At 47.6% G+C, this 267,386-nt stretch overlaps 1 protein-coding gene across 1 annotated transcript; it reads left to right on the top strand.

Annotated features, from left to right (window-relative positions):
* The first annotated feature begins 36,355 nt into the window (after positions 1-36,355).
* Positions 36,356-257,549, top strand: ANKRD44 (ankyrin repeat domain 44). The gene is made up of 29 exons (XM_081095598.1): positions 36,356-36,514; positions 129,134-129,217; positions 153,495-153,573; positions 162,619-162,689; positions 165,927-166,127; positions 166,734-166,821; positions 169,358-169,500; positions 171,658-171,870; positions 176,382-176,460; positions 184,105-184,219; positions 189,916-189,998; positions 191,139-191,202; positions 193,436-193,504; positions 194,983-195,123; positions 196,416-196,496; positions 199,863-199,974; positions 227,870-227,941; positions 235,220-235,421; positions 239,848-239,935; positions 241,270-241,387; positions 242,857-243,073; positions 247,271-247,358; positions 249,239-249,322; positions 250,254-250,399; positions 250,863-250,945; positions 253,363-253,445; positions 254,721-254,812; positions 255,589-255,624; positions 257,035-257,549. Exons 1-29 carry the CDS (start codon positions 36,488-36,490, stop codon positions 257,280-257,282), a joined length of 3,207 nt encoding a protein of 1,068 aa, XP_080951724.1. The 5' UTR covers positions 36,356-36,487; the 3' UTR covers positions 257,283-257,549.
* Positions 257,550-267,386: the final 9,837 nt, after the last annotated feature.

Below are 267,386 nucleotides of genomic sequence, written 5' to 3'. Positions count from 1 at the left end.
AATTTGTTTTTTAAATAGTCTAATTTCATGAAATAATTTATCACTATTACTGTAGACTAGGAATTTGGGATTAGGAGGAGGCTGATGAGCAAAAGTAGATAGTTGCTTGAGTGAGTTTTTGATGAGGTAGATAGAGGTGGGAGTCAGGATGCATATGGAGGTATTTTTTTTTTTTTTTACAAATATCTGTCCCTGAGTCCGTAAAGAAGATAATGGATGTAGGCATGAAAATTTTGCCTAAGAATATGTCAGAGAATATAAAAATATGAAAGTTAGTGCTACGTTAGGAGCAAGTAGACCCAAGTGAATCAGACATGTACAGAAAATTCAAACCAAGCAAAGTGAAAATTGGTAGACAGCTGGTGTCTATAGTATGTAATGTGTGTAACGTGTAATGTGCGACTGGATGCTTTGTACAGTTTTGTCACAAAGCACAGAATCTACTTTGCACATTTGGGAAGGAAGTCTCTTAGCACAGCGTGATCAAGGAAGAATTGTTCATGTGCCAGTGTCTAGGTCATTGCCACTCAAAGGTGGTCTGGCCATCGGCAGCAGCAAAGTTCTTGGAGCTTTTAAAATAGACTCTTAGGTAGCGTTCCAGGCCTACTGAAGAAGGATCTGCGTTTCAGTAAATGATCAGATTTACAAGTGCATGGAAGTTTGAGAAATGATAGTCTAGGCGCAGCTCCATCCACTGCAGTGTGGCAGTGACACAGTAATAAAAGGTTCAGAGCCCTAGCTGGTGCGCCTGGTTGCGTGTTGTCCCATGCACAGGAAGGTCGCCAGTTGGATTCCCAGTCAGGGCACACATCTAGGCTGCAGGTTCGATCCCCAGTTGAGGCACATGTGGATGGCAACAGATTAATGTTTCTCATATTGATGTTTCTTCCCTTTCTAAAATAAATAAGAACATCAAAAATAATAATAAAAGGTACAGAAGTACCACTCCAGCTGGGTGGCTTGGTTGGAGTATCATCCTCTACACCAAAAAGGTTATGGGTTTGATCCCCAATCGAGGCATGTACAGGAGGCAACCAATTGATGCTCTTTTCTCTCTCTCTCTCTCTCTCTCTCTCTCTCTCTCTCTCTCCCCCCCCCTCTCTCCCCCCTTCTCCTTTCTCCTCCCTTCTCCCCTCCCTCTTTTTCTCAAGTCAATAATAACATATCTTCACATGGAGGTACCTACTTAAGCATAGATACAGATAGCCAAGAGGTGGTCAGTACCGCTAGGATGGTACTTTGCTGAAACCTGGGTGAGATCAAGAGGGAGGGAACAAGAGAAGGATAAATTTTATTGCAGAAAAATTTATTTTTCCAATAAGGCTATGGAATAGACTGAATGTTTGTGTCCTCCAGAATTCATATGTTGAAACCAATTCCTTATGTGATGGCTATTAGGAGATGAGGCCTCTGGGAGGTCATGAGGTCATGAGGGTGGAGCCCTTATGAATGGGATTAGTGCCCTTATGAAGAAGAGATGTGAGCGCTGGTCGTCGTCTCTCTGCTCTCTGCCTTGTCAGGATACAATGAGAAGATGGTCATCTGTAAACCAGGAAGCAGCAGGCCCTCACCAGACAATGGATCTTGCTGGCATCTTGATCTTGGACTTCCCAGCCTCCAGAACTGAGGAATAATTTAGTTGTTGAAGCCACCCAGTCTGGTATTCTGTTCTAGCAGCCTGAACCGAGCAGGCTGGTTAGATCAATGCGATTCATAAACCTCATGGGCATATATCCATATTGCTTCTCCTCCTTAACTGACATTGGTTGTAGGACCTTGGACTAAGGGAGGCTCACGCTTCTGAGGCCAGGGTGATATGGATGGGAGCTGGAACAGACGCCTGCTGAGAATCCTCTCCCTGCTTTTACTGTGCCGAGGGAAGAGAATGGGTCAATATAGTATGAGCTTTCCAGTTGGCTCTGGAGTTTGTCAAAACCAGGTTGGTTGTAAGTTCAAGTTCTGCATTATAACCTGGATGTGCCACTTAGAGGCTTTGTGACCTTGAGCAAGTTACCTGATCTCTCTATGCTTGTTTCCTCACTTACAGAATTTGGATAATAATAGTATCTCCTTTAATAAGTGGTGGTCCTTGCAAAGATTAACTGAGATAATGCTTATAATGTAAAAGATCCAGGCATAGTGCCTAGTAAATGTAATAACTGTTGCTATTGATATAGTTTGTTGTTTTTATTATGAGGGAGAAGTGCTCTGTAGTCACTGCTGAAATTAGAGGAAATGAAGATTTGTGTAAAAAAAAAAAAAGCCTTTTGCTTCCTTCTTCTCTTGGCTGGCTCCTGCTCTTTCTTTAAGAATGAGCTCCTGCCCCAGCTGATTTGGCTCAGTGAATAGAGTGTTGGCCTGCGGACTGAGGGTCCCAGGTTTGATTCCAGTCAAGGGCACCTGCCTGGGTTGTAGGCTTCATCCCCAGTTGGGGGTGTGCAGGAGGCAACCGATCAATGATTCTCATCATTGATGTTTCTATCTCTCTCCCTCTCCCCTCCTCTCTGAAATCAATAAAAATATATATATTTTAAAAAGGAATGAGCGCCTTTTATGTCATTTGGAACCTCCTGGCTAAGGTGCTGCATTGGTGTGCTGCCCAGCACCTGACCCACATGCCCCGCCTGGCTCCATGTGAAGTCGCCATTGGCCCGGTGGGCTGTGGATGGTGTCAACCCAGGGCCCAGCACCTGCCTGCCGCTCAGCTGGAGGGACTCGGTGAGTGGTAGCCGCCCTGAATTATTTCAAACAGATTATTACCGCTGTTCTCTGACGACTGTTGTGCAGGAACTTCTAGGCAGCAAAGCAAGCAGGCACATTTTAAAGCAAGTAATTCTTTGGTCTTTTTCACAAGGTGTAAGACTATCCTATTTCATCCTGTGATTGAGGAAATCATACAAACTGCTGCTTTGTCAAAAAAAAAAAAAATTATATTTCTGTAACAGGCTTAGCTTCTGACAGGGGCCAGCAAAGCCCATGAAAACAATGGCTGGGCCCGTAGCTGGTGGCTTGCAAGCCTTTGGATCCAGACCAGGCCTTGATGTCTGGCCAACTCACCGTGGACTAACGGCTGTAAGGTAAAGGCCGGCTTTTATTGATTTAATATTCTTTGAAGGCACCACAACAATATTTTTAAATGCAAACAGTCCTCTCCCTCACTTCGTTCCTGAGGAGGAAAAACCCCCTTTTCCTCTGCTGTGTTTCTCCTTTACTATCCTTCACTTGTGACACCTCTGGTCACCAAATGTGTGGGCTGTCCCCCCGCCCAGCAATTCTCTGCCACACCAGCTGCATAGAATTCAAGTCTCGTGTTGTTATCTGTGCTTTTGACCAACTGGCTATACATTGAGGTTCCCGCAGCCCCCTCGTTGGGGTTGACAGTTTGCTAGACTAGCTCACAGAACTCAGGGAAGCACTCTTACCAGCTTAGTATAGAAGGACACGATGACGGACACAGAGGAGCAGCCACATGGAAGAGGAGCAGAGGAAGGTATGCAGGCAGGGGCGTGGCCCACCACTCAGCACCCCCCCCCACCCCCACCTTGTCACCATCTCGGGAGCTTTCTGGGACTTTTGTGGAGGCTTCATCACATGGTGTGATCGATCATTAACTCCATTTCCAGTTGCTTTCTCTTCCTGGAGGAAGCGGATGGGGCTGAAAGTCCCAAGCTTCTTTCTGAACCCATCCCCACCCGGGAGCCACCCAGCCTTGCCTCATTGGAACAGAAGACGCTCCTATCAGCCAGAACATCCCAGGGATTCAGAGCTCTGAGCCAGGACCTGAGGTCAGAGGCTATTTCTGTTATTTCGCAATTACTGAGTCTTAAAAGAGGTGGGTACTTTTTTGTTGCCAGCAATTTGTAAAATAATGCTAGATCCTTAGATATCCCAGCTGGTTGTAGGGAGAGTGTCAAGAGTTACAAATTACTACCAGATGCTGGATCTATGTATCTTCCACTCACCCACCTTGGGGCGGGGGGGGGGGGGGGGGGTGGAGACAAAGTAAATAACAACAGCAATGAAAGCAACTGAGATGGAGCAAATAGCCAGAGCCTACACCGCCCCTCCCCCACCCATCATGGCGTGAGTCTTGGGGGCCAGCCTCATGCCCCAGGTATCTTTCTCGGGCCAGTGTCCAGTGCAGGGCCTGGCGTGTGGCAGGCAGGTGCCCCGCCTATGCGTTAGGAATTGAACAGACGTCTCTGGCCAGATCACATGGAGGTTCTCCAGGGGAATTTCTGGGGTGTATGTCGCGTCTACTGTAAACACACAGGGGTGAGACATTTGGGCAGAAACAGGATCACCCAGGCATAGGCTGCACCACGGCTAACTCCAGGACTCTGTTCCTGCTCTTCATTTGAAATTGTAGGAAGAGGAGCAGGACAAGAACAGAGAGAAGATTCCAAGTGTTGTCTCCTGCGTTTGCAGAAGTTAGAGGCAGCCCGTGGGCTGGGTCCCGGGTCAGCTCAAGGTCTCCCAAGGCCCTCTGATGTCCTTCTCCCTCCTCACCTTGAAGTCCCGCGGTGGGTCAGCGCCAGCGCGGCTGCAACGCCTTCAGTACACACGGCTGTCCATATTTGTGTGTGGGTGTGTAGATCTCTTCCCCATCCCTGTCCGCTAGGTTTGGTTTGCACTTCTCAGAGGCAGATCTAAAACTGGGTTCTTGCCCTGACCGGTTTCTCTCAGTGGTTAGAGTGTCAGCCCTCGGACCGAAGGGTTGTGGGTTGGATTCCAGTCAAGGGCATGTACCTCGGTTGCAGGCTTGATCCCCGGCTCCAATCAGGGTACATGTGGGAGGCAACCAATTGATGTATGTCTCTCACATCCATGTCTCTCTCTTCCCCCTCCTCCCTCCTCCCACTCTCTCTAAAAATCAATGGAAAAATATCCTTAGGTGAGGATTAAAAAACAAAAAACCCCATGAGTTCTTGGCCATTAATCAGAGCCCAGCCATTTCGTTTAATAATAACTTGTGGCCTTTTATGTCCACTTCACCTTTTTTGACTCATTTGCATAATGGCCACTTCATATGATTCAGCTGTGGGCAGAGACAGCCATTCTCCTAAGGGACAGGCAGATAGGAAACCTCTCCTAGCAGAGAGTTACATGAGGCTCAGAGAAGGGGTGTCCCGGGCCTGCTGGTCATCTGCATTGTTAATGGCAGATTGCCATAGTGCAGATTACGGGGGGCTTGGCCATGCGAGTGACAGATAATGGGGAGGAGATGAGGGGAAGATTTTCATTAGAGGCAAACATTTCCACAGAAAGGGAAGTGGGTGGAGACAGAGCCAAGGAGGTGGGGATGAGGGGTTATGCTTCAAAAGGGACAGCAGTTTGGACATATTAAGGCTTTTCTATGCTCTTTATAGACTTGATTTTATTCAGGTGCCACAATAGCCTTGAAAGTAGATGCCATTATGCCCATTTCTCAGATGGAACTACTGAGTCATAATGAGGTCAAGTAATTCCCTGGACAGCTGCACTAAAGACCTTGAAGGACATTGACACAGGGGCGTGATTCACGTGAAACACCATGTGAGAGAACCCCCCAGGAATAAGGCAATAGCACACAGCTGTTAGGAGGCAGGGCCCAGACTCTGACATGGCTGCCTGGCTCCACAGCCTGGGTCTCGGCACCCTTCACAGTGCATCTTCCAAGATAGCCTTCTCTGGAACCCGGCATCACCTAGCCAGGCCCTGATTCATGCCTGTCTGAAATCTAGCAAGGGAGCCTTGCCCAGCTGGTGTGGCTCAGTGGTTGAGTGTGGACCATGCACCAAGAGGGCACCAGTTCGATTCCCGGACAGGGCACAGGCCCAGGCTGTGGGCTTGATCCCTGGTGGGGGGTGTGTAGGAGGCAGCCAATCCATGCTAATGTTCCTCTCTCATTTACGTTTCTATCTCTCTCTCTCTCTCTCTCTCTCTCTCTCTCTCTCTCTCTCTCTCAAATCAATAAAGACATATTAAGAGAAAGAGAGAGAGAGAGAGAGAGAGAGAGAAAGAGGGAAGGAGGGAGGGAGGGGGGAGAGAGAGAGAGAGAGCCTGGCACTGGTTCTAGCTGTGGAGAGAAAATAAACTGCACTTGGAGTTGGAGACCTGGGGCCGCCATGCAGCCACTGGCTGTGTGTAAGGTGAAGAGAAGGTGTGTCCTCCTGGCCCAGGGTGAGGCCTCCAAAGTTCCCGGTGAAAGAGCCCTGTAAGCTGTGCAGAGCGAGCAAACGGAGAGGTGAGTGCAACCGGGAGCCGGGGCAGCAGGCAGCGTGTAGCATGTGAGGGGCCAGCAGGCAGCGTGTAGCATGTGAGCGGATACGCTGTGCAGAGCATTGGCGCTTCATGCCTCCTTGGCTTCTGCGAGAGAATGTGCCGGTGACCGCGTGTGAGTCTGCACACAGCGGAGAGCCGTGTGTGTGTGTGTGTGTGTGGGGGGGGCGGGCGTGTGAGTCTGCACACAGCGGAGAGCCATGTGTGTGTGTGTGTGGGGGGGGGCGGTGGGGGGGAGGTGGGCGTGTGAGTCTGCACACAGCAGAGAGCCGTGTGTGTGTGTGTGTGTGTGTGGGGGGGGGGGGCGGTGGGGGGGAGGCGGGCGTGTGAGTCTGCACACAGCGGAGAGCCGTGTGTGTGTGTGCGTGTGTGTGTGTGTGTGTGTGGAGGCGGGTGTGTGAGTCTGCACACAGCGGAGAGCCATGTGTGTGTGTGTGTGTGTATGTGTGTGTGTGTGTGTGTTGGGGGGAGGGGTCTCTGGGGGGCAAGGGAGGCCCGGAAATGAAGACCAGGTGGCTCCTTGAAGCTCCAGCTTCCCCACAGGAAGGAGAGGAAAGTGTGCTGATGTCGGGGAGCTGGCGATGGGAACTCGGAACCGAGCTTAGGTGCCTGGGCTGCTTGGGCTGCTCCTGGCAGATGTTCTGCTCCTTGGGCAGCTCCACAGCAACGCGCCTGTCACTTGGTGAGAGGACAGAACTGGGAGGACCAGAGGCTCAGGACGCTGTACACGTAAAGAAGTCCTCCATGAGGCACTGCCTGGACTTAGCGAGAGGCGTGTGTGAACTTGGATCTGGCTTCTCTCTGTCCTCTGCTGCGGGGCCAGGTGCCAGGGGCTCTTGCTAGCCTCTAAGGAGAAGGCGCAGAGAATTCTTCCAGCCCTTCACTTGCTCTCCCAGAGCCGTGATGGCGGGCTGCAGGAGGGCTGTCTAGAAGCCCAGGGGGTGGGGTAAGGCCATGGGTCAGGGTGTGACTGGAGAGCCGGGGACATTTGTGAGTCGGAGGAGCTGCTGGGCAGGAGGCGGGGCTGAGGATTCTGGACCTCAGTGTGGAAAACTGCGTGAGTTAAAAGGATCATACATGTGTGGGTGTGCATGGGAGGGGGGGAGGGAGGAGGGAGAAAGGTGGGTGGGGGGCGAACGCAGAGAGCAGATAATATTTGTCAGGTGCAGCTCTCTAAACAGATTAAAACCACATCCGAGTTAAAGGGGCAGCTTCTCAATCATCTGCTTTAACGGAGCTTTCACCCAACTGACTGACGTTGGCAATAAACCCCTCGTAAAACCAGATGAATGAGCTAATCCCCGATGATTGAGAAAAGGAACTGAAAAAAAGAGGGAAAGTGACTTCTCCCATAAAGATGGTCCGTGGTTTCACATTTGAATTTTTGAGGCAGTTCACTGACTCTTTAGGGCCAGTGGTCGGCAAACTCATCAGTCACCAGAGCCAAATATCAACAGCACTTCTTCAAAACAGACTCGCCCAGGCCGGAAACCGACTTCTGCGCTTGGGCCACGAAGCTTCCATCGCACTGTACGGGCGTCCGCACATGGTATTTTGTGGAAGAGCCACACTCAAGGGGCCAAAGAGCCGCATGTGGCTTGCGAGCCCCAGTTTGCGGACCACGGGGCTAGGCGATGGAACAACTTCAAGGATTCTTTCCCTGAACCCCCTCGGGTGAGTAAGCCGAGACCCCTAGTGTTGCCCGAGGCCCGAGATGGGGAAAGGGCTGAGCCAGCCGTGTCCCACAGCGGCCCCCCCCCCGTCCCACAGCCGCCCCCCCCCCGTCCCACAGCCGCCCCCCCCCGTCCCACAGCCGCCCCCCCCGTCCCACAGCCGCCCCCCCCCCGTCCCACAGCGGCCCCCCCCACACCCCCGTGCCACAGCCGCCCCCCCCACACCCCCGTCTCACAGCCGCCCCCCCCCCGTCCCACAGCGGCCCCCCCCACACCCCCGTGCCACAGCCGCCCCCCCCACACCCCCGTCTCACAGCCGCCCCCCCCCGTCCCACAGCCCCCTGTCCCACAGCCCCCCATCCCACTGCCCTCCATCCCACAGCCCCCCGTCCACAGCCCCCCATCCCACAGCCCTCTGTCCCACAGCCCTCCGTCCCACAGCCGCCCCCCCCCCCGTCCCACAGCGGCCCCCCCCCCGTCCCACAGCCGCCCCCCCCCGTCCCACAGTCCTCCATCCCACAGTCCTCCATCCCACAGCCCTCCGTCCCACAGCCCCTTGTCCCACAGTCCTCCATCCCACAGTCCCTTGTCCCACAGTCCTCCATCCCACAGCCCTCCATCCCACAGCCCTCCATCCCACAGTCCCTTGTCCCACAGTCCTCCATCCCACAGTCCCTTGTCCCACAGCCCTCCATCCCACAGTCCCTTGTCCCACAGTCCTCCATCCCACAGTCCCTTGTCCCACAGCCCTCCATCCCACAGTCCCTTGTCCCACAGTCCTCCATCCCACAGTCCCTTGTCCCACAGTCCTCCATCCCACAGTCCCTTGTCCCACAGCCCTCCATCCCACAGTCCCTTGTCCCACAGCCCTCCATCCCACAGTCCCTTGTCCCACAGTCCTCCATCCCACAGTCCCTTGTCCCACAGCCCTCCATCCCACAGTCCCTTGTCCCACAGTCCTCCATCCCACAGTCCCTTGTCCCACAGCCCTCCATCCCACAGTCCCTTGTCCCACAGTCCTCCATCCCACAGTCCCTTGTCCCACAGTCCCTTGTCCCACAGCCCCTTGTCCCACAGTCCCCCATCCCACAGTCCCTTGTCCCACAGTCCTCCATCCCACAGTCCCTTGTCCCACAGTCCTCCATCCCACAGTCCCTTGTCCCACAGCCCTCCATCCCACAGTCCCTTGTCCCACAGTCCTCCATCCCACAGTCCCTTGTCCCACAGTCCTCCATCCCACAGTCCCTTGTCCCACAGTCCTCCATCCCACAGTCCCTTGTCCCACAGCCCTCCATCCCACAGTCCTCCATCCCACAGTCCCTTGTCCCACAGTCCTCCATCCCACAGTCCCTTGTCCCACAGCCCTCCATCCCACAGCCCCTTGTCCCACAGCCCTCCATCCCACAGCCCTCCATCCCACAGCCCTCCATCCCACAGTCCCTTGTCCCACAGTCCCTTGTCCCACAGTCCTCCATCCCACAGCCCCTTGTCCCACAGCCCTCCATCCCACAGCCCTCCATCCCACAGCCCTCCATCCCACAGTCCCTTGTCCCACAGTCCCTTGTCCCACAGCCCTCCATCCCACAGCCCCTTGTCCCACAGTCCTCCATCCCACAGTCCTCCATCCCACAGCCCTCCATCCCACAGCCCCTTGTCCCACAGTCCTCCATCCCACAGTCCCTTGTCCCACAGTCCTCCATCCCACAGTCCTCCATCCCACAGCCCTCCATCCCACAGCCCCTTGTCCCACAGTCCCTCCATCCCACAGTCCTCCATCCCACAGTCCCTTGTTCCACAGTCCTCCATCCCACAGTCCCCCATCCCACAGTCCCTTGTCCCACAGCCCTCCATCCCACAGCCCCCCATCCCACAGCCCTCCATCCCACAGCCCCCCATCCCACAGTCCCCCGTCCCACAGCCCCCCATCCCACAGCCCCCCATCCCACAGCCCCCCATCCCACAGTCCCCCGTCCCACAGCCCTCCATCCCACAGCCCCCCATCCCACAGCCCCCATCCCACAGCCCCCCATCCCACAGCCCTCCATCCCACAGTCCCCCGTCCCACAGCCCTCCATCTCACAGCCCTCCATCCCACAGCCCCCCGTCCACAGCCCCCCGTCTCACAGCTCCCTGACCCACAGTCCCCCGTCCCACATCCCTCCATCCCACAGCCCCCCATCCCACAGTCCCCCGTCCCACAGCCCTCCATCCCACAGCCCTCCATCCCACAGCCCCCCGTCCACAGCCCCCCGTCTCACAGCTCCCTGACCCACAGTCCCCCGTCCCACATCCCTCCATCCCACAGCCCCCCATCCCACAGTCCCCCGTCCCACAGCCCTCCATCCCACAGCCCTCCATCCCACAGCCCCCCGTCCACAGCCCCCCGTCTCACAGCTCCCTGACCCACATTCCCTGACCCACAGTCCCACGTCCACAGTCCTCCGTTCACACCGGAGTGAAAAAATTGGGAGGTCCCCCCCTGAGGCTGGGACTTCAGATGCAGGAGTTGTTGCTCTGTGATAAAGAGAAGCTCTTTTAATATTCTCTCATTTAAAAAGTGTAAGTTTAACATCTGCTACAGAGAGAGGAAAATAAATTCCAACTGGCCTCCTTTTTTCACTTTATTTTTCACTGAAGAGTGGGGGTGGGAAGAGGGGCTGGAAGTTGACAGACAGTAACATGAGCCAGGAAAGCCCTGTGTGATCCACAATTAGAAACGAGATGCTTTACAGATGCCACCAAGAAGGAAGGAAGAAGGGAGGGAGGGAGGGAGGGAGGGAGGAAGGAAAACACAGAGGAAAAGACAGCCTGGAGCCAGGTGCACCTCTTCACCTTCCACACTGACCAGGGAAGAGAAACCGGAGGCTAATAGGTAACCCGCCCCTGAGTCCCCCTTCAGTGCTCGTCACCGGCACGGAGACCGCGGAGCACACAGAACACGTGCTTTGAATGCTGAAGTTTTCTGCGCTTCCTCACCCTAGTTCTGAGCTCATCAAGGCAGACGCGCTCATCCTGCAGGCTCTCTCTTCACAAACCCAGATTCAGACTTGGAATCCACGCACAGGGAGGGGCTGGCACGGGACTGGCTGCCGGCAGAGTACTAGCCCTTGAACTTGCCAACCTGGTCAAAGCAGACGAGATTCACCCTTGGGTTTGTCCACCTCGTTGCTCCCGGTTCTCACTCCCTATTCAGCCTGGCCGTGAACTCCCACTGTCGTTAGCTGTCTTTCCCAATAGATGTTAAACAAACACAAAAGCAAAAAGCCAGGACCAATCCAAGAGAAGCCTGGAGGGTCAGGAGGGACGCTCCTCGATGATGATCTGAAGGGATTTAGTTAGTAGGAGTGAGCTCTTCCAGTCACTGCTGAACATGGGCAGGTCCATTTTCTAAGTTATAATGATGGATATTTTATTTCCCTAGAATATTGGTCATTTAAAGGGTCTCAATTAAAAATGTCTTTGACACCTGGCCGGTATGGCTCAGTGGTTGAGCATCGACCTATGAACCAGGAGGTCACCTGTTCGATTCCTGGTCAGAGCACATGCCTAGGTTGCCGGCTTGATCCCCAGTAGGAGACACGCAGGAGCAATGATTCTCTCGTAATTGATGTTTCTATCTCTCTCTCCCTCTCCTTTCCTCTCTGAAATCAATAAAAATATATATATTTTAAAATGTGTTTGACTACAATAGAAAACTCAGTTTGCAGAGACTTAAACATACGAGTTTCAATTTCTTACTTAAAAAATCTGGAGGTGGGAGTCTGATGATGTTGGTTTGGTGGCTAACGAGGATGGCCAGGCTCCTGTAAGCCCAGCCTTTCCAGGGTTGTAGAACATGGAGTACATGGAGTACCTGGAGTGCATATAGTACATGGAGCACATGGAGTACGTTGTTGTAGTGCATGGACTAGTAGCCAGCACCCCCAAAGACAAAGCAGAAAGCAGTGGGAAGGGCAGTCCAGCTGTGTGTAACCTTTCAATCAGGAAAGCTAACCCTCTCTCAAGCAGACGCCTACTGAGGCCTCACTGGCCGGAAGTGGGTCACATGGCCACCTCCATTTGGCTAGGAAGGCGGAAAAGTGAGAAGGATGATTATGATTAGTTTAGACCAGTTTTGATCCACCTGAGACTGGGTACCTTGCTTCTCTGAACCAATGAGGCAGGAAGCGGTGGATTTTGTGTAATCACCAGCAGTATGTATCATATGATGGAGTTCCAACTTAACACTTTTGCAAGTGTAATTTTTACTGCTAAGAGCACACAAAGTATACCTAAAATCAGACATTTTCACCTTGGCGTTTACCCTGGCTCCTTTACCTCTGTCTCGATAACCTGGTAGTTTCCACATAGTTTTCTTTGAAAAGGTCGTTGACTCCTACTTTCTTAAAGGAAGCATGGTGAGGACTAACCCAGCTGCTAGCCCCCCGGGCTCCGACATGCGCAGAAATCCGTCTCCTGGTGTATATATATCTTCACGAACAGCTGGAAGTAATTTTCAACCTACACGTTTCACATTTCATGGGTGAGTGAACTTTACCATAACTTTTGAAGCAACTCTTCTAAAGCTCATGCATCTTTGATTGGACACTTGACTAATCCCATCCATTTCTCTGGTGCTGAAATTTTTAAAAACTCTTAAAAGGTTCTTGCCTGAGTTGTAAACGAGAGACAAGAAAGGCACACACAAGAAACCATGCCTCCTCTGGCCCCTCTCCTACAGTCAGTTGATTCTCTACGCCACAGCCAAAGCGATCCTTCCAAACAAAATGCAGATTGTGTCGTGCTTTGTTCCCTCGCACTGTGACAGAACGCAACGTCCTTACCATGGCTTTCTGGCCCGGCTTGTGGCCCCCATTTGGCTTGGCCTGGTAAACAAGGGGGGCCTCTGTGAGTCATCCAAGTCATAGGGGAAAGGTGGTTCTTTGCAGTGAACTGTTCTCCAGAACACCGAGAGGGAAGGCTTCTGTCTTTTTTAAAAAAATTGAATTCATTGGGTGACATTGGTTAACAAAACCATACGGGGTTCAAGTGCACAACTCAATAAAACATCGTCCACACACTGCATTGTGCGCCCATGGGCCCAAGCAAGGTCTCTTTCCATCGCCATGTCCCCCTTTGCCCACCTCCACCTCCTCTCACCCCCCTTTCCCTCTGGCTATCACTACACTTGTCTGTGTGTATGTGTGTATATGTGTGTGTGTGTGTGTGTGTATTTTTTTTTTGCTTAATCCCTTTACCTTTTTCACCCAGTCCCCTCTCCTCCCTGACAACTGTCAGTCTGTTCTCTGTATCTATGCTTCTGTTTCTATTTTGTTTGTTAACTTACATTGTTCATTAAATTCCACATATAAGTGAGGTCATATGATATTTGTCTTTCTCTGACTGGCTTATTTCACTTAGCATACTATTCTCCAGGTTCATCCATGCTATCGTAAAAGGTAAGATTTCTTTCTTCTTTATGGCAAAGTAGTATTCCATTGTGTAGATGTACCACAGCTTTTTTATCTACTCATCTACTGATGGGCATTTGGGGTTGCCAGATCTTGGCTATTGTAAATAATGCTGCGATGAACATAGGGGTGCATATATTCTTTAGAATTAGTGTTTTGCGTTTCTTCGGTTATACTTCCAGAAGTGGAATTGCTGGGTCAAAAGGCAGTTCCACATTTAATTTTTTGAGGAAACTCCATACTGTTTTCCATAGTGGCTGCACCAATCTGCATTCCCACCAACAGTGCACGAGGGTTCCCTTTTTTCTGCTCCTCTCCAACACTTATTGTTTGTTGATTATTGATGATAGCCATTCTGACAGGTATGAGGTGATATCTCATTGTAATTGTAATTTGAATTTATCGGGTGATTAGTAACCTTGAGCATCTTTTCATATGTCTATTGGCCATCTGTCTGTCAGGAGGTAGGTTTCTTAACCTTCATTGTTTTTCTAGGATCATAGGTAAAATTCAATATTTATATAATAATTAACTTATACAATACATATGTATAAATTATAAATGCATTAGAATATAAATATATTATTTATAAATATGTATTATATAGAACATATATAATATATGACATAAATATTATGCATATTTTATAGACGCAAACATATAATAACTAGTATAATATAATGCCCCTTTAGTATCAGGGAGGTGACTGCTAGCTTTCCCTCAGTCAGATAACTGGTGGCTCAGAGGGCAAATCTGACTCACGCACCCCAATGTTATTTTGCCATCACTTTTAGGTTGAAAGTTTTTAATATAAAAGCCTAAGTCAGGGCTTACATCCAGCCTCCCCCGCTCCTTACGCGCTTGCGCTGGGCCATAGCCACACGCTTACCTTCAGTTAGGGCCTGGTCTGGGGAAGTATCTGAACCTGTGGGCTCAACCTTTGAGGGGTGTGGGAAAACGGGATCATATTAGGAAAAACAACACAGCAGTTGAGTTTTGTTTATGACTATTCTGTAATTTATTTAACTAGCTCTCTAGCGGGAGAAGTGTGTGTTGCTCCCACTTTTTTCTATTGCAGACAATGAATGAACGTTCTTGAACATGAAAAAAACACCCAACCCAGATGGCAAGGGAACGGGAACAATGACCACCAGATGAGGAATTTGGAGGTTTAGTCTGGAGAAGGTGGGGCAGGGGCGGATGGGAGAGTCCCTCATAGCTGTCTCCAAACACCAGGGCGCTGCCTTGTTCTGCTTGGTCCCCAGCGGTAGTGCTGGGATGCCTGGGAGGCAGCTGCGGGGCAGTGGGTTTTATATCAGCACAAGGAAGCCTTTGGGACAGAGCTGCCTTCAGGAGCGGCTCCCCTGTCACTGTATGGTTCCTTCTTCCTTCCTTCCTTCCTTCCTTCCTTCCTTCCTTCCTTCCTTCCTTCCTTGTCACTGTATGTTTACTGTGAAGTTCCAAGCTCTGTGGTGGAGCTGCTGGAGGGGATCTGGCTGTTGAGTTGGTGTGTTGAATTAAATAGTTCTTTTTAAAAAAATATTTTTGTATTGATTTCAGAGAGGAAGGGAGAGGGAAAGAGAGATAGAAACATCAATGATGAGAGAGAATCATTGATAGGCTGCCTCCTGCACACCCCACACTAGGGATTGAGCCCACAACCTGGGTATGTCCCTGACCAGGAATTGAACCATGATCTCCTGGTTCATAAGTCAACGCTCAACCACTGAGCCACGCCAGCTGGGCTAAAGGTCCCTTCCTATTGTAGGACTCTCCGATTCTGAAATAAAGTAGAATCCCATTATTTGGGCCTTCATTGGTTTAGAATGAGCATAAATCCTGTTAGTGGGGTAGGATTAACAACAACAAAAGAATGCATATAAGTCAATAAAAATGCCAGCAGTCTATAGAAAAATGAGCAAAAGATTCAAATAGCTAATGGATCCATATGGTTAATAAGCAAACATAAAGATGCTTAACTAATGAGTAACTAAAGAAATGTAAATCTCTATATATAAAAGCCTAAGCAAACATTCAATCATTGACCGGTAGCTATGACACACACTGACCACCAGGGGGCAGATGCTCCAACTGGCAGGTTACTTGCTGCTGGGGTCCAGCCGATTGGGACTGGGTTAGATGGGCTGGACATGCCCTGGAGCCCTCCCGAGGTCCCTCTCTAGCTGGCCAACCTCCCTTGGTCCTTCCCCGGCCACAATTGTACACTGGTGGGGTCCCATATTGTGAGAGGGCACAGGCCAGGCCGAGGGACCCCACTGGTGCACGAAACCATGCACTGGGCCCCTAGTAAAACAATAAGATGAATTTGCATCTACCAAACTGGTCAAGATTTACATGTTGATGAGAGTAGGAGGAAAGATACTTCCGTACCCTATTGCAGAAAGTATAGGCTGGGAAGAACTTTCTGGAGGGCAATCTATGTTCAATTAAAAAAACATGTATACCATATATCCTGGGCATCCTGTTTCTAAGAATTATTAAGGCAATAATTAGACAAGGTGCAAAGATGTAGCTATAGTGTTTACTGTAATAGCGCGTCTGATAGCGACAAATGGTATCAGTGAGCGTTGATAGGAGAGGAGGCTCATTTCAAAGACAGGGCTCGGCTCACTCACTGATGGTAAGTGGCGATATTTTCCCTAGAAGCTTGGCTCGGCATTAGATCACTGGGGCCAGAAGGGTCAGGAGAAATGTCTCTACCACGGTGAGTTGACTGTGAAATATGCACTTAACGTGAAGGCAACTTGCCAAGGTAGACCGCTCTCCTCCAGGCCGTCCTGGGCTGATTTGCTTTTTAATAAAGAATTTTTTCAACCCACTTAGCAATGGTAAATTTAGCACAAAGCTTTCACTTGTTTTGGAGAGCAGAAAAAAAACAAACCAAACCCTACACTGATTCAAGAACACAGGGACTAGCATTTCAATCGAAACCAGATGTCCTCATTGTGGTTGGTTGTATTTTAATGGCGATGGGCAGTCAAACCCTAAAGCCCACGTCTTCAACAGGGCCCGGCTACGGCGAAGCATCCACTCCTGACTGGAGAACGGACTGTACCTGGTGCCTTTGTGCAGGAGAAAGAGACCACTGTCCTATACTAGTAGCTTCGGTCTGGAGAGAATGTGCTATGCTTCGGGCCCCATGCTTATGCACTCCCTCCACCTTCTCTCACTTAATCCTAAGAAACCCTCTGGCCAGCCGGCGTGGCTCAGTGGTTGAGCATCCACCTATGAACCCAGGAGGTCACGGTTGGATTTCCCGTTAGGGCACAGGCCCAGGTTGCGGGCTCAATCCTCTTGGGAGGGCGGGCAGTGCTGGAGGCAGCTGATCAATGGCTCTCTCTCATCATCGATGTTTCTCTCTCTCTCTCCCTCTCCCTTCCTCTCTGAAATCAATAAAAATATATTTAAAACAAAAAAGAAACCTATGGAATCGAGTGCTCTCCATGCTATACGTGAAAAAGTTGAGACTGTGGGCTTACTCAAGGTCACCCAGCAGGGATGCAGGCCGATGGCAGACCCCACAGCCTGGCTCTCACTGTCCACGTTGTACGGTCTCTGCTTTGTACAGAGAACAGGAGACAGAACAAGAGTTGTCCCAGGGCCAATATTCAACTCATCAACACCAGTGTGGCTGCAATGATTTCCTGAATGTTAAAATATCCCCACACTAATGGAGAGAAATGATAGTGATGATTTCATCTGCATTAGTTTGGTTACCGGTATAAACTTAAGAAATGTGCAAACCTGAGAGAATTTTTATGAATTTGAGCCAAACTTTTGACAATTACCAGGAAGCAAAATCTCAATGGCTTGGGAAGATGCTCCCAGGAATGGCAGTTTTGCACCTCATTTTTATTTTATTTTATTTTTTAAAATGTGTTTTTATTGATTTCAGAGAGGAAGGGAGAGAGAGAGAGAGAGAAACATCAGTGATGAGAGAGAATCATCGATAGGCTGACTTTTGCACGTGCCCTGACCAGGAATTGAACCTCGACCTCCTGTTTATGGGTTGAACCTCAACCAGTGAGCCACACTGGCTGGGCTTGCACCTTATTTTATACATTACAGTCAAAGGAGGAAGGGGAGGGCGTTACATGAAGTCCACTGGTGAGAGATTAGGGAGGTGGGAGAAAGCAAAACGGGGAAACTGGGACTGGATAAAAAGGAAAAGGGAAAGGTACTTCTTTTACTTAGGTGGGTATAGGGTAGTTAACAGTAAAAAAAAAAAAAAAAAAAAGAAAAGAAAAGAAAAGAAATTACCTTGGCATTCCAAATATGTTATCTTAGATGCAAAAAGACAATAGACAGTTAACATAAAGATTGACCTTTGTCAGGAAAGATACTGGCCTAGGACATGACCACCCGCCATGACCTGTTTAAGTTAGGAAGTTTAAATTTCAGACCCTCCTATGTGGTTGCCTGGGTCTCTGAGTTAGTAAGGCTGCCTCCCAGGTCTCCCCTGAGCTTGCCAGGTTAGCAGGGGGCCCTTCCTCTGTCCACACTGGACTGAGTGTTGCTTTGACCGCCACACTGCGCCGAGGTTCAGCTTCCCCGGAAGCCAGTTCTAGTTGAGTTAGAATATGTAACCAGACAACCAAGGGGTCCGGGCTGCCTGTCACTACTTGAGCCAATTCAGCAGAGACAAGGCTGAATTATATGGGAGTTTATTCCAATCCTGCTGGGAGCATGGGAGAGCAGCAGGTCATCCATAGAAATCTGCTCTGCAGCCCCCCATAAGCCAGTTGCTTATATAGGATAGGACAAAGATTCCATGGGGAATAGGCTATGCAGGCTGGGGTGGGACTCCATTGTTTGTGAATCTTTCCATGATAATAGGCAGTTCTTGTATGAGAATGGACCTCATTCCAAGGTTGACTCCCAGGGCTAAGGTTGGCTCCCAGGTCCGGGGTGTGGGTGGGGTGTGGGGTGTGTGTGCGTTGGAGGGGGGGGGGGGCGGTGTACAACTCTCAGCCAGGTTAGAATGTCCTTTTTTTAACCAGAACAAGGCAATCACAGTTAACAGAGCATGATGAATATTTCCCGTAACCATAGCGAGTCCCCAGTATCCTATTCTTGCCCCTAACAGAATTAGATGTTGGACAATAGGGTAGTGAAGACCTGGGGGTGGGGAGGGGGATATTGGAACAGGCTATTAGCTCATCCTTCCTCAGGCTTTGGGTCTTCAGACCCGCTTTGGTCAGATCATGACCTTCCAGGAAATTGTCTGCCTGAGCGCAGCTCTTGGTCTTAGCCTGGGTTTTCCCCGAGCAGATCCCGAGGCAGAGGTTGGAGTTCAGGCAGGTTCTGTGTGGCTGCCCTGCCAGGGGAAGCGAAACAGCGAGAGGCAACCACAGCCCGCCGTGGCCCTGGTGTGGGTGGTGGCTGCTGATCCTGGGGGACCTTCTAGGAGCCTTAGGGAATGTTCCTGAAGCTCGTTCCCTCTGATCTCCTGGTCCAGGCAGCCTCAGAGCCTTCTGTTGTCCTGGGCTTTTGGCTGGTGCCTGCGTGAGAGCTGAGGCATGTGAAGAGATAAACCAAGGCACATTAAACATGGCGAGTTTATTTGTGTAGAGATTGATTCGCATGCGGCAGTGCCAAACCGGCAGTGGTTAGGAGCCTTTGCCAGCAGGAGCTGGGAGAGAGATTTATAGAGAAGCTGCAGAAGCAAAGCAAGGACATTATTTGATTGGCGATCATTTAGAGCCTCGTTGGCGGTGATGGACTGTCTCGGTGTTGATTTTGTAACCTTGAGCGTGTACAGGCTTAGACTTGGTTTGCTTAGTAGGCCCCGTGCCCTTAGAGCCGCCTGTGGGAGGCACCCTGTGTGATTCCCTAAGAGCAGGCTCCCTGGGCATCTACTTTAGGAGATTAGAGACGCCCCCACGCAGGAGCCAAGGTCCTGGTGGAGCCCAGACGAGGAGCCTGGGTGGGACTTGCCCGGGACGGGTTGCCCAGCAGAGGCGTGCAGAGCAGCAGGTGCAAGAACAGAGTCTCAGACAGGCAGTGCCTGCTGACTGCGCGTCAGAGCAGAGGGAGAGGGGATGGTGAGCCAGCCTCAACCTCGAGGGCCGAGCCAAAGGATGCGGACGTCATCTCGAAAGCAAGCCACGCGAAAAGCTGAGGCGAGAGGGACCCCCTCAGATGTGTGTTTTAGAAGAGAATGCTGGCAACACTGGTGAGGTGTGCAGGGTGGATTAATGGGAGCAGTGGCCTGTGGGGGGTGGGGTGGGGTTATCCTGGCCTTTGTGAGACCTGTTAGGAGTCAATACAGGCTGTCCAGGTGAGACCATGAGGACCTGGAATAAGACCGCAGGTAGCGGTTTGCTGAGAGATGGGACAGGGAGAGGCTGGCCATGGATTGTTCTGTGACGGGCTTGGGACCCAGGCAGACGAGAGCAGAGTCCATTCCCTTGGGAGCACAGCTGGAAGGATGTGACCCCAAAGACACTTGCTGCCTTGCTCTCTACCATGTCACCATGGTGAGGAGAGATGGTCCCTGAGCTCCTTCTAAACACTTTGGTTATTGTTGGGGCACATAGTCTTTCAATACTTAAGAATTCAATGGTAGCCCAGCCGGCGTGGCTCAGTGGTTGAGTGTCAACCTATGAACCAGGAGATCATGGTTCGATTCCCGGTCCGGGCACATGCCTGGGTTGTGGGCTTGATCCCCAGTGTGGGACGTGCAGGAAGCAGCCGATCCATGATTCTCTCTCATCATTGGTGTTTCTATCTCTCTCCCTCTCCCTTTCTCTCTCTGAAATCAATAAAAATACATACTTTTTTTTTTAAAAAAAAGAATTTATTTGTACATCATTGTTTTTGTTTTGTTTTCTCCCAGAGCTACAAGAATGAGGCCAACACACATCATATGCTGAGGGGTATGGTGTGTGTGTGTGTGTGTGTGTGTGTGTGAGAGAGAGAGAGAGAGAGAGAGAGAGAGAGAGAGAGAGAGAGAGAGAGAGGCTGTGAGTTCTTGCATCCAATCTGCCCAGCCCTGCTCTAAACCCTGCCTTCCAGGGTTTGATGGTTTGTTTATATGAACATGTAATTTACCCTTTTTGGCTTCAGCCGCTTGAGCAGAGTTTGTCCTAATCAAGAGTCCTGACTAAAATAACATTTTTGTGCCTTAAGGCCTTTTTCTATTTTAAATTATTTCCTTAGCATGTATTCTTAAGGGAAAATAAGAGTCCATAATTATCACCAATTTACACATCTCCAGAAATGTCTAAGAATAACTTACTTCATCATACTCTTACAAGTATTGAGTAATAGAAATGTTTAAACCTCTGTAAATTTCTTAGGTTAAAACTAATCTTATTTAACATTACTTATTTTTAATTACTGATGAAGTTGAAAATATCCTAATCTATTTGTTTTAGACTTTCTTTTTTGAGACTTGTCTAATTATATCTTTTACCTATTTGTTGGGGTCCAATTTTTTTTTTTTAAATCAAGTTGTATGAATTCTTTCCAGATAAAAGACTGTTAACTTGCCTGTCATATTTATTTCCCCAGCTTGGTTGCTTGCTCTTAATTCTGTTTACTGTTCTTTTAGAGATATAGAAATTATAAAATATTATATAATTCAGTTTGTGTTTTCTTTCCTAGCTCTTAAATTTGGTAGAAAATAAAGCAGACCTATTTTCAGCTACAAAACGTTAAAAAAAAAACACCTTAAAAAACTCTACATACAGATTTATTTTTCATTCTACTAGGGATAATTTGATTCTAATGAAAATTCAATCCCACACATAAGAAATGACTTATTCATTTACTTTTAGAGAGAAATGAAGGGAAGGGAGAGAGAAACATCGATGTGAGAGTGAAACATCCATCAGCGACCTCTTGCATGCCTCCCCCTGAGGATCCAGCCCTCAACCCAGGCATGTGCCCTGACCAGGAATCGAACCAGCAAACTTCCCATGCCCAGGACGATGCTCAACCAACTGAGCCACTTCTGCCAGGGCCAGGAAATGGCTTTTTAATTTTATTTTAAATCTTTATTGTTGAAAGGCTTTTATTTTTAAAAGTAGGAATCCCACAGAGGTGGCATGGCAGCCATGGAGGCCCTCGCTGCCCTCCCTTCAAGTAGGAGCTCATGGCCCAGCTGTGAGCCCAGTTGTGAGCCCAGCTGGCTCTCGAGCTGCCACCCCAGAATCAGACCCAGACCACTGTCTTCCCAGCAGCTTGCAGCCTGTCCCTGAGCACAGCAGAGGACGAGGCCCCTCCATTCCTGCCAACACAGGACTCCTCCGAGAGCAACGTGTGCGGTGGCCCGGGACATGTGCCATGGCCTCAGGACTGTGCTGCGTCCGTCTTCCCATCTTCCTCCGTCCCCTCTTTTTTCATAGCCACCAGACTGACGTCGAGGCTCTTCTCCCCTTTATTTTTCACAGGCCGGTCACCCTTAGCTTCATTTGGACATCTGCTTCCTGGAGAGCACACATGGCGTTATTAGTAAACAATGAGGCAGTTCAAAGAAATGCAACAGAGAAAAGAACCAATCCAGGGAACCTTGCCATCCATCATGCAAACACAGCAAAACGGGCTCGCTGAGTCCCAACACTGAAACCCCTCAGAGCCCCAGGGAAAAAACGTTCATAATGTATCACCAAAAAGGTGCGTTACATAGAACTCTGACTTCAAAGAATAAGAATTTTAAAGGTACTGACTCCATGAAAGAAAATCCAGCATCCGTGAAGAAATCTACGTAGTTGTATGGCATTTCTAAGGACTCATGGAAACTTGCTAAAATAAACATATGTTTCAGCATCTTTAAGAAAAAAACCCCTGCATAAAATGCTAAAAGTAAACTTTCATTATTGCCTAAAAAGCCGAGAATATCACATGTGTGTTAAGAACGACTATGTGGGGCTGGGTTTCTGTCCACAGTTTTAGTAAATAGTTCGCAATGATTCTGAATTTCATGTTAGGTTCATGGTTCTGACTGAGGACAACTGTCTACATTACAGTCGATGGACGCTTGGCTGCTTCATCTACGGACGTGACCCCTCAGGAAATCTGTCCATGTGAAAGGCACCCCCACTGGCCAGTTGCTCCTGTTCTTTGATGGTTGGCCCTTTACTTGTCAGAAGTAATTGCAGTGATGGAAGTCAGCCCACAGCACTTACAGATTTCCCAAGATCATCCAACAGCATGCAAGCCTTTGACTTACTGCAAGAGGGTGCGCCAACCTGAGCTCCAATTTCAGCTCAAAGGTGAGCTTGGCCCGCCCACCAAGCATCTTCCACCGGAATGGCTCCCCAGGAAATCCTTGGATGGCCTCTTGGTGTCCTGATCTAGTGCCATTGGACTTTAAAACTGTAGTTTAATATTTCAAGGAAAAAAGAAGAGATGACAGGGATGGAAAGCACAGCCAAGGGAATATAGTTAATAATACTGTAATAACTAGGTATGGTACTAGACTTATGGGGAGGACCAGTTCGTATATTACATGAACGTCTAACTACTATGCTGTACACCTGAAGCTAATGTAGAATAATATTGAATGTCAACTGTAATTGACAAAGAAAAAAGGACAAGAAGAACCCATCCAGTGTGGTTCAGTGGTTGAGCATCAACCTATGAACAAGGAGGTCACGGTTCAATTCCAGTCAGAGCACACGCTCAGGTTTTGGGCTCGAACCCCAACATGGGGTGTGCTAGAGGCAGCTGATCAGTGATTCTCTCTCATCATTGATGTTTCTATCTCTTGTGCCCTCTCCCTCTCTGAAATCATTTATATATATATATATATATATATATATATATATATATATATATATGGATATATATATATATATATATATTTATTTATTTAAAGAAGAGATGATGGGGAGGGGGGAGGAGGGACTTGAAGTTTTGAATGACATTATCACCCAATAGCAATGTGTAGACCTTAATCAAACAAACAAATTGTAAAATACATTTATGATCCTTGTGAAATGACTGGAAATTTTAACAACTACTGAATGTTTGATGATACTAAAGAATTACTGTTGATTTTTTAAAAAGGCAGTAGTATTGTGGTTGTGCTTAGAAAAGAGAGTCATTACCTTTTAGGGAGCCATGCTGAAGTGCCTGTGGATGGAATAATGGGGTATCTGGGATTGCTGCAGAATAATAAGGGTGATGTAGTGGATGGGGCTATACACAAGGACAATTATCCCTGAGTGGAGCGCTGTTGAACCCAGGTGATGGGTAAATGAGAGTCCCTTTTACTGTTCGATTTTAGTACTTGTTTAAAATTGACTATAAAAAAAGCTAAAAAGATTGTTTCTGTGCTTTGGCAGCATTTAGGAAGAGTTTCACCTTAGAATTATTTTTCAAGGAGTTGACTATGGGAGTGAGTCTCTTTTCCGGCTTGTCCTCCATGCCTCACTGTCAGTCTCCTCAGGGCCCCCTTGCTTTTCATTCTTTTCCTGTTCCCCTTATTACTGCACTTGCTCCCATGGCTTTCATCACCCACCATCTGCTGACAAACCTCCAAGGTGTATATCCTCCTGTTGTCCAACTCCATTACATATTTCTCAACGTGGATGTCCCAGGGCACCTCTGACTCAGCTGAGCTCAACGCCTGCATCCCCAGACCTACCCCTCGTCCCGAATTGCTCTCCAAGTGACTGCTGAGAGCCGCCGGCGTTTCTCGGTTTGTTTCATGTCTATCACTCTAGTTTCCACAATTAGGGATGGACCGTGTCTTATCTTACAGTTATTCATTTCATTGATGAACTGACTGTTTATTGAGTACCTGTCATCGGGCACTCTACTAACCTGGAGTTACACGTCTCATTGCTTAGCCCAGTGCTTGGCATGGAATTAACTATCAAAGATCTCCTGTTAACGGGTTCTTCTTTTCCATTAGTGAAACATTCAAGCATGCAAGAAAAAGTCTTCAGAAATATAAATAATGGTCTGTATACCAGCTGCCCAGCTTAAGAAGTAAAATTTAGAGATAAAATTTAAGCTTCAGAGGCCCCTCCATGCTTCCATCTCTACTCCTCCTTCCCCAAGCGCAGTCATTGCCTTCAATTTTAGAGTTATAGTTCCAAAGTATATTTAGATTTTTAATATTATGGAGTAGTCTTTTGAATGTCTCAAAGTTCATATAAAACATATTAGACTGTTATATATTTTTATAGCTCCGTTGGCCTAATGTTATGTTTTGGGAATTTATCCATGTTGCTGCCTGAGACTAGTTTATTCATTATCACTGTTGTTCAGCATTGAATTGTGTTTATCTATTCTCTTGTTAATGAAGATCTAGGTTGTATCCTTTTTTTTTTTTTTTCTTACTAGTATAAATAGTGCTGCAAAGAGCATTTTTTATTCACATGTGTGAGTAGAATTGCTAGGTGACTTTCCTAGGCATTACCTGGTGTGCATAAGCCCAGGTGTAAGCAGGCCAGTCCCGTTGCCTCACATTCTTAGCAACATTTGGCATTGTTAGACTCTTAGAGTATGTGTGCATCTGATGAGTGTGAAGAGTAACTCATTAGGATTTTAAATTGTATTTTTCTGATGACTACTGATATCAAGCATCTTTTTTATGTGTTTATTGGCTACTCATGGTTTCTTCTTTTGTTAATTATGACTATCTATAGTAAAATATTTTACCATTTAAACCATTGTTAAGTGTATAGTTCAGTGGTATTAAGCATATTCACACTGTTGTACATCCTAAATAATTTATTTATTTTCTACTGTGTTTAAAGGTGTTACCCATTGTAAGAACTTTATTTTATATTGTGTTCACACACACACACACACACACACACACACACACACACACACACACATAGATCTAATGGAAACAACCATTTTATTTTCAATATGGGGTATATACTGACAATAGGAGCTATTGTAGGTTTTCACCAAAGACTAGCCAGAGAGCTCTTCGGTGGATTTGCTATTTGCCAGCATATTTTTCACCGTGGACATGTGCTGGCAATTACACAGCAGAGAAACAGTCAATGTAAAACATGCACGCAAATCTTTAGGTCCTTGGCTTTGTTCTTGATTTCCTGATTAATGATGCATCCAACTACCCAAGGACCAGACACAAAATCTTAATTCTTTCCTGTTTCTACAACAGTTGAGGGTCCTTTCCTATGGCCCATCAGGGCTTGATAGCTCTGTGTTCTGCAGACTGGACGGGAAACCCAGCTGTGTCTTTGTATCTCTGAATGTCATGAACTAATTTTCAAGTATTCTATGAAACCACAGATAGACTTGGTCAAGCATTTTCCCCCTGAGTTTTTGAAAACATTGCAGATCTTAAGAAACGTACTGCATATGCTCCTCATTCATTTGCCATTAAATGCTCCAAATCTTGCATTGCAGGAGCTAGACACTGTCCAAAAAAGCTTACTGAACCATTTCTGAAATTGCTTTCTACAAAAACAGGACGTCCCAATATACCAGAAGTTAAGGGAATGTGAACTTGAGAGGAGTTGGATTAGGCTGAAAACGTCTGAATTCGTAAATCTGAGCAGGATCTAAATCAGGATATTGATTGTCCTTCCTCTTCTGTGAGTGTGTGTGTGTGTGTGTGTGTGTGTGTGTGTGTGTATACAGTACCTACTTCATATGCACTCTAAAGTGCAGTGATGAGAAGAAGACATTTCTGTGTTTTGATTACATTGGATTTGGGGAGGAAAGAAAAGCAATCTTGAGGTTGCCGACTTGGAAATTGAGAATGCACATTGAATCCAGTGACTCTGGTCTTGTTCTGTTTTTTTTTTTTTTTTGGTTCTGTTCTTTGCTTCTTGTTAAGGTCACTGAAATGGGGGACATTTACACTTAGTGATTCATTTTAAAGATATATTTCATAGATGACAACATTTTATTGAAAAGAGTGCTTTGCAAAGACAATTAAAAATTGTGTATGGTCTATGTTATTGACTAATTTTATCTTTTATTTTTTTGATTGGGTGTCAGGAGGGAGACTTGAAACTGTTCCAGGGCCTAAAAACATAGAAAAAAACCTGAGATAATTGTGGTGTTCCATAGTTCTTTGGCGGAGGATGCAAGATGGTTTACTGCAGTGGTTCCTAACCTTCTGGCCCTTTAAATACAGTTCCCCATGTTGTGGTGACCCCCAACCATAAAATTATTTTTGTTGCTACTTCATAACTGTAATGTTGCCACTATTATGAATCGTAATGTAAATATCTGATATGCAGGATGGTCTTAGGCGACCCCTGTGAAAGGGTTGTTCGACCGCCAAAGGGGTTGCGACCCACAGGTTGAGAACCGCTGGTGTAGAGGAAGAAATTTTTTGGAGCAGGAAGGCAATGAATTCTTAACAATGTCCTGTACATGAGAAGAGGCACTTTTTAGTTCAGTTAATAAAAGTTTAACCGAGGGCATCTTATGTGACCAGGTACTGAATGTCCTTGGGATCTAAAGATGAATTTGAAATGGGCCCTGCCCTCAGGGAGCTCACAGTAGGGTGACAGGCAAACAAATCATCAATATTTAAAGTGCTATGTCCAGTAGTAAAAGCTTGTGTAAAATGTAGATTTCGTACCAAGGAGGGCAGGATTACTGTGGCTGGAGTGGCGAGAGAGGATGGTGGAGTGTACAGCATTTGGCACGGCGCCTGGCACACATAGAGGCTCAGGAAGTTAGCTCCTTTCTCCCTTTCCTATAGACACAGTGGGCTGACCTTTATGTGCCAAGACTATGATGCCACTTGCCAAGCATCAAGGGGATATGGAGTTAGAACTCTTTCTTTGGGGAGTAAGTTAGTACTGATTCCTCTGCATTGCATTTTTTTTCATTTTCCTTCTGGGACTAGTGACCCATATTTATGAAATTGCTTACCCGTGCAATGGGCAAGCTGGGAGCAGACAACAGATCTACAAATCCATGCTCAGTTGTAAACTTGGCCACTGATGTAAGTGCACCAGTCACATTACTGAAGGTTCTTCTATCCTTCTTCCATTTCAGCAGCAGGAAGCCTATCGAACTTCTAAAAGCGGTGCTTATTAAACTTTTCTTGGGCGTCCCAAGAGCAAAGTGGGTGATGACTTAGCTTAGGGCTTGGGCGTGCGAGGGGTCGGTAGGGGAATACAGGCAGACTGTGGATTTTCTATCGCAAACACAAGATGTTTGAAGTCTCAGGCTTACTTAAAAGATGTGTGCTCATGCTATGGTCCCAGATAAGACGATAAGATATCCATTTGTGTACGTGAACATGCAAATACGGCTTCTAGTTACTTACCAAGTTCAACCACTTACCTCCCTGAGTCACCAAGTAAAACTGACACTCCAGGAAGAAGTGTGTTTAACCTGTGACCACCTGAGCCCTTGCTACACCATTGTCTTAAAAGAAGGAATAACTATGTGTACCTCACAGACTGTCCGGCCAGTCAATGGACTTACATCATGGCTTCATTACTACACTCTTCATTTCCCTCTTGCCCTTCATCTGAAGCGTTCTGGCTGCTCGTTCTAGTTCAAGACCAGACACAGAGCCTGCTCACTTCAGCGGCGCAGGCAGGGGGCTTGCACATGACAGCCTGGGAAGTCTCTCACGCCTTCCCTCCCCACTTTCTCTTTCCGATAGTGCCATGCCAACTGTTGTCTCTCTCATTCTTTCCTTCTTTCCACTTTCCAAAGCATGTTTCACACACATTTTTTATATCTTCTTTTACATTTTAATGTGACTTAAAAATGTCCATCACCATATATTCCCCCATACCCTCTTCTACGTCCACCCCACCCTACCCCTGCCATATCACTGTATGGCATTGAGGACAGACATCCTCAGCCTTATTTGGCCAGGAATCAACGAAGGTTTATCCAGGTTAAACTCAAAGTTGCATTCATTCGGAAGTATTTATTTTGCATCTTCCTTGCGTCAGACACTATACAATGAGCTAGAGACAGAAAGGTGAATAAATCACAGTTCCTGTCCTAAAAGAGGAGTCAGGAAAGTAAACAGCAATTATAGGATCAAGGGCGCCGTGTACCAAGAGGGGTTAAGCAGAGGGCGCTAAACAGAAGCCTCAGAGGAAACTCCTAACCCACACTTGGGAGGTGGTGTGAGGACGAGAGAGCTTTGTGGGGTGAGTTCCATCTGCACTGAGATCCGAAGGACACGTAGGATTAACTAGAAGATGAATAATAGAGAGAAAAGAGCAGTCGTCACAGGCTCAGAGAGAGGCATGTGGGGCCCGGGGAAGCGGCTTCGGGCGGTGTGGAAACGCGATAACGAGGCGAGGCCGCCCTGTTTGGTCTCCCGGGTTGTGTAGGCCCCACACCAGCGGCCATCACGCACACAGACTAGGATGTGAAGCCGGAGGCGAGCAGCGTGGCTTCCCTGCAAGAACGGTGGGCGGGGAAAGTGGAGGAAAACCGTGAAAACCCAGCAAACTCAGATGTTTGTAAGTAGACTGAAGGCGATGGACAGCCGCCCAAGGAGAGTGGCTAGAACAGGCTTGAAGTTCGGAAAGTTGGTACTGCTGGGGTGGGGGTGGGCCCGGACCCAGGCGGGAGGCTGTGCCACAGGCCGGCAGCCTGGTCTGCAGTGAGGTCCGGAGAGCAGGAGTGGCATCAATAGATTTAGGAGATCCGATGGAAACAGAGTTGATCAGGTTTGGACGAGCCTCAGGTTCTGTTCTTCTACCAGATTGGGTCCCCTGCTGATATGGGGAGCACAGGACGTGTCAGGGGAAGACCACGGATCCCCTTTTCACATGCTAAGTGGGAGGTGTTCACCTGTAACACACAGACAGCCAGCTATTTCTCTAGCAAAATGAGTTTATTTGGAAACAATAAAAAAATTGCAATTTGGTTCATGTGGTTTAATCGCACACCACTTGCCAGTCCAGAGAAACAAAGAAGAACATTCTTTTATGGACTTGGGAGGGGCTGTTGTAAAGGAAGCAGTCGCTGGAGGAAACGGAAAATCTGAAGTATGGTGGCTTTTCACGGGCTGCGTTATGGCAGGCCCCCATTGGCTGAGCTGTTGCGAGGGATCTTTCCTTCCTCCTGCTGAGGTAGGGGTGTCCTGTCCGTCCTGCAGGAGGTGCAAGGTGTGTCTCTTCCTGTTGGAGTCAGTAGTGTGTATCGTGTTTGAGAGTTTTCTCTTCCAGCCTCCTGACTCCATTTTAAATGTGGTTTTTGTTGGTCAATTTTCACAGATGATTTTGAGACATCCATGGGAGAAGTAGGCAGTCTGGCGATCAGGAGAAATACGGTTGGCCCAAGACACAGATATGCATTTTATTTTATTTATTTTTATTTTAAAAATATGTGTTTATTGATTTTAGAGAGAGAGAGAAAGGGAGAGGGAGAGATAGAAACATCAATGAGAGAGAAACATCAATCTGCTGCCTCCTGCAGGCCCCCTTCTGGGGATCGAGCCTGCAATCTGGGCATGTGCTCTGTCCAGGAATAGGACCAGTGACCTCTTGGTTCATGGGTCGACGCTCAACCACTGAGCCACACTGGCCGGGCCAGAGATGCATTTTAGACCAAAGGCAAAAAGGATTGTCAGGACGTGCCCGTGTGGAGCTGGTGAAAGCTGCCGTGTTTTCAGGGGAGTGGCTCAGGGGAGGGGGAGAGGGTTGAGGAGACGGGGAAGCGGAGAGAAGAAAAATAAAGAGGCATCTCTTTTGAGAAGTTTGCTGTGAAGAAGGAATGGTTACAAATATGAATTTGTGTGATTATTTTTCTGGAGGAAGGTCGAGAAGGGTGCCTCAGATTCTTCGGTGCTCCAGCTCAGTTGAAAGATCACCATTGTACATTTCAATGGCCCATCAGGTTTTTTTCTCTTTTAATAGAGCTTGTTGCTTTCACCAGCTTCACCTTTTTGGCATTTCTTTCCTCTCCCTTCAGGCTTTTTCAGTGGGTCTAATAATGAAATCTACATGGGACAAGCCCTGGCGGGGTGGCTCAGTTGTTTAGAGCATCATCCTGAGGTTGTGGGTTCGATCCCTGGTCAGGGTACATACAAGACCCAACCAATGAGTGCATGAACAAGTAGAACAACAAATTGATGTTCCTCTCTCTCTCCCTTCCCCTCTCTCTAAAATCAATCAAGAAATTAAAAAAAATTTATGTACACACACAAAAATCAATAAAAAAGATATATTTAAAAAAATCTACATGAGGCAAATTAAGAAAAGAAAATAACCAAATTTAATTATGTATGTGCCACTGAAAACCCCACATGCAGGAGGTTCAGGGACAGAAAGTTAGAATGAGCTAAGAGCTGAGAGGCACCCAGGGCCTCGCGGGGAGGAAGGGCGTGGCAGGGTGATGAGAAGAGCACGTGTGCCGTAATCAGCAGCTGGCCCCGCCCTATAGATAGGCCGAATGAATGATTTCTGCTGATAACTCTTATTACAGGCAAGACCCCTATTTTCAATTCTTCTAGGTAGTTAGGGGGGTGGGCAGAAGTTTCTCTTTAGCCCCAGGGTCTTGGTTGCCTGTAGCTCAAAATAACCCACACACCAGAGGTGAATCTTGGGGTGCACTTGTCCTGAACTCCCACAGCGGCTTCTCTTCTCTCCTTCGTCCTCGACCCCTTCGTCTTCCAAGATGAATCTTACCTTCTCACCTTCTAATGTTTTTGATTTGCTTTTCCAAGACAGCTGTCTAAAGAAGTTGAACATGAATGGGATAGAAGTTTAAAAACCACAATAAACAATGGAGGAAATGCAATATTCATTTTAGCAATCCCTCACAGGAAAACTTTAAATACTTTATTTCTAAATCGTTGTAATAACTTAGCTCTTTCTACTTTTGAATTTTTTTGTGTGTTGCTGAATTTTACACTTTAGGCAGGCAAGTGGGATTTTGAGTAAGTACTTAAAGAAAAAGGTCCTAGTTACATTGGGTAGAATTACTATGTTCCCAGCCCATAGTCCCTCCACTTGCATGCTTTTAAAATCCTTTATTTATTGGATTTGTACTTAATAGCCAGCATTATAAGGATACCAAAGAAGTATAAGGCATGGCTCATGCCCACTGGAAGTTTCTAATAGAGAGGAAAACGCCACATATACAAACAAAATATAAGAAATTATAGGAGACTGATACTCATAAAACAATTAAATACAATGGACAAGTAAAAGCAAACAAACAATGAAGTACTTAACCGAATGCTACTGATTATACATGATAGAAGGTGAAGGACAGTGAAGGTCAGGAGCCGAGAAAGGCAGTCCCTGTTCTAGAGAACTTAACCTTCAACAAACCCACACAAAAATGAACTTTATGATATTTATTTGAAAAAAAAAAAACCTACCCTGTTTCTTCAATGTTAGGATGTCATCTTTTCCCATTTTAATACAATGGATGCCATAGTCATTGCACTGACTTGTACCAGGCGCTGCTGTAAGTGCTTTGTACGCGTGGACTTGTTTAGTGTGGATTGTTCAATGGGTGGAAATATCTCACCATCTCCCCTCTGGGAAGATGCTATGGAACCATTGGTACCGACGGGAACCCGATGGCTGTTTAGGATTCAGGAAGCATGGTGTGTGCAGAAAGAAATAGTGCTCAGAGACGAGACTTCATAAAAATGACATTGCCCACGTTCCCTATCTCCTCAGCCTAGACTGCTGGCCCTTGGCATCCTGGTTTGTGAGGATCACCCGTAGCCCCGGCACCCTTGTCCCTCCTGTCGCTTGACCGTTCAGAGGCCACAGCATCTTCAAAATAGCAAAGTTTCCATGCTGAGGGTGTGAGGTGACCCATTCAACGTTTACCCTCATCCAGCATCAGTTTTCTCAGCCCTGCAGTGGTTTTCACCTTGGCCAGGAAGGTGCTTCTGATTTATTTACGAACGCTCTCAACTACCAGCGTAAAGTCGAAATACATGACTATGTTGGGTTGGGCTCCTTGGAAACAGGCTCTGAGATGGAGGCTGGGGGCAGGTTATTGGAGGTGGCTCTAGGACCACCACCTGTGGGGATCCAGGGGGCAGGCTGGGCAGAGGTGATCTGCAATGCAGTTGCAGCAAGGACTCGGCTGATCCCAGGGGGCGCTCTGGAGCTAAGATGCCCTTTAGAGGTGTCCTGTACTGAGACCAGGGGTGCTTGCCATTGCACCCTGGCACTCATAGGATTTGAATAGTGCCCAGGGAGGGGCTGTAACCTTAGAGGAGACAATGACTTTGACTGAGGGCAATTCCTGGGGGATGATTCAATGTCAAGCTGTTGGCAGGCAACATCCCCAGCAGTTGAGGGAATAAGAGCTTGGGCCCATTACTTCTGAAGCAGTGTCTAGTCATCCCTGAAACATCTGGGTAGGTATTTCCTTTTTCCCAGAGCATGGTCACCCTCGTAAATGACATCATTTGCTTCCTTTGGGAAAGGCTTGGATGTAGATTGGTAGTATATGTTTATGGTGATGCTGCAAGGTTTTTCCTCAGGGGGACCACCTGTCTTATTTTTTTGAATAAATATACTTTTATTGATTTCAGAAAGGAAGGGAGGGGGAAAGAGAGACAAACATCAATGATGAGAGAGAATCATTGATCGGTTGCCTCCTGCACGCTCCCCACTGGGGATTGAGCCCGCAACCCGGCCATGTACCCTGGCCAGGAATTGAGCCATGACCTCCTGGTTCATAAGTCGGCGCCCAACCACTGAGCCACACTGGCTGGGCCCAACCTGTCTTTTAATAAAGGGGCTGTGTCAGTGAACTGGCGTGGTATGGAAACTGGGTGAGAAGGATGACTTTTCACTCTGATGGCCCCAGTCAGGTTTCAGGCAGCAGAACTACAGTTATAAAGATGAAGGGATATTTCAGAAGTCTGCCCAGGGCCACTTAGGACGGTACCGAATATCCCTGCAGGTCAAGACCTTTGAGCACGACTTTGTGCTGCCCATCGTAAAAGTGTCCCCCTTGCCCCTGCCAGTTAAATGCTGCCCCTTGGTCGTTGCCATCCCAGGACCCAATTATCATGGAAATCAGGGAGCCATCTCTATGAAAGCATCTCCCGCACCATATCTGGCCACTACCGAGCTTTTCTGTGCTCCCCTTACTAATGCATGTATTTTCCAATGCCCGAGTGTAGAGACCGTCATCTGGGCTTTTAGGGGTATGGAGGTTGGGGCTGGGTATATGGATTGCATGGGTCTACATGCTAACATAACCCCACAGTCCCCTCTCCAGAGCATTTCGGGTTTCTTTCTCTACATCATACCAGGGACATTCTGTCATCTCATTGAATATAGACAACCACCGAGTTTCATTTAACCAAGTAAGAAAGCCTCTGGAGTCACTTTCAGTGTTTGAGCTAACATGTTAAACCCGACATCCTGGTAAATGCACCCACATCAATGCATTTAGCCCAATCCTGTGCCCTTGGTTTTATTTGGAACTTGACCAAGAGCCTTTCCGCCTTTCGCAGGTCATGTCACCTTGGACACCGATGCTGATATTTAAGGAGCTAATTCAGCACCTCGATCTTGGTCTGCATTTGTAGTTCTCTCATTCTCAGTGGGTCTACATGCAAGCGCAAGCATCTTACTTTTGTTTGGTCTTCTAATAGAGTTGTGTGGTAGCAGTTACTTACGGAAATACACATGAATTATAAACCACTTTCCTTTATTTTTCCTTTATTATACAATTAGGACATTATATTGATTTTTTTTGAAATTTGCATAGGTAGGTAACATTATTTATGAATTGCATTTCACAATAGTCAGGGGAGTATTTAAAACACTAGCTACAAAAGGGGATGATGGGCCTGCCAGGGTTGAGAATGACTCCCCCGCCTTTCAGGCCGCAATCATGTCTATAGAGGCACGTTCACGATGAACCAAAGTGGGTCTAGAGCACATCCACCAAATGAAATCACTTGTTATCAATCTTCTGAAAGGTGGCTATGGTTAAGTAGAGAATTCAGTGTCCTATTCAGTTTACTTACAGAGCCACGCAGGATGATATTAATAGCAGGTAAGTAAACCTATCACTCGGGCAACGGAGAACTATCTAAGAGATGCCGCAAGAGCAGGCTGCTTTGTGGTTGGAAGGCCTTGGGGAGGCAATCTTTTGTGCATCCCTGAGGCGAGGCGAGGGGAGTGGAAGGCAGGAGTGTGCTTTTTTCGCTCCCTGGTCTGCAGGATCCGAATCCCAATTCCTTTCAACGTGGACTCCCTGGGGACGAAGTAGGGAGAAAGAGTCCACATTAGGTTTGTGAATGAAGGTAGATGTTTGGTCTTGACGCAGGAACTCTAGCTCAGGGTTGCTGCTCAATGCCACTGGCCTGCATGGCTCTAGGACAGCGGTTCTCAACCTGTGGATTGCGACCCCTTTGGGGGTCGAACACCCCTTTCGCAGGGGTCGCCTAAGACCATCAGGAAACACATATATAATTACATATTGTTTTTGTGATTAATCGCTATACTTTAATTATGTTCCATTTGTAACAATGAAAATGCATCCTGCATATTAGATATTTACATTACGATTCATAACAGTAGCAACATTACAGTTATGAAATAGCAACAAAAATAATTTATGGTTGGGGGTCACCACAACGTGAGGAACTGTATTAAAGGGTCGCGGCATTAGGAAGGTTGAGAACCACTGCTCTAGGGCCTTCCGGGGGGCATACAGGGCTACCTGGGAGCAGCACCCCACCCCCTGGTTACTCAACTCCTCCTCCCAGATCTCAACTCTCTCAGGTAAGCCTGCCCTCCCCGCCTGCCTGGCCTGGTTCCTTGGCCACAGATTCCTTCAGAAGCGTTTCTCACTGTGGTTTCTGGATGTCAGTGTGGGATTGCTGTCATGAGCAGGGACTATGTGGGTTATGTGGGCCGCCTCCTGTGACTGGCTCTCCTGTCTGCTTATGCTCCCCCGTCACCCCAGTACCTGGTGCCAGGTAGGCACGGAGGAGACAGTTGGTGAAAATAAATGTTTGCTCCAAATCCCAGCAGCACCGACACCTTCCATGACTGTGAATGTACCACTGCATTTGTAGCCCGTGGGTTTGACAGCTGAGCCTTCTTCTGCCGGTTCAAGAGCGTGGGGGCTGGATTTGGCACAAATGGGCGAGTCGGGACAGGTAGAAACCCTCAAAAGCCCCATCCATGCGGCCATTCAGGCCCCCCTTTCTTCCGCAGTGACCCGGGGCCACCCCCACCTTCCCTAAAACAAACCCAGAGGGAACTGGCGCTGGAGGGTGTGCGTCCTGCAGGGAGGCAGAGGGAGGACGAGGTGGAAGGGCCGAGCCCCATCCCCCGTTCCTCACGGGGCCTGGCAGGCACCTGCTAAGGAATGACAGTGCCCAGGGCCTCCCCACGGGCAACAAAGAGCATCGGAACCACGGCTCTGACCCCGGGGGGTGCCGCCGCGGAGTGCGGGACCGCTGGGCTTCAGATTAGGGGGAGAGGCTGGGGGAGAGGCTGGGGGAGAGGCTAGGGGGAGAGGCTAGGGGGAGAGGCAGGCTGGGGGGAGAGGCAGGCTGGGGGGAGAGGCAGGCTGGGGGGAGAGGCAGGCTGGGGGGAGAGGCAGGCTGGGGGGAGAGGCAGGCTGGGGGGAGAGGCAGGCTGGGGGGAGAGGGAGGCTGGGGGGAGAGGCAGGCTGGGGGGAGAGGGAGGCTGGGGGGAGAGGGAGGCTGGGGGGAGAGGCAGGCTGGGCCGCATCTCCAGGTAAAGCAGGCGGCGCGCGAACGGCACCCTCTCTCGCCCCCTCGGGACGGGATCCCGGGCAGATGAGGAGCAGCCCCGGGGGCGCCTCTCCCGGCTCCGGGGCCGGGCGGGCGCGGAGAGCAGGTGCGGGGCGCGGGCGGGCGCGGTGCGGGCCGGGGCCGCGGGTGCGAGGCGCGGCGCGGGCGGCAGGAGGCAGCGTCGGCCCGGCGGCGGCGGGAGGCCGCGGTGATGTCAGTGGCGGCCGGGCCGGCGGCGGCCGGTACTTCCTGTGCGAAGGCGGGCGGGCGGGCTCGGCCGCGGGCCCCATCGCCAGTGTCGGCCTCTCGGCGGCGGGGCGGCGGCGGAGGAGGAGCCGGGGAGGCTGTCAAATTCGGACCGGGTTGTGCCCGGCCCCTGGCGATCCCTTCCGCTTCCCCGGCCCCGGCGCGCCATCCGCGGGCCGGGACCTGCGCGCGGAGGGAAGATGGCAGTGCTCAAACTCAGCGACCAGGTAGGGCCGGCGCCGGGCGGGCGGGCGGGCGGGAGGGGCGCGGGGCGGAGGCTGTTTACTCCGCGAGGGGCGGGCGTGCGGCCGCCCTGCTCCTGCCGGCGGCTCGGGCTCCGGCTCGGGCTCCGGCTCCGGCTCCGGCTCCGTCCCCCGCGCGGCGCTGCCCGGGCCGTCGGAACTGCGCCTGGGCTCGGGGAGGGGCTGGGCGCCGGCGCACCGGGGGCCGGAGGGCTGGGGCGCGCGGCTGTGCGGTCCCCGGACCCGCTGCGCAGGGGGATGGGAGGCTCGCGGCGCGGCTCCGGCTCCGGCTGCGGCTCCGGCTCGTCGCCTGCTGCGCAGCCAGGGCCCCGCCGGCCGGTGCGCCGAGGGCTGGCCGGTCCGCGCCGCCGGGAGGGGGGCGCTGGACGGAGCGGGAGAAGCGTCGCGGCCCGGGACCCTGCCCCGAGCGCAGCCCCGGCCCGGCCCACGCCGCGCGCTCGGTGTCAGCTGTCGCCAGCCGTTTGACATGACAGCCTGACTTCCTCTTCAGCTGCCCGGGGGCTGTGTGCGCGGCGCGCGATGGGGACCCTGGACGCGGCCCTCTGGGCTCGGACCCACCCCTCCGCGGGGCAGTGGAGTCCAGGTGGGCCCCGCGCACAGCGGGGGGTGGGGGGTGCTGCCCCGGCCTGTGCCCATCAGCCTGGTTGCTGGCCCGGCTGAGCCGCAGGCAGCGCGGAGCCTGGCGTGCGGAGGGGGTCTGTGTGCTGACTCGTGGGCAGCCCTCGCTGTGGGTCCGTCCGTGGGGTGGAAGCGCCTCGCCTCGGCGGGCCCTGTTGCTCTCAGCACGCGGACACTCACGGGCGCCCAACCAGAGTTGCAGGACCCAACTCCTCGCAGCTCCTTCCACGGAAAAAAGAAACAGCTCGCTTCCCCCGCCCTTGCTGTCTGTTCGTGGGTGGTGCAGGGACATGGGTTTGGGGCCCGGCAGCCCTGACGCCCGGCGGAGCATTCCCCGCGCTCCCACCTCCCCAGTGGCTGCACCTGGTGCCTCCCCAGCCGGTGTCCCACCCCGAAGAACGGCCTGGACTTAAATGCAGTGCCACCGCAATGATGTGCTCTCCTGCCCCCCTTTTAGAGTCAACGCTTCGGTTTGCTTCCCCTAAGTATTCACCGCCCCCCCCGCCCCCCCCTGCAGGGAAGAGACCACTGAATTAAAATGCACGTTAAATTTAGCAGGAGGAGCAGCTGGTAATTGTGAACCGACTTGTCCCCGCGGGTCCCGAGCATTTAAAAGTGTGTGTAAGCTGATAGTAGGATTTCCCCCACCTTTTGGTCACAGACTTGGACAACTGTTGGACATTTGCTTGTTTTAAATCTTCCAGTTGTAGTCTGACATGGTCTTGTCATCTTTGCCTCTACATGCTGCTGCTCACTGTACTTGTCTGTTATTCCTAAATCTTTAAAGTACAAAAAATACTTCTAAGACTCATTGTTATTATCACATTCACAAAATTTCACATAGAATTTTAGAGTCGTTGTAAGGGACCCCAAGGACCGTCTTTGTCTGGCCGGCGTGGCTGAGCGGTTGAGGGTGGACCTAGGAACCAAGAGGTGGCTGGTTGGATTTCTGGTCAGGGCACGTGCCAGGGTTGCTGGCTCCATTCCCAGTAGGGGGTGTGCAGGAGGCAGCCCATCAATGATTCCCTCTCATTAATGATGTTTCTCTCTCTTTCTCTCTCTCTCTGAAATCAGTAAAAATATGTTTTTAAAAAAGAGAGAGCATCTTAGCCCAAATCCTTCATTTTTATTTATTTATTTATTTATTTATCCTTTTTTTTTTTAATCCTTCATTTTTAAAATGAAGAAACAGATCTGGAGAAGGGAAGTACATCTGTCTCTTGCCTTCCAGACTCTTGTGCTTTCTGCGGAGGTTAAGACACCCCTGTCTTGCCATTGGATGTGTCGAAAGGGTTACCAGAAGGCCGCATCTTCTAAATCGATATCAACGCTAGTGAAAAGCATGTGACGTGGTCTTACAAGAAAGAAAGTGACTTGTTCTTCAGGACTTATCAGAGTAGGACATTCCAAAATGTTTCTCTTTTAAAGTGTTTCTGAATACATACCTCCCTTCCCCCAACAAAGTGGGATTACTATGGAGGGAGAGAAAGCTGAACAGCCTTCATGTGGTTCCATTGATGCCTGATGTGGAAAAGGACCAGGAGTTCTACGACTTGAGGGCACCTATAACTTGCCAGCCGATTTCTGGGCAAAGCCAGAGGAAGGCTGGCCGAGAGGGGTTGGGGTGGGTGGGGTGGGGTGGGGTGGGGTGGGTGGTGGGCAGCCGTGGTTTCCGCATGGCTTTGGGTCCAGGAAGTGTGTGACCTTCCTTGCCTTATATAGTCTTACCTTTCAGTTTGAAACTCGAGGTTCTTAGAAGCGGGTTGCTAACCTCACCAGAGGCAGAAATACCCTTGGTTTAAACGCCTCCTGCGTGAGCTGGGCTCCACCATTGTGGGTGGGGAGCCAGCGTGAAGTCCCTGCTCGACAGTTTGTAGAGGAGTGAGTCCCTCGCTCTCCATCCAGCGATCTGTAACGCAGACTTTTCTTGACTCCTCCCTCATCTGTTTAATGCCGTGCGTGTGTGTGTGTGTGTGTGTGTGTGTGTGTGTGTGTGTTTGTGTGTGTGTGTGGTGAATCTTGACTTTTGCCGAGCCTCTTGGATTTTGAGCTTGAGGACACATTCTTGCACTGGATGACCCAGATCACAAGTGGACTGGGTTTGTTTTGAACGGGCCTGAGGTGGGAGGGATAGAGGTTGACATTTCCTGTCCGGCCCAAGCTGGGTCCGGAGCTCTCTGGGCTGTGCGGTCACACTTCAGCAGTCAGTCCTGCACCCCATCCAGGGGTACCCCGGGAGGAGGACTCCCTTCCTAGCTCTGTTTTGGAAGAGTGAGAAGAAAGGGGGGAGGGGGTGGCAAGTGTGGTTTTCAGTTTTTGGTGTTTTCTTTTTTTTACTACGAGAAGGAACTGGAAGCTGTTGCTACAAACAAACTTGGCATTTGGCAGTTCTGCATTTGTCACTGTGTCTGCTCTGCTTTCCTCTGCACATAACACACATCATGTTCCAGCGACAGCGGGACCCCCATCCTGTCTGCAGGGACGGAGGTTTTTTTGTAGGACGTGGGACTTCTGGGGCTAAAGCAAGCCAGGGCGGGTGGTCCCGTAAGGAGCACGGAGCACACGCACCCCTGTAATGAATACAGCCATGTCATTATTTTCTCCAAATGGACATCAGGCGGTTTATTTATATCTTTGATTTAAAAAACGAGGTAATTTTAAGTTTGGGGAAGAAAATTCTGTTAACTTATGAATGTAATGCATTTTGACTCAAGAGAGCCGTGAAACTCTGCAAATCTCTGCAATTTGATTTGCTGTTGAACTTTTGGGGGCTGCCCTTTATGTCACATAGTTAAGGCACTGCAGTGATTTAAACACACACACATATAGAGGAAGGGAGAGGGAGAGAGAGAGAGAGAGAGAGAAACATCAGTGATGAGAGAGAATCATGGATGGGCTGCCTCCTGCACATCTCACACTGGGGATCGAGCTGCACGCAACCCGGGCCTGTGCCCTGAAAGGGAATCGAATCATGACCTCCTGGTTCCTAGGTCGAGGCTCAACCATGGAGCCACGCTGCCCGGGCAGCACTGCAGTGACTTTAAGCGTGAGGCCATCTCTTCAGCTTGGGCCCCTAAAACTTTCAAAGTTTTGAAGTCAGATGGGAAGTTCGTCGGGCCTCTGAAATGTGCACCTGGGAAATGTTCACGACTGTTCCTACCTGAACTTGCCAGCGGCAGCGGAGTGCCACCTCCACGTGAGGGCTGCCTGCAGACAAACCGTTTCAGCAGGTGGCCCTGCTGGGCGCTCCTGCCTGGAGGCTTCTGGCTTGCTGTCCCCTTGCCAAGTCCAGGCTCACACTTGAGTTACTCATCTCCTTGTCAAAGGCAGTGGCTGGCAGCCCTGGCGGTGGCAGGAATTGAGAATCCCTGCAACTTGGAAGGCAGGGTTTCTGGCCCCTAGTGTGGGGCCCTGGGCCTGTTGGCCACCTCCTTGGGCTGCCCCATCCCCCTCGTTCCCTGGAGCACCAGGCTCACAGCAGACACTGTGCTCCAGGCCTGCCTTCAGCGGAGAAGAGGGGAGAGAAAGGCTTTATTCTCTGACGTTCACTAGTTGTTTGGGGACCCAGTCACATGGTTTGGGGAGTGCACTTGAGGACTGGTGTTTCGTGGCCGAGACCTAATAATGGCTTACATTGATCTTGATCTTACTGTACGTCGGGCCCTTGCTGTGAATCATCTCTTTTAATACCCACAGCCACTGTAGTGTGATTCCTATTTTACAGACGAGAAAACAGGACCAGAGAGGCTAATGGACGTGTCCAAGGGCACACACCCAGGGGAGAGCCAGCGAGGTGTCCACCTATCCTGGCAGCCTTGATGGCAGAGGTGGGGCTCTAACCACAAGGCTGTACTTTTAACAGTTGACAGGGCAGTGCAGCCACTGGACCCACGGGTGTCTGTCTCACTCCCGGGAGCCACAGGGTGAGCTGCACCCTGCCCTCCTCGGAGACCTGGGCGGGCCCCAGGCCTGGGAGGTCAGGAGCTGCTCTGAGCTTCTCCTCCTACCTGACCTGGGCCTGGCTTACCTGTCAGCCTCCTCCCCCCACCACCGCCCCTGGGGAGTGAGGTGTTGGTGGGTAACTTGGTGATTTTTTTCCTTGGTGATTAGCATATAAACTAAATCATTATACAAAATCAGAAAGGTAGACAAACAGTTCAAACCCTCTGAAGTCTCTATACTCAGACAAAACCCCTCTTGACATCCGGATATATTTCCTTCTAGTCTCCAGTGTAGGGTGCCAGGTACAAGTCTCCCTTTCTGCATGACAGTATCAGTATTTTTCTCTTGAGCACAGAGCCGGTATCTGTGCTGTCTAGACCAGTGACTTTTCCAAATAAACGGAATTTATGCTTCTCTGAAATAAACAGTTGGCTGCAGCAGCACATAAGGTCTAGCCCTGAACTGATTGAAACTTGAAAAAAAAAAAGTTTTTAACTTCCTCTTTTCCTCTAAACAGAGAGTAAATATAAACCCAAGAAAGGCCCAGTTGTTCCTGCCAGAAACAGGACTGAACAATGTCATGTGAGGTTGTATGGGCTGAAGGATAACGTGAAACAATTGACATGCAGTCAGGAATGACAGATCTGATCACCCTCTGGGTTCAGACTTGTGTCAGCGATGGCTCCCATTTGTCTCCCCCTAAGCTCCTCCCATCGAAGCCCAGCCTATAGGAGAGCTTGGCAGGAGCAGTGCCCCCCAACCGCCCCCCCCCCCCCAGGCCCTTTCAAAGCCCACGTGGTGTCAGTATTACTTGAGAGTGAGTCCCTTTGGATGAGAAAACTGCTGGTGACTGGTTCAGTGTTTCTTTTTCCTGACACGTCAGATGCTCAGGAAACAAACAAGTAAACATGTAAGCGTTTTGTAGGTGATTAGGCGTTACGCAGAGTTTGGTTGGCCACCTCATGTGTATCCAAACTGGGGCAACTTTTGAGAATGATGAGGGTGTGAGCTGGGAGCAGGTGCGAGCCGGGCCGGCCCAGGCAACCCTGGACATGGACACGTGGCCGCACCAGCGGGGCTCTGCCTGCCCGCCGCAGGCCTGGCAGTAGCAGCGAGCCAGTGTGACGGGAGACTGGCCACCCTCCTCCGGCCGGGTGTACCCGGCGCGGGCATCCAGAGGTGGTGATAGGACCACGGGCAAGCCCAGAGCTGGAGGACGGCTCCCGTCTGGCACAGGGGTTCTGAGCCGCTGGCGGAGGGGCTGCAGGAGCATCACGTCAGGGGCCTTGCCGCTGAGGAGGGGGAGTGTGATGCCTGGTAGCCAGTGCTTGCCCTGGGCACAAGGCAGATGGGCAGACGTCGTGCATTAGCCAACCCTTCACACATCACATGACCTCCGGCCTCAGGTGGCTCGATGTGAAGTAAAGAGGTTGGACGGGATGCCGTGGGTGCCTGGGCCCCGCCCTCTCCCCCTGACCCAGCCTGAGCTGCAGAGGGGCCTGCTCTCCCCGCGGTGTGTGCGGGACTCCTCCGCCCGCATGTGGCCACGGAGGGCGCCTTTGCAGATGCGCTCGAATTTGCTCTCCAGGTAACAGCCACTTAACTTCCTGTTCCGGAAGAGGGTATGAACCAGTGGCCATGATTTGGGAAACGATTCCTGCCCTGAATAATAATATCCCTTTATTTTATAGGTAATCCAAGATTTTATTTTACAGATTAGTTTTATATAACAAAAATTATATAATAAATATAATATAAATAATCTGATGTTTTTATTTTATTATTATTTTTAGATTGAGTTTATTGGGGTGACACTGGTTAATAAGGTTATGTAGGTTTCAGGTGCACATTTCTATGATACATGATGCGTCTATTGCATTGTGTGCCCACCACCCAAAGTCGAGCTTGGTTGATTGTTCCCTTACTACTTGTTAACCAGCATCATATTTGCCTTCTGTCTGTCAGCAGAGGTTGGGAGAACAGGTCCATTCTCTTATCAATATTTTTACTTGTGAAAAAGTTGGTAGCCCCAGAGGTTGAAATGAATAATTCATGACTAGTTTTTAAATGATCCTATTCATGATTTTTAAGGATCCTTTGAAAACAGGACATCTAGTACTCTCTTAATTGGACCAAGCGAATAAGAAGTACATGGTCCACCTTTGGGCTGTTTCAGGCTTTACGAAGCCAGTGTTTTCTTGAATTTCTTGGTTTTCATGTGTCTTGGGTTTTGTACTTCTCTCTCGTGAATCATAAGAATCCCAGTGTAACTTTCTAAGATCTTAATACCAGGAGGTCATTTTGCCCTAAGGGAACCTTCAGAGCTCCTACTATAATTAGAGAGGTTGGTGGGAGCAGCTGAGGCCTCTAAAGGTTTCAGTGTTACATTGTTGTTGTTTATTTTAAAACTAGAGGCCTCGTGCATGAAATTTGTGCACAGGTAACGGTCCCTAGGCCTGGCCTGTGATCAGGGCCATCTTCCCCAGCTGCCAGCAGCTGGCCCCGCCCCCCACTGCCACCCACCCCCGATTCCCCATTTGCCATTGGACGATCAGAGCCTGCCGGCTGCGGGGAGGGACCGAGAGGTGGTCAGTGCATCTCATAGACACTGATTGAGCAGTCGTTCGGTCAATTTGCATATTACTGTTTTATATATATATATACTAGAGGCCCAGTGCACAAAAATTTGTGCACTCGGCGGGGATAGAGGGTCCCTCAGCCCGGCCTGTGCCCTCTTGCAGTCTGGGACCCCTCAGGGGATGACCACCTGCTGGCTTAGGCCTGCTTCCCGGGGGGTTGGGCCTAAGATGGAAATCAGACATCCCTCTGGCAGCCCGGCAGCCCTCAGGGGATGTCCACTTCCCAGCGGGGAGCAGGCCTAAACTGCAGTCGGACATCCTTAGCGCTGCTGAGGAGACAGGAGAGGCTCCCACCACCACGGCTGTACTGGCAGCCATCAGCCTGGCTTGTGGCTGAGCAGAGCTCCTCCCATGTGAGAGCGCTCTGACCACCAGAGGGCAGCTTCTGCATCGAGCGTCTGCCCCCTGGTGGTCAGTGTGTGTCATAGTGACCAGTCATTCCCAGTCTTTCTGCTGTTAGGGTCAGTTTCCTTATTACCCATTTACTATATAGGATAGAGGCCTGGTGCACGGGTGGGGGCCGGCTGGTTTGCCCTGAAGGGTGTTCCGGCTCAGGATGGGGGTCCTGCTTGGGTGCCTGGCCAGCCTGGATGATGGGATGATGGCTGTTTGCAGCTGGTCACACCCCCTTCAGGGTGGGGGTCCCCACTGGGGTTCCTGGCCAGTCTGGGTGAGTGGCTGAGGGCTGTTTTCAGGCTGGTGGGCGACTGAAGCTCCCAGCCTCTCCTTTTTTTCTTTTTTTTTTATTCTGGGATTAATTTACCTTCTATAGCTGTCATTGGAGCTGAGAGCAGGCTCCAGCTCTGAGGCCGTTGCCAGCTGAAAGCAGGTACCTGGGTTTGTTTAGATTCTATAATTGAAACTCTGTTGCCATCACTGGCCGCTCTAAGCTCTGAGGCCGTGCTGGCTGAAAGCAGGTTTCTGGGGTTTGTTTAGGTTCTATAATTGCAACATTGTTTCATCTGGAGCTCAGAGCTGAGCTGCGGCAGGCGGGGAACGTTGACTTCCTCCATCACTGGAGTAAGCAAGCCTCATGTTCATGTTCGCTTCAGCTGCCTGGCTGCCGGCCGCCATCTTGGCTGGCAGTTAATTTGCATATCTTGCTGATTAGCCAATGGGAAGGGTAGTGAAGTTATGGTTAATTACCATGTTTCTCTATTATTAGATAGGATATATAAAACACTGGATTGGGAATCAGAAGATTTGTATTCTACTCATGGTTCTTTCTCTAATAGTCATATGTTTGGCTTTGGGAAAGTCCTGGCCTTAGTTTCTTTGTCTGTAAAATATCTCTAAATTCTTTCAAGCTCTGACATTCTAAGAGAGCACCCCAGATATCTTGTGTCAATCCTTCTCAACCCATGGGATCTGGTTTCAAATAGTACCTGCCTTCCACCAACTCCTGAGTTCCCACCCAGTGTGGTGGTAGTAGCTTCAGCGTTGACCAGGTCTGAGAAACACATCTGGAGTTCTGCCTAGGGGTCAAAGGTACTTTCCCCAAGGGTGTCATCTTCTGGGATCTCCACGAACTGCATTTTAGGCACACAGAGCCCCTCTGGCTTTTCTCTGTGTGCCCCTTTTACAGCCCCCTGAGCCTATTTCAGAGCAAGGGGAGCACACCCTGCAGACCCCGTGTTTGTTCTGCTCCGTGGTGTGCTGGAGCCCCCCTTGGCCTCCCTTAGAGGTGCCGCTTTAGCAAATGGCCTGGGTCCTCCCCAGGCTCATGTTTTATGGAACTCCACAATCACATCTGGGTCTAGCAAGTCTGTTTCCCAACGGTGGGCCCCAGAGGTTGGGTGCAGTCGACACAGAGACCACAAACGTTCTTTTTTTTTTTTTTTTTTAATATATTTTATTGATTTTTTACAGTGAGGAAGGGAGAGGGATAGAGAGTTAGAAACATCGATGAGAGAGGAACATCGATCAGCTGCCTCCTGCATACCCCTCACTGGGGATATGCCCGCAACCAAGGTACATGCCCTTGACCGGAATCGAACCCGGGACCCTTCGGTCCGCAGGCCGACGCTCTATCCACTGAGCCAAACTGGTCAGGGCCACAAACGTTCTTAAGGAGGGAATTCCTACATGCAGTCAACAGCCTCTGTGTGGGTAGTCAGGCTCGGCCTGTGGAGGAAACCTGTTCTGGTATCCGAGACCGACAAGACGAAGAGAAAGAGGAAGTGAGCGCAGAAGTATCAAGACAAAAAGCCAGGCAGAAATTCAGGTCAGCTGGGACCAGTCAACCAACCAATCATGGTGAAACAGCGGTCTCTAAAAGAGAGGGTCGCTTCTGTCCCAGGGGTGAGCAAGATGGCTTATTGAGTTTGGGAAAGAAAATGTAGGATTCAGATTTCTTTAAAAAACCCCGTTAACTTTTTTATACAATACACCAGTATTGTGAACTTCTCTTAGCTCTACTTCCCATTTTTTACCACCTGGCCGAACTGCTACTTGGGATATTGCAGCGGCCTTTTGACAAGTCCTCCCCATCCAGTCTTGGCCCTTCCACTCTACTTAGAGTGATGGATCTCAGGACATGCCACTTAAAAAAAAAAGATTTTTATTTTTAGGGAGTGAGGAAGGGAGAGGCAGAGAGAAACATTGATGTGAAAGCAAGACATCCATCCTGCACACCCCTACTGGGGATCGAGCCCACAAGCCTGGCATGTGCCCTGACTGGGAATCGAACCTGCAGCCTTTTAGTGCATGGGATGGATGCCCAAGCAACTGAGCCACACCGACCAGGGCTCGTGCTGCTTCTTGATCCAAAACCCTCCCATCGCACCCAGAGTAAAACCCAGTCATGGAGCTCCTCCACTCACCTGCCCCGCCGTGCCTCCTCCACTGCCTCCCTGGCTCCTTGGCACAGCTCACGGGCCTCCTCACTGAACATGCCAGGTGTACACCCTGCTGTTCCCGCTGCCTGTGAGACTTCCCCAGATGCACACGTGGTCCACTCTCACTCTCAGATCTTTACTCGAATGTTACCTTTTCAGTGAGTGCTTCTCTGGCCTCTCTATTTAAAATGCCCACTCTACATTCTCTGTTCCCTTTTCTTTATTTTTTCTCCACAGTACATATCCCTTACACCATATTTTTCATCCTTTTTTTTTTTTTTAAAAAAAACACCAAAACAACTTACGTGTAGGAGAGATACAAATCACCAGGCAGAGGTCTTTATTATTGTTGTGTTAGCCTTGGTTCAATCCCTCTGTATCTTCAGCACTCAGAATAGTAAGGGGCACATAGGAAATGCTCAATTAATATTTGTTAAGTGACAAGTAAATATGTATGTGTGTATGTACAGGTTCAAATGCTTTTTACTCAGGAGGTGCTCAGACCAAAAAAAAAAAAAAAAAGGGAAACACTTCTGTAAACAGAGCTTTCATCTGTATACTGGAATACAGCATTTCCAATTAGGGAAAATTCAGAGAAAAATTTCTGCCCCATCGAAAGATCAAAGATCACATCCTGTCTTCGTTTCTGGTTATATTCCTCGCTTTTGAAGTTGAGCTTTTGGTGGTGGGGATGGGTTAGCACTGTAGTTAGTTCTGAGCAAGTTCCATTTCTTCCCAGGGGAAATTTTGGGGTGACGCTAGGGAAAGGGAGGTGTTCATCCTATACATTATGGGAAGGGACATCACACCCATGGCAAGGTGGATCTCCTAGGTACTTAGGCATTCAAGGAGTGTTGAATGAACTCCATCTCCATGGCAACGACCCTGCTGGAGCCCTCTGCTCCCCCTCTTTCCAAAACGGGTAAGGACAGGTAAGAACGGGGACAACTAAAATAGTCAGAAGCCACATGGAGGACTGCGAATGAGGAGACAAGACAATACTCACACTTGATGTGCTTTAACCCTAACATCTCTGTGAGAGAGTGGCCGTCATTCCATTCACAGGAAAATGAGAATTGAGAGATGAAGTAATTCACTCAGGGTCACAGGTCTCTGGGATTCACGTGTGGGCAAGGTCGACTCCAAGGTGGGCATTCTGAGCTGTGGCGCTTCTGGCCCCCTGAGCTAGTATTACAGGAGGCCCTTCCCTCCTGGAGCTCATGGTCTTGTTAGAGAGACTATTGCGTGTCCTGTGCATGGAAGGACCCGTCACGTCTTTACTGATACACGTGACATACGAAACAGCTTTCAAACAGGCAGAGTGCAGGTTAGACAGCATTTGCGTACCGATAGGGACTACAGGGATCCAGAGATGGGTAGTTACTAAGACAGTCTTCAGAGCCCGGCCCGGGTGGCTCAGTGGTTGAGCGTTGACCTATGAACCAGGAGGTCATGGTTCAATTCCCGGTCAGGGCACATGCCCAGGTTCTGGCTCGGTCCCTAGTACGAGGCAACCAATCAGTGATTCTCTCTCATCATTGATGTATCTATTTTTCTCCCTTTCCCTTCTTCTCTGAAATAAATAAAAATATTTTTTTTTTAAAAAGAAAAGAAACATCTATGTGAGAGAAACACATTGATTGGTTGCCTCTACACGTGCCCAGACCAAGGCCAGGGATTGAGTCTGCAACCGAGGTACATGCCCTCGACCGGAATCAAACCCCGAGACTTTTCAGTCCCCAGGCCGACGCTCTAGCCACTGAGCCAAACTGGCTAGTGCTAAATCTTTTTAAATAAAAAATTACTTAAAAAAATCCAGACTATTGGGAATCTACAGAAAAAATGATCTCATTTTTTAAAAAAGTCAATTACAAGAAAAAAAAAAGATGGAGGAGAAAATATAGATTAAATGAGAAGACATAAACTAATTCAAATGAGTAGATTTGGATTCTGATCCAAACAAACTTGAAAGATACTTCTCTGAGAGAATTGGAGATATTTGAATGCTGATTGGATATTTGATGAATATGGAAGGGTAGCTATGTTTGAAAAGAGTTCTTATCTTATAAACAAAAAAACAAAACCACAAAACCTTAGCATTTGCCCAGGGCACCTAAACACCAGTGACTCACTGTTTCTGGAAGGGACTTCTCTAACTCTTCACCTCTTCCTGCTGTCTCTGTGGCCCTTCTAACGCCCCACTGTCTCAGGTCCCCCCGCCCCCCCCCCCCCCCGGTTTCACTGTCCCCAGCTTTAAACGTCCACCTGGACTCGCGCTGTGAAATCTTTCTTACACAAAGCCAAGAACCCACACACTACCAGCTGGCCTAGATGGCCCGCACAGGGCCAGGCCCTCTTTCCGAAAACATTAGATTCCTTTTGGTCAGAAAAGCACACAATTCTGCTAGTTTTGTTGCCTACAGAGTATGTTCTGAGTTAGTTGTGAGGTTCACCCATCTGTTGATGTAGTTTAAGTAGCTCTCATAACTCAAGTCCGGTATTTGAGCATCTGCCTGAAAATGGTGTCTTGTCTGCCGTTAGGAAAACCTAGATTTGGCTCTTCTTGTGACCCATTTCATTGTAAGCTGTCTCCGGGGGAGTTTGCATATTAGAGTTGCCAAAAATCACTGTTACATTAACTTTCTAACCATGTTTCTATCTAAACTGGGTCGTTTCTAAATAGAGACAGTGAGCAGGTATAAGGTCTCAATGTTAAGGGCCCGGCTGCCACGCCTCTCTTTTTACCTGACAGGAAGTGGGTGTTGGTGGCTGCACCCTCGGATTTCAGTGCTGTGTCCGGCAGCTGAAACGCCGCCCTTGATTCCTACGAGTGTGACACTCTTCCCTGTCCTATTGAATGGAATCCGGATTACCAGTAAGAGTAGACTGTAAGCTGGAGAAGTGGCCAGCCGCTACCTGAGTCCGTGATATTGTCACGACTAATGTAGAAGCCTGTGCCGGGGATTTTAGGTACTTTGGCGACACAGTATAAATATTCCTTGCGGTCCTTGAGGCAAGTGTGACATTCAGTTGCTGATGCTCCTCTTCTTAGCAGCCAAGGAGAAATAGTCTTGTTTTGAGGAGCTCTGCTTTTTAGCAAGCAGTCTTTTCTTTTTTTAATCTTTTTTTATATATGTATTTTTATTGATTTCAGAGAGGAAGGGAGAGGGAGAGAGAGAGATAGAAACATCAATGATGAGAGAGAATCATTGCTCGACTGCCTCCTGCACGCCCCCCACTGGGGATCAAGACACAACCCAGGCATGTGCCCTTGACCAGAATCGAGCCGGGGACCCTTCAGTTTGCAGGCCAATGCTCCATCCACTGAGCCAAACCGGCTAGGGCTAGCAAGCAGTCTTATATCAAGGCCCCCGGTTACTCTATCACTATATATTTAATATTTTAAAATATCGTGGCATCTTACTGAACCATTTCCCGAAGTACTACATGGGAGTGGCATGGTTACGAGAAGACTGAAGTGATGCTTGGAGGTCTGGACTATAGTCACATCTGTGCTCTCATGGCCTGTGTCTTCCTGAGACACGACTTGCCTCGACTGTAAAATGGGTATCACAGTAATTGCTTTGTGGGGAAGTTGTGACCATCATGTGGGAAAAAGAAAAGTCTTTGTACAGCAAATGGCCCGTGGTAGGCACGCAATAAATAGTCCTTGAATCTCTAGTTGGTTCCTCACTTGTCAAATTAAAGAGGCTAGTTATTGCCCTGACGGGTTTGGCTCAGTGGATAGAGCGCCATGGACTGAAAGGTCCCGGGTTCGATTCCGGTCGAGGGCATGTACCTTTGTTGCGGGCTCCATCCCCAGTAGGGGGCATGCAGGAGGCAGGTGATCAGTGTATTCCTCTTATCGATGTTTCTAACTCTCTATCCCTCTCCCTTCCTCTCTGTAAAAAAATCAATAAAAAAATATTTAAAAAAAGAGGCTAGTTATCTAGGGTCAATTTCAGCTCTATGAGGATATGGTTTTTATTATTTTTTTGTTTTCAATTTATGTCCATTTGTCAGGCCTTCTTTCTCTCTAGCTTAGACAACATTGGTAGGAGGTGTCCCTGCTTGTTTTATTTTTGTGTGAAATCTCTGTACTTTGGTTTGAATTGTAGCATTAAAAAACCACAATTACAGCATTTTGCTTCCTACAATTTGAAGAGGGGCATTTCTCGTTCATTTTGATTTTAACAAACCAGTTGACTCAGTTAATTTGACTGAAGAATAAATGTGTGTGGAAAAAATTCTGAGGAGTTTGCAGTCATCCTTGACCTAAGTTGTCAGAAAGAACTGAAAACGAGTTGTAAGAAGGCCACTTCCTCTTCACAGAAGTATAAAACCACGTCTTTTTGAGGAAGTGTCTAAGAGCAAGATAGTTGCTAGAGCAATTTTCACAACAAAATCATCAGGGCAGAATTTCTGAAAAACACTGGTGTAAAATTTCAAGCCTTGAGTGAGTCTGTGAATGAATATAGAAAGTCATAAATTTCTCTGGAAAAAAAAAGTGATTAAAAAAGTCAGAGGAAGGATCCTTTGTAAAAAGCCATTTTAATTTGGAGTCTTTTTTCTCTTAAAATTATAGCGTGCTGTTGAAAGAGGAGGTTGGTTAAACATGCCTGGATACGTATGTGTACTTTAATTCTAAAATGTATTTCAGGGCGAGGTTGTACCCAGCTAAGGTGGAGGGCAAAAGAAAAAGGGTCACAGAAAAATGAACATGAAAAACCTGAGTAGAATAAAGAAAGAAAAATAGGAGGAGAGAAACATACGTACTTTTTAAAAAAGGGAGAAGGAGCTAGGAGTGGGAGGGAGGTTGACCGCATTACGTTTGAGGTGCATGTACAGATGCTCTTGAACCTTAAGCTGAATTGGTATTCCCCACTAGACTGTTCTTTAAAATGATTTACTTTTAAAAATAGGTTTTTACTGATTTCAGAGAGAGGAAGGGAGAGGGAGAGAGAGAAACATCAATGATGAGAGAGAATCATTGATCGGCTGCCTCCTGCACACCCCACACTGGGGATCGAGCCTGCAGCCGGGCATGTGCCTTTGACCAGGAATTGAACCTGTGACCTCCTGGTTCATAGGTTGATGCTCAACCACTGAGACACACTGGCTGGGCTAAAATAATTTTGAATAATGTTGATCACTGCTCTTGAGCCACACTGATTCTATTTCTTGGAGTTCCAGGATGGGAAGAGCCAGAGTGGAGGTTGTACTTAAGTGGAAGAGAAATGACCAGAGCTGTGTACCCAGGAGGCTGGAAGGACTCAGGCCTCCGGTGGCCAGGCCAGCCTTCGGGGGGACCCCTTCCCCCCAGCTCCCTCCCCCCGCGCCCCCCTCCCCCCCCCCCCCGACAGAAACCTCACAACCAGTGTAGGGGGTTTATGTGGCCTAAAAGCAGTTTTTACATTTTTAAGTGGTTGAAAGAAATCAAAAGAACAATCTTTTGAGACTGATGAAAATGATGTGAAATTCCAATTTCAGTGTGGATACATAAAAGTGTATCAGTGCACAGCGTCCGTCCTTTCCTTACGTAACGCGCGTGGCTGCTCTCCTGTATGTCCCTCAAAGCTGAAAATACTCGCTGGCATTTTCAAGAAAAAGATTGTCAACTGCTGCTCTAACCCAGCCCAGACGGGGGGCCACGGCCTCAGAGACTGAGGTGCACACTCTGATAGCCTGAGTGTTACCTAAGCTGCACTTGACCTAGGTCAATTGGACTGAGGGGGAATTCTTGCTTCTATTATTTTCTCCAGGAGAAAGTAGAAGCTTAGTTAGCTTTTACGGTGTGCTTTTACTTTTTTTTTTTTTTTTTTTTTAAAAAATCCTCTTTAAAACAATAGTTTGTTTGTATTCAGGTTTTTTCCGATCCCTCTAGGAATCACTGTAGAGAAGGAAGCCACGTGTTTATGTTTTAAATCATTTGCCTTTTAAACGGGATTCGTGAGCTCCAGATGTGGACTCAGGAACAATGAAAACGCACCTTCGCCGCTCTCAGCGAGCCAGGGTGGGAGGACGGCTTTTCCTCTTCCATCTGAGAGCCAAACGGAAGCCTCCGTATTTCCGAGTGTGTGCTAAAAATACTACTTTTCGTTTTTTTGAGTCGAGACTCTAGATCAGTGATGGCGAACCTATGACACGCGTGTCAGAGGTGACACGCGAAATCATTTTTTTTGGTTGATTTTTCTTTGTTAAGTGGCATTTAAATATATAAAATAAATATCAGAAATCTCAGTCTTTGTTTTACTATGGTTGCAATATCAAAAAATTTCTCTATGTGACACGGCACCAGAGTTAAGTTAGGGTTTTTCAAAATGCTGACACGGCGAGCTCAAAAGGTTCGCCATCACTGCTCTAGGTTGTCATGGGGATGGAAGTGGCTTTAAGTTTATGGGGAGTCAATTTAAACAAATACATCTTTAAAGATACACTTAATTATACAGATGGAAATGATAAAGTTAAAAATGAATATCAGTCGTATCTAGTCACCTAATGTTTCTCATTATTCTAGAAAGTTCTGAAGCCAAGTGTGGTAATTTCTGTGTGAGTTATAGGTTTGGGGGGCGGGGAGGGAGGAAAAGGGAGAGAAAGAGAGGGAGCTTGTGTGTGTGGTTTCCGGTGTTCACGTCCCTGTAACTATGAAGAGCATCGGCCGCCCCCTCTTGCTCGTCCAGAGCCCCCTGAGTTATTCTAAACTCCTTCTCGGCCTGGAGTGCCTTTTGATCTTGGGAGAAGATGGGCATCTTGAACTGGTTAGTGAGGGGCAGAAGGGAGGTCAGGCAACACATGTCATCCTTCATCTAAAAAGGTAGCTCCCTTTTTCTCTTCTGACCTTCCAGAGAGAGAGAGATTCAGGACTGAGACACTGTGGATAAAGAAGGCTTGTAAAGGAACTCATGTAGGACGTGACTTTGGAAAACGACGACTCAGGACCTCCGCTGTCGAAAACCTGCCCCATTTCCTGACAATATCACCAATGACCGGGGAGACAGGGCGGACGCTGGAATCCCCACTTGTCAGAGGGGAAAACCGAAGCCAGTGCTTAACTAGCTTGTTGGCTCTTAGTGGGGGCAGAGCTCTTGGTTTTTCATTTGCCTTCACTTATTTATTTATTGACTGGTTTTTAGAGAGAGAGAGAGAAATTTGTTGTTCCCCTTATTTATGCATTTGCTGGTTGATTCTTGTACGTGCCCTGACCAGGGATCGAACCTGCAACCTTGGCATATCGGGATGACGACGCTCTAACCTACTGAGCACTTGTAGAATCACATGTCATTTCTCCGGTTATATTTAGGTACAGCTGAAGCACCGTGTAAACACCCGGTGATGGAATACTGGTCTGCCGCCCGGGTAATTACGTGGTTCACGTATCATGTCATCTTCGTTATCGCCCACTTCTGAGTTGGTCTAGAAGAGGGAGCCCATTGAGTTCAGGTCCCAAGGGCGTTGCCTCACGGTTCCCCTTCGGGTGAAGTATTTGGGATACACGTACGGAAGGCTGTGGCCCTGCCTTCTTGTTTGAAGACACTTGCAACTGATAATAGCGCTGAAATACTAAGGCTTTCCCACGCCCTCACCCCCAAATGCCTCCACAGTGTGCGCTGTTTTCTTTTTTATTTATTTTTATTTTTTTTACAGAGAGGAAGGGAGAGAGATAGAGAGCTAGAAACATTGATGAGAGAGAAACATCGATCAGCTGCCTCCTGCACACCCCCTACTGGGGATGTGCCTGCAACCAAGGTACATGCCCTTGACCAGAATCGAACCTGGGACCTTTCAGTCCGCAGGCCGACGCTCTATCCACTAAGCCAAACCGGTTATGGCCTGTTTTTTTTTTTTAGAACTTCGGGAGAAGTCGCTGGAGTTACTGTCCGAAGGGAACGTTGTCACAGAACTGCCCAGTCACTAGACGTGTCTGTTGCAGCTGGATTTAGTGAGCACTTTCATTTTTCTTCTTCATGGAAGGGGTGAGCATCTTCCCTGAGCCTCTCACTTCTGGTTTTAATCCGTTTTTAGCCCCCTGATTAGCATGTGACTTAAAAAGGTTGGAGCTAAGCCATTTATTTGCTCTTCCCTTAAAGGGGAAAATGTTTCCACCGCTACTTTTTTCCCCCTCTTTTGTTAATCCTCATTGGAGGATATTTTTCCATTAATTTTTAGAGAGAGTGGAAGGGAGAGGGAGAGACGGAGAGAGAGAAAGATCGATGTGAGAGAGAGACATCCATTGATTGCCTCAGCACATGCTCCCAACCAGGGCCCCGGATCGAGCCTGCAACTGAGGTACGTGCCCTTGGCTGGAATCAAACCTGGGACCCTTCAGGACACTCTGTCCACTGAACCAAACTGGTTAGGGCAGCACCCCTGCTTTTTAATTTAAAAATTAAAAAAAATATTGATTTGAGAGGGAAAGAGAAAGAAACATTGATTTGTTGTTCCACTTATTCATGCGTTCACTGGTTGATTCTTTTTAAAATATATATTTTTATTGATTTCAGAGAGGAAGGGAGAGGGAGAGATAGAAACATCAATGATGGGCTGCCTCCTGTATGCTCCCTACTTGGGATCGATCCCGCACCCTGGGCATGTGCCCTGACCGGGAATTGAACTCTGACCTCCTGGTTCATAGGTCAACCCTCAACCACCGAGCCATGCCAGCTGGGCATCATTGGTTGATTCTTGTGTGTGCCCTGACCGGAGATTGGACCCCAAACCTTGGTGTATCGAGAGGACTCTCTAACCAACTGAGCTACCCGGCGCCCCAATGCAGGGCCCTGGTTAGCCTCCTGGTAGGTTAGTAGTAACCGGTGAATAGATGAATGAATGATCCGCTGCCAGTTTCTGCTGCTGTGTTTTCTCCTCTCTCACCATCCTTCCCCGTCTTGTACTGTTTACTTTCTTTCTTCCTCCTGGAATCTTTGAAGACAGGCAGGAAAACGTGATTAATTTTTGTTACATAAATAGCCCTGGTTAAAAAGATTGGTGGGAGAACATAGTGACAAGTGTTTTGGTGGATTTTTTTTCTTGGACTTTGTTAAATATGTGTAATCAAGAAGTGTGTGGCTGAGAGCTCAGTGTGTCAGGACATGAATAGCCCTTTAACAGCCCTACCACCCTCCACCCCAGTCAAGGAAATAGTACAGGAGGATGTTTGGTTATCATTTTCCCCCCATATTTGCAGGATTTTAAACTGGCTTTCCCTGGGGCAGCTCTGGAAAGACTTGCATAGGAAATCACTGTTACTGTGGGTTCTTGGTTAGAGTATCTGGCTCAGTCCCAAAGGGCACAGAAGGTGATCCTATCACTGACCCGGGGTGGCCTAAGGGAGGGCCACGCTGGCCCCCTCAGGATGCTCAAGAGCCGCTTGGCAACGTTTACCCCAACCTCCCTCCACCCCTTTCACTCAGCCCCCCCCCTCCCCGCGGACAGCTGTCAGTCTGTTCTCTGTGTCTATGGGTCTGTTTCTATTTCGTAAGACTTGAACATTTGAAGGAAAGTAGAGGGATCTATAATGTCTTTACATATAGTCTCACTTAAAATATCTTCAATTAATGAAGCCAAATAACATTTCTTTCATGGTGTCTGTGTCTCTGTCGGACTGTTCTAGTGAGTCGATACTTGATGGAAAGTTGGTTGTGTGTGTGTGAATGTTCAGACAACGTATTGCGCCAACATTTGAAACTGTATTTGGTGCCCAGGCGATGTCCTCTCAGATATGTCGAATCAGACCCCTATGTGGCCCTCCTTCTATTCCACTCTGTGCAACTGGTCGGATAGGAGCGGGCGGTGAGGATTGCTGTTTCTCATTAGATTTTAAATTTAAATTAGAATTCTGTGTATTTGAAAGCTGATTTCTATCTTGAAAGATGCTGATTCTGCTTTTATAATGGATGCTTGGCAAACCAGTGGCTTGCGGAAGCCCATCTGACTGCCACTTAAACTGAAAATAGATACCGTATCTGCATACGTTACAAAACCAGAGGTGAGACCCCAGATGTAAAATCCACAACGAGGTGCATTTGAATGTGCACGGTGAACGGATTTGCCTGGCTTTTCTGGGAGTGTTCCACCAGCATCAACAGTGGTTCTCCGAAGAGGATGCTGGAATCCGATGCCGGTGCGGCTGGTTCCTCTCGCTCATGTCTAGACCAAACAGAGACACGTCCTCTCTGCCAAGCCTTCTGTGACGTCACAGGCAGGCCCCACAGATAGCGGCTGCTTCTTGCACTTTTCCTTTTCTGGCTGCGGGAGATTTAACCTCTTCCTCAACTGCTGTATCCATTTTTTTTCTGTTGGAGGATATATACTTCTACGTTATTTAGGACATCTAGTGCTATAATTATTTTAAAAAATAGATCTTATTGTGTAGAGAAGTTTTAGGTTCACAGCAAAGCTGAGCAGACAGTATGGAGTTTCCTTACACTGCCCGCCCCTCTCCACCCTCCCCACTGCCTTCACCTGGAACCTGAGCAGCATGTGTGTCAGAATCCATGAACCTCCATCGACTCATCATTGTCCTTCAGAGTCCATAATTCACAATAGCGTTCATTCTTGATGTTGTACCTTCTCTGGGGCTTGACAAATAGTTAATGGCATGTATCCACCATGATACCATCATACAGAGTAGTTTCACTGCCCGGAAAACCCTCTGAGCTCTGCCTATTCACTCCTCCCTCCCCCAACCTCTGATCTTTTAAAAATTATCATTTAATATATTTTTATTGATTTCAAAGAAGAAGGAGAGGGAGAGAGACAAACATCAGTGATGAGAGAGAATCATTGATCAGCTGTGTCCTGCATGCCCCCTGCTGGGGATGGAGCCTGCAACACAGGCATGTGCCCTGACCTGGAATGGAACCGTGGCCTCCTGGTTCATAGGTCGAGGCTCAACCACTGAGCCACGCTAGCCGGGCCCCTGACCTCATTATTGTCTCCACAGCTTTGCCTTTGCCCGCATGTCATACGGTTGGATAGGTTCTTCTGAAAAAGGATGTAATAGGATGAAGGGCATTTGGAATTTTAGGGGATCTTAGCGATTTCCCAGTCTGTGGCCTTTTCATGCTTCTCACACGTGTTCAGCTTCATAGGAACAGAGAGCTTTGCAGTGTTTAAAATCAAGTTAAATATTTCTGGGAGAAATACAGAGTAGTATGAAAAAGGTTAAGTTGGAGGAAGTAGAAAGAAATTCTTTTCATCCTTAGGAACCGCTTGAAGGATTCTGAAGCCAACTTTGGTTGCCATTTTGATGGCATTTAGGGAGATCTTTGGATTGCATACAAAGGGATTGCTCTCAGATGGAGAGAAATTGTATTAAACAGAAATATGCTTAATTGCATGGCAAGGTGGAACCGGACTCCGTTGAGGAAAAGTGGTTTGGAAAGGATACTGACTTTATTTATTTTTTAAAAATATATTTTATTGATTTTTTTACGGAGAGGAAGGGAGAGAGATAGAGAGTTAGAAACATCAATGAGAGAGAAACATCCATCAGCTGCCTCCTGCACACCTCCTACTAAGGATGTGCCCGCAACCAAGGTACATTGGTTGACCGGACTCGAACCTGGGGCCCTTCAGTCCACAGGCCGATGCTCTATCCACTGAGCCAAACCGGGTAGGGCTGTTAGTATCATGGAGACTCCTGTGGAGCAGCCAGTGACTGGCCGCGGACCAGCTCCAGTGGCCAGTGGCAGTGCTCTCCTCCTTGTGCCCAGCTGGCCAGCCTGCTCCTTTGCTGTAACGTTGGGGTGCAGCGCTGTCAGACTCGCCCAGGGTCAGAACCGAGACCCAGGCACTGGTGTGGGAGATGAAAGGGCTGAATTCCTTCCGCCAGCGCTCAGTGATAAAACCGGAGGCCTTGATTTTGTCAGCGGTGACCACACCGAAATCTCCACTCTTGCAGAATCTGATACTATTATAATTTTATTGATTTCTCTAATGTATGGGTTCTCTCTCAGTCACACGTGGGGGTCTGTTTCCCTTTTCTGTAATCTGTTCCACCAGGGTTTATTTTGCAGGAACGTGTGATGGGGGCATGCCTGAGATGGACAGACAGGCCAAGTCTCTTAATTATTATTTTATTTATCTATTTATTTATTTTTAAAATATATATATTTTTACTGATTTCAGAGAGGAAGGGAGAGGAAGAGAGAGAGAAACATCAATGATGAGAGGGAATCATTGACTGGCTGCCTCCTGCACGCCCCCTGCTGGATATTGAGCCCACAACCGGGCATTTGCCTTGACTAGAAATCGAACCTTGACCTTCTGGTTCATGGGCTGACACTCAACCACTGAGCCATATTGGCTGGGGCAGGCCAAATCTTTAGGGCTGTGCTGCTCAGCTGTGAACAGCTTAAGAAGCTCTTGGTTATGGAAATAAGTCCTAAAGCCACAGAAGGATGTAGCTTCTTAAGAAAGTAAAAATGTACTTAGCATGTTTATGAGAAAGGAGAGTCATTACCCCGTTAGAGCCCAGCAGTAAAACTCACATTCGCCTAGACCAGTGATGGCAAACCTTTTGAGCTCGGCGTGTCAGCATTTTGAAAAACCCTAACTTAACTCTGGTGCCGTGTCACATATAGAAATTTTTTGATATTTGCAATCATAGTAAAACAAAGACTTATATTTTTGATATTTATTTTATATATTTAAATGCCATTTAACAAAGAAAAATCAACCAAAAAAAATGAGTTTGCGTGTCACCTCTGACACGCGTGTCATAGGTTCGCCATCCCTGGCCTAAACAGTGGTCAGCAAACTCATTAGTCAACAGAGCCAAATATCAATAGAACGACGATTGAAATTTCTTTTGAGAGCCAAATTTTTTAAACTTAAAACTATATAGGTAGGTACATTGTTATTAACTTTATTAGGGTACTCCTAAGGCTTAGGAAGAGCCACACTTAAAGGGGCCAAAGAGCCGCATGTGGCTCGCGAGCCGCAGTTTGCCGACCACGGGCCTAGAACATTCCCTACGGCGTGGCCAGTGGCTTTAGCCCGTGGCTTCCCGCTGCTCCATCACAGGCTGCTGTGTGTGGGTCGCCACCTAGAAGAGGAGCAGGTGGGAGCTCAGTGCCCAGGGAGCGTGTTGTGGCTTCCTACACGCCCCCTGACTGTCTCCTGGCCCCACGTCCCCGCCACGTTCCTGCAGCGGGAGGCCCTGTGGAACTCGCTGATGGACATTTTGCAGTGTGACTCGCCAGGGGCCACAGGCCTTGTGTAACTCAGACTCCTTAGCTTCCACCACTTCCTGCAGCACTGGGGCTGAGGGATCCAACTAGAGATAGTGGGTGACACTCAGCTTGCTCAGGGGAAAGCGTGGAGGTGCGCGTGACCTCGCGTGCCACAAGCCTGGAGTCTCCCTCCTGTCATCTGAAAAAGGCCCTGCTTAGCGAGCAGAAAACAGTCCTGTTGTCTGTCATGCACATCTTCGTATCTTACAACTTAATCTAACATTGTCTCAAGGAATCCTCTTTCTAGAACTGTATTTAAACACACGCATGTAGTTTTTGGCCACATGTGGCCTTCATGTCTTGTTAGATCCTGTGGTAGCAGGTGCTAAGGTTTTAGAGAAATGAATAGGAAGTTTGCAGAAGAGTATATATATATACAGGGTGTTCCCCACCAATGCAGACACCCGTTAACATCTGACCGCTCCATTTTGAAAGTGAACTGTACTTTAATAAGCTCTGCCTTTAGAATCATGCAAAGTGTGTGTACACATGGTTTTGGGGACACCCTGTATATGTGTGTTTATTATACTTTTCCTCCTGAGAATTGGGGAAAGGACTCCCCATTGTTTGGATTTCATGAGGGGGCAGCTTGGACCTGGTCGTAGACTGTGGCTGTCCTGAGGGATGGTAGTTGGAAACCTCAGCACCGAATGCAGGGGAGACGCAGGGAGCCCCAGGGGCCCGCCACAGGCCTGAGGACCTCAGCATCCCCCTGGCGCAACGGGTTGGTGACGTCGGTAATGAGTTTCACTGAGTCCAGCTCAGCGTCACTAGATACAGATGTCTGCCACCTTCGGAGGGACTTTGGAAGGTGATCTTGTACCGAATGAACATGTTGTATTCTTGTTCGGATGAAGCCCGATGGTTTATTTTCCCCCCAGGAAAAAATGTAGCTTTTCAACATTGTGAATTCTGTTAAAGCGTTTTAGTTTTAGTTCCCTGTACCCCTCAATCCAGCAAAGAGACAACATCCTGGACCTTTTGGGGGGATAGTTGTCCAAGTTCCTATTTTTATTTTATTTTATTATTTTACTTTTTAAAAAAATCCTCACCCAAGGATATTTTTTCATTGATTTTTAGAGAGAGTGAAAGAGAGAGAGGGAAAGACAGAGAGAAATATCGATGTGAGGGAAACATGTTGATTGGTTGCCTCCTGCACAAGCCCCAACCAGGGCCCAGGTGGGGGAGGAGCCTGCAATCCAGGTACGTACCCTTGACCCGAAGCAAACGCAGGACCCTTCAGTCCGCAGGCCGACGCTCTATCCACTGAGCTAAACCAGCTAGGGCCAAGTTCCTACTTATTTCTTCCTCTTGGTGAAATGGGAGTGACTTTGCTTAATTAATACCGGAGAACCACTGTCAGCCCTTGTAGAAGGCACCGACGCCCAGGTAAGTCACAGCAAATTTCTTCTGAGGCTGGTAATTTCCAAAGCCAGCACTAGGATGCAGAGTACCAACGCCGATGCATCTAGTAGCAGGTGGGTTTGGAAAATGAGGAAATGATGTTGCTCACGGTGTTGTGAAGGATGGTGTAACGGGGTGTAGTTGGCTGGTATTTCCTCTATTAAAGGGGTGCAGGCAATTTTCTTTCCTTGGAAATGAAGATGTATGTATTTCTCTAAAAGCCTCCTGGGACTTTGAAACTGCTCCTTGCTTGCTTATAACTGTTCCTGGTTTTCTTGCCAGCCATGGAAGGGAAGTTTAAATCTTGCTTCAGTCCACAGTAAACTTTATGCGACGTGACCCTTGTTGGTATCCTAAACCAGTGTTCTAAGACCATGTAAAATGATTCTGATGCAAACATGGGAAGTACAATATCGACCGTGTTTTCAAAGGAAATTTGTTATTCGGAGGGATTAGAGAAAGAAGGCAGGGCAGTTGCTGATGCTGTGTGTCTTAAATGCTAAACTTGGTTTGTAGTGATAGGCTGGTGTGGCGAGGGCAGCGGATAAGGGTTTGAGGCAGAGTCTGCATTTGGATGGAGGTAGTTCAGTCACAGCTGGAGTTGTTGGCGTGGTTTGTTGGCCTGTGAGGCCCTGGGGGCGCATGGCAGACCTTGCCACCCTGGGATGCTGAGAGGTAAAACAGAGAGGAGGTGTGATTTCTGGATTTTTCAAAGGTTGGGAGGAAAGGGATTAGGCCCAGCTTTTCACCTCTTTGACATGTAGGGAGGGAGAAAATGAAGTATGTGAAAGGGAATGAGCAGTAATTGATCTAGGGGGGGGGGGTTAAAACCACAGAAAACGGTTCTTCGGGTGAGAGGAGAAGCCACATGGGCGATTCGTGAAAAGATCTCCTACTTTTGTAGACAGAGGATATGCTATAGAACTCTGAGTTTAGGAATTAAACATATAGCCGCTTCCAAATTACTTTGCAAGTTAGCTGGTGGCATTCTATATTTGTTTGGGAACTTTTATGTTATAATCCTTTCAGATAATTCCCGCGTAGACTTTTTTAGAGGAGGACATGTCATAGGAATATGTTGGTAGAGATGTATTTTTGTGTATGTTTCTAAGCTTCACTTAAATCATCCTCTGCCTACAGGAGAGATTGATGTCTCTTGCAAAAGCACACAGGGACTGGTGAGAGACGCTATGGCCCTTCTCCCATAAGCTCTAGTGAGATCAGCTGTACTAGTTAAATTTTCTAAATAATGGTATTTTTTAAAATCCTCTCTCGAGGATGTTTTTCTTTTTCTTTTTAAATAAATCTTTATTGTTGAAAGTATTACATATGTTCCCCTTTTTCCCCATTGCCCCTCCCACCTCCTCTCCCCTCCCGAAGATATTTTTCCATTGATTTTTAGAGAGAGTGGAAGGGAGGGGGAGAGACACAGAGAGAGAGACGCATTAATGTGAGAGAGACACATTGATTGGTTGCTTCCCTCATGTCCCTGACAAGGGCCTGCAAACTGAGGTATGGGCCCTTGACCGGAATCAAACCCGGACTCTTCAGTCTGCAGGAAGACGCTCTATCCACTGAGCCAACCCGGTCAGGGCTGTACTAGGTAAATTTTCTTACAGTGAGGCCTATTACATTAAAAAAAGCCCATTACGATGCATCCCCTAGGAACAAGCACAGTGGAAAACAACTCCTTTTTCTACCAGTAGATATTTATTGAGTCCTGAAAAGTGTCCTGCCAGTCTTTGTGCCGGGCCCTCGGATACATCTCTCCATGCCTGTCCTACTGACATTTCAGAGTAATCTCCATGTTTCCATATAAAGCCATTCCAGTAGAAAAATTAATAGTGAAGCCATTGCAAGCATGAGGGGCCTTCATAACAATAGTAAATATTTAATGTCTCCCTGCAAAATAATTGTATTCTTAATTAGAAACCCAGCTGTTGAAAGTGCAACAAATTAAGCACTCGGATGACAATTATGATCCAGTAAATATATAACTTAATAATTCATGGGGATGGTTTCTGTAAAAAGATGAATGTGGCGGTGAAGTCATGGGGATCTCCGTTGTTACCACAGTGGGTGTGTGAAATGACGTTTCCCTCTTGCAGCCATTTCTATAGCAGTAACGGAGCAGTGAGGCGGGAGGTCAGCTCGGGCACCGTGCCTGGCTTCTGCAGGTCAGAGTCCTGTCTGATGCTGTTGGATTTTGGAGTGGAGGGATTTGCAATATTGCACTGCTTCCAAGAGTGGCTCGGGGTATCGGTGCATTCTCTATACTCAGCTCAGCTCCAGATAGGGGGGTAGAAGAGAAGGAAAAACCCCGTCAATTGCCCTCGCTCCCCCTTTTGCAGGACCGACTTATGGACAGTGCACTGTATCCCCAGTTCGCTGAAAGGAAGGGAATGTTATGCTTGGAAATATTTTTGTGGGCCTAGCGAGGCCATGTTGTAAACAGAAACAGGGCTTAAGGATTTAATGCAGCCCGGCCAGCGTGGCTCAGTGGTTGAGCATAGACCTATGAACCAGGAGGCCATGGGTTCGATTCCCAGTCAGGGCACATGCCCAGGTTGCAGGCTTGATCCCCAGTGTGGGGTGTGCAGGAGGCAGCCGGTCCATGATTCTCTCTCATCATTGATGCTTCTGTCTCTTTCTCTCTCTCCCTTCCTCTCTGAAATCAATAAAAATATATGCATATAAACAAAGAATTTAATGTAAAGAACATGCTAGTAGTCAACGACTTTTTTTTAAAATATATTTTTTATTGATTTCAGAGAGGAAGAGAGAGGGAGAGAGAGAGATAGAAACATCAATGATGAGAGAGAATCATTGATTGACTGTCTCCTGCACACCCCCTATTGGGGATCGAGCCCACAGCCCTGGGCATGTGTCCTTGACTGGAATCGAACCTGGGACCCCTCGGTCCGCAGGCCAATGCTCTATCTACTGAGCCAAACCAGCTAGGGCGTCAAAGACTTTTTAATCAATGAAGAAAACCAAAATCTTAGCGGGAGAGACTTAGGGACATAGTAGCAAATAGAGAAATGGCAAGGAAGGACAACGTACCTTGGGGGCTGATTGGTGACGTGTGGCTGTTAGTTGGTAAATTAATCTGTTAGTTAGTGACTGAGGAACCCGGGTAGCTGTGTTGGCCGGGTGAGGATCCCTTGGCAGCTTTTACGTTTTGGGGATCAAGTTAACAGCACAGCTCCTAGCCCACCCCACTCCCCCCAGCGAGGCCCGGGGCGCACAGTCTGCAGCCTGGCTCAAGGCTCTGACACCGTGGAGCCAGCTCCCAGCCTCCCGCTTCCCGGAGCTTGTGGTTGGGGCGCAGGTAACTGAAAACAGATGTGCCGAGTGGAAGCTGCTGGTTTTCTCGCTGAGCGGTCGGCGATTTGGGGGCGGGGAGCGAGCGCTGCCTTGACAAGCCCTTTGTGCTTTGGTTACAGGCAGTTTCCCGACCTCAGCAATATTTGCCCGCACTCTGTCCAGATGCTGGCTCCTCTGCTCCTCAGGGGGATGCTGACCTAGTGGAGAGGAGCCGGCCCCTTTTCTTGACGCTGATCTCTTTCTCCCGGGGCCTGTTTCCTGTCTGTAGCCGGCAGGGCCCTGGGGGACCCAGGCTGATTTTCCGACCTCGCACTCGCCTCTCTGAGTCTCCTGTTAAACAGGCATTCGGCACCTGGCAGCCCTGCTCACAGGGGCGATTGCTGCAGGGTGATGTCCGCACACCTTTCAGAGCGTCCTCTGTGCCGGGGGCGGGGGCGGGGGGTGGGGGACAGGTGAGATGGGGAGCAGGTGAGATGTGGGGGCAGGTGAGATAGGGAGAAGCCAGTGCGAGGTCCCCCCCAGGAGCTCCCCGGCCAGCTGGCGGGTGGGGGAGGGGCGGGGATGAGCGCCAGTGCTGGGCAGTGCCCGGGGCTGCCAGCTGCCAGCGATCTCTATCGTGGCAGCCCCGGGGAGAGGCGTCCAGCAGGAAGTTTCCTGAAAAGCGGCTTTGTCCAGGCCATGCCCTGCGAGCTGGGTTTGAAATGCCTCGTGGCAGGAGTTCCACAAGCTGGGAAGGCGGAGGAGGGGGCCCCTGGGTCAGCGGAGCAGGAGGAAGGAAGCTCTGTGCAGGCCCAGGCCTCTGGGAGACGCCTGCGGAGAAGGCAGCACAGGTTTGTGGGGGCCCTTGCAGGTCCCCTGAGGAGTTGGGGTCCGTGGGAGCCACGGGGGACTTTCGATCAGGGCTTGTGATGTGCGCGAAGGAAAGTTTCAGGCCCAGGAAGCTAAGGGTGATGCGGGGAACCATGTCTCATTCACCGCCTGGTCTGGATGGCGCTGTGTGGCAGCCGCTCTCCCCTGAGGGGTGCAGTGCCGGGTGCACGGGCACAGGCGGCCCCCCTGCCCCCCGCACCGTCTTAGGCACCCACCCTCACCGTCTCGTTGCTCAGGAGAGGGCCGTGTTTTACCACCAGCTCCTCTTCCGTCGCCGCGGCGGTATTTTATCAGCCTTTGAAATGTGGGCCGCGTGATGGATATGCGAGCGACTCCTAACTGCAGCCCTGCAAGCTCAGCCCTGCAATCATGTGGTTATGAAATATTACCCAGCCTGAAGCCAGAAGGGAAAACGCAGCCTTTGCGTCTCACCTACTCACAGCACTCGGTCAGAGAGCCGACCCTTCGAGGGGGCGTGGAAAGACCTGAGGGCCGAATGCAAATGAGAATTCCATGTGGTGCGTTCTCCTCTAAGAGTTTTTGGTGTCTTTTTAATTTTTCTTTTTCTTCTTTTTCCTCTTGAATGCTTGCTCCAGACCACACCACCTTTTTTTTTTTTTTCCCTGAAATGTTTCCAAGGCCGAAGGTCTCTGCCTCGGAGATTTGAGGCACTTGCTTGCTGTTGACCCACTTGTGGTCCCGCAGGGAAGGGGAAAGGATGGAGGGAGCGGGATGGACAGAGGGAGCGTCTGGGCTTTTGGTTAACAACAGCGGGGCTTGCCCCGCGAAGCTCTCAGGTGGAATCGAGGGTCAGATAAAGAGCTTCACAGACAAGGAGAAGCTCGAGGAGTTCACCACCAAACCAGGGTTACATGGAATGCGGAAGGGTATTCTTTAAGAGGAAGAAGAAGTGATAAAAACATATGAGCAATAAAATGGCAACAGATGCATATCTAACAACAATCGAATCTAAAAATCAAAATAAACGAACAAGACATCCAAGGAACAAAATAAACTGGTGAATAAAACAGAATCAGAGGCATGGGACTATGGAACAGACTGACGAATCTCAGACGGATGTGGGACGAGATTAACCACAGATCTTACCTGTGGACACAGTCAGTAGGTGGTGAAGGTCTGGGGTGGGGTGGGAACCAGGTGGAGGGGGGCAATGGAGGGAAAAAAGAGGGACATCTGTGATACTTGCAACAATAAAGAATGAAAATCAATCAGTAGCCCTAGCCAGTTTGGCTGAGTGGATCGAGCGTCGGCCTGTGACCTGAAGGGCCCCGGTTCCATTCCAGTCAAGGCTTCTGGCTTGATTGCAGGCTTCTGGCCCTGGTCACGGGGGTGCAGGAGGCAGCCAACCGGTGTGTCTCTCTCCCCGTGGTGTTCCTGTCTCCTCCTCTCCCTTCCACTCTCTAAAAATCAATGGCAAAAATATCCCCGGGAGAGAATTAAAACATGAATACGTAAAAGAGAAGCTGGGCCAGAGAGCAGTGCCGTCCCTGGAAATCTTGGCGACGAAAGGGCTGGTGCTGCGTGTCCTCGGCCCGGTCCGCGTGAGGCTGGCTCAGGGAACCGCGGCTGATTCTGCCTGGTTACGGCGGCACCGGCACCGCAGCGGAGTGGGCACAGCAGGGTTCATTCACTGCAGGAGCCCGTTCCTCTTCCCTGTGGCCCCGGGGTCGGGTCGGCAGAGGGCAGGAAGGAGCCCCACGGAACCAGGCGCCTTCCTTAGGGCTCTGCACCTTCGAGGCCACGCGGTATTCCCGCTTCCCCTGGGATCAGCAGCTCGGGGCACATCCCTGAGAAGTGCAGACCCCGCTTTGCCTTGGCCTTTGGTCCCCATCGTCCACCTGCGTGTGGCAGCCAACACATGACTGCTGATGGTTACACACCCTTTATTCTTAGATGAGCTGGACCATCCGCTGGCTTACAGAGGCACGGGACGTCCCTGTGTCATCACGGGGCCTGCTGAGGTTGCCTCCCTCCCTCCCCACCCTCAGCGGCTCCTTCTCCTCTCTCCCCCCCCTCCCCCTTCCAATGGCTCTGCAGACATTCTGAGCAGCTGTTCTCAGAGTGGGGTTCCCAGGCCAGGAGAATTCGCACCCCTGAGAACTGCTAGACGTGTGAATTTGAGGGCCCCGCCCTGGATCTCCCAAGTTGGAGATTCTGAGGGTGGGCGCAGCCTTCTGCTTTAACAAGCCCCCACCCCGCCCCCAGATGATTCTGCTGTGTGCTAACTTCTGGGTGTCTGACAGACATTTGTCGCACAACAGATGGGGTGTGAAGCGTCTTGATCTTTCCCTTTATAGTGATGAATATACATCTTGTTATCTACCTGGATGCAGAATAAAAACAGAATCTGACACATTTCATCTGCCTCTCCATTCATTGTTGACACTTTCTGTGACAGAATGGGGCAGCCTCGCACTTTGCAATTTAACAACTAGTTAAACACCACTTAACCCCTTCGCTCTAGCCAATTGCCTTTCCTCCGTGCACGGCTGCTCCCACCCCCACCTTCCCGCCAGTCCCTCCGGATGGCTGCGTCACTCACCATTAGGCTAATCTGCTGCTCTGGGAGCGTGCGGGTGCCTCCGGGTTGCGTGGGAACTGATTAAGCAGAAGCTGGTTATGCTATTGCCGGGTCCGTGGAGGCAGCGAGAGAGCCCTCACTCCAGGCCCCTTCCGTGGTGCTGTGGCTCCGTTTAGTCACTTCCCCGGGATTCTGGCGGTTAGCATTGGTGACTCCTGAGTGCCGGTCCGGCCTACAGCCTTCCAGCCCATTGAGGGGTATGTGCCCAGGATCCCTCCCTCACAAAGATGGCTCCCGTTGTCCTGAACGCCGGCCCAGCGACCAGCCGAATAGCGTGAGCGAAATGCAGCTTTGGGAGAGGAACCACACCTCTTATGTATGAGGGATGGCGCTCTTTCCTCCTGCCCGCCCCCCCAAGGCCAGGTCCTGGGTGTTAGCTGGTGGGTAAGCCCTGACTCTAGGGCAGCCGTGGGCAAACTACGGCCCGCGGGCCGGATCCCACCTGTTTGAAATGAATAAAACTATTGAAAAAAAAGACTGTACCCTTTTATGTAATGATGTTTACTTTGAATTTATATTAGTTCACACAAACACTCCATCCATGCTTTTGTTCGGCCCTCCGGTCCAGTTTAAGAACCCATTGTGGCCCTCGAGTCAAAAAGTTTGCCCAGCCATGTTCTAGGGCCACAACATCTCTAGGCCTCAGCAGGAATGGGGGTCACCTCCGTGGGGCGCTAGCTCTGAGGTAGTGATGCTTCTGCAGGAACGCTCCCGGGTGAGGCTCTGCACTCACGGCCTTAGGTCCCTGCTCCAGGGCACCCCCCTCCCAGAGCCATTTGTGGTCTGGCTTTTGGGCAGTGACAGCCATGTGTCTCACCAGGGGTGGGCAAACTTTTTGACTCGAGGGCCACAATGGGTTCTAAAACTGGACCGGAGGCCGGAACAAAAGCATGGATGGAGTGTTTGTGTGAACTAATATAAATTCAAAGTAAACATCATTACATTAAAGGATACGGTCTTTTTTTTCAATAGTTTTATTCATTTCAAACGGGCAGGATCTGGCCCGCGGGCCGTAGTTTGCCCATGGCTGGCTCTAACCGGATAGTTGCACTTTCCCCCTCCCCTTTAGGCCGGGAGCCCCTGCAGGCTGGGGTGTGGCTGGGCGGCCTCTCTCCCCCATCGCTGCACCCCGACTCACCGGGGGCTTGGGGAGAGAGCCTGTGGGGAGTCCGGCACCCAGGAGCCTCGATGTTTCCTGAACGTCACAGGTGTCTCTGCGGCTGGTGGGCCTCAGACCCCAGTTTTAGGATCAATTCTGTCAAACCCCACATCCCTTCTATATGTGTTGTCGCATCCTCTTTACTTCCCGAGATGAAACGCCTGGGTAAGAGACCTCACACACAGTATTTTAAACAACAGACACGCAACTCTGCCACATAAAGGAGAAGCAACAGTAGATGGTTTATAATAAAATAGCTTGTATTTCAGTGTGTGCTCAGCTGCATTAGAAGGTATAAGGAAACAGGCTTTTGCTCTTGTAATAGGTCAGGTTGGATTTAAGCAGCATTCAGCAGACTGTGATCACTCATTGTATAGAAAACCTTATAACTAAGGGCTCAGTCTTTTCCTGTATATTACTAAGAAGAAGACAGCTGTGATTGTAGGTCAGGTGTGCTGTAGAGAGGGCTCGTTAATCGAGTGACATTCCCGACATTGGCATGTTTTAGAGATGGTGAGAAACTCCGAATAGAAAACAGAACACTTTCCCTTCAATTTATAGGTAAATTTAAAACTGAGCAAAATGTTCCCATAAAATGCAGAGTTAAGCTCTAGACTGAGGTAATTTATAACCTTTGTGTCCTCTCTCTCTCTCTTTCTCTTCCTTCCAAAAGCTTTATTGTTGCATGTGGCCCAGCGCCTGGGAGAGGCTCCAGGTGGTAAAAGGACGCCCAGTGGTTTGGGGCAGAGGCTCAGACAGAAGCTGGACCCCAGGGGGACGCAGAGGGGCCCCCAAAGGCCTCCAGGCCCCCAGGCTCCTGGCGGTGCTGGAGGGGGAGCCTTTGGGAGAGACACTCGCCAGCGCCCCCCCCCCCCCCCCCCCCGGGAGGCAGCCACCTGCGGAGGGGCAGGTGTGGCCCATCTTCCCAGGAGCAGCCCTCCTCACCCGGAGGTGGTTCTGCAGAGGGTCTGCGGGCAGCACCAGGGCCTGCGGCTCCGAAAGGGCCTGGGCCACCTCCTCCCCAGGCCAGGCCTCCTCGGGGTCCAACGTCACCCCCTCCCCTGGGGAGGCTCCAGCTCGTCCTGGAGAGAAGCGCCCCGCGCTGGGTTTGCGTCTTAAGAGGCTCAGCGCCCTCGGCTTCTCCAACTCAGGAAGAAGGCCCCCTCCCTCCCCGCCCTCCAGGGCCTCACTGTCAGGTGGAAAGAGACGCCCAGAGACAGGTAGGCGGGGCGGCCCGCGGGGCAGGTGGCAGGCAGTGACCGCAGCCTCCTCCTGTGTGTGTGGGGGGGTGGGGGGGTGGGTAATGCTGAGGAATCTGGAGCCCGTGGTTGTTGGGCCAGGAGGAGTGAAGGCAGGAAGCGTGGATAAGACCCGGAGCCTGGCCGAGGCTGGAAGAAGGGGCGTCCCTGGGGCTGTTCCCTCCAAACACCGGAAGCAGGAATCAGATCCGAGCAGAGGGCACTGCCTGTTTTTTCTCTTCTATGAAAGTTGTGTGGGACATGGGACAGTCCGTCATCAAGAGGGGCTTTCTGGGGTATTCCAGGGCGCTAGCATCCCGATCCCACTCCCCAAACGCTGTTGGCAGCCATTGTTAACGACCACCCTTAACAGCCATTGTTAGCAACCCCTGGGGGCAGTGCCACTCCCTGAGAACCGGAGGTAGCAGGACATCAGCCTGCCTGGCCCAAGTGGCTCAGTGGTGGAGCATTGACCTATGAACCAGGAGGTCACGGTTTAATTCCTGGTCAGGGCACATGCCGGGGCTGTGGGCTTGATCCCCAGTGCGGGGGTGGGGGGGTGGGGGGGGGAGGGGGCATACAGGAGGCAGCCAATCAGTGATTCTCTCTCCTTATTGACGTTTCTAGCTCTCCTTCCCTTCCTCTTTGAAATCAATAAAAATATTTTAAAAAAGAAAGAAAGACATCAGCCCTAAACAGCGCACAGCCCTGTGGCCCCACCCTCCGCCCCCGGGACGTGGTGTTCCGTACACACTCCTGGTGAATATGAACGGTCAGACGTTGAATACTGGAAGTGAATGGCACGGAGGCAGACCAAGTTTACGAGTGTGATTTTTATTTTCTAAACTGGACTTGGCCTCTGCCTTAGTCGCATTGCGAAAGCCCTGGGGTACTTAAACGACCAAGGGCTTTGTTGCACGTGGGGCTCCCTGGAGGCAGGTGCCAAGGTGCTCATTCAGGGCCAACATCTGGGAAGGGGAGGAAGCAGGATTGGGCAGAGGAAGAGGCAGGGGCCTCCGCCGACCTGGGGGAGCCCTGGGAGGAGAACTCACAGGCCAGGTGTCTTGCTTTGCACTGAGATTGCTGGGCTCAGCCAGCAGGTGCTCGCTGCAGTGGGACCTGCAGGAAGGGGGTGAGCTCAGGAGGCTGCTCTCTGCAGCTGAGGCAGAGCCAACCCTGCTCAACCCAACGGAGCTCTGGCCAGCTCTCCAGGCTCTACCACAGCCTCTGTGTACATCCCCACCTGCACGTCACAGTAACCCGGGCACTGCTGTCATTCCCATTGTATAGACGACACTGAGGCTTAGAGCATTTTCACTAACTTCCCGGGTTTAAGCACCTCACGACTATCTCAGTGCGGACTGGGTCCCAGGCCTTCCACATGTCACGTCCCCTCCGTGCTGTCCACGTGGTCTTGACGATTCTCGCTCATCATTCATTCATCCCCACTCACTGGGGCCGTGTGAAGTGCTGTGCCCCGTGCTGTAAGGGGACAGCCGAGCTGCTAACATCTGTCTCGTTCATGCTGTTTCTTTTGTGGTTGGTGGAGTAGCTCACAGGTAGATTAGCAGGGAGGTGGAGACACCTGAGTCCTTTTAAATTCCCAGCATTTATCACTTGATCAGCTTAAGGAATTAATTTTTCAAATCCTTGACATGCCTGCTTGCTGCTTGTCTTGAGATAAGATTTTCCTCGTGGGTTGTTTCTGGCATGCACGAGGGCATCTGATGGAGGGCCTCTTAAAGAGCACCGTGGGCCTCCGAGATGTCACTCCCCAGGCTCGGCCCACTGGGGTTTGTGGCGCTGGCAGCGGCCTCAGGAGTCCCACATGCCCACGGGAGGCACGTACTGCCAGGAGCTGGCCTGGCTCTGGGGCCCCGGGCCCTCTCCCCCAGGTCTCAGTGGCCCATTGAAAAGGCTCTGAGTCCTCTCCAGGCCCCGGGGAAAGGCCGCCTTGAATCAGAGATGAGGTGTTTTCGCTGCTGTGTGTTGGCTAATTTTGCCTTTTGAACAAATCAGATGAGAAATGACCGCTAGGCTACAAGGTTGGCCACAGGCAAGTTCAGTGAACTCTTAGAATCGCGAGCCTGTTCACTCCGTCAGATGAAGTCAGCGCAACAGGAGCACATGCTTAGGATGATAGTTGAATGTTTTTGAGGCCAGAATTCTTTTTAAATAGTTTAATTTTTAAAAGTTACAAAATATGTGTTCACTGTTGCAATGAAATCTCCTCTCCCTTCAGGTCATTAATATGAATAGTTGTGTGTTTATTTGAACATGTACACATATATTCACCCACTTTTTTCCTTTGTTTTTTCATAAAAATATGATTCTAAATGTATCTATATTTTAATCCTCACCAGAAGACATGCTTAGAGAGAGGAAGGGAGAAAGAACGAGCGAGAGAGAGAGAGAGAGAGAGGGAGAGAGAAAGAGAGAGATGCTAGAGAAACATCACCCCCCCCAACCAGGGCATGTGCCCTGACTGGGAATGGAACCAGTAACCCTTCGGTGCGAAGGATGATGCTCAACCAACTAAGCCACTCCGGCCAGGTTGATTGTAAATATTTTACAAAGTGCTTTATCCACAAAACAATGTGTTATGGACATTTGACCCCCAGGTCAATATAGATCTTTATAATATTCCATGGTGCGGTTGTCTCATGATTTATTCAACCATTTTTCCTGTTGGTAGACATTCAGCTCGTTTCTGGTTTTCGTTATTAAAACATCGCCGCACGGGACGCCCTTAGCCCCAACACCGGAGGTGAGCTGCAGCACCGGAGGTGAGCGAGGCGCGGACGCGCCCGGCTTTCCAGAAGGTCACATTGCAGAGGGGAAGCTGTGTGAACGGGGACGCCATACACAGAGTAGGAAGTAGCAGCGAGATAAGGGCTCTGAGAGGAATGAAGCCTGCAGGGCAGGCTCTTGCTTGGGGGTCATTTGTGAGTGGGGTCTGCCAGCTGCCCGTGTGCAGAAGTTTTCCTGAGTCACTGCCCCTGCTCGGAAGCCCTGCTTCCCCCGCCCCCCTCAGCTGTAGGTGTTACTGCCCATCTCCTATGTGACGAAAGGATGTTTCCCTGGGTGCTGATGAGGTGAGAGAGCTTTTCGTATGTTCATGGTGTTTTCACATTTCTCTTCCTTGAATATTGACTTTGTCATGAAAAAATTGGGTCATCGGGCCTCTTCTGACCATTTCGGAGGAGCTCGCTGTCTGTGGGCGTCTGTGGCCTCTCCGACGTCCTGGCTTACTTTCCCTTCTTGTCTCTCCTCGTTGTTCCTTCAGCCCCAGAGAGAAGCAGCCCTTAGGGACTGTGGACCTGGGGCCTTGGGCCCATGAGCTTTTAAAAAAATTTTTATAGACTTCAGAGAGGAAGGGAAAGGGGGAGAGAGATAGAATCATCAGTGATGACAGAGACTCACTGATCGGTAGCCTCCTGCTGCCCCTACTGGGGATTGGGCCAGCAACCCCCGGCATGGGCCCTGACCGGGAATCGAACCGTGACCTTTGGTTCACAAATATTTGGTTCATAGGTCAACACCCAACCACGGAGCCACGCCGGCCGGGCACTGAAGTTTTTCTTATTTCCAACCCAGCTGTCTCTCCTCAGCACGCGTCTGTCTATTGCTTCTTAGAACTTCCACCTGGGCGTCCCACGTGTGCTCCAGACTCCTTTACTCCTCGTGGTTCCATCCGTCCAAGCCCGCTGCTCCTCCTGTATTCATCACAGTGGTTAGTGCCCCTGCTGTGTACTCAGTTGTCCAGGCTTAAACCTGTGGGGTTGTTCTTCACTCTCCATCCTTTCCTCTCCGCCTCCCCACAGCCCGTGGCTGCCAGGGCTTGTTGGCGCGGCCTCCCACGCCAGTGCTTGGAGTGTGCTCTCCTTCCTCCAAGTCCAGCGACAGCCTGACGCCTTGGCAGGGCGTGCAAGGCCTTCGCACTGGTCCCTACCTGCCCTCTCACCCCCAGCTCCCCTCCCCGCCCCCCAGCCCCACATCTGTCCCTCTAAGTCCTCAGACTTCTCGCCTGTGAGCCATAGTACCTCCTCCTGCCCCCCACCCCTGACTGGGGACATTTGGAAATAGGAGGCATCACTCTAGTTATTATAATGAAGGGGAGTTGCCACCAGCAATCACTAGGTGGGGTCTGAGATGGTAAATACCCCCGCAGTGTGTGGGACTGTCTCTCAAAGGGGAATTGTCCCGCCCAGATGGCAGGTGGCCGCCCTGTTGAGAAACACAATGGTGCTGCTTCAGGCCTCCTCCTTGGTGGCAGCCCTTCCCCAGCGGAGATGCCCCTCCTCGGCCTCCGCCTGGGACCCTTCCCTGTGTCTGATCCCAGTTAAATCGCCACATTCTCTCTGAAGCCTGTGCTCCGTTCACACCAAAGCGAGTGGGCCCAGGCTGCTGGCACCTCCTGGGGAGCGCCCTTTGCTTGTGTCTTTCCCTGCAGAAGGGCTGGTCTCCTCGCGCCTGGCCTGGTGCCGGCAGCTGGTGGGTGTGCAGGAAGGTAAAGGGGGTGGAGTGGCTGCAAGGAGGGAAGCCATGGCCTTTCATCTGTGCATTCTGGGATTGGGCTTTGCTTGTCGCACTTGATTTGGATCTTCTCTCTCTCTCTCTCTCTCTCTCTCTCTCTCTCTCTCTCTCTCTCTCTCTCTGGCATGCGCTTCTTCATTCCTGCAGACTGGCTGCCTTCCATAGCTACAGTCATCTGCACTTCCTCGAGGAGCTTAGATCTTGGCCCTCTTTGCTCCGAGGTGTGATGGCAGTAGTTACAGCTCCCGTTTCCAAGGCAACAGCCTTCTGGCCTGAGTGCCTCTCTGACTCTGTGCCCTCCATTAGAGGAGAGGAGCCGTAGGTCTCCTCTCTCCATATTCACACTCCCCTGCGTTATTGCTTCTAAAAGGCAGGAGACATTAGAACAGGACAGGGTGGAATAGTGCTCTGCTCTCGCAACTTAAAAATGTTTGATTGAAGCACACGGTGCGTGCAGAGGACAGTGTGTGTAGTAAGTGTACATTCCACAAACACACCCGTCACTGTGCGCGCAGAGGACAGTGCGTGTAGTAAGCGTATATTCCACCAACACACCCACCACTGTGCGCGCAGAGGGCAGGCGTGTGGTAAGCGTATATTCCACCAACACACCCGTCACTGTGCGTGCAGAGGACAGTGCGTGTAGTAAGCGTATATTCCACCAACACACCCGTCACTGTGCGCGCAGAGGACAGTGCGTGTAGTAAGCGTATATTCCACCAACACACCCACCACTGTGCGCGCAGAGGGCAGGCGTGTGGTAAGCGTATATTCCACCATCACACCCGTCACTGTGCGTGCAGAGGGCAGGCGTGTGGTAAGCGTATATTCCACCATCACACCTGTCACTGTGCGCGCAGAGGGCAGGCGTGTGGTAAGTGTATATCCCACCATCACACTCGTCACTGTGCACGCAGAGGACAGTGTGTGTAGTAAGTGTATATCCCACCAACACACCCGTCACTGTGCGTGCAGAGGACAGTGTGTAGTAAGTGTATATCCCACCAACACACCCGTCACTGTGCGTGCAGAGGACAGCGAGTGTGGTAAGTGTATATCCCACCAACACACCCGTCACTGTGCGTGCAGAGGACAGTGTGTAGTAAGTGTATATCCCACCAACACACCCGTCACTGTGCGTGCAGAGGACAGCGAGTGTGGTAAGTGTACATTCCACCAACACACCCGTCACTGTGCGTGCAGAGGACAGTGTGTAGTAAGTGTATATCCCACCAACACACCCGTCACTGTGCACGCAGAGGACAGTGTGTGTAGTAAGTGTATATCCCACCGACACACTCGTCACTGTGCGTGCAGAGGGCAGGCGTGTGGTGAGCAGTCCTTACACCCGTCTCAGGAAGGTAGGTGAGGGGGCTACTGCACAGTGTAAGGAACTGTTGCCTGAAATGGCTAATGTGGAAGTCATTTCCACATTTCTAAGGGCAAAACTTTTATTCTTTCACTTATTTACTATGTAATGGGCATCTGTTACTTGCCAGGTGCTTTTCCAGGGGCTGAAGATACAGTAGGAAGCAAAACAGACAAAACCCCTGCCTTCCTGGCCGTTAATCTAGAAGGCCGGGTCTGGAGCAAGAGACTCCATCAACCGAGAGGCTCCAACGTTTTTTAAAAAATTATTTTTAATAGATTATACAGAACGTTTTTCCACGTGGCACAGAGATTAAATGGAAAACGTATTTTTAAGGCTTCCAAAGCTGGCCCTATGAATGTCCTATGCCACGCCGAAAGTCTCTGCAGCGGACCCCATCATTTCATTTTCCATCACAACGGGAGGTGGGAAGTGTGTTTTGCTTCTTGCAGGTGGGAAACGGCACCACGGAGAGGTGCCCACGTGCCTGAGGGTTCACAGGGGTCAGTGACGCTCCTCTATCCCCGCGCCGGGAGCTTTCCCACTTCCAAGTTCAAGTCCTGGGCTGGTACTGCCATTCATTTTGAAGAACAAGTCCAAGTTTTCTGTGTGTATGTGTGTGTGAAAAAGTCCGAATTTTCAATATAAAAGGTGAAAAAAGTCAGGTGACTTCATGTTTGTGTAATCAGTTCTAAAAAGAACCCCTCACCCCTGGCTTTCTGGGTCAGACCAAGACCTGCTTGGATGTTAGTGGCTTAACTGACTCTGAAGGATAGAATTTCCCCTGCGGTTGTCCCTCCCCGCTCCCTTCCCTCTGGCTTGCTTCTAGAAAGCTCTCTGCTGTTATTTGAGGCTTTCTAAATGATCAAAATGAGCAGCTACTGGAGCTTTTATTTCTGCCCTCAATCAGACAGGGTGAAATTGGGGGTGTTGGGGGAAGATTCTTTAGCCGGCCGCCTCTGATTGGTCCCTGGAAGACTGTGGGTTCAGCTGGCCGGCTGCGAGCACCCTCAGAGAGGTCCCCCTTGCCTGCCTGTGCTGTGGCTTTGCTGTGAACACGAATCCTCACACCCGGCTGGCGTGGCTCAGTGGTTGAGCTTCAACCTATGAACTGGGAGGTCCCAGTTCGATTCCCAGTCAGGGCACATGCCCAAGTTGCGGGCTTGATCCCCAGTGTGGGGCGTGCAGGAGGCAGCCGATCAATGATTCTCTCTCATCATTGATGTTTCTCTCTCTCTCCCTTCCTCTCTGAAATATATACATATGAAAAAAAAGAAAGAAAACAAGGCCCCACACCCAGCTGTCCCTTTGCCTGCACCCCTGCACCCAGTGGGTGGCTCTGAGAGGGAGTGTCTGACTTATTATTTTTTACTGAAGGTCATTTTTGTGGAATATGTCATATGCTTTGCATTCTAGACTGAGTTTTAATGACCACAGACCAACTACATAGGCTTTAAGCTTTAGCCCTTGGAGGATGTGATAAAATGCTTTCACTGCTAATGTTCAGTTTGTGAACATATAGATGGCAGGTTGTACTGCTAATACAGCCAATGGGTTAAAATAGGACCAAAATAATCTGTCTTTTGTCTTTCTTTTTAATATCGTGGAACGACGTGCTCTTTCAAATGTTCGAGGAAAGTGGTACCTGTAGGTTTGCGGTTGTCTCTCGGCAACACTGAGTATGCTCCGTTCAGTGATCGTCCTCCCTGCGTCTGAGAGATCCTGCACTCGGGAGCTAAGGAATCACAAAACAAAACGCTCATTTTTATTAGACAAGGCGGAGGCAGTAAAAAAACCGACGCACACACAGCCCAAGCTTTCATTTTCAAAAAGCTTTTACTTCAGGAAGCACACAAGCATTTCTGTGACTAAAATAAGAAACAGCCCCGGGCCTGCGGGACGGGGTGATGGTGAGTTCGCTCTGGAGCGGGGCTGCGCGGGGATGAGGTTGATCTGGACCGAGTGGCCCTCGGAGGACTCAGTTCTGCGGGAGGCTCCCTGGGCGCTCTGGGATTTGGCTGCCGACTCCCACCATTCTTGTCATCCGGCCAACATAGTGGTGACGACTGTTACAAAAGTGAGAAAGTTCAGTGTCTTTTTAAAAGATTCTTTTTGTTTTTTGTTTTTTGAAAAAACTCGATTTTTTCAGAGTTTTAGCTTCACAGCAAAATTGAGAGGAAGGTGTAGACATGTCCCATATACCCCCTGCCCCCTCCCCACGCCTCCCGCACTAACAACTCCTCCCACCAAGTGGTATGTTTGTTATAATGAAATCTATATTGATAAATTGCGATGTAGGTTTTTTGGTTTTTTTTTGTATGAAAAACAAAAACAAAACACACCTATTAAATCCGATCTGGTCATTTTATCCTAAGTATTTTGTTCTGTTCTCTAGAGTCGTGGGTTTGATTTCCTGAACTATGCAAATGAGATTTTTCTCTTCGTCCCCCGGGTCCGGGAGAAGATCGGTTCCCGTTTTATAAATGTCGGGAAGGACTCCAGTGCCCAGGTGTGCCCCGCCTTCCACATACAGTGTGATTGAAACTTCGTGGCCTATGCACAGAAATCGGTATTTTGTGGAAGAGCCACACTCAAGGGGCCAAAGAGCCGCATGTGGCTCGCGAGCCGCAGTTTGCTGACCACTGAAGGGGACTGGTTTGGTCAAAATAATAACACAGAAACGTTTTCATTCTCATCTAGACAGGTCTGAGCAAGAGCGGACCAAGTCTTGCTGTTGGTGATACAGGCACTTTCTCTCTTACTGAGCCTCCCAGCTCAGATGGCTGCCCCAGTTTCCATCACTAGAGCAAAGGGAGTAAGAAAGGAGAGGACAGCTCCTTAAAATATGTGGCTCAGATCCCATTGCCCACACCCAGTCACGTGACCACTTCCCCGCCAGGGGAGCTGGGAAATGTACTCTTTTATTTATTGTTTGATTCTTTCATTGATTTCTAGAGAGAGAGGAAGGGAGAGGGAGAGAGAGAGAGAAGCATCAGTGATGAGAGAGAGAGACATCACTGATCGGCTGTCCCTGCACGCCCCCCATTGAGGATCGAGCCCACAATCCAGGTATGACTGGGAATCAAACTGTGACCTCCTGGTTCATGGGTCGACGCTCAACCACAGAGCCACACTGGCCGGGTAAGGGAAACATACGTTGTAGGTTGGCAGCCATGTGCCCCATTAAGCCTTCATTTCGATAGTGGGTATTGGGGAGACAGCTAGGAGCCTGTGCCCCGCAGGACTAGCAGCCCATGTGGCTCCTAGGCGGGTCAGAGTTGACACTGCTCCTTCTGAAGAGGATGCTTATTATTCAGGCTCCGCGCCAGAACACAGGCGGTGTTGACGTCTTGCCGAGTGTGTTGCTCAGATGCCCAGGCTGGGCAGGTAGGTTTTGACTGTGTTGTCATTAAGTGAGAAGGGATTGTACTTTCTTTAAACATGCTTTTCTGGTGGGAAGAAGGGACTCGTTTTGGCGCATTGGAATTTTCACATAGAATTCCCACGCCTGCAAACCCATATGCATCAGAATGAGAAAGGGCTTCAGAAAGGGCCAGCCCCAGGGAGCAGGTGGACGTATTTGGTGCTGGGTGGGGATTGGATTCTGGAGTTGTCAGTGGTCGGCCATTAGGGTTGACTCTGATGTTGATTCTAGGAATGGAGCCAAAACATTACAAACTCATTTATAACTTCCCCCGCCCCCTGTGAGTAACCATATTAATAAGTAATTTTAAGGGCCTGGGTTCTAAACTAATCTTATTAAAACAGAGTGAAGTCTCTTATTTCTCCACCAAGAGATAGTGCCAGAAAGCTCGGCCATTTATTCCTTTCTGGCTACTTCCCGTCTGGATTTTGTTTATTGTTCTCTGCCCAGAGTGCTCCATCAGGGGGACTACTGTATGGCCAGGAAGGTTTGTTTGTATAAAAGTGTGTGAATGTTTTGTTCTGCTTGGTAGGAAGTGAGCTGTCACAGATACTCAGGTTCTTCTTCTTTTTTTTTTAATATATTTTTATTGATTTCAGAGAGGAAGAGAGAGGGAGATAGAAACATCAATGATGAGAGAGAATCATTGATTGGCTGCCTCTTGCATGCCTCCTACTGGGGACTGAGCCCACAACCCTGGGCATATGCCCTTGACTGGAATCGAACCCGGGACCCTTTGGTCTGCAGGCCGACACTCTATCCACTGAGCCAAACCAGCCAGGGCTTTTTTTTTTTTTTAAATATATATTTTTATTGATTTCAGAGAGGAAGGGAGAGGGAGAGATAGAAACATCAATGATGAGACTCATTGATCGGCTGCCTCCTGCACGCCACCTACTGGGGATCAAGCCTGCAACTGGGGCATGTATCCTGTCCGGGAATCGAACCCTGACCTCCTGGTTCATAGATTGAAGATCAGCCACTGAGCCACGCCCGCCAGGCCAGATCTTATAGATTCTTAGTTGAGGTTTCTAGATTTGTGTGTGTGTGTGTGTTTTGCCCTTGGTTTTTCTCCTGTTCCATTGCACACAGTGAAGGGGATTTTGACATCTGAACCTTTCAGATCCTGTTTTCCTCCTCAGGGTGAGCTAGACTTCCAGGCTCTGTCTTCTGGCCGTGTGGGAAGAGTTTAGCAGGCCCGGTCTCTTGTTTAATATGGAGCTTGTATATCTTGTGTCTCCAGCATTGTTTGGGTCTTTTGCTTGGCAGTGACAAGTCTCAGAGTCTGTAGGTCCCTCGTTGTCACTGGACCTTAGGAGACGCGTCAGGAATGATTGACTACTGAACAGACAGGGTATCAACCACCCACCGGCATCAAAGTGTCATCTTTGGCATAAAGACTTAGGGCAAACGTTTTAGAAAAAGTTGTCGTTTTTTTGGTTAGCAAGAAAGCCTGTGATGAATTTCCCGTTAAAAGATTGTTTGGTTCAGGGCTCTGCTTCCAGGAAAGGTATTATTGCCATTTTTCAGGGAGGCCTCCGAGGCGCGTGATTTTGTTCAAGGTCATATAAGGCAGTGCGGCCTCTCTCTTCCTGGTGCCACATTATTTTTAATGAGTTAGAGCGAGGGATTCTGTTAATAGATGAGCAAAGGGCAGCTCTAAGCCCCAGGAGGTACTTGGGGGGATTTTAGATGAAGTAAGGACTAGAGAAGGCAGACTACACCACCATGGTGAGTTCGTCCTGCTGGCTCAGCCCCGGGACATAGGCTTACCCCTGTTGAATTAATGACTGTGAACTAAAGGAGAGTTCACAGTGAAAAAGGAAGAACAAAGATTTGGAAGAGCAGTGTTTTCAGGTATTAGTAGCCTAAGGAGGGTTAGATCAGGGTAGATGGAGAAGGTAAAGAGAGGTTATTTGCAGGAGTTTGGGAAATCTTGGTGGACTAGAAAAGAGCAACCCAGGGCTAGTTCAAAGCTGGATTTGGTTGTTGTTAATCCTCACCAGAGAATACTTCTCCCATTACTCTTCAGAGAGTAGAAGGGAGGGAGGATGGGAGAGCGAGAGAAACATCGAAGTGAGAGAGACACATCGACCAGTTGCCTCTCTCATGTGCCTGACCAGGGGTATGTGCCCTCGACTGGGAATTGAGCCCAAAACCCCTTGGTGCACGGGCTGATGCTCTAACTACTGAGCACACTGGCCAGGGCTCAAAGCTGGACTTCTAACTCCCAAGTCTCTGAAGTGCCTGTTTGTCCTTGCTTCTTCGGTTTATGAAACTACTTTTATGGTGGGGAGGTTGAATCCGTTGCTGTGTGTGCGTTCTCGTTGTGCAGCCGGGAGGGGCCGGGAATGCAGGTGTGCCCATGGGAGCACACCTGTGTGTCTTTGTGAGCAGGAGCTCATCACCGAAGGCCTCAGGCAGGAAGGGTGCCTGACAATGGACACCCTCACCTCCCAGAGCCCTGGGGCCATCCTGCTTTTCACTCCCTTGTTAATCTGGTGAAACTCCTTGGGCAGTAAACACTCACAGTATTGACTCTTCCGCAGGACTGTGTGGAAGGCTGCCTTCCCTAGTCTTTAAGAACCGGGAGGACATCTTTAGAAATATCTTTTATGTCCGGGTCCCACGGTTTTGGTGCCTGGTTCGATCCAGAGCACGGCAACGCTGGCTTCTTGGTTTTAGTGTGTGGGAAGTTCTTCAGTTCCCAGGGCCTTTCATGGGTGTCTCCGTAGAGCAGTGATGACATGTCTTCCCTACCGAAAGGGATACTGAAACAAAACAAGAAGACATATTTTGAAACACCATGTAAAAGAAAGTGGAACAATCACTAATCATCAGGAAAACGCAAGACAAAACCACAGTGGATACCACTTCACACCCGTTAGCATGGCTGTTCCCTGAGAAACAGAAAGCAGTAAGTGTTGGTCCGGAGATGGAGCTGTTGGAGCCCTGTGCATTGCTGGTGCACCCCCCTAGGTATGGGAAGTGCTGTGAGCCCCCTGGTACTGCCTCCTGGAGTACCCATTTCCTTGTAGTTTTAGAAGAAATGTTGATGTTGATGTTGATGTGAAAGCAAATGCATCCGTCCAGTAGGGGCTCCAACGGGACATGGATCAGTTTAACTTTGCATGTGGAATAGCTCCTCTGCGGCTGGGGGTGGGGGTGGGGGTGGGGGAGTTCCAGAAGCACCGAGTGTCTGGCCCATTGCAGACGGGAGGTGGAAGTTGACCATGAAGCTGGTGTAAGTTACTGAGGCCAGTAGATTTGCCGCCTGTGTCAGCGCTGGGTGTGGAATACTCCCCCTGGGGGTGGAGTACAGCCAAGAAACATTCACGTAGCCCTCCCAGGAGCCCTGGACTGGCTATTAATGTTGTTTCCAGAATGAGATTTACCCGGTTCTGGGGGCCACAGTGTTCTGCATAGTTACCCCACTTGTTGACCGCACAGCGATGCTCGGTCTCCTCGCAGCGGCTTTGCACGGGGCACCTTCCCTTTCCGGGGCGCATTCCCTTTCCCCCAGTGCGTTCCCTTTCCTGGGCGACAAAGAGAAGGTACAGCTCTGACCACAGTGCCTTTTCCCCACCCAGTCAGGCCGCTGCCACACTGCTTTTCTGTGATTTCAGTGCCTGCGCGGAAATTCTCCGGAGAGTTAGTAAAGACTCGACTTATGAGGCCTCTGCCTCCATAAATGAACATCCCCTGGCTTTCCAGTTCATCCAAGTTTCTTTTTAATATTTTTATTTCATGTGTGTATGTGTGTGTATTGTGTGTGTGGAATATATATATGGAATATATATGGAATAGCTCACATTAATAGAATAATGCAGGAATCAACATTATTGAGACATTATTAAACTGCCCACTATGTTTATTACTCATATGGAATACAGTAGGTACCTGAATAACATCGTTTTGTTCAACGCTGTTTCTTTATAACGTCGATGAGATGGAACGTAACTCTTGTTTATCTCAATGAGCCGCTGGTAAAGTTCAGTTCCTTACACGTTGCTTCACCTCAGCTCCAATTCCGTATCGATGTTGAGTGAAGACTTACTGTGTGCATGAGTGTATAAATGCGTGTAGGTAATACATAGTAATAGAATAATGTCGGTATGGACATGATTGGATACGTTAATAGACTTTCCACTGTGCTCATTGACATCTTAGAATAAGATTCTAATAATGCAAGGCAGTGACAAGAATTTATCTCAGTAGATAAATTGTGAATGCTACCTGTTTTTTTGGTGTGTGTGTGTTTCTTTTTTAAAAACCCCTTTCAATTTTACCTGAAGGATAAAAATAACTTCCTCAGAGAGGTTATTTGGAAAAATAAAATTACTCATAGTTGCACCATCCTCATCCAAGAGGGATTGGTCATTTCTAAGCAAGCAAACAACCACGACCAAAACCACTTTGTAACAGGACTAAGGATGCGTGATTACTTGTCTTTGGGGAGCACCTGCGGATAAATGAGGGCGATAAGCGTTGCCTTCGCTCTTTTTTAGGTAAAAGATTAAAGGTATCAGTTGTCTTTTAAGAGCTCTGTTCGAAGCACGACAGACGTAAACACAGAGCTTTTGCTCAGCAGGGTTTAAAAAACAAATATAAATATTAGCCTTATGGTTCTTAAGATTTAGTTTAAACTGAGAATTTTGAAGCCAAACTATGTGAAAACTTGGGAAGTATTTGAAAAGCAATAGGTGATCAGGCTGTAGCCATGAGGTTTTGGTTTGTGAGACCTGGGGCAGGAATCTCTATTTTTAAAAGCCTCTCTTAGGGATTTCGGTTTGGGAATAAATATTTAGGTAACAGGAGAGCAAGTTGTGAAGTCTAAAAAAGTATGAAAACAATGAATTACGCCTTTTCTTTTTTGTTAACAGATTAAAGAGTTTGTTTTATATATATTTGGGTTTTAAAAAAGTTACATATTTTTCTTTTAAATATATATATATTTTTAAAATATATTTTATTGATTTTTTACAGAGAGGAAGGGAGAGGGATAGAGAGTTAGAAACATCGATGAGAGAGAAACATCTATCAGCTGCCTCCTGCACGCCCCCCACCGGGAATGTGCCCGCAACCAAGGTACATGCCCCTGACCAGAACCGAACCTGGGACCCTTCAGTCCGCAGGCCGACGCTCTATCCACTGAGCCAAACCGGTTAGGGCTAAATATATTGTTTTATTGATTTCAGAGAGGAAGGAAGAGGGAGAGAGAGAGAAACATCAACGATGAGAGAGAATCATGGATTGGCTGTCTCCTGCACGCCCCCTAGTTGGGATCGAGCCCACAACCCCGGGCATGTGCCCTGACCGGAATCGAACTGTGATCTCCTGGTTCATATGTCTACGCTCAACCACTGAGCCACACCTGCCGGGCTATATGTTGTTTTTGAGGAATCAACGGTATAAGCAAAATAAAATCTGAAGATACTGTCTTTTTCACCTCTGATTTTGCACCTACCTAACAATTTCAGGATAAAAACACAAAGAAACTCTTAGTATCGCACAGTGAAAGAATAATCCTTGTGTAGTTGACCGTGAAAACAAAGACCGATATGTAAATGTTATTACTCTCAGAATTTTTGAGCATAGTAATCTTAATATTTATTTTGGGGGAAAATTGAGCAGTGGAAACATTCTTGTTCATATTTTTATAGCTAAGATTGACATTTATGCCTCAGTTATTGAAATTTAGGAGGTTGGGAAATGAGTTGGAATTTGGGTCCGCCCAAGGGTAAGTCTAGACAAACTGATCGTTTAGTCTGCATACAGTCTGCAGAAATGAAATTAAACCAACTTTGTTTTGAAATATCTAAATTCACAACAGCACTAAGTCCCCAAAAGATTAATGGGCAAAGAGTAACAACAGGTTTTTCATAGGAGGAAGTACTGGCAAACAGGCCTATAGAGAAATGTTCAACTCCGCATCAAAGGAATGGCAGTCAAAACACTAATGAGAAGCCATTTAATGGCTATTAAGTTAACATGGATATAAATAAACCTAAGCTTATGTGACCTCAGAAAATGAGTAAATTATTTTTCTGGCAGCAGTGTTAACAGCTCTGTTCTTTTGGAAATCATATTGGCAATGGATAGAAAAAGTTATACAAATGGTCAGGTCCTTCAACCACCTTATCCCACTTAGAATTTATTCTAGAGGAAAACTCCTGAAGAAGAAGAAAGCTATAAGAAAAAGACATTTATTGTGTTGTTATTTCTGATACAAAAAATTAGAAAGAAATGTAGGTGGCCTACAATGGATAAATAAAATTAGAATATTTTCTAACTGTCCCAAATGACGTTCAGGAAGACTATGGAAAATAAAGAAAAAGGCTTGGAGTAAAACATAGTAAAATGTATATATGTATATTATAATGAAATATGTGAAATGATTAATAAACACTTTTATCCTGGTGTTGGCAACATAAGTGGCTTTTATAACATTAAACTTTTTTTTTTTTTTTTTTAGCAATAAATGAAAGACATTTAAAAAAGGATCATTTTAAAGTTTGCAATACCTGGAATACTTTTCCTTCCTTCCCAGCATAATGCAATAAAGATAGGTGAAATAAAACGCTTTTCCTTGGAAATCTGAAGGACTTGACCACTTTTCTCCTTGTACTGTATTACCTCCCAACATGAATTTTCTAGGTACCTCAGTTGTCTTTTCTGCGTAAAAATGTTGTAGCCACTCAAGCCAAGACTTTGTAGGCTGTGGGGCTGGATATCTGGATGAAACCCTGTTTAAACTGTAGGGAAATGGATACTTGCCACTTACCAGGTGTAGTCCTGGGAGAAACTATCTGACTTCTCTGTGCCTCACTTTCCTCGTCTGGAAAATGGAGCTAACAATGGCCTCTCACTGGTGAGAATGAAATGACCTGATGCATATACAGTACGCAACAAGGTACCTAGTACTAAAAATACTCAGCAATTAGAGCTATTATTCTATGCCCATATTTGGGAGGCACTCTTGATTGCCTACTCTACTTTCTTCCTTGGTGACAGAAGCCCACTTTTGTTCAGGCACCTGACTGTAAAATGCCAGCTAATCAAGGCAGTCCTATTCCCATTTGGTACAAATTGGGTGAGAGGTGAGCAAGTGACTTTGTTCTGGTCCATGAGAGGTAATGGGAAGCCAGCTGGAGGCTTCTGGGAGAGATAGTCATCCTCTCTGAAAAAAGAGAGAGGCATAGGAGGGTATGTACTTGTCACCTCTCCTGCCCCAGCATTCCTGCTTTGGCTATCCTTGTATGATGATGTGTTGTTTGCAGCTGTCGCAGCCATTTTGCAGTCACTAGGGGATGGTCGCCAACGACCATGGGTGGCCGAGCAAAAAGAAGGAAAGAGCCTGGCTCTGGGATAACATCACTGAGCCACTGAGCTCTGCTCAGAGCCACCTACCTCAAGAGGTTTTGTTAAGCGAAAGACATACCCGAATTGCTTAAGCACATTTTAGTTGTCTTTTCTCATATTTGCAGCTGAAAACATCCTAAGTGATAGGTAAGGTAAGTTTAATTGTTATGGTCTCATGTGGTTATTTAAAAACTAGAGGCCTGGTGCACGAATTTGTGCACAATCGGAGCCGGCTGTGGGAGGTTGGCTGTGGGAGCGCACTGACCACCAGGAGGCAGCTCCTACATTGAGCGTCTGCCCCCTGGTGGTGAGTGTGCATCATAGCGACCGGTTGTTTAGTCAGTTTCTTGCTTAGGCTTTATATATATATTATGCCACTAAAATAAATGGTTTTTCTTGAGTAAATTAAAATTTATGGAATAAGTCAGCACTCTTTTATTAGTCTTTCATTTTAGATGTAAGATTTTCATTATAGAAATCATACTTTTAAAATTTTACCTTAGCCCGGTTTGTGTCACTCAGTGGTTGAATGTTGACCTATGAACCAGGAGGTCATGGTTCAATTCCTGGTCAGGGCACATGCCCAGGTCGTGGGCTGGACCCTCCAGTGGGGGGTGTGCAGGAGACAGCCGATCAATGATTCTCTCTCATCATTGATGTTTCTCTCTCTCTCTCTCTCTCTCTCTCTCTCTCTCTCTCTCTCTCCCTTTCCCTTTCTCTCTGAAATCCATAAAAATATATTAAAAATATAAGTAAAAATAAATAAAATTTAACCTTGGCTAATACCTGACTGGTATATTTTGAGCCTAGAAACTTCTTTGAAAGCTACTTTGATGATAAAAGTGAAATGTAGATGGACTTGTATGCTTTCCATTATCGGCATAAAAAATATTCTCCAAATAAAGACTGCAATGCTGTAGACATTTTGGTGAGAGTGAATGTAAACCTGTAGCTCTGTAATGGACGACCCAGCTTCAGCCCTGATAGGGTTATGGCTTAAATATTTTGACTATCTGTTTAAAAATAAACTTTCGTGCAGCTGATGAAGAGATTGTGTGTTTTAAAGGATATGTTTGCTGAAATTACATATCTAAAACAAATAAGTTATGCTCAGTGAAATAAGCCAAATTGAGAAAGGCAAATATCACTGGATCTCACCTATTTGTGGCATCTAATGAACAAAATGAATTGACCAACAAAATAATACCCAGAGCAGGGAGGCATGGAACAGACTGACATACCTCAGTGTGAGGCTGGGAGAACAAGAAGAGATTAACCAAAGAAATTATATACTTACTAGAGGCCCAGTGCACGATATTCGTGCAAGAGTAGGCCTTCCTTCCCCCAGCTGCTGGCACTGGCTTCCCTCTGGCACCCGGGACCCGGGCTTCCCTTGCAGCCCCAGCTTCGTCCGGAAGGTCGTTGGAAGGATGTCTGGTCTAATTAGCATATTACACTCTTATTACTATAGATATGCATAGCCCATGGACATAGGCTATGGCAATAGGGTGGTGAAGACGTGGGTGGGTGGGTAGGGGCTGGGAAGAGGGGGAAAAAGGGGGGAAATGGAAGATATCTGTAATACTATCAACAATAAAAAATATATTAAAAAAACACACAAATAGGAAGTTCTACTTTTCCTTTGCTCTGTCACAAAGACCTTTACTGCCCTGGGTTCTGCTAGAATAAAAGCACACTGGTGCCACCGGCCTCTTCCACACGAACGGCAACTGGGAAGCTCTTTCTCTGTCGGAACGTGAGTCCTGCCCTATTTTAAGGGGTTAAAGTGATAAAAATTACTTGTCCAATGTGTTACCTGGTGGGATGTTCATAACCACAGTGAGCTTTATACTACCCTTTCCTTACCTATTAGAGAATTTCCAGGAATAAGACACTCATTCTCCCTGTAGAGCTAGGAATGTGAGTTCTCCCTAAGCAAACATTTTCACTCAAGTCAAGCAGCCCGCCATCATCCCTCGAAGCACATGCACTTCAGTACTGCCCTCCACAAGCACACCGCATGCGACTCCTGCTCCCAGTGCCTGCTCAGCTCCCTGGAGAGCCTTCTTCATCTGCAGAGATCTGCTCCCACAGCTCTCCATCCTGCAAGCTGGGCCCTGGATTAGTCAGGGCTCTCCAGGACAGAGCCAATAGCATGCATAAGTGTATGTGTATGCAAATTTTGTATATCTATAATAAAAGCATAATATGCAAATCGACCGAACAACTGAACAGCGGAACGACCGTTTGGACGACCTTCTGGATGACCTTCTGGACGACCTTCTGAATGACCTTCCAGATGAAGCCGGGGCTGCGAAGGCCTACTCTTGCACGAATTTCATGCATCGGGCCTCTAGTCCATATTATAGAAACCCAGTGGCCCTAACGCCATAACGATCAAAGACCAGCATGGGTGGGCGGGGCTGCGAGCATGGCAAGGTGCACGTGGTGGGCGGGGCTGCACATGTGGGTGGGAGGGGCTGCGAGCACAGTGAGGCTGCGTGGGTGGGTGGGGCCGCGTGATTTCACGCTGGGCTTCTAGTGTATATATAATAGGGAATTGGTTCATATGATTGGGGAAACCTCAAAGTCCAGAATCTGTGGTGTGGGTGGCAGGCTGGAGACCCAGGAGAGCTGACACAGCTCTCACTGGAGTGGGTTCCACGCAGTCCACGGCAGGCTGCTGGAGAGTTCCCCCTTGCTCAGGGAGCCCCTGTGTTCTACTCAGGCCTTCCCCTGATTGGAGGGCAATCTGCTGTGCCTGAAGTTCATCCATTTAAATGTTAAGGGGGAGGGGGATGATGAGGAAGGAGAGGCCCCACCCAGAACCATTACTTGTTGTTGACGGAGTGAACGCCTTAGCCTGCAGAGACCTTGACACAGGGCCCTGGTGCCAGCATTTCCCAGTTCTTCTTCCGCGTCTCCACTCCTCAGCTTGGACTCTTGGTCTGAGTTGGGCTGGACTTGGAGCGAGGAGGCTTGGGCTGCTGTCATCGCTCTGTTGTGTGGTTTTGGGTATGGTACTCATCATCTTTGCATGTCAGTTTTCTCATCAGCCAAATGGGGACAATAATAAAGCCTCAGAACCCGTGTTGCTGGGGGGATTGTGTCGGAGGTTATGTGTCAGTGATTTGTCTCCTGTAAAGCATGCTGTGAATGAAGGTTGGGTTTTTACTCTATTCCACCTGCAGCCACCATTTATATAAAGCAATTGATTTTGCTCATGGTACCAGGACTTCTGCCAATAGGATTGCCCTGTGATAGATTTGGCAAATTTTTTTCCAGGCAACAAGAGGGTATAATTGTAAGGCATTTGTTTCCTGCATTGGGGAGCCATATTTCAGCAGCCTATCCCCAGCTCCTCCCCCTTCCCCCCTCCCCCCATGCCCACTGTGGCTTACAGCCCATGTAGGATGCAGACCTATTAGTGCCGGCTTGCTTGGATGCCTTGCTGACAGTGAGGGGATGAGTAATTAACCTAACAAGTTCTCGCCTGATTTCCTTGTTGCCTGGTGTCATGTTCAGAGATTAGACTTCTTGGGCAGAAGCTGAAATTCTCCCCCCGCGGCCCCTCCATGACATTGAACATAAGGACTATGATTGAATGAAATCAGAACTGACTGTTCATTCATTCGCATAGCCAGTCATTCAATCAGTACTTACTTATGGTGAGTACTGCCTTGAACGGGCTGCACCAAGAGGAAGGAGCAAAGGAGAGAAGAGGGAAAGAGACTGGAAAGGCGCACAGATATTTGACTGCTCGGTGGAGGGTTTGGATTTTATTCTGTTGATGTGGAAACATGGGTGTTGTGAACACTGGGCTTGGAGTTGGACCACCTGGGCTCCAAGTGGCTATTTGCAGCGAGATAGCCAGTTCCTGGCTGTGTCATCTTGAGTAAATGACGGAACTGTTCTGTGCCTCAGTTGCTTCACCTACAAAATGGAAAGAAGGACACTGTTGTATCTATTCCACAGTGCTGTAGTGAGGATGAAATGAGAGACTAGTGCCCGAGCCTGGGGAACTGCTGTAGGTGTGTGAGCTTAGAAAATGTGTGTCTAGAAACAAAGCTGGCAGCAAGACGAGGGAGAGGTGGCCACAGTGGGGAAAGGCGGAAAGGGTGGGACAGTGCCCATGGCACAAAAATGTCATGAAGATACAAAAGAAAACCAAAGCAACACTGAACACACGTTTCCCGACTCATGATGATGGCGCTTGGTTATCGCGCATGGATAGTAACGTGTTCATGTCAATGCTCAAATTGCTTTTCATTGTTGGATATACAGGTCCACCCCGCCCCCCTTGGTTGGTCTTCCTTGCTTGGATAATATCCGTTTGAGGAGAGACCTGCTGATACCAGGAACAGCAAACGAGGTCCCCTCCAATATTTTGGCAAATCTATGCAGAAACTGCTGATCGTCCCCCAGTATCCAGCCTTCCTTTCTTTATAGGGAATAGAGACTGCATTTCCCAGCTCCCCTTGCCACTGGGTAGGGCTGTGTGACTACATTCTAACTAAGGGACTTAAGGGTGACATTTTCAGAAAAGGGGAACATCACCCTTCATTACCCTGCCCCCCTTTGCCTCCTGATGCCTGGAGTTGGATGGGATGGCTGGGCTTGAGCAGCCGTTTTGGGTCATGAAGTAGAGCAGGAAGCAGATACTGAGGTGAATGTTGCAGCGAGATAGATAGAACCTGGGTTCTTATCCCTTGAACACCACCCCAGTCCTGGGTAACTTCCTGTTAAGACCTTGTTTACAATGAGAGAGAAGTAGGCATCTGTCCTGTTTAAGCCTGTTTGGGGTTTTCTGTACAATGTGGACCGAACCCTTCTATCATATTATGCTAACCTGAGCACCAGTTCTTGGTCAGGGTGGCGATCCTAGCACAGACCTGGATAAACCAAATTCACCGAGATGGACCAACTTAAAAGCACTGGAGCCGGGTGAGTAGGCAGTTTTCAGAACAGACTCCCCATCCCTTTCACCGCCTCCTTATTTGGTCTGACCGTGTGCTGGGCAGGGTGTCCGAACATGACAGGGCGCGCTTGTTAATTCATTCATAAAGCACTGAGCGCCTACTGCGTGCGAGGCATTGTGTTAGGCTCGGAGAGTCCAGTGAGAGCCCAAGGGCGCCAACCCATGACCTTTTGGTGCAGAGGACGCTACTCCACCCCGTGGGGCCACACCGGCCAGGGCTGTGCCTTTCTCTTAAGCAAGTGACTAGTCCTGACACCTTCAAGGGGGCAGTGCTCTGTGAGGACAGAGGTCTATTCTCAGGGAAAATAATACAGCCAGCCGTTACGGGAGACCCACGATGGATGGCACGCGACTTGGAGTTATGTTTCCTCCAAAGCCAGCCTGTGCCACCTGCCTCCCGCCAGCTCCGTTCTATGCCATCGTCGTCACCGTCACTGCCTGGGCATCAAAGGGCACTGTCTTCTGTTTCCCTGGATTCTAGTGAGGGACACACAGCAGCGCCTCGCTTCTCCCATCGCCCCTGCAGAGTTTCTGAGAGCGGGTTTCCCTTTGCTCTTTCTATACCAGAGACAGTAGTATGCAGTCCACCACCTTCACTGTAGACTGAACAGGCTCGAACTGAAACTGACATGCTACCCTGATCCCCTCCTCAATGGCTGCTGTAAAATCAGTCTTTCCTTCTCTCTCCCTCTCCTCTCTCCTCTCCTCTCCTCTCCTCTCCTCTCCTCTCCTCTCCTCTCCTCTCCTCTCCTCTCCTCTCCTCTCCCCTCCCAATCATATATCAAAACAAAACAGGAGGTAGATTTCTGTGTCTATGCACGGATAGTCACTTCGTAGAAAGAGGTCTGGCAGGATACACACCAGACAGATGATGGTTGCTTACCTCTTGGAAGTGAAGACAGATGGGGCTTTCTGGTTTACTCAGTATATTATATTTTTAAAGTTGAGGACACATACATTCTTTTGTTATAAAAAACATAGTCAACAGCCCATAGACATTCCCTTGTCCTTCAAGCTTTGTGGTGTCTCATGAGAGAAAATGGAAAGAACAGTTGAGCAGTGTGTAGTTTGAATTGTTTAACTGCATTATTTTTCTTGATCAAAGGTGAGTGCAGTTAAACTTGAGTTATTGTCACTGTGATATGAAATAGAATATAAGAAATAGAATATAAGATGTTTCGGCTTATTCCCTTTGTTAAGTCAGTTTAGAAGCCATCAGATATTGGTTGAAGAAAATAGTGTAGCACCTCAGTTATTTAATGATATCATTTATGGAATAAAATTTGTGTTTTCTAGCAGTTTTACTGTGGTTAGAGGCATTCAGTGTCTAGAGCGGCATTTTGATCATTTCTGGGAAGAGCTATGACCCCTCCTCACACAATGTTTTTTGCATATTTTATCCCATTCGAGCCTTCTGAGAGCAAAGGGCGGAGGAGGTCAGGCAGCACTGGTTCTGCTGAACACAGGCTGCACTGGCCTCAGAGAAAATTAGTAACATAGATCAAGTCATAGAGCCGGTAAGTGACAGTGTCAGGAATCAGAGGGAGCCAGGTCTCTAAATTTTATTTACTTTTAAAAAATATATTTTTTATTGATTTCAGAAAGGAAGGGAGAGGGAGAGAGAGAGACAGAAACATCAACGATGAGAGAGAATCATACTTAGGCTGGGCTAAGTGAATGTTTTTTGCCTTAACTTTTCGTGATTTCCCCCGTTTTTCTTCATTCGAATGAAAGCATTGGTAGGATCAGTGGCACAAATTGCCAATTACAGAGTTTTCTAGAACACAGCTGCACATTTCATGTAACTTCTCTTCAAGTAGCACTTGCCTTTTTGTTTGTTTTCTTTGCTTATCATGTCTGATAATTCTAGAAATTGGCTGGGTACCTTCCAGACACCCTGATTTAGCTATAGGATCGACTTGCTGTAGAACATGGACCTGATACTTAGGGGATGCTTCAACCTTGAAAACCACCTCAACCTTTAAGCTTGAAAACCACACTTAACATCTGGAGCCTGAGAAGATGGCGATACAGCTGTGACTGGAATGTGAGGGTGGTTATCTAGACCAGTGGTTGCCAACCTTCCGGATCTCACGGACCACCAGTGGTCTGTGGACCACCGGTTGGTGACTGCTGACCCAGACCCTTCCCAGTTTACCAGGCATTACTCAAAGCCTGCAAAGAATCGGATCAGGTCAACAGGAAAGTGTAGCGTTGCACATGTGGCCTTCGGCAGTGTTTCTGGTTGTCAAAAGGGAAAGCTGGTTACTTGTAGAGTAAATGTTGACCATCTGGTATTGAAAGCTTCCAAGGTGCCATCTCTTTACATACCTGGTCCCTACCCACCTGCGCTCTGTGCTGTGGGGGAAACATGACGGTAACAATAAGTAGGGTTACACTAGTGACCAAGAACTAACATTTGTTTTGAGCACTTACCATGTGCCAGCCACTGAGCTAAGCTCTTTCCTTGATTATCTCATGTTAACCATGCCAAACCTCCAAGAGGACCTGCGACATAGTCCTCACTGAATGGGTGAGGACATCGACGCTATGAACGGTAACTTAACAGAGCTAAGATGTTTTTTTTTTAATATGTTTTTATTGATTTTTAGAGAGAGAGGAAGAGAGAGGGAGAGATAGAAACATCGATGAGAGAGAAACATCATCGATCAGTTGCCTCCTGCACGCCTCCTACTGGGGACCGAGCCCCGGTGACTGGGAATCAAACGGGTGGCCTCTTGGTTCCTGGGTCGACACTTAGCTGCTGAGCCACACCGGCTGGGCAGACAGAGCTAAGATTTGACTCCAAGTCTGTCTGACTCCACAGTCATGGTGGTTCATCATGACATTATATGGGTAACTCATTCTTCAGTCAAATCTTTGTTTTAGGAATTTAGTACCTGAATGTCTTAACTTTTTTTTAAAAAAATATATTTTATTGATTTTTTTACAGAGAGGAAGGGAGAGAGATAGAGAGCTAGAAACATTGATGAGAGAGAAACATCGATCAGCTGCCTCCTGCACATCTCCTACTGGGGATGTGCCTGCAACCTAGGTACATGCCCTTGACCGGAATCGAACCTGGGACCCTTCAGTCCGCAGGCTGACGCTCTATCCACTGAGCCAAACCGGTTTCGGCGAATGAATGTCTTAACTTTTTATCTTGTGATATAAGTCTCTTTTAATCTTTTGTTCTTTCTAGTGGTACCTGCATTTATGTGCAGTTTTATAAGGATGTTTTTATGTAAATTATCTATCTGGTTGGTTTTCAAAAACCAACCCATGAGGCAGTCAGGACAGATGTTATCCCAACTTTCCCCGTGAGGAAAATGAAGCCCTGAGCAATGGACCTGCCCCAAGAGCAATGGACCTGCCCCAGCATATGTGACAAGTGCATGTCGATGTCAGGAGTGGGCCTGGATTGAGGTCTTTGGCTCCTGGGTCAGTTCTGCTTCAACTCTGCTGTGATTTTGGCACCTCCTTTCACAGGCCCTCCGTCTTTTTCTTTCAGCCTCAGGGGATTACCTTTTATTACAACAAAAACACTGTCGTGGTTGCTTTTCATAGGTAAGCAGGATTGGGATGTGTGTACATGGGGTCACAGGGACCAGGCCCACCAGCAGTTCTCACACCTTAAGTTGTGCATGGGGAGGTGTTGGCTAACACCCGGGGGGGGGGGGGTTTACTATGCTTATCCCTTTCCAGAACCTTCAGAAGGGGCCAGCGTTGCCCACACTCGAGGGGCTGGGCTCATTTCCAGCTCCTCCTGTGTCTGAGGCCCCCCGTGCAGCTCTCCCCAAAAGCAGAACCCCAGACCTCCCATCAGCAAATGATTTCTTTTAGAAGTTGCCCTGCGGCCATTTCTTTATATGAAAGCTCTTAGCTCATCCCTACGCCAGAAATTCAATTTACCACCGGATGAAGTTCTTCAAGGGGGGTTGTTATTATCTCTTTTAAAGAGAAGCATCAGAGGACAGGGTTTGGTGGAAGCCATAAAGCAACGCATTCATACGGATGGAGAACGAGGCTGCTGTTCTCTGGCGAAGGTGTCAGGAGGGGTGGTTTTCACCTCACAGGGGATGTAGCTGTCATAACAGCAGTGAACCGCTGGCCGACCAGGGAGGCAGTGTGGGGCCGACCCCCACGGAGCTGCTTTCTGTAGCTCCCAGGGAAGCAGGTCCAAACTGCGGTCCCTTTTTGGAATCCAATTCTGACATCTCATTCCATAAGGAGACATGCAGCTATGAAAGGAGGTAGCGTAATACAGAAGAAAGAATCTGCAGATGTGGGCTCTAACCCCAGCTCTGTGACTCATTAGCTAAGTGACTTCAGAACTGTCATGCAGCCTGGATGGTGTGGCTCAGTGGTTGAGCGTTGGCCTATGAACCAGGAGGTCAGGGTTCGGTTCCTGGTCAGGGCACATGCCCGATCCCCAGTGTGGGGTGTGCAGGAGGCAGCTAATCAATGATTCTCTCTTGTCATTGATATTTCTTTCTCTCCCCCCCTCCAACTCTGAAATCAATAAAAGTCTACACTAATAAGAGAAACATGCAAATTGGTGTCACTCCGCTACGCCCACCAGCCAACCAGGATGAGCATGCAAATTAACCCAACAAAGATGGCGGTTAATTTGCATATGCAGGCGTGGAGCAAAGACTGAAGGCTCCGGCCTGAGCAAAGACTGAAGACGACTGAAGACTGAAGAGGCTTGGCTTCTCTGCTGTGGTCGGAGCAAAGGCCTGGGTCCTGGGTGCCAGAGGAAAACCGGTGCCGGCAGCCAGGGAAGGAAGGCCTATTGCACGAATCTCTTCGTGCAACGGGCCTCTAGCATATGAATAAAGAACAGCTCTGGGCTGCAGCGCCCTTCCCTGTAGAATGAGGTGGCTGGATCAAATCTGGGGTATCTGACCCTTACTATGCATTGAACCAGCGGGCGACCTTCTGAAAATGCAGATGCCTGGGCCCCATGGGTAGAAATTCTGATTTAACAGGTGTGGGGTAGGACCCGACATCAGTATTTTTAAAGGCTCTCCAGGGGATTCCAACATGTAGCCTGGTTAGAGCGACTCTAAAGTTCCCTCTCGCTCGGCAGTCTATTTAAAAATATACACAGTTGGTTTCTTACCAAGGGATTTATAAACTGCACAGCAGCTTGTAAATGGGTTCACTGTAATGAAGAACACTGATCATTTTGTCCTGGAAAAACAGAGAAACGTTATGGAAGAATTACTGAAGCCAGGCCATTGACCTGCAAGACAGTTCTCCAGGGGCAGCCGTGCAAGTTGCCTTCTGTGAGACACTGCAGATGGGAGAGAGTTAGAGAGCTCAGTGAAGCCAGAGAGCAGGAATTGTTACTTTTTGGGCAAGTGGGAGTGTTTTTCCTTAGAAATTTATGCTGAGGGAATTTGTTCATAGTCCTGGAAAGAGAATGTTTGCAAAGTGTTTTTAAGGTTAAGTACAGTCATTTTAACCCACACCACCTTTTAAGTCCAAGCACAGAAAATCACATTTATTTTTTACTGTTTTTTTTCTCTTTTTTTTTGAGTAATTAAATCTTTATTGTTCAGATTATTACATTTGTTCCTCTTTTTTCCCCCCATAACTCCCCTCCACCCAGTTCCCACCCCACCCTCCTCCCTCACTCCCCACCCACTGTCCTCACCCATAGGTGCACGATTTTTGTCCAGTCTCGTCCCGCATCTCCCTCACTCCTTTCCCCCCCAAGAATAGTCAGTCCACTCCCTTTCTATGTCCCTGATTCTATTATAATCACCAGTTCATTCTGTTCATCAGATTATTCACTTGATTTTCAGATTCACTTGTTGATAGATGTCTACTTGTTGTTCATAATTTGTATCTTTACCTTAGAAAATCACATTTTTATAAATGCCAAATGATTAGGTCTGTTTTTGGGGGGGTGGTCAAAATTTCAGTCTTTGTGAAAGGAAACGACCTTTTCCTTGGGAATCAAATTCCCCCAAACCAGTTTTACTTTTAAATGTAATGCAGTGAAAAACATACAATTTATTGAATATTATTTTATTCACTCAATTTCAAAGGATGAACCCTACAAGGATTACTTTCTAGTTTTCATCGGATGTAAAAAGAAAATTTAATAGGTGTGCATAAAATGTCATGTCCAAGTCTCCTCATGCGTACTGTGTTCAAATCTGGTCCCTCAGGTCCCCAGAGGCAGCTGTCATCCAACACTTCGAGGTCGCAGTAAATCCAAGCCCAAGGTCACCTTCCCTCTCTCCCTCCCCACCACACACACACATGCTTCGGCTGTAGGATCCTCTTTGTGTCAGAAGAATCTAGGAGATTCCAAACTGGTGTTTCTTCCGAACAGGAAATCACCAACTATATCCATGATAAACTTCACATTTGTTTTGAATTTGGGGCTGTGATCAGTAGGTAACCGTGAGGAGAGGGCGTAGTGACCGGTAGTCGGTGACGTCATGCTGCACCAGGTCGGAGCAGATGGACTTAGGTAGGAGGCACTTTGGAAACCATCAGTGTGGCCGCTCATGGCTAGCCCTAGACTCTTCTCTGAAAAGGGAAAGAAAGTTGGATTTGTATTTAAAAGTCCTTTGAGGCTTTAAAAAAGTGTATGGTGTTAGATTCTAAGCACAGAAAAGCATAATGAAGAAAACAAGGGGCCAGCCGGTGTGGCTCAGTGGTTGAACATCAACCCATGAACCAGGAGGTCAGGATTCGATTCCCGGTCAGGGCACATGCCTGGGTTTCGGTCTCAATCCCCAGTAGGGGGTGTGCAGGAGGCAGCCGATGGATGATGTTTCTATCTCTCTCTTCCTCTCTCCGAAATCAATAAAAACATGTAAAAAAAAAAAAAAAGGCAATACAAACTGAGCCCAAATTCATCCCCTGGGTAGTCTTGTAAGCATTAGAAACTCAAAGGTCTGAAAAGGGCACAAAGACCACTCCTTAGATATCGACTTTCAATAGAGAACTTAGTTTTTTTATTTCAAATTTGAGCCTAGAATATAATAACTAATATTTTGACCACTTGCAATGTATCAGTTCCTGGTCTAACTTCTAACCCTCCCACAACTATTATAAGGTGGACATTGTTATCCTCACGTTACAGGTTAGACAAGACGCGAAGTAATTTGCCCAGGGTCCTGGTTAACATGCAGGAGAGCTGTCACTTGCAGCCAGGGGCCCACCCCGTAAGCCATTTCTTCGTGCTGCTGACCTCTGAACGTTTGGGCCTTCAAGTGTGGAGGTCAGAATCCTCTTGCTCAGTGAGGAGACTGCTGTGAACACAGGCAAGTGTCTTAGGCCTCTGAAGGCCACAAGTGGAGAACATCTCCTTCTGCTCTCTGTTCAGGTCCCTTTGGGATCGTCTCCGGAAAGTGGAATTCAGGTTTACCAATGACACCTGAGAAATCATGACTTTTCTCCACTGTCCGGTTAAACTGTTATGTTTACAAGGAGAAAAATGCCAATTGTGGGTACAGTTTTGTCCTTCTTCCTTTTTCTTTTTTTTAAAAATATATTTTATTGATTTTTTACAGAGAGGAAGGGAGAGAGATAGAGAGTTTGAAACATCGATGAGAGAGTAACATCGATCAGCTGCCTCCTGCACATCTCCCACTGGGGATATGCCCGAAACCCAGGTACATGCCTTTGACCGGAATCGAACCCGGGACCTTTCAGTCAGCAGGCCTACGCTCTATCCACTGAGCCAAACCGGTTTCGGCCCTTCTTCCTTTTTCATTTAATTTTTTACTTTCTAAGTATCTTCAACCTATGGTCAACATAAGCCCACCAGAGGAACGGTAATGTGGGATGGTGTTCTTGTTCCCTTTCTGAGGGAACCTGGGGCTTGATTCGCCTCTGGAATAGATACGCTCGGGGGACAGCCTTAGCGACCAAGACCCTTTTTTTTTTTTTTTTCAGTTGAAATGAACACCTGAGAAGCCCACATTTCATCAGCACGGATAGAATATTCTTTTCCTAAATGCATTTACAACACAAATGGAAGTGCATCTACCGTTTTTGGGGGATTGCTCACCCATTTGTGGGCTCATGTATTTATTCATTTATGAAGCTTTAAAAAATATTGTTGGCATTTGCAATTTACTTACTGTATAAGTAATAAGTGAAAGCACAAACAAGTTGATGTAAATGCCACGTTTACAAGAATGAAAACCTGAAAACAGCACCGGGAGAAGATGGCGCTGAGGGCAGCGTCTGCCCTGGGGAATTTCTCCCTGGAGGGGCGAGGTGGAGGCAGAGTTAGGCTTTCCTCGTTAGCTGTGACTGTCCTCGGGAGTAGAGGCTGACGCAGGAGTCTGTCAGGCCTGCTAGCCAAAGCATAACAAACGATTCTGTTAAGAAAGGTTTCCTTATCTAGCAGTAATATTTTACAATAATTCAAATTATGTGAATTTAGGAGAATTTAAAAAAAAATAACGTTCACATCACGGCTCAAATGTAAATGATCGTTTCTAAATGAAGAGGGATCTGCGTGCCCGTTTAATAAAGGCTCTTGAACGTACGTCGAAGAGGGTTTAATGCGATTCACAGTAAGTCCATTTCTAAGGCAAGATGTTTCTGAGACTGACTGCTCTGGGCAAACGAAGCGCTTTAGCTGGGAGCTGTGCTTGCAACCCTTCCTTTCTTTTTCCCCAGATGGAGAATCAGCCCACGCAGCAATGAATAGAGGCCTCCACCTTTGGGTTGTGGGGCCTCCCAGCCAAAGTGCAGGGCATTTGTGATTGAGTCCGGCCACCAAACAAAGTGCCAGTGTCCACCTAGAGCCGCGGTTGGCAAACTGTGGCTCGTGAGCCACATGTGGCTCTTTGGCCCCTTGAGTGTGGCTCTTCTACAAAATACCACGTGCGGACGCACACGTACAGTGCGATGGAAACTTCGTGGCCCGTGCGCAGAAGTCAGTTTTCGGCCTGGGCGAGTCTGTTTTGAAGAAGTACTGTTGATATTTTGCTCTGTTGACTGATGAGTTTGCTGACCACTGACCTAGATCAATTCTCTGTCACATTTCTCTCTTGAGGGCATATTCCTCATCTCAGAAAGCCGTTGACAATACTTTGGAGGGTGGAGAAAAAGGCTGAGAAATAAGAGAGACCCATTATAATAGAGAACCCATTTTCTAGGCTAACAAACATGGTACCAGGAACATAACCGTAGCTAATCTAACTCCCTGTCGGAGCATAACACCATAGGTTATATAACCAAATATCTAATCCTATAAATGACAGAAATTTAATCCTGGAAAAAAAATGGACATATAGCATTATTCAGATTTAAATAATGTGGTAAATGAGAAGAAATAAAAGCCTCGAGGGAATTGGACCTGCTATAAAAAAGGATTATACGGCGACTACTTTTTTTTCTTTTCTTTCTCCATTTACAAATATTGTATACTTTCATTCTTCTGTAAGTTTTCTGGACCGATTTCAAAGTACTTTTATGCTGTGCAGACTTTCCTAGCGACATGGAAAGAAGTGATGCTGGGATATTCCTTCGTTACGCTTCATTAAGTGATGTCTCTATGTAAGGACGACAGGAAGAGCGTGTGACAATGAAGGGCCTCTTCGCCAGGCACTCCTGCCTCTCCGCTTCCTCCGTATCCTCTCAGGCCCTTCCCTCCCGTCTGCCTGGCGGCTCTGATTTCTTCCTCCCTCGGGGGATGAGATGCAGCTTCCGGTGCGGCTCAGTGTTTTCTCCTGCGACCAACACAACAGCAGAGAGTCCCTTCCGGTGATTTGCTCTACATGATCCATTTGGCTAATTATCTCCTGGTCTCTCCGGACCCTGATTATTCTCAAGAATCTTAGTCAGGATCCCATTTGCTTTCACGGTGCCAGAACATGTGGCTTTATTCACGGTTTTTCAAACAGCTCTCATTTTTAAAAAAAAATATATTTTATTGATTTTTTACAGAGAGGAAGGGAGAGGGATAGAGAGAAACATCGATGAGAGAGACACATTGATCAGCTGCATCCGGCACACCCCCTACTGGGGATGTGTCCACAACCAACATACATGCCCTTGACTGGAATCAAACCTGGAACCCTTCAGTCCACAGGCTGATGCTCTATCCACTGAGCCAAACCGGTGAGGGCAGCTCTCATTTTTTTAAACTAGTGACCCGATGCACGAAATCATGTGGCCCTGCCCTCCCGCGCACACCCTAACCTCTCCACCCAGAGCTCGAGTGTGCATGGCCCTGCCCCTGGCCCCTCCGGCTTTCTCTGGCCACTTCAAGCCCTGCCCTCGGTCCCGAGAGTTGCCTCGGGCTGGCCCCGCCTTCTCTGGGTGCCTCCCCACTTCTGCCCCGCTGAGCTCGTGCCTGCAGCCTCCTGCTGATTGGTTGTTATGGTGTGAGGGCATCATGACCATTAGCATATTAGCTCTTTATTATATAGGATGAGTATTTTATAGTCATCAATGTGTACTGTGCATTGACGTATTAGTCAGGGTTTTGTTAGGTGCAGTGGCAGAAATCCCCCTCAAACTAGTGGAAGCACCAGTGATGTCATATTGTGGGCAGTTGAAAGGGGCTTCAGGAAACCCTTTATCTCTCTCTCCCTCTTGATATCTAATATTTAGCTTCTCGCCATTCCTTTCTAAAGCCCCAGAAGGGCAGGTTTCCTTCAGCATGAGACAACTGTGGGGGGCGGGAGTGGCCTGTGGGGTGGATCGCAGATGGCTTCACGGAGAAGTGGCCATTGAACTTGGTTATTGGTTTGGAGCAATGGAAAGTGATCGGCTTGACCATGGGGTGGAGAGGGAAAGCCTAGGTAAACAGTCCACGTTGGCTCTAGAACAGCGGTTGCCAACCGGTGGTCCGTGGACCACTGGTGGTCCTTGAGGTCCGAAAGGTTGGTGACCACTGCTCTAGAATGCCCTGGCCAGTGTGTGCAAGGTCAAGGCGAATAGCAGAGCTAAGCTCAGAGCAGGTGGCGGATGGGCAGTGTGTCCGTTTGCACGGGGACATTCCTGGAGAAGGGAGGGAGGATGGGCTCGCGGCTCTACTACCGTGGGGCAGAGACGCCTGCTCTGGGGACCTGGGAGGGGACAGGGTGCTGGAGAACAGTCACTCAGTAAACATTTTCCTTCCCTTCTGTCCGAATGCCTGTCTTTTTCCATTTTTAAACGCCAATGTCTCTTTATCCTATCATGTACAGAATGGTCCTCCCACCCTTCTGCCACATGGCGGGACCCACCCTAACGCATCTCAAGCAAATCGTTCCTCCTGTCTGTGTCCTGGCCTCAAGAATTAGCCTTTTCGTCTAGCTCATTCCAGTGTTTTACCTGCACTTATATGTTTTCTTCTGTGTAGCCGAAGCCGTCACGCTACTGACAGTCTTCCTCTATCAGTAGGAAGCGGGGGGAACAGTTTAGTCCAAGAACTGAAGGGCTTTGTTGCCGAATATCTTTCCTCTGGGGACAATTACGCAAATGTTTTCCTGGAAACTCTGTGGGAATCATGTATTCTGAGCTGAACTGGAGACTTTTTAGATCTGGGAAGGACCCAAAACAAAACAACCCCCGCCCCCACGCCCCACAACAAAACACACGCCACCCAGCCGCTGATGGGCAGATGAGAACCCCGGGCCCCGCAGTGGTTGAATAGCTCTCGCACTTCTATTACCTGAAGGGCTACAGACCTCATGGGTGCCCTCGGAGGAAGCCTGGATGAGTGATTCAGAACCGGTGCTGCTCTGCCCCAACGGGGAGAACAGCCTCTCCTGGGCGCGTTCCCCAGCCACGTTCCCGTTGCCTAATTTCTCGGTGGTTTGACACAACAGCTTCAAGTGGCTTTCGGATGCAGAGGCGAGGGCACTGTTTTTGCTGCCTCCCTCCAGGAGAGTCCGTTACGTCATCCACGCAAATAACAGCCTTTCTCTAGCAGAAGCACTTGAATTTGGGTGGGCTGTGGTGAAGCCACTATTTTCTATATTAAAGAGCAGTAAGTCTGGCTGGCGTGGCTCAGTGGTTGAGCATCGACCTAGGAACCAGGAGGTCACGGTTCGATTCCTGGTCAGGGCACAGGCCTGGGTTTCGGGCTCGGTCCCCAGTGTGGGGCGTGCAAGAGGCAGCCCATCAGTGATTCTCCCTCATCATTGATGTTTCTATCTCTCCCTCTCCCTCTTCCTTCCTCTCTGAAATCAATACAAAAAATATTAAGAAGGAAAAGAGCACTAAAAGATTCCCTTTTCAGACCCATTTCGGGAGCTGGACAACCTGAGCGAAAATCTGACTCTCTGGGCTGGTTTTGGGTCCTTTGAATGAAATCCTGGTGGTGGTGACATACCTGACACCGGGATCTTTCTTTATGGGGTTTGGCTGACTGAGAAACACACGTGTCAGTGAGGAGACGGAGGTGACTGGGGATATTGAGATAACCTAGTAACGTGGAAGGGAACTGGGCCATGAGACAAGTGGGAAGTAGATGAAATGGTCTCCGTTCCTCAGAAAAACCACCAGGCTGGCTTGCCAACAGTGATGAGGAAATAGAACTCCTCCTCCTCCATCTTCACGCTCCTCTGAAGGGCTGGTGGCTGGTTCGGGCGCTTTTACAGATCAGCCAGCCGGCTGTTTTCTTCATGATGGTGGCGGAGTCTGTTTTCGGGCGGAGGCGTGGTTGGGTTGGATTCCATGGCTGTGCTCGCTGACACGCGGCTGCCGGCTGCCTCAGGCTCCTGCGATTGCAGGGCGGGAAGGCGGTGCCTCCCAGAGGTGGATGCTCGCGAGGGCAGAAACGTGTTTCTGCTGGAAAAAGGCCACAGAAGGTGGTGATGTGTGGGACGGTGTCAGTGCAGAATGGGAAGTCCGCTCTCTGCCCGTCACGGGGGGAGAGGGAGATGGCGAGGGGCACCTTTGCTCAAGGTCACAGAGGTCAAGGTCTCAGTCAATCCTGAGCAAGACCCTGGCTGGTCGGCCCGGGTCGTGTGACCTCTCTCTGTGACACTAAGGCTTTGAGAGACCTTCAGTGTGTCACGGATCTTAGGATCTCAGTTCAATGTGACATATTTAGGCCCAAAGTCTTACCTGCAGGCTGATTTCTAATTAACTTAATTAAATGGCTTAAAGTACTAGACATTGCTTTTAGGTACTTGCTCAACCAAGAATGCATTCCTTTCTTATATATAGAAATGTTTACTTCAGTTAATTGAAGCCATTTGAGGGCATCAAAAATTGGGGAAATTTTCCCTGCCCACAGTTTTAGGGAGCCTATGGGTTTCCCGCCTCACCCTTTCCCATCTCAGTGTTGAACTGAGGTGTTACTCCCGTTTTAACCCTGCACAGAGAGAGCCTCATGCTGCCAAACCTGGGGTTTCTGTAGCCCAGCTAATGCCACACAAAATAGCCCTTTCTCTACCCCAAGCAAGAAAAAGCTTCAGTGAAAAATTGGGGCTATTTGCTTCCTAATGGTTTTCAGTAAACAGAGTAGAATAAACGAGCACATTTATTTAATAGATCATCCCAGCACAACTGCAGATGGGCTACAAACTTGCTTTGTAAATACAGCGGCTGGTCCGTCCAGTCCCTGCGTTTTGGTGTGGCCTCACTTCGAGCATCTGTCCGGAGGAAGCATCTGTGAGCTGCTGCCCGGCCTTGCTCCCGCTGCAGCTATTGCTGTCCTCAGCTGTGTTCTACTTACTCTTACAAATTCTGCTTTAAGCGCAATTTCATTTACACACCTGCTTTTTAATTTAGTTTTTATCATGTTTCTTTTCTCTCCCAACTACATTAGCGATGAATATTAACTGCAAAATTTGGAATATAAACATGAGCAGAAGGGAAAAAAAAGGAGAAAATAACTCATATGTAATATAATCACAAGAGATAAATGCTGTTGATGTGTTGGTATTTTTCCTCTTCCTCTTCTCTTTATGCTTACTTATTTATGCATGTGTATGTATACTTAAATATAGACTTGCTATCTGTTCTATATGTTATTTAATGCAACATGTTTATTGATTTCAGAGAGGAAGGGAGCAGGGAAGATAGAAACATCAATGATGAGAGAGAATCATCCATCAGCTGCCTCCTGCATGCCCCCTACAAGGGCTCACTACCCAGGCATGTGCCCTGACTAGGAAACAAACCATGACCTCCTGGTTCATAGGTCAACACTCAACTACTGGCTGGGCTGTTGTGTGTGTGTGTGTGTGTGTGTGTGTGTGTGTTACATGTGTTACTTTTTCCCCCACTCAATATTATATAGCAAATATTTCTCTAAGTCTTTAAAAATACTTTGAAATGTCATTTTCGTAGCTGCATAATATTCAACCATTTGGATAGTCTATGTTTTATTTCATTATATCCCTAAGATTGGATAGTTAAGAAGCTTGCCATGATTTTCTCTAATAAACAACACCCCAATAAACATCTGGACATAAATCTTTGTGCTCATCCCTCATTGCTTCCTTAGGGTAATTTCCCACAGGAATTATGGGGATAAAGAATGTGGAGATATGTGTAACTTATTTGAATGCATCTTTCAACTGCAAACTCCATCTAATCCCTTGATTCTTTGCCCCTAAAGTGGCTTGATTGCCTTAAAGTGACCCTAATATCCATACTTTAAAATATACTTTAGAAAGGATTCTATACTCCCAGAGATACTCATATTTAATCTCCTAAAGTGACTGTGGTTAAGATATGAATCTTTCTAACAAGGAACGAAGAGTTCTAAGCTTGTTTATGCAAAAAGCCTAATAAACCAGATCATTAAAAGTGTTAGAATGGTCTTGTTTATGAAAACTTGCAGTTGGTTTAAATTGGCTATTTAAAGATTGTATGAACCCGTTGCCAAGAGCTTAGCAACGTACAGGCCCAAGTCCATTATTTGCTCAGTAGCAGTCTCTTACTTAGGCTTAGCATAGAAGCCTGGTGATTGTGGCAGGATCAGGCTACAGTGCTCGAGTGTATAGTAAGCCTGGCTTAGTTGGGATAGGGAAATATTTACCAGTGCTCTGCTAACGAGCTGTTATTTATACCGTTTAATGAGCTGGAGTTACTTGAGCTAAAGTTAAATGTGTTGATATATTTGATAGAGGTCTTGAAATAACGCGTGCTGAAGTCAATGAGAAGACATGCAGAAGAATTCCAGCAGGCTTTCTGTGGGCAGTCACCATGGAGACCTCATTTTGGGGCATCTTAGAAAACCCAGGAAGCTGGTTGGAAGGATAGAGTGAACCCTCCTGCATGCCCCAGATCTTCCTGTCTGTGTTACAGACACTCGGCTACAGGCCAGCTGTGTAAGCAGATGTGCAAGCTCTCCTTCGGCAGGCACTCCCCATTCAACCTGGTCTTGTTTGGGGTGACGTACCAGCCTGGGTTCCAGGGATGCGGCTCACTGATTGGCTCTTTTTAAGTCTGTGTGGGAGGCCGAAGTCATAGAGACTCAAAATCGCCCCGAGAATCCCCCTGGAAGGCTCCACCCGGAGGCCTACTCAGCCTGTCTTGCTCGCAGAGTTGGATCGGGTTGCTGTTTCTCTGAGCATCAGATAAGCAGTTGGCTTGCATTTAAGGTCCAACTTGTATGTAAAATCTGTTTCTTCAAACACCAGCATCCCTCTCTGCCCTGGGACATGCTCCCACTGGGGAAAGCTTGCTGGAATGAGACTGGCTGAGGGAGCATGGAATCACGTGTCCTCTCTCTCTCACCCTGGGGCTGAGGTCATTGAAAGGGACAGCTGGGTGCACGCATGAGCGCGTGGGTGTCCCGGCCTCCCTCCCCTCCCCTCCCGGGGTGTCACTGAAATCTTTTGAGTGAAAGCATGTGACGTGACACCACAGCAGTGCTGTGATGCGGGATTTTTACCGTGTGGACGTCCTTCTGCGAGACCTGGCAGTGACCTCATTGGTTAACACACACCATAAAAGCAGAGAAGAGAGGCAGGACAAATGAATGTGTCATTTTGAAACTATCCTTTAATAATACTATAATGTTCTTTTCACCCGACACTCAGTGGGCATTGACTTATTTTATTTTAAAAATATATTTTTATTGATTTCAGAGAGGAAGGGAGAGAGAGAGTGAGAGAGATAGAAACATCAATGATGAGAGAGAATCATTGATTGGCTGCTTCCTGCACGCCCACCCCCCTCCCCCAACTGAGGATCAGCTGGAAACCCGGGCATGTGCCCTTGACTGGAATCGAACTGGGGACCCTTCAGTCCGAAGGCTGACACTCTATCCACTGAGCAAAACTGGCCAGGGCAGGCATTGATTTATTAAGGGCCTACTATGTGCTAGGAGTTAGGGACATAGTAGTGACCACAGTAGACCCAATTTCTGTCTTTCTGTAACGAATGGTCTGGTAGGTCCCTGAGAATTTGCCTTTGGTTGGGCAATGATGGAAAGACTAGATGGTCATTAAATCTATAGGAAACCAAATATTTGGTGCAGGAAATGCTATTTTTTTTTGGTTCTTGATTTGGGACAGTTTGATGAGAACTCTCCAGCTCACACAGCCACTGGCTGATACAAACCAGCCTCAGAGGTCAGTCGACTTCCTAGCTGATGTCAGCACGCTCTCACCAGATCACTATCGTCCTGGTCTCGGATCTTGGCTCTTGTGCTGCTGATCTCTGGCTTCATCTGAATCCACGGTACCAGCATCTGCTCACTCCAGTTCCTCGTTCTCAGGATCTGCATAGAGTAGTGGTAGGGTGTGTGCACATGTGACAGAGAGAGAGTCAAGGAAGTAACTTCCTGCACATGAGAGTTTACTTTTGATGACTAACCCTTCGTCTCCAATGTTGGTCACACACCTGGTGAAGAGGGCACAGTGATTGGTCCCCAGTTGCATATGTTCCTTTAGCTCTTTTGGTCTTGACCTGTTGACCTTTCACGGGGCTTTCTTGTGTTGTGTCCTCTGCCCTGATCTCTTATCTGAGGAATGCTTGATAACTTGCTGTCTTTCTTAATGAACACCTGGGGCCTCCAAACTTGGTAAAAGAAAGAGAACCTCACGGGGGGTGGGGGGGGGGCAGTGGGACTGTCTGACCTTGATGTGGTCCTAGATTCTCGTGCTCTATAAGATGGCACAGCTCAGGTATGCCAGGGCCGGCATAATTCACAGGATTAACATGATGCATCTTCCCAGTTAATATTTTTTGTCAGTCGATGGAAAACATTGCTTTTACATTGAAACAAGCATGGGTATCTCAAGGCATAGACGTAAGATTTGGCACATAATAGCAACTCAGATTTACATGAATTTTAAGTTAAAAAATTAGTTTTGAGGCAGACACCCAAGGGGAATGCATTCACTCTTGCCTTCTGTAGCAAGGGCTTTGGAGGAAGAGATTAAATAAGGCTCGAGGAATCCTGGCTCCTTGGTTGAATTATTTGAGATATGTGGGAAGCACGCAATGCATGCTGGTGGCCTGACCTCCCTGCTCCCCGCTCCCCTCCCTCAGGTATGCCTTGTGCCGTCTCTCACACTGAAGGTGCTCCACCCTGCGTGTCACCCCTTCCGCCGGCATTGCTCCTGGGTTTCCTCAGACCTGCTTGAAGGGTGGCCCCCGCGGCCCCTCAGAATATTGAGGGTGAATAGTAGACTGAGGAGTGCGTGGAGGGAGGAGGCAGCCTGGCTTTATGCATCAGAGGGGGAGGCATGTGCCTAGAGAGGGGGTAGGAATAAGCATTTCCTGCGCCAAATATTTGTTTTCCTATAGATTTAATGATCATCCAGGCAGTCCACTGTTGCCTAGGCAAAGGCGAATCCTCAGGGCTCTACCAGATCATCCGTTGCAGAAAATCAGGAATGGGGTCTACTATGGTCATCCCTGTGTCCCTAACTCCTAGCACATAGTAGGCCCTCAATAAATCTATGCCCATTGAATGTAGGGAAGGAAACATATAGGATAGTTTCAAAATGACACGTTCCTGCCGCTCTCTCCTGGCACATAGCTGCACAGCGGAGTCCACGTAGCACGAGCGGCTGTCTGTGGTCCCAGGTGAACCCCAGCAGAGGAGCAGGCCGGGGCTCGCTGGCTCCCACACTGACCGGAGCCGGGTCTGCCCTGGACGCTTTCTGCTCCATCAAAGGCTCCGTCAAAGGCTGCAGGAGGCGTTTGTCCCTCCAGCCTGTCACTGTCCACTGCACGGGGCAGGCTGTGCTCAGCGTCTGTTCCTGACCTCATCTCTGGCCTCCTCTGCTCTCCATGAGGGAGGAAGGACATCAGAGCCGCAGGAAGCTGATGCCTTCCTAGTCCCAGGCTCCGGCCCCTAATCTCTCCAAGACAGGCTGTCCAACAGGTGTGGGGGTCCTTCTCCCGAAGGCCTCCCCTGCAAGAGGAGAACGCACCTCCTGCCCCGTCTCCGGAAGGAGGGATGGATGACGATAGGTGTCAGCCCTCAGGGACACGTCTGCGGGTGCCAGGTGTGCTTTGATGCCTTCCCCGAGGAGCGGCTCATGGGGCGGGGAGGCCACAGGCTTGGGAGCCCTCAGATCTTCATCGGGACCTCACTTAGTCCCTCGCTCGCGTTATAGCTGTGGTCGGGTTATTGACATTTCTGAGCCTCATTTTCTTCATCTATAAAAGGATGGCGCTAATAATAACTCTGTTAGTTGTGAGGAGGGAGCAAGGTGACGTATGGAAAGTGGTTGGCAGGTAGTAGCCACTCAGTGTAGGCTCCTCGTGGCTGCTGTACTGTGTGACCCAAGCCCAGTGTTGGGTCCAGGGTGGCCCTTCTGAGAAGGTTCGAAATCACATGATTTCGTTCCTCATCTCTGTTGAGACCACCTACCTCCCCCCTTGCTCCTGATCTTTCTTTAGGAGCCGAGAAAGCAAACACGGCACCTATCAGAAGAAATTCTCCATAAGATGTAACTTGCTCAGAGGTGATGTTGGCCTAAAGGGGAAACTTGAACTCAGGGGAATTTGTGTCTCTAGGAGAAGTCTCTTAGATGGTAGGAGGGGGCCCCACAGTGTCTGAGAGGTGTCTCCCCGGCCCTCGCCTTCTCTGCAGTCCTGTGTTCACTCCCTTCGACTGAGCCCTTGAGCTCTGCTTTGCTCCGATCCATTGGCAGCCGTGTGCTGTGTGCTGTGGGCTTATCTGCTCACCCCACGGGAGTCAGAAGCAATTGCTTTCGCGCTTAACCCTTTCTAGATTTTCATGGCGATTTCCATAAACGATCCCAGTTCTTAGAGGAAAATACACTGAAAAACAGGTCAGCTTTTTAATCTTTGTATCTAACTGGTGGGTCATCCAGGTTTCTCTTCAAGTAGATGGCAAACAGGCTCACGTGTTGACTGGAAATCCTTGCCCCAAGAACCCGGGTGTTGGAGAAGATTCTGAGGTTGTGTCTGTGTGAGATCAGGAGTATCGTGCTTGATTAGTGATGTCTGCTGGAGGCGCAGGAAGGGAAGGGCAGCTCATGACTACGTACCTGTCTAGCCTTCCTCCAGCCACTGGTTGTTCCATGGTGTCTCCCACTTGAGAGCAGTTGGAAAGTCAGAGGTGTTCTCCAGCGAGGCTTGCTCTGGGGAATGACTTAGCAGGGCTGAAGCGTGGTGCCAACTAACACTTTTCTTTGGTTTCCTGTAGATTTCATATTTATCCTGTTCTGGATGTCTATTAACAGGAAAAATCGAGAGTTGTTAGGAAGTTCGAGAAACTGCCCAGAACATTTTGCCTTTCCATCTCTGAAGGGCCCGGTGCTCGAGAACCGTGGGCGAAGCGATGAGTTGCATTCACAGATCACTCGAGCAGCACAAAGCCAAGCCAAGAGCTGTCTCTGATCGTGTTGCTGTGGTACCCACTCTGCCTTTATTTATTAATCTAGGATCCCATCCCCATTTTAAAAACCCATCCTCTCTGCTTGAGGAATGATGAATTAAAATGTGGGTAAATTCATCGTGCTTCCACGAATGAAATGCGCCTAGAGCAGGTCTGACTTACAGTCTCACCTACGAATATTGGGAATGTGGTTCTGAGGAGCACTGGCCTCTCCTCCCAGAAGCCCTCCCTGATAACTATGCTGGGCTGAGGGCCCTCCTGCAGGACCCCCTGGTGTTCACTGTGCCTTGGGTCATTCACACCGCCCGTTAGCACTGAAACAGAATCCGGCATCGGAGTCTGAGGCGCAGGGCAGCGTTCCAAAGCCTCGGCCAGGCAGCCAGGACACTTTTTTATTTTTTAAATATTTTTATTGATTTCAGAGAGGAAAGAAGAGGGAGAGGGAAAGAGAGAGAGAAACCTCAATGATGAGAGAGAATCATTGATCGGCTACTTCCTGCACACCCCACACTGGGGACTGAGTCCGCAACCCCAGCACGTGCCCTGACCTCCTGGTTCATAGGTCGACGCCTGACCACTGAGCCAGGCCGGCGGGCGGACACCTCCGAATGTAGCTTTTCTGGAACATCTCAGGGGTGGGCAACTCCCTGCATTTGAAGTCCCCTGTTTCCTGTTGGACAGCTTCTCTGATCGTCAGAACCCTCCTTAGCTGCTGGCCCGATCCGGCCTCTGGACGTGCCCAGCCTTCAGTTCAGGTTCTGCCTCCGAGACGCCGGGGGTAAGTCTCCACCGTCTCCCACTTGCCCGAGGACCTCGCAGTCACCCTGCATTCCTGCAAAGGTCTCCTTTTCCAGGCTCAACACTCCTGATCCTCCGAGCCAGAGTTTGCTAACCGGCGCCTGTGGGCTGCATCCGGCCCGCAGTGTGTTTTGTTTGGCCTGTGGTGCTTGAAAAATATTGAATAAGTTGCCAGCGTTTAAAAATCATGGCATTTCGCTGAAAAGTCTGAGGCTCCGGCGTCTCTTGGAAACTCAAAAGATCTGGGTTTACAATTCCAGCTCTGGGCGAGACGTACATTCTCCGGATTGTTACACACATTGGCAGGTTGTGGGTTCCACCGCTCCATTGCAGTGCCCAGCCCCCACCACTGAAGTCGTTATGTCACGTGTTTTTCAGATCTTTCATTATTCTTTATCTTTTCCTATCTGTGCTTCAAAGTATCAAATGTCTCATTGTTTAAAAAGTTATTTTTTATGATTATGAAAAGAATATGGAACAATAAAAATATTATAGAGATGTTCTATGGACATTACAGAGAAACAAAACAGAAAATGTATCTGTCAATAAGTCTGTTTAGCATTTTTTAAAAAAATATGTATTTTTGCCCTGACCGGTTTGGCTCAGTGGATAGAGCGTCAGCCTGCGGACTCAAGGGTCCCAGGTTCGATTCCAGTCAAGGGCATGTACCTTGGATGCGGGCACATCCCCAGTAGGGGGCATGCAGGAGGCAGCTGATCGATATTTCTCTCCCATCGATGTTTCTAACTTCCTATCCTTCTCCCTTCCTCTCTGTAAAAAATCAATAAAATATATTTTTTTAAAAGTATGTATTTTTATTGATTTCAGAGAGGAAGGAAGAGGGAGAGAGAGAGATAGATATATCAATGATGAGAGAGAATCATTGATCAGCTGCCTCCTGCACACCCCCCACTGGGGGTTGAGACCACAACCTGGGCATGTGCCCTGACCAGGCATTGAACTGTGACCTCCTGGTTCATGGGTCAGTGCTCGACCACTGAGTCACACCGACTAGGGTGCTTGCTTAGCATTTTTATCAATTTCCTCCCAGTTCTTGTTTTTCTGTGCATATATATGTATTACTAGAGGCCCGGTGCACAAAATTTGTGCATGGGTGCAGTCCCTAGGTCTGACAGGCGATCAAAGTGTGAACATCTGGTGTGGAAGGGCAGGTCCCAGCTGACCTCTGGGCCCTGGGCAGCACCCGGGCTCCTGTATGCCCCCTTCGCCCAAGTCATTGGGCCCCCCTCCACTGCCACTGCTGGTCGCTGTCTGTGGGGCGATTGGGGCCCACTCACCCCTGCCTGGGCCTGGCGCCGCCACTAACCTGCTCCACCATATCGCCACGGTCCTACTTTCGTCGGGGCCCACTGGCCAGCAGCGCCTCCACTGCTGCCCGCTGCCAGCGTCGTGTCGCCAATGCCTGCCATGTTCCACACCACCCCCTGGTGGTCAGCGCATGTCATAGCATGCGGTCAAACTCCCAGTCGAGGGGACAATTTGCATATTACGCTTTTATTATATAGGCTGAGACATGGGTCACACTGTAAGTAGCTTCATAGACTGCTTTTTCTTTATTTAAAGAAAAATCTTTATTATTGAAAGTGTTACATATGTCCCTTTATCCCACCATTGACCCCTTCTAGTCCACTCCCACCCCTCACTCCAGGCCTTCACCACACAATTGTCTGTCCATGGGTTATGCACATATGCATACAAGTTCTTTGGTTGATCTCTTCCCACCCACCCCTGCCTTCCCTCTGAGATTCAACAATAGGCTGCTTTTTCTACATTTCCACATCTCATTAAACTCCTTTGAAAGATCAATTTTAGAAATTATTCTGGGTATTTTTTCCATTGTAACTTTTTTATTGTGGTAAAATATACATTAACATCAAATTTACCGTTTTAACCATTTTCAAGTGTACAGTTTAGTGGCAGGTAGTGTATTTACAGTGTTGTGCAGCCAGCACCACTGTCTAGTTCCAGAACATTTCATCACCCCGAAAGGAACCCCATGTCCATTAAGCAGTCACTTCCTACCCCCTTTTCCTCCCAATCCCTGGCCACCGCTAATCTGCTTCCTGTCTGGACTTCTCATAGGAATGGAATCATACACGTGGCTTCTTTGTAAATGCTGTGGCTTCCTTCACTTCGCACGTCTGTGGGGTTCCTCTGTGTGGCAGTGTCTGTCACTGTGCTGGTCCTTCTTGTGGCAACGCCACGTATTATCGATCTCTTCATCAGCGGATGGACGTTTGGGTTGCTTCTGCCTTTTGGCTACTGGAATCGTGCTGCTGTGAGCATTTGTGTCCAAGCTTTCGTTGGACACCCATTTTCAGTTGTTCGAGTTGATACCTAGGAGTGGGATTTCTGGGTGACGTGGTAATTCTGCGGTTGAGTTACTGTGGAACCGCCATATGACCCGTTTCTTTATAATGGCTCTATCGTTTTATACTCCCGTGAGCAACATTCCAATTTCTCCACATTCCATGTTGTTTGCTTTGGTTTGGTTTAGCTGTCCTCGTGTGTCTGGTATCTCACTGTGGCTTGGATTTGTATTTTTCTAATGTCTAATCATGTTGAGCATCTTTTCATGTGCCTGTTGGCCATGTGTATGTCTTTTGGGGGATTTATGTATTATAACATTTAATAGTTTCCCTAACTTTGGCATTAGTTTCTCTCTGATGTTTGCTATCATGAATATTTTTCTTATGAGCATCTCTATGCAAAACTTGTCTGAATGTCTAGATATTTCTGTGGGATAGCTTCCTTGAAGTGGGATGACGGGGGTCAGAGGTATACTCTTTCTAAGGTGTCCATATGAAGGGTCAGGTGGACACTACATGGTTGAGGAAGGCATTCTAGTTGCATGGAAAGCCTTCTCGGGCACTTCTGTTAGGATTCCCATCTCTGACTTACTGTACTAGGCTCATTGGAGGGGAACCCGATTTCTCAGTGATTCTGATTTACAACCCAGCTGTGAGTTGTTAGCCAAGTTTCCTCTGCAGCCATGTAGATCTTTGGAAAAAAAAAAAAAAGCCATATTCACTATACGGATACTCTGACCGGTTCTGAGCAGATGGGCCCTGTTGCTTCCTAGCTGTGTGGGAGGCCCTGCGTTCTCAGCCTGAGCTCATGATGGCCTGGACCCCTCGGTGGGTTTTCCCCTCAGACTCCGGTCTTCCCCTTCTTCAGTCCATAGGCCATTGCTCTATCCACTGAGCCAAACCAGCTAGGGCATTGGTCTTCCCCTTCTTGTTCTTGGGGAGCTGGTTGCTTTGAACCCTTCTTTCTGGTGAGGAAGCAGGCTTCTGCTGGCGCTGTGACATGCCCTGGTTATATAACACCTACTCCCCAGGCTCAAGCCAACTCAGATCTCCTGGCTCCCAGATGAGTCCTTCCACTTCCCTCATGGCCTTGCTTTGACATTGTTGACTGGTCCCGATTCAAGAGGGGAAATGCAGTCATACATGCCAAGTGTCCTTGGAGGGCCCGAAAGGAGGGACAGGCTCTGACATGCCCTGACAAGCCGGCTCTGTCCCTGAGAGAGGGGAGGGTGGCCAAAGGTCCCCTGAGCTGGGACGATGGGACCGTGATCTCAAAGGAGCCGTGATCACATGGTGCATTTTAGACACTGGAATGCTGGGTGTTGGTGGGTGACGGTTGCTAAGGGTTTTGATGTTAGGTGTGTAGTGTAGATTCTCACATCTGGATCTAACTTGCAAATATATGAATGGGGTCTCCGTCCTGTTTAGAGCTGATCCATGGGGAGCTGCTGAGGGGAAGGGGGTGAGTCCTCCCAGTTATGGTCACTGGGCCACAGGAGGCTTCCGGCCCAGCTGCCTCCCTGACACCCACTCTCAGGCCTTCGTTGCCTCTGTGGTTGGGCTGGTGCAATGAGTTCATGACTTTGTTTTTTCTTTTTATTTCTTACTGCTAAATAGGAACACCCAGCAAATTAGGTTTTAAAAAATTTATATATATATATATATTATTTCAGAGAGGAAGGGAGAGGGAGAGAGAGAAACATCAGTGATGAGAGAGAATCATTGATCGGCTGCCTCCTGCACACTCCACACTGGGGATGGAGCCCGCACCACAGGCGTGTGCCCTTGACTGGGAATTAAACCGTGACCTCCTGGTTCACAGGTCAATGCTCAACCACTGAGTCACGCCAAATTAGGTTTTATTTAAACTCAGTAATTCCCTCTCCTTATTAAAAGTTCCTATTTTCTGCAATATGACTGTCAAGATTATGTCTTTCAACTTGGCATCCAAGTTCACTTCCTCTGAGTAAATCTTGTTTTGCTAAAGTTTGAAAAATATGTTGAAAGCTAATTTTAGACTGGGAGGGGCAATGGAAAAAAAAGAAAAGAAAAAAGAGAGAGAATCACAGACTTCCCAGAGGCGCCACTTCAGTTAAAAATTACATGCAACTTTTAAATCTTAAGTCTTTGAGATAAGAGGCACATTAATTTGCTTACGCTGGATCCATTTTCAGAGCTTTCTCACAGAGTTACGTATATTCAGTACCAAGGCATAAATACGTCTGGCACACACACCGAGCTCTCAAATCTCCTTTCCCAGTATGAGAAAGTTTAAGACATGATACTGCATGTATTTTAAACTTAAATGGACTTGGTAAGTGGAATATACAGCATTGCAACATAGAGTGAAAGATCAGCACTAGTTTATCATATACCAGCTAGTTTATCAATACCAACCTTTTTGTTTTTTGTCAAGCATCACCTGAGGATAATTTTCCATTGATTTTAGAAAGAGTGGAAGGGAGGGGGAGAGACAGAGAGAGAGAAATATCGATGTGAGAGAGACACATAGGATTGGTTGCCTCCTGCACATCCTAGGTACGTGCCCTTGACCGAAACTTAACCCTTGACCCGAATCGAACCTGGGACCCTTCAGTCTGCGGCTGGCACTCTGTCCACTGAGCCGAACCAGCTGGGGCTCAATACCAACCTTTTTAAACAGGGTTTTTGATCCTCAAAAGAACTCAGGTTTTTTGTTTTGCTTTAAATTGCAATCATTTAAACTTCATTATTACTTCCTTCCATGTTGTTTATGTAATTTTCCAGATGTGTAGGAACAGTTTACGTGACTTTTGTTTAATGGGTACAGAGGACGGTAATACCTGTGTGTGTGTGTGTTTTGCGGGGGCAGGGTGTCGGGTGGGGGGGCATAGGAAAGGTAGTGAAGGAAGAGATTTGGGCAGTGTTTTCAGGCGTACCTGGCTGGAAGCAGTGCCTTGTATTGTATTCTTATTTTAATTAGCGTATAGTTGATACAGTATTATGAGTCTCAGGCACACGGCACAGTGATCTGGCATTTAGATACGGTACAAGGCGACCCCCACAATGAGCCTCGTCACCCTCTGTCCCTACAGGGTCATTAGGGTGTTATTGACGATGCTCCCTGTGTGCGTTGCTTCCCCATTTTCTTTCTTTTTTTTTTTTAAATATATTTTTTATTGATTCAGAGAGGAAGGGAGAGGGAGAGATAGAAACATCGGTGATGAGAGAGAATCATTGACCGGCTGCCTCCTGAGCCCGCAGTCTGGGCATGTGCCCTTGACTGGAACCAAACCTGGGACCCTTCAGGCCGCAGTCCAGTGCTCTACCCACTGGGCCACACCAGCCAGGGCCGAAGGAGTGCATCTTCCAGCAGTCCTATGCATGCTCTGTGGCCACTCAGCTTAGGACTCTACATCTTTAGCAGAGGCGGTGGGGTAGGAGGGGGTGAGGGGCTGCTTAGAAGTGCAGGGATGTGGACAAGGGCTGCTTGCTGTCACCTGTCTGAGGTCACTGCCGGGCCCTGGCTCACTTGTCATCCAACATGCAAGTTTCCCCCCCTTGATCTAATCTCTTCCCAGGCCCTGCTCCAGTCCTGTCTTCTCCGCAGACATCAGGGACTTCCTGGGCCTTCCCGTCTCCCCCTTTTCTGAAGCTGCGAAGGCCCCTGAAATGTTAGGGCCGAAGGGACCTCTGGACTCTCTCTCCCATCGTCCTTGTGTCTAAGGGAAACTCGGCACCATTTGCGTGAAGTCGGGGAGCGCGCTCAGTCCCGCCTCGCAGTGTGATTGCTCTGCATGGGGGAGGCTGGCTTCCCGGCTCTATTTGGCTCTCTCTGGGGAAGGGACTGTGTCACATGTGTCTTTTGTATGTGTCACAAAAACAGCGCATGGTAGGGACTCAGAACATGCCTTTAGCTCTGGGGGCGCGCGCTGAGAGATACTCTGGCCCAGGATGGAGAGCGACAGGCTGGTTCAGCCCAGACCAGAAGCAGCCTGAGGGCTCATCCAGAGGGGAAGACTGGAATAGACTGAGAATTTCACATGATGCAGCACGACGTAGCTACTAAGAGAGGTGAGTTAGTCCTACAGCTACCGACCTGGGGGATGTCCTCAGTATATTACTGTTCTTGCAAATAATGGGAAAGGAAGATAGTAAAAGCCTACTTCGGTGAGAAGACGGTAGCTTCCTGTATCTGTGTCTGTATTTCTATAGATCAGCAAGAACCTGGGGAAGGGTGTGTCAGGAAACTCGTTAGCCTGTTGGCAGTGGTGGTGGGAAAGGTGAAGTTTCTTCCTAACCTGTTCTCTGCATTGTTGGGACAGGGAAAGATGAAAAACCAGCCAGAGAAGAGAGAAAACGCACAGAGGTCTTCATGCATCAGGAAGCCCTTTCTAGTTTGCACACTGTGCGTGATTAAAAAAATGAGTTTGCCCTTTGATGAACTTTTGGAATTAGGAACTAAAGAGAACATTATACTTGGGAGAGGGTTTTTTTTGTTTGTTTCAGCCACAAAGGTAATGTTTTTATTCTTCTTTCTCATGACCCAAAGATATGTTTTCTTTTTATCAAAACCTGAACCATGAAGGTAGCAGCAAACCGAAAGCCTGGCCTCTGGTTTTGTGGCGGGGCGGGGAGAGAGCAGGTTGTACAGATGCAGGATGCTCGCTCACTTCAGAGCCCAGGAGCTTCCTGTCCCGGAGCTGAGCAGAACACAGTGCAACCCAGGGCCTTGCCTAAGTGGGAAAGTCAAGAGCAAAAGGGCTGCAGGCCTTCCGGTCGCACCGCCCCATCCCCCCTCCTCCCTCCCCTTTCCTCCGCCTGGGCCGCTGGCTGGCGGCTCAGCTCCAGGGCCCCTGCATCCCACAGAGGAAGTTGTGAGCATCTTTCTGAATGCAGGCAGCAAGCCTGAGCCTGCTGGGTCTAGGTGCATAAAGGTGCATATGGTTCATTTACCTTTAAAAAATGTGTATTTGTATTGATTTCAGAGAGAGGAAAGGAGAGGGAGAGAGAGATAGAAACATCAGTGATGAGAGAGAATCATTGATAGGCTGCAATCATTGATCGGCTGCCTCCTGTACGCCCCCTTCGGGGACGAAGCCCGCAACCTGGGCGTGTGCCCTTGACCAGAATTGAACCCGGGACCCTTCAGTCCCGTGAGCCGACCTGGCCAGGACCAGAATGATTATCCTAAAACACAACTCTTCGGTCACTTCCCTGCTCAAAAGCCTTGCCTGGCTCCCAAGTTCTAGAGAGGAGAGTCCACATTTCTTAACTTGGCCTTCAAGGCCTTCTATCCTCTGATCCCTGTCTACTCCTCAGCCCACTTCCCTTCTCTCACGCTCCAGCCCAAAGACGTGGTTCCCTGGGTGTGTTCTGTCCCCCCAGCTTCTGCTCACATGCTTCCCATTTTGTCCCTCTCTGCCCATTTAACTGCTCTCCACTCTTCGATATTCAGACCCAACGCTGCTTCTGTCAGGAGGCCACACAGGATTTCACTTCTTTCTCCATGTACTTCCCCTGGGTGTTACCTGACACTCGGGTTGTGTGAACTCATGTACTTCCTCCTGCCCCTCAGGGACTCCATCTCAGGAGTGGCTGCCTCGGATGTCCGTGTCTCAGCTTCCTATGCTGAGAACGCTCCTCACAGGCAACCAGTCTCTGTTGGATTGGATTGAATACGGTTATCTGAAATGGACCAGATTACTTTTTTAAAAACATATTTTTCATCTCTTGTTGGGACGGGGTGCTGGCAGAGAAAAAGGAAATCTGAGCTGAGTTGGCGTCTCTGTAAGGAAATACGACGTGACCATTCCTTTTTGCAAGTTCCCCCGTTTTCTGTTATCTGCTGTTTTTCAGCCTCTTGGACTCCTCTTTCCCTGCCGCCTTATCACTTCCTGCTGACCTCTGTCACCGCTCGCCCTGTCCTTGACATTGGGGGTGGGGGAGGGAACAGAGAAGATTCTTCCCGGAAGACCACCCCAAGGGGGTCCCTGATCTATTTGCATTCCCGTGAATTTCTTGTTTTGTGGGGCATCAGGGGGACCCTCCACACATCTCAGGCGCGGAGACTACTTGAGGTCCCACCTTCGATGGGAGAGCGGCTTGAACAGCCCGAGCCAGAAGGTGACATCTCCCTGATCCCCCACCTGGCTCCCTGCGGACAGGTGGTGGGAGGTGACCGCCATCTCCTTTTCCAAAGAATATGTATGGAATTAAAAAAAAGAAACCTACAGAAAGGAAGGCGGGGGTTAAAAGAAACCATCATGGTCTTTGGAAAGACTTGGTTGAGCAAAAAGTGGCTTCCTGATGTTTTGAAAGAATCGGGTTCTAACAAATGTCAGACACACCCAGTTCGGAGTTTGCCTAAATCATGAATGGCTTCCTCTGACTGGGTTAGTGCGTATATCTCATATGGCCATGCCATTCTCCACCCTCCTGATGGAGGCCTTTGTGTCTGCACACCGATTTTGTGGTTGTTTTTTTAAAATTTTTTTACATATTTTTATTTAGAGAGGAAGGGAGAGGGAGGGAGAGATAGAAACATCAATGATGAGAGAGAATCAGTGATTGGCTGCCTTCTGCACACCCCACACTGGGGATCGAGCCCACAACCCGGCATGTGCCCTTGACCGGAATCGAACCCGGGACCCTTCAGTCCGCAGGCCGATGCTTTATGCACTGAGCCAAACCAGCTAGGGCTTGTGGTTGTTTTTAAAGGACACTGGAATTGCCCTACTTAGCTTCCAATTTCTGAGATCCTCAAAAATTATAATTACTATTGACCATAAGAAAGTATTACTGTAGTTATAGATCATTTTCTATATTTTTTCTTTAGGAATACTATTTTATTTGTGCCCTTAGTAAGATAAAGGATGTACACACTGGGCATTGATAAAAAGTCATGTTTGTACAATCCATCCTGAAACTAAGGACCACTTTCTGTATCGGAACAGACAAAACAAACTACTCTGAAGACACTTAGACCCTGAAAGTCACCTTCTAGACATATATCCTCCCCCCATAAAGGTCACTGGAGAGCTCATATTGATGAACATGATTAAATCGCCTTTGCTACCTGAAACCACATGAATTCAAGTGCTACACGATACAGTTATACAAAGAACATAAGCCAAACTGAGGAAAAACCTCCACAACCACTTTTCAAAGCAGGGGACTGCTGGAGAAGTATGCTGTTCTTTCTGTTCTCCTGCAGTCACACGGATTTAAATATTCTGGGCGCATCCACCTCTTGGTCCATTGTGCTCCGGCTTAACTGGACTTTCCTTGAAAGTCAGCTCCCGAGCGCTGTTCATTAACGTAGCTCCTGCAGCTCTGACCTCAGACCGTTGGGAAGCAGCCCGAGCGAACGGAGGTGCGGAGAGTTGGCAGCGGAGCCCGGTCAAAATGCGCACTTGGCAGCGCACGCCTGCCTTGTGCTCTGCTTTCCTCTTGACGGACGTGGCTTATTTTTGAAATGCTGCCGCTTAAATTCAGCGACCCAGTGACAAGGCTGACACAGCAGGGCTCCCTTTCACAGAGGCTGGGGGCGGGGCGGGGGGAGATGGACGAGGGCCAGGAGCGAAAGGAAGTAACCTCCATTTCACCTGGAAACATTAGTGTCTGGGGGCAGGAGGTCTGAGCTCTATATAAAGAGGGAGGAAAGCGGCCAAGCTGCTGAGCCAAACTTGCATCCAGGAATAAAGCAACATCAAAGGACTGAACACAGTATCTGCTGCTTCCACTACATATATCCCTGTGAGTAGCAATCGGGGAACTCGAAATACCGTCGACCTATGAACCAGGAGGTCAGGGTTCGATTCCTGGTCAGGGCACATGCCCGGGTTGTGGGCTCGATTCCCAGTCGGGGGGCGTGCAGGAGGCAGCCGATCCCTGATTCTCTCTCATCATTGATGTTTCTTATCTCTCTCTCTCTCTCTCTCTCTCTCTCTCTCTCTCTCTCTCTCTCTCCCCTCTTCTCTGAAATCAATAAAAGTATGTTTTTAAAATTAAAGGGGGACGGGAGAGTTCTTCCCTGTGACGCCCTGGGCCATGGCCGTAGTCTTCTGCAGGGTTCTCCAGCTCCTCAGCCCCTCAGTGGTCGGCGCACACCGCGACGGCGTCAATGTTTGCATAAACTCTTGCTCAAGAGCCCGGTTCCTGTGTGCCCAGAGGGTTAGGTTAAATTCCTCCTGCTGGCCCCGTGCTCTCCCCACTCGGTTATTTACTCTTCATTGGCTTTTCTCCAACAGGGAAGGTTTATTCGTCTCATTCCTCCAAATCCACTCCAACACCTGCCTTCATCTTGCTGACAACTCATCCCCTCAGAGCTCCCTACTTAGATTGTCGCTGTTTGTTCCCTAACTTTTGGTAAGGTTGTTTTATTGTGAAAGGATGTGCATCTTCCTCAAACTGGATAATTGGTCCTTAAATAACTATAGCCCATGCCTCTTTGTTACTCTCATTTTGGAAAAGGTTAGATAACAAATTAATTTTTTTTCATTTTCCGACCAAATATAGTTATCCTGTATAATAAAGGCTAATATGCAAAAATCAACCGAACAGCAGAACGACCAGTCACTATGACATGCACTGACCACCAGGGGCCAGACACTCAACACAGGAGCTGCCCCCTGGTGGTCAGTGCACCTGCTCAGCCAGAAGATGGGCTCATGGCTGGCAAGTGAAGTAGTGGTGGCAGGAGCCTCTCCCGTCTCTGCAGCAGCACTAAGGACCCCTCAGGGGATGTCCAACTGCCAGCGAACATCCACCAAGGGGTCCCGGACTGTGAGAGGGCGCAGGCTGTGCTGAGGGACACCCCCCTCCAGTGCACAAATATCATGCACCGTGCCTCTAGTTTTTTCATAATGTTTAAAGAGTTAATGGATAGCTACAGATAGGGAGGATGTTATTGATACTTGGGATTTTATTAGTTTTTCTGTTATTAATAATAATTGGAAGTAACTGGAAATGTTACAGGCATTTGCTCTGCAGTGTAGTTCATAGGAGGCATTTCCAGACATGTGGCCCTGCATTAAAAATGCTGTGAGGACACAGTGTATTCTGTACAGCTCTTAAGGGACACAGATTTAGATACTATGATCATCATGATCCCCCTGTGATGGAGGGACCTTCTCCCAAGCAGCGAGCGATCTATATTCAGGAAGCATCCATGGTGTGCTCTCACAGATCGCACAGGGACCCACATGATAGAGTGAACAAGTTTTGCCCATTAAATTTAGTGACTTGAACAAATTTTTATTATCCTTTTGTAAAAACGCAAGCTCTGCCTCAGCCAAAACCCAGTTGTGACTTATGAGGTGTTTCGGCATGTTCAGAGAAGCCGACGGTTTCATATGGCGGGATTATTGCCGCATCAGCTATCAGCTACTACCAGCGCGCACCCGGCCTGCTCTCATGACACACGGCACTCAGAATACTCAAGTATGGACAGATGTTTAGGAATATCATTTCCCCCTCTTGGCTATTGGTTGAGTCCCAGCGCCCACTCCTGATTCGAATGCAAGATGTTTTCTTTGATACTTGGAGTCTTTAACGACCCAATCAACTCAGTAAAAGATGCGCAGCGTGCCAGGAATTTGGCACGTGTGGCTGGGGCGTCTTCTTGGACCTCTCGCCACTGACGGTAGTTACGGATGCTCCGAGACAGCCTCTGTCACTCCGCTCTCCGTCCGGAGCTGGCGGATTAGTAAAGAGCACGCAGCTCTGGCAAAGGCATTGTGAAGTGCCCGCACAAGGTTTTAGCAAAAAATCAAACTTGTGGTTTCATTAGGGGATTTGGGAGGAGGGACCCAGGGCCTGTTTGCAGGTTGGCGTGGATTCTCTATACAGGGGGCCCTCTCCCCATAGAACCCACAATGGACTGTACTCCTCAACTTTGGATGCGCCTGGCCAGCATGGCTCAGTGGTTGAGCGTCTGCCAGGAGGTCACAGTTCGATTACTGGGGAGGGCACATGCTCGGGTTACAGGCTTGATCTCCAGTGTGGGGTGTGCAGGAGGCAGCTGATCAATGGTTCTCCCTCATCATTGATGTTTCTAGCTCTCTCTCCCTCTCCCTTCCTCTCTGGAAACACACACACACACACACACACACACACACACACACACCCCTGTTGGATGCACTTTAAAAAGTGAAATTGAGGGAATGATTGGATTGGGTTTTGCAATGATGAGAATGATGCCTGGGCCCTCAGGCACCAGGAGGGATGTTTTTTTCCTTTGGGTCTGTACAGAGCGAGTGTGTTTACTTATACTAGGAACCCGATCAGGAGCTCGAGGTCTTTTATGTCTGAATACAGTGCATCCTCCAGCCACCTTGCTTTTCTTAAGGACACAACCTGAGCATTTACCAGTACTCCCATCTCCCAGGTGACAGATTACCGTCTTGCTCCCCCTAGTGGAATTGTGACTCTACTGCAAAATTTGAGAAGACTGTCAGTCCGTGCTTGATTCAGCATCTTATTTGTGGGAATCTGGTATGTCTCAGTTTGTTCTCAAAGACTGAGGTTAAAATCGAGAAGCGTTGCATTGTATGGGCTGATGGGAGATGTGCATAGAGACACTGATATTTTACGGATGCATTTTCAGTTTCTAGTGGTAGCAAGGCTAGCCATGTCCTTTATAGTGGCGCCAACTTCCAGGGACACCTCTGCCCTGCACTTCTCCGTCGGAGAGGGGTCAGATGTCACCAGCCATGCAGACAGTGCCTCCAGGAGCTGGCTGCCGCTGCCGGCACTCCCGGCAAAGAGGGTTGTGCGGCTAGTGGGTGAGGTTGAAACAGGACAAGGCCCCTCTGAGTGCTGCGCCCACCTGTGCCATCGGTGAGGCAGGCACAGGAGGTGTTCCTGTGCCTCTGGGTCTACCCAAGGGGCTGTGCCACTATCCATAGCACCTGGCTGTCATTGTCAGTCCAAGGCAGTTCTCCTAATAGAAGCTGAAATTCCCACAGACCTCTCTTAAGAGTTCACATTTCTTTTTTTAAAATTGAATTTATTGGGGTGGTAGTGGTTAATAAAGCTACTCAGCTTTCAGGCATATCGTTCTGCAGTACATCACCTGTCTGTTACATTTCTTTAGGGAACAATAACCTGAGGTTTCATGGCATCAGAATCTCCCTTTGTCCCCTGCCACTATTTGCTTTTCATAACCTTGACCCTTGTTATGAATTGGTGTCCGTCAGCTTTGGACCGGCTGCACCCAACGCGCTCCTGTTTTGTGGACGCTGGTGTCACATGTTGAAACGTCAAAAAGAAAAGCCTGTCCGTGCCCAGCTTAGGATCCTACTCTTTTTCAAGGAAGACTTTGCCTCTAAGTCTTATTCAGGTCAAGGCGAAAGCTCCAAGGATACAGTGGTTTCCAGTCAGTGATCAGTACAGTCTAAGTCCTTTAAACTCACGCGCAAGGACGCTGTAATTAGAATAGTTCCCCTTCCTTAAAATTATGTAATTGAGACAGTATTTAGATCTATCTTTCCCCAAATATTTATTCCCAGAGTAATGGGTTATACTTAGGGAAAAAGAAGACAGCAGGATCGGATTAAAATCCCAGCCAGTGAGAATACCAGTGTGCTTGCTGGGCATGTTGTATGTGGGGATGTGGAGAGAGAAAGAAAGAAACATCCCTATGTCTCTTTAAAAATATATATATATTTTTATTGATTTCAGAGATGAAGGGAGAGAGAGATAGAAACATCAGTGATGAGAGAGAATCATGGATCGGCTGCCTCCTGCACACACCCTACTGGGGATCAAGCCCGCAACCCGGGCCTGTGCCCTGACCGGGAACCAAACCGTGACCTCCTGGTTCATAGGTTGATGCTCAACCACTGAGCCATGCAGGCTGGGCCCATTATGTCTTAAAAAAAAATACTAACTTGCTCAAGAGTCACAGTAATTTAGTTCAAGAATTGCATCCATGCAAACACGCAGCTTCCGCTCAAGCAGAGCGCGGGCCGGTGAAGCTCTGGTTTGGAGCCCGGTGACGCCTGGATTCACGGCTGTGAGGATGAGGATGTGGCAGTGGCCACGCGGCCGGCTGGGGTGAGAGGTGCCATCTGGCAGGATGATGGAGAACAGGCACTTTCCTATCCCGCGGGCAGGGTGAGGGGTTTGTATGGGAACCGACATCTACCCCTGTGTACACACACACGCGTGTAGATGCCCGTGCAAACCCAGGCGTGTCCGTGTGGGCGTCTCTGTGCATGTGTGCGTGTGCCTGCAGTGTGGGAGAGTTCCAGCAGTAGCTCGGCTTCCCCTTCCCAGCGGATGCCGGGAGTTCTGTGCACTGACAGCCCCTCCACAGCGGCGGTGAGCGGAGCCCGGCCGGGCGTGGACAGGTGTGCACCCCACCCTCTGCTGGGATTCTGGGCCTTGGGGGTGCGCTGCGAGGCAGGCCCGGGGCGGTGCCGAGGGCGTGGGGAGGCTGCCCGCCCCCGCCCTGCTGGAGGGCTGAGCTGGCCTCCTGCCGGGCAGCCTTGTCGGGTGGCTCTCCTGGAACCTTCCAGCGTGGCCGGAGCCTGGTCTTTCCTGAGCAGCGCGAGGACTGAGCGCCACAGAGCCGTGCGCGTTCCCCCCGCTGGCGAGGGGTGAGCGGCTTTCTTACCGGCTGCCTTCCCCGAGGTGCCTCACGCCGGATGGGCTTGTCCCTCAGCACCCGAGCTTCTCAGCTGTTGACTCCACACCGGGGTCCTTGGGGCTCTGCCTCTGCTTGTCGTCTGTGGTCACTGGGCGTGGAGATTGGTTTTCTCTTGGGGCTCACAGAGGCGGGGAAGTGCACGTGAGCATTTGGCCAGGAGCACAGCGGGTAGAGGGTTATGAAACAGATAAACGAGATTCAGTATTTCTGTTGAGCTCAGTGGGTGTGGCTCAGAGGTCACGGTTCAATTCCCGGTCAGGCACATGCCTGAGCTGTGCGCTTGATCCCTGGTAGGGGGTGTGCAGGAGGCAGCCGGTCAATGATTCTCTCTCATCATTGATGTTTCTATCTCTCTCTCCCTCTCTCCCTCTCCCTTCCTCTCTGAAATCAATTAAAAAAATAAATAAATAAATAAAACATGCTGTTCGTGTAGGGTTATATGGCTATAGAGGTTTTCCCATATGTTACCTCATTTCTTCCTGGTAACAGTCCTGTGAGGGGCTGGGCTGCAGAGAGCTTGCGCACCCCCGGTTGTGCTGGGGAAGGAGCTGCAGGCGTGGAGCCGGCTTTGCCCAGGATTCTCCGTGGCCAAGCCCAGCGCCAGCCCAGAGCCCACCCCTGGTCCTCTTGCTCCCCACACTCTGGCGGCCAGGCTGCTGGCAGCATGTCTGACGCATCAGCTCTGTGTGTCTCCGCCCCTCTGCGCGTGCAGGCTCCCAGTGCTCGCCTGGCCTCCCTTCCTGCCCTGTTTGCAAGCTCGTGCTCATGAAGGCGCTTCCTGAAGCTTTTCTGGGCCCTGCTCCTCACCTACCTGCGCCCAGCAGAGCTGGTTTCGCTTCCAGCTGTGTCTCCATCACACTTGATAGACCCACTATGCGTGGGGTCTTGCTTGATGTAGGCGAGGCCAATAGGAAGTGCTGAGTATCGCCCCCTCTTCCTGCTCCTCACCCGCCTTCACACCACGCCCTTTGGGGAGGCAGTGGGTGTGATCGAGCCTAAAATACTCATGCTTGTTGGTCACGCGCTGGGAGGTGTTTGGGAATGATGCCCAAGGTTTCCCAACGTTGACACGGAAGCGCGCTGGAGGCCAGCATGGCCACTAACGTCCTGTCCTGTGGGGATGGATTGTTTGAGGATGGGGTACCGGGGACATCGTCTAATGAGAGGTGGGGGCGGGGAGGTTACAGGGCCCGTTTGCACAAAATCACAGATTTGGTCCTTTCCTTGATGGGGAAGTTAAGGGCCTGTCAAGGACCATTTCAACTGTGGGTGATTTTCATGTCACACCAGTAGCCCCAGGTCAGATGTGACTGTGTCACGGCCTCCACATTGTGTTATAGTTATTTCTTTATGCAACTGTCTCCCCTCTAGACTTCCAGGGAGGGAGGCCTGGGCCCGATCCGTCTTTGTCTGCCAGCCGATCATGTTGGATTCACTTTGGGGAACACATTTTCAGCCTCCCGCCTCTGCATGCAATCAAATGTATTTAGTCATAGTTGTGATTCAGACTCTCCTGCCTTTGCAGCCGCCACTGGTCCAGGCCATCTTCAGCGGCGACCCGGAGGAGATCCGCATGCTCATCCACAAGACGGAAGACGTGAATGCTCTGGTAGGCGACGCTGGGCTCCTGCCCGGGCCCCTCACCTTCCCCGTACCGTGGCCTCCTTGGTAGCTGGCGAAAGCTCAGGACTGCTTCTCAGAAATCTGTTTTTAAATTCGTAAAATGAAATGTCTAGGGTTAGAAAGGAAATCAATGACACTGAAGTACAGTTATCAAAACATAAAAAATCGGATTTGTGATAGAGTAGATGTGCTTCTCTAGCAACACATTTAAGTAGCAAGAAGCAGCAGAAGGTCCAGTAGTGACCATAACTCAAAAACAGATCGCACTCTGACCGTACTCTGCGTTGTGTGAAAGTGCTCTGATGTGGGGTGAGCGAACCTGGGATTTCTGCTGGGGGCCCAGCCACCGTTACTGCTGATGCCGAGGTTTGCTGCCTACGTTCATCATGGAAGTTCGTGAAGCTCTGGCTGGTGTTGCTCAGTGATTAAAGTGTTGGCCCTTGCACCAAAGGGTCTCGGGTTTGATTCCCGGTCAAGGGCACATACCTGGGTTGCAGGTTTGATCCCAGACCCTGGTTGTGGCTTGTACAAGAGGCAGCCAATCCATGTCTCTCTCTCTCTCCCCTCCCCCCCACCCCCTTCCCTTCTACTGTCTCTAAAAATCAATGGAAAAATATCCTTGGGTGAATCCAAAGATGTAATATTTTTATATCTGGAACCCATGCCCTACAGCAGGGGCTGACTAACTCTGGTCTGTCACCGGTGTTTGTACAGACTACCGACGAACGATAGCTTTTATTTTTGAAATGGCTGAAAAAATGAAAAGAGTAATGTTTAGTGACGTGAAAATTATACGAAGCCCAGCGTCCATAAATAACGTCTTGTGGGACACAGCCATGCCCGCGTTTGCTCTGCAGCGAAGAGCTGAGTAATTGTGATGGGGACTGTGTGGTCCCAGTAGCCCAACTCTGTACAGTCTGGCCCTTTAGAGGGAGTGGTTGCTGACCTCTGCCCTGCAGTGTGCATGGGCCCAGGATCACGGATGAACTAGGCATGCTGTGTGTGCCTGACATCATGTGTCATGTACCTGTGCACCTGTGGGCATTTGTATTTTTCTGTGAAAGGGTCAAGACATTGCACCAAATTAGTAAAAAGGTCTCTGGCTCCTAAAAGAGGAAGAACATTGTATTGGAAAGATCTCAAAGCCAATGAACCTGCGATGAAGAAAGAGTTAGTCAGTCATTTACCCTTCGAATCGTTGCCGAGACCTGGGAGGAACAAGCAATGACATGCAATACGTGCTGCTAATTCTCTTAAGGTAACTCGGTTACCTAAGTGCCCGGTCTGTCGGGAAGGGAGCTTTCTCTGAAGTCTCTGGTGTTGAGTAGAAGCAACAGAAAGAGGGGAGCCCATCTGCCCCGAGAGGGGAGCTCTGCCCAGGTCGTGAACTGTCTGAGGGTGTATCCCTGCCCGATCGGCTGAATGCTTCATTCAGAAGGTGGGCCGTGGGGTGCGGCCTTGCTCTGGCCGTGCAGGTCGCTGTGGCTTTTTGAAAGCGCTTCTGGCAGCTTCTCCCCTGACAATAACGGGCAGTGCTTTGAGGCATTTCTTCAAAGTCAGCACAGACGAGGCCGGGGCCAGAGTGCCGGGGAAGGCAGTCGGGCATCTGCCCAAGGCTTGCGGGGTGGGACTCCTGTTTCTGAGGGTCAAGGCAAGCCGTGCCCTGACATCACCGGAATCTGCCTGCGTGCTTTGTGGCTGCGGCCCAAGCCCGGGCGTGCCAGAGGCAAGGTTCCTATCTTCCTGGTGGTCATGAGCCGATGGGTCGGGAGAAGGATCGTCCTGGCCTCTGAATGGCCTCTGTCTCCTCAGGAGAGTGACGGTCCCTGGTTGGTAAAGGTTAGGAGAGCTTCATTTTAGCTGTAACTTAATTCTACTGGATTAGTCAGATGGGTTAGCTGCTGTAACACACAGACTCTCAAATAGGAGAGAAGGTGGTTTCTCTTATGAACACGTTAGAGAGGTGGCTCTTTTCCAGGAGGGGCTCCAGGTGTCAACCTGTGGCTTCCAATGTCGCCCCAGGGGTTCTGCTCCAGCCCAGCCAGAGGGGAAGAGCGTGGAAGCAAAGCCTGGGAGGGCTTTATGGGTCAGCTCGGAAGTGGTACAGTCACTTCCCCTCCCCTTCCCTCCACCAGAGCTCAGGCACAGCCGCACCTAACTGCACAGGGGTGGGGGTGGGGGGGGGGAGTGATGAGCGTAGCCATGTTCCCAGTTGGAGCAAATGGACTCTGGTGAATAGTTAGCAATCTTGGCCACGCCAGTCTTGGGTCTGACAGAATTCTGGGAAATTCGAGCAATCTGCACAGTGTGTTCTTTTTTTGTTTATTTTCAACGTATGTTTTTATTGATTTCAAGAGAGAAAGGGAGAAGGGGAGAGAGATCGGGTATCAAAGCAGCAACCCAGGAGTGTGCCCCGACCGGGAATAGAACCCGCAGCCCTTTTTTGGTGTATGGGATGATGCTCTAACCACCTGAGCCACCTGAGCCAGGACGACTGGAAAGATTTTAGAAGGCTTCAACAGACGAGCCAAATTGAGCTCAAGAGAGAAGAACATCTGAATTAAAAATGAATGCAGAGATTTTGCAAACCAAAACTTTAACGCAGTCATGGCATGTTGGGGTTTGTGCTTTGACAACAAGACATCAACAGACAGTTTTCTGTGCTACATGGGGACGCCTGTCATGGGCGAGTGGTGACGATGGAGGTGGTGTCCGTGCCACTGAGGAGTGCTTGGAGGACCGCGTGATGTTTTAAACTTGGAAGGGACAGGAGAGTGTTCCCAGGTAGTTCAAACACTGTCAAGTCCAAGTGGAACTAAACTTAATCATTATGTCACGTGGTTGTAAGCTACAGAAAGTAAGATTTCAGCTCAAAATGTGAAAAGTAACTTAGTAGACAGAGCTGTCTGAAGAAGTAATGAGTTGCCTTGACAAGTAATGAGCTCCCTGGGAGACCACTAGACGGGGTTCACACGGTGCTGATAACAGTACATGTGGCCCTACTGTCCTAACTCGTGCCCTTGGCCAGCATCGCTGATGAGTCATGACTTTTTTTCTTTGACTCGTAAAGACCAAGGTTTCTCCTAGCCCATCACCAGCCAGAGGGGAAGAGCATGGAGTTGGCCTGTAAATGGAAATGTTTTTTCCATGCCTGGCCTAGGCGATGTTTAAAGTCTGTTACACTGTGAGAGACTACAATTCCAAGATTTGTAGGTCCCGTGTGATAGCAAACCCGTGATGTTATTTGTTTTTTAAAGTATCGCTAACAAATATGAATGCACACACACACACACATGCATACCACCATTATCATACCAAGTAAAATGAACAATAATCCCTTAATGTTAGCTAATACCCAGTGTATATTCAGCTTTATTTTGTTCGAATAGCCTCAAAAATGTCTTTTTACACTTGGGTTGTCCCCAAGTTACCCCCATCTGTTTTGTCAAGCTGTTAGTGTGTATTATATGACCACAGGATTTGGCATTTCGCTCACTCTCCCCAATTCCAGGATGGGAAGGGATGCTATGTGAATACAATAGAATAAATCTTGAGGTGAAAGCTAAGCTTATGTTGGCAAAGAACTTATAGAGGGAAAAAAAAACACATTAAAGCTGCAGTTTGGATGCCGGGCATTGAGTAGGTGATAGTGGCCTCTGAGGTTCCAAGTGAGAAAAAAGAAGCCATATCAACATTGTATGAGGAGGGCACTCTAAAAAACACAAGACAGATGATCCCCAGTGAGCTCACAGTCTGTTCCTGTGTGTCTGTGTCTCAGAATGGTCAGACCGTAAGTCTAGTCAGTATCCATCTCCACACAGAGTTATCCATGTTTTTTCTTGCGATGAGAACTTTCAAATATGTAATACAGTATTATTAACTATAGTCGCCATGCTGTATATTACATCCTCATGACTTATTTATAACTAGAAATGTGCACTATTTCTTTTAAAAATAGAATCTTTTATTTTTTCCATCACCATGTATCGCCTCTGTGCCCTCTTCCATCCCCACCCCCCCATCACCACACTGCTGTCCATGCCCCTGAGTTCTGTCTTTTTTTTTTTCTTTTTTGCTTAATCCCTCCTACCGAGTAAAAATGGAATATATTTTTTGACCCACCCAGAAGGGTGCAGTATGACTTTACCAAAAGAACTTGAAGTGATACATTTAATATCTTCTCTGAATTTTTCGCAGCTTCATTCTGCCATGTCAACTCCCTGAACCTTAGAAATACAAACTCCATAGCACAGCCTTGGAACCCTCCAGCTGTTTTGTGTATTTCCCCTCACCTGTGTGTATTTTACTTTGTTTTTTTTTCCTTTTTAATTTTCAATAAAGTATTTGGTAGGGGAATAAAGACCAGGATGTTTTGTGAGCTTAGGGACCTGGCGCCTCTAATTAGATGGACATGCAGAGGCCACTCACCAAAGAAAAAACGTAAATGTTTCAAAACATATGAGACAGGGTGCTCAGTCTCAACCTCATCTGAAATGGAAGGTTCACATCAGACAGCCACACAGCATCATTCCTTACCTGTCAGGTCTGCAAAGATGAGAATGAAACCTCCAGGAGGGTGTAGATGAAGGGGCACTCTGGTCCCTTTCTGGGGCAAGTGTAATTTGGACTCCCCTCTGGAGGGCGGTTTGGCAGACTCTATCAACATTCAGCTGTGTCCACCCTTTAACACAGCAACGTGACTCCGGGAATTTCCCTAAGGGAAACATCAGACATCTGTATCTATATCTACATGTATATCTATATCTATATCTACATGTATATCTACATCTATATCTATATCTACTAGTATATCTATATATCTATGTCTATATGTATATCTATATCTATATCTATATCTATTTATATCTATATATTTGTATCTATATCTATACCTATGCCTAGTATTTGTTGGGATGTGGTTCCTGATAACATGTGTGTTCCCTCCAGCTCCCAGAGGTCTTGTCTTTCGAGTTCAGTGCGTCACATTGACTTACACCGCGTGTCCTCACTGCTTTGTGTAGATGCCTTTCCCTGTAGTTAACACACACGTGCTGGATCGGCTCCTCCTCTTCTGCCTCCTCCCTTCCAAAGCAGAACATCGTGTCGGACAAGGCATGTATTGGATTTGGGAAGCCAGGATAGGTAGATGAATACAGGTGGATAAATAACCAAGCGAGCAGGCATAGCCGGACGGCGAGGCAGCATTGCCCGTTGCTGGCTGTTTCTCAGGGCCCCCAGGCTGCAGGACCCCCAAGGAAAGAGCATCTGCAGCCACGGGCTCGAGAGATTCCATCGGGAGAAATCCCGAGCCATCTGATGTCTTTCCTCCTGATCTGTCAGGAATGGATGGTAGTGGACTTCAAAAAAACCCTCTGGTTTTATCATGAAAAATTTTAAACAGAATAACTGCGAGCCTGCCGCGGAGATGGAACACGTGTTAACACTTTGCCATATTTACTTTAAAAAACCCACAAAAGAAAATGTTATAGATGTAGAGCTTTGCCCAGTATAAACACATGGCCTTTGTGTCACTCATGTCTTTGCATGGATACCACCTCATCAGGGACGCCTTCCCTGATGTTCCGTGTGAAACAGCCCCGCAGTGACCTCTGACCTTCTCCTGCTGGCACCTCTCAGCACCCAGCGTGCAGTGTGTGTGTGTCTGTCTGCCTCCCTCCACCAGCGTGTCAGCTGGTGAGACAGGACGTGGCTTGTTCCCACCGGATCACCCCTGTCCCCAGTGGTGCCAGACAAACTGGGGACAAGGGACAGAGCTGAAGCCATAGGCTTTCTGGCCCGTCACCTCCCCCAGAGGGAACCCCCCAGAAGGAACCACTGTGCGATGTGTTAAATACCCCTCACCCTTGTCTTTAAATACTCTCATTTTATTTTTTAAAAATATATTTTTATTGATTTCAGAGAGGGAGTGAGAGGGAGAGAAAGATAGAAACAGCAATGATGGGCTGCCTCCTGCACTGGGGATCGAGCCCACAACTGGGGCATATGCCCTGACTGGGAATCAAACTGTGACCTCCTGGTTCATAGGTCAACACTCGACCGCTGAGCATGCTGGCCAGGCTAAACACTCTAATTTTATTTATACCCTAAAATTTATATGTGTGCATGTGAACTTATATACCAGAATAATAGATGGTGTTGCGTGTCTTTAAAAACATCACATAAGCCCTAACCAGTTTGGCTCAGTGGATAGAGCATCGGCCTGTGGACTGAAGGGTCCCGGGTTCGATTCCGGTCAAGGGCATGTACCTTGGTTGGGGGCATATCCCCAGTATGGGGTGTGCAGGAGGCAGCTGATCAATGTTTCTCTCTCGTCGATGTTTCTAACTCTCTATCCCTCTCCCTTCCTCTCTGTAAAAAAATCAATAAAATATATTTAAAAAAACAAAACATCACATAAGTAAACTGTTTGTGTCCTCACTAACTTGCTTTTACTCACTCAGCATTATGGGTTTGAGACTTACCTGTGTGGATACATGAACATTGACTTCACATAGTTCATATTCCTACAGTATTCCTCTAGGCGCTGTCACAGTGGGTCTGCTTTCCGTCAGAGGCTTATAATAACGGCTGCAACACCTTCCTTTTCATGGGCTCTCTGAGTCTGACCTACGGCAACAATGGTACCAATCCTAGAAATGGGTTAGGAAAGTGGTGAAGATGGTAAATTTTATGTTAGCTGTGCTTTCCAGAATTAAAAAATTAAAAAGCTTATCCAATTGTAGACTTTGAAAAAAGTAAGTTAGATTGGGAACAAAATCAGAACGTTGAGTAAGGATTGCATTGTCTGTAAAAATAAACTCATGGTAAATGATAGTTTTAGAGAGTGAATTTCACTCAACACCATTGAATACATTTATTTATAAAATTCTTGTTTTCTCAAGGAATTGTGATTTTGTTCTTGGTACCTTAGAAAATAGAATTCCCTCAAAGAAGACATACAGGTGGCCAACAGGTACAGGAAGAGGGGCCTAACATCCCAGATCACCAGGGAAACGCATCCAAACCACTGTGCGCGATCACCGCACTCCTGGTGGGACGGCTCTCATCAAAAAGACAGGAGAGAACACGTGTGGGTGCGGATGTGGAGAAAAGGGAACCCTTTGCACTGTTTATGGGAATGTAAATCGGTGCAGTCACTATGGAAAACAGTATGGAACTTCCTCAAAAAATAAAATAGGACTACCCCATGATTCAGCAATTCCCCTTGTGAGTATTTATCTGAAGAAAGCAAAGACACTAACTCCGAAAGATGGCAGCACCCAGGCTCATGATAGCATGTCACAGCAGCCGAGTGTGACAGCCGGGGGTCCCGGGGGTATGACGGGTGAAGGGGATGTGCTCCGTGCATACAGTGGGATGTTCTCCAGCCTTAAAGAAGGAGACCCTGCTGCTTGTGACAACATGGATGGACCTAGAGTATATCATGCTAAGGAACGTAAGTCAGAGAAAGACAATTCCACAGGCTATCACATATGTGGAATCCAAATTAAAAGGTAAATACGTGAGGTGTTAGCTCAGTGGGGGAATCTTTTCACAATGTATACATATATCAAATCATGTTGTATACTTTAAGTGTCTTACCATTTTATTTGTCAATTATACCTTAATAAAACTGGGGGGGGGGGATAGAATTCCCTCAGGGATAAATCATATTCCAGTAGACAGGTCATTCATATCATAAAACCTTTAATGCCATTTCTCTTAAAGAGAAAAACTGGACCACAAATATGTTGCATTGCCCTAAAGTAATATTCAGAATTCTTGGCTTTTGGCAAGATTTTAAATGTCAGAGAAGTCTGATTTTACTATGACAATTTGACTTCAGGCAGGTACAGAATGGGGACACATGCAAATACCTTCATTCTGAGCTTCTTATTAAAAGAATACTTGTTAGAGGACAAAAATTAATTTATACAGCATTTTGTAGATTTTGTAGATATAATTTAAAAAGCTAAGGAAGGTTTTACCACCCGTAATATTTTTTTAAAATATGTTTTTATTGATTTTAGAGAGAGGGGAAGTGAGAGGGATAGAGATAGAAACATCGATGAGAGAGACACATCGATTGGCTGCCTCCTGCACGCCCCACACTGAGGATTGAGCCCGCAACCGAGGCATATGCCCTGACCAGGAATCGAACTGGACCTCTTGATTCATGGGTCAGCGCTCAACCATTGAGCCATACCGGCTGGGCTTACCACCCATAATTTTGAAGAATGACTCAATAGTCCTTGGCTAAATGTGAAACTGTTCTGGAAAAATCCCATGATTGACCCTGTTTTGCATTTTGCTCATGTAAATCCATCGGGGCTGTACAATGAACATCTTGTTTCTAGTGACACAGTCAGACTTTAGTTAGCTGTTCAGCAATTTCAAAACAGGTTGTGTTGCGCAAGTCCTAACTTTAATTGGTGTATTTCCTCAAGCCCTATTAAACTTGAATATTGAAAGACCATATTTAAAACACATGTGGCAGTTAAATGAACTATCGAACCACTGCTGTTTCACTTCTTCTATTCAATCAACAGACACATATTGAGCTTCTACCGAGTTCCTGGCACTGGGCCACGGGCTGGGGCGATGCGCTGAATAGGACAGGGTCCCTGACTTCCTGAATCATTGATCAGGTGGCTGAGACAGATATCTAATCACATCATCAAAGGAAATGGTCAGTGCTACAACAGAAATGTCAGTCCTTGCACACTCCTGGAGTGGTCAGGACCCTTAAAGCAACAGTGTCAGGAAGTGCATGGGTGGGTGTGGGGTGGGGATGGTGGGAGGGTTTAAGCCAAACCACTGTCCTTATCCCCTCCTTCTCCAAGCTTCTACTACCACTACCGTTGTTACTAATGGTAGAGTTAATAATTGGGCAATTGATGTTTTCTTAATCTTATATAAAGCATGACTAAAAAGATCTTTAGAAACTTTTAATTTTATTGAAACTTTTAATTTGATAAACTTTTATCTTTTTAGAACAGTTTTAGGTTCCCAGCAGAACTGAAAGGAAGATACTTCCCATATACTCCCTACAGCCCACAGGCATAGTCTCACCATTGTCCACGTACCCCTCAAAGTGGTACATTTGTTACAGTCCACGAACCTACCCTGACTCATCATTTTTAAAAAATATATTTTTATTGATTTCAGAGAGGAAGGGGGAGGGAGAGATAGAAACATCAATGACGAGAGAGAACCATTGACTGCTGCCTCTTGAACGTACCACACTGGGATCGAGCCCGCAACCCGGGCATGTGCCCTTGACTGGAACTGAACCCGGGACCCTGCAGTCCACAGGCCGACGTTCTATCCACTGAGCCAAACCTGCGAGGGCCTGACCCATCATTTGGATCCAGAATTCATAGTTTATATAAGGATTAACTCTCGGTGTTGTACATTCTTTGGGTTTTGACAAAAGTACAATGACATGTATCCATCATTATAGCATTAAACAGAATAGTCTCACTGCCCTGAAAACCCTCTGTGCTTGCCTGTTCGTCTCTCCCTCTCCCGTGTCATTGACTTTGACATGTAACTAAGTAAGAACAGCTAGACCGCCACGCCAAAGCCTGCCCACTCGCACGCTGAGCCAGCGCTGACTGCGCTCTCTCCTTCGGTCCTGTGTGCGAGCTCCGGTGTTGAGCACAAACGCCCAAAGAGTACGTCAGGGTCCGTGGCATTAAATTCTTCAGTTTCAAAACCACTGAATGTGGCGGATGTGCTCACGACCAACTCGTAGATCACCACCCTCCCTCTCCCATCAGGCTTGACCACCTCATCGTCACAGAGGGGCTGGAGGCCCCGAACAGAACCGCTCTGTACCCCGAGGGTTGGGGGTGTCTATGCTGCAGATGGCAGATTACAGTACAAACAGACCTATTCGCTCTTATTAAAAAAAAAATACTTTAGAGAGGAAGGGAGAGGGAGAGAGAGATAGAAACATCAAAGATGAGAGAAAATCATTGATGGGCTGCCTCCTGCACGCCCCCTACTGGGGATCGATCGAGCCCACAACCTGGGCATGTGCCCTGACCGAGAATCGAACTGTGACCTCCTGGTTCATGGGTCGACGCTCAGCCACTGAGCCACACAAGCTGGGCTGCTTTTAGAGAAGCAAATGTTTTCTGTGTTCACTTGAGCTTGTAAAATTTCATTAGGAAGCTGATCCTTAGCCCCGATCAAGTAAACGCTGGCTGGGTGGCCTGGGCATTTTAACGTCCCTTTCCAAGCTGGGTCAGCCTTCTCCAGGCTGCTGGGTCAGCCAGGCCCAGAGGGTGTTCAGTCACCTGCGCAGTGTTGACCCATCCCCTCGTTCGCCTGGGGGAGAAAACCAGGCTCTCCCAGCCCCAGGTCTGGGGTGCTCCTTAGAGGACGGTTCTCTCGCACCCGAGGCAGGGATCTCATTGCTGCTTCCGAACAGGACAGGAGATGACACCCGCTTCTCTCCCCAGTTCCACCTGGACTTGCCGCCGTGTTCTCTCCTTCCAGGTCTGCCCTGATCAACACTTCCCGGTTTGACAAAGACCAGAGTTCCTTTTACGGACATTAAGACATTATGATGTGCCGACTATGAAGCTTTTATCTTCCAATCTAGGCAAGAGCAAAGGAGAGCAAGATGCACGAAGCTCACAGCAGCGACCGCCGGGGACTTAGGCGCTGTGGAGTGGGATGGTGCTAGAAAGGTTTTCTCTGGGAAGGCCTACGCTAGGACATTTTCCAAAGTGTGTTTCTCAGAGTCCAGAGCAAATCTGGCAGGAGTTTAGGAGGAACAAAGCGGTTTTGTGGCTAACTAAAATTGGGAAGTAGTTCTGCCAATTTCCCTGCGTTTTAATGATCGACAATGCGTATCGCCATATTCATGGTTCTGAGAATTCCTGCCTTAAGAAAATGGGTTCAACGTCTTTGAACACAGTGTCTTCCAAAGCCATTTGGCTTTGAGTGCCGACCTTTTTTAAAATTTATGTTAACCTAATACCTAGTACTGTCCCGCAACACCAGCGGAATGCGCTCACACGTTGGGACACTGTTGTAGAACGAGAGTCTCTAGAATAGTCGGTGGCGGTCGTTCTTGAATCTGCATGTGCATCCCCTCCTGGAGGTGGTCACAGGACAAGCTGCTGGGCCTCACCCCCCGTTTCTGTTTTGGGAGGTGGGGCCTGAGAACATGCGTTTCTTCCATGTCCCAGGCGCCGCTGCTGCTGGCCGGGGACCACACTTGGAGAGCTACTAGCCATGGTCAAACTGGAAGGAAATGGAAGTTCGGGGGGACGGGAGCGGGGAGGAGTGGTGTGACAGGTGTGTAACAGCGGTGGGCACAGGCCTGGGCTTTGCCTGTAGGAGCTCACAGTGTCATGAAAAGACAGCCAGTAGGCAGGTGAAGGGGATGTGTGCGGAGAAGACGCTGTGAAGGACAGTGTGCTGTGATCCGGAACCAAAGGTGCCGGGAAGGAGCCCTCTGGGCTGTGGCCACAGTGACGCTGAGACTGGCCATGAGAAACGGGGGCCATAAGAAGATGAGGTTCATGTTTCAGTCCAGATAGACATGCGCAAAGGCCCTGAGGGGTTGGGGAGAGAGTGACAAGCGGCAGGAATTGGAAGCAGGCTGGTGTGGCTGGAGGCCAGTGAGTCAGAGAGAAAGTGGAGGAAAAGGAGGCTGGAGGGGAGGGGAGGAGGGGTCGGGCCATCAGGGCTGAGTGAGGAGTTCAGGTTCAACCTAAATGTAAATGGTTCTGGTGAAGGGGGTGGCAGGAGGAGCCTGGAGTGGGTGGCAGCTGTGGTCCGGCTGCTGTGCCCTCAGGAGCTCTAGGGCAGTGGTCGGCAAACTCATTAGTCAACAGAGCCAAATACCAACAGTACCACGATTGAAATTTCTTTTGAGAGCCAGATTTTTTAAACTTAAAACTATATAGGTAGGCACATTGTTATTAACTTAATTAGGGTACTCCTAAGACTGAGGAAGAGCCACACTCAAGGGGCCAAAGAGCCGCATATGGCTCGCGAGCCGCAGTTTGCCGACCACGGCTCTCGGGGCTTCACTCACTGTAGCCCCGGGAGGGGGGAGACGTGATTGCTCCCAGGTGCTTCATGGAGGGAACTCACACAGGATTCGATGTGGGATTCAACGTGAGGGGCAAGGAAGAGATAGGTGCCACGCATGACTCCTGGGCTCCTGGCTTGAGCAGTGGAGATGGGGGAGAGGTGTGGGGAGAGGAGGCGGAGAGACAGTTCATTCCTGAGAGAGGGGACAGAAGTGAAGAGTGACTTTTCCGAGGACAGTGAAGTCACCATCGTCCCCAGGATCCTGCGTGTAGCATCCCTGGCTGTTGCTGGTTTACAAGAGATGGTGTTGGGGTTTAGTAAATGCCTCTATTCGAGCGTTGCCCTGTAGATCGGATATTAGTGACTGCCTGCTTGCCCTGGATTGGAAAACAAGTAAGGCCATTTACCACCAAACATAATGTTGTCTTTCTCTAATAACTCAGAGAGCACGTCGGGACCTCACAGGGCGGTTCCTATTGCCGCGTAACACCCACCCCACAAGTGTAGTGGCGCACAGCAGCCACTGTGTGATGCTCGTGGGTTTTGTCGGTTAGGAATTCAGATGGGGCAGAGCGGGATAGCTTTTCTCTGTTCCATGATGTTGGGGCTCAGCTGGGGGGACTCGTCAGCTGGGGGATTGAGAGGTGGGGGCTTGAGTCATCTGGAGATGTCTTCGCTCACGTGTCTGTGGTCAGTGCTGGCCATTGGCCTGAGCACCCGCACAGGGCCCCCTTCCCCCCACGTGCCCGTGGCCTGGGGTCCCCACAGAGGCCCTGCCTGGCAGCTGAACTCCTGACATGGCAGGTCAGGGCTCCAAAGATGAGTCATCATTGCAAAGATCTTGACTCCTAAATTACAGGGGGCAGGTAGCTAGACTCACGCTCTGCTCAAGGCGTGCTAGATAAGAGATGGCCGAGCTCAGCACGTGGCCGCGGGGTGATTTGACTTCAGGGAGGAAGAGCCTTGTAAAGGAAGAGGGCTGGCTGTTTTGCATTAAACCTGATGACAAGGATGTTCTCCTTTTGACCGTGAGCCAGTCCTGTGTAAACAAGTATTTTTCTAGTCTCTTCTGCTTGCCCAGCCCTGACAAGTGAAGCAACTGGGCGTAGTTCACTGGATGATATAGGGATGTTCACAGACTAGAACAGATAAGACAGGTTTGAATTATTTAAAAAAACATTACCTGGACACAGTTTCCCCAAGGTCTCTGCTCTTAGATCCGTTCCGGTGGCTTCACCATGAAGTCACAATGCACAGCACTTCCTTTCAGTGTGGAAAATATTCTTTTTGTTTTTGTCTATTAAACTTATCGGGGTGACATTGGTTAACAAGGTTATGTAGGTTTCAAGTGTACATTTCTATGACTCGTGATCTTCCTATTGCATTGTGTGCCCACCACCCAAAGGCAAGTCGTCTTCCGTCACCATGTATTGGACCCCCTTTACCCTAACTGCCGTCCCCACCCCCGTTTGCCTCGCATCCCTCTCCCAGGCCCATGGTAAAAATCATTATAAAGCCCTTCTGTGCACTTCGTAAAGTGAGTCAGATCATTTGCATGATCACTGTGCCGTTTGAAGTGTGTTTTGTAAAATAAGTTCAACTTTCGATGCTGCCGCGTGTAGATGCCCATAGTCACCGTGAAACATTTCTCCCCCAGGGTAACGGGTCCTGCTGCTGTCTGTACATGGCAGCGCCTTCTCATCGGTAACGCTCCACATCGTGTTTTATGGGGGGCGCTCACGGGAACACGCCAGCAAGTGGCTAATCTGCCCATTGCTGTTTAGACACAGCACTGCATTTTCTGAGCTCCTGTCCTGTAAGAACCCTTGGCCCCCTGGTTCCCAGTCTCTGCCACCCACAGGAAATGAGAAGCATGGTGTGACCTCCTCACTGTGGCCCGTGCTCACGCCTCCTGCCGGTCACCCCAGTAATCACAGGGGTCCAGGCAGCAATTAGATGGACGAAAGGCCTGTCTGGCCGGCTCCTCTGTCAGGTGCACCTCTCACATGCTGAGCAGAGTGTGATTTCTTTCCTCTGGCCCCGTGCGTCTCAGTCTCAGGCCCAGTGAGAGAGCGTGTTTCTCTCGCCTTTGGACATGTTGTCCCTCCTCCTGTGTGGATGGTGCCATCTGATTGCCCTGGAATTTAGATGAGACTGGGTGGGGACACCTTAGCCTTTTCCATCTCCGTCTCCACCCATTTCTCTCCATATAAATATTAGAAACAAGGTTTCATAAATATATACACACACACACACACACATTCACACACACTAGTATATATATGTATGTGTGTGTGTGTGTATATATATATGTATGTATATATATGTGTGTGTGTGTGTGTGTGTGTGTATATATATATATATATATATATATATATATATAATTTTTTCCCCATTGACTTTAGAGAGGAAGAAAGAGGGAGAGAGAGATAGAAACATCAGTGATGAGAGAGAATCATTGATCGGCTGCCTCCTGCACACACCACACTGGGATCAAGCCTGCAACCCAGGCATATGCCTTGACTGGAATCAAACCATGTCCTCCTGGTTCAAAGCTCAATGCTCAGCCACTGAGCCATGCAGGCCGGGCTCCTCTCCCTGTCTTAACCAACCATCAAGAATGAGCTGTGAGGGAAAGAGTGAAAACTTGGATTACATGATACCGGGCAATATTTGTTGAGTGCTAACCATATACTAGGCTTTATTAGCATCATTTCATTTCGTCTCACAAATCCCCAGAAGGTAGGTGTTATTATTGTTCCCATTTTACAGACAAACACATGGAGGCTTCTAGGAGAGTCCAGGACCTTGCCTGAGGTCAATATGGCTTTAGGTGGCAGGACTGGGATTTGAACCTGGTCCTCCGTCTCCAGGGCCCACTGGGTTGCACTGCCAGGGTCAAGGCGCTAAAATCTAAGGCAGAATCAGCTAAGTGCAAAGTCCAGGGACCACAGAGGGAGGGGCCACTTTGGAGAGTGGTTGCCGGGAGGGCCTGGGGAGGTTGAGGACTGGGCCTTCTAAAGTAAGACATCTTAGGGTGGAGAAAATGGAGCAGGCAGCTCTGATGAGCAGGCAGGCCTGGTGCCTGGTACCAGGAAGAGCAGTGTCCTGTGGCTGGGAGGGGTCCCTTGGCAGGGAGCAGGGTTGACAGGTATGGGGGCTTAGAGGGGAGCTGCAGGAAAGGGAGCAGTGCGAGGTGCAAGGATCCTATCGCAGGAAGATCCCCAATCCCCCCTCCCCAACCCCCCTTAAAAAGTGGACTGCTATCTCCCTGTCAGGGGAGGGGATTCAACACCACAGATGCTCAGCATAGAGGCAGGGCCTGCCTTTCTTTCTTCCACTAAAAAGACTGCCCTGGGGTGGGGGTGGGGGTGCTCTCCTGAGAGCTGCTCTTCAGCTGGGCGAGTGCCTGAGCTGCCTGGCCCCACCATGTGGCCTGGAGAGCTGGCCTGGAGAGCCAGGGAAACAAGTCCTGGGCCAGGTTTCCTGGGAACTCCAGGAGCACAGCAGCTGCACTCCCCTCCTCCCTCTCCCACCCTCTCCCACCCTCTCCTCCTCAGGCCCTTGACCTTGTGCTGCAGAGAGGGGTCCTGCTGCCCAGACACAGCGGGTGGCTTCTGAGGCCAGCCCTCCAGTGGCCTGAGGTGTGCAGAAAGTCCTCACGCAGCCAGATTGGAAATCAAGTCCTTTCTTACCCCCTGAATTAAAATTTCCCCAGGAACTCTTGGTCCTCGCCAAGTGACATGGCTGATTGGGATGTGGGTCCTTCAGTACTTTTTTAACCAGTTAACTGCCAGGATATTTTGAATTTAATTAAAAAAGCTCCACCGCATGCATCTATAGACGCGTATGGAGTACAAATGGTTAAAAAAAAGAGATATGTTTTTATTGATTTTAGAGAGAGGAAGGGAGATGGAGAGAGAGAGAGGAGCATCAATGATGAGAGACACTTGGGCATTCTTAACCTCTCAGACAACCAGTTCTCCGTCTCACCACAGAAACCTGCAGGCCACCCTCACACAGGCCATTTTTCATTGGGTTGTAGGTTTTGATAGAATCTGAGATTAAATCAAGACATTACTCCTTTTGATTCCTCCAAGACACATATATTGAGCACCTACTGTGCGCCAGGCGTGGTGCTAGGTTGATAGCGAGATCAGTCGGATTATCTCTACTCTGAGCCCACAGCCTGGCTAGCGAGAGGCAGGGAGAGCAAGGGCAGATGGTCAGCAGTGACGGTGCCACGACCAGAGGCCCACCGTGGAGGACGAAGCGTGCCAGGCCCAACGCGGAGTCTGGGAGAGGCTTTGGCTGCCTGTGGGTTGAGGTAGCAGAAGGCATGGCCCTGGTCACGGGGTTGACTGCTTCTTGCAGGAGAGGAGGCAGGCAAAGCGCTGCTACTGGCCAGCTGTGAGGAGGCACTTCAGCCCTTGTCCTGGCGAATACCATTTCTTACCAGGAAAGTTTCTCCAGAAACTGTTCTGAGTCTTATTTTGTCAGATCACCAAGAGGAACCGAAAACAATCAGGATAAGCCACAAAGATGTCCACAGTTATAATCACAATACTAGGGTGACGGATATTTGTTGGATGTCTAGTTTGATCCTATTTTATTTTACAGAAAAGGAAAATGAGTGTCAGGGAGGCTGAGTTATTTGCCCAAAGTCACACAGTGACAGAGGAGGGATTCAAAGTCAGGCCATTCTGACTCCAGAGTCTGCGTTCTCTTGACCATTGGAGGATGCTTCTAATGCGCGCGCGCGCGCGTGTGTGTGTGTGTGTGTGTGTGTGTGTGTGTGTGTGTCCCTGCCCTGCAGGTCACTTGACAGGAAAGATCAGAGCAGGACCCAAGGCCTTCAGAGTGCTGTGAGGAGGGTGGACGCAGGTTCTTGCTTGGAGAGGAATTTGTACTGATAAGGAAGGCCCGGGCACTGCTGTGAGCGGACGCAGAGCATGTGGAGCCAGGAAGCCCAGAGGCACCCAGTGTTGGCGCGTGGCTCTGGGCAAGTCCTTAGCTCTCGGAGTCAGCCTTGGTTCCTTTTCCGTAAAACTGGGTTAACAGAGCTTCCGTGGTCCTTCTCCCTGGGTTTTCTTAAGACTGAATGATGCGCCCTCGCCGGTTTGGCTCAGTGGATAGAATGTCAACCTGCGGACGAAAGCGTCCCAGGTTAATTCCAGTCGAGGGCACATGCCTGGGTTGCGGGCTCCATCCCCGGTGGGGGCCTTGTAGGAGGCAGCCGATCAATGATTTTCTCTCATCATTCATGTTTCTGTCTCTCTCTCGCCCTCCCTTTCCCTCTGCCATTACTGGTAACAATAATAACAGGCCGGATGATGCATTGTGTAGGGCAGTGCTTCGGCAGCGCCGTGGGGCATTACACAAGGTACAGTTTTCCCACGTGCGGTCACAAGCAAAATGTTTTGTCCTTTGCCAGGAAACACATTCACGTATCAATTTTTAATTTTTATTCACATATCAATTATTTAAAACCTACTGCAAGATAATTAAGGCTTTGGACAGGAAATAATGTCCAGTGCTTTACTATTTATATGTAATATTTAAAACTAGCTTTTATTAAAGATCTGTGGTTTTTTTTAAAATAGGAAATTGGTTTCTTATATACAAAGGAATTTAGTTTTCTTATTTCTAAACTGCATTATATCTACAAGACTTGAAAGACAGGCCAAGAAAGAAGAGGGTGAAGAACACCCATAAAATTACTCACCCAGAGGATAATCATTGTTAACATGTTGATGCATTGAGCTGATCTGATATCTTAGGTCCCGATGACTGCACTGGCGATTTTTATTGTCTGTATTGCATATGCACTCTGTTTCTAAGATATCTACCCAGAGGCTGAAAAAGAACTTGGTAAAGAGATACTAATCCTTTCAGCTAAGATGATGTTCGGTGGAACACAGAAATTGTTGTTTTAAGCTTTTGCTTTTAATTCCCCTCAGCCCCCCCGCCCCCCGTCCCCAAAAAAGAGAGAGCGAGAAACAGACCCAGTAACTAAGAGATATTGCTGTGCTCAGAGTAGCCGTCTCCTTTCATGCCACACTTTCTTTGTCTGTTTGGCATTTTCCAACACTGTGTGTGTATGCTCTTGCTGACTGGTGTGATTAATCTAGTATCAGTCTACCCTAGTGCACAGCCCACTGGGGGCAAGAGGACAGGATTCATTGAAGCTCCGTGAAGGCCCGGACTTGTCTCTTGATGCCGCCGTGTCTTCGGACCTAGCACAGTGTCTGGCACATAGTAGGTCCAGTAAATATTCTGTCATTTGTATGAATGAGCAGTTCCACCACTGCCATTAACACCATGTGACTTTGAGCCAATTAGTTAAACTCTCTGGATGTCTCTAATACCCTTCCAGTTCAAATATTTTATAATTCCAGCTTCCTCTCCTGATTTTATATATATTTATTGATTGATTTCAGAGAGGAAGGGAGAGGGAGAGAGAAACATCAATGATAAGACAGAATCATTGATTGGCTGCCTCCTGTAAGCCCCCTACTGGGGATCAAGCCCACAACCCAGGCATGTGCTCTGACCAGGAATTGAACCGTGACCTCCTGGTTCATAGGTTGGCACTCAACCACTGAGCCATGCTGGTCAGGCTACAGTTCAACTTTTAATAAACATAAGAAAAGGATCTTAATCTCACTTGTACTTAGTGAAATACCATGTCAGGCACATCATATTGGCGGAGTAATAAGGTTGATAACATCAAATATTAGCAAGAATGTGGGGGAAAGGACCTACTAGGTGGCTGGTGGGAGTGTAAATTATTAAAATTATTTTTGAGAGCTACTTGACAATACCTAGTACAGTTGACTATGAATATACCCTGAGATTGAGCTACTTCCTTTTCTTGGTATCTGCTCTAGAGAAATTTTCATATCTATGCACAGGGAGACACGTAGAAAGATGTACATTGCAACACCATTTGTAATGGTGAAGAACGAAAACAGCCTAACATCTCTCTCTCTCTCTCTCTCTCTCTCTCTCACACACACACACACACACACAAACACACACACACACACACTCTTCGAGTTATTTTCAGAACAAGTCAGTCACAGTTCTCACGGTGCTGTACCCCTAAAGCTATCTTTTAAAACAATGTCTGAAGCGGACATTGAAAAATGTTAACATGCTTGATTTTTCATGGTAGGAACATACAGGTCTGTCATTTTCTGTGCTTGTCTAGATCTGTGAGATGTTCAAACGTGAAAGTAAACATGAAGATTTTAAAAAGAAATAGGATGCTTCTCTCCTTTGCTTTCTTCTTTACAAACTTCTTTGCATTCCCCACCTGAAAACCAAGTGTCTTTCTTATTAGCCTCTTGCTTGACTTCAGTCTATGGCGTGTCTTCGGCTCTTTTCCTCACATGGTTTGAAGTCTCTCCAGGGAACCTGTTTTGGGTTCAGGTTCTGTAGACATTGCCTTGCTCCGGGTGGCCTGCTGGTTAGCACACGGAGCTCGTTGGGCCCCAGCTGTCAGTCACTTCCCTGCTCCTTCAGTATCAGGGGCGCTTGCATTGACGATGGGAACTCCTGCGTTTCATGACAGGAAGGCCTTGCAGGGCTGTTTTCTCACCGTTGCTGCATCTGTCTGTCTTGGGACATAAGATATTTATATGGAGGGAGGGATGTTTGTTTTAGCGCACGACAGATACTTGCAGTGAAGATTAGATCGGGCACTTCTGAGAGTCTCCAAAGCATGTAATAAACAATTCTTCATTTTTAAAACAAAGGCGTGCCCTCCCTCCCCCAGCCTGCACAGTGCTCGTAGCTGCCAGAATAAACTCCCTGCCCATGTCAAGCTCACCGCACGTGTATATACTTCGAGTTCCCTGTTTTCTTTCATCTGCTTCCTTGGTAAACAGACGGCAGACACTTCCGCTGCCTGATCTCTCCCTGACCCTCTGCACATCTAGCTCAGACGCCAACGGGCTGTGTGTCTCTGGCTATTCATAGAGGGAGGGTTACCTTCCTTCCTTCTGGAGAAACCTGGGTCTTTTCATGGGTCTGTTTGCAAAGGGCTGTTTGGAATCGGAGGTCCAGGGTAACGGAAAAAGATCTCTCTTTTTGTGGTACTTGAACAATCCGTTAAAAACTCCTCCAATGAGCCATCTCCAGGGGGTGCTGGTCTTACTGTGCCTGCTTTTGAAGTATTTTCTCCTCTTGGGTTCGTGGGTGGTGTGAAGAGCCACATGACCATTCATTGCAGAGGGTGCACTTGGCAACAGAGGAGGTGAAAGCCAGTGCAGGGAGCACGTGGCTCGGCCACTCTGCTGAGGCTGCGAGCGTCCTGGCTGGTCCTGGATTCTAACTTTGATCCAGAAACTACCGTCAGGTCAGTCTTCATTCTGTAACATGTTTCCTGTGCGGGCAAGTTGTACAACCCAATTCAAGGGCTCAGAGTCCCTCTTTTATTTTTTTATTACTATTTTTAAGTATATGTTTTTTGATTTCAGAGAGGGAGAGAGAGAGAAACATCAATGATGAGAGAGAACCATTGATTGGCCACCCCTGATCGAGCCCACAACCCGGGCATGTGCCCTTGATGGGAACCAAACGAGGGACCCTTCAGTCCGCAGGCCGACACTCTATCCACTGAGCCAAACCAGCGAGGGCTCAGATTCCCTCTTTTAAATGGTGATAATAAGACTTAACAACAAAGTTCTGAAATGTGTGTCTCCCCTGATAGGGATGTTATGCGAGTCAAGTAGAAGAATAGATAAGGCATTTAAAAAAAAAATTTAAAGCACTCCATCATTAGCAGGTAGGTTTTGTTTCTTCTTCTAGATGCCCTAGGGTACACTGGCCTAGAACCGATTTTTACCAGTGTTATTACTAGAACCCTCTTTTCCCCAGAGCCTTCCCCCTTCTCCTGTCATTGCACCTCTGACCCCATTTGTCTGGCTTAGGACAAAGCAGAGTGACCTTAACCTGAGGAACAGAATGAACTGCAAACTGCTGGACAGTCTCACCCAATGGAGCATGGTGATGACTGTGGCTCTGAATCTGCCCTTGACCCATGATCCCATTCATCACTCAGGCACCGGTGAGAGAGCAGGTGTCAGCAACCCTTGGTCAGTAATAGAAATGCATAGCCTGACTGGTGTGGCTCAGTGGTTGAGTGCCAACCTATGAACCAGGAGGTCACGGTTCGATTCTCGGTCAGGACACATGCCTGGGTTGCGGGCTCGATCCCCAGTAAGGGTCGTGCAGGAGGCAGCTATCAATGATTGTCTCTCATCATTGATGTTTCTATCTCTCTTTCCCTCTCCCTTCCTCTCTGAAATCAATATAAATATATTTTTAAAAAGTAATAGAAATGCGTAGATGTACTAGAAGTTACAGGAAACTTTTATTTTTATTTTTTAAATATATTTTATTGGATTTTTACAGAGAGGAAGGGAGAGGGAGAGAGAGTTAGAAACATCAATGAGAGAGAAACATCGATCAGCTGCCTCCTGCACACCCACTACTGGGGATGTGCCCGCAACCAAGGTACATGCCCTTGACTGGAATTGAACCCGGAACCCTTCAGTCCACAGGCCAACGCTCTATCCACTGAGCCAAACCGGTCAGGGCTACTACAGGAAACTTTTAAATGCATAGCAACAGGGACACTGGGATTTAACGATCAGAAATTTTTACAATATGATCTCACATAACACACCCTTTTTATACTATAAAAGCTTTGGTTTCAACAAGCCATGTCATGAAAGTGTCATAAAAGGGGCCACAAAATCAGAAAGGCCAGGCATATAATAACAGGCCAGCAAGTTTAGATATGAAGGTGTTCTTGGCTTTATTGGAGGTCACATTCTTAACAGAGCCCTGACTCTGCTTTAGGTCAAATGAAGTCATATTGGGGTTGGGTTAGCCCTTGTTGAAATCACTTAGGTAAGGTCTAATTTGTTGAACCAAACCCTGCAACTAGTTCAATTCACAGGAGAACGTGTAATTATATGACTTTTATCCCAGGACCCAACAGAAATGTTTTGGTAGCTATAGTGGGGCTTGAAAGGGAATATGAGGCTGACATGGAAAATGCTTCTAGCGATCTCACCAGAAGAAACAGAAATAGAAAACATTTGTGCAAGTCTGGTCTTGGTTACTTGCATAATCCATCACACCAGTTAATATGCTGGATTCTCAAATGAGCAAATGTGTTTTCAAATATTGAAGCTTTATTTTTACCAAAAGGGTGATCTAGTGAGCAGAGGGCGAACCATAGTTGTGTATCTTCTGAATGAATTTTCCAAGGCGTACCATTGTTTCATATAGAACAGTTGCATGCCTGCCCGATTTCCACTTATCTGTAGTAATTACTGCAGCATACATCGACAACATACATTCCCAGCTAATGCAGGCTCCTCTTTTTTTTTTTTTTTTTTATCCTCACTGAAGATATTTTTTTCCGTTGATTTTAGGGAGGAAGGGAGAGAGAAGAGAGAGAAAGAAACACTGATTGGTTGCCTCCTGCATGTGCCCTAGCTCGTGCTGGGGATTGAACCTGCAACCCAGGTACATGTCCTGACTGGAAATCGAACCTGTGACCTTCCGGGGCACAGGACAACGCTCTAACCCACTGAGCCACACCGGCCTGGCCAGACTCCTCTTTTTATCTACTTAAAAGTTAGTCCATCCCGTCATAAAGCCTATTTGCCAGACCTCCTAACAAATAGACTGGTTGGAGATCAGCTCTTGCTGTGTCCCCTGGATGCCACCTGTTTTGGGTGTTAGTGTGTCCTGAAGTGCCTGAAAGCACGAGTCTGGACGAGCAGAGGGCTGAGTTGTCAGAAAATAGAATAATCTCCTTGACCTACTCCAGGGTTGTGAGGTGGCTTGTATCATCAGGTCATCACAGGAAGGATGAGTAAGATTAATCATGAATCCATGAATCTCTGGAAACTAAAACGCAGGCTAGTTTTAGGAGAACCCTCAAAGGCAGCATGCAGACTTTGGCTGCCACTATTATGGCACAGAGGCTGGATGTTTGTGGGGGATACTGTGCATGCAGACCAGTTTGGTTTGGCCAGCTTCTGCTGAGCACCTAGTTTGTTGCTGCTCTAGGGATAGCGGGAGTGAGACCCAGGTTTGGTCCTGAGAGTTCTCAGGCTTGGAGGGAAGATGTCACAGGAGTGTCTGCTGATGGCAACGATGGCTCTGTGGATGGCCAGCCCTCGTGCCTGCCTGGGCTTTGTTGACTTGCATTACCTTGAATTCTCTTATCAATTCTCTAAGCTGAGTATTACTATCTCCGATGTACAGATGGGGAAGCAATTTTCCCCCTGCATGTTATTGTACTGCCTCTGAGCCCAGTATGTGAAAGGCCTTGCCAAGGATGTAGAGTGGGGAAGAATTCAGTTTGGCTCTGCTATGCACTGATGGGTTCTTGAGGAAATTTTGTAATTTATTTGAGCCACAGTTTCTCATCTATAAAACAGAACTAACAGTGTCTACTTAGACCTCACTGTCAGCATCCTCAGAAAGGCCTTACCTGAGCACTCTAAGAAATTTTATTCCCATCTTCCCAGTCACTTGGTCCCATCACCCTGTTTTAATTTTGTTGTCACCATCTGAAATGATCTTACTGTGTCATTTGTGTTCATGACCACTGTTGGCTCCTACTTGAAGGCAGGGACTGGGCCTTTCACAGTTACCCTCCCGTCCCCACACGTTGGTTCCTGGCACATAGTAGGCATTCAGTAAGTATTACATGAATGGGAAGTGTGTAGGCCACAGTGAATGGAGATAGAAAGAAGAAAATGACCGTACCTATGTTCAATGTCCTTGTGAAAAATTCCAGAAAGAAAACAAATCATTGAAAGCGTTGAGCTATGCAGTACGGGTAGGTAGAATGGTTCAGATTGGTGTTTTTCAGCCATTACTGAAGGCTTGAAAATAAATTCAGTTCCATCATCTAGTGCATGAGGGCCATCCTTGACCGGAGCTGACCTTCCCTAGCAGGAGAGCGAGGCCAACAGGACACAGACTCAGAAAATGGGATCTCGCGTGCATGGGCCTGGGGGAGATGCTGAGGGAAGCGTATAAGTGGAACTTGCCTGAGTAGGTGTCTGGCCTTCGATCTCCCAAGCGTGAGCTTCAGAGGGTGTGTTGTCTTGCTGTGTGTCCCAGAGGCCCCTGCGGCCACACTGACTTGCTTACTGTTGCCCTGGTTGCAGGACTCGGAGAAGCGCACTCCGCTGCACGTGGCCGCGTTCCTGGGAGATGCCGAGATCATCGAGCTCCTGATTCTTTCAGGTAAATGCCAGCCGTGCGTACAGCCACCCGCAGATAACGCCAGTGACCCGCTAATTACGGTGACCACGTGAAGGCCCGCAAACAGTGTCCTTATGGGGCTCATGGAAGTTTATTTGATCAGCGATTTTGCCACTAAATGTGTAAAAAGTGCAAGAAGTTGTTCTTTTTTTAAAAAAATATATATTTTTATTGATTTCAGATAGGTAGGGGTGGAGAGAGAGAGATAGAAACATCAGTGATGAGAGAGAATCATTGATTGGCTGCCTCCTGCACCCCTCCTTAATGGGAATTGAGCCTGAAACCTGGGCATGTGCCCTTGACTGTAATTGAACCCAGGACCCTTCAGTCCACAGGCTGACACTCTATCCACTGAGCCAAACCGGCTTGGGCGCAAGAAGTTGTTCTTATTGAAAAATGACGTCTCCAGCAAAACTTATGTGTGGTTTGGAAATCTGGTTCCTGACTGTCTATCGGGCCCAGCGTGGTAGGTGAGGCCAGCGTATTCGGATGTCTTTAGAAAAGAACAAACAGGCAGACTGGTTCCTTAGAGTCTATATGAACAGACACAAATGTGTGTCTATGTACATAGATCTGAATGGCACTGCAAAACAATGCTTTGTACTGTTTATGGACCAATGACTATGGCCGTGTAATAAAAATATAAAAACACGCAAGGAAAGGAAACATTAATTTCTGGACAGTGGTTACTTACTTCTGAGGAGGTAGGCTGAGTGAGGGGTGTTTTCAGGGAAGGGCGTAAAAGAGGCTACAACTCTGGAAAGTGTTCTATTTTCTAAAAATTGGAAGCAAATTTGGCAAATGTGTTAAATCTGATTTGCATGTGCACTGGTCTTTGCGATATTCTCTTTATTTTTCTATGGATTTTAAGTCTTTTGTCCGAGTTAAAAACGCCAAGGCTTTCATTTTTGGAAACCTGTGTGCTTGGTACCTCCCACTGCAGGCTTCTGAAATCAGTATGTGCTCTCCGCCTTGAGCGTTTGCCAGACAAGGGCCGGGAATGAGTCTGAGCACGTGCACGCGTCCTGGGGTGGACCACGTGCAGATCCGCTGCCTTTCCTCCTCCCTCCTGTTGGGGAGGTTAAAACTTGGACTATGCAAAGGCCTGCACTGAGGCTCAGCCTTTGTTTGCTGTAGCAAAGGGAACTGTAGAACCCAAAGTGAGCTGCGCACGGTGGGAGCTGATGCAGGTGTTTAAGCAGATGTGGAGGGCATTGTGGGAAGGAAACAGAATTGTGCTAGGATCCCTGGCCGGTTTGGCTCAGTGGTTAGAGTGTCGGCCTGTGGACTGAAGGGTCGCAGGTTAGATTCCAGCCAAGGGCACTTACCTTGGTTGCAGGCTCCATCTCCAGCCCTGGTAGAGGCACATGTGGGAGGCAACCAATTGAGTGTCTCTGTCACATCAATGTCTCTCTCTCTCCCTCTCTCTCTCTCTCTCTCTCTCTCTCTCTCTCTCTCTCTCTCACTCTCACTCTCACTCTCACTTTCCTTCACCCTTCCTTCCACTCTTTCTAAAAATCATTGGACAAAATACCCTTGGGTGAGGATTAATAAACAACCCAACAAAAACAACAATTGTGCTGGGACACACAAGGAAGGTTTCATTGGCTCCTGTGCTGTGTCCCCTTCGAGGTGGGCTTTCCCGGACACAAGTGCTCCGTGCCTTAGACCTGCGGCCGGCGCTCCTGCCTGGCGCTTGGTGGGAGTCCGTGGGGCGTCCTTGTGTTCCTGAGAGCAGGCCTCCTCTGACGGCTCTAAGACGTTCCAGGGCCGCAGGCCAAACAAACACGCATTGTTCAGTGTTGGCGCGGACCAAGGCTCCGAGCCAGCGCGCACCTGGCCGGCTGCCCCGGCGATAGAGACTTGGCCCATGGAAAATTGTAGGCGGAAACCGGTGGGGTGTAAAGTAAAGAACTTTGTGGTATGACACCTAATGGTCCAGACTGGCTGTCCTCACCACCCAAATGTATGAAGAGACACCTCAGAGTCTCAGAAAAATACTAGGTTCATGAATGTGCGGATTCAGAACTTTGCCTTGGACCCCAAGCTTGGTTTTTGTCTGTTTTCCGCACCTGAAAGAGAAGGTTTTATTTCTGTTTTCCTTAGGTGCCTCTACATGGCATGGAGTCCACCAGCCGCTCTTTTTTTAAAATATGTTTTTATTGATTTCAGAGAGGAAGGGAGAGGGAGAGATAGAAACATCAATGATGAGAGAGAATCATTGATCAGTTGCCTCCTGCATGCCCCACGCTGGGGATCAAGCCCGAAACCCAGGCATGTGCCCTTGACCGGAATCAAACCCAGGACTCTTCAGTCCTCAGGCTGACGCTCTACCCACTGAGCCAAACCAGCTCAGGTTAGGGCCAGCCACTCTTAAATGTGGCTCACTCAGTGCAGCCTGGAGAATATATCTTGTTCTGTACACCTCTTTGTCTTGGGATTCCGAGCTGTTAACCTCTCCAGTATAATTTTGGGTGACACATGACATGGAATTTCTCCTCCCCCATTAAATTAGAAAGATTTAGGGTCCGAGAGAGCATTGGGAAGGTTCTTGATAAATTTTACTCAACTGTGGAAGCTTTAGGTAAACGCTTGGAATTCACATGGCTTTAGTTTTCCCTTAGGAGTCCTGTATCCAGTTGTATATTATGTTCCTGAAGAAATGGCACTGTAAGAGCAGGACGATTTCATCTCTGAGCTTTCATCTGGCAGCTGACCCTTTAGGGCAGCGGTTCTCAACCTGTGGGTTGCGACCCCTTTGGGGGTGGAACGACCCTTTCACAGGGGTCGCCTAAGACCATCCTGCATATCAGATATTTACATGACGATTCATCACAGTAGCAACATCACAGTTATGAAGTAGCAACGAAAATAATTTTATGGTTGGGTCACAGCATGAGGAACTGTATTCAGAGGGCCAGAAGGTTGAGAACCACTGCTTTAGGGAATCCACCCAAACTCTTCTCCAACTTCATAACGAATGAGGTGTTAATGATTCCCATGTTGGACAGATAATTTGGCTTTGCCAGAATAGCCATTACAGCTGTGTTCTCTATTGTATTAACTGCAGAGTGTAGTGTAACCCAACCCCATGAATCCCTCCCGGCATTGTCTCCTGTTAGCCAGGCGGATGGAGCCCCGAGGTCCCTGAGCAGAGAGGAATAGGCCTTGCAAAATCCCACTTCCTGTAGCCGCCGAGCGGATTCTGGCGTTACCTCCCCACCTGACACCAGCTTCTGTTTGGGAGCTGGCCTTGTCAGGCTCAAGTCAGAGAGAAGGCCAAGAGCTTGCTGTGGCCCAGAGCTGCATGCATGAGACCAACGTGAACCAGTGAGTGGATGAGAGTTAAGGGGCAAGGTTGCGGTGCAGGAAGCGGAGCGCACGGGCACACGGCCCCAGTGACGGCAGCTGTAGAGAAGCTGGGATGCACACGGGTTAGCGCCCGGGGCGGGAGGAACAACATTGAATCCTCACCCCCTGGCATGGGATGTGTGAGGTGTAAGTACGAATTCAAAATAGTGAGTTCATCTGCATGTAGGCCGCCCAGCAGGGGGCGTTCCTTCCGGTAAAGGGATTTCCTGTGATCTTTCAAAATGTGATCTCTACTCCCCCCGCAGATTGTCTCCTGAGCCCCGCAGGCCATGGTTCTGGTGCTCTTATGCATAACAAATACTCATCCCTTAGGGTTGGACTTGGTTCTTGTGTGTGTGATTTTCCACCCCCAAGAGGTGACGGTGATTACACCAGGCAGTGCTGGTTTTGCCCCCAGAGGTGGTGTGATTATCAGGGGATGAGCCGTTTCTGGTGGGCATGGCAACCGGCTCCAATGGCAAGTCCAAGGGGAGTGCTGAAGATGCTCTGAGCGGTTGCCACGTCCGCGGGATTATCAGACACGCTTCCAAAGTCATTGCTTTGAAGGACGCCGTTCCTGGGCTGTAATAAGATTTGGTCTCTGCGTGAAAAAAATCAATAGCGAGCCCATTTCGTTATATCCTAATCATGTTGCACATGATTTCTGGTCTGTACTTGTTTGTTTCTGTAATTAAAAGCCAAACTGGGGATACATCAGCCTTGAGAATCAGTTATCCTCTTTGACCTCTAAACGTTTTCAGTCCCTCGTGTACCTTTGGTCTTTGCTCTACTCTTTCCTAGACGACAGGGCTAAGAGAACAGACAGGTCGCCTCTGGAAAAGGCTCTCAGAGCTCCCGTTACTCCTGCTCTCTGTGAACATACAACCAGGGGGTACTAGGGGTGAGACGAAAAGCACACTTAATTCGCAGTCAGGGTTCGTGCCTGACAACTGTGAGCTGGGTCTCTGTTTCTGAAGAATCAGGAGAGCCTGCCACTTAAAGAATAATCACTCAAGCTTCAGATGTCCTTGGGCACACCGCATCTGCCTTTAAATCACTCGGCATGCAGGCCCCGTGTCCTTCGGTGCACCATGGCGCCTGACGGGCAGGTAAATAACAGGGAGCGTCCTTTAGAAAAACCAGTTATAAATACTCAACCATCTAGTCTCCCGCTGACATGTAAACAAGGCTGGATGTGTTCCGGAAAGAGGAAGCCAGTGGCAGGGATGACACTGATGAAATACTGCCTGGTCCCCGTTCAGATAACTCTGCTTTTGTCTTACTAATTCCGTTGCTGGGGAGGGGAGCTTTCCTGAAGGACGAGTGGAGGGACAGGGGACTCAGCAGTGACCGTGAGAAGCCCCCTCCCAGCTCTGTGGTGAGCTTTCAGTACCTGGAGCCACAGGGAAGCAATGCCGGGGTGTGTTACACATGACGGGGTGAAGGGGGGTTGCTTTATGAGCTCAGCCAGCTCATTTTTCTCCTTGAGAGAATTTTAATATTAAAAGCCACACTGGGATCTACATACAACTGAAAGCTTTCAGAATACATAAATAAAAATTATCATAACAACACAATGCAAATGTCTATAAATTATAAGGACAAACAAGAATAGAAGAATAAGGGACACAGGCAAAGCATCTGAACAGGCAGTTCTCGGAGAATGAATGATGAGTGGGCAGGAGACAAGCGTTAGCAGATACCCAGCCGCACTATTAAACAGGAAAGCACCGCGACGGGATGCCGTTTCCCTCTCATCGGATTTGCAATATTTTCAATGGTTATAACTCCAAGTTATCTCCTTTAGGAACATGATATAGAGCCTTCTAGTGCCGCACACACAGCCAGAGCAGCTTGTATGTCACGGGGGTGGGGAGGGAGGGAGGGAGGGAGGAGAGGGAAGGAGGAGAAGGGGGCAGGGAGAAGGAAGAGAGGGAGGCTGAAGGTAAAATTCTGACATGCGGTGGCCAAGCAGGTGGACTCAGGTCTGGGCATGTGCTACAGCAGGCACCCTGCCCTCAGGAGTGTCCTGCTTGGCTGGCTGGTGATGGAGCTACGGGGGATGAGCTGCTTAGGTTCACAAAGTGGCGATGACAGGATGGCATTTGGAGTCAATGGAAGGTTCCGGAGACAGAGCGCTGCCCTCTGCGTGGGCGTGGCTTCCCCATCGCAGCGGAGGGGGCGGGGGGGGGGGGGCTGCATTTGGGACCAGCACAGCGGCTGTGGAGAGAGGAGAGCATGAGAGGAACATTAAGACGCCCGCATGGAACACATCTTCACCTGGAAAGTTCCTTTTCAGTCGGACTGTTCCACCAACAGCCTCTTGCTATGTATTATCCTTATTCCCTGGCCTGAGCCGTAGGAAAATCCTGGAGGATGCTGGGTAGCGGGACCACTTTAATGGAAAGAGTGGATGTGTCATTTTTTAGACATATACTACTTCTTCTTCTTCTTAAAACATATATTTTTATTGATTTCAGAGAGGAAGAGAGAGGGAGAGAGAGAGAGAAAAAACATCAATGATGAGAGAGTCATTGATCGGCTGCGTCCTGCACGGCCCCACTGGGGATCGAGCCCTCAACCCTGGCATGCGCCCTTGACCGGAATCGAACCCAGGACCCTGCAGTCCACAGATAGATGCTCTATCCACTGAGCCAAACCAGCGAGGGTGGATGTGTCATTTTTTAATCAAGGGCCACTGACCAAGAATAAAATGGTGTAAAAAAAGCAAGTTAACACCCCACCCTCCATTTTATTAAGAAACATTAAACTTCAAATGTGTTAGCTCTCTTAAAAACGTTGTATATTTCTAACATACTGAAAAATGTGGAAAACAATATAATACCACGTACGCCAAGATTTATGAAATCAAAGTTGCCATATTTGCATCGCATCCTTTCTTAAAGGGAATAAAACGTTGAAGATACAGTTGCAGCCCGTTGGCTGTGCTTGCTCATCCTTTTCCCCACCCTCTTCCCCAGAGCACCCACTCTAGAGAATGCTGGTTTCTTTAGCCGTAGTTGCTACTTTTACTTCCTGTCTGTGCATCTGTAGACAACATACAGCATTATTTTTGTCAATTTAAAAACTGTATGTGACTGGTATTATGCCATAGGTATTATTCTGCAACTTCATTTGTTCAGTGTTACCAGGTGGAACCAAACTGCTTGCCAAAGGGGCTACACCCGTCCGCACTCGCACCCTCTGTACGTCGCCTCCCTGCTGCTCCCCACTCTTGCTAACTCTTAGCGTTGTCAGACTGTGTCATTTTCACCAATTCGATGGGTGTGACATGGTATACCAATGTTGCTGTCATTTGCCTCTCCCTAATACAGTTTTTTTCAACTTCCTGAATTATTTTATTTTGCAACTAGTGAATTTTGTCATTCAAAACACTCAACTCAGTTTTTTCTTCAATTACTATTTATATTCAATATTATTCTGTGTTAGCTTCGGCTGTACAGCGTAGTGGTTCAAGAATCATATTCTTTACAAAGTGGTCCCCCCCGATATTTAAAGTGGGAGAGAGAGGGAGAAACACCACTGAGCCATGCTGGCCAGGCCACAAGTATTCCTTCAAAGCTCTCCAGGCCTGGCTGGCATGGCTCAGTAGTTGAGCATCAACCTATGAACCAGGAGGTCACGGTTTGATTCCTGGTCAGGGCACATGGCAGGGTTATGGGCTCCATCCCCAGTGTGGGGCGTGCAGGAGGCAGCCGATCAATAATCCTCTCTCATCACTGATGTTTCTGTCTCTCTCTCTCTCTCTCCCTTCCTCTCTGAAATCAATAAAAATATATTTAAAAAGTTTTTAAAGTATACATGTGCCTGGCCCCATCTCACACCAATGCAATTAGTCTGGGGAGTGGGAGGACAGGAGTCTGTCTCTTGGTTTTAGGGATTATTATGTTCTTGTTTTCTATAATTAATATCGTTAATGGTATTTGTCCTTCAGTTAAACAGAAAAGGATTGTGTACGGTCTGTGATTTGTTATTTCCTTTTAGCTGGTATCTTAAACTAAATTTCTAGCTCATCATCTCCTGGTGCCTTTAAAAAAAACAAACACGTAAAAAAAACAAGGTTCTATTTTTTAAGCTGTCAGCTGGCCTTGGCCTCACAGGGATGAGCCAGCCCTGCTTCCACTTGCCTCCTGTCCCAGCCTGTCCCAGAGGCACCACCCCACCTCCCCTCCCCTGCCTGCCTTACTCGCTTCCTCACTCTTCTTCCTCACCAACTTCCTTCCTTGTTGTCCTAAGGCCAAAAGAGTCTCATCATACTGCATCGCAGACGACAGCATTTTCTCTTGCTCCTCCTCTTTAATAGCCCTTTTAACAAAACTTTCAATCTCTGATCAGAAGACTGGTCAAAACCCTGAAGCCCCCTGAAAAGGGAGCTCAGATGGGGTTGTTTTATTTTATAATTTTCTTTAAAAAAATATATATTTTTTTGTTATTGATTTCAGAGAGGAAAAGAGAGGGAGAGAGAGAAAGATTAATGATGAAAGAGAATCATTGATCGGCTGCCTCCTGCACGCCCCCCCACTGGAGATCGAGCCCACAACCTGGGCACGTGCCCTGACCGGGAATCGAACCGTGACCTCCTGGTTCATAGCTCGACACTCAACCACTGAGCCAAGCAGATCGGGCAGATGGGGTGTTTTATCAGTTCAGCTGTAGACCTGGAGGGCTTGCCCTGGTGAGGATTGTGAGGGTGTCACGGAAGGAGGGCCGATTCTGCTGTCCTTGACTCCGTTCATTCGGGGCGTCTGCTCCTTGATGGAGGTGGCTCCGGAGATGAAACTGTGAATGTGAGCTGGCTCCTGCTCGGGTATGAGCGGGGTCTGGCTGGTGTGAGCCTGTCTGTCCCCCACAGAGTGAGGACGCCTGTCTCCCCCCACAGAGTGAGGGAGCCATGCGCAGCCCACACAGGCTTCCTGTTGGTCTGCCCCAGCGCTCCATGGAGGCTGCCTTATTCCCACCGAAATGCCTGGCTAGTCCCAGAGACAGAAAGGGGACTCCTGGATAAAGGAGATTTCTGCTGATCCTCTCAGCCAGGACGAAATCCCTTCAGAACTCAACTTCGCCCGACGTGTTTGGAAGCTGACTGGCCCCTCGTGCACACTAGTTGGAAGGCTCCTTGTCGTTGACTGTTTGCCAAGAGAGTGTTGTGTGCCCTGTGAGATAAATATACTTAATGACTAAATAGAAAATACTTTATCTGGTTATGTATTTTATATCCAGGAATATACATTCTATTCAGGAACACGCGCGCGCGCGCGCACACACACACACACACACACACACACACACACACTGGAAAAGTCCTTCATTCCTCAGAACACACATGTCCACAGCCCTGGAGAACCTGTCTTCTCACCACTGTGTCTCCTGCCCAATGAGGTGCTGTATTTCCCACCCAGTCTTTACCACTTCTCGGACATTCTCAGTTCTTGATCTCGCTCCTCGGCAGCCCTGGGGGCCTCCTCCTGTGCAGTTGCCAGAAAGCACGGGGCTGATACCGGGGAAAACAAAACGCAGCTTGGTGATTGTGCCGGGCAAATGAGAGCGCAAGATACAGCCTCAGCCCCCATCCTCGTCCCCCCTCCCCCCCCCGCACCCCCCCCCCCCCCCCCCCCCCGCTGCATCATGCCTCTCACCTGTGCTGTTTGGTTCCAGGAGCTCGTGTGAATGCCAAGGACAACATGTGGCTGACCCCGCTGCACCGAGCCGTGGCCTCCAGGAGTGAGGTGAGTGGCTGCCTGATGCCATCTACCACCTTCAGTCCCTGGAGAGAGAAACATTCTCTGCTGAAGCAGGGATTCTCACTGGTGAGCTAAAGGCTTCTGCTTCTCATGCAAGAGGGTTACTTACCAGCAATGAACAGCTGTTGATTTGAGTGCCAGCTGCATGGCAGGCACAGGGCTGGAGGTGATTGGGCTGGTCCGGGGTGGGCCCCATGGTCCTTGACTTCAGTGAGCTCTCAGTCTGGAGGGGGAGGCACGCAGGTAAGTGGATGAGTACGACATCAGAACCGAATGGAGGAGGAAGCAAAGAACTGCTTGAATAGAGAACGTCTTCCAAGAAGAGATGCCTGGCTGAGCCAGTCCTTCAAGGATGAGTAGGGACATTCCCAACTCAAGGGAATGAGGCTGATTCAATAAAACTTTATTTACAAAAACAGACCAAAATGATCTGTGCTAAAATATTTTTAGAAGTATTGCCTATTTAAGAATATAGCCCCCCCCCCGACACAAACACACTCAAATACATATTTTCTTTGCGTAACCTGTTGCTTTGTGTGAAATGCATTTCTAAATATTTCTTTAAAAGAAGTACCTCTTGAAGATAATATCTCATTCCCCTAGTCTTACTCAAAAAACAAACATATTTTGTGACTTTTAGAAAACAAATTTCTAATGATTTCACTGGTCTTATCTCCAAAAAGTGTGAATTTGTGAAATGTTCTTGTCTATTTTGTTTTGTCAGTCTATCCTCAGTTTGCATACTACTTAACGCAGAGCAAGAATTAGTACCAGTGCAATAAAATAACACACAAGGCAAAGGTATTCAAGTGACAGTAGGTCTTGTTATTTTGCTCTGAATGTGTGAAAAGCATCCTTTACCAGCAGTTTTTATACCAGTTCTTGGAGATGATTATCTTCAATCTTTTTGGCCATATATCTACAAAACTTTCCCAGCATGCATCTTCAAAATGTGCATCTCATTTATTTATAAATTATATACTGAACTGCTGTCGTATTTCCAGGCACCATAGACTCAGGGGGAGGCACCTCATTTATCAGATCTCCCATGACCCAGGGAGATAATAGGCTTCTGAAGGCTTTCCTGTTTTGGCCAAGCTCCTGTCAGATCTGATGAAATCTGTCATTACTTTACCTTGTAATGTAGGCGATAGGAAGCTTTACCCGGAGTGGAAGTGTCAGCTCCGTTGCTTCCACATTGTTCATGCGGGTTCCTTGCATACACCTGGCTTCGTTTAGGATGCTCTTCGTTTAAGGGCACATCTCACAACCTGTAAATGGATGTGGCAGGCCTTTCCCTGTGCCTTTGGGTGCATTCCCAGCGAATGAAAGGAGCCAGGGCCACCCCACCCCCTCAGGACTGTGGAAGCCCCCCTCTTCCCTGAGGGCATCCCCAATACTTTGAGGCCAGATCTTCTGCAGAGCTGACTGAGGGCACAGCGCCAACCCAGAAGTTAAATGCCAGCTGAAATGCTTTCCTTTTTAAAGAAAAATACAAGTGAAGGTTCCAATATTTTCTTCCCACATCACAACGAATTAATTGCCTGTGCGTCTACTTAAACCTCCATATTTATGAGAACAAAGTTGATAAAAAAAATACCATTTTTCTAATTTAAATTTTAATGCTTTATTGTGATTGAGCTTCTCTTTTGCTTATTTTTTGTGCACTCGGCTAGTTTTTAGGATAGAACCTACCGGGGTAATATTTCTCTCAACCTTCCATAGTTCTAGCCATGTTTCGCAAAGCACAGTATGTGAGCACAATGGGTACACATGTTTTGCTCTGAAATGGGCTCAAGGACTATTTAGCAATCATTATTTTATTGTCTGCCTTGCTGAGGATGGGTGGCAGATATATTTCCTCCCCTTTTTGGTAATCTTAACAAAGTGCTTGCTTGGGCCCTGTCAGCTTATTGCCCTTTATTTATAGCATCTAAGTGGAGTTACACCACTTCTTTAAACTAGATTCTCTAATCTGCAAAGTTAATTTCTTTTACCAGCTCTCATTCTACTCAGTTAGCCATTCCCTTCCACATGTACTGATTTATGGAACATTCTTTTTATTTTATCATTTATGTCCCTGATGAAAGTATTAATCTTGAGAGTTCGAATTGTCTTCTATCAGGGGCACTTTTATATACTTGCATGATAATGTAGCCCGGTCACTCCAGGCCTGTGGGGATCAGGGTGGGCAGAGGTGAGCCCTTGGCCCAAGAAGGTGGCAGGAGTATGGGACTGATGGCTTTCACTGGCTCATGGATGACACATTGATAAGATGTCCATACAGGAGCTCCATTAACTGCTCCAAGGATGTCTCTGGAAATAAAGAGAAGCAACCACAGCCCATCGCCTTCCCAGAGAAGCTGCATCATTCACTTGATTCAGCAGAGGCGTCGCAGTCCTGGCTGTGTAACCAGGTCCCCAGGGAGGTCACAGAGAGCCCCAGGCCACCTAGACCCTCGGGGTGGGACCAGGCATCTATTTTTAAGGGCTCCCCAGGCGGTTTCATGCACAACAAGGTACAGGTGTAGTTCAAGAGGCAAACAAGCTGATGAGGTCAATAGAAGGAAAGTGAAAAGTGGGAGGCTCAGGAAAGGTGAAGGGACTCAATAGTAGAAGAGAAGCCACCCCTTTGTAACATGGAAAAGGCTGGAAAAACACTTGTGTAGCTTCAGGTTGAGATGGTAACAGACATCCTCTTTGCTTCACTGCTTATCGATCACAGAGTGGGGGTTACGATGTTGGCCGAGAGCACTGAAGATTTACAAATCGATCCAAGAATGTCTGAAGGGCTTGGAGGCCTTGGGCTTTGGAAGGGGGAGACTGATCGACAAGCACCTCTAACCTCAGATGATCTTGGAGGGCCTTTTGGCTGAAGGATATTTCGCCCCGATGTGCACACTTGCACATGCGTGCTCTCATTTGGCCAAAAACACCTGCTACCTTATAAGGAAACCTTATACTCAGAAGGTTTATTTGGTGTTGGAGCTGTGCCAGGGCCCTTGGCTAACAGACGTACAGGGAGTCTGTTTTGATCTGCTCCACTCTGGATCTTTATCTCGCATTCGCTTTGCTTGTCACAGGAGAACATCCCTGTGAAGCCTGCCGCGAGGGCAGGAGCTGCCCCTCTCTGTAGCTCGGGGTCTGGTGAAACCGCTCACACCCAAGGAGTATTGATCGGGCATCTGTCCGTGACCGCTGCGCACTCTGCTTTGCTTGTAGGAGGCAGTGCAAGTATTGATTAAGCACTCGGCTGATGTCAACGCGAGGGACAAGAACTGGCAGACCCCGCTGCATGTCGCCGCCGCCAACAAGGCCGTGAGGTGTGCAGAAGTGATCATTCCCCTGCTGAGCAGCGTCAACGTGTCCGACCGCGGCGGCCGCACGGCCCTGCACCACGCTGCTCTCAACGGCCACGTGGAGGTGGGCGCCCTCACCCCTGGGAGCAAGGGTCCTCCCTCCCGCTCTCTCAGCCCGGATGGAACCATCTGCCACCTGTGTGTCCTCTCTCTCTCTTCACAATGGAACCTAATATTACTGCTGAGACCTTTACGGAATGTGGTCATAATATTTGTACACAAAACCACAGGCATTTATATCCATTTTTATTTACCTATTTTTAAGTATATTTTTATTGATTTCAGAGAGGAAGGGAGAGAGAGATAGAAACATCATTGATAAGAGAGAATCATTGATCGGCTGCCTCCTGCATGCCCCACACTGGGGATCGGGCATGTGTCTTGACTGGGAATGGAACTGTGACCTCCTGGTTCATAGGTCGACGCTCAACCACTGAGGCACGCTGGCCAGGCTATATCCATTTTTAAATTTGGAGCCACAGCGAATTGAAAAAGTAGCCGTCACCTGAGTTTTTTTCTCCTGATACACATGCTGCCGGGTTTGAACTCTGCTTGAACTCCGATCACTGACCGGCCTGGCCTTCCACTTGGCGCAGTTCCCCTGCAGGCGGCGAGGGGCCCTCCCCCGTCCACAGTGCACACGGGACCTCACTCTTGGCTTATCTTGCAGATGGTCAACCTACTCCTGGCCAAAGGGGCGAACATCAACGCCTTTGACAAGAAGGACCGGCGGGCCCTGCACTGGGCAGCGTACATGGGTAAGTGGTCCATGGATGGAAGGCAAGTGCATGTGACCTTCATGAGGGAAGCCAGGGGTCTCTCACTGACCACACAGGTTCTTTCTCGGGCAAGTCTGACCTCTTTTCCTCTTGGGATTCAGCTGGATTGAGATTTGGTCTGTTTTCCTGGCAGGCGTCGAACACTCTAGTTGGGCAGTTGCTTTGCCAGTGATTTATTTCTCCCACAGGGAGGAGGCATGCATCATGGCCTGGACTCCACTGAGTGCGCTTCAGTCTGGATTGGAAAGCTGCACAAATGGTGCTTCTTTTAACTTGTGGAAGCAAGATAAGGTGTTTACAGAGAAAGCGGCCTGGCTAGCAAAGCAAGGATGTAAATGTCATTTGTCTTTTTATTTATAAATATTTTTGAAAGTACCAGAACCAGAAAGGAAGGATGAATGACCTCCTCCCCCCCCCCCCCCCCCGCCCCGGCTGCTGTGTAGGTTGAGGTGGCCAGAGTCACCGTGGATTGTCCTGCTTCTCCATGTCCCGTAAAGCTGGGGCTTGTGGTCCTCGCTTCTGCCAGCTCGGCTGGGAGGTGGGGGGGGGGAGGGGGAGGTGGAGGGAGAGAAGGTACATTTCTCTGTTTTTCCTTTTCACTTCTGTTGGCCCAAATACCACTGACAAAAGATAGACCAAAAATAGAGTTTATTCTCAGTGTGGTCCTGTGGGAAACGGAGGTCCTTCCCTTGTGTTTCTGATTGGAGAACATCCTGCAATTAGAAAGCAGACAAGATTCTACTGGCACCAAGTTCTAACCCACTTGAAGGCCCACCCCCAGGAGATGATGTTGGTAAATTATGGGAGATCTACACAACGGACACTGCGCAGTAACGGCAGTGATGACGTTGTTGTATTTATTAACATAGGAGGGTCCTCTGATGAGCCAACTGAAAACAGATCACAACACAGTGTGAGTACTATGACCCCCATTAAAAAAATTAGTACAATAAAAACAACCTGGTGTATGATGCACTGAAATGTTCATTGATTATCTCCAGGGATTAGTGATTGTAGGTGATTTTTATTTCCTTTTAATACTACTTGGCTTTTCTGAATCTTCTTAAGCATACAGGCCTTTTATCTTGTAAAAAAACCAGCAACATTAATTGTGGGAGAAAAGAAGGTGGGTTGGAACAGGGATGAAATAAAGGATGTGCTCTTGGGTCTGAATGAATCTCTGGGCTTGGACACTAGAATCCTAAGACTTTGTGAGCCTGTCATGTGCAGATGAGGTGAGCTGAGTTGGCTGAGCGGATTGGATGGCCCTGTGGGGCTGGAGCCGGTGGGCATTTGCCAGGCCGACCTTTAGGCAGAGCACACAGTAGGCTGGTGTGGGATGGCACTCAGACACCCAGGGCTTCCAGTCTGTTCCTTGCTGATGTGCAGCTAGAGCATGTGTGTAGAATTGCTTTGAAGAAGTAAAGTCGTCATTATGTGTGTCATCAGGATTCAAATAGGAAAATACATAGTTGATGATCTGTAGGGAATAAAGGACAAACCAGGACGAAAGACAGCCCCACTAGTCTTTCTATATACAAGTCCTGGGGAAAAAGAGTCAAATATTAATAAAACAAGCCATGACCAAACTCACTCACTCTCTCTCTCTCTCTCTCTCTCTCTCTCTCTCTCTCTCACACACACACACACACATCTCTTTCTCTGCCACACTCAGGCACACACCTCTCTCTCTCATACACCCCTCTCTTTACACACACACACACACACACACACATTTTAGATGAGACAGTACTCATCTGCCCTTCAGTTATCAACCATGTTTACAGCGATGACCCCGAAACATCGAACCATCTTCAGCCACAAAATAAAGGTCAAAAGCGTTTAACATATTATATGTAGTGACATAGGGAACAGAGAGAAATAGTCTAGATAATATGCCAACAGGGGTTGAAACTAGGATTTTCTGTTTAGCCAATAATTCACGAGAATACTTTTAAGTGAAACCATATGAAATTGCCATTTCTGTGCCACCCCCAAACACACACACACACACACACACACACAAATGGTCAAACAGCAGCAATTTCATATAATTTAAAAGTTAATCTGGAGTCATCCTGATTAATTGATTTTTTTCTTCCATTAATTTTTTTTCAAACCAAATTGCCACTGTTGGGCCTTTCAGTGAGGCATGGCAATTGGTTTCAAAAGCATTGCTTTCATTTTAACATAATGCTTGAAGGTTGTGGTACTAACACGTTATAGGACCTTCTTCTTACTCAGTATTTATTGACGAACAGGCATCTCTCCTACTAGATCTTGCAGAAAAGGCTCCCATAGGAATCATCTGTTTCTCCCCACCCCCCATCTGCATAAAGCCGGACACATAGTAGGTGCTGTCTAAATATGTGTTAAGCATTTCCATGAACCAGCTTTTTATAAAGAGCTCAGCCAAATGCTGACGGCGGTGAGCGCTCACAGGGGTCACTGAGGGCACGAGTCCTCACGTCGTCCCGTAAAGCTTAACGGTGTCTCTGCTGCTTGCTCTGTGAAGGCCACCTGGACGTGGTGGCGCTGCTCATGGACCACGGCGCGGAAGCGACCTGCAAGGACAAGAAGGGCTACACCCCCCTGCACGCCGCAGCCTCCAACGGACAGATCAACGTTGTCAAACATCTCCTCAATCTGGGGGTGGAGGTGAGCCACCACCATGCACCACCCTGCGTGTATTTGGGGGCTTTCTGTTGTTCTGAAGTGAAATCCCCTGGATTTGTGGGTATTCTTTTGTTCTGAAATTAAACCCTGTTTGCATTTTATTTTTATTTATTCATTTGAGAGAGAGAAAAAGGAAAGTGGGAGGAGGGGCTGGAGAAGGAAGGAGAAGGAGAGAGAGAAAAAACATCAAAACATTGATTGGTTATTCTACCCATTTATCTATCCACTAGAGGTCCAGTGCACGAAATTCGTGTACTGGGGGGGGGGGGAGGGCGGGGCGGGGGAACCCCTCAGCCTGGATTGCCAGAGGGCACAGGCCTGGATGCGGGAGGTTGGCCAGCTGGGGAGGGACTGTGGGAGGGCTCCAGAGTGTGTCCGGCCCGTCTCACTCAGTCCTGATCAGCCAGACCCCAGCAGCAAGCTAACCTACTGGTCAGAGCATCTTCCTCCTGGTGGTCACATCAGCACACATCATAGCAACTGGTCAAACGGTCGACTGTCTGCCCCCTGGTGGTCAGTGCATGTCATAGTGAGCGGTTGAGTGACTTTAGCATATCATTCGCATATTATGCTTTGATTGGTTGAATGGCCTACCAGATGACCGGACACTTAGCATATTAGGCTTTTATTATTTAGGATTGGTTAATCCTTGTATGTGCCCTGACGGGGGATGGAACCCACAAATTTGGCGTATCAGGAAAATGCTCTAATCAACTGAGCTACCCGTCCAGGACTAAATCCTGTTTCCATTTTAATTCAAGAGGAAAAATACCCTTCTTACTAGTACCCTGTCTTTGAGTTTCAATGGGCAACTAACTGATGGAGGGCAGTGGGGACATCTAATTACCAGAAAACCAGAAACAAACTAACTTTCTGTGTCACAATAGATAGTGAAATAGTTTTATATGTATAAAATACACATTAACCAGTCAATTTTAAAGACTGGCTAGGACTCCCCATCCCACCTTCGGAATCTGGCCTTACGAGCAGAAATGAGGGAGTGGCAGGGACAGCAGCAGAAGGGTTCAGTGCTGAGCTGGAGAGGTCAGCCCAGCCCCTGCAGGTAGCAGAGCAGGGAAGGAAAACCAAGTTGCAAAACTGAGACCCTGAGGGTGAGACCCTGAGGGTGAAACCCAGCAATCGGGGCAGGAAGACAGAGCCATGGCCTAACCCAGGCCAGCTTCATGGTCCTGCTATAGGGTGCGGCCTTGTGAGGTGTCAGGCGGCAGCCACACCCAGGGTGGCTTCTGAGCCCAACTTCTGAGCTCCAGCTCCACAGCATCTCCCTGTGCACCTCCCACTCCTTTGCTTCAGGTTCACTGTGAGTTTCAGACTTCTTTCTTCTTCTTTTGAAAAATACTATTATTGCTGAAACCGGTTTGGCTCAGTGGATAGAGCGTCGGCCTGCGGACTGAAAGGTCCCAGGTTCGATTCCGGTCAAGGGCATGTACCTGGGTTGCGGGCATATCCCCAGTGGGAGATGTGCAGGAGGCAGCTGATCGATGTTTCTCTCTCATCGATGTTTCTAACTCTCTATCTCTCTCCCTTCCTCTCTGTAAAAAATCAATAAAATATATTTAAAAAAATACTATTATTGATTTCAGGGAGGAAGGAGAGGGAGAGAGAGAGAGATAGAAACATCAGTGATGAGAGAGAATCATTGATTAGCTACCTTCTACACACCCCACAGTAGGGATCGAACCCACAACCCGGGCATGTGCCCTGACTGGGAATCGAACCGTGACCTCCTGGTTCATAGGTTGACTCTCAACCACTGAGCCATGCCAGCCGGCCAGGCTTCTTTCTCACTCCCCTGATTCACTTCTCCTCTGGCATTCCAGGCAGCTTCGCCCTTCACTTGTTAATCCCTTCCCTAGCCCACAACTGTCTGTCCTCAAGTTGAAACCTCTCACTCACTCTTCCTCCCCAGGTCACTGTTTGTCACACCCCCTTTCTGCTGCTCTTTACCTCGGTGACAAGCATGTCCAGGATGACCACGATGGGGCAGGAGTAAGCGCTGAACAATTACGTTGACAGATGGACGTTTTCTTTCTCTGGCACAGCCGTTAGCTTTTTTTGTGGGAAATGGGGTGAATTGGCTGCAGGGATTTTAACCGTCTGTCCTGCACTCATTTGCAGATCGATGAAATCAATGTCTATGGGAACACGGCGCTCCACCTGGCCTGCTACAATGGGCAGGACGCTGTAGTCAACGAGCTGACCGACTACGGTGCTAACGTGAACCAGCCCAACAACAGTGGCTTCACCCCTTTGCATTTTGCTGCTGCCTCCACCCACGGTGCTTTGTGTCTTGAGCTGTTAGTCAACAACGGGGCGGATGTTAACATCCAGGTATGGCACTCTTAGTGTCTCTCTCTCTCTCTCTTTCTCTCTCTCTCTCCTCTCTCCTTCTCCCTCTCTCTTCCTCCCTCCCTCTAAAATCAATTATAAAAGGAAAAAGAAAGAGTTAGAGAAAAGGAAGGAAGTGGAGGGGAGTGTAGAGTCTTCGTGAAGCAAAGCAGGTAATAACGGAAAAGTAGAATAGATGAAGAGAATTTCAGAGTTCTAGATCTTGTAAACAGAGACCATCCAAGGTCCTAAGTGGAGGTAAGAGGAAGGTCTTTGAGGGCATTGAAGAGATCGAGGAACTGTAGCCGAAGGTTGGGGAGAGTCATCGTGTGGGAGTGTGGGATTGAAGTCGGAGAGTGTGCTGGTGGGAGGCTAACAGGTGGCCAGACCTTCTATGTCCCTAGGCTTGTGGACATTGCCATCCTGGTGTCTGAGGGACATCTTTAAAGCCTCCAAAGAAAGAAAAATTATTGAAATTAAGTGAAGTTTCTCTTTTCACCAACCTCCATTCAATTAATTCAAAGATTTTCAATCACTTCTGTAAACATGTGACTGATACTCAGTGTGCTTATCCCGGGGCTAGAAGGACACACCTACCTACTGCTCCCAGGTCCCTGACAGTGGCAGTTCCCATTGGACAGTTCCCATTGGCTTCAGCTGTGAATGGGGTATCGGTGTATGGCAGCCTTCTCTTCCCCATAAAACGGACCTGGAGGCATAGTTATTAGATTTAATATTAACTTGTCCTGTGGACTGCTAATCATCAGTAGAATATAGGAAATAGCATTTTTAAAACCTGAGACTTGGGTTTATGTGTTCTCAAACCTATGCCAGTGGGATTTTGAATTAAATCTAGCCGTTCCCCTCAATCTCCCTACATCCACTCTGTCTACATCTTCTTGGTTTCCTCATTCTCTCGAGTCCCCCTTTGCTATTCCAGATGGCTTCTGGGATCATAGATCATCTGACATTTCCGTGGAGCCGTTCTGTCTGACTCTGGAGGTAGCTTTCTAATTGAAGTGGTTATCTCTCTCTACCACGTTGCTCCCTGGCTTTCGAAAGTGTTTGTAGATTGCAGCACAGTTTGTATTTGTTTAGATTTTCTAAAGCTTGAGGGAAATCGCATATTGAAATATGGCCAATACCCACCCACATGTTCACTTTGTTTTCCTCCATCCTCACAAAACACTAAAAGCAATGTCTTCATGGGCAATGGCAAGAATATTGAAAGAGAAGGAAGGATATGTGTCCTGTGTGCATTTGACAATCCCTCATTTTGCTTAGATTGACTGTGGCTTTGACCTTGTAATATTAGTTTATTTGTGATAAAATAATAAAGACATAATACTTCATACAGCAATCCATCGAAGGTTCATACAGCAATCCATCAAAGGTTCATACAGCAATCCATCGAAGGTTCATACAGCAATCCATCAAAGGTTCATACAGCAATCCATCGAAGGTTCATACAGCAATCCATCGAAGGGTCTTCCACTGACTTAGGAAGCCCTTGGGAGTGTCTGGCTCTATCTGGCCCCCTCCCCCTGCTCAGTGTTGTGCTCTAGAGGCGCTATTGGCCTTTAGTAGGACACTGAGCTGGTGACTCTGGGAGGCAGCATATATACCACAAAGAGCACAAAGCCTGCAGGTTCCCGGGGAGGAGAATGTCTGTGTGTTTAGGGAAGGTTTTGTGAGGAGTTGGAGGATGAGGAAGGGCGGCATTAGGAGTGGAAGAAGAGAATGAACAGATTTCTGAGGAAAAGGGTCAAGAAGAGAGAAACACTCCCTTAGGCCAAGGATCAATCTTCCTCAGATGGTGCTGAATTCTGCCCGGAAAGAGTATTCATATTTGTCATAAAATATCCTTAATCCTCAATTCGTTTTTCTTCATGATTTATGACTGCACTCTGAGCCAGTAGAAGAGATGTTTGCTTAATGAAATAAATCCCCCAAATAAAATTTTCCGAGCCCTCAATCTGATGGGAAAATGCATCTGGAAATCGGAGGGAGCCTAGACATTAAGAATAAGATTTGGAAAAGCAAAGCTGTGAATAAACAGGAGCTGCGCATGACCTCTCCTTCGAGCATGCAGGGGTCTTTCATCTCGGAAGTTCTCAGAACATCAGCAGCCACAGCCAGCCCCCATGTGCACCGTGTCTCAGGCAGGGCCCCTCTTCTCAGCCTGAGGACTCCGAGTTCCAGCTCGCAAGGCGACCTACAAAGTAGTGTCCTTTTGACCTTCATGGGTGGTCAAGGGCTTTTTGAAGTTCATACCATATGAACAGAACGGCCCTAAAGTGACTTGTAATGCTTCCTGTCACCTCCCCGCCCCCCTGCCACCCATCTCCCTGTGAGGAAAGGACAGTCAGCAACGGCCTGGACTCAGTGGTAGACGAACCCGGGCAAAGATCGACAAGGATAAACCTGAATGGGCATCACCGCTAACCATCACGTTGTCCTTTGGGTTTTCCTGACCTTGGTCGGCCAGCCTGTTTATTTGTCCCTTTACCAAAGGCACACACACGCCAAGGGGGAGGCGGGTGTGGCGCTGCTGTCCCTGAAATGGACCCTCTTGGTAGACGACACTCTGCAGGCCCATTGCTTCTGCTCCGGCTCACTGGCCGCAGTTTGCTTGGTGACCACCAGATTTGGTGGTGGGGGGGGGGGGGGGCACCTCGGGGAAGGCTTTAAGCTCTTCTCTAGGCGTGGAAAAGTGCTCAGTTAAATATGTACAAAGATACCATCTAAACACGGAAATACCCATGGCTTTATGTGTTTAATGAATCACGAATTAGTTATGTTTTCATATTAAATTTAAGAGACAATATTAGAGCAAAATTTAAAGAAATAGCGCCACCTAGGGACAAGTTCATGCCAGTCTGCAACTTCTGTTCTCTCCCTAGGCCTCTTGGACTGTCGTCATGTTTTTATGGGAGGTGGCGGGGGGGTGTTTTAAATCCTTATTCCCAAGTGGTTCCCAGGGGTTCGGTGCTTTAAACTGCCTGCACCTCTGACAGAGGGCCCAGGCTCTGGAGTCGGGGGGCTTTGGGGAGCCTCCTGGGCTGCGCACGCGTGGTCGGGGTGGCCACACATCTTCACTGTCCTGATGGCTGCTGCTTGTCCTACTGTCACCGCCAGGCAGCTCCCACTCTGATGCGCTCCTCCCGTGGCCCAGGCTGTGCGTAGCTCCCTGCTTCCTTTCTGAGGAACAGATGGCAACTCCTCTGTTCAAGCCTGTGGTTCTGCGAGCGGTTCCAGCCCACAGTGGGAAGCAGGGTGCTCTGCAGGTCACAAGTGGGGCTCCCGTCGCCCCGATTCCGGCTCGGCAGGCCTGGGTTTGGGCACAGAATTTACATTGATCACAGGCAACCCGATGATCAGGCACAGGTAGTCCTCGGTTCACTCTGATGAGAAACACTTCTTTAAGTAATGATTTGTGTTCTGCTGTAGAATTTTTTAAACCAAGAGCCATTTTAAAGGAACAGTATATGGGATGCATCACTAAAATGAACTTGCCTTTTAGAAACGACATATTTTAACCTCAGGTTTAAGAAAAGTGTTTTCCCTGAGACTTAGAAAAATAAAATTACGTAGTGTGTTTATTATTATTATTATTATTACAATACTTGAATGAAAGAAGGTATTCTGTTGAGGATACCTTTGGTCTAAAATAACTAATAATTTGGGGGAGGATGTTACTATTTTAAGAAATTCTATGAATGACTATTTCTTAATTAAATGTGTGGGATTTGGGTATTTGGTGTAATGATGATCAGTATATAGATTCTGTGCATTTTTTATGTTTTGACTTAACCTGTGTCAGGAAGTCCCATCACTTATATCTTGAACAATGAAGAGGTGTAAGAATTCAGTACACCAGTTTCCAGGTGATGGGTAAAGGGGCAGTTGGCTGGACAGTTGCATGCCTCGATGCTGTGAATTCAGCCTTTCTCTTTTGCAACAGTCAGAAGAGTTTTCCTCTGGAGTTGGAAGGGAGGGATGGTGGAGGATTCTAGGTTCGTCCTGAGAGTTGCAGTGATTTATAGCAGTTTGGGCTATGCCAGGTCACTCAGGGCCAAGCGAGGCAACACACCATTTGCCTTTTTTCTTTTTTTTTTTTCATGGACTATAGACAAAAGTTGGAGGGAAAAAAAAAGTCCTTGGAGAAAACTTCCTTCAACTAGTAGGTTATAGGAGATGAAAACATTTTGGAGGATTTATTCCATTTGAAACAGAGTCGTTTAAAAACTGTCAGTATAACTAGACATTTTGCATGTCTTCTCTAAAATATTCACTTCTCCTGGCTTCTTTACGATGTGATGTTATGCAGCAACTTGAGGTATAACATACACTTTATCACTCGCTTTCAAAATTATCTTTTGCCTCTTGTCATTTTTTTATTTATACTTAAAAAAAATGTAAATGGACATGGTCAGGACATGGCCAGCAGTGTCCGTAGGGATGTCTCGGACCCATGCCCCTGGCCCACTGTCTCTCTCTCCCTTCTGTTTCAGAGTAAAGATGGCAAAAGCCCGCTGCACATGACCGCCGTCCACGGCAGGTTCACACGCTCACAGACTCTCATTCAGAACGGTAAGCGGCCTCTTCCGCACTCTCCTATTTGAACAGTTTTCTGGTCCCATGGGATGGGCCGTCAGTCATCTGAACGTGAAAGGTGATGCCGTTTTAGAGTTCATTGCGCTCGGATTTGCAGTTTCCTTTGATGTGCTCTGCTAAAAGCTCTTCCTCAGACGTCACAGCACCAGCCAGCTCAGGAGGGACGACATAAAGCCACTAAGTTTCACAGTCCGTTCCCAGTCAGTCAAAGAGCATGTGAGTTCTGAAACTAGACATGATACTAGTGTACATACCTCCATAGGGTCAGGATCCTGCACTTTTACTCAAAAACTGATACAAATAAGTACTATACATTTCCTAGCAGGAAGTCGGAGCTATTTTCAAGTTTCAGAATTCACCATCGTCCCCTAGGGTGAATCGCATTGGGCTGCTTGGGCAAAGGTAGCTAACGATGAGGTGACCCGGGAAAAAAGCAGGTGAGTAGGTGATGTGAAGAATCCTACCAATCCCATGCTTGATAGAGACCTTGGGAAGTCACATGATCAAGCCATCTCCCAGGCTTACAGCAGCAGCCTACGTGAGCCAATGGGCTGGCTCCGCAGCCAGAGTACCTGGGAGGGTCGCTTCACATTGTGGGTGGAGGCCGGCACCTGAGTGGGTTGACCTTCACAGCCCAAGTCTGTTATCTTAGCAAATCTTAGAGACAACTGAAAAAAAAACACATCAAAACCACGACCCCCCCCCCCCCCAACGGGGTTAGCCCAGATTTTAGCTCACGTTCCGGGTGAACCCCACAGCTCCTCGGCTATCTTTAGCTGACCTACATTTCTCCTTCTCACAGTTCTGGCATCAATTTCCTTGGACCTAGTTTTCTCTCACCTGTCAGGACTTTGATGACATGCACTTGAATTATTCGTGGCACTGAGTTAGAGCGTAGGCACTCGGGTCGTAAAACCAAACCGTCCTTTGACGTTTGGACGGAAGACCAGCCAGGGAAATGATGCTTAGAAAGCAGAATACCTGCAGCAAAGCAAAGGACATGTCTAGCATTTCAGGGAGACTGTCGGGGAAAGGCCGTCCTAACCAGTCCCCACTGAGCCCGGGGAGGGAAAATGAAGATTAACGGCACACACTCGCTCTTTGTAATTGACATACGTGGCCTTGGACATTCGCTTTAGTGAGAGGACCGCGCTGGTGGTTTTATTCTGCTGGGCGTGGACAGGGGGGGTGGCAGGACCCTCGTGTCTCTCTTTTGATCAGTTTCCTTGCCCCACTGCATTTCTCAGAAGCAGTGTCCCCTGCCTTAAAAATATAAACAAAACTAGGGAGAAATTTGGTATAGTTTATTTTTAAAAAATTAATTCAAATGAACTGGGCCTTAGCTCTGTGGCATAAAAGCTTTGTTCCCTGTTAGAGCCACTTCAAGCATCAGTGACCGAACAGACCAGAGAGAGTAGTTTCTCACCTTGTAAGCTCTGCCCTCCTCACGAGCGTCCTGTGGGCCAGACGTACGGGCCTTCTCCTTTGAGTCCTGGCCAGACCCACCTGCCCTCTGCTATGCTAGTTGCTTACAACAGCCCTCCTGGCGGGCGGGGCACGGGGGCACTGCGTTGACTGCTGGGGTCCAACCCCAGCAGGTCCAGGGGTTCCCCATAGGTGAGGACGGAGTCGGCGAAGAAGGAATGACACGGAGGCAGTGTTCAGTTGATCAGCAGCCTAGCCAGGGTCTCCAGCCAGGATCTCCAGCCAAGTTCTGTGTCCATGTTCTCTTGTAGGTTCTCCAGACAGGTTCTCCAGGTTCTCCAGCCAGGTTCTGTAGCCATGTTGCCTCGCTAGGTTCTCCAGCCAGGTTCTGTCCAGGTTCTCCAGCCAGGTTCAGTCACCAGGTTCTAGTCAGGTTCTCTTGCCAATTTCTGTAGTCAGGTTCAGTCCAGGATCTTTTGCCATGTTCTCTTGCTAGGTTCTGTCTCTAGGTTCTGAGGCCAGTTTCTGTCCAGGATCTTTTGCCATGTTCTCTCCAGCGAAGTTCTTCTGTCTCTAGAGAACATTCTGTGTAGGTTCTGTGCCTAGGTTCTGTCTCTCTTTCTGTCTCCTTCTGTGTCCTGCTGTCTTGTTACTTCTGTATTTATACCAGTTGATTCAATCCTATCAATCTCTATTACAAAGGTTAGGGTGTTTCTTATCTCCATTCCAGGGAGTAAAGATTATGTAGCTTAAGCATGATTGTTCGTAGTTAAAGTGATTAATTACCCGCCTGGCACTTAGTTGAGGGGTTTTATTCCCTCCCTAACTTCAGGGGAAAATCCCTACCTGGGGAAACAACCTTTCTCAGAGAGGTGATCTTGGTTAAAACACATAGTGCCAAGAAGGTGAGCAAACATATTAACAACAGTATGCCATATATGCCAGGTCCCTTGAAACAGCAAGCATGGACCGGATCCCGGCAGTTGACTTCTCCAAAAGCCATCCCTGAGGACCTGAAGACTTCCATGCCCTCTCTGCACATCCTTGCTAGATGTCTGAGTTGGGACGAGACCTGAAAGGGACCCCATCTCTTGTCCTCTGTGACCAAGGAGCTTTGTTTCAGAGTCTGTCTCATTCTTGGCTGGCTGCCATCTTGCTTGTGCGTTGGATGGGGTCCAGAGGTCTCAAACGATGGGGACTTAGGGGTTAGAATATGTAGTCCATCCTATATAATAAAAGGCTAATATGCAAATCGACCAAACAGTGGGACAACCAGTCACTGTGATGCACACTGACCACCAGGGGGCAGGCACTCAATGCAGGAGCTGCCCCCTGGTGGTCAGTGTGCTCCCATAGCGGGAGCTCTGCTCCTCCAGAAGCCCTGAGCTGGGCTCACAGCTGGCGAGTGCAGCATTGGTGGCGGGAGCCTCTCCTGCCTCCACAGCAGCACTAAGGATGTCTGACTGCCGGCTTTGGCCCGCTCCCTCTGAGGAGCGGGCCTAAGCCGGCAGTCAGACATCCCCCGAGGGCTCCTGGACTGCGAGAGGGCAGAGGCCGGGTTGAGGGAACCCAGCGAGTGCATGAATTTTGTGCACCGGGCCTCTAGTTATATATAATTCCAAAGCTACCTTTGGTCTAGTGTTCACACTGTGCTGGGCGCTTGGCTTAGATGTGCACACAAATCCTTTCAATCACCCCATGAGGAAGAGCTCCATTTCAAAGATGGGGAAATTGAGGCAGAGAGGGCGTGGCTTTTGCTGGGATATTTGGCAGGTACGTGAAGGCACAGAGATTGGAACTGAGGCAGTCTAACATCAGAGACTGAATTTAAAAAATATTTTTTTTTCTTATTGATTTCAGAGAAGAAGGGAGAGGGAGAGAAAGAGATAGAAACATCAATGAGAGAGAGCCATTGATCGGCGGCCTCCTGCATGCCCCCCACTGGGCACGTGCCCTGACTGGGAATTGAACTGTGACCTCCTGCTTCATAGGTTGACCCTCAACTACTGAGCCATGCTGGCCGGGCCAGAGACTGAATTTTTAACCACTGTACTTACGTGTTTTCTGGATAAACAAGGACATTAAAGTTGTTTTTGACTTGAATTATATTTAGTCCAGGAGTTGCTTACATTTGGAGTGAGCTGTCCCTGAGATAGGATGATCTCATTCTCCTCCCAGCTGAGAATTCTTTGCGTTCATCCCCCACGTGAGAACTGCGAGTGCTTCCATTTGACATTTTACAGAGTGTCCTCAGGGAGGAGAATAAGCAGCTCTGTTCTTCCCTCTGGTCGATTGGCTTCCTTCTGGGAAAGTGCGGAGGCTCTCACCCTCACACCCGCAGGGCCAGTGTGCGCCTCCGAGGGCCACTGGGCCAGGGGGCCAGGGGGCCCGGGTGCCGGCCCACGTGGGGACAGTGCTGGCTCCTGGACCTGCAAGCAGGCTGCGAGGAGCACGCTGTGTGTGTTTGTGGTTCTGTTCAGTCACTCTGGGGTTAGACTTCCTATGGCATTTCTCTGCTCTCTAGTCAGGGTTATTTCTTCTTTATAATCACTTTGTTTTTCCAGAATTATCCAGCTTCGGTAAGACAGCCATTGATTTTTTTAGTTGGTTAACAAGACAGCCTCTGCTGTTCAGTCGCAGTTTGTTGTCTGAAGCTCTGTCGTCACAGGCAGAGGGGGAGGGACCTGAACGAAACCCACCAGGGGATCAGGAGGCGCTGAGTCCAGCCGCTGCCCCAGGCAGCTGCTCAGACGCCTCTCAGTAGGTTGCAAAAGTTCAAAGCAGCTGTTTTCTTCAGGAAGCTGTACAAATACATAGAGTTTGAAAAGCAAGAGTCAAATGCTGGGCTAGGATGAGTCATCGTGAGGTTTTTAACGTTTTGGCTCACAGTTCTTCTGAGGCAACTTGGTGAGCTGAGCGTCCTTGCGTGTGCGATGGAGCTAGCTTCAGACGAGTGCGCGAGTGCATTCTTCTAAACTCAGATACTTTTTTTCCTCACTAACGATCCAGGACAGATGACCAGTGTTTAACTTGCAACCTTTAAATGAATAGCAAAGGCATTTAATTTGCATTCCAAGAACGTCTTAAAGGTCTTCAGGTAGAAATGGAAAGGTTTGGGTGAATGGAAAATGGAAATTCATTCATCTAGAGGACCTATTTTATTATAAAACATTTCTGGATAACAACTACCCAAATTATGTTTTCTTGAAATGTGCTTGATTTTATTTTTTTAATTGTATTTTAAATGACAATAAAAGCGTGCGTGGAAGTATCTATGTTTTTACAGTTTTAAATGGACTTATTAAATGATAGCACAATAACTGGAGGAAACTTTATCAACTCGGCCTCTCTTTCCCCCCCTTTTCAATATGTTTCACTCTTCTTTCTTCTACCCAGTTTTTGGCATCGTTGAGGCTGGTAAACGTGCAGCTCTCACATTTGTTGAGAAAGGTTTGCCGGCTCTTGGCTGTGAAGGACCTGAGTGGCTCAGTGTGTGTTCAGGGTGAGGTTTCTCTGCAGTCTGGGGGCCTGCCCCCCTCATCTCCCCGACCAGCTCCAGGAGTAGACCTTCTAGGCCGACCTCGGTAGACTGTTCTTAGACAAGTACATGTACCAGGATTGCTCTGAGGTATCCATGGAGACCAGCTGGCTGCCTGTCCCCAAGATTACATCATGTCATAAAAATGATTGGTCTAAGTTGGATGCTTCTAAATTTGGATCATAGTAAACAATCTGTTAAGTCCCTAGAAGATCCTATCTAATTTTATTTTCTTATTTTAACTGATTATAAAATTAGGACATGCTCATTGTCAAAGTTAAATCACAAGATTGCCCATGATATTCACCAATATGTCTCCCCACCGCCATACCAAGAATTTCTATTGACAGTTTGGTGACACTTCCAGGTTTTTCTCTGTATTTAAGAATGTGTATGCATGCACAGTATAAAGATATATAATCATTACTTTTATTTTTACAGAAATGATTATAGTTGATATGAATAACTGGTTTTTAAAAATAAGTACTGTACCACAGTTAGAAAGATTTGATGTGCAGATATTTTCATGTTGATTTCTTTATTGCCAGGATGTGGGTAAAGCCTTTCTAACTACAACTTAAAATCTAAGTACAATGAAAGATTGGTACATTACAAAAATATATTTTAGGGTGACACACCAAAGACAAATGAAATTCTAGGGGGAAAATGTTTGCAACATGTATTACTGATAAATGGGTAATCTCTTAAATATTTTAAGAGCCCTGAAAATCAAGGGATAAAAGAACCCCCTTACACACACACACACACACACACACACACAGACTTAGAAAAATGGGCAAAAGGCAATGACAAATAGTTCATAGGAAAAGATAAACAAATGGTTCTTCAATATATGACTAGTTGCTCAACTTTCCTGATAAGAGAAATTCAAGTGAAATCTACACTGAGCTGCCAGTTCTCACCCATCACATGACAGTACTCATAGCTTGACAAGGCTGTGGGGTAAAGGCACACATACCTTGCTGCAGAAATTGCAAAATTGCATAGGGCCTAACGAGGCAAATTTAGCAAATCTAACAAAACCACACTTTCTTTTACCCTGTGACCTAGAAATCCCCTTTCTAGGAATTTACCCGGATGATATACCCAACAAATACGAAGCCATAGGTTATTCACTACAGCATTCTTGATAATAGCAAGAATAATATCTACAACCTAAATGCTCATCCATACGAGACTGGGGCAGTGAACTGTACATCCGGGCAATGGAAACCCTAAAGCTGTACGGAGACGAGGAAGATCCCCAAGAAGTGGTCTCTGGAGGTGAATTCCAGGGGGTATTAAGTGAAAAGGAAAAGAGCCGCGTGTGAAAGAGCCTGGTGCTTATTTTTGCAGAGAAACCAGGAAACATAAACCCAAACCAGCGCAGGTGCTTTCTACAGGATGTGGCTGAGGATGAAGTGGAAGGGATGGAAGTGAGAGTGGGGCTTTGTAAAAATCGAACTGTGACTTTTGAAACATGCACTAAGTACGTTGTTGTGCATTCATCCATTTTTAGAACTTTCTCAGGTGCGCCATCCAGTAATGGAATAACTTGGCCTTACGTGTCTGCTGAGGAGATGGAGTGGGGGATGCGCATCAGCTCGGGGGTGTTCTTGACACAATGTGTAGCCTGACTCTAGTAATAAGGAAATCATCAGGCAATTCCAGAATGCAACACTCTACAGGACGCCTCGCTTGGCCTCCCAAAGTATCAGTGACACGAGAGACTGAAAAATAAATAAAAGGCAAGAAGATTTTTGTAGATTAAAGGAAAATAAAGAGGCAGGACAACCAAATGCTGTCAGAATTTTAGATCGGATCCTGGAATTTTTTAAAATAGCTCTTAAGCACATTTTCGGTATAATTGGAGAAATTGGAACATGCACTGTTTATTACATAAAATTATATCAGTGTTAAATTTCTTGGGTATAATGATGTAATTATGGATATGTAGGAACGTGTCTTTGTTCTTATTGGTGAAATGTCACATGTCTAACTGATTTTTAAGTGGTTCCTCAAATACATGAAAAAACAGACTAATCATATTGACATATACGTATATAAAAAGCGGAAAAAGAAATGTAGTAAAAGAAAAAGTTGGGGAAAAAGACAAAATACAAAGGAAATACTATATTATTGAGGACTGCGATGATGAATGTGATAGTTTTTAAAAATACATTTTCAGTTCAGTTCATGCTTTTACTTATTTTACTCATCATATTTTAAATTAGACAACCAAACTACATAAAATATTTTCCTGAACTCTCTATTCGCCTTGGCTCTTTAGCTTTAGTGTAAGGCCTGCATAGATCTTTACTTCAGCAGGTACAGTAGAAAATGAGTATGTCTTCAGAATTACATTGAATAGGATTTGATTATATTGTCCCTTCAGAGCAGGGATCTGATTGTAAGATGTTAGGTCCTCATATGACAATATGGAAAGCTTTTTCAGAAGCATTTCTAACAGACCTCCCTCCATGCAGCTTTGCTAATCCCCCTCCTTCAGATGGAAAAGTCTTCCTCTACTTTGGGGGAGAGAAGCACAGAGTAGGGAAGAAATCAACATCCGATCACCATGAGTGACTGGCGGAGAAGGTGGCATCAGATCAGCCTGGGTCCTTACTTTATCTCCTGTGTTAAAAAATCTTTTCCAGGAGGAGAAATCGACTGCGTGGATAAGGATGGCAACACTCCTCTCCACGTGGCTGCAAGATACGGCCACGAGCTTTTGATTAACACCCTAATCACCAGCGGAGCGGACACGGCCAAGTAGGTGACTGCCAAATGCGGCGGGATGATTGCCACGCGTGGAAATACTGCCAAAGGGGTTCTGCCCTCCGGTAGATAGGCCCGTTTATCCAGCTTCAGGTGGATCTGTATCGTTATGCTAAGGACAAATTAAATTTGAATGAAATTAAGTGACTTTTAATGACAGATGTAAGGAAGAACCAAATTAATTTTTTCAGCCACATCAATAAGAGGCCTATTCCAGTGGTTTTAATTAAGGAGACTTGAGCTTCCTTCCTAACTTTGCATTGTAATACTCTGCTGTTCTCTCCCATGTTCCGTGTCAGTTCAGCAGGGAAAATGAATCATACGTGGGCAAATTTAGAATTTATTCAGGATGCTTGCTTAATCTTAATTATGTATTATAGGGTCCAATTGAGTAAATGTGCTACATAGGGAGGGGGAGCTGACCTCATTTCACACTTCACTTCAAACAAGGATGTATAGGGCATCTGGACCAGCTGGCACAAGGCCAGGCGCTGTGGGGAATTTCAGAAGTTAATGGTTGGTACCTTCAAGGAGGTCATCACAGTGTTGGAGGCCCAAGGCCTGCCCAAGACAAAGAACCATGCAAGTTAGCATATAATGAAGTTCCAAATGAAGCAGCACGTAGGTGGCAAGATGTTTGGTGTAGACAGTATGCCCTAGAGTACGGACAGGAGGTGGAGAGCGCCCGTGTGGCCAGCTGCTCAGAACAGCCTTCAGGCGATGAGGTTTAGTAGGCAGAGGGTGGCAGACCCCAAGCGGAGAGGAACGCAGGAACAAAAGATGAAAAGGGTACAGTTCTGGGAAGAGTTTGGGCTCAAAGAGTGTGTGTGTGAGATGCCATGCTCTGCCCAGAGGCAGCGCCATGTCCCAGGCAGGGCCCAGGCTGTCACTGCCCAGGCTCCAGGCCAAGCTGCTTGGCTTGTGAGCTGTGTGGCCTTGAGCCCATTGCTCAATCTCTCTGTGCTTTGGTTGCTTCATTTGAAAAGTGGGAGTAATAATAGTACTTACCCATTGGTTTGTTTATAAGGATGAAAGGACTTAATTACTAGTAAAGCTCTCTGGAATAGGTTAAGAGCTGTATGGATTATATACGTACATCTGCTAAGGTTATGAAACAAGATAATCCATGTTATTTGTGCCTATCACAAAATAAGCTATCATTAAATGTTAACTATTATTTGTTAGTAATATGTAGTAGAACCAGATTACAGAGGGCCTTAGATACTTGAATCAAGAGTGTAGCCTTGATCACAGAGACCGTGGGTAACAATAACAATTTTCAGGGGCAGAACAATATGAGGGCAGCGTATTGTTAGGAATCTTATTTTACTTGACAATTTTGTACAACAGAATAAAAAGCCTTGCTTGAGCATGAGCCAAATGTAAATGGCCTGGGGAGGTGGGGTGGGTTCCAGAACAGTTACCTGCTTGGCGATATCCCAAATGCTGCTGCAGTTAAGACAGAACAAGAAGTGAGCACAGTCGGTCAGGACAAAGAGAAATGAAAACCCTAGAGATAAGCGCCCCAAACCCAAAAAAGTTAGAGAAGAAAACCAAAGGGCTCTGACACCCCATAAAGGGACACGAGCCCTGAGTCCAACTTCAGACCGTGCTCTAGAGCTCAGAGAGGTAAGAAAGAGTGACGCCATGATCTTTATTTTCTGGATAAGAGAACTGCTTTGTCCTTGCTGAAGACCAAACAGCCAGCAAGTAGCAAGACTAAACTCAAACTCAAAGTTTCTGACCCCGTCCCCTCCCTTGACCGCATTTGGGTATTTCTAACATCATTCGCTCACTATAATTCACTTAATATAGATTCATGTTGCTATGAAAAAAGCTCCTAGATTTATTGAATTTCGAGTCCCTTCTGCAGTTGCTTTGGCGGGGCCAGACCAAATGATTTTGCGGGCCCCGTTCCCCACCCCCGACTAAGGGAAGGTTCTAGAAAAGACTAGATGTGGGAGGGATAGCCATGTCTCTCTGATGCCAAGGTGAACACTTGAAAGAATTGATATTCCAATGGTGCAGAAGTCCTTTGCTCATTCCGGAGAGCTGTCTGCAAATTGTTCTGGCCTCATTTATCCTGAAGTAACTGGGTAGGAGACGCCAGCTTACAGCTGAATTAGAAATAGCTAATACAAATGCGTTCCATTAATTTTATGTCTGGTCAAATAAATGGAGCCATTTAGCTGGAATTGGTCTCCTCTTTCCTGCCACGTACACATTGTTAAGTTTGGTGTTAGCTGACACCCTCAGTGATTGGCCTTCCTGGATGTCGGCCTGATGATGTAAGAGTGGTCCTTCTTATTTGACCTCTAAGACAGTCGGCTCCTCATTTTCTGCTAAAGGTTTTATAGTCCTTCCTTTTGAGCAGTCTTGTTGAATAGCAATAAAGGAGGAATTTTATTTTGAAATGCACGAATCATTTCTGAAGTGATTCAGAGATTCTGAATTCTACTTTTATGTTCTTTCCAATATCGGCCTAATATTTAGTTTTCCTATTTGAACCATAGCAGCATATTCAAGTTCAAATGCCAGTAGAACTTGAGTCCAAATTAATGCTTTCAAAACCTACACTGAGGTAGTGACTTTTTATTTACTATGGAATAAAAAATATAAACCAAACATTATTTTTGCTAGACATTTTAGGAGTAGTTCTCCCTTCCTTATCTTCTCAGGTTTATAAGTAACAGCAAAAAAAGAGAGAGGTAATTTAGCTAATGTAGAGTGTAATGAATTATCTAAAGACAGTGGTGGTAAGTGGTATGGTTGATTGGAAATATTGATCATGAAGATTATAGAATATAATCCTATTAAGCAATCCCCTGTTGCTGTCATGTTATCACTTACACTTTTTATGTTTTCTTATAGAGTTTGATGCTATTTTCATCAATTCATTTGCTTGTATTATTTTATATAAATATATATCTTTATGTTTCTTTATAAAATAAAACCTAATATTATAGAAGATACATAACACATTATATATTGTACACATATACATTGTGTTGTATATATAAATATATCATGCATATAGTATATAATATAAAATCTTTTTTTTTAATATATTTTATTGATTTTTTACAGAGAGGAAGGGAGAGAGATAGAGAGTTAGAAACATCGATGAGAGAGAAACATCGATCAGCTGCCTCCTGCACACCCTCCACTGGGGATGTGCCTGCAACCCAGGTACATGCCCTTGACCGGAATCGAACCTGGGACCCCTCAGTCCACAGGCCGACGCTCTATCCACTGAGCCAAACCGGTCTCGGCAAAATCTTAACATATTTATATTTTAATATTTTATATATGTATATAAAATGAAGAAGTCTCAAAGAAATCTTGAGCAATCCAATCCTGGATTTCATGTTTCTTCAGGAACTTAAAACCACCCTAGAAAATATTCTACCCATCTTCCTCTTGGAAATGTCCAGAGATATTTAATCATATATTTTTGCCTCAACTCCCAAAAATAAATAAAACTGTTAGCTAAAACCTCATAGCTGACAGTTCCATGTAGTTAGAAGCTTTTAAAACATGCCATCCAGGAGAAGAAATTGCCGTGTCTCACTGGCATCACAAGGGAGCAACAGAAACAGCAGCACAGACAGGAAGCTCTCCCCTCCTCCAGCGCGTTCTTCCTCTCTGTGAGCATCCAGGTTGTCGCTGATGCAATTGCTTTGCAGAGTTTTTTTGTAGACGATGAGAGAGGCAATTACAAGCAGTGCTCCTGCGCGTGACGCTGCCCGGACGACGGGCAAATTGCATGCCTTGATGGATGCCAGCTCTTACAGACCCTGGGCCGCAAATTTCCATGTAGGGAAAAGAAAGGGACGGAGGGAAGGCCGAGCAAAAACACTCATCAATAGAGAGAAGCGTTCATGGAAAGAGGGGGCTCGTTGCTGGCAGACTCCGATTTCGCAGACACGCTGAATACCATGAGAGATCTGTGAATACGGATATACGTTCACACATCCACACACATCAGAATAACTTTTGAGATAGCAAATGAAGCTCATGTATCCAACACTTAACCAAATTCAAATCGCGTTTTTTATGCTGCCTAGAATCTGAAAACAGGTCATTAGTGCCAGAGAGAAATCTTAGGTATTGTACCCACAGTGTAAATAGATGCCCTCGCTTGTGCTATGCAGAGGGCTTACAAAGTCTGAAATCTACTATTTGAGTAAAATGAGATGTAATGAGCAACGATCACTCACAATATCAGTGCTTGTAAGTGCACAGGATCTTCCCCATGATGCTGCTCACTGTGAACTACAGTTCAGCACACGGCTGGGGTCCTGGTTCGAGGAGAGGTGATGGGAAGAGGAGGATTTAACCTGGAGGCAGAAGGCGCTGCCATCAGAAGCTGCCTGTCCCCCAGGGGCGCATCCCGGGGCCTGTGCTGTGGTGGAAGAATCTGTCTGAGAGTGCTTTACAGATTCTTTCTGGAACACTGTCAGGGAGCGTCTGCTAGGTTTTTGAAATAGACGCCAGATCAGGTTTGTTACTCCCAGCGGCGCTTCTGTGGCTGGATCCTGATGTGGGCTCGTGAGCAGCATAAAGGTCTATTAGGAAGATGGAGTTTTACCTGCAAAAGGCAAACAGTTTTTATTCTCACCGAAAATGGTATTTTCAATAATAAAGCCATGATTAACTTTTAGTGAAGTGCTTGGTACATGGTAGGTCAATAATAACTATTTGTTTATTTTTCTTTTTATTGATTTCAGAGAGGAAGGTAAAGGGAGAGAGAGATCGAAACATCAATGATGAGGGAGAATCATTGATCGCTGCCTCCTGCACGCCCTTCACTGGGGATGGAGCCTGCAACCCTGGCATATGCCCTTGACCGGAATTGATCCTGGGACCCTTCAGTCCACAGGCTAATGCTCTACCCACTGAGCCAAACTGGCTAAAGCTAAATATTTGCTTATTAATTCAAGGAATAAAGCAGGTTGCATTCAAAGTTGAGAGTTTGTCTTAGCTCTAGCACAGCGGTTCTCAACCTGTGGGTCGCGACCCCTTTGGGGGTCAAACGACCCTTTCACAGGGGTCGTCTAAGACCATCGGAAAACACATATATAATTACATATTGTTTTTGTGATTAATCACTATGCTTTAATTATGTTCAATTTGTAACAATGAAAATACATCCTGCATATCAGATATTTACATTACGATTCATAACAGTAGCAAAATTACAGTTATGAAGTAGCAACGAAAATAATTTTATGGTTGGGGGGTCACCACAACATGAGGAAAGGGTCGCAGCATTAGGAAGGTTGAGAACCACTGCTCTAGCACTTAATATAGTATCTCATACTTAGAAAGTGTTGAACAGGTGAATGAATGAATTAATTAATGAGATATAAAATTGCTAACCTGAAAGAAAAAAGAAAAGGAAGTTAATTTTAAATGTAAAGAGTCACATAATGTTTATGTGAAACATTTTCTTCACATTATTAGGGGCTTTTACTTCTGATTTAGGTCCAGGACTTTATTACTTTAAGGTAGAAAATGAGTGCATCATACTTCTCGAGTGGAAGAATTGCACAACTATTTCAGCCAAGAGTCCCTGAGCCAGGCGTGTGGGCTTGACTTTGCGCAGAGAACACCTAGAAAGGTCATCGTCGGTCTGCATGGACCCTGAGAGCTGTTCCCATGAGCTGCTCTGTTTCTTTCCTCCTCAGGTGTGGGATCCATAGCATGTTCCCCTTACACTTAGCTGCCCTGAACGCTCACTCTGACTGCTGCCGGAAGCTGTTGTCGTCCGGTGAGTACCTCCATCGCCAGCGAAGAGGCTGGATGTGTCCTGAGTGAGCCACGTGGCTTCCCGTGTCTGCTCAGAGCTGCCTGTGCTTCATGTCATTCATGCATCACCTGCTCTGGGCAGCTCCCAGCAAACCTGGGCATTGTCGCTGCTGGAATGTCAGCATTGCTGTCCCTGAATGAGAGTTTTGTCTGTTTATTAAGTTAGAGCTCGGGGGATCCAGAGTCAGAGACAGGCAGCAGTGGCCACAGCTCACAGTGCGTTTGTCATAAATGGAGAAAACATCTTTCAAGCTTAAAATGGTAGCTTAGCATTTAATACTTTTCAGCAAAGGAAAGTGGCCAAGTCTCCACCCTGCCCCCATTTTGACAGTAGAAAATGTCATATGACCTTTCCACTCCGTGGGCTCTGAAAAATCACCGTGGCTGAGCCCCTCCAATTAGGTCTCATTTTTATTTATTTAGTTATTTTTAATGTGGGCCTATTAGGAACCAAGAAATCCCTTCTGGTTTGGAGCCTTGCTAATCTTTCTTATCACTGCTTCTGCCAACTTCCATGTATTCAAAGGCCATAGAGATCTGCAAGGCAAAGATTGTTTATGAATTAATTTCATAGATATTCCGGAAGCATTTGAGCCCTTTAAGTACTTTACCTGTGGGGGATCCTGCTCCCGCTGCTTTTGGCATGTCTAAAAAGCATCCCTGCATGAGAGCACGTTTCCCAAACCTCAGACCGACTGGCAGCTGATGACACGTTAAGAAACTCTATGCCGGCCTGTTGGGATCCCTCCCGTACCTTCCGTGTTTTCTCCGTGTGTCCTGTCCGCCCAGCTGTCGCCCTCCTTGCCTCCAATGGGTTTCCATCAGTGTCTATCCTGGGGTTGAAATACGGGGCTGTGGCTCACCCAGAGCTGAATGTGAAAATAAATTCTTCTTGACTTCCCGGGTCTTCCTATAAAATTGCCACGCTTGAGCGGTTCCCATTCGTTTGTTTCCATGCCAACCTCTTTCTGACTACAGTTGCTTTGCATTCTGGTTTTTCTACTAACTGATTTTTCTGTCTCTGCAATGTTTCTTGTGGTTTAACTAGGACAAAAGTATAGCATAGTGTCCTTGTTTAGTAATGAGCACGTGCTGTCTGCAGGCTTTGAAATAGACACCCCAGATAAATTCGGAAGAACGTGCCTTCATGCCGCTGCTGCAGGAGGGTGAGTAGTGAGCAGTTTCAGCTGTGACTTCCTTTTCTTAATGACGAATGCCTCTCACTGGACGCCAGTGGTCTGTGACTCAAAGGCCGTTTCCTTAGTGAACTGGGTCAGAGCCGTTTCTACCAACACCAAGTATCGCTGGGTTGCATTTCCAGGTTTACTTGCGTTATTGTCCTTCCAGAGAAAAATTTTAGCCCATCTCATCTAGAAATAGTTTTTCTTTGGTTTTATTCTTTCTCCTCATTTTCTTTCCGTTTTTTGTTTTTGTTTTTTTTGTGTTTTTTTTTTAAATTATAGATGTTCACCCTATAGAATATGCATCTCCTTGGTACTCCCTACACTGAAAGAAAATAATTTGATCGAGGGAATCCAAGATTGAGTTCATTTACAGACACTTTTTCCTTATTTTTAAGTCTTCGTAGCAGTTAAATGTGAACAACGCTTAAGAAAACCCAAAGGATAAGAAAGAAGTTTAACCCTTGCCTTTTTTTATTGTAAAGATAATTTTTCATCAGATATACTCTTTTTGACATCAGTGGTCAGAGTAAGGCTCTCACCAATGTATTTTGATGTATGACCACACATCAGCCAAACCGGCCTTTCTCAGATGGCTTTGTTTGGGTAAGATGTTAGTTCTTTTTTCTTTTTTAAAAATATATTTTATTGATTTTTTGCAGAGAGGAAGGGAGAGGGATAGAGAGTCAGAAACATCGATGAGAGAGAAACATCGATCAGCTGCCTCCTGCACACCCCACACTGGGGATGTGCCCACAACCCAGGCACATGCCCTTGACCGGAATTGAACTTGGGACCTTTCAGTCCGCAGGCCGACGCTCTATTCCCTGAGCCAAACCAGTTTGGGCAAGATGTTGGTTCTTAATCAATTTCCTAATCCTTGAGAACCAACACCACCTCTCCTCTTGCCTGTATATTAGAAGTGGGTTGACTGAAGCTATAGGGCCCCTTATTTGCGTGGTCTCCTTCTGAAATCTAAAATCTAGTTTTATATTCATAATGTTGTATTATTATTTTTATTTAAAAATCTTTATTATTGAAAGTATTGCATATGTCCCCTTTCTTCCCCGTTGACCCCTTCTAGCCCCCGCCTTCCCCCACCCCAGGCCTTCACCACACTGTTGTCTGTGTGAAGATCCTCCTTCTCCCCACCTCATTCCCCCAGATCACGTGGGCCCCATGAGCCACACACCTGGAATCTGTCTTCCTCTGAGCTTCTGGCTTCACGCAGGAAGGACAGGTGCTTATATCAGCAGGCAGGCTACCCCAGCCCAGAGTGGTCTCGAAAGTTCTCATGTTTTATGGCTAAAACAGCCTGTTCTCTGAGAAAGGTGGCTATGACGGGTGGCTGTGGGGTGGGGAGAGCCCTGCTCAGGCTTATCGTGAACGAGATCATTTTTCTTAGTTAAATGATAATAAAACAGTAAATCCCAGGCCACTTCTTACTATTCTAAATTTAGGACAATGATGGATGATTGTCTCCTCTGATGCCCACATTAAAAAAAAATATATATCAGGCCTGCACAGAAAGTGACAGCACACCATTCTGAATCCATGTCTGTAACTCCTGTTATTATTAATATTTAACTACATGCCCTTCGATAGGAAAATTCACTTCGGTGGGTCCTTCGCTCTCCACTAAACATGATTTATTGCTGCTGCGTTGGAAGATCACCGCGCTCCCCGACATCATTCTCGGCCGTGGTTCTGCACATTCACTTCCCGAGACCACAAAGGCAGGGCTACGCAGCCATTTTATTTTCTATTAGGGAAGGTCTGGGTCAGACATGGTGGCCATGGCGAGTTCATTCTGCCATGATGAAAGGTGATGCTCTCCAGTCTGGCTCTTGTTTAAAGGTGACATGACCCTAGGTTTAGAGGGCTGTTTCCCACACTCTTGATGGTTTTGAAAGAGAATTTTAGGGTACATGACGAGACCATCACTGACAGGTTTAATCACATAATAACCATTAAATGCCATCATCATGGAATTGAAAGTGTTTCATCAAGCTCTTTCTCATACTGATCGTTTAGCTTTGAAAAAATAATTGTAGGAACCGTAGGTCCTTAATATGGCCTTGCCGTGTGTTCAGGTTGTTGCTAGAATCTAAAGCTGGAACTGTGGTTTCCCGCCACCGCACTCTGCAGAACACAGGTCTTCCTGCAGCGAGCCCCGCAGGTCGCCGCCACCCCTGATTGATGTTTTCTGTCTTTCCAGTAACGTGGAATGTATAAAACTCTTGCAGAGCAGTGGAGCGGATTTCCACAAAAAGGACAAGTGTGGGAGGTATGTAAACAGGGAACTCTGCTTCCGGTGCCTAAATAACAGCAGCAGGGAGCAGTCCATCTGGAAGCCATGTGATGCTGTCATGTGATGATGGGATGGTAAACAGGGAGCTGGTTGGAAGAGTCCATCCTCGGAAGGAAGTCCTTCTTGTAGCGAAACGCCAACAAAGCAACAAAAACATAAGCAATCCAACATGTAAAATATTTATAATTTCCCTTTTTTGGACTAAAAAGGAGTAAATCAAGTGGTCAAAGAGCCCATAAATTGCCTACAAAATATAAAATAGTTGGACTTGAAAATTGATAAATGGTACTTGACAAAAAAGTTACTCCATTTCTAGCAATTTGTTTGGCTAGTATCCCCTGATACTAGCAACACCAATGGACTGTAAAATAATTGAGGACTAAAAATAAGTGATATAAACCTTATATTCCTGCTCTGCGGTATGCTTTACAAGTGGCCATATTTTCTAAATGTTACTCGCTTGGCTTCTCATAGTAACTCCATGAGGTACATGGAGATGCTCATTATCCTTTTTAATTAATGAGAAAACTGAGCCCAGAGAAACTAAACGAGTTGTGCACGTGCATAGGATTTCAGAGCTCGAGTGGACCTGAGGTCCTTGTTGCCAGAAGGACGACGCCCGGGCCTGGAGAGGGGATGTGGTTGGGGCTGGCCTGCACACCTGTCCAGACCAGAACCCGGGGCTCTGGGTTCCACGTGAATCGCTCTTCCTATTAGCCACATAGTTCAGTGGAGAAGGTGAGACGGCACCAACAGCTAACATCAAGGCAGCACAGGATGCGAGTTCCAGAGAGGCCAGACAGGCGCTCAGCCATCTCAGACAGAAGAGAGAGAACTTCTGGTGGAGTGGGGTTTTCATGGGTGGAATGCTGCTCCCTGCTGCATTCCAGGGACGAGAGGAACTTGGCACAGTGGAGGGGAGTGTGAGCATGACAGGGAACACCTCAGATCATTTCGTTTGGATTCAATAATGGGCTCATCTAGGGGAGAGAGAGACACTCCATGAAGGTAGGTCGGGACCAACTTGGGGAGGTCTTCAGCTTCACGCGGGGTCTTGTCAGGGGGGAGAACCAGAAGTTTTAGGGCGGGATTGTCAGATGTGGGTATCGGACCTTAGAGAGCTGAGTTCTTCATCCGGAACAACTAGAAAGTCAATGGACGTTTGATTCGAGATAGGAGGCTAAGAGGGATGGCCTGCAGTGTTTCATCCGGGCAGCGACATCGCCCTGCACCAGGAGAGGCGCGAGGAGTGGGAAGGCAGGTCTGCGGGTGGACGGCCTTGTCTGAAGCCACTGTTTCTGTAGCCTCACTTGCAATTACAGTCACAGAAGGCACCGCCCCTGGCCTCGGGGCTCTGGGGGACGGAGGAAGAGCTCTCCACACCCGGAGGAACCCTGCCTTCATGGGCCTGTGTGCCGCCTGAGGGAGGTCACACCTTGCCGCCTGTCTTCCAGGACCCCTTTGCACTACGCAGCTGCGAACTGCCACTTCCACTGCATTGAGGTCTTAGTGACCACGGGGGCCAACGTGAACGAGACCGATGACTGGGGCCGGACAGCTCTGCACTACGCCGCGGCTTCCGACATGGACAGAAAGTAAAGGCAGCCTTGTCCCTGTGTCCCCTGGGGCCGGGGAGGGGGAGGGGCGGCTGGCTAATTTCCTTCATTCTGCCTCAAGGATGCTGGGATGCAGCATCTCGCTCACCCAGATCGAAGGAGTTAGAGACGCTTCATACCCACCCCACCACCCCCTACCCCCCACCCCCGCCGCTCCCCATTCTGCTCTCTTGATGTGTGATGATTTCATGTCACTGCACAATCACGTCTCTGTGTTTTGGGTGGAATGCCAAGGGGAGCTGTCAAGCCCAGGTTGTCAGCCCATTCAAAAATCTGTTGTCATTTATTTTGTCATCTGCTGCCGTTTTCATTACCACCCCTTAAATGCTTCATCTGCGGTAAAACTTACATGTGCTGATATGTGTGTCCTGTGTGGAAAATAGCCACCCATGCGTCAGCCCCGTAGCCTCAGATGCAGTGTCATGTGTGAAGCAGGCACTGCTGTCCCACGCGGGTGTGGACACCCTTCCGGGAGCTGGCGGGGAGGAAGTCTTGCCCTGGCCATGGTAGGAGTCTGGGTGGCTGGGAATGGGAAGCAGGATCGAGTGACCCGGTTCGGGGGAAAAGACAGAGAGGTGCCCGTGATGTGATGTCTGAGCTGGTTCTCACAGACTTAAGGACCAGGGCCTCCTCCGGGGGAACAGCGTCCAGGGCCTTGTCTGCTGCCTCGGGCTGTGGGACTGACTGGGTCAGTGCTGGAGAGCGTTGGAGAGAAGCATGCATAACACACAGTGTGTATTAATATGCAGTTCATTTTTCAAAATTTAAAAGAATCTAGGGAAATGAATAATTTTTTTCTGTCAACGCCTGTGTTCAAACTGATGACCGTTGTGGCCCAGGCACTGCTGATAACGCGAGGCCCTGGGATCGCAGGCATCAAAGATCATTTTGTTCCGTATTTGTGCGCCCTCAGTTCATCCACGGATGCTGGTTTTGTACTGAAAACTTTAACTTTTATGTTTCTCCATTAAAAAATAAGTCTACTGGCACTTTAGGATAAATGTTCTTTGTTCATAGCTTAGTCTGGCTCCACCCATTATTTCAAACCAGTTAAACCCGAAAAGGAGTGAAAATTAAGTGAATTCTCAGCTGTTGAAGTGTGTAGACCTTTTTTGGGGGGACACCCTGTAGATCCTCAGTGAAAACTCTGTAGTACTTATTTCTTTGGGTTGGGAGAGAAATCATTGAGCTTTAAATGGCACCAAAATCATTAGCAACTTGGCCATTAAAACACTAATTGTAGTTTTCTTTCTTTCCCTCACGCCGAGAAGTAAGACCACCCTAGGAAATGCCCACGAAAACTCAGAGGAGCTCGAAAGTGCCCGCGAGGCGAAGGAGAAAGAGGCTGCCCTGTAAGTTACTTCCCTGAGTCGCCATGGGGCCAGCCTGGCTGTTGGGGGTTTTCACTTGGGATCTTGAGGAGGTGATGTGGGCTTGTCGTTAATGAAGAAGAAACTGCTCTTTTAATACATCCTTCAGCCGGGCTGCTTTCACCCAGGGCACGCTTTCTAAAATGGTGAGCGTGGGCACGGCCATGGCTGTGATTGGTCAGCGGCTTTTGGAACCAGGTGTGTCTGAAATATCATTTCTGACTCTGCCAGGTATCAGGTGCCTCGGGCGACACCTTGACATTCCTCCCAGGGCCGTAGGCTCTCCTGTAGGGCCTGCGGATCACTGCTTAGCGGGTTCTATAAATAAATGCGTTGAGATTTCAGTGGGAAATACACCCATTGTACTCTCGTCTTCATCCCCAACACTCACATCAGCACACACACAGCCCCCTGCCCTCAGCCGCTGCTCCTGCCCCCTCCGCCCCCCCCCCCCCCGCCTCTGCCCGGCTATTCCTGTGATGGGGTGGGGTGCCTGTCTCCCCAGGGCTGTTGATTCCTGGGGAGCCCTAATGCTTTGTTCCTGGGAGCCCTTCCTGCACAACAGGTCACAGTGACAAGCTTGTGCTGCCCAGCGCGGTGACCAGCACACAGCTGGTGATCAGTAAGTAGTTGTTGAATAGGTGAGCAAACGAATGAACGGTGCCCACACTCTGGTCTCGGGACCCAGTGGATGTAGTGCCCCAAGTCTGCACACACACACAGCCCTTGACTTGCTTGCTCTCTTCTCCACTCTAGGGCCTTCCTGCCGCCCGGTGGCTCCCCCCACCCCTCCACCTCCCCCCCCACCCCCCGCTGTCAGGACCCGGGCCTAGAGTTACAAGTAAGAAGTTGTCTACAGGAAGTTGAGAGATGTAGTTAGAGGGTGGCTCAGGTGCAGGTTCAGGGACATACTTAGTTACTGGGTGGCAACGGGAAGCACTGCTGAGTGTAAAGCAGACTGGCCAGGTTTTACTCTAATTCTCCGCCATTTAAATAATCATATTAAAGCCCGGCCGGTGTGGCTCAGTGGTTGAGCATTAACCTATGAACCAGGAGGTCACGGTTCGATTCCTGGTCAGGGCACATGCCGGGTTGCGAGCTCGATCCCCAGTGGGGGACTTGCAGGAGGCAACCAATCTATGATTCTCTCTCATCGTTGGTGTTTCTATCTCTCTCTCCCTTCCTCTTTGAAATCAATAAAACTATATTTTAAAAATGATCATATTAAAGACTGGAATTTTAAAGCCATCTCAGCAATGCTCCTTCTCTAGGAAATGCAGGCTTGCCCAGGCCAGAGCAGTTGGCTTACAGCTGATGGAGAGGGAGGGGCGGGAGGGGCAGGGAAGGGGAAGGTGGCCACCTGCTGCCCAACTGCTGCCGGAGAGCCCTTTTATGCAAAGAGGCTACTCCCCCCCTTCCCCCCCTCCCCCGTCCAGATACACCCCTGGCCTAATGTGCATCTCTTGATGTTGCAGCTTAGGTGCCAGAACTGCCCTGGGAGGAGAAAAGATAAGCGTGTCCAGTTAAAACTAGTTAATCACTGTCCCATAAAAAGCAACACGGAGAATTTTCAAATTCTGTCCAACTGTTATTTCAGTAGCACTGTTGGTTGTATAGGTCAGGTATATTCTGGATTGAATAACTCTTTGGGAGCAACTCCAAGTGTTTTCCAAATTTTATATTCAATTGGTCAACAGATTTTCAGCAGCTGGGAGTTGTGCATCCATAGAATGCCATTCCTATCGAATGTTTTATATGAAGAGCCAAGTTCGGTTTACAGTGAGTCACACCTGCGGTCCTGCCCATGGGCATTTTATTAGCCAAATAAGGGAGGACTTCCTCATAAGGTACATGTCACCAGAGGCAGTATGACGTCAGGGCCCCAAGAATAGCTTGACTTATTATTATGGAGTATTTTTATGGATGAATCATGTGACATGGAGGTATTTGGTTTAAAAATGTATGTCTTTCATCTGTTTTTTCTAGAAATTAAAATATCATTTTAAACAGTCTCTGTATGTGATCTGTTTTTCTCTTTGTGGCATTTGCCAAAAGATAGGTAAATGTCACTTGAAGGCTCTTCTGTGCACTATGGAAAGTTTCCTTGGACAGTTCTTCTTTAAAGTATAGGCTTCGGAATCGTACAATTTTAATCTGATATGAAATTGAATCAGCTTGGTTTTGTGAAGGAGCTGTTGGTCCCACTGCCACAAAAATAAAATTGAGCCCTGCCCGGCGTTGCTCAGTGGTTTGAGTGTCAGCCTGCACACCAGAGGGTCACAGGTTCGATTCCCGTCAAGGGCATGTACCTGAGTTGCAGGTCCAACCCCCACCCCAGTCGGGTTGGGTGTGAGAGGCAACCAGTCAGTGTGTCTCTGTCACATCAATGTTGCTCCCTCCCTCCCACCCTACTCCCTTCCACTCTCTCTAGAAATCAATGGAAAAAATACCGTCAGTCCTCAGGTGAGGATTAAAGTAATAAGAGCAAGTGGTGTGGCCGACTTACTCCATCTTCCCCAGCAGGATCGTTCCATTTGCGATAAACCCTGAACGGAACTGGTTTGGTCCTCGAGGCCCGTGTCCTGGAGTTTGGGGCTCTTCTGGAAAGGGGAGCCGCACGCCAGCGTCTAAGCTATTCCTATGGTTGTGGCTTTTTCAGAAAAATGACAACTTTGTCATCAAAGGCTTTTAAAATGTATTAGTTATTATTTGCTTTAGTCTCTCTTCCTAGTGGTGCAATTTGAGTCTTTTTCTTCATTTGTGGTGACTGACTTATGTTTTTTTAAATGTTTACCCATTCCTTTAACCCTTTTATTGTTTAGGCTCTTCTTCCGGGTTTTTTTTTGTTTGTTTGTTTTGTTTTGTTGTTGGTATCTTCTTATACATCTTGACTTTCCTTTTCCAACCTTTTGATCTTGGAGTCTCCCATAGCAAGGTGGAAAGAACACCCTCTCTGAGGCTGGCCCCGTTGCAAGGGCCGGGACACTTCTTTATTCCAGTTGAGACTTTGCCTTTTGAACATGGAGTTCTAACGCTGCCTAGCCAGTGGTGCTGACAGGGAGGGTGTCCACCTTAGGATGAGAAGGGAAAAGAACTGAATGACCGCCTTGTTGCTAACGGCTTTCCTGAATTCTGGAGTGGCAGTTTTAAGCTGAAATAAAGGCACACACAAACACACGCGCACACACTTCTTCCAGGACACAAACCCTCCTTGCTGTAGGATTTTTAAAGAAATACTTAAACTCACAAAGTGCTCTGTGGAGCATTCATAATAGGAGGAAGTTTGCATTCATTATCTCTTTTGGTCCAGAGATGTTTTCTGAAATGACCTCATCCCTACACTTACAGATGCCTCGAGTTTCTGCTTCAAAATGACGCCAACCCATCTCTCCGGGACAAGGAAGGCTACAATAGCATCCACTACGCGGCTGCCTACGGCCACAGGCAGTGTCTGGAATTGGTGAGTCGCTTTGCCTTGTCTTGTTTTCTCTGACACACACACACACACACACACACACACACACACACACGTGCACCCAGACCAGACAGTGCTGGTCTTAATGCCTCAGCAAAGGGCCTGACTGCCTAGTTAGGTCCCCCTAGAAACCACCTTGAAGATGTTCTGTGGTAAGTGATTCAGTTGTTTAACTGAATCATGTGAGATCTCTTTGTTTCTTTTCTGTCCATCCTAATCTTAGAAATGGCTGACAGTGAACTCTTTTCTACATTAACTTGGGCCGAGAATGTAAGACCTGTGTACGGACACAGTTTGTATTTTAAAGATCATTTGGACGTATCAGAAAAGCTCAGTATATGTTTCTGGAGGCTCACGTAGCACCCCCATATTCAGGAGAATTGTTGTAAGATAATTTGCATAATCATGAGGCATGTGGGTTTGTTACAGTCCAATGTGCAGTCTAGGGAAAGAAATTGGCAAGGGTACAAAAAAATTAGAATGTACTGGAATTCCCAAACCACCAGAAATTTCAAACCTGTCGTGATCAGAGAACACTTTGGGGTTTGGAGTCTGAAATGCCTCTGCTGGTACAGGTCAAAAGAGACACAAACTCACATGCTCACAGGAACCAGAAATGTAAAGTAAAGGAGTGAAGTAAGCCCAGGTGTGCAATAGGGAGTGGTGGGGATTGTGGCAGCTAGAGAGCACATGCTCTGTCTAAAGCAGTGGTTCTCAGCCTTCTGGCCCTTTAAATACAGTTCCTCATGTTGTGACCCAACCATAAAATTATTTTCGTTGCTACTTCATAACTGTCATGTTGCTACTGTTATGAATCATAATGTAAATATCTGATATGCAGGATGGTCTTAGGCGACCCCTGTGAAAGGGTCGTTCAACCGCCAAAGGGGTTGAGACCCACAGGTTGAGAACCACTGGTCTAAAGGGAGAAACAGCAAGTCAGCCCCAGCTCACGGAGACCAGGTAGGCATGCATACCTGGGGTTGCCAGACTTCAGCATCTCAAGAGGAGGTAGAACTCTAGACTTCGTATGTGAAATTGGCTGCTTAGAAAACCCTGGGTGGACTAGGAAGAAGAAATGTGGATTTGTGGCTGGATTCTCTCTGCTGGCCACCACTGGCCATCTCCAGAGCATCCCCCTCATTCAGCTTCACCCGGATACATGGGCCATCCAACCTCCCCATCTCTGGTCTAATGAGAGGTGTCACCTTTGGGGACTGGACTCCCAGCTCTTGTCCATGTTTCTTTAAAAGCAGAAGTCCCACTGTCAGAGCCATTGAGAGGTGTGCGGTGTCCGGGGGAACCTTGCACAGCTGCACAGCGGTTGAGAGAGGCAGGAGGCAGAAAGCGAGAGAGCAGCCGTGCCCGCGCCTGCGGGGAAGTGACTCAATGATGCCCCGGCTTGTTCCTTTCCCTTTGGCTTTGCTGCCCGTTTCAAGTGGTTCCAATAGGGTCTTTCTTACTATTGCACACAGTTATGCAGGTTTATAAAGGTCCCCCAGTTTGGAAAGAAGAGGGTGATTATTCCAGTGGGCTTTTGGTGTGGCATTTACTGGTGAATGGTGCCTGCCTTCCTAATCCTGGAATACTTCCGAGCCTTCTTTCCTGTGGTTCTTGTGGATGCTAACGATGTCCCCGTTTGACCTTGGGGGTGGCACTTCCCCTCTAGTTTTGATTCCATTCTGGTTCTTCCAGTTACGGTGGCTGCATAACACATCACCCCAAAGTTAGTGGCTTCACACAACAGTCATCATGTGTGAGCGGAGCCCGTTTCTGTCCCTCTGGAACTCAGGAGTGGCCTAGCTGAGTGGTTCTAGTAAAGGTGTCCTGTGAGATCAAGTCAGACCGTGGCTGCTTTCCATTGGTTTTCTCGATGAAAACCAGGCCGTAATCGGACGTCGAAACTTTTATTACAAAGTTTGTTGTTGCAGTCTTAATAACTTGTGCTGGTATGTTGTAGTTGTTGTTGTTTTTAAAGAGTAGTTTATTGATTTTTTGAGAGAGAAGGCGGGAGAGAGAAAGGGAAATACAGATGTGAGAGCGGTATTTCTGTACCACCTCCCCTACCACCCCCCTGTCAGGGATCGAGCGTGCAGCCAGGGCAGGTGTCCTGACCGGGAATTGAACCAGTGACCTTTTGGTGTGCGGGAGGATGCCCAAACAACTGAGCCACGCCAGCCAGGGCAACTTGTGCTGTTTTGAAGAATGCTCCTGTAACACTTTCTCTCTGTGTAAATAATATATTGCACGTTATTTTTATCTGTCAGGAAACCAGCTCGGGGCCCTATCTGTTAGCCAGTGGCCAGGGTTTCTGTCCACCAGAGGTTTCACAAGTTCTGTTTGCTCATGAAAGTACCCCTCTGATTCGATGGCACTTGCTCTGTGTAATTCACAAAGAGATGACGATTCCTGGCCATTACAAGACATTCAAACATCAGGTGTCAGGGGGACGAGGGTGGGGGTGAGAGGTGGGGTAGTAATTGATCTCAATTTGCACTGTCAGCTGAAAAGGACCAGATTAGCAACATAAATTGGTAGAAATGTCACCGTTGTTTGCTTTCGGAAAAGAACCCCAACGGGTCATTTATAACAGGGATGGGAGAGAAATTCTCCCATTGTCCTGAATTATTATGGTTGTGCAGAAAGTTCCGTGTATTTCCACTGTGAAATGCACCCTAAAATTCCTCTTGGGCAGTTCCAATAAGCAAGGATCCTGAGCAGGCTGTAAGCATCCTTGCACCCTGCACCCTCCTGTTCAAAACAAACCAACCCTGGGCTCTCCACTGGGAGTGGCCTCAGAGAGCCCGACCCCCGTGGGTATCTGCTCCCACCCCTGGCCCATCCATGGTGGGGATTTGGGGGAGGGTGGGACCAGCACCAACGGCATTTGTTGTGTGTTCATCACATGCCAGGAGTTTTGCATACATTATGCCATTTAATTGTTTTTCCGTTTTCTTGAGGAATACTTGATATACAGCCCTGTATCCATTTAAGAGATAGCCTAACGACTTGACTTACATATATTGTGAAATGATTAACAGTAAGTAGAGTTAGCATTCATTACCTTCTATAGATTCTTTTCCCTAGTGAGAAGAAGAAGGCTGTCCTTGAAGCAAGCAGTGGGTTTTTTGAGGAGCACCTTTTCTAGTTTCTCTCTCTCTCTCTCTCTCTCTCTCTCTCTCTCTCTCTCTCTCACCACAATACCCTCATATTCCTTAAAACTACCATTTCCTTGGGTCCCGGACATTAGGGAAGCAAACCAATGGGCCCGTGTGCACTACTAGAAGGTGTGTTTCTGAGACTCATCGCTGCCATGCCGGTCTTCTCCCTCTTCTCAGCACACGAACACCCCAGCCCTCCCAGGGCTCATATGTCTAACAATTTGGTTCTGACTCTGCGCTGGGGGCCAGAGTAATGCCAATGAAAGACATGTTTGTGGTGCTCTAAGGAGCTCAGCTGAGCCTCTGAGCAGGAATTATGCCGGGAGACCTTCTGTATGTCGTGTTCCCTCGCCCATGGTCTGGCCTCCGGAAGGGACACAGAGGAGGAATGAATGTTGCGGCCTCCGGGCGTGTCCGGCCAGGCCAGGCCCCTGTGCTGCGGGCGGTGGACAGGACCGAACAGGGTGCTGGCCATCAGAGCAGCTGATTTGCGAGGTTGGTACAGTGTGTCTTCTGCCGCTCTTCCCACTTCTCGGAGCAACTCCTGTGATCGTGCGCATCATTAAATCTGGGTCATTAACTTTGATGCACATGTTATTTGACTCTGACATTTCACTCTGTGTGTTCGTCCCGTCTGTGATCCGAGGCTGGGCATTTGTAAACCCTATTTCGTGTTCAGTCTATTTTGCTATCATCGAAAAGGAGCAGAAATGATTTTTTGTTCTTTTCACTCTATTTCCCTAATATAAACATATGTCAAATTTGTTCCATAAGCACACACCTTCTAGAAAGTAATATGGTTATACGGCTCCTTTGGCCTTGACAGAGGAGCTCAGGTTCAGAGTTCTGCCAAGTCGGCCTACTCAGGCCAGCATTCTCAGCTGGACTTGGCCAAAGAGGTGCAAGCAAAAATCTGCCCACAGACGCATGCCAAGGGCTGTGATCAGTTACATGCGATTGAGCTCAAAATATCAAGGCAGCAAGGAGGAGCCTGGCTACCACAGCAGCTTGTCTGAATAAAACTTACGTTTCAGGAGAAGAAGGGGGTTAAAGAAGAGCTCGATGCCTCCCTTCTCCTTGGTCTGGAATGCATTCTCTTTTTAAAAAAATAAATTTTTTATTATTGATAGTATTACAGATAAGTCCCATTTTTCCTCTTTCCCCCCTCCTCCCAGCCCCTCCCCTCCTCCTCCCCTCCCCTCAGGTCTTCACTCTTACTGATTCGAAAGAGCATGATTGGAGAATCATGCCTTTACTTGGAGTCTGTGTGTTTATATGGGCATACTGAATTTCCTTAACAATATTAAAGAGTTGTCTGTGGCAGCAAGATTTTTGTGGTTTTGTTATACTGAGATGGAAAAATGTATGGGCCAATATAATGACATAAATCGCCTACAGAAACTTAGAGGGATTGTTTGAAAACTTGAAGCTTCTGAACCAATTCAGCCCAAGTACTTTATTAAAATATTTTTAACATTGATTTCAGAGAGGAAGGGAGAGGGAGAGAGAGAAACATCAATGATGAGAGGGAATCATTGATCGGCTGCCTCCTGCACGCTTCTCCCCCACCCCCCACCATTGAGGAATGGAGCCCGCAATCCAGGCATGTGCCCTGACCAGGAATCGAACCGTGACCTCCTGGTTCATAGGTCGATGCGCAACCCCTGAGCCACACCGGCCGGGCAGGACAGGCAGTGTTTAGGCTTCAGTTAAGGGAAGCAGGAAGCCTTGGACGATGCCAGTGACAGTTATGTCTGTGTTATCCATCTCTTTGGCGAGCCTCGTCTCGACTAGCAGTCTGCCTTGTCTTTTTCCGTTGGGAGAGCGGACCCACCTCATAGCATCAGCCACCCAGCGACGGGGAAAAGGACCCCAGTGCCGCTCTTGAGTACACCCCCGGCTGGCACTCTGGGCACGGAGCCTGGGCTTCGGCACATGCTCTATCAAAGTGCTTTTGAGCCCACCTTCCCTCTGGAATCTCTGCTCAGTATCTTTGTAGCAGCTGCTGCCAGCTTGGCCTCACTCTCCTGATGATAACAGCTGCCAGGGAGGGCCACTTCCAGCCGGAGAGGGTGGGGAGGGGGGTGTTGGGTGGAGGAGTGCCTTCCCAGCAGGATTGTTCCCCCAAAGATACTTTATCTTTGGCAGCTGCCACGGACACATCGCTGGTGAGGTCAGGACCGGGTCCCCATCGTGACCACTTCCCTTCTTGATCCGCATTTGGTAACGGAAAGTGTAGAGGCCTGAGCTTTTGTTGTCAGAATAAGAGCTCACATACACACCTGTGCCTTCGGGTCGTGGGGTTCTGTCTGATTCAAAGATCAAAGAGCCTTTCTAAGATCCCCAAGGAGCGGGAAGAGGCTCAGCCATCTGTAACCGCTGACGGAGGTGTTTGGAAAAACCAAATCCCTCCGCATTAACTGAGATCGATTTCTCCTGTATGAGCAGCCCCTATCACCTGAGTAACATCACTGCCTTTATATGCTGTGGGCCACTCAGCACTTGGAAAGGAAATTTTGTTAATATTAGACAATAAAATATACTTGGTCACTGGGAAGCAATTTAATGTAGGGTGACAACTTCATAGCATTTTTCCCCTAGGAAGAATTGATAGTTTCCCAAACACGTGTTTTATTTCACACACACATACACTTACTTTTTTAATTACATAAAGAGTTTTCAGTTTGTAGCAACCTTCTTTGGGTCTCAAATTCCTCATGCCGAGAAGAGACAAACTGTAGTAGAAATAACCCAAAGCAATCATTTCAGACACGCCTATGTTTTTGGTGTCGTTCTCTCAAAATATATGTTTAAAAGTGAGAGGAATATTACAACAAAGATGATACTTGATATTTCCTGTGGACTGGCTGGTTTTAAAGGCTCCACTGGTCCTGGCAGTTGGTGAGGCTGGCGACCAGGGTCAGCGTGTGAGCTCTTGCAGGCTCATACACTGTATTAGTCCTTACCAGGCAGGTGAGTTGTATGAGCAGGAACATCCTTTGTGAAGTTACAGTGAAATGTCCAGCTACGAGGAGGGCCAGGGATTCATGTCATTTGCCACAGCTACGTTCCCTTCCAAATAGGAGGCTCAATTTTATAAACTGAATGAAGATCAGAAGTTTGCTTCCTGAGTGTAGAATTAAAATCAAAGGAATTGAGTAAATGTCAATGAGCTCATGCTCTAGTGACCCAAGGTTTCCTCTCCTACGAAGGCCTTGTGCTTTGCAGTCAGAATACCCTTGGCGACCTGCCCAGGCGTTCTCTCCCTGAGACAGACTGTTTCTCCTGGACCCCATGGACACCAAGCTGGTTGTCTACTGGGACAACTTCTATGTGACTTCTCTTACATCAGCTACCTCTAGGGTGGCTACTTGCTGGACACAGAGTAAATTATAGGGCAACGTGTGGCTATATCTATCTATATTGGCTATCTATCCATATCTATATCATATATCTATATATCTATATCTATATCATCTATTGGCTCAAAATGTCATTCATATTTTCTAGTTCTCTGTAGGATAACAATAGGAGTATAATAACTATCCCCAAATTATTTCTCTGGCCCTGTCCCCTCCTATTCTGCCAAAGCTTTGGCTTTAATTTCTTCTGAAGGGGTCTGTCGTGTTTCCCATGCACTGTATGCAGTTCTCTTGGCTACAGAGGACACTCAATATTTTCCTCTCCTGTTCTTGCTTGCTGTGGTGGTATCTCCGGTTATTAACAACCACAAATCTGTTAGGTCACAAGTGTCTAGTGGAGATGCCGCCCTCATCGCTGCCCCCCAGTGGCAGTGCAGAGGCTGCCAGGCTGTGCCCAGTGTGTGGAGTCTGCGCTCACCTCCTCCCACAGTGCCACTGGCCATCCTTGGTGTCCATTCCATGTGGTGTGGTTGGGAGTTGAAGAACCGGGATCGTCAGGCTGGATTGAGACGCCAGCTCTGCCACCACCTACCTGCAAGGTTTTCACAGCGTGTCCCTCACTTCTGTAAGCCTCCATGTCTTCCCTAATCTGTCAGGTAGGGATCGGCTTGTTCTGAGGGATAATGGGGTGATGTAAGGAAAGTGTGCAGCATGGGGCTGGCCTAGGATAGGTACAAGTAGAAGCTATTGTTGTGACTGTATTTAATGTATCTTAACCAATATCGCTTATGTCCTGGGCACGGTGCTCTATGCCAGATCTGAAAAGATGGAGAAGTTCCCGTATCAGGGAGCTTGCTGTCCAGTGATGGGAATCAGCGTGTAAACAAATAACTATAATAAAGGACCACGTTGCCCTGTTAGGGTTCTGGATTTCTCTTATTCGTACCCTTCATCATCCAAGATAAAATAGGATGCCCCAGAAGAGAGGTGCAGGTGACGTGCTGAGAGAGCTAAGGGGACAGAACGTCTCATTCTGGGCTCTGTGGTTAATGAGATTTCCTGGCACTCGTCAGCGTGATGCGTTTACCGTTTGTCTCTTTGGAGCCCTGCTTTCATCACCCAGCATCGTGGAACAGTAGACCGGACCTGAGATGGATGGAATGAGGGAGCATGCACGTGGATGTGTGGACTTGATTTGATAAATTGACCAACATCTTGTTTTCGGTAGAGCGGAGAAGCTGTCTTCATGATGCTCTCTTTCTCTGTAACTGACACAGTCCATTGGGGTAAAGGAAAGTGGATGCGTCTCTCAGCCCGTGCTCCCGAATCCCATCGCCATCTGGGACCAGCCATTCATCAAAGATGAAACGTGAGGCAGGCCCGTGTCGGAACACATGTGTGTCAGTCTTGCCCATCTGCTTTAAATTTGCTTAAACTAGTAACAGCTTTCTTTACCCACTTCTTGAATCTGTGCTGATTCTTTTAATGTTCATCAGCCAGAAATAGTGGACGGTGCTTACTTAGCTCGTGTTTCAGAACGCCACAAGACTCGCTTTAATTGAACCGGTAGAAAAAAATGTTAAAGCTGTATATTTTCTTGTGTGGCTAGAATCACTAACATGTTATTGATACTTAGAGCAGGAATTTATACTCTAATTTAACATGAAAAATGGTGTCTGCCTCCTGCACATCCCCCACTGGGGAAGTGCCCACAACCCAGGTACATGCCCTTGACCGGATGTTTCTAACACTCTATCTCGCTCTCTTCCTCTCTGTAAAAAATCAATAAAATATTAAAAAAAATAAAATAAAAAGTTTAAAAAAAAAATGAAAAAAAAAATGGTGTCTGGCGAGACCTATGTTGGTTTGCATGCATTTTGTGGGGCCGAAGAGCAGGTAAGCAGAATGCCTTCCCTAAGCAGGATACTCCTCTGTTGCATCATTATTTTTGTATTCAAACCTATTATCTCCTTTGTTCTCTTTTTCTGCATTTTAAAAATCATATTGCCACGCCCCGCGGCTTCTAAATTGCTCTCAGCCCAGACCTAAATAAAACATCTCTGGCCCTAGGCAGATAGACTTTCCTTGTTCTGAGGCAAAGAGTAAATTAACATAATGCTAATAAAACTCAGGGTAATTTGGGAATATCATTTCGATGAAAATGATAGCTGATTAAAAGAGGTAACTGTTAAACTTAAGAATTGCTCTCAGAAGTCACCATGGAAACATGAGACCAGTATTATGGTGTCTTTTTTTTTTTTTTCTGGTAATACCCAAAGAAGATATGCTCAGCAAGTAGAATTGATCCAGTGTAACACCTATGACCCTGAATATTTTACAGGGTTGACTACCTGTCACCATTTCAATGTGCCTGTCACTTAATGCAATCGAGGGTTTTGTAGTGCAAGAACCTCTACTGAAGTAGCTCTCCGAGGAGGACTTCTGTTGATGGATGTGTGGGTAATGGGAAGGGGATGGAATACATTTTGAATGTGAAGCCTAAGAGATCTTCTGCCTTTCTGTCTTAGATGCCAACTTATAGTGGTGATTAGGCCCCAGAGTTATAGAAAGACTCTTACAATCAAAGCCTTTGTAGATACTATTTTATTAATGAACTAATAAAGCCCTTGAAGGTGAAAAATTAAGCCAATTGACATAAAATCTAGACTTCTTTAAATTTCATTAAAATTATTTACTATTTCTTTTTTTTAATTCTTCTTTTTTTAAATATATTTTTATTGATTTGAGAGGAAGGTAGAGGAAGAGAGAGATAGACACATCAGTGATGAAAGAGGATAATTGATTAGCTGCCTCCTGCACACCCCACACTGGGGATCGAGCCCATACCCAGGGCATGTGCCTTGACCAGGAATTGAAGCATGACCTCCTGGTTCATAGGTCGATGCTCAATAACTGAGCCATGCCAGCCGGGCTATTTATTATTTCTTTTCGTCTTGTACATTGCCAGGATATAAGGATACATTTACTATGGATAACAGAATTTGAGGAGTCTTTTGATAAACTAGTTATTGAGTAACATGCTGACATGTTATCCATTAGCGATATATTATACAGCCAGCTCTATAAGTAGGTCATACTGGGTGAGATTTTGGTCTGATTAGTTTCTCTGAGTGATTATTTACACATTTCCAGCATAAGTACTCAATGTCAATATTTAAAGGATAGCAGTATAGGTAGAACTGGATTATAATTAGGGAATGAAATAGACAGAAGGGGAGTAAGGACCCTATTTCAGGCCCTTTCTGATTGTAAAAATAATATGTGCTGTAGAAAGTTTGGAAAATCATGGAAATATTCAAAGAAAATTGAAATTGCCGATAACCTCACCATCCACAGATCACACCTGTTTAAATTTTGATCTATTTCCTTATGGTCTTTTCCCCCAAATATCTGCAGATACATGCATGGCTGTGTGTTTTTGTCAGAGTAGGTTTTTAACTACCTCAAGGTCTTCTGAGCAATAATAACAAAATCGGAAATCATGTTTAAAAGGAATTAATTTGGATCCTTCTTCAGGAGTAGGGCAGTCAGGCATCAGTTTCATTTAAACCCCAGCACCAAGACTATCTGATGTAGAATTTGGCCAAGGAGACAAATGGGGGCCATCTGGTCTTAATCCCCCCCTCCACCAGCTGAGCCGAGCCGCTCACCTTCTCCCCAGTCTTCACTTCCTGTGCTATTTGGCAGGGCTGTGCACACCCTGGCATGATTTCCAAAACAAATGCCTGCTTCTTAAGTCTGCGTATAATTAATAACTCCCGGCAGGACATGCGTCTTCTGTAGGTTTGGAATCCTGCCTAATTTCCTCTCAGATAAGTAATTAGATGCTGAGGCCTGATAAGGCTCTCTCCTCAGAGCCTCTGCCAAGCAGCCTGCCTCTGAGAGGTGGGCAAGATGATTAAAATCTGAAAATGGCTGGAGGTTTTCTCATGTGTCACAAGCCCATCCCCCAAGCCCAACCCTTCCCAAAACCAGAAAAGATTTAAAATGGATCAAAAATGCCTATACCTTCCGTCATTTAGATGGGTTCGTTTACATCTGTTTTCTATTTTGTTCAACTCACACATTTTCTGTCAAATTAAAGGTGAAGGAGGGGCTTCTCACTCACTGCGAGTACCATCGAGCTGGCGATTGCACACTTCTCTGGAAAGTGGTCTCTATACCAATGAACCATGTTGACTAAACTCCTTTATGAGAATATGTTGGGACATTGCTGTCATAGGGCTTCTCCCTGGTAGCTTGTCTGACTCTCACGAAAGGCTAAGTCAGAGCTCTATACCGCCTGGGTTCAAAGGAAACACTCCTCTTTATCTACTTCTATTTCGTTTCCTTAAAGGAGGACGTTTCAACCTTGGCACTACTGACATTTTGAACAAGATAATTCTTCGTTGTGGGGCTGTTGGTGCATTGTACGATGCTTAGTAGCATCGCTGGTCTCTATCCACCAGGCACCAGTAGCTACCAACCTCCCCCACCCCCACCCCCACACCCAAATGTTGACAATCAAGTATCTCTCCAGACGTTGCCAGATGTCCCCTGGAGATTAGAATCGCCCTTGTTGAGAAGTTTTGGCCTCCCATCTCAGTGTGACAGTATCCACACAGTGAACCTTTATTTGTTGGTGGGATGGAACTAGGACTCCAAGCCAGTGCTGTTTATTCATCGCGTCTACAGAGTTGCTATTAAGTAATTCCGAAGGCACAGGGAGAGCAGTTGAGGGAACGCTTGTTCTGATTTAATCAAGCTGGTCCCCCCCAGTAGCTGGATTTGGTAGAATCTTCTAGTTTCTGAAAAAGTTGGGTCTTACTGTTTGTGAGTCATCAGCACTTTAAAGATAAGAAAAGGAAGCTCCTGAGTCATTTCACACACAGAGTTAGTCCCCCCCCCCCCCCCCCCCCAGTTCTACTGAGAGTGCTGTGTTCTCCTAGAGCCACGCACAGCAAGGCACCACCAGGGTTTATTTATACAACTTTCCCTACGCAAGAACCTTCCAAAAATAACCTGCTGGCTGCCAACAGGAGGTTCAAATTTAATTGACTCAAAGTAACTATCATTATTTTGAGAGAAAGGCTTAATTGCAAGAAAGGATATTGCAAACTTGGAGTGAAGGAGGAGAATGCTTGGTCGTTGGTGCTCAAGGAGTCCCCTGGCCAAGATTCAGAGGCCACTGGACTAGTTCAGAAGGGAGAACAGTACATGGTAAAGTGGAAGCACCAGGGGAACCTTCTTTCTTTCTTTGATTAAAATCACTGCTAAGGCCAAATTCTTAAGGTAAGAAATCAGAAAGGCATGGGGTTATCCTAACACATATACAAGGCATGAAAAATATAAGGCGTATTTGATATACGAATATGAAAGTTAAATAAGTGACCTAATTTCCCTTAACGGCATAGAACTTGAATATGAGAGTCTGGTGGTGTGGATGTTATGGGGGATAAAACAAGAATGCCTTGCTACCACCCACATATTGAGAAATCCCAGCCACCCCCCACAGCGAGGTACCACAGCTTGTAAAGGGTATGGAAAAATACTTTGCACGTAAATTATTAGAAGATGACAAATCTTTAATGATTAGATACATGAAAATTGGACTATTTAGGAAAGCACCATACAAATAATAAATAAATGATTTCAAGATTTTCAGGAAATCTAGAAAAAATATTCAAATAGCTAAAAGTAAGGGTTAAGATTTACGTTCTTAAAGGACTGGCAAAAGCTATTTCAACAAAGAAATTGTGACAGTGGGGTTCTTTTGTGGGGTTTTTTTCTCTCTGTATGAATCAGATATCTTTAGTTCCAGAGGGCATATGTTATACTCATTCACAAAATTCACTTCTTAAATGTCAACCGTAATTGAAAAACAAAATATTATTTTTTTAATTCACTGACGTCGCTCCAAATTCTTGCCTTTCACCTCCTGTAACGGTCCCTTTCGGAGCAGGCCCTTCCCCGCTAAGGCCTATGCACAGGCTGAGCTCTCATTGCTGCAAGCATGTGGCACTGGTCTTCTGAGAGGAGAAACCCTTCTCTGACTTGGAGTGGTTAGTGTTAAATGAACAAACCATGGAGTGACTCACGTGATTACTCTGAGCCCAATGTGTGTATTTTCCAAGACCAGTTAGGCTGAGTTTTAAAATCTGAGTAGACAGACGCCATAGTATTTGATGTGCGCTCACCTTTGCAGAGGAGTGCCTTTTGGTTATCGTCTTAAAATCATAATTTAGACACTGTCGTTACCAACTGGAGATAAATGTTTAAAGAACATTTTAGTCGTCTCCTAGAGACAGTTATTTATAGACAGCCACAAATACTTTTTTTTAAAGAAAGGCTAACTTTTCATTAATTTCTTTCTTGCAAGTTGAAATTTGTTTTTATTAAACCAGTGGAAAAGACCAGGTTTTTTGGTGTGTGTTTGTTTTAGTGGAAACTTGAATCAATTTGTATTTTATTTCACGGATGAAGGAAGAGCACAATAAAGCTTCGAAAAGCTGTAACAGTCCGCGGTTTGTTTTAGAAAACACGCTTCTTGCTAGGAACAGACTTGCGAGGCGCGCGCACCGGAAGTAGCCAGGGAGCCACTTTTAGGGAAGGAGGGACCAGGCCTCTGCTCCCTGTGAGGGTCAGTAACCAGCTCCTGGGAGAGTAACTGCGTTGAGGAACCTGGCAAATATAAAATCGGAGCGGGGTGTGTGTGTGTGTGTGTGTGTGTGTGTGTGTGTGTGTGACACTGACATGATAAACTGACCCAGCAAAGTGTATCTTCAAGCACCATACCTCAAGTGACCCCCCACATTATTTAAATTACCAAAAAGATGTTGCCAATTTTAAATCAAAAGCCTTAATAGTCTACTTTTTTTGCAATTTATCATCAGGATATCAACATGAATATTCATAAAGATTCAGCCACACAAGCGTTCATAGCTGTTAATATCACTGATAATAACACCTACAAGGGGATAACCTGAAAGTTCAAAGATGGGGGAGCAAGTTAAATTCTTGAGACATTATTGCACTGATTCGTTGGAATTCTGTGTGGCCATTAAAGTGATATTGCAAAGAATATTCAGTGTCTGCAAAAATATTCGCTACATGTAAAGCACAGAAACAAAAGTTATAATATATACATCATGACTTATGTGTGTCTATGCACTATTTGCCTAGGAGGGCACATACTAAAATGTTAAGTAGTTGTCTCTGGCTGCCCCCATTGTCGATTAGAGTCCATGTTATTTTCTTCCCTTTTGCCTTTAAAGAGTACTTTACAATTATTTCATCTTTTTTAAAAAATTGCTGCTTTGCCCTAGCTGGTTTGGCTCAGTGGATAGAGGGTCGGCCTGTGGATTGTGAATTATCGTATTTGGCTCAAATGGAATGACTGCTCTTGCTTTCGATGGTAAATGGCCTGTGCTTTGTGGCGTGTGTCCCTGTCCTCTGAGTGAGGTTTATTTCTGAAGCCGGTGAGATGGCGGTGGGGGGCGGGGTCTGCCTCTGGGGCTGTAGGGGACCTGAGATTGGGGTCCTGCAGGTGTCGGGCTGGAGCGAGGTTCCCTTCAGTTCTGGAGGACGTCCACACAGGGGGGAGTCCCGGGTTCAATTCCGGTCAAGGGCACATGCCTGGGTTGTGGGCTCGATCCCCAGTAGGGAGTGTGCAGGAGGCAGCCGATCAATGATTCTCACTCATCATTGATGTTTCTCTCTCTCCCTCTCCCTTCCTCTCTGAAATCAATAAAAATATATTTTTAAAAAATTGCTGCATTAAAGCAAATTTATTGAACAACTTCTCTGGGCCAGATACAGTCCTAGTCAAGGCAGTATGTTAAATAAAGCATGCATTCCTGAATGCATCTTATTGAGAGGTTATATTTTAAAAGTCAAGGTGGAAAAAGTTGTCAGATCTTAAAATTCATTGGAAAGGGAAGTTAAGCCCCTCAGAGTGACCGGTAGTGTGGGAAGAGCGAGCTTCCCAGCCTGTCTTTAGGCCGCGGAGACATAACAAGCGCCTGAACTCCTACCTCCTCTCCCTTCCTCTCCCTGCCAGGGCTCTTAGGCTGCCGGCCAGGGCGAGGGTCAGAGGTGGAATGAAACACAATGCTGGGGCCACGAGTGCGGAATTACAGAGGAGGACTTAGATGGCAGGACCTGACCTCATTGTTGTAGCAGAGAAAGCACGGCTGTCCCACTGCTTTCCTGCAACCCAGGAAGGAAGGTGTAATGAGGATAGAATCATCAGCATGTAGAAAGGGTACAAGGGCCCGGCCGGGGGGCTCGGTGGTGGAGTGTCGACCTATGAACCAGGAGGTCAGGGTTCAATTCCCAGTCAGGGCACATGCCCGGGTTGTGGGCTTGATCCCCAGTGGGAGGCATGCAGGAGGCAGCCAATCAGTGATTCTCATCATTGATGTTTCTCTCTCTCCTTCTTCCTTCCTCTCTGATATATATATAATTTTTTTTTTTAAAGAAAGGGTGAAAGGAAGAGGGATTGTCGCTTAGCAGGGGAAAGAGGTGGGCATGAAAGTGACAGGGCCGGCGGTGTGGCTCACCGACTGACTTCCTGGTGCCCGAGTGGAAACGCAGAGGAGAAAAGGAAAGCAGAAAAAAAGTCCAAGTTGCAACTTCAGCTGTGCAACTATTTGGGAAATGATCAAAACCTTGGATAAATGTTTTAGCATTTTAATTAAATCCACCATTAATATTTAATTTTAATAACATTGAGTTAGTCTTTTGAGTCCAGCGCTCTCCCTGTGCACTAACTTGGAAACTTTTTGTTCAAACCTGTCTCAGCAAATACATGCTGCAATGAAGCTATATTTCACTTTATTTTTTCTTAGACATAAAACTTCTTTTCATGCCCTTTTTTATGGCCCAGCTCGGAAGGCGTCTAAACGAGTGACAGGTTGATGGCTTACTTTACTGCCGTGAAGCCAGGTGAGATCTCTGTGTGTTGTGAGGTGCTTGGGCATTTACCGGCGTCATGTCACTCCTCAGGCATCTACTTCAAAACGGATCCTCGTGAGTGAGGGCCCAGCACCCTCCTCATGAAAGCATTCACTGTGGACCCGACTTGACAGCTGGGCTGTGCGCCCGGAAGCTGGGGGCGTGGTGTGGAATTCAGCACTTACTGAGCTGGTCAGCCACGCAGGCAATTTCAGACTAATTTGCTATTCTGGAGACATTCTGACAAAAATATACCTTTCCACTGTGATAACATGTACAGAAGCCTCCCTCAGATTTTCTGATGCAATTGTGTTTATTGCCACTTTTCTTAGTTAACAAGTAAAATTCCAAAGGCGAAAGCGAGTCAACAAAAAAGGAACTATCCGGCAAGTTTTGAGGTTGTTCTTTGCAGAATGGGTTCTCGATTTTAATCTTTTGATCACCGATCCCTTGACTTAAAAAACATAAAAAACAGAAATCGTACTTCTGTTACAATTACCTTTATTTTCGGCACTAGCGTTTGTGAACAGCTCGCGCTTACCTAACTTTCAGCAGCCCCACTCAGCTTGAAAGGAGTGCTTTCAGCCTCTGATCTATCCCTAACTAATTCATACAATAAATTAGAGAATAAACGATACACGCACGTCCTCTAAGGGAAAAAGCCTGCCCCTGCCCCTGCCCTTTGGTGCAGCAAGTGAAGGTGGCTGGCCCCATCGGTTTCCCGCTGACAGCTCAGAACCGGTTTCCTAAATGGAGCGCCGCGCTGCTTTCAGCGGCCTTCACACACTGCGTAGCTGAAATCCTACATTTAAAAAGTTAAGACAAAACTGAATGTAAAATATATTTTTTATTGATTTCAGAGAGGAAGGGAGAGGGAGAGAGAGATAAGAACATCAGTGATGAGAGGGAATCACTGATCAGCTGCCTCCTGCATGCCCCACACTGGGGATTGAGCCCACAACCCCAGCGTGTACCAGGAATCGACCCTGACCTCCTGGTTCATAGGTCAATGCTCAACCATTAAGTCATGCAGACTGGGCCAGATCTGCACTTAAATTAGATTTTCCATAGTTTTTAGAGAGTGCAAGAAAAGTATTTTTACACGTGACCCTTTTTGAAGAAATCCTTGTTAAAACCAGAGCAAGGTCATTCTGGTAGATAATGGGGAACCACAAGGAAAACTTAACGAGAACATAGATTTCTGTTAATTGTGCTTCTGAGTGAGAGTTGTGCAAGGTTTTCTTTCCTGAACAGGAACGAGGCACTAGGCTAAGTGCCTGGGTAATACGAAACTTACTTTTAGTGCAGTTTCACCTGTCTTCTTCTTCTTCTTCTTCTTCTTCTTCTTCTTCTTCTTCTTCTTCTTCTTCTTCTTCTTCTTCTTCTTCTTCTTTTAAAATGAAATTTTATGGACTTCAGAGAGGGCGAGTAAGAGAGAAAAGCATCAATGATGAGAGAGAATCATTGATGGGCTGCCTCCTGCACGCCCCACACTGGGAATCGAGCCCACAACCCGGGCATGTGCCCTGATCGGAATGGAACCGTGACCTCCTGGTTCCTAGGTCAAGGCTTAACCACTGAGCTACACCAGCTGAGGCTCACCTGTCTCCTTAAACCCTTTATGGAGCTACCAGCAAGCCGGGAGGCCGGTCACCGGGAGAACTCCAGAACCTTCGTGAAATGTTTTATTCAATCAAATGCCCCGCCTGCCTCTCGCACCTTCTGTTCAAAGAGCTCATTAACAGCCAGAAAGAAAAGGCGAACAGCAGATGGGGAAGGAGGCAGGGACACCCCCCCTCCCCAAGCTGGTGGAGGAGCCCGTGAGCACTGGGAGGGGAGGCTGCGTGTGCGTCCTGGTGGGAGAATCCCAACGCCATGCGTTCCGTGATGGACACTTTGCTGGAAGCTGCCTGCTCCTGCAGCCCTGGAGAGAAGTGCTGGGTCTGTGAAGACAAAGGGAGGTCAGGTAGCTTAGCGGTGATGGCGAACCTATGACACGTGTGTCAGGTGACATGTGAACTCATTTTTTGGGTTGATTTTTCTTTGTTAAATGGTATTTAAATATAGAAAATAAATATCAAAAATCTAAGTCTTTGTTTTACTATGGTTGCAAAGATCAAAAAATTTCTCTATGTGACACGGCACCAGAGTTAAGTTAGGGTTTTTCAAAATGCTGACGCGCCGAGCTCAAAAGGTTCGCCATCACTGGCTTAGGGCCTGCCTTTCACACTCACAGAAGCCCATGAGTTACCCGTGGGCTCTCTGGGCTTGGGACACGAATTATATTGTGTGTGTGGGGCGGGGGGGAGACGGGGGGGGGGGGCAGGGTGCCTGCCTGCCCCAGGAGCCTGGACATTACTTACATAAGGGCCCCGGAGGCTGGAAAGTGTTGTCGTTGTTCACGTTTTTATTGGTTTGTTTGATGTTTATTTTGAAAGTGGGCAGGGCTGTGGGGAGGGCTTTGGGGGGGGGGGCTGTGGTGGGAGGATGGCTTTGGAAGAAACTGGGGTGCAGTCCTGCGGACAGTGTGCTCCCTTCAAGGACACTGCTGTTTCCTGTTCAGTGACAGTAAAGGGACCAGGCCCAGGAGTCTGCCTGGGTGGGCGGGTGGCCCAACACCTCCCAGACAGCAAATCCGGGAGCCAGACTTGCCACAGTGCCACTGCACACGGGCTCCCAGCAGCCCTTGGGTTAGGGAGCGGCATGCCCATCAGGGGAGAGCGCGGCTAAGGGGGGTCTAACCCTGGGAGGACCCTTAGGAGAAACCAGTTTTTAAATTCACACACACACACACACACACACACACACACACGCGCACATGCAACAGGCTCTGGAGTATCATAGTTGCATCACATTATTTTGTATTGCTTTATCTTTTCAGAATCTGAAACAACTTTTCCATTTCCTGGAAAAATAACTAAACTAGTGTCAATAAAATAGCTGGCGTGACAGTCGTCTTACCTAAATGAAAACGTGGTTTAATGAAATGCAATGTTATGAGCTTGGCAAGAAACATGTCTGAATTATCGTATTTGGCTCAAATGGAATGACTGCTCTTGCTTTCGATGGTAAATGATCGTGCTTTGTGGCGTGTGTCCCTGTCCTCTGAGTGAGGTTTATTTCTGAAGCCGGTGAGATGGCGGTGGGGGGAGGGGTCTGCCTCTGGGGCTGTAGGGGACCTGAGATTGGGGTCCTGCAGGTGTCGGACTGGAGCGAGGTTCCCTTCAGTTCTTTGAGGGCGTCCACACAGGGAGGGAGGCCAGGAAGGGGAGAGAGGGTGGTCCACGCACCGGGAGACCCCGAAGGTAGTGGATGAGCTCGGCACGCTCAGGCAAACCTCCTCGCTTAGGATGGGCGCCAGCAGAGGAGCAATGCTGGTGTCTGGCAGCCCCTGTGGGTTCCTGGGAGAAGAGTGAGCAGGTGCAGTCGATATTCGACCCGTGTGTGACGTTCCTGGCCATGGCCACGGTTCCCTGCGTGAAGCGGGCGCTTGAGGAAGGAGGGGCGTCGGGATTCCTCAGTCTCAGAGCCTGAGAGGAGTTCACTGGAGACCCAGTGGGGTTGGTTTTCTAATCTGGGGACAGCACAGCTCCGGGCCCGATGTCTGCCCAAGGCCCTTTGCAAGGAGAGGAGGCCTTCCCCAGTTCTCAATGTTCCCCCCAAAGAGCCAGCTGTGGGACAGCAGTGAGGGGAGCTCCCAAGGGTCTGTAAGGCTTTGGAGGGCTTTGCGGTCATGGGAGCTGATGGGCGATGTCCAAGGACATACTTCTCAGAAAATTTCAACAAGACTCATGCAAAGAGAGGAGGCACGTGGGTTAAAGATTGTTTTCAATAATGATGGACTTCATGATATGCTAAACTTTCTTGTTCAAGGAGCATTTGAGGAACAGAGCATGTATAAACACTTTAATGAAGCAACATGCAAATAAAATTGCTAGGTGAGATGCAAAACTGGTTAATATCCGAAAGGGCACGGAGCGATAACTTCTGGACTTCTCTTTTCTGCCCCACAGACATAATGTGGATCTCTGCTGGGCACAGATCTACAAGTTAGCATGTGAATCCAGAGAGACCGAGTCCTGAATTAACATTATACTAAAAAATTAATCCTTGGGTGCAGTTATCAAAACAATGCCTCGGTATGATTTTTTAAAAGGACACAGAATCATCCTTGTTGCCTCATTTACAAGTTTTACATCATTTTCCTTAAAATAGGGAATCCATAAATATCAAGTATTTGTGGATTTTTGTTTGATACTTACCCCTTGATATTGACCCATTTTGCTCTTTTTCCTAAACTTATGTTACCCATGTATGGTAATGGTTCATTCCCACGGAACTTTCGCTTTTGTCCTCTTCCCCTCTGCATCTCTCTCTCTCTCTCTCTTCACACACACACCGATCACCACAATCCACACACACCCCCATGATCACTACCACCACCACCACAACACACACACACACAATGCAGGGAACCAAAGAGAAAAACAGAATAAGAGAGCATCAGGGGACCGTTCCCCTGATAGAATACACCTATATATTGAACGCACTGCGGATACAGAGGGACAGCTGAACTCTTGAACTGCTCTGCAAAATTCAGGCGGTAAATGGGTGTGGTCAAGGCCAATCCCTTCACTGAGAATATCCAGGGAACGGCGGAAGATTTTTGCTGTTGTACTGAAACTCCCTTGCAGCAGCTGTTGCCAGCCCAAGAGGACCTGCAGCACTCCCAGTCACATCCTTGGTGGATATATTCGGGGCCCCCAAGGCACACTTTGCTGGTGTCAGCAACCAAGGCGTACGCTGTGTATCTGGACTGTGCTGATGGCGACAGCCTGTTTGTGTTCCCTCCGAGGTTTGCATAGGGACCCTTGTTAGCTATCTCTCTCTGTTATCTGTCTCCAAGACAGGAACACGCCTCTTCTGGCTCAACACGCACACACAGGAGTGAAGCCAAATTCTGCGTCCCCTCCATGATCAGTTTCGGCTTCCTCCAGCCTTGTGTTTCCCGTAACCACGGTGCCTTAACCCCCAAGAGAGTGGCTTATTTCTTCTGAGTTGATCTTACTGTTCCTCCTCATCTGGACTGCCTGTGGCGAGATGAACAGGGTCATAGCATTCTATTATTTCAGAAACATATAGCCTGGCTTTTTTTTTTTTCTGGACTGAGTTAGGTCATTACAACCAGAAAACGTGTTTGGAATTCTCTTACTAATATCTCTCCTTCGTAGTATTGGTCCATCAACCAGATCACAATTTAGTTTGCTATTAGTCTTCTTTAGTACCTCTGACGGGGGAGCAGGGGGTCCCCTCACGGGGAGCTACAGGACTCAGAACAGTAAACTGACATGGTTAAGAAAGACACGTATCCGAGAGCATTTTTCAGTTACAGGACTGTGTTCTGTGGAAGGTCAGGTTTATGTGTTTGCTTTGCTGGTGGGTTGACTGGTTGGTTTTTTCAATGTCACAACAAATATGTTTTCAGATTGTTGTAAAGGGAAAAATCCAACCAAAAATATAACCTACCGGTAATGCTTTATGTGGTTCTGCACTCTCAGAACAGGTAGCCATTGTGTTACCACTCTGTAATTAATCCCACGGGAGCTCTCATTCATTGATCAGACTTAAGTTAAATTCAGCAAACTTTTATTGAGTGCATGCTACATGGTATAGGTAGAGCCTGCCTATAAGGAATTTGGAGTTTAATGGCCATGAAGAAACACACTCAGCCAACAGCAACACTGGCCAGCATGGTATTGTTGCCTTAATAAAGGTACGCTAGTCCTGGTCGTGAAAACATTGACCCCTCACGTTCTGGCTAGGTACCATGGAGAAGGTAGCTAAATGCCCTTGGAAATCATCTGGCTCAACCCTTTCACTTTAAAGATAAATGTATCTGATCCTTTACTAGAGTAATCTATATTTGTTGTAGAAAGTTTAGAACATGTAGAAAGGTGGAAACAAATCAAACACCAAAGCCTACCACCCCAAAATAATCATCATTAACCTTTTGATATATTTCCTTCGTCTCTTCACATATTTTACTTTTCACATATAGAAGATAATATTAAATATGTAATTTTGTACATTGATTTCCCCCCATACAATATTATGGAAATTAAGAACTCTCGGTAAATATATTTTAATTTAAATAATGTTCCATTATTTGATCGACCATAATTTAGGCATTCTTCTACTATTTAGGTTGTTGTACACTATTTTACTATGAAATGCTTTAGGCTTGGAAGTTTCTCAGGATAGAATCTCTGAAGTAGGTTTATAGGTCAAAGTATATGAACATTTAAAAAATATTTTTTTGATATTTTAGAGAGAGAGGAAGGGAGAGGGAGAAACATCTATCAGCTGCCTCCTGCACACCCTCCTGGGGATCGAGCCTGCAACCTGTGCGTGTGCCCTGATGGGGGATTGAACCAGCAACCTTTTGGTGCACAGGATGAGGCCCAACCAACTGAGCCACACCGGCCAGGGCTAACGTGTATGAACACTCAAGGCTCTTGCATGATAGTTTTTAAACACTATGCATTTTATAGCGTGCATTCGGCTTTATCTACAAAGCAGGTTTCATGCGTCGTCCTCATACAGACCGCGGGCTTTTCTGCCTTTTAATTGGCACGGAAATTACTGGGACCTGAGTGCACTCTGGAGGGCGGAGATAAGCAGAGCAATCAAAACCAGCTCCCGGGAAGAAACGGAAACCAGTCTCGCCAGGCTCCCAGGAGCGCCCTCCTCAATTCCTGTTATCTCCCTTTAGAGTTGCATGGACCCTGATTTGCACAAGCGTAGAGAGGTCATGGTTCCTTACCTTTAGAATTGTGGGGGGAGGCAGAAATTAGATTAGGTTCAGACATTTCTAGAAACCACGGAGTTTCTGGCAATGGCTGTTAATAACAATTTCAAGCAAGACAGCTTCTCCTAATAGCTGTGAACGGATGTGAGCAGAGCCAGGCGCACCCGCAGAAAGCCACCACCGTGACTGCTGAGGCCCCCAGAGAAGGCCGGGGTCCCCTGAGGCCCAGTGTGGCCTGGGACATCCTAGCAATCCTGAGGCTGAAAGGCCGGTGGGACCCCCTGAGCTCTGTCCCAGGCCCTGCATGGAGCGTAGTGACACAGGCTGGGTGGTCTGAACCGTCTGTAGGCCCCGCCCCGCACCCCCTCTGGGCTGAGCTGAGCCAGGTCTCAGCACAGGTGACTCAGGCGTGGCCTTGAGGTTGCCCACACAGCCTTTCATTCTCAAGCACAGACATTTAAGGTTGAATTTCTCAGGCACAGAATGTGAGGTAGAATTTCTTACAGAGGTGCCAGCTCTGCAAGGGCTTTGGCCTGCTCCCAACCCTCAACAGACTTGAAGACTTACACACATCCTCCTAGTCCTCACGCCGAAAGAGAAGTAAATCCATTTAAAAAATATGTTTTATTGATTTCAAAGAGGAAGGGAGAGGGAGAGAGAGAGAGAGACATCAATGATGAGAGAGGATCATTGATTGGCTGCCTCCTGCGACCCCCACACTGGGGATCAAGCCCACAACCTGGGCATGTGCCCTGACCAGGAATCCAACCGTGGCCTCCTGGTTCCTAGGTCAATGCTCAACCACTGAGCCACGCTGGCTGGGCAATAAATCCATTTTTAAACCTTTTCTCAGAGCACCTTCTTCTCACGGTCCTGGGGGTACTGTTGGATTGGTTTTCTAGCTCCTCTCTCTCCTCACTTACAAGTCAGAGTCTAACCATAGCCACCGAGAGAGAAACTACCTCACAGACGCGCTGGCTACATGCTTGTTTTTACTGTCAGAGCCACGCTTGCTTTCTGCTTTCCTAAATAGCACATAGAAAAACTAGTTTAAATCAGCTTTAAGTCTCTTGGGATCCCTGCATTTTTCTTGCCGTGTTTTCAAATAGCCAGTCATAATCTCTACTATTTGGAAAGCTTGGGTTCCTAGTTCAATATTTATGTTTCCTCACAGTTTTGGACAAGATTACTGTGTTGTTTTTTTAACCCAGCGGCCATTGGATTACCATTGAGTTTATATTTATCCTTGATTTTGTTATCACAGATTCATTTTGTAGAGAAAGCCCTAAACTTGGCCTTCTATTACCTTTTATTTTTAAAAAATTTTTTTCACTTGTCAATCCTCACCCAAGGATATTTTTTCATTGATTTTTAGAGAAAGTAGAAGGGAAGGGGAGAGACAGAGAGAGAGAAACATCAATGTGAGAGAGACACATGGATTGGTTGCCTCCCACAGGAGCCCCAACCAAGGCCCGGGATGGAGCCTGCACCCCAGGTACGTGCCCTTGACTGGAACCGAACCCGAGACCCTTCAGTCTGCAGGCTGGCACTCTGTCCACTGAGACAAACCGGCTAGAGTACCTTTGCTGCTTTTAAATCTAAGACAGGGGTCCTCAAACTACGGCCCGTGGGCCACATGCAAATACAAATATTGCATTTGTTCCCGTTTTGTTTTTTTTACTTCAAAATAAGATATGTGCAGTGTGCATAGGAATTTGTTCATAGTTTTTTTTAACACTATAGTCCGGCCCTCCAACCGTCTGAGGGACAGTGAACTGGCCCCCTGTTTAAAAAGTTTAAGGACCCCTGATCTAAGACCTTGAGATGTTCTCTGTGTGAGCCCACGAGCCCTGAAGAAACACCCTCCAGATTCAGAAAACGTCCTATCAATTGTTAAAGTCTCAAATGCAATCCTTTCCTCAGGCCCCAGAATTACAGAGCATCCCAGCCTCCCCCTCCACAATGCCCTCCCCCTCCCCCACTGAACCAGGGAATTCCTGTTTCACAAATAAGGCCCTTCAAAGGTCTGCTTGCTCCCACCCTGGCTGCTTTCTCTCAATGGCCAAGTCAGGGGCCCATCATTATCTGCCAGGAGGGGGGCTGGAAATGGCTTTAATCCCAGCCCTTCTGGTGTTTCACCCAAGAAGGCTAGGTTATAGGAGGAGGGTGTGCAGGAAGAGGTGGGGTCAGGCAGTGCTACACTCTTCACATAAGCTTCATAAATAATTGCTCAATTGAGAAAAGGAGCAATTCTGGGATTTGGGAGATGACAAGGAGTAAGATGAAGTAGCCCAGATAAAGGCTTTAGGAAAGCAGCCATTTTAACGGATTGTTTAGGCAGAGGGCCAAGTCGATCTTCGAAATGAGTGCACATTTTTATTGTGTCGGTAGCAGCCCGTGATGCCACGCTGGAGGTGTACGTTAGAGTTGTCCATTGCACCCTCTGGACTATACATTCCTTGTGGTCAGGGACCATTTTAGAACTGATAATAGTGCCTAGCAGAGTGCTCAATAATTACTGAATGAGTGAGTGAGTGAGGGCGAATGAAATTCTTAAATACACACACTACCTTTCCCTTCCTTCGCCTCTTCAGCGGCCATGTATGTTCTCTGCACAGCTGAATCCCGATGCCTACCCCAGAGTCCTGCACAGGGATTCTCGGCAAATATTGGGCGACTGGTTGCCATAGAACATCACACGCTTTTTGTATGATCAAAGTATGTGTGTGGAAAGTCATGCCCCATAACCAATCTTCCGGGAACATGCCTGAGTTGAGGCTATGAACAGTGTATTGTCTTCTTGCCTCTTCGTGTGGGTGAGAAGGTGGAAATGATTCTGTGTTCCTTTGATTACAAGTTCATTCCAGGACCGGATCTGGAGTTGGGCGGCGCGGTCAATTCCAGGAAGTCCTGCAGGTGATAATGCTGCAAAACAAAGCAAAAGAACAGCTGTTTTCTAGCCTTTGTGAGCACTTAAAGCTACTTTTATTTCCACTCTGTGAGGCAGATTGGTTTTAAAGTTATTTGCTTTGAAGTTAAAATTAAATTATTCTCATTATTCTAACATACCTTAGATTGTTTAAGTTCCATATTCTATTCTCACACGAATAAAAGCAAACATAAAATGTCTCTTACCTCCGCTATTTCTATTTGTGCTGTATTATTTGTGATATTGAAATTGTGTGCTTTTAGATGGAACGGTTTTACACTGTTATTTGATCTACGAAAGAATCCAAACATTGTTTCCCACGTGCACTGACTGGAAAAGAATTCTGGGCTATCTGGGGGTCTGTGGACATCATTTGTTAAATGAAAAGGAAGGTTAATCGCTTTTTTTTTTTCCAAATAGAAAGAGCTTTAGTGTTTTTCTGATTATGAAAACTACACAGTCACTGCAAAAAGAGATCAGGAAAAATAAAAAAAGAAAGTAAAAACCCTATATAATTCCGCGTTCAGGTTATTGTGCTATTCATTGTAGGGTATGTATGTCTAGGCTTTTTCTCTGCATATATAGTCATGCCAGTGCAATTTTTTAAAAATTGAAGATGGTATAATTCCACAGATATGGTTTTAAAATGTGTTTCTCCCCCTTGACAACTTTGAGATTTTCAGGGAGAAAAACGGGGAACGTGAACTTTAGGAAGTTTTGCTTTCTTCGCACCCCCATTAACACAGCTTGTATAACAATCTGCATTACTCTTTGAGTCAGTCAGGATTCAGTCGAAGGACACAGAAACCATGCTAGCTATTTTAAGCAGAAAAAGGTTTGTTTTTTAAAGATGGGTGTTGTTTACGGGATTGTTGGGAGGTCCAGAAGAGGGGACCTTTCTAGGCTGTTCCTCCAGAAATAGGTCTGAACTGGAGCACTCGGTGGCCAGGGCAGCTGCCCCTTCCCTATGACCAGGAGACAGGTAGCAGAGAGCAGCCAGCGGAGGGCTGCCCGTGGCCCCGGACCCCAGCTGACAGTCACTGCCGTTGCTATTGGCCCCAGAGCCACACGCATCTGCTTGGCCCGCACCATCCTTCCTGCTCTGTGAACTCACCGTGTGCACCTCCACTTGGTGCATTTGCACTGACTCCTCCCTCCTCCCAGACACGCTGCTGCCACACCTTCACTTGCTGTAATTCTGTTCATTCAGGTCTCACTTTAACTGAGACCTCCTTGGAGGGGCCTTGCCTGGCCATCAGCTGTAAAGTCGCTTCCCGGTCACTCGATCTCGTCGCACTGATGTATTTTCATCACAGCGTTGATCAACGCCAGATGCCTTTCATTTGTGAATGTGCTCGTCTGCTTTCCTTCTCTGTACTGGGAGCTCCATGGGAACAGGAGCTTCGTGTCTTTTGCAGCCCTTTCTCCAGTGAATGTGTGTTTGATGACGGAATGAACTAAGCGTTGCAGTTTTTTCATCGTTACCATCTGGCGGGTGAAGCGTGGGCTTCCCATGAATGACTTCTCCGGGTTGGTGAGGCCGAGCATCTTTGAAAACAGGAAGCCTTTCTTGTATACAAACGCTGAGATGATCTAGAGCAGTGGTTCCCAATGTGGGGCACACGCCCACAGGGTGGCAATTTGGTTTTTTAAGGGGGGCAATTTGAGTGAATTTTTGGCATTTCTTATGGTCCTAGGGCAGTGATGGCGAACCTATGACACGCATGTCAGAGGTGACATGCAAACTCATTTTTTTGGTTGATTTTTCTTTGTTAAATGGCATTTAAATACATAAAATAAATATAAAAAATATTAGTCTTTGTTTTACTATGGTTGCAAATACCAAACAATTTCTCTATGTGACACGGCACCAGAGTTAAGTTAGGGTTTTTCAAAATGCTGACACGCCGAGCTCAAAAGGTTCGCCATCACTGTCCTAGGGGCCTCTTATAGCATATCCTCCTATATAATAAAAGGCTAATATGCAAATTGTCCCCTAACCAGGAGTTCGACCAGGGGGTGGGGCCGGCCAGCCAACTGCCTGCAGCCTCTCTCCCCAGCCAGCCTGGCCCAATCGGCCCCTATCAGGGCGGGCTGGCCAGACCCCACCCGTGCATGAATTCGTGCACCGGGCCTCTAGTATAAATATATATTGTGATATATTTATGCATTTCAGTTCTCTATTACATGTTTTGAAATTTTATTTGCTTTTTTCATATCGCTTCATATTATTATTATTTTTTAACAATTCCTTAATGATTTCTTCCTCTGTACTTCAACTGTCCTTTCATTCTTTTATTTTTCTCTTTCATGGATGCCATGTTCTTTGGAAGCTTGTTTAGACCAAGTTAATGGCCTCTTAGGAGTTCACTTCTTGAAAAATAAGAATTATTTGTCATGCACAGGGGGTGGGGGGCATCAGGATTTTAGAGACGCTTAGGTGGGGCGTGGCCAAAAATAGGTTGGGAACCCCTGTTGTAGAGGTTGAAACCCTCAGCGTCTTTGTTGGACGCACTATATCAGGTTCCTTACATTGCTGATAAGTTGCACTATGTCTTCAGTTCCTGACACCTCCTTCCTCACTTGTGCTCCCACTAGTACCCATGAAGTCAGACTCCTTTCGTGGACTGCACTGACGTCCTGTCGTTTTCCTTCCTCTCCACAGCTTTTGGAAAGAACCAACGGTGGTTTTGAAGAATCAGATCCGGGTGCTACCAAGAGTCCACTCCACTTGGCTGTAAGTGAGATCCTGTGGGCAACTTCGCTTGTTACAGGAAGAACCAAAGCGTTCCTAAAACGAGGCTGCTCTGACAATGAGAGCACAGGCATGCAGAAAGAGCTGACAACGAAAACAGTGCCTGGGCAAAGGCTCAGGCACATCCATTGACACCCACCTCACCACCCTCAGTCACACCCACCAACACACCCACTGACATATGCACACACACTCTGAATCCAGTGAAATCAGGTTAAAATGTGCATAAGTCTTTGTTCCTGGAGATGGATTTGGAATGGAAAATGTGGGTAGGTAGTGGGATGCTTACATGTAAAAAATTCACACCAGTTGGCTTTTGGTATCGGTTGCTCTAAAGGTTGCTCCCTGAAATCTCTGCCCAACCGTCGGCTGTGCCTGGGGAAGCTACCCCAATGCCGAGGGTTCACAGACAGCACTAGCCACCCCCAGAGAGGCCTGTTGGAAAGGGTACCTCAGGTGGAACCCTGATGCCCTTTGAAAGCGGGTTTGAGTGCACCGCCAAGCCTCCTTCTGATCTGAGAAGAGACTTCTCAGCTTCTAGAAATTCTGTCATCTCTCATTCATTCTTAAAAAGTGATTGTTCAGTGTTTTTTTTGCGTGCCTGGTGCTCTGCTAAGCTCTATGGGTTTCCAGTCCTGGAAAGACAGGGTGGGCTTTGGGAGTGAGGAAGTGCATGCAGAGAGGGGTCCCAGCTGCCAGTTTCCTCACTAGTAGCTCACCTGGACCTGGTTTCCCTCCTGTAAATGAAAAGGGGTGAGTTAGTTAAGGATCCCCAAACCCTTTCCAATTTGTTCATTAATTTGTTGTATGAGCTTAGCTAAGTATCTAACCTCTTGTGCCTCAGTTTCTCCACCCACCACATGTGGAGAACAGCAGTACCTCTATCCCAGGGCCATTGAGGGAATGACATGAGCTAAGTAAAGCAGTGAGAACAGTGCCTGGCGCCTGTGTGCAACCAGCAGTGTCATCCTCCCCACGATTAACATGATGTTGGTCTTTCATTGACATGTGCCAACTGTGTCTGTAGCAAGCACTGTCCCAGGAGCTGGAGCTGTTGCCGTAAGCAAAGCCCGGGCTCTGTCCTGGTACTTTCCAGTCCAGTCCAGGCAAGTGACTGTGTGGCAGGGCGGAGGGTGATAGGTGCTGCGTGTGCCCCACAGAGATCGGCGAGAGGGGGTGGAGGTGGCCGGGGAGCTGTTACATAGCGCAGAACCTCCCTCCTGCACGGGCACCAGGGCTGCCCACGTGGCTGGCTGACACCTGAGTGTTCTAGGCAGAAGCACAAAGGTGAGGGCACACTTGGCAAGTTACCGGAAGAGCCAGAAAACCACTGTGGCAGGGAGAGTGTGGCGTGGGGAGGGGACAAGGCCTGACATGTTGCCGGGGGGCAGGGAGCCGCACAGGTCAGAGGGCCTCATGCTCTTGGAAGAACTGTGACTTTTCCTTTGAGCAAAATAGGAAGCCCTTTGGAGGAGTCTGAGGAGACAGATGAAGTGATGTTACTTTTGTTTTAAAAGTGTGTGGAGTTGAAACTGTAAGGTAGACAAAGCAGAAGGTAGACAACCGGGCAAGCAGGGATGAGGATGCCTTTGGCCGTGGTGATATCAGTAGGTTAATCCTAAAACATTTTAGTCATGCCCTTGAAATGCAAACCGTTTAAAAATATATTATTTGCTTTGCCCTGGCTGGTTTGGCTCAATGGATAGATCGTCAGCCTGCGGACTGGAGGGTCCCAGGTTCCATTCCGATCGAGGGTGCGTGCCCGGGTGGGGAGCTTGCGGGAAGCAGCCGATCAATGATTCTCTCTCATCATTGATGTTTCTCTCTCTCTCCCTCTCCCTTCCTCTCTGAAATCAATAAAAATGAAAAATATTTAAAAAATAATAAAAACAAATAAAAATGTATTATTTGCTTCAAGGACTCCCCAAGGATGCCATCTGCCTGTCCAGGGGCCTCTGAGGCAATTCACTGGATAAAACCCCAGGGCATTCGCTTCTTAGGTGGAAGCAGATGCCCTCCAACCTGCTGGCCACAGGACACCTGACCCATCTGGTTACCATTTCCTGCCTGAATGATCCAAGCCTCCAGGGTGACAAGCCAGGGAGTTCATGGGCATTTTCAGCCACTTGAAAAAATTAAATCAGGAAGCAGGGCTATGCAAATGAGGGCTCCCGCTGCCCAGAGGTCCAGCTGGACCCATGGCCGCGTGGATTCTGTGAGGACCCCCAACTTCTTCCTCCTCGGTGTCCTCAGTTCCCATCGAAAAAGTTCAAAGAAATTAATCATGTTCTAAAAATATGTGTTACCTACCGAGATTTAAGGAATTTCGTGAAACAGACTTAAAATGTTTGTTCCCTGCGGCAAAGGCTTACGCTGGGTTGTCTGTTGAAAGCCAGCACACTACGTGCCTTTTGAACCAGCGTGTTTGTTCTTTTGTGAGTTGCTTCCTCCTTTAGTTATTTCAGAAATTATTTGTGGAATTACCTACTGACCGCCTGGTGGAAGATGATGGGAATAGTAAGGAGAATAGGACACTTTTCATCGCGTACTGCTGACTACCGAGTCCCTTTCAGAGAGCTTAAAGCTTTGTTGTCCGCTCTTTCAATAGACCCCGGAAGCCATATAATTGTCTCAAGACTGAATCATGCATTAACCATCAAAGAGAATCCCATAGGGCTAAGCTCTGAAGTGTGAAGATAAATGAACGTTCTGGTCTAGTCCGAGTTACCTTTATTACTCCCCTCCTGTTGCCTGTGACGTTAGCACGTCACCGTGTCTCTTCAGTTCTGGATTGTAATGCAGATGTATGCTAAAATGCAGGAGCTGGAAACAGGGCCAGCGATTTCCAACTTATGGCACGCACAACTAATCACTAGAATTCTGCAGCACACCAAAAGATGTATTTTTGGGCTCTGTATTTGTTATGGCCTAACAACAACAACAAAAAATAGGTATATGTTTGATTGATTCACACCGGATGGCTCTTGTGTTTACTGTTGTCATTTTTTTATCTGACAATCTAAGGGAAAAGAGGTCAGTGCCCCTGACTAAGCCATCAGGTAGTGCATGTTTTAACCACTCTTGCCGTGGCACACCGGTTGAAAATTGCTGAACTAGACTAAAGGCAAAAACCAGGATTCTATAGGTAAATCCGGACTTACAACCATCCTGTCTTTAAGGGACGTTTCAAGCTCCTGGTATCGAAGGAAGTATGGGATGGGATTCTGAGGCTTCTCTAACTGCCAGCAGGGTTCGCTCCGTTTTATTTTGACATTAAGCCTCTTTAGCTTGGACACATGCTAATGGGTTTAGTCATTGCTGTGAGGTTTAAAGGGCCTCTTGGAGGAGGTGAGTTCGTACGTCAGCACCCAGCTTGTGTGCCTGTGGTGCCCCTGCGATGCCTCCACACCGGCTGCCTTCCTGAGTCCGTCTCTGTGTCTTCTCTAGTAAATCTAACATGTTTGCTGTCATGCTTCATAGATATGCATGTGCTTTGTAAGTCGCCGGTTCTATTTTCTGAGGCTGTCATACTGACAGACGTGAACATGTTCGCTGTTTTTGTCGCAATAGGAATGGGCCCGGAAGGTCCACCATTTGCAAATGGCAACTAGATCCTCCTGTTACCCACTGGAGTCCTTTCCCCGGGTGTGACGTCAGGATGTCCACACGAGCAGAATCAGTTGCTGCCATTACAATTTAAATGTTTTTATTGATTTCAGAGAGGAAGAGAGAGGGAGGGGGGGAGAGAGAGAGAAACATCAATGATGAGAGAGAATCGCTGGTCAGTTGCCCCCTGCACGCCCCACACTGGGGATCAAGCCCCCCAACCCAGGCATGTGCCCTGACCAGGAATCTAACCTCCTAGTTCACAGGTTGACGCTCAACCACTGAGCCACGCAGTTGGCTGGGCCCTGCCATTACAATCTATTTATTTATTTTAATTTAAATTCTTTATTGTTTTAAAGTATTACGTAAGTCTCCTTCCCCCCCCCCCCCATTGACCTCTCCCTGGCCGCCCCCACACCCCAGCATGTGCCCTCACCTACCTCACCACGCCCCCCCCCCCCCCCCCCCCCCGTCTGTGTCCATTGGATTTGCTCACATGCATGCATACGAGTCCTTCGGTGGATCTCTTACCCCCTCACCCATTACAGTGTAAAGTGAGAGGAAGTGTTATGCAAAGTCAGTTTTCAAATAAGCCACAGACTCCAGCCCTGGGTGAGACGGTTGGATTTACACCCTGATGTCAATGCTTCTGTTACCACATCTGCTTAGAGTCACCTCTAACCTGAGTCAGTGGTGGCAGAGACCAGGTGATAGGTACATGGAAATCCATCACACCAGCCTATCTTCTTGGCATAAGTTGGAATTGTCCTGTAATAAAAAGCTAAAGAAACAAAGCCATTGGCCCTGTGGCGCCCATTCCATGGCAGCTCATGCCAAGGCCCCAGCCGGGGCTCGGGGTCCATGTACTCTGAGTCCCAGCTCCCCATGCGAGGCCGTGTGACCGCAGGCGGCTTGGCCCATCTCCCTGTCCTTCCATGTCCTCGTGGGTCAAGTGGGGATCACGATAGCATTCAGACCATGGGTGGCCGTGACAGTTACAGGAGGCGCTGCCTGGCTCAGAGCAAAGGCTCAGTCCAGGTGTCGCTTCAGAGTTGATTTTAGACTGAAGGCCCGGGAGCCTCTGCAGTTACGGTTTGCACAGCAAGTCCAGATCCTCAAGGTGGGGCAGGGATTCGGTTCTCCGTCTCAAGAAAGGCCGCGTGCGGTGTAGGAGCGACGGCCTGGACGTCCCCGAGCGCAAACCTTGCTTCATCGCTGGTTCGGGCACTTCCCCCGACGCCAGGCCTTCCAGGGAGGAGTGTAGTTTCTGGTCCGATGCTGTTAATCAGCTCTCCGCGCCGGAACACGCAGAGACAAAAGTATTTTGTCTGAAAGTCACTTCAGTGGAATTACTGGGGGGAAATGATGAGACGTTGCCTGAAAGCCTAGGTTTTCGTGGTCTCAGATTTGGGGTTTCAAATCCCAACTCTGACATGTACTAGCTAAGTGCTGTTGAGTCAGTGAACGTTGCTGGTTTCATTGTTTGTTTTATTCATCTATAAAAAGGATGCTTGCAGCGATTAAATGAGAGGCTATAGCTGGAGTGCTCAGCACACTGCCTTCAATAGTGCTATTTAAAAAACATATTCCACCCTGGCCGGTTCGGTTCATTGGGTAGAGCGTCAGCCTGTGGACTGAAGGGTCCCGGGTTAGATTCCAGTCAGGGTCACATGCCTGGGTTGCAGGCTTGATCCCCAGTGGGGGGCATGCAGGAGGCAGCCAATCGATGATTCTCTCACATCAGTGATTATTTCCTTCTCTCTCCCTCTCCCTTCCTCTCTGAAATCAATAAAAATATATTCAAAAAAATACTCAGAGGAAACAATTTAAATAATTTTTAAAAAGATAAGGTGAAAAATGTCCAGATGTTCATTACTTTACTTTTCGTTTCTAGAAGTTCACAGTTTCTCTCCTAATCTTCTAAAATTTGCTATAACTATAGAAGTATACATATAAAGACGTGTATATATCTGGATATATTTGCTTTTTTGTATAAATGAGGTCATGCTCTATGCAGTGTTTGCAACTTAATATTTTTTTTTTATTTGATAGGTTTTGTCAAATTGCTCTCCACAAATGTCACACCAATCTATATTCCCGCCAACAGAGTATAAGATTGCTTTTTCCACCGCTCTTAACTAATACAGGACATGACCAAACTTAATCATTGCCAATCTGGTAGTTAAAAAATAGTACCATAAAATATACTTTTTTTTTTTCATATGTTCACTGACCTTTTCTTTTTATGTGAGCTGCCTCTTTATGCCCTTTGCACATTTTCTAGTTTTTAAAAATGGTTTGTAAGAGCTCTTGTTATATTAAGGAAACTAACCTTTTTCTGCGCTGAGCCCTTTTTCAAATAAATGGTGCCTGAGTAATCACCGCGGCAGAAACATGGGAGGTGCCGGTGGCCAAAGAGGGGACTTGGGCTGAGGACTCCGAGGACTGGCCTTCCCTCCTGTCTCTCACCTCCCTGCTCCTCCCTGTCCCTGCTCTCTGGATTCCTACACCTTTTCTGTTCTTTATTTCAATGTCCTTTCTCTTGTGTGTACATGGATGCTTTTTACCTCATAGACTTAATAAAAATCAGCTTTCAGACTTTTGTTTTTTAGCATGAAGGCTCTTCCTCTTAGCATAGCATAGGGCCTCATAATAAGTCAGAACTTGGCGCTGCTACACAGAACGTTTTCCCACACTTTTGTCTATGTTTTCATTGTAATCAGTGGAGAGAGTAAAGGGGAGAGGAGGAAGCATCAACTGTGTACACGGCATGATGCAAAGCCTGTGCGATTTTATCTCTTTTTTTTTTAATCCTCCCTGTGAGGCACCTTTTATTGCTCTCCTTTTATAGACAAGGAAACAAACTAAGTGAAATTAAGAAACTCACCCAGGGTCACGTGGCTAGAAATGAAAATATTCAACCACAACAAGGTCTGTACGCCTCTGTGGAATTATGAAGACCACATGTTTTTGGTAACCTTTTGCTCCAGGTTTAACAGAATAATCTCCCGGAGGAAAAAAAAAATCGGATCATGTCAGTATGGTTAGCCTGAACTGGCAGATATAAGCATATATTAATTCATTCAGCTGCTGGTTTGCATTGGGAGAGTAGATCGATAGATACAAATACATGAATCCATTAATACATTCGGTGCCTCTGGGGCAGATTATTTGACAAAAGAGAAAGGGCACGAAGAAATTCATACATAGCTGTGAGTTTCATGCATTTTGATTTTTCAATCTAATTGTTTGGTTTCCTGTTTTTTTGTTTGTTTGGTTGGTTTTTTAAAAATGTATTTTATTGATTTTTTTTTACAGAGAGGAAGGAGAGGGATAGAGAGTTAGAAACATCGATGAGAGAGAAACATCCATCAGCTGCCTCCTGCACACCCCCTACTGGGGATATGCCCACAACCAAGGTACATGCCATTGACCAGAATCGAACCTGGGACCCTTCAGTCCGCAGGCTGACGCTCTGTCCACTGAGCCAAACCGGTTAAGGCTGGTTTCCTGTGTTTTGCTTTATCCCGAGTGTCTGTCTGACGTGCTCCTTGGGGTGGCCTCTGTCTGTGACCTTGGAGGCCGCACCCTCACTGGGGGAGCGGTGGGGTCCGAGGCGAGCAAGCACTCGTGTCACTGGCTTCCCCTCTGCAGGCCTACAATGGGCACCACCAGGCCCTGGAAGTGCTCCTGCAGTCCCTGGTGGACCTGGACATCCGGGACGAGAAGGGCCGCACCGCTCTGGACCTGGCTGCCTTCAAGGGCCACACGGAATGCGTGGAAGCGCTGATCAACCAGGGCGCGTCCATCTTCGTGAAAGACGATGTCACCAAAAGGACCCCACTTCACGCCTCAGGTGGGTCTCGCCCAGAGAATGGTTAGCGTTTTTGCGGCCGACTCGTAAGCTGAGTAAAAGGTTGGCGCCATCTTCTTCCATCCCAACTTTTAAAACATTTTCTTTCTGCATCAGGCATGCCTACACTCTTCCAAAACCCTTGGCTTCCCATCCACGTGGAGGTGATCGGTGTTCTCTGGCCAGATGGGCCCTGGCATCTCCTTTAAAGATGTATTTTTTTAGAGCAGTTTTAGGTTCACAGCAAAATTGAGAGGAAGGCACAGAGACTTCCCACCCACCTCCTGCCGCCCTCTGCATAGCCTCTCCCATTAGCATCGTCCCAGGAGAGTGGTACATACATTACAATTGATGAGCCTACACCGACACCTCCTCCCCATCCCAAGTCCATAGTTTCCATTAGGGTTCACTCTTGCTGTTGTGTGTCCCATGAGTTAGGACAAATGTGGAATGATATGTGTGCATTACTACAGTATCATACAGAGTACAACACTGTAAATCCAGCTCTAATAATCCTCCGTGCTCCGTCTGGTCTTAACTCAAAAGAGAGTGCAGAGCCTTTGGCCAATAGTCATCACAAAATGCTCTGAAAAAGGGCAAGGCCTACTGTGACCTTCAGATAAGTCACATAGAACAAAATCACACAGCATTTTAAAGTGGGAAATTCATGACATTTCAGGGCTGTTTCATAAAAGGAGTCATCAGACAGCGGACTAATCAGCGCAGCGTTCTGCCAGCCTAAATGAGGCCTCTGAGCTTTTGCTCTGATTCTTGGTGCATCGGGTGTAAAAAGAGACTCTTAAAATGTGCATGTAGATATCAAAAAGGAACTAATTGTCTTTTTCTGGGATTTTTCTCTAATACACATACAATCAAACTGTATCAGGACCCTGCTAGAGGTACACACAGATATAAAGTGATGGGGAGAGCCTCTAGCTCAGTGAGGGCATATATGCCTTTGGAGTCAGGGATTCACTGATATCTGCCTTTGATCAGGGTCATAAATATTGTCTTATGATGAGAAATAACTGTCTTATACCATTAAATGAGTGTCTTGAAGAAGCAAAGAGTGAAGATGGTTTTCCAGTAGATTTAATGATCTTGTTGGGAAAATTTTATCAGAATGTTAGACTTTGTAGAAGAATTTCCACCTACAACCCTGAATTTCCAAACCACTGAAGAAAAACAATATGGAGTAGAAAAAAAAACACAAAACATGGCTGTTGCCTAATTACCTGGAAACAATTATTCCTGGGGGAAAAAACTTCAGTCATGAGGTCAGCAGTGGTTGGTTAAATTGCAGTTCTTATTTTACCCACATTCAGTTTTTTTGGTATTGTTGTAAAGCATTATACAGTTTGATATTCTAGGCATCCTTGGCATTATTCTAAAGTTCAAATTTAGTTCTTTTAAAATATTGGTTGCCTACTCTTAAGGCAAGCACCCTGCCTTAGTTACCAGGTACTCCCTGACAACGACAGAGGGCCTCTTTTCATTGTGGAGAATCACTCTTGTAAACAGTGAACCATGAAAAATAACCATGGTCACTCATTTGCCACTGTATAGGTTATGGTCCAATGGAGCCCCCTCGTGGTCAAGCCGACTCACTCCTTTTGGATGTCCCTCAAGTCATTCATTGGGCAACACAGGCTGTCATTCGACTCTGTTCTCCACAACATGTCTGCTCGTGCAAGCTTTAGCCCGTGCTTCCAGAATCTGCTTACCCTGAATCTCTTCCAACTCATTTGAAAGGCCAACTTTTTGTTGTTGTTGTTTCAAATCCTGGGAATTCTGTGAGGAGCAGGAGCCAGAACGGATGTCAGAGGTTTGGGCGCAGCTAGTTGCAATGGCAGTTGCGGCCTTTGAGCAGCGGAGGCGGGGCTAGCCTAAGACAAAGCTGGACTTGGCCCCCGCACAGCCAAGGAGATGTTAGCCATTGGGGAAATGGAGAGTGTGGGGAGCCAACAGGAATTCCGCTTTGGCTGCACTTTTCCACGAAGGGGGCCTTATACTTACCTGAGGGCTATTGGCTCAATCCAAAAAGCAGTACACGCCCCCCCCCCCCCAAAAAAAAAAACACAACAACACACACTACTGTGGATATTGGTTTGCTTTGCAACACACTGGCTCAGTGATAGGAACTTAGATGATTTTTCCCTTTTTCTGTTTAGCCAAAAACCAAATATCCTTGGAGCCTGTAAAGGAGGTCAAGTTGATGAAGAAGGAGGCATCAGTCACACTCCCCTGACCCTCCCTCTGCGTTGGGGACCCATTGCCTTAGCATTTAGCTCCCAGTCCTCTGCCCATCCTTTCCTTTTAAGCATACAGTAAACTGCTCGCCTACAGGCGGTACCGTGTAACAGGTTGAATGAACTACTAAAACAAAGAAAACCCAACGGCAACCACAATACAATGCCTGTGTTCCAGTCCCCAGATTTCCTCCTGAGGTACAGAAATGTACCTGAGAATCAGCCGAGAGCAGCGGTCCACAGAATGTGGGGGGCGTTATTCCTGTGTCTCAGCTGAGTGGTGTCGATGAACGTGAGCTCATTCTAATATGCATTGTCCCTGAAAAACGTGTCATTGAATTAGCATTCTCTCCTGACTGGCATTCGATAAAAGGACTGTAAAGTGCAGCTCTTCCAAGAGCCCTCATTAACCTAACGTAGCTGCATCTACATCTATTCCCTTCTCTCTCCGCATCCATATGGAGGCAAATGCAATGCATGCTGCAGTGTCCTCACCGTTCAGAGAGGAGAGAAGGTCACGATGGAAAACGTACACATTGCTTGTCCTCAGCCTACTCCCCGAGTGGAAGCCATGTCTGTGTGAGGCTGTGGGTGGCATCCAACAAGCTGCAGGGGGGAGCTGCTCCCGCCCCGACTGTCCTCCTGGGAGGCTGCCTCCCAGCACCCGAAGCACCCACCCGCAGGAAGCATCGCGCCTGGTGCGCATAAGTGTAACCAGCAAGGGGTCCAGGCTGCCTGTCCCTGCTTGAGCCAAGGAAGCAGAGACAGGGCTGCATCATATATGAGCATTTATTCCAATACTGCCGGCAGCATGGGGAGCAGCAGGTCATCCACAAAAATCTGCCTTCCCCTCCCCCCCTAAAACCAGCTGCTTATATTGGGTAAAAGGACAAAGCTTACATGGGGAAGTAGGCAAAAGGGTGTGCCAAATGGGCAGTTTGCAGGTAACAATGGCTGGAGATTTGCAAAGGCCTGCGGCAAGGCACGCACAGGCTGGGGGTCTTCACAGGGCTGGCAGCTCTGGTTTCTGCAACAAGGCTGTTCCTCTTCCCATGACAACAGGCCGCTCCCGATGGGGAGGGGGCTGCATTTCCAGGTGAGCTCCCAGGTCCCACGTGCACCTCCAGCCAGGTTAGAATATGCCCTCTTTCATCAGAACAAACCAATCCCGGTGAACAGGGCATGATTCATATTTCTTACAATTACAGCTGGTCCCCAATATTCTATTTCTGCCCCTGTCATAGGGTGTCATGTGATGTGCCTGAGCTGGTCCAGGCCAGCAGCAGTGTCCTGGCTGTGTCTCTTGCCCATTGCCAGCCCTCGCTGTGACCGCTGGTGAATAGGGGTGAGGACCCGCAGCACCTGGGAAGTGGAGAGGAGACCTCTGCAGGGGAAGGGAGGGGAGGGGAAGGGAGGCCAGGGGACCTGGAGTGTGAGGCTGATGGAGAGCCCCACCCCCCCGCCCTTACCCCTGCATGCATGAGACACTGTCAGGCTGTGGTTTGAGGAACTCTGGGACAGAGGTGTCCCTGCAGGCAGCCCATCCAGGCTGTCAATCAACGAGCAGTGAGTGGGCAGCCCCTGTACACCTCCCCGGCCTGAGGGTTTGCTCTCAGTCACTGCGCGTCAATCAGGACGGTTACTTGGATGCCTGCAGAATGTACAGTGACGGAGGGAATATTAGCAGGACCTGTTCGCTCTCTCCCTTCCTCTTCTCGCCTCTCCTCTGCTTCACCTCCTCCCTATCCCCTCCTTCCATCGTATTCCTGCTCCCCTCTCTCCCCTCCACTCCCCTCTCCTGTCCTCTCTTCCTGCTTTCTAAAAAGGTCTGACGGCAGGCAGGACACCGGATTACATAGTACTATTGTGTGACTCTCTCAGAAGAGCAAAAGCAACTGGGAAGCGGGGAGAAATGAAAAAAAGAGATTTGAAAAAAAGGACATCATGTGTAAGGGAAATAACCCTCAGGGCATGAAGCAGGGACCAGTTCGGTAAGGACCAGGGCCCGCTGGGGAGAGCGGAGAAGATGGATGAGTGAAGTCAGCCTCGGGGCTCACTGAGCCGGCAGCTGGTATGACCTGGAATGTGGGGACAGCAGACTGAAGCCCAAGCAGACTTCGCTCGGGAGGGCTGTGTGTGATCGCGTGGGTCTGTGAACAGAATGCCGTTCTCTCTTCCAGTGATTAATGGCCACACCCTGTGTTTGCGGCTGTTACTAGAAATCGCAGACAACCCGGAAGTGGTTGACGTGAAAGATGCCAAAGGACAGTAAGTGTCGCCCTGGGCCGGGCCGGGCCGGCGGCTCATGTCAGTCACGGTGGGTGATGGTTGGTTGGTTTAGCCGCTGGGAGGGCTGACTGCTGAGCGTGAGGTTGGGGGGTACATGTTTGGGTGAAATTCACTGGCTGAGGACCCTGGACTAATGAGGTAGCTTCGTGTCAGAGTATATGCAGGGACGGGCAAAAGTAGGGCTACGGTTGCTCATATGGAAAAAGACGCAGCTTATGATGATTACAGTAGCTCTATTAACTCTAAAGAATGTCACCACGGGACTTAGGAGAGTCTAAGTGCAGTGTGTGTGTGTGTGTGCATGTGTGTATATGTGTGTGTATGTGTGCGTATGTGTGTATATGTGTATATATGTGCATGTATGTGTATATGTGTGTATGTGTGTGTGCGTGTGTGTGTATATGTGTGTGTGTATGTGTGTATGTGTGTGTGTGTGCGTGTGTATGTGTGAGTGTGTGTTGATGAAAAAGCGCCAGCTTCGTACACCTAGGGCCACATAGCCTGGCCTTTGAAAAATAGTCCTCCTTGGCTCCTTCTTCCTCCCCATTTTACCCTCTTTTGAAGCTGCTACATTTTCATGTTCACATTAACAATGGCAATGGCCTCAAGAAGTTATCTCCATCATAAAAATCCTTCATATTTGCCTCCTTCCTTGGGTTTGTTTTTCCCAAGTCCTTCCCACCTGATGGCCTGTTCCTGCCCCAGTCTTCTTACAGAGAGGAAAGGCGGAGCCAGCACGAGTGCCTCACCCCCGGCATGTGAGTCAGTGTCGAAGTGGGAGCTAGGATGCCGCTCCTGGGCCCCAGCTCTCTGCTCTTTCCTCTGTGTTGGCCAGGCTTGTCTGGAAGGCAGCAAGCTCTGGTCAAGTGAAATATTGAGCAAATGCCAACGCAGAACTCTGTGAAGGTCGAACTACTCCGATAGGAGCGAGAGGGTCTCCTTCACGCACGCGCTCCCTGCTCAGTTGATATTTCGAAATGCTTCTGGAAATGATGGGATCACAGTGACCATCCTGAGAAGGAGCCTTTCCCGGCCCACCCACATCAGTCATCCCACTGACACCATTCCAGGTGGCCATTAGATGCCAGAGGCAGAGAGAGACATATATACTAGTTTATATATATATATATATATATATATATATATATATATATATATATATAGAGAGAGAGAGAGAGAGAGAGAGAGAGAGAGAGAGAGAGAGATGGAGACAGACGCAGACAGAGTGACAAAGAGAAGGAGTTCCTCCCACTGGAAGTAATGAGTATTTTGTTTTAATTTTCTTCTAAAAAGCCAATCTATCTCTCTCCTAGAACCCCACTGATGCTTGCAGTTGCATATGGACACATTGATGCTGTCTCATTGTTACTTGAAAAGGAAGCAAATGTAGATGCTGTTGACATCATGGGATGCACAGCTTTGCACAGAGGGGTACGTACGTCTTCCTCAGCCGCAGTCAAGCCATCGTGTAATGAGAACACTTCCTCTTTACTTCCCATATGAGTTTTTAGTGAAAAGATTTTTTCCTCGGATAACCAATGAACCTCAATCGGCCTAAAAGAAATTATAAAATCTTTTGCAAAAGTAAAATAGTGGCAGGTACTCTGAGGTCCTGCTTTTGCGATTTCATGGTCGATTGTGATAACAGAACCACGAACTCCTGCTGTTGGTAGAATTACTTCTACTTTCAGATGACAAAATACTTGCACAGCATAGAAAATTTGCAAAGTATTTTTTCAAAGCACAGAGAAGACAGTTACAATCACTAGTAATCCTACCTCCTGGAGATAACCATTTTTTTGGTTTATATACCAAATCTTCTTCACTGTATATAGATTTATTTTTTTAAATATATTTATTGATTTTTTACAGAGAGGAAGGGAGAGGGATAGGGAGTTAGAAACATCAATGAGAGAGAAACATCGATCAGCTGCCTGCTGCACACTCCCTACTGGGGATGTGCCCACAACCAAGGTACATGCCCTTGACTAGAATCAAACGTGGGATCCTTGAGTCTGCAGGCCGACGCTCTATCCACTGAGCCAAACCGGTCAGGGCAGATTTATTTTTTAAAAAAATTTAAAAAGAGAATACTGAAGATACTATTTGGAACCTACTTTTTTTCTTTTAGAATATCAAGGACCTTTTCCATGTCAGTAAATATTTTCCTGCTCTATCATTTTTAATGGTCCATTGTATGCAGATGCCATAATTTATTCCAGTGATTGCTTAGTGTTGAGTAGCCATGCTATGTCTGACTGTTGACCCATTCCCCGCCTGAAGTATGTATCCTGTGACATTTCTTTGTATACATCTGCTGAGTTGTTTTTTAAAGCATGCCGAGGAAACGAAATCAAACAGAAGCAGAAATAAAAGTGCTCTTTGGGGCTGGTGCCAACCGCCATGGTCGGTGAACAGGAGAGGAACTCTCAGTGGTTGAAGTGATTATCCTCGTCCTTATTTCTTGGGGACTTCCTGTGGGCCATGCAACAGGCTGGGGTCGTTACGTACCTTATCTCGTCAGTCCTCACAACAACCTGTGGGGTCCTTATGACTATCCCCAGGTACAGGTAAATGAAACGAGACAGAGAGCTGAATTGACTTGTCCAAGCTGTACCAGGGGAAGCCAGGATTTAGCTCACACCTTCCTGATTCTAACGCTCATGTGTTCCACTATATCGTAGTACCTTTCATGGTTATGTCTGGAGAGTCTAGATGTTTCCCACAGGCTGATGTCCACACAGACTTTTCTGCTATGAATCTGGCTGGGCTGTCCTCCCGTGAGGCCCGGGCACGCATGTCCTCTGACTCTGAGCCCAGCCTCACTCAGCCGCCTGCTTCACGTCCCGAGCCGGCTGCCCTTCTGACTTTTGTGTTGTGTTTTCAATGCAATCGATTAGATCATGTCGGGTCATGAGGAATGTGTGCAAATGCTGCTGGAGGAAGAAGTCTCAATTCTCTGCAAAGATGCCAGAGGGAGGACCCCCTTGCACTACGCCGCGGCCCGCGGCCACGCCACGTGGCTGAGCGAGCTGCTGCAGATGGCCCTGTCGGAGGAAGACTGCTCTTTCAAGGACAACCAGGGCTACACGCCGCTGCACTGGGCTTGCTACAACGGTGAGTGGACTGCCGTGCGACTGAGTCCAGTGGGTTCCCTCTGAACCCGGCGCCACTGGGATCTCAGGGGAGGGAAAGCAGCACAACGCTGTCAACCTTGATTTCCAATCTTTCTGCATCGGAGACACCTTTTTTCTGTTGTTGTTTTTTTTAAGTATGTTGCCCTTCCTGGCTACTATGATGCCTCAATGGAATAAAAATTCGCTTTCTCCCTTTTTGCTAATTAATAACATAAAACTCATAATCAGGACTTCTAATGAATGAATATCCAGTTTTAATGAAGGTTTCTGATGCTACATGATATAACCAGGGACCCTACAATGAATTAAAATAACACAGCTAAGACCTGTTACGGTTGACTACCAGTCAGACTTCTAGATGATTGATTTGTCTTTGGGCATTTCCTCTTTTATATCTCATTTCCCCCCATTTATTTTGTCGCACTTATAATTCAGAAGATCTAACATTTCTTATTTCACTTATTTGAGTAAAAAAGAAATGCAAGCTCATCGTAAATTTCAAAAATATTGATATGTCTAAGGTAGAATTAAGTCTCCATTTCCAAACTTGCTTTCTGATGTAAGTTGGTGTGTACCTTTAATACTTTCCCCTCGAGGATATAAATACAAATGTATGTGCATCTGTTTTTTTAAACTAGAATCATAGAACAACTATCATTCTATAACTTTCTTTTTTGCTATTGTTTATTTAACATGGTGGGGCACAGGTATAATGGCCACCTGAACAAGAAGATGTCTGCAGACGAAAAACGATGTAGGCAACAACTCCATAGACTGTAACAGAAAGGATTACAGGATCATTTCCTTGCAGGGAGGTAGGGTCAGAGCGGACAGGCAACCCAGCACTCTGCACAGATGATTCTCCGCTAAGAGACGTCTGTTACAGTACTTTTTTATGGTGTAACTCAGGTACTAATGATGGACAAGACAAAGGGACAAAGAACGCAGTCAGTGAGTGCAGTAGTGCCCAGCCGGTGTGGCTCAGTGAACCAGGAGGTCACTGGTTCGATTCTTGGTCAGTGCACATGCTCTGGTTGCAGGCTCACACCCTTGTGGAGGACGTGCAGGAGGCAGCCAATAAATGCTTTTCTCCCACCGATGTTTCTCTCTCTCTATCCCTCTCCCTTCCTCTCTCTAAATTCAACAAAAACATTTTTTTAAAAAAAGAATGCAGTGGCACCAGGGGCCATACCTCCTGGTGGTCTTGCGATGGAAGATGGTTCATAATGGATCCTATCACCAGGTTAATATTTATTCTGGGTGCCATGGCATTCTGGCGGTTACTAACAAAAACATTTATGGTAGGTTTTATGGAACACTGATAATCATCAACTACAAGGCTCTGATAGGCTTGCTCAGTGAAGCTGATCGAAGGTCACCGCAGAAGAGAAATCCGGGACCCAGGCGGGGAGTCAGTTTTGTCCACATCTACTTCTATACACATTCTATCGCAGATATCCTGCAAGTTATTGAGTATCGATAATGATTGATCTCCTTAGTATATTGCAGAGCAGATAAATCAATGTAGGTGTGTGTGTATCACAATCTATTTTTTATTCAACCGGGTCCCTGGGGATGGACATTCGGATAGTTTTCAGGTTTTTCCCTTTTAAAACGAGGCTTTGGTGTGTGTCTATTAGTAGCATGTACCTTAATTCTGTCCGATAAGTTTCCAGAAGGGAAACTATTGATGAGGACATGTGTGTTTTTTAACTTTAATAAATTACACCATGTTACTTTGCAAGAAGGGTGTAATTTATTACTCCCCCAGACGTGTATAAGACCTATATTTCCTCCAAGCTTTTGCCAGCCCAGGAAGATAGCATCTTTTTCCTTTTTGTGAGTGTGAAGGGCAGAAAAGGTTATCTCATTACTTTGGTTTGTGTTTCCCTGTCTAACAGTGTGTTTATTTATTGGTATTTCGTCTTCTGGAAATGACCTTTTCCATCTATTGCTTATTTTTAATGAGTTTTATCTTTCCTCATGCGTTTGCTGGAGTGCCTTGTCATAGAGATAGGAATCCTCCCTGCATGTGCTATGAGCTGCCAGTGTTTTCTCTCAGCCTGTCATTTGTCTCTGGTCTTTGTTTATGATGTCATTTTCCATGCAGAAATTTTGAACGTTTGTGTAGTTGAGTCCGTCATATTTTTATTTGCTGGGATCTAGGTTTCCAGTCCTGCGTAAGGTCTCCCACCTGTAAGTTTATATGGATATTTTCCCATATATTTTCTACTCTGTTTCTATAATTTTATTTTTCCATTTGCAATTCTCATATTAAAATTTTCACCTAGACGGTTTGGCTCGGTGGATAGATCATTGGCCTGCAGACTGAAGGGTCCCACGGTCAAGGGCACATGCCTAGGTTGGGGGCTTGATCCCCAGTAGGGGGCATGCAGGAGGCAGCTGATCAGTAGTTCTCTCTCATCATTGATGTTTCTATCTCTCTCTCCCGCTCCCTTCCAGTCTGAAATAAATAAAAATATATTTTAAAAACATTTTCACTCAGAAACTATGGGGTGCTCTAATTTACAACATTTCATTTTCATTACAGTCCTCTTTCGTCATTGGCTCTGACCAGGAAGAGCCAAATTTTCTACTTTCTCAACTTGGCTTGGTCCCTCCCTGCTACTGGAGGATTGGGTTTCCTTACTTACCAGTGGCTGAGGGCCCCCTAAGCCCCATCTGGGTCAAACCCGGAGATCTCTCTGGCAGGAAGGGGAAGGCGCAGTCAGAGTGTTGGTCTTATGGCAGGTGGCAAACTCACCGACCACATCCTCTCCCCTGAGATGAGGGGAAGGGGGGTGGCAGGGCTCTGTTCTGAGGCCTCGCCAGGTGCAAGCAGGGGAGGGGAGTAGTCCCGCCCTAAGCAGTTCCAGTGCAGTCTCCCTCCCGGGCTGAGGTGAGGGTCAAGCTCCCATCTTCCCAGAATCCCCTTCACCGAGCACTGTGAAACACCGAAAGTCACTCAAGGATGCCCAGTCCTATCTACACAGACCCTTAGGTTGGGGTTCATAGAGTCCCAAAGAGTGGTGTGTGTAGATGCTTCCCTAAGTAGATCCTGGGGGGGGAGGATGGGATTCATACTAATAGAGGGTGTGAAGTGTTTAAGGGAGGGTTGGGTATAGGTGGAAAGCTAAACAGTGTAACTTACATAAAGTTAGGGGATTTTTATATTCATTACTTTATATGTTTTTAACCCTCCTTCCAGCAGTGTCCCTTTTTCTCTTTATAGGTAAAAGAAAGGTTTAGGTTGTGTTTTAATACCAAAAATTGTCTGATCTTCGTCATTCTGAGGTAGATCATGAGAGAGCTGAGTTCAGCCAACAGGAGGTTCCAGGACAACAATCTGTATTCCAAAGCCACATAGTTTGGCATTAATAGCTGTCCATCCCTTCACAGACCACATTCAGGTCCTTTATCCATAAGCTCCCATCATCCTGTGACATCGGTAGGGCAAGTTTCCTCATCTGATTTTTTATCTATGAGAAATTGGGACTCACAGATCCCAAGAGAGTTGCTTTGGATCACGTGACAAGGAAGCCAACAGAGCTGAGGCCTTAACTTAAATGCAGTTGATTTGGAAACTACTTGTCATTTTGTTGAAACTAATTCCTCACATTCATTCCTCTACTTATTTTTTTAAAAATACTTATTGGGTACACATTGTTTGCCAGGAGCTGGTCTTGGTGCCATTTTAAACACTTATACAGTATTTTACACTCAGCATTTTACCCTTTCATCTGCTATTTTCTATCAATCACATCTTCTCCCCTTCACTGGGGTCCATAATTATAAGTGAATTTACTCAGATGGGTGAAGGGGAAATTGCCTGTTGTAAATATAGGCAAACTGAGATGTGTTAGATGTCTACCAATCAAGAGCTGAGCATAACATAGAATCGATTCTGCTTGCAAATGAGGTCCCTTCTCCATCTCGTTCTCTCCATCAGACCATATGGCTTTCATTGTCTTATTTGTTCATTATGTCTCAGAACTCCTGTGAGCATAGTCAATAACATGTTGGCATTTTGTGAATTTTATTCCATGGAGGTTGAGCATTCAGCCGATTCAGAAAAATGCATAAGCCAGAATTCAGTTCTTAGTAACAAAAAAAAATTGATTGTGTTGAACAAAATTTCTCTCTTGGAAACTTCCTAAATTCTTTTGCTTCCTTGCAGGTAATGAAAACTGTATAGAGGTACTTTTGGAGCAGAAATGTTTTCGCGAATTTATCGGCAATCCCTTTACTCCACTGCACTGTGCGATGTAAGTAGAGATGCCAGAAGTCAATGGTGCTGCTTTAATTCCTTCAACGACACGTAGAAAAATTGCCCTTTAAGAAAGGAAAAGGCTTTCACATTACAGATAAGACCAATGTATTCCATTTTGCTGCTAAAGGCAAATAGGTCTGAGAGCGAAGTGTGGTTCCTAATGTTAATGATTTCCAGGAGATTTCTGTGAAATGCCGTGGCTCCAAGGTGGCTCACATGCCACCTTAGAGAAACTGCATGAAGAGGTGGCCTGAGGGGCGCCTGACACCCCATACGCCTCAGGTATACTTCACACCTGCAGCCAAATTCTAAAAATATGCCTGCGAATGATTAGAAAGACATTTTCTACCAGGAAGACTTTTCATGTATTGTAATTCCCTTTCTTCGTATGCTGTAAGGTTTTTTTATGTGTAATTTTTGCTCCAATCTCAATGTGTGAACCATTGTCCAGAGAGTACAGGGACTGTAAGTCAGACTTCCCTGTCAGCCTGCTGGGTCATGGGCACCCAGGTGGACACTTTCTTGAGGTTGGTGGGTGACCTAGTGCCGATCCAGCCTGCTCCCTGACCAGCTGGCCCTGGCACAGGTGATGTGAGTGGCCAGCGCTCTCTAACAGCTTTGAAGCGCTCCACCTTGCTCTCCAGTTTTTCAGCTTTGGCTTCCACAATTCCATGAACAATAGGCCTATTATTTCTCTCACAAGGTTTTTTTGTTTTTGTTTGTTTTTTTATAGTGGCAGACACCCTAAAGGCTTTACTATTATTATTTTAAATCTTTATTGTTGAAGTATTACATATGTCCCCCTCCTTCCACCATTGACCTCTGCTAGCCCACTCCCCACCCCCCACCCCAGGCCTTCACCACCCTATTGTCTGTGACCATGGGTTGTGCATACATGCAGACAAGGTCTTTGGTTGATCACCTCCCACCCCCCACCCTTCCCCGCCTTCCTTCTGAGATTCCACAATCTAAGCTTCTATGTCTCTGGACCTATTTTGTTCCGAGTTGTGCCCACTTAGATTTTGAGGTGTCGTTGCTCACAATTTCTTGTCTTAATTGATTTCTCGGAGTCCTTGTTAGTGTGTTAGCAGCTGTCCCTGGCTGTGGACTCTTAGTATAACTGTCCCGGGACCTTTCCAGGAACCTTAATAAACCTCTTTCCTTTAAAAATTTGGATATAATTTGTTTGGATCTGTGAGAGAGTGGAGCTCAAATCCCAGAGTGACTAACCCACGGCTCCCTGTGAACTCGGAGTCAAGAGGGTGCCCTCCTGAGCTTCTCCTCCCAAGACCTTCAGCTTCAGATCCTACCCTCCTCGCCACAGCTGTTCAGACAAGCAAAGGAGGCAACTTAGGTCAGATAAACAGGCTTTAACACTTCTTGGAGCAGGCGATTCTCCAAAATCTTCAGAGTGGAGACTGCCCGCTTCAGGAAGTGTTAAATAAAGTTCGTTTATATCACCTAAATCAGTGATGGCGAACCTATGACACGCGTGTCAGAGGCGACACGTGAACTCATTTTTGGGGTTGATTTTTCTTTGTTAAATGGCATTTAAATATATAAAGTAAATATCAAAAATATAAGTCTTTGTTTTACTATGGTTGCAAAGATCAAAAAATTTCTATAGGTGACACGGCACCAGAGTTAAGTTAGGGTTTTTCAAAACGCTGACACGCAGAGCTCAAAAGGTTCGCCATCACTGACCTAAATGGTCTTCTTTAAACGTTTTACCAGAACATAGGCCACAGATATTTGCATCAGACTTAAAAAACAACCACCGTCAGATTGTTAAGTATACAGTGCCTGGGAAGATGGACTAGGAGGGGACATATAACTTTTTAAGTGGTGAGATTTTTAATGCTGCTTTCGTTTTAGAATAAATGACCATGAGAATTGTGCGTCACTGCTGCTGGGGGCCATCGATTCCAGCATTGTCAATTGCAGGGACGACAAAGGCAGGTGGGTAACCCAGGACAGCATGCCTCTCCTCCCCACGCATCCCAGCCTCTGCCCTGTGGTTGCAGAGGGCCAAACATCTCTTATTTAGTTTTTAAATGGAAAAGTGATATGTAAGCATGTTTTTTAAATTAAGCATTGTAAAGGATATATACTTAAAACAAGTTTTCCTCCTCGACGCAGCAGCCCCAGCCTCTGCCACGGAGGAAGCCACTAGAAACTGTCCTTTCCAAAGGTGGATAGTCCCTCACATATTGTCTGTGCACAGCTACAAACATCTGTAAAATGTATGTGCTCATATCCCTTCTGTGCAAATGGAGCACTCGATAGCAATGCTCTGCTTTTAGTACATCTTGGAGATCTTCCCAAATACTAAAACCCTTAGATTTACTGTATTCTTTTTAAGGCTGAATATTATTCATCTGAATGGATATATTATAACTTAATCAGCCTACCCGCTATGGAAGAATATTTAGGTTATTTCCAGTACTTTGCTATCTCAAAAGGTGGTGCAGTTCATATGTGCCTGGTCCTATGACCCAAGTGTATCTAGGAGATAAAACCCTAGAAGTGGTTAAAAGGCCAGTAGTTTTTAAAGTTGACAAGTAATGCCAGGTTGTCCTCCCCAAAAAATCATTCACATTAGATGACGTGGGCTTTTTAGAAAAATAGCCAGTGATCTACAAATTTAAGGTGTAATTTTGAAAGTATCTTTATCCAAGGGGAGAGAAAAGCCACTGGGACTCAAGATTAAAGCGGTCAACAAAGATGCTAATTTCATGATCAGGGCCACCAGCTCACCCCCTCCTCCCTGCATTGATGACCCTGCCGAGGGGCCTGGTGATCATCTCCGTGACCTGCCGTGTTTCTCTGGCGTGCACGGAGCGCGGGGGTGAGGTTCCCAGGAAGCTAACGCCGCTCGTTCCGCCGCCAGGACGCCGCTGCACGCCGCAGCCTTTGCGGACCACGTGGAGTGCCTGCAGCTGCTGCTGAGACACAGCGCCCAGGTGAACGCGGCCGACGACGCGGGCAAGACGGCGCTGATGATGGCCGCGGAGAACGGGCAGGCGGGCGCCGTGGGTACGTGCCCGAGGGGGGACTGCCCATCCGTGCCTGTCCAGCACCAACGGCAAGGGCAAGCAAAAAGCCGTTAGTCTCTTGCTATATACCCATAAAAAGACCAACATTTCACCTAAGCCACCGGCTCCACTTGTTCATTGTCCACAGTCCCGTTACTGGCTGCTCGGTGGGCCTGATCCAAGTGAGCCAACCTCTCAGCAGGGAAATCTCTTGACGTTGAGAAACCAGAGGTAACACAGAGTCATTGTACCTGGGGATAAAGCTGTCAAACAATGGATGCCGACAGGCCTTGGATTTGGCTAGAACAATCGTGGCCATAAATGGTTCCTTTTTTTCTTAAACACATGAAATAGGATTATGTGAGCTGCACTCATTGAGATCTGTTATTGTTTCTGTAGTAACTTCTTTAAAGTGCATTAATTGGCATGTAGTCTGAGTAGCTTTCTTTTGTTTTTTTTTATAGACATTCTGGTGAACAGCGCCCAGGCTGACCTGTCTGTGAAGGACAAGGATTTGAACACACCCTTGCATTTGGCGTGTAGTAAAGTATGTAAAGAAATATGACACACTGTTATTCAGTATAATAATAATAGTAATAATGATGATGATGATAAATACCACTTCATTCTACCTCAAAAGTGCATATCATGGCCCCTAATTAAGAGGTCCATTTCCCCAGGATGATGGCCCCGCTAAGCAGAGTTGGAGGAGGAAAAGCAAGGGTGTACCACACAGGTGGACGGGATGTGCTTTGCGTGGCGTTGGCCACTTGCATGCTGACTGCAGTGTGGCTTGATGCTGCCACTGTGTCTGTGGTACCACCTTTTGGTTATAAACACACATTAGGACCTCAGATACATGGCTTCTAGAATATGAGCCTCTCCACTTGTTCTCATTTTGTTTTGTTGGAAGGCCTTGTAATAAAACAGCCCAAATGCTCTCCTGTGAGGCAAGTCAGTGTGTTCGTGTGCAGGTCTACCCTCTCCCTTTTTTCTGGTGCCTAGTCCAATGCAAAGAACGCATTTGTGTGTGTGGTGTTTTGTTTTTTTAAAAAAAAATAGCATTGTGTTCACTGCTTCAGCAAAAGATAAATGGCACATAGGAATGTGATTTCACAGAAGCGGGATCATACTGCTTACAACCTGCTTTTGTTCCTGAGTCACATGTTATGAATAGCTTTCTTGTGTAGACATTTCATAATGTTTTCAAAGATGCATGGTACTCTCTACCTTAGGAATGTGCCACCCTTTATTCAGCCTACTCCCTCCCGTTAGGCATTTGCTTGTTTTCAAATACAAGCTACTCTACATAATAATAACTGTGGTGCAATGTTTTAGGAAGCCTTGTTCCTTTAAACTAAATGTCTAAATGTGAAATTTTTGAGCCTGGGCTATGAACATTTTAAAGTCCAAATTCCCCTAAAATGAAGTCTTAACTATTTACACTCCACCAGTAGTATATCAGAATGAAACCTCCGTGGATATTTCTAAAGTTATATTTAAGGGTCTCCTTTCTAAGGCATTGTGGTATGATGGCAGCTGACACCAGTGATGGTGTTTATTTCAGTACTAGAGGTCTGGTGCATGAAAATCATGCACTGGAGGGTGGAGAGTGTCCCTCAGCCAGGCCTGTGACCTCCCGCAGTCCAGGAACCCTTGGAGGATGTCCGCCTGCTGGCTTAGGCCCATCCCCCCCTCCCCCGGGGGATCAGGCCTAAGCCGGAAATCAGACATCCCTCTCACAGTTTGGGGCTCTCAGAGTGCGGTTCCCTTCACTTCTTACTGCCCGCCTGCGGCAGAGGCGGGAGAGGCTCCCGCTGCGCTTGCCAGCCATGAGCCCGGCTTCTGGCTGAGCGGTGCTCCCCCTGTGGGAGTGCACTGACCACCAGAGGGCAGCTCCTGTGTTGAGCGTCTGCCCCTTGGTGGTCAGTGCGCATCATAGCAACTGGTCGTTCGGCCATTCGGTCGATTTACATTATTAGGGTTTTATTACATAGGATAGTTCCAGCATTAAAGGTGTTATCTGTATCCAGCGGCACCGGCAGTCTCAGCTGTTCCTCTCATCAGTTGCATTTTCTCCCTTCATGTTCAGGGTGTCCCAGGGAAACCACAAAAAGTGCTCCGTTTCATCAAGTGTGTTTCAAGGTGTAGTTTTCATGACTATAAATGCAATGCTTTTCAAACGTTATTGTGCCATTGAATCACCCGAGGATATTGTTAAAATTCAGCTTCTGATTTAGGAGGGCGGGAGTGGGGCCTGAGATTCCACGTCGCTAAGTGCCAGGTGATGCTAATGTTGTTGCTTCGGGTCACAGGGGCTCAGGAAGCCAGCACCTTCACGGAGCGCAGGCCTGAAACCGTGAAAGCGCCTCTGACGGATCCATTAAAATTACCCACTGTTGTCATAAGGTGCAGAGATCATTTCCCCTTGCTGAGGAGGAAATGAATAGGCTTTCTTGAAAAAGAATCCTTTCACAATATAAGGCAGTAACTGATGAGTGACACAGATAATAGGTGACATGCGAACTTCAAGGATAAATGGATCCAGGAAGTGGTCAATCATGAAGACTTGAGGAAGGATATGGGACTTGACTTACATTTAAAAAGTGAATGTTAAAGGATACTTCTAATTCTCCTCCCTGTTTACCAGCTGACCCGGCTGAATTCGTATTGGTTTCAGCTCCCTGGACATTAGTTCTAAAACTTATCCTAGAAATGTTAGTATTTCAGATCAGATTTATATTAACCAAGTCATAATGGGACCTCATTTGGAATCTTGGAGAATCTAGGGCCCTGGGACTATTTGCTTTTTAGAAGAAAAAGGAATTACTCAGATGATGGCCTTATAACATGTATACAGGCAGAGGACATTCATTTCACATTTAAAGCCCAATGAAGTGATTGTTCTGGAACTTTTCTAAGTCTCCATCCTGAGTCTCTGATCATTTTCTTTTTCTTCCCTAGGGTCATGAAAAATGTGCCTTGTTAATACTTGACAAGATACAAGACGAGAGCCTTATTAATGCCAAAAACAATGCACTGCAGACGTAAGTGTGATGGCTAGAGCTGGACTCAGACCCAAATTCCTAGTCATTTATTCAACACATGTGAAGAGCTTGCTCTGTGCCAGGCTGGAGCTGGGACACAGTAGTGAGAGCACAGAACCACTCCTCCTTCGTGAAGTTTAGTCACACACCTGCAGCTCAGACCCAGCCAGACAGTTTCCGTTAGAACCTGCATTTTGATATGCCGGCATAGAGATTTGTGAGGTCTGTGTTTTTCTTTGCTGATATTTCTATGGTAATATTATAAATTTACTGGGCTATTAGGAAAACGTATGGGCTGACCTATTTGGGAAATATTTGTATACTGGTAAATGTATTAGCATTATGTGTTCTTCCTAGAAAATGACAGTTTTATAAATTAGGTTCCCAGAATATATTTGAAGAGTTTCTAAGCAATTTGTCTTAATTACATCTTAATGTAATTCAGTGTTATCCTCAGTGTGAAAAACTTAAAAAGCTGCTTTAGCTTTAGCCATGTGGCTCAGTTGGTTAGAGCATCATCCCATATACCAAAAGGTTGTGGGTTCGATTTCCAGTCAGGGCACATACCTAGGTTGCAGGGTCGATCCCCGGTTGGGGTGCATACAGAAGGCAACCAGTTGATGTTTCTTTCTATCTCTCTTCTTCTTTGTAAAATCAGTTAAAAGATCAGCATATCCTCAGGTGAGGACTAAAAATAATAATAAATAAATACATAAGTGCTGTTCTATTTTCTATTTTAGGAAATTATGTATTTGTTTTAAAGGGCAAAGAATATTAGCATTTTTTCATTAAAATTCTTAAGGAATAGATAGCAGAACATACTAACTTTGACATTGTTCTTTAAGATGTTCTAAATTCAGTAAAATACCGCTTAGTAATAACAAAGAGGTTTGAGGTTATATATGTGAGTGATATTAGACAGTCATATTGATGAACTGGGTGAGACAGTGATTCAAATGCAAGCGTACAGCTCAAGGGTTAAAGAACCTTCTAGAAAATGCACCAGAGCTTAAGTTCTTCTGTCTTCCTATTTACTGTCATTGAGGTTGTTTGAGATGCAGAGTATTTGTGATATCTGCAGAGAAATCTGGGCCAGCTTGGAAGGACTGTTGGGTCATTAGCACCTGGAAAAGACCTGGTCAGCAAATCTCTTTTCCCCCCCCCAGTAAAAATGTTCAGAGGCTATTTATGGATTCTTACCCACTGGCTGCCTCTTAGCAATGCAGGCTGCCCAAATGGCGCATCTCCCGCCTGACGCCCTGTGTTCTTTCTCAGGCCCCTGCACGTCGCTGCGCGCAATGGCCTGAAGGCCGTGGTGGAGGAGCTGCTGGCCAAAGGGGCCTGCGTCCTCGCTGTCGATGAGAACGGTGAGTGGGAAACGGACACGATCACGGCAGGTGCCTTCCCTGTGCCGGGGAGCCAGAGGACAGGAGGGATGTAGGAGCTAGTTGAAGAGGCAGTAGGAACCCTCTCCCTTCGGAGCCCCCCGTGTGTGAGAAATCAGCAAGGATGCTGTGTCCTGTCTGTCTTCGTTAAAGTGCAGTCTCCCTGTAGCCACCACTGCCTCCCATTGTGCATGTGACGTCAGCAGCGAGGGTCGCTGGCTCCTCAGCGTGGCGGTTAAAATGCCCGAGACACACGGACGAGCTGGCACCTTGGCATTCGCCATGCTGACCGCACACACTGAAGAGTGAGGGATTCCCCATCATCCATGCATGCTCAAGGGCTCGCGTCAGCACCAGGTCTCTGTGTTCCAGTCCATTCTGAGATCAAACCTTTTTCTTTTCTTTTTGAGAACAGACCAGAACGCATATTCCCAGGATGGCTATTTGGGGAATGTGAATAAGAATTTTAAATTCATGTCTAGGCTTGACACTTCTCTTGATCTAGATAACGTCCCTTTTCTGAATGAACTAACTCTCAGCAGCTTTCTCCTCTGCTTCCTACGAAATTGTGAACCCCAGGATTGTATTAGATGCCATTCGAAGCACAATGCCTGTTAATTAGCCTTGGGGAGCAGGCACGGGACTTCTGGATATTTACTAATTAAGTAAATTTTTCAGAATGTGGCATGAATCGTGGCATTTAATTAACGTCGTATAATAAAATGCATTAACGTAACTCAATTAACTGCTTATTACAGGTATTGGAATTAGCAGCTCATGCCCATTGCTCAGAAGTAAGCAGCCCTATGGCGTCATTAGCTATAACTCCTGTTAGTTTGGTTTTGCGGCCCCGTTTCCCCTAGCATGTTCCCTGCCCCATCCCTGGCCCGATTCATCTAGGAGATGCAGAAAGTTCGCTGTTACTCCATCCGTCTGGTTTTCCTGCCTCCCCTCCCCTCACCCTCTACTCACCGTTGTAGACTTTGGGGCTGGCGTGCAGAGGCCTACGGCTTTTCTCCACAATGACCAGAGACCAGAACACGCAGTGTTCGCTTCTCTGGTGTAAGTCTGCTACACCCGAGGCTCATCCAGCCCTTACGGACCTTGAGCCAGTGGGAGTGTGGCTTGTCTCGGAGCTTAGCTGCATCCCAAAGACCTCGGAACATCTGGGGCGCGTTAGTACAGCCCCACAATCCTCTTCCTTGACTCATCACAGACCTTCGTGGCAGAGGACGTTAAGATATCCGACCATTCTTGTTTGTTTTCACACCAGAGAAGGAATAATCTGTTAAGAGGGGCGAGGAGGGGGAGGCAGAAATGAGGTCAAGCGCTGATAAACAAAACAACAGACAGTTCGGTTTTATTGAGCCGGTTCCTCTTGAGTAAATGAGCGAGAAGTCGTGGCAACTCCGGCCAGCAGAGAGGACAGGATGGCCTGGAACCAAAGCGGACAAAGGCAGCCATCATGACACCCACGAGTATCTATTTCCCTGCGCACCTGTTTCGTGCTCTGAGCTCACTCTCCCCTCCGATGTCAGCCATCCAGCCTAAATGGTAGAGCAGGGCACGACTATGCCAAGCATCGCGATTTCCCCACCTCGGCTGCCTTTAGGTTGGCAATGTTGCTATTTTTTAAAATTCTGTTAAGTTTTGTTGTTTTTTTAAATGATGGTACATGTTCAACGACACATGACCAGTGCCTGCCTGTTTCTGACCTCCTCGCATGATTCCGTTTTTCTAGAGCCAGTTAATGGTAGGATCTGACACACAACCGCCTACAATGGAAAGCCATTGTTCTCAGAATGAGCGTGCTCCGGCCCCGGCCGAGGCCCATGGTGTGAGTGTGTGTGCTCGCCAGTGGGAGCCCCTTCCTGGCTGTCCCGTGGCTGTTTTTTTGTGGAATTGTGTCCCCCCTGCCCCACCCCTCCTCGTGTTTCCATTCACTAGACAAAGACTGGAATTCTGCCTAATTTTGGATAATGTAGTGCTTGTCGTTGTCACGTAAGCTGAAAAGGATCCCCCAACCCTCCCGAGAATGCCTCCCCTCCAGGCCCCTCTCACCTCGCCCCTAGCATGCCCTGTGAGAAGTAACTCCTCCCTTTGCCTGCATGATTGCTAACTCAACATACATCTCCGTGGGAGGTCGGATGAGATGTACTGTGGATGCTCGGACTAACCACTGCCTTGTCTGCATTTACGCCCAGGTCATACCCCGGCCCTGGCTTGCGCTCCTAACAAAGACGTGGCTGACTGCCTGGCCCTCATTTTGGCTACCATGATGCCTTTTTCTCCTTCCAGTACAATGACGGCTGTCAACTCGGTTTGTTTTAAAAAAGCCAATTTGAACAGGACGACCCTCTCCAACCTGGGTAGCATGGTTAGCCTGTGCAGTAACGACGTAGGCTCGGAGGATGGGTGCAATGAGAACGACTCTGATTCGGAAACCTTTTGACCTTGGACTGTAGACGTTTTCCCTTGGTCGACCCTGTTGGAGGAAGGGGAAGAAGCTCGGATTCCGGGTTTAGGTCGTGTTCCAGTGTTATTATGGGCCCGAGCTACCAGAAGCCGGTAGAGAAGGGATTCATTCATCAGACTGAGGGAGGGCAGCTAGGCCGGAGGACCAAGCACTCACACGGATGGGCCCTGCTTTTGATCCGTCTCATGCTTTCCTTAGCTCTAAGAGACTTCTGTGAAAGTCTACCTCTCATTTTAAAGAAGGAATAAAAAAAAAAATGCATTTAATTCTTTTTCTTTGGGGATAATGCACTGAGAGGGAACTGTTGTCCCCTATAAAGTGTGGTGTGTTTTTTTATTTTATTTGTTTTGTTCACATACTCACTTGGCAGTGAGTTGTCAGAAGTGTATCATGCATGTCCCCAGGAGGGAAGGGGAGGCAGGGGCAGATAGGAAAAGCCTCCAACCTCCTCTCCCTTTGCTGTTTACGTCCTCACTAGAACCCAAAGGCAAACGTATTCCTCTCTGGAAATCATGCCTGTAGTCATCTTTCTGAGGGAGACCGATGATCCGTGTCCTCCCTAGAGTGAGCCCTTCAATAGCCAGGACTTCTTCCCGAGGCTATTTGTTGAAGTTGCCAAATGAAGGAGAAAAACTCATTGAAAACAGGACTTGCTTGTTTTTCCTTTAACACAAACACAGCGCCCACTGCTCCCCATAACAAGCCTGTGGCTTATGCCCACCCGAGCGATGGCATCCAGGGCTGTCTGTTGCCCTGCAGGGGAAAGGCAGATGGCACCCACACCCGGAGGCCTATGCAGGTTTGCTATGGAACTGCCCTTACTGATTCATCCTTAGACAAAACAGAACTTCTAAAGAACATCAGGACCATCGGCCTTGTTCATCGATAGTAAACTATTCCAGGGGCTTCTCAGTTGAGGTCGTGCCAAGTGAGGGCCAGTGTGGCTGCAGCAGGAGACAGAGAGAGGCAGAGCAGGTGGCAGGAGTGGGGGATGTGGAGAGGAGAGTCCGTGGTAGTTGCTCGCTGATGAAATCAACCTGGTGAACCCTGTGTCTGCTCCCTCTGCCAAAGCTTCTAGGTCCAACGGACCCCGCCCCACCCCGGGAATAGCTGCACAAAAAGAAGAATGAGACTCTTCCAGAACCGTTCACACACACACGTGCACACACATGTATATAGTTCTGTCTGTATCTCATCAGCCAGCTCTCCAGGAGGACCAAAATGCTTCCGTCGAGAATGGAAGACTTCACTGGTTTTTCTTCGCAGTGAAAGTGAGAACTGAAGTAGCTTTTCTATGGAGTTAAAATGGAATTTTTTTGCGTAAGAGTCTTTGCTGTATTTTATATTTCTTATGACAGAGATTTCCAGTGGATGGCTTACCATTTGTAACGGATGATGTGTTGACCATGGCTTATTTTTTTTTTTTGCCGGACTAGAGAAAATGCTCATATACTTTTGATGTAAATGTGTTTATATTTATTGGAAATGAAACAAATGCCGAGGGAGCGTCCTTTGTTCGTTCTCCCTTTTCATTGCTGTGTGTCTTACTTGGAAAAACAAAAAAGCAGAAAAACACACAGGGCCCTCCCTGGGCTGGCCAGCAGCCCTGGGCCAGCCAGCAGCCCTGGGCCACGCCCAGCATTTCCACTGCTAAGGTCTCAGCGGATCCTCATCATCTCCCACATGGATTGGAGAGGGCACAGCACCCATCACTCAGTCCCGGTCTGTGGCCAGCCTAGAGCTTAGAAGACATTGGAGTCCTTCTGCTCTTCTGCCAGATGAACCTGAAGTGCGTTGTGGATCATATACACAGACGTGGCCAAAAGAAAAGTCCAGAAATGATCCCAAATGCACTGAAATCCCACGTGGTCCCAGTAAACTCCTGGGAAACTGCATCAGTGGGTGGACACTTGTGCCAAGAGAAGAAATAGCAATCACCAGCTCGCGCTATTCCCACTGGGGGAAGGAAGTGCTGTGCGAGGGGAGTACCAACCATCTGATAACTGGGTCCCTTTCACCCTGGAAATTGCAGTTTCATCGTGTCTGTGAGATATTTTTACAACAGCGTTCGACCGGATCTGGATCAAATACAGATTCTGTATTCTGTTTCTCATCTAACTGCAAGAGACTCTTTTAATACCTGGATTGAGTGAGAAGCTCACCTTGGGTTCTTCACGGAGGACAGCTTGTCCAGAGGACTTCCAACATTGTGTTTGCATCCCCCTCTTCCCTCTGTCCTTTTTGTTTGTTTAGAGAAGATGAATTCTTTTGCAGCAGGTAAATTGCTCATGAGTAATAATGACCTCATCGTTACCAAAACCCTGAGCATGAGAGAGAGCCAATGCTGAGAAGCACGATACACTGCGGTGTCTTTTTCTAGAAGTGAATGGAAATCTTGCTCCGTTGGCGTAGAAAGCAGGCAAAGAGACGGCCGCTTCAGCGGTGGCGCAGCGGTGACAGGGCCCCGCGGAGCCTCGCAGAGGGCAGGAGCCCCGCCGCAGGATGCAGGCCGGGGCCTCATCTCCGGGAGCTGCTTTTGACTCCCTCCACCCCTTCCTCACAGAAGGAAGGCGGACAAAGGAGCACCATGAAGTCATGCTTACTCTGAACGGTTCATTGACTCCCTCTCTCCTCTTGCTCCCTCCCCCCTGCCCCTTGCCCCCTGCCCCTGGCCAATTCTTTTCCTTTGAGAAATGACTTTAAAAACTCTTGAGTTCTGCACCTGTCAAGTACATCTCTTAGAGATAACATGAGATTTGCAGCATAGCTTTCTAAGAAAAAAACAAAACAGAAAACACTGTGCTTTCCATGGAGTCTTAGCCGGTTAGTGCTTTTTATCTACATGTGTTCTTTTTCGACTCGATTTTAACCACGGCCACAGGGATCACGTTTCATTGCACTCCACCTGTTCGCCAGCGTCTGCCTGTCCGTGGTAAATGCGTTACGGTCTCCACATTGCCTAAAATCCGCTACGATTCTACAGTAAATAGCTCAGGGGATTTCTATGTATCACTACTAAAAGGGCACCACGGTATGTTTTGGTACTTTAGGCAGTACACAGCTGCTTGATTTATTATTTTGTTATTAAATTAGAGCAAGAATAGCACACGGATTCGCTGCGCTAGTTATGCTTTGTGCTGTTGAGCAACTCGGTTTGCTTGTCTGTTGTGTTGGTTGAAGAACTCATCCCCTTTTTTTCCCTTTTGTCTTGTACTATGAAGGTAGAGTGCCTTTTTATATCTGTATATTCTGAAAATGTTCTGTGAAATGTTTTGTATTTTTTTCACTTGAGTGTTATCAGAGCAATATAATACAAGTGAGTTTTCATTTCAGCCTTTCTTTGAATGTATAAAGTGTCTTTTTTTCCCCTAGTTCCCCTGTTCCCTGCTTTGAAATGGAAATGGATAAGCCGAAGTGTTCTCTAGGAGTTCTGTTTGATTTTGCAGTGCTAAAATGCTTTCTTCTTACCAAACCGTAAACCATAGGTCAGTGTTACAGGGGGAAAGCGTTTCAAGATAGTGACAATCTGAGTGTGTGTACACAATGTAATTCTACGCGTTCCTTATGCAGTGTTCTAAAAGCTCAATGCAAGTATATTTGGGTTGGTAGTGTGTCTACATGTTTTATGCTTTAGCATGTGCAATATATCTTTGCGAAGCACGATGATACAAATCTGGTGCCAGTGTTCTATTTTGCCTAATATATTTGTAACAGCATAAAATATTGTTTGATGATATCAGTGGGATTTTGTCTGTAATGTTTTCTTATGTAAATTGAGGTTGAATGACTCTGGTAAATGCCATGACTGTAAAAATGAGGAAAATGACTGAGTTCAGTGAATGACTTTGAACCAATCTGAATCTTCTCAAGCACAGTTTAATACTTTTTCAACTACTGAATGCTAATAATGTAATGACGTACTTAACTGTAATATACTATGGACATGCATTCAGATGGTTATTTTTACAAATAAAGACGGTACAAATATTGTTGCAATTTCTTTTTTCTTTAATTTTACCAACTATTCTGATCATTTACATCTTTATCTCCCCTACCCATGCCAAATTAACATTAAATTCCTAAAAAATAAATAATCAGAGAGAAGTGTATATGCATATTTAATGCTTCTGTTTATATCACCACAGAGAAAAAATTCAAATATGTATATTTGTGTTGATTATATTTATTCTTGTCATAAAAGATTTCAGCTGGCTTGTAACAAAAGACATGTGATAAACTAGAAATAGAAAAATTAAGACGGAAAATGCAAACAAATATGGGAACTGTAAAGTTTAGCACAGTGGCCATGACTGAACTTGAGTTTGCTCTAAGCTTCCTCGTGTTCACGGTAAGAGGGGAAATGTGATTAATTGTCTGGTTGCATATATCAGAAAGGAGGAAGCTTAGGAGGTCTTCAAAACTGTGACTTCAACCGCTCTTGTCTTTGTTGTTGCCACCACTACCTTTCAACTGCTTCATAGCACACGAGACCCGGCCTCTCTTCACTGTTCTTAAAGGTATAGTATAGAGAATTTTCTCTTCCTCTCATCAGAATTTCTCCCCTGATGTAATTTCAGGAACAGTCGCTAGAAGCACTAACGAACAAATTCCTGATGATAGAGTTCCCAACTGATGAGAAAAAGATGTGGGGGTGGGGCCTTCCTGAGTTCCTCAAATCACAGTGTCATAGAATGTTATGGCAGCTCTTATAGTTTAGCCCAATCCCATCCACTGTTTTTCATGAAAATACTGAGCCCCAGAGAGGTTATAGAATTTGTTCAAGTTTGTGTATTCAAATATTCAGTAACCTGGTTTGATACCATGTGTGCCTATAGGTCTCTCTTCTGTGTCATCCTACTGAATATTTTTTTAGTTGTTTTTTTATTATTATTATTTTTCCTAGAAATGTTCTGAAAGGTTGCACTCTGCCCTGTCCTCATTCAGATATACAAATCCACATGCTTTCCATTTAAAAAAAATTTTTTTTTATTGGGGTGACATTAGTCTACACGAACATATAGGTTACATGTGTGGATTACTCATTTACAAAATCTGTATATAGAACCATGTGCCCACCACCCAAAGGCAAATCTTCTCCTGTCACCTTATATTAAGACCCCTTTCTTCCCTCACCCCCTCCCTCTGCCAACCACCACACTGCTGTTTGTGTTCATAAGTTTCAGTTTTATATTCCAAACTAGAGGCCCGGTGCACAAATTCATGCACGATTGCAGTCTGGCTAGCCCGCCCTGATAGGGGCCAATCGGGGCCAGGCCAGTGCAGGGGAGGGGACCCGGGAGGTTGGCCAGTCGGCCCCATCCCTGATTAGGCTGGTTGGCTGGCCGCAGTGGGCATCATAGCAACCAGCCATTCTGGTTGTTCTGGCGTTCCAGTTGCTGGCTTTTTATATATATAGATATGAGTAAAATCATAGCTTAACTTTTTCTGTTTGACTTATTTCATTTCACATAATGTTCTCAAGGTCTCTCCGTGTTGTTGTAAATAATGCTATTTCATCCTCTCTATGGCTGTGTAGACTCCTTTGTGTATATATACCACATCTTCTTTATCCAGTCCTCTATCATAGGGCACTTTGGCTGTTTCCAACTCTTGGCCACTGTGAATGCTGCTGCAATTAACATAGGGGTGCATGTATCTTTGCATATAAATGATTTTGGGTATATACCCAGGAGTGGGGTCATTGGGTCTTACGGTAGCTCTATTTTTAATTTTTTGAGAACTCGCCAGGCTGCTTTCCATAGTGATTGTACCAGTCTACATTCCCACCAGCAGTGAATGAGGGTTCTCTTATTTCCACAACCTCTCCAACACTTCTTATTGCTTGCTTGTTGAGATTGGCCACTCTAACTAGTATAAGGTGGTATCTCATTGTAGTTTTAATTTGCATTTCCCTGATTGCCATTAAGGTTAAACATCTTTTCATATATCTATTGGCTGTTTGTATGTCTTCTTGGGAGAGGTATATTTTCAGGTCCTCTGTGCACTTTTTGATTGGCTTGTTAATTTGTTTGGTGTTGAGTTTGATGAGTTCTTTATATATTTTGGAAATTAAACCTTTATCAGAGCTACTGTTTGCAAATATCATCTCCCATCTGGTTGGCTGCCTGTTTGTTTTGTTGTCTGTTTCTTTTGCTCTGCAGAAGCTCTTCAGTGTGATATAGTTCTATTCCTTTATTTTTGCCTTTACCTCCCTTGCCTTTGAGGTTAAGTCCATAAAATGTTCTCTACCACCCAGGTCCATAACTTTGGTACCTATATATTTTTTTCTATGTGACCTATAGTTTCGGGTCTTATGTTTAAGTCGTTGGTCCATTTTGAATTAATTTTTGTACGTGGGGACAAACTGCAGTCTAGTTTCATTTATTTGCATGTGGCTTTCTAGTTTTCCCAGAACCATTTATTGAAGAGGCTGTCTTTATTCCAATGTCCATTTGTGGCTCCTTTGTTGAAAATTATCTGTCCATTTACGAGTGGTTTTATAGCTGGCTATTCTGTGCCATTGATCTGTGTTTCTGTTTCTTTGCCAATACCATGCTCTTTTGATTCTATGAGGCCAATGTAACCCTGATACCAAAATCAGAGTTTCTCACTGACTTCAGGGATATTTTCCATCGGCTCAGAGACCCTGCTGGACCATCCACGCACACAGCAAACCCACTTCCTGCTACACTCAGGATCCTCCTCGGGATTTTCATTCCCAGCCTGCCCTGATGGCCTCCAGGAGACTCCTCCATGCTTTTCATTTTTGAAGATTATAAAGCATGAATCCTACCAGAGGTGAGTACTTTCTGTAGTCTAGAGCAGACTGGGGTATATTAGTTAGCTAAAGCTGTGTAACAAATTGCCCCAAAACTTAGTGACTGAAAACAACTAATGTCAAATACCTCACAATTTCAGTGAGTCAGGAGTCCAGGCTTGGTTGAGTTGGGTCTTCTGCATAGGGTCTCTCACAGGCTGTGGTTATGGTGTTGACCAAGGAAAGATTCATTGTGAAGCTCGCTCGTGTGGTTGCTGGCAGGATTCTTCATTGACTGTGACCAGGGTTTCAGTTCTAGTGGCTGTTGGCTGCCCCTGGTTCCTTGCTGAATGGGCCTTTCCATAAGGAACTCACAGCATGGCAGCTGGCTTCAGGAGAGCCAGCAAGCAGAGAAGAGCCAGAGAGGGAAAAGGCAAGACAGAAGTCACAGCTTTTTTTAAAAATATATTTTTATTGATTTCAGAAAGGAAGGAAGAAGGGAGAGAGAAGTAGAAACATCAATGATGAGAGAGAATCATGGATCAGCTGCCTCCTACGTGCCCCCTTCTGGGGATCAAGCCCACAACCCTGGCATGTGCCCTTGACCAGAATCAAACCTGGGATCCTTCAGTTTGCAGGCTGACACTCTGTCCAAACCAGCAAGGGCAGTCACAGCTTTTTAACTGAATATCAGAGTGACATTCTGCCCTTTTCCCCATGTTCTGTTCATTAGAAGGCAATCACTAGGCCCACCCATGCCCAAGGAAAGGAGATTACCGACGTGTGAGACCAGCAGGCAGGAGTCACCGGGGGCTCTTTGGAAGCTGTGTACCACACTGGGTCTGTCACAGTGTCCTTCCAAAGTATACCATTGCTGGGGTGACTGCTTCCGGTCATTGTTAAAGACATTAGTTACTTGACTTCCTTTTTCAAGAAAAATGTAGGGATTCCTTAATGTCACTGTGCTCCCAAGAAGCAAGCAGGAGGGGAGTGGCCTCTGCTGCAGTGACTGTGCTGATCCTTGACATGGCACTTTGTCTCCAAACTGTTTGTCAAGGGAACCCTCTCTCTGATTCCCCTCAGTAGGTATAGTACCCTGAACATCTCTCTCTCACTTAACACTGAAATGTGTTCCAGAATTAGCTTGCAGCCAAAACCGGTTTGGCTCAGTGGATAGAGCGTCGGCCTGCGGACTGAAAGGTCCCAGGTTCGATTCCGGTCAAGGGCATGTACCTGGGTTGCGGGCACATCCCCAGTAGGAGATGTACTGGAGGCAGCTGATCGATGTTTCTCTCTCATCGATGTTTCTAACTCTCTATCTCTCTCCCTTCCTCTCTGTAAAAAATCAATAAAAATATATTTTAAAAAAAAAAAGAATTAGCTTGCAAGGCACAAAGGCATTAAGCTAAAGGGCTATTAACATAACCTAAAAATACTGTGGGCAAAAGCGCTGCGTGAATTGTCTCTTAGCAAATTTCAGACTGAAGGCACATTTGCTGTAAAATATAAAGCAGGAAAGATAATGGCTCTGCTATTCATTAATTTTCGGGTACTTCTAGGGGATGATTGGAAATGTGTGGGCATTTGTGGCTGGCACAGTGATGGGCCAGGGAGGGTTGCTACTAGCATTTACTAGGCCAGGGATCCCAAAGGCCCCATCTGGCCCAGGGTACAACTACGCCACCCTCAATACCAGTGCTCCCCCAACTTAGTGCTCATCTACTTCCCCTCCTGTTGTTTCTGAATCATTTCTTCATCCATGTATTATTGGTGAAGCCAGTCATATTTTAAAATTATTCTCTCAAGGAGTCACATAAACAGGCTCTACTACAGTACACGTCCCTTGAAAAGAGCTCTTACGAACTAAGAACAAGAACTCTGCAATGTTGAATACGTGCTCCTGGCTGTGTATTTTTCCAGGAGAGATTGCATGAAGGTGAGTGAGGGGAAAAGTGCACCGATTTGAGGCAAGTATTTAATTCTTTTGTTGTTAAACACACAAATGCACACACATGTTTTAAGCGATGGATTATTGCATCTACCTCTGGGTGAGGGAACCCTACTCACAAAGCTGGGGCTCCGGGACCACCATCACAAGACAAGATCTGCAAACACAGCACTACTGTATCACATAATTCTCTAGGTAGGCAGTTTCTAGCGTACCATTTTCTGCCTTTAAGTGTCTATTTAATGAAGCATATTTACATTTTATGGGAGTTTTATAATTTTCAAAAGTAAAACCATGGAAGCAGCCCTTTAAGCCCCCAAAACTTACCTGTGTTTATATTCAGTGGACGAGGCACGCCGCAAGTCTGAGAACTTTAAGAACTCACTTATCTTACTTATAGTTAGGTTTCCTAAGAATTACAGGCACTTAAGCTCAGATCTTAATGATGAGAAGATGCCAGCAATAGAGAGATCAGAGGAGAAAACATTCTAGGGAGAGAGAGTAGAGCCTTGCCAGGTGAGTCCACGGGGAGCCATGGAACTAGGGTACTTTCAATAGACTTAATTCTTTAGATCCTGGATTCTAAGCCGGTTAAGGAGAGACGTGGAGACAGGAGGGAGATGATGGATGGTGGGAAAGTGGTACAGGCATGCACTGAAGGTCTTGATAAAGTGGAAGACTTGCTGAGTGGTAGGTAGCACCAGCGTTGGTGAGCTAAACACGGGGTGTGGAAGTAATGATTTCAGAGTGATATCGTTTTTAGGGCAACAAAGCCAAAGGAAGTTTGAGGAAGATGCGAGGGCTGTGGTCATATGAACTTATAGATGACTCAGTGGGAACACACGGAGGGAGAGCAGAGCACTGAACTGTGCGTACTCCAAGCTTCGAGGTCAGCAAGAGCCCAAGATACCTCCGACACCTAGGAAAGAAAGAATGTGATAGAAGAAGTGGGTGTTTGAGGATAATTGAAGAAAAAAAAGCTTTGGAGGCAAAGAAGGAAAAAACTGACAACTAATGGCTCCAAAGCCATTGGAGGTAGATGTAAGCAAAATTGATGAGAAAAGTTGGCCACTTCAAAGCATCTATCACTCAGATACTTGAAGTAGACACACACTCAGAGCTGATTTATTAGCCGCCTCAAGTCTGGTTACAGGATTAGGGTGAAGCTTTTAAAGGAGTAAAAGTGTTACGTTTTTGTTTAAAAAAAGACACACACACACAACACAACAAGACCTTAACTCTAATACAGTGACAGGCTTTATGGCCATATGGTTTAACCTACAGGTAACAGATGGCAAAGGGCTGCAGAATGAACAAAAAGGGTGTGAGGAGCAAATAGCTTAGTGGAACATTGGATACTCCCCAGTGGGCCTTC

This window comes from Myotis nattereri (genome assembly GCF_964212035.1).
Source record: "Myotis nattereri genome assembly, chromosome: 7".
Lineage (NCBI taxonomy): Eukaryota > Metazoa > Chordata > Mammalia > Chiroptera > Vespertilionidae > Myotis > Myotis nattereri.
Note: the sequence above shows the minus strand (reverse complement) of the source record. Positions and strands in the feature narration are given on the sequence as shown.

Bases quoted from the DNA above. Each gene is read 5' to 3' on its own strand.
- ANKRD44 (XM_081095598.1), top strand. From the start codon at position 36,488: ATGGCAGTGCTCAAACTCAGCGACCAG. The intron at 162,690-165,926 runs GTGAGTGGCTGC...CTTTGCTTGTAG, and splicing joins CCGTGGCCTCCAGGAGTGAG to GAGGCAGTGCAAGTATTGAT. The intron at 166,128-166,733 runs GTGGGCGCCCTC...CTTATCTTGCAG, and splicing joins CTCTCAACGGCCACGTGGAG to ATGGTCAACCTACTCCTGGC.